The sequence below is a fragment of the Grampus griseus genome, assembly GCF_964374135.1.
Source record: "Grampus griseus genome assembly, chromosome: 20".
NCBI classification, from domain to species: domain Eukaryota; kingdom Metazoa; phylum Chordata; class Mammalia; order Artiodactyla; family Delphinidae; genus Grampus; species Grampus griseus.
The window spans coordinates 39,970,064-40,220,767 of record NC_139014.1 but is presented as its reverse complement, the minus strand read 5'-3'; the positions used below and the strand labels follow the sequence as shown (position 1 = coordinate 40,220,767).

The window sequence follows — 250,704 nt, the reverse complement described above, 5'->3', positions numbered from 1 at the left end:
GTCCTCACGGGTGTAAGATGATATCTCCTTGTGACTTCGATTTGCATTTCCTTAATGATTTATTTTTTACTTTAAAATAATTACAGATTCACAGGAAGTCGCAAAAATAGCAGAGAAGTCTCAATGTACCCTTCACCCATTTTCCCCCAGTGATAACATCTTACACAACTGTAGTACGATATCAAAACCGAGAAATGAACACTGGTGCAACGCACAGACCTTTATTCAGACTTCAGCAGTGTTACGTGTGCTTTTGTGTGTGCGCATAGTTGTGTGCAGTTTTATCACATGGGTAGTAGATTCATGTCCCCCCCACCACGGTCAAGATACAGAGCTGTTTTCATCACCGTGAGGATAACCTCTTGATACCGCTTTATGGTTGGTCACAAGCTTCTCCCACCACTTACCCCCAAGCCCAGGCAATCATTAATCTGTTCTGCACCTGGATAATTTTGTCATTTTGAGAATGTTACATAAATGGAATCGTACGATGTGTAACTTTTTGACATTAGCTTTTGTCTAAAATTCATCCAAATTGTTGAATATATATTCATAGTTCATTCCTTTTTGTTGCTGAGTAGCATTCTGTTGTATATGTGTCCCACAGTTGGTTTAATCATTCACCTACAGATGGACTTTTGGGATGCTTCCAATTTTTGGCTATTACAAGGCTTAAGCAACAAAAATTCAACTGAGTAATGGCTTTATGCAACAATTTGTGAATCAGGCAGTATCACACCTAGCAACAGAAAGGATCTCTGTAGAGCTGCAGAAAAGGAAAGGCTTTTATTTTTTTGGCCACCCGCCACGCGGCATGGGGGACCTTAGTTCCCAGACCAGGGATCAGACCCATGCCCCCTGCAGTGGAAGTGCTGAGTCTTAACCATTGGACCGCCAGGGAAGTCCCAAGGAGAGGTTTTTAAAGCCAGAGAGGAAGCAGAAAAAAGGAAAGAATTAGCAAAGAGTACCTTGTTTTGGGCGAGGATGCCCTCCTAAGGGGAAGGGAAGGGGTGTACCCACGGATTACCTCCTAGTGCTAACTACGACATTTCCAGGTTGTCTGGTTAAAGGTCACATTCCCGGGGAAGCTTGGAACTGCAATTGGGTTAGGTATTAAGTCTTGGTTTGCTGCCCTGGGGCCTAACACGAGTGACTCCATTTGGGACATTTTGTCTCCTTTTAAATTTTTTATTTTTGGCCACACTGCGCAGCATGCGGGATCTCACTTCCCTGACCAGCGATTGAACCCACACCCGCTGCAGTGGAAGTGTGGAGTCTTAACCAGTGGACCGCTAGGGAAGTCCCTTGTCTCCTTTTTAACACAAGCTTCTATGATCATTCATGTACATTTTTTTTTTTTTTTTTGGTACGCAGGCCTCTCACTGTTGTGGCCTCTCCCGTTGCGGAGCACAGGCTCCAGACGCGCAGGTTCAGCGGCCATGGCTCACGGGCCCAGCCGCTCCGCGGCACGTGGGATCTTCCCGGACCGGGGCACGAACCCGTGTCCCCTGCATTGGCAGACAGATCCCTAACCACTGCGCCACCAGGGAAGCCCCATGTACATTTTTGTGTGAACATATGTTTTCATTTCCCTGGGATGAATGCTCACTACTGTAATTGCTGGGTTATATGGTATGTATATGGTTAGGTTTTTAAGAAACTGCTAAGCTATTTTCCAGAGGGGCTGTATTATTCACTCTCCCACCCCCAGTGTCTGGGAGATGCAGTTTCTTTGCATCCTTACAGCATTTGGTATGGTCACTATTTTTTATTTTAGCTACCTAATACTTGTGTAGTGATATTTCATCATAGATTTAATTTGCATTTCCCTAATGATTGATGATGTTAAACATATTTTCATGTGCTTATTTGCCATGTGGATATTGTTTTTGCTAAAATGTCTGTTCATGTCTTTTGCCCATTTTGTAATTGGATTGTTTGCCCTTTTACTGTTGAGTTTTGAGAGTTCTTTATGTGTTCTAGATACAAGTTCACAAATTCTTAGAAGAAAATACAGATGTTTTCCTCCATTCTATAAGTTGTCTTTTAACTTTTTTTTTTTTTTTTTTGGCCACGCCACACAGCATGTGGAATCTTAGTTCCTCAACCAGGGATTGAACCTGCGCCCCTTGCATTGGAAGCGTGGACTCTTAACCACTGGACCGCTAGGGAAGTCCTGTCTTTTCACTTTCTTGATGGTGTCTTTTGAAATATAAGTTTGTTATTTTGATGACATCTCAACACCCTATCTTATATCACGCTTACCTGATCTCTTCCACAATCACCTCCATTTTACCTGAGCAATGAACCTTGGCATCACCGGAAACTGACTGAACTGTGCTTTCTTAAACCCCAGTATTCAACTCTCAGGGCCCAACCTCTTGCTTGTCTAGCTGTCTTTCTACCTTGTTTGCATCTGCTCTGTAAACCTTCTAAGGCCTGCAGTTCCCCAGTTCTCTGTTTTTTTCCTCTTAACAGCATGTTTCACAGAGCAAAATTTAAAAATTTTGATGAAGTCCAATTTACTGTTTCTTTTCTTTCTTTAATGGATTGTGCTTTTGGTGTCATGTCTAAGAGCTCTTCACCCAGCCCTAGATCCCAAAGATTTTCTTCTGTGTTTGTTTGGTTTTTTTTAAAATTATTTTCCTTATCGGTTTAGCATAGATTTGTTTGTTGTTGGTACTGTTGTTGTTTTGGCCCGGAGGCATGGCATGCGGGATCCTATGCGTGGAGTCCTAACCACTGGACCGCCAGGGAAGTCCCATTCTCCTGGATCTTTTCTACATGTAAATCTATTATTCATTTTGAGGTTTAAGTTGAGGTTCATTTTTTCACTTTTGGATGTCCAGTTCCTCCAGTTTCTCCATGGAAACACTATCTTTCCTCCATTGAATTACTTTTGCACCTTTGTCAAAACTCAGTTGGCTGGACTTGTATGGATCTATGTTAGTTGTTTGGTTTTTAAACTATTCCTTTTCCAATAACAATTCTTTCTTTCTCTTCCTGAAGGTAACACAGTGCTGAGTTCGATGTTTATCAACCCCAGGAACCTTTTAAGTCTAATAATATAAATTTATGTTTCCGTAAATATTACATGTTGGTATAGATTGACTGTGACCCCCCAGAATTCATGTGTTGAAACCTAATCCCCAACGTGATGGTATTTGGAAGTGGGGCCTGTGGGAGTGATTAGGCCATGAGAGCAGAGCCCTCAGAAATGGGGTTAGTGCCCTTATAAAAGATCCCAGAGAGCCCCTTTGCTCCATGTGAGGACACAGGAAGTGGGCCTTCACCAGACACTGAATCTGCCAGCACCTTAATGTTGGACTTCCCAGCCTCCAGAACTGTGGCAGATACATTTCTGTTGTTTATGAGCCACACAGTCTGTGATATTCTATTAGAGCAGACTGAATGGATTACGGCACCTGTTTTTAGACTTTATGTAAATGATGTCATACCCTCCATATCATTCTACAACTTTCCTTTTTTAATATTGTTTTTGTGATTTAGCTGTGTTGATAAATCTAGTTCAACTGCTTTAGCTGCTATATAGTATTGTGCTATGTGAACCTATCACAGTGTAACATTAGGGTATCCCTAGTTTTCACAGTTACAAACAAAGTTGCTAAAAGCATTTTAAAATTTTATTTTACATTTATTTTATTTTTAAGAACTGTGGTAAAAGACACATAAAATTTCCATCTTAACTATTTTATGTACACAGCTCATTAAGTACATTCACATTATTGAACAGCCATCACCACCATCCATCTCCAGAACTCTTTTCATCTTGCAAAACTGAAACTGTACCTAGAAAACAATAACTCCCCATTCCCTCCTGCCCCTGGTCCCTGGCAACCACCATTCTACCTTCTGTTCCTATGAATTTGCCTACTCTAGATACCGCATATAACTGGAATCATACAGTATTTGTTCTTTTGTGTCGGGATTATTTCACTTAGCGTAATGTCCTTGAGGTTCATCATGCTGCAGCATATGTCAGAATTTCCTTCCTTTTAAAACTTGAATAATATTCCACTCTATGTATGTACCACATTAAAAAAATATATATATAGGGGCTTCCCTGGTGGCGCAGTGGTTGAGAGTCCGCCTGCCGATGCAGGGGACGCGGGTTCGTGCCCCGGTCCGGGAGGATCCCACATGCCGCGGAGCGGCTAGGCCCATGAGCCGTGGCCGCTGAGCCTGCGCGTCTGGAGCCTGTGCTCCGCAACGGGAGAGGCCGCAACAGTGAGAGGCCCGCGTACCACAAAAATATATATATATGTATATATTTATTTATTTATTTATTTGTCTAGGCTGTGCCAGGCATTGTGGCGTGTGGGATATTTTCTTTTTTTTTTTAGTTGTGGCGTGCAAACTCTTAGTTGTGGCATGCATGTGGGATCTAGTTCCCCGACAGGGATCGAACCTGGGCCCCCTGGGAGCATGGAGTCTTACCCTCTGGACCACCAGGGAAGTCCCTGTACCACATTTTGTTTATCCATTCATCTGTTGATGGACTCTTGGGTTGTTTCTATCTTTTGGCTGTTGTGAATAATGCTGCTATGAACATGGTGTACAAATATCTGTTTGAGGGGCCCTGCTTTCAAATCTTTTGGGTATCTACCCAGAAGTGCAGTTGCTGGATCACATGGTAATTCTGTTTTTAATTGTCTGAGAAACTACCATACTGTTTTCCATAGCAGCTGCATCATTTTACATTCCCACCAACAATGAAAGCATTCATGTATATTCTTGTATGGATGTGTGAAAATGTCTCTAGGAAATATACCTAGGAATAGGATTGTGGGATGTGTCTTAAACTCTACTAAACTTTGCCAAAGTGCTCTCCAAGTGATTGTACTAACTTACACTCCCTCCGGCAGTGTAGGACAGTTCCCACAGTTCTGTAGCTTCAGCAGCGCTTAGGATTGGCAGGCTCTTAAAATTTTGCTAACCTGATGGGAAGACTTTTTTTTAGAAAACAAGATTTACAAAGTCCCCTTCAGTTTAATTTATAAATATGAACCTATTTGTTTTCAGATGGGTTTTGACTATAGGGAGGGAGACACCACTGAGGCAGGTCTGACATCTGGTAGATTTGGCCACAAGAGGTCCATTGGTGTGAGGCTCGAAGGAGCCTCTTGGGAAGACCTGTATGAGGCAGAGAAAGGTGACTTGTAGCTGCTGATGGAGGGTGTGAGGATGCAAAGGAATGTTGGGTTAGCTCCTACAAACAAATTGCCTTTGCAGTGTTTGGTGATTTATTTATTTTTAATTTTTTTTAAATTTATTTTATTTATTTATTTTTTAAATTTTTGGCTGTGTTTGCTCTTCGTTACTGTGCACGGGCTTTCTCTAGTTGTGGCGAGCGGGGGCTACTCTTCGTTGGGGTGTGTGGGCTTCTCATTGCAGTGGCTTCTCTTGTTGCAGAGCACTAGCTCTAGGTGCAAGGGCTTCAGTAGTTGTGGCACGTAGGCTCGGTAGTTGTGGCACATGGGCTTAGTTGCTCTGCGACATGTGGGATCTTCCCGGACCAGGGCTTGAACCTGTGTCCCCTGCATTGGCAGGCAGATTCTTAACCACTGCACCACCAGAGAAGCCCCTGGTGATTTATTTATTTATTTATTTAACATCTTTATTGGAGTATAATTGCTTTACAATGGTGTGTTAGTTTCTGCTGTATAACAAAGTGAATCAGCTGTACGTATACATATATCCCCATATCCCCTCCCTCTTGCATCTCCTTCCCACCCTCCCTATGCCACCCCTCTGGTTGGTTACAAAGCACCGAGCTGATCTCCCTGTGCTATGCGGCTGCATCCCACTAGCTATCTATTTTACGTTTGGTAGTGTATATATGTCCATGCCACTCTCTCACTTCGTCCCAGCTTACCCTTCCCCCTCCCCGTGTCCTCAAGTCCATTCCCTACGTCTGCATCTTTATTTCTGTCCTGCCTCTGGGTTCATCAGAACCTTTTTTTTTTTTTTTAGATTCCATATATATGTGTTAGCATACGGCATTTGTTTTTCTCTTTCTGACTTACTTCACTCTGTATGACAGACTCTAGGTCCATCCACCTCACTACAAATAACTGGTGATTTATTTTTAATTTAAAAATTTGGTAATTATGTCAGATTTGTCAGTAAATCCTTTTAGGAACCTAAGGCAGTGTGCTGCAGCAACAAGAGCATGAGATTTGGAATCAAACGCAACTGTGTCAGATTCCCAGCTTGATTTCACACCAGTCCTATGACTATGTGTATTTTACTCGCCACTTTTTTTTTTTTTTCGCGATACGCGGGCCTCTCACTGTTGTGGCCTCTCCCGTTGTGGAGCACAGGCTCCGGACGCGCAGGCTCAGCGGCCATGGCCCACGGGCCCAGCCGCTCCGCAGCACGTGGGATCCTCCCGGACCGGGGCACGAACCCGTGTCCCTTGCATCGGCAGGCGGACTCTCAACCACTGCGCCACCAGGGAAGCCCTACTCGCCACTTCTTTAAAAATATATTTATTTATTTATTTGTCTGCGCCGGGTCTTAGTTGAGGCACTCAGGATCTTAGCTGCAGCATGCATGTGGGATCTAGTTCCCTGACCAGGGATTGAACCTGGGCCCCCAACATTGGGATCACAGAGTCTTAACCACTGGGCCACCAGGGAAGGCCCTCACCACTTTTAACCTTTAACTTCCCTATTTGTAAAGAAAAATTGTGGACTAGTTGTCTTCCTAGCTTGTCAGGTTGTGGTGAGTCTTAAATCTAGGGAAATCGCTTGGCACTTGGTGCTGAGAAAATGTCATTTCCACACCTTTCTCTTGGCCTTTTTGCTTGGTTTCCTTTGCCAAGGAAAAAAGAGAGCTGCCCTTGGAAAGACTGGTATTTTCTTTTTTTTCCAATACCTTTCTAGGGAATTCTCAAACTTAGTCAATGAACCAAGAAACTGAGGCTTAGTGTATCAGTTTCTCAATCTGTTAGAAAATTGTATTAGGTATCCAGAAATGACTAGGCAATAGTTGCTATTATATCCTTGGATAAATAAATTAATCTTAACACCAATCCCTTAGACTTCAAGGAGTTATTCTTCATTTCTTTTTCTGATTACCATAGACTGTTTCCCAATTTGTATTTCAGGGTCCAGAACTGATTCTAGGATTTAAGTGACATTTTAAACTTTTTTGCGGTACCCGGGCCTCTCACTGCTGTGGCCTCTCCTGCCGTGGAGCACAGGCTCCGGACGCGCAGGCCCAGCGGCCATGGCTCCCGGACCGGGGCACGAACCCGTGTCCTCTGCATCGGCAGGCGGACTCTCAACCACTGCGCCACCAGGGAAGCCCACATTTTAAACTTTTATATATTGTGTTTAATATTTGCTGTCAAGTGAAAGAACAGAATAGCTAGACAAAAGACACAGATGGTTTTTTAAGTTGATGTGTTATTTTTGTTGGCTGTGTCACATTTAAACATAGATGAGATTTATTATGGGATCTGTCTTGAAAGCAGCCCTTTGCCCCTGTTTTGCTGTCATAGGGTTGGCTAGTACATCTTCTGATACTTAATACAGTCTCTGATACATAAAGGAATTTCCTTATCTCACATTCAAAATGCAGCAAACATACATATTAAGTCAGCCTTCATATCAATCAGTTCTCAATGCTGTGTATTTACAGCAACAGATTTCTAATCTATTATCATAATCTCCTCCAGGCAACTGTGTCTGGGCACCGTGGACTCTTGAAGTTTAAATGTGAACCAAGAGGAAGACTAGGTGATTGGTTTATTCACTCATCCAGCAGACATGGGTCCAGCAACTTCTGGGCATGGGAGGCCTTGGGGTTGCTGACTAGGGTAGGACATGCGCCCCACCCAAGGGGGTCATGGTCTCAGCACCAGTAAGGGGTCGTTGTGATGCTGAGAGTAGTTCCCTTAAAGAGTTGTTGGAGGATTCAGTGAGTTAATCATACAAAGGGCTGAGAAGAAAGCTCAGCATGTAGGTGCTTGATACATGCTAGTTACCGTTATCAATCTTAAAAGGCAGAAAGGGCTTAGTGGTTAAAGTACAGACTGGACTGGGTTGAGATCCTGACTCTACCATTTGCTCATTGTGTGACTGTGGGTGAATTACTTAACTTCTCTGGGCCTCAGTTTCTTCATCCATATGGTGGGGATAGTAATAACACCTAGCTCAGAGACTTTTTGCGGGCTGAAGGAACCTGCCTTGCAAGGTTAGTTTCTACAGGGAGAGTGCGTCGAACAGTTTCTGGCACATAGGAGGCACTCAGTAAACGTTAGCTGTATAAACAAGGAGAAGTCCTTGGACTTCTCTGGGGGCACAGAGGAGGAAGGAGCAGTCCAGCTGCCTGGAGGAGGGAAGCAGAAGAACCCGAACATTACGACTAAGGTATTATTTAGAAGCCCAGTCACAGGAGGAGGAAGGATTGTCCAGAGAGAGGGGAGCAGGTGAAAAGTGAGAAGGTGGTGTAATGAAGAAATGGTGGGTGCCGGGAGTCCGCCTGCCGATGCAGGGGACATGGGTTCGTGCCCCGGTCTGGGAAGATCTCACATGCCGCGGAGTGGCTGGGCCCGTGAGCCATGGCCGCTGAGCCTGCGTGTCCAGAGCCTGTGCTCCGCAACGGGAGAGGCCACAACAGTGAGAGGCCCGTGTACCGCAAAAAAAAAAACCAAGAAATAGTGGGTGCCTGGGCTTCAGGGGCTTCAGGTGGGAAACAGGCTGGAGAAGCAGGCAGAGGTCAACTCCCCAGCAACTTCACTACCTCCAGCTGTCCTGGCTATCCCAGCTGTTTCCCACTTCTGGACCTTTGCACTTGGTGTTTCCTTTGCCCACAGCTCTTCCATGGCCACTTCTGTCTTTCCTTTTTGGCAACGTAAACGTCACCTCTTCATAAAGGCCTTCTCTGACGTCCATTCCTCCCGCCGCGACTCAATTGCATCATCTTGGTTATTTCTTTCAAAACGATTTCATGTTTCCCCAATCCATAATTATATTGCATACGTGGTTATCTCTTTATTCACTTCCTCCACTGGAGTGCAAAGTCCGTGAGTGAGGTACCGACCATGTTCCTCTGGTTTATCACCATACCTCCACACTTAGCCAGCTAGCATAGAGCCTCGTACGTAATCAGCACTCAGTAAATATTTGTTGAAAGAATGAATGACGAACGAGGGACCTGCCTTGCCATGCTGAGGACTTTAGATTCTTCCTGCAGGTGTTCTGCATGGGAATGACATGATCAGATTCCTACTGTAGAATGACAACTCGGTGACACTGTAGCAGGTGGATAGAAGGGGGATGAGATTAGAGACCCGCACTCCGGAGATGGTGGCCGATGGTCAAGCAGGAGATGATGGGCATCTACAAGTAGACCAAGTCAACAAAATCCAGCATCCCTAAAGAAAGTGGCAGGGAAGAGCCAATAAAATCGAATAAAAACAGAACATTGTTTACTCATAATTGGCCCTTGTTTCCGGAAAGGACCAAGATGACTGACTTAAATGTTTATAGTGTAGCAAGATAAAATGAAAAAAGGTGAACGGGTGGGGAACTTATAACAAAAGGAGAGGAAAAAAGAGAAAATGAACTTAGGGAGAGATTAGAAAGTGCTGGCTTTGAAGTCTATCCTTTTGCTAGAGGTGGGCCATAGATTTAGTATTTTGGTAGTTTTTTTCTCCAGCCAGTGTGGAGAGAGAGACACACAATCAATTACATGCATAGTAAGTCCTTGTGATAAAGTGTAAATACATCCATACAGTGGAGCACTACTCAGCAATAAAAAGAAGTGAACTATGGATACACGTAGCAACATGGTTGAATCTCAAAATAATTATGCTGAATGAAAGAAGCCAGACCAGAAAGGGTACAAACTGTAGGATTCCATCCCACATAAAACTGTAGAAAACGCAAACTAATCTATAGAGTGAGAGAGCAGATCAGTGGTCACTTTGAGATGGGGCAGGGAGAAGGGATGAGGTGGGATGGATGATAAGAGGCCGGAGAAACTTTGGGGGCGGGGTGAGGAAAATGTTTATTATCTTGATTTTGATGATGACTTCATGGGTACAAGCATCTATCCTAACTTAACAATTTGCATACTTCAATTAGGTACAACTTCTTGTGCATCATGTATACTTCAATAAAGGTATAAAAAAGTTAAATTAGATAAACATCTGGCAAAGCAGTCCCTGAGAGCTCAGGTAAACCCTTGATGAGCATGGAGGTACCTCAAGAAGTTAAACTGACTTCAGCAATAAAAATTAAGAAAAAATAGTTTTTAACGATAAATATCAGTCTCCTTTTATAAAATATAAAGACACATTTACCCAGTGTGAGACCTCAAATTACGTTAATGTACCAGACATTAGCGTTACCCTAATAGATCCCCTCTGTTTGAACTTATTTGACCTCAAACGGAAGCTAAAGCACAGATTCTTTAATTACTTTGGAATTAAGTGCTGCCCTTTGAATCCAGACAGACGTATTGTCAGAGGCTGTATCAGAAGACATTAATAGTAATGAACCTGTAGTGACCAAGGGTCACCCTCGGTAATGAATGCCTCAAGCAGGACACATATCTTTTCCATGTTTTCCCATCCTGTTGGGCATATAAGTTATGCTCCCTTGCTACACGGTGTTGAGAGGAAGAGCCTCCCAGATGCAGATTTAATTCTCATGGCAACTTTTCCGAAGACTCTTGTCTGTAGGCTATGAATAGCAGATTAAAAATAATAATAACAGGGCTTCCCTGGTGGCGCAGTGGTTGAGAGTCCGCCCTGCCGATGCAGGGCACGCACGTTCCTGCCCCGGTCTGGGAGGATCCCACATGCCGCGGAGCGGCTAGGCCGGTGAGCCATGGCCACTGAGCCTGCGTGTCCGGAGCCTGTGCTCCAAAACGGGAGAGGCCACAGCAGTGAGAGGCCTGCGTACCGAAAAATAAAAAAATAATAATAACAGTAATCAGTTTATGCAATTCTGAAGTAGAAGTTGTCTGTGTGTGTGTGTGTGTGTGTGTGTGTGTGTGTGTGTGTGTGTGTGTCTTTCTTAGGGACCAGAAAATACTAAAGGTAAGAGGAATATGACCACACAGAACTGCTTAGGTTAAAGTGAAAATGATTACATTTATGCTGATTGTTGTGCCAGGCCCTATGCTTAGCATTGTATCCTTTAATCTTTACACCAAAATAACTTCCCAAAGTAAATAATGTGATTATGCCCATTTTATAAATACTTGGGAAGAAAAAAGATAAGTGGCCCACAGTCACACAGCTAAGAGGTGGCGGAAGTGAGATTTCAACCCAGGTGGCCTGACTCCAAAGTCTTAAACCTGAGGCTGATTTTCTCCAGTGGTCCTTTAGGGTTATTAGAAAGAGTCTGCAGATTTACTGCTAAACTACCTAGTAGTGGCCAAAGCAAAGAGGGAAACATGATTAGGCATTTATCACACTGTCCCTAAGACACAGACAAATTGATTCAAGAGAAACAGCACGTTTCCTGCGAAAAATGTCTTCTATAGGTTCTAAGGAAGAGTATGCCCTGTGATGAATGGATAAAACCTTCCATTGCATCCCTCTGGGAGAGAGAATCAAGAATTTTACTGCAGGGACTTCCCTGGCGGTCCAGTGGTTAAAACTCCGCACTTCCAATGCAAGGGGTGGGGGTTTGATACCTGGTCGGGAAACTAAGATCTCACATGCCGCGAGGTGCAGCCAAAAAAAAAACCAAAACACAGTTTCAGTACAATAAGATGAATAACTTCTGGGAATCTAATGTAGAGCGTGGTGACTATAGTTAATACTGTATTGTACACGTGAAAGTTGCTAGGAGATTAGATCCTAAGTCATCTTAATTTAATCATCCTAAATCATCACGCTATATATCTTGTACTTACATAATGTTACTTGTCAATTATATATAAACTGGAAAGAAAAAAAGAATTTCACTACGGCTACATCCTATGCTGGCCCTTGATACAGACTTGTGCCCAGCTGTTCAGCGAGGGTCCAGCCCAGTTGTCCAAAATCTCAGATGTTTTTCAGGGAAAACATATCTGGACAGATAGAGGCCACAAGCCCTCTGGTCAATCCACCATCGCTACTATGTCTCAAGAACAGTCTTGGCCAAAGATGTGGCAGCAAAGAATTGGTCCTGGAGCAAACCCAAATGTCCTTAGGTACTCAGGGCTGTCCTCAGGTGCACCCCACCCACATATCTCACCAGGCCAGTCTTCTGCGCCCCCAGCACACGGCAGAGCTGAACAGCTCCGTGTCTGTCCTGAAGTAGTCATCATCCAGTGGAATAGAAAACATGTCGATAGATAACTCACGCTGTGTGAGAAACACTGTACAGAGGCGCTTATGAGAAGCGCGGGTGACGTAAAGGCTGTGCTCAGCCCCAGCTGGCAGGGGTGGGCGAGTTCTCCCTGGGCGGACCCTGGAGTTGGATTCACCAGGATGCCAGACCTCCTGCTCAGACACACGCTCCCGTGCAGCCCGATACCCACGTGAGCTGCCAAGCCTCGGAGGTTTTGCCGTTTGTCGGGAGGCCTCTGCATCTCACCGTTGTTGGATTCCCTAGCTGGGTAGAAGGTGGCTCTTCTGCGTTCGGGCCTCCCGGCTCCGAGCTGAGCACAGTGCAGGGTAGACCGGACGTGCTCCACTGCTGGAGAATCCAGCAGCTCACTCACTGCGTGTCACTCCTCTGCTTCCTGTTGTTCCCAAAGAAGATCCGGAGTCCTTGCCATGGCCTCCCTTGCCGCTCTGCCCCTGTGATCCGCCCCTCAGTCACTTCAGTCCCGCCGTGACGGCCTTCCTTCTGTCTCCCAGACTCGCCAGGCCCGTGCTGGTCTCGGGCTGGTGCCCATCTTTTTGCTTGGACTGCTTTTCCTTTTTTTCTCATCATTCAGGTGTCAACTCAGGAGTCTGCTCCTCAGAGAGGCCTCCTCTGACCACACTGTCATACTACACTGGAATATTCTTTTGTTGCCTGCAGCACACTTATCGATGCTCATTCATTTTTTACTCCCCATACATTGGAAGCCCCAGGAGGCCAGAGACTCTGTCTTATCATGGTACCCAGAGCGATGCCTGGCACACAGCAGGCGCTCAGTGGGCATCTGCGGGCTGTCGTGCTCCCTCCCAGACCAAATGGGTCAATGTCCGGGCCCACTGGAGGGCTCCTGGGCTGTGCCTGGATGAGGCCTCCAGTGCACGAATGTTGTCCCCCAGACCCCAGTGGACGTCAGCAGGGACGTGCAGAGTCATCTGGCGCAGAGTCAGTCCCTTTGCTCCAAGGACACACGTCTGCTTCTGGTTTCAGCAGCCACGCCCTCATCTGGCTCACTGGGAAGACCTGCCCTGCTTCCAAATCCTGAGTGCATCCCAGAACAGAAAGAAAAGTGAACACGTCAGATGGATAGATATTTGGGGTGTAATGGAGGAAAGAAGGGTTTAAAGCACTCTGTCCGCAGTCCTGAGACTGACTGAATTAATGTGGGATAGAGAAGCAGGGCCCACAGGAATCCCAGGGAAGCCTCTAGGAACATGAAGAGATCCGGCCACCAAGGGGACGAGTTGGGGTTCAGGCCCCAGGATGGCTCCAGAGAAACCCCAGGCACTAAGAAACAAGGTGTTTCCAGAGGAAAAGAAAGCTCTCACCTGCTTTGAGTGTTTTGTTTTTTTAATAACAAAGCCAAACGTTCATTATTACACATTTACTGAAAACAGAAAGTTATGGCCCAATAAACCAGCCGCTAAACAAGCTGGAATAAGAGAAAAAGAACTGATTAATTTTCCCAAATGGAGAAACATACCGTGTTTTTTTTTCTTTTTTGGCCACGCCACGTGGCATGTGGGATCTTAGCTCACACACACACACCCCTTGCATTGGAAGCACGGAGTCTTAACCACTGGACCGCCAGGGAAGCCCCTCATAGCGTGTTTATGGATTGAAGTGCTCCACACTGTTAAGATGGCAGTTCTCCCCAAGTAGATCTATAGCGTCAATGCAGTCACCACTGAAATCCCAGCAGACTTTTAAAGATAGGCATTGATGACCTGATCCTAAAATTTATGTGGAAACAGAAAGGACCTAGAATAACCAAAGCTATTCTTTGGGAAAATAATGAAGTTGGAGTACTTAGCCAATTTCACACCTACCGTAAAGACATAATAAAGACAGTGTGGTGCTGATATAAGGATCAACATAACATAACAGAGAGTCCAGAAACAGATCTTCTCGTTTGTTAACAAATGATTTTCTCGAAAGGCATCAAGGAAATTCAATGGGGAAAGGATAGTTTTAAATAAATGGTGTTGGAGCAATTGGATATCCATATGCAAAATAAATCTTACACACAAATTAACTCAAGATGGCACAGAGAACTAAATGTAATGAAAAACTAGAAATCTTCCAAATGAAAAAAAAAATTGTGTGTGTGATCCTGAGTTACGTAAAGACTTCTTAATTATGACATCACAAGTGTAATCCATAAAAGAAAACATTGATAAATTGGAATTAATTAAAATCAGTCTGCCCAAGCCCACATGTAGAAGTATGATGGATAACATATTTGCAAATAAGACTCTAAAAATCATTAGGTGATGAAATACTATCCTCCCTGGGAAATCTTGAGGGATTGTGGCCAGTTTTTTGTTTTTAATTGATAAGCACTAGCCAGATATTTCTAGAACTTAGGATAGCTGTAGCTACATGTCGCAACTCAGAGAGCTTGCCTGGGATTTTTCCGAAGCGTCCTGATCGTTTGTCTGATCTTGCTACTTTCATTCATTCAGCAAATTTACTGAGTGCTTACTATGTTCTGGGCATCGGTCAAGGCCCTGAGGACATAACAGTAAACAAGACAGATGGAGTTCCTGGTCAAGGAGCTTAGTTTCTAGTAGGGAGGTAGACAACAAAACCAAACCATCTTTAATGTGTTAGGTAGTGATGAGGGCTGAGGGATAAAGCAAGGGTTAGAGAGACATGCAACAGCTCTTTTACATAGCACGATGGCCTCTTGGAAAAGGTGGTTATTTGAGCAAACACCTGCTTAAGGTCAAGGAGCCCGTCATGCAAATAAGGGGCAGAGAGTGGTGGTGGTGGGTAGTATCTAGCAAAAACACAGCCAGAGAATGCTTGTTGATGTCCAGGGGTGCGAAGGAAGGTGTGACTGGCGCTCAGAGGGAGAGGGAGTGGTGGGCAACGAGCTGGGGCAACGAGCTGGGGGTGGTTGTGTGGATTGGTTTATTGGCAGTGGTGAAGAGTTTGGATTTTAACCTAATTTTGATGCGAAGCCCCCAGTCTGTCTTGTTCACTGTTGTATCCCCAGGGCCATGAACAGTACCTAGCACATAGGTATCAGGTTTGTTTGGGTTTTTTTCCCCAAATCAATCTATAGATTTAATGCATCTCCAATCAAAATTATAACAGGATTTTATGGGGACTTGAAAAGCGAATCTAAAATGTATATGGGGACTTCCCAGGTGGTCCAGTGGTCAAGACTCCACGCGTCCACTACAGGGGGTGGGGGTTCGATCCCTGGCTGGGGAACTAAGATCCCACATGCCGCTCAGCACAGCCAAAAATAAATAAATAAATAAATAAATAATAAAATAAAATTTATATGGATGTGCAAAGGGCCAAGAACAGTCAAGACATTCCTGAAGAACCAAGATATCAAGGCTTTATTACATTTTTTTTTAAATTTGGTTGCGCCAGGTCTTAGTTGCGCCATGCGAACTCTTAGTTGCGGCATGTGGGATCTACTTCCCTGACCAGGGATCGAACCCGGGCCCCCTGCACTGGGAGCACAGAGTCTTATTCACTGTGCCACCAGGGAAGTCCCTCAAGCCTTTATTAGGTTTTAAAGTTATAATAATTAATACAATGTGATTGGCTCAGGATCAGTGAAACAGACTAGGAGCTCAGAGAAAGAGCTGTGCATATATAAAAGCCTAGTATACATACATTGGGTAAAGAAGGGACTATTGGAAAAAATGAAAATAGACTCCTATTCTACACTGCACCCAAGACTAAATTATGGGTGAATTTAGGCCTTAACTGTGAAAGGGAAAACTTTATATTTTTTAGAAGGAAATCTAGGCAAATATCTTTATGACCAAGGTGAAGAGCTTTGGTAAATCTTTCATAAGTTCAACTGCATTAAAATTGGGACTTCTGTTCATAACATACCTAATAAAGACAGCAAAGGGACTTCCCTGGCAGTCCAGTGATTAAGACTCGTGCTTCCAATGTAGGGGGCATGGGCTTGATCCCTGGTTGGGGAACTAAGGTCCCACATGCTGTGGCAGCCAAAAAAAAAAAAAAAAAAAGCAAAAAAGACAGCAAGAAGACTGGCCATAAACTTGAGGAAGAGCCTTGCAACACATAATTCACAAGGATCAGTATCTAGCATGGGGCTGTCCAATAGCATTCTGCAGTGATGGGAATATTCTATATTTGCACCATCCACTAGCCACTGACCACACGTAGCTACTGAACACTTGAATTACGGCAAGTGAGACTGAGAAATTCAGTTTTAAATTGTATTTAATTTTAATTGTAGTCACATATGACTAGTGGCTACCATATTGGATAGCACAGATCTGGAATACATAAAGAACATAGAAGAGGAAATAGGATGGAATAAACATACGAAGTTGCTCAACCAGATCAGGAATAAACAAATTAAAACAATGATGAGATACCACTTCATAACTTCCAGATGTGCAAAGATTAAAAAGTCAGACAATAGGGACTTCCCTGGTGGTCCAGTGGTTAAGACTTCACCTTCCAATGCAGGGCATGTGGGTTTGATCCCTGGTCAGGGAGCTAAGATCCCACATGCCTCATGGCCAAAACACCAAAACATAAAACAGAAGCAATATTGTAACAAATTCAATAAAGACTTTAAAAATGGTCCACATCCCCCCCCAAAAAAAATCTTAAAAAAAAAAGACAATATCTGCTGTGGTGAGAGTTTAAATTGTTACAACCCGTTTGGAAAACAAAATTGAGGAAGTGTATATCCTAGACCCAGCTATATCACTTCAATTATTATAGAAGAAAATTTGTCCTTAACCTGGCCTGTGGGGTGACATAATTCACAAACAGGTAGCATTGCTAATAAAATATTTAAGCAGTTTTATGACAGATCATAATCAAATTAAGATCTCTTCTGAGACACTAGATATCCATATACTGAATCGACTGTCAGCTATCAATCAAGAGTCTAAAGATCTTTAATTAGGCTTTTCTTTCGTACACAATCTAACTGATTGTATTACTGTGATGCTGGAGCAGTGATTACTGTGATGATGTGATTTCTAAGAAATTGGGCTTAATCCGCATTCCTACCACAGAGCTCCTAAAACCCTAGGAATTTTCTAAGTGATCAGAGTGATAGAGATGTCTTGTTATTCATAACAAGCCCCTTTTAAAATTCCCAGAGTTTGTGTTAATGGAGCGACTTTTGGAAAGGCCTTAAATTTGTGGGCTGATTGCCACGGGAATCAACCGTGTGATTAGAAGGTTGGAAGTTACAGCCCTACTCCCCCACCTTGGGGGAGGGGAGAGGGGCTGGAGGTTGAATTAATCATCAGCAACCACTGATTTTATTGATCATGCCTACGTAACGAAGCCTCCAGAAAACTCTCTAAAGTGCGGCGTTTGGGGAGCTTCTGGCTGGTGAACAGTGGAGGTGGGAAGAGTGGCTGGAAGAGCGGTCCCAGAGAGGAATGGAGGTCTGCACCCCTTCCCACACGCCCTGCCCTGCACGTCTGTTCCACCTGGCTGCTCCTGAGATACATCCTTTCTAATTAACCAGCGATCTAGTGAGTAAACCGTTTTCCTGAGTTCTGTGAGCCGATTGAACAAATTAATCAAACCCCAGGAGGAAGGAGGTCATGGGAACCTCGGCTTTATAGCCAGGGGGTCAGAAGCACAGGTGACAACCTGAACTTGGAAGTGGTGTCTGAAGTGGGGAGGGAAGCGGACTGTCTTGTAGGACTGAGCCCTTAACCTGTGGGCTGCAGGCACATGGTATCAGCGTGAGTTAAATTACAGGACACCCAGCTGGTGTTGGAGAATTACTTGGTAAAAGACCCCCCAGACATCTGGTGTCAGAAGTAATGAAGTATGGAGAGTAGAGGAATTCCCCTTTAAATTGCCTACTCAAAACAAACAGACAAACAAAAAACCCAAAACAAAACAAAAAACCCCGGAAAAAAAAAAGGGAATTCCCTGGCGATCCAGTGGTTAGGACTCTGACCTTTCACTGCCAAGGGCCTGGGTTCAATCCCTGGTCAGGGAACTAAGATCCCACAAGGCGAGAAACTAAATAAATAAATTGCCTAGTCATTTTTCCCCCTTTAAGTGTTTCTACCAAGAGAGAAATCTTTGGCTTGGTCCATCAGAGACCCTTGTTCTTACAGCAAGACTATAATAAAACTTTGGCATGTACTCATAATCAAGTTGTCTTAAAAGATTTTTAAACACTCTATCCTAGAGAATCCCTTGCATACCTGCCCCAGGGGATATGAACAAGAACGTTCACAATAGCAAAAACTAAACATGTTTCTCTATCAACAGTGAAATGGACATTGTGGGATGTTCACATGATGACTACTAAGCAACACTGAACATATATCAACTCCAACTACATATGTCAACAGGGATGAATCACAAAAGACTAGTCTCAGCAAAATGCATACAGTATTATTCCACTTACATAGAATTCAAGAACAGACGAGACTAAATAGCATCCTCTCTAGATGTACATATACACGTGTGATAAAGATTAGCACAAGAGTCAGGACTGCGGTTACCTCTTTGGGAGCAGGGAGGAGCACGTTGGCAACATCCGCGAAATGGCTATTGGGCACTCTTTTTATTAATATTATTTGAGCTGAACGTTTGCATTATGTACAGTAGTTCCTCTAACGACAAGGAGCTACTGCGGCACGGGCGCGGGCACCACAGACAGGAGGAAGCCGCGCCCTGGGGCGGGACTGCGGGCAGGTGTGTGTGCAGGTGCGGGCGCGGGGACCCTGCCCTCGGAGCAGGTTCCTCCGGTGCTAGGCCCGGGGACTGCTGCAGCTCAGCCTGTTTACCTGGAGAAAGCTGGGCCGTATTTATGGAAAGGTATTTATGGGCAGCCAGACATGCCCACTGCACCCCTGGGCGCTGGAGGGCTGCCCGCCACCTGCCCCGCCCGGGAGACCCTGACTCGGGACAGCGGGGCCCTGAGGGGTGTCCGGGCGGGGGCTTCGGTACCACGTGAAACCCAGTAAGTTAAGGGAGGAACAGCTGCTTCCTCGAAAAAGAAGAAAGAAAAACAAAACAAAAACAAGGAGCTGAAAAAATGCCTCTTGCTGCTGTGAGGGAGCAGACGGGGAGGCGGGGGTTGTGGAAGCAGGGAGCTCTTCGGCGAGGCTGCGCGGCGGCTGGGACTCCGCGGGCGCAGGGGACGTGGGAGGGACTTTAGGGCCGTCAAGGCCATGGCCCTCCTCTCTGGCGGGAGCTCTACCGCCTGCTGGCCCTGTGAGCCTGAGTTACTTACACCCTCAGTGTCCACAGCAGAAAAATGTGCACGCTAACCGTGCCTGCCCTGTGCCGAAGTGCCTCTCGGCACAGTGCCTGCTACTTAGGACCGTCCCAGGGCCACCGCGTGGGGCTGCCCGGCAGAAGGGGAGCTTTCTCTAACCCAGCAGCATCAGTCAGCTTGCTAAGCCCTGTGCCTGCCAGCTTGTGTGCCCGGAAGGAAGAGTCTTCTTGTTCGAATCGGCACAAAAGTTAGTGGTGGCCCTGCGTATGCTCAGAAAACAGAAGTCACTCCTGGCATGTTCGTAGGAGGGAGGGATGTAGGTGTTGATATCAATGGCAGCAAGGAAAGCAATAGGCCTGTCCCAGGAGCTGAGAGATTTGGTTACCCCTCCTGTGGTTGAGAAGGACGCCACCCGAACCTCTGTCAGGTGCTTTCCCCATCTGCAGGTAGCTGGAAAGCTTGCGGGTAGCCTCCCGCACGCCTGCGGGTACAAAATGATGCCTTTGACAGTGGGCACTAACTCCCCGAGCCTGTGCCTACCTGGTCTGCACGACACAGGGACTCCTGCCCCCTGGTGGCCAGTACGGATTCTGCACACTCCCTCAAGCTAAAACAGCCAGGCACCTTAGTCTCAAGAACAGGCAAACCGTATCTGAAAAGCACGTTTGCCTTTGGAGGGCAATGTTATTTACTCTCTTATGCTTCTATACTTCTAGCGCTTCTGGCCGAAATCATGGGAACTTGTGCTTTATAAAAAAGCAAATCGAACACACTGTACTATTTTCAGATTCCTAAAATCCTGTACAGATTTGCCAGGGGTTTTTGTGTTTTCCCTTTAAAGTTGAGTGTTACCTGTCCTCTTTCTGCCAGCACATTACACGCTGGACGTGTTTCTCCACAACTGGGGTCACCAGAGACCTTCTCATGTTGGTTTTAGGGGCTAGACTAGAACCAAAAAAGCCCACTTACATTAAAAAGAAAAAAATATGGTAAAGGGAATTCCCTGGCGGGCCAGTGGTTAGGACTCCGCACTTTCACTGCTGGGGCCTGGGTTCAATCCCTGGTCAGGGAACTAAGATCCCTCAAGTCGTGTAGCATGACCAAAAAAAAATTATGGTAAAATATACATAAGATGTACCATTTTAGCCATTTTAAAGTGTACAGTTCCATGGCATTAAGTACATTGACATTGTTCTACAACCATCACCACCATCCACCTCCAGAACTTCTTTCATCTTCCCAAAGTGAAACTTGGTACTTATTAAACAATTACTCTCCATCTCCTAGAACCACCATTCTACTTTCTGTCTCTACGATTTTGACTACTCTAGGTACAAGTATGTATATTTTTGATTTTCACAGGTGGACTTTTATATTATGACACAAAGAGAAATTTCGAATCTACAGAGAATATATATACCCTTCATGTCAGTAGAAATCAATTATATGCCACAAAGAAAAGGATAATAAATTCAAAAATAACAAGAGATTCTATAATTCAGAAACTTTAGCTATAGCCCGATACAGTTAGAAATCAACCACAAAAATATTTTTTTAATTTTCGTTTGGAAATTAAGAAACAGTCTCTCAGGTCTAAGAGGAAATCAAAATTATTGGGAAAATTAGTGAATTTAGCAACGTCAGTGGATACAAGGTCAATATACAAAAAAATAATTGTTTCTATATACTAGCAGCAAACAGTTGGAAAATGAAATTTAAAAATACCATTTATAATAGCAGCAAAATATTTAGGATAAATTTAACAAAAGACATTTTAAGTTTATAATTGCTGAGAGAAATTAAATAAGATTTCATAAATGGAGAGATATGTTTGTGGATTGGAAGACTATATATATATGTGTGTGTATATATATATATATATATATATATATACATATACAAAATTTTTTTTTAATGGCTGAAAACAGCACAAATTTATTATCTTCCAGTTCTGGAGATCAGAGGTTCAACACAGATCACTGGATAAAATGAAGGTGTCAGGGCTTTCCCTGGTGGTCCAGTTGGTTAAGACTCCGCACTCTCAATGCAGGAGGCCCGGGTTCGATCCCTGGTCAGGGAACTAGATCCCATATGCTGCAACTAAGAGTTCACATGCCCTAACAACTAAGAGTTTGCATGCCGCAACTAAACACCCCATGTGCCACAACTAAGACCCAGCGCAGCCAAATAAATATTTTTTAAAAAATCAAGGTGTCAGCAGGGCTACATTTCTTTTTTTTTTTTAAGTGACGAATAGTTGATTTACAGTGTTGTGTTAGTTTTGGGTGTATAGCAAAATGATTCAGTTATACATATGTATACATTCTTTTTTTCTATTCTTTTCCATTCTGGTTTATTATGAGATATTGAATATAGTTCCCTGTGCTATACAGTAGGACCTTGCTGTTTATCCATCCTGTATATAATAGTTTGCATCTACCAACCCCAAACTCCCAGTCCATCCCTCTCCCCCGCACCCCTCCTGTGACCACAAGTCTGTTCTCTATGTCTGTGAGTCTGTTTCTGTTTTGTAGATAGGTTCATTTGTGTCATATTTTAGATTCCATATATAAGCAATATCATATGATATTTGTCTTCTCTGTCTGACTTACTTCACTTAGTATGATAATCTCTACTTCCATCCATTATTTCATTCTTTCTTATGGCCGAGTAGTATTATATATACGTACCACATCTTCCTTATCCATTCATCTGTCAATGGACATTTAGGTTGTTTCCATGTCTTGGCTATTGTAAATAGTGCTGCTATGAAAATAGTGGTGCATGTATCTTTTTGAATTATAGTTTTGTCTGGATATATGCCCAGGAGTGGGATTGCTGGATCACATGGCATCTCTATTTTTAGTTTTTTGAAGAACCTCCATACTGTTTTCCATAGTGGCTACACCAACTTACATTCCCACCAACAGTGTAGGAGGGTTCCCTTTTCTCCACACCCTCTCCAGCATTTGTTATTTGTAGAGTTTTTAATGATGGCCATTCTGAACAGTGTGAGGTGATACCTCATTGTAGTGGGGTTTTTAAAATTAATTAATTAATTTATTTATTTATCTTTTGGCCACGTTGGGTCTTCGTTGCTGCGCGCAGGCTTTCTCTAGTTGCGGTGAGCGGGGGCTACTCTTTGTTGCGATGCGCGGTGGTTTCTCTTGTTGCGGAACATGGGCGCGGTGGTTTCTCTTATCGTGGAGCACGGGCTCTAGGCGCTCGGGCTTCAGTAGTTGTGGCATACGGGCTCAGTAGTTGTGGCTCGCAGGCTCTAGAGCTCAGGCTCAGTAGTTGTGGTGCATGGGCTTAGTTGCTCTGCGGCATGTGGGATCTTCCCGGACCAGGGGTCAAACCCATGTCCCCTGCATTGGCAGGTGGATTCTTAACCACTGCACCACCAGGGAAGTCCCGTCATTATAGTTTTGATTTACATTTCTCTAATAATTAGCGATGCTGAGCATCTTGTCATGTGCCTCTTAGCCATCTGTATGTCTTCTTTAGAGAAATGACTATTTAGGTCTTCTGCCCATTTTTTGATTAGGTTGTTTGGTTTTTTTGTTGTTGTCGAGTTGTATGAGCTATTTGTATATTTCGGAAATTAAGCCCTTGTCAGTCGCATCATTTGCAAATATTTTCTCCCATTCCGTAGGTTGTCTTTTTGTTTTGTTTATGGTTTCTTTGCTGTACAGAAGCTTGTAAGTTTGATTAGGTCCCGTTTGTTTATTTTTGCTTTTGTTTCTATTACCTTGGGAGACTGACCTGAGAAAACATTGGTATGATTTATGTCCGAGAATGTTTTGCCTATGCTTTCTTCTAGGAGTTTTATGGTGTTTTGTCTTATATTTAAGTCTTTAAGCCATTTTGAGTTTATTTTTGTGTGTGGTGTGAGGGTGCATTCTAACATCATTGATTTACATGCGGCTGTCCAACTTTCCCAACAGTGCTTGTTGAAGAGACTCTTTTCCAGTCCATATTCTTGCCTCCTTTGTCGAAGATTAATTGACTGTGTGGGTTTATTTCTGGGCTCTCTATTCTGTTCTGTTGATCCATATGTCTGCTTTTGTGCCAATACCATGCTGTTTTGATTACTTCAGCTTTGCAGTTTTGTGGAAGACAATATTTGTAAGATGTCATTTCTCTCCATGTTTGTCTACACATTCAGTGGAACTACAGCCCAATATCCCAGCAGGCTTTTTTTTTTTTTTTGGTATAAAAATACAAAAAAAAAAAAAATCCTGGTAAAATTTCCACCCTGAACACTAGGTCTCTCACTTTGGAACTCTGAGCTGCCAAATATAAAAACATCTGAATTCTCTGAGGCCACCATGTTGTAAGGAAGCCCAAGCCATATGTTGAGGCTATGGGTAAGTGCTCCAGGTGACAGCTCAGTTGATCTCCCAGCCATCAGCCAGCATCAGTTGCAGCATGTGAGTGAAGCCATCTTTGACATCCAGCCTGGTGAGCCTTCAGGTGACTGTGGCCTTAGCAGACATCCCAGTGAATTGTGCAAGAGACTCCAAGCAAGAACTGTCCAGCCAAGTCCTTCCTGAATTCTTGTCCCATGAGATCATCAGAAAGATAAAATGGTTGTTTAGAAAAAATCATAGCAGCCTTATTATAATAGCCTCAACCTGGAAACACTCTAAATGTCCTTCAACAGTAGAAAGAATAAATAAAATGTGGTATATTCATATATTGGAATACTGCACAACAATGAAAATGAACAAATCATGGATTCATACAACAACATGGATGAAACTCACAGATATAACACTGAGTAAAAGAAGTTATACACAAGGGTACATATTGTATGAATGCATTTATATGTAGTTCAGAATCATGGTGATAAAGCAAGAGTAGTGGTAATCCTTGGGTGCACTGATTGGGAGGGGAGACAAAGGACCCTTCTGAGATGCTGGAAATGTTCTCTGTTTTGGTCTGGGTGGTGGTTGCAAAGGTATGCGTATGTGTGAAAACACTTCAGTGTGTGCAAGGTTTAGCCCAATTTAAAAATGAAAAACATGAGAGCCCAGACATAAATCCATGTACTTATGGTCAATTAATCTATGACAAAGAAGGCAAGAATATACAGTGGAGAAAAGACAGTCTCTTCAATAAGTGATGCTGGGAAAACTGGACAGCTACATGTAAAAGAATGACATTAGAACATCTTCTCACAGCATATAGAACAATAAACTCAAAATGGATTGAAGACCTAAGTGTAAGATTGGAATCCATAAAACTCCTCGAAGAAAACATAAGCAGAACACTATAAAGAACTCTGTAAATAAGATGGGATATATATAAAATACAATACTATTCAGCCACAAAAAATAATGAATTTTTTTTTGCCGTTAAAATTGGTTTTTATTTGTTCATTCTTTAGTAGAGATGTATAATGACTAGTCAGTATCCCTTATATAAAAGTCCCTGAAGATCAGCCATAGTTAAATTACCACTTCAGCCTTCTTTTCAGGGACAGCAATCTGTTTCCTTACATAAAAAATAATGAATTTTGTCATTTGCAACCACATGGATGGACCTGGAAGGTATTGTGTTTAGTGAAATAAGTCAGACAGAGAAAGACAAATACTGTATATTATCACTTATATGTGGAGTCTAAAAAATAAAACAAATGGATATAACAAGTAAAAATGAAAAACATGAATTAGGCTTAAAAAAAATTTTTTTTGAGGTATAGTTGATTTACAATGTTGTGCCAGGGTTTTTTTTTCTTTTTTTTTTTTAGCGTTACGCGGGCCTCTCACCGCTGCGGCCTCTCCCGTTGCGGAGCACAGGCTCCGGACGCGCAGGCTCAGTGGCCATGGCTCACGGGCCCAGCCGCTCCGCGGCACGTGGGATCCTCCCCGACCGGGACACGAACCCGCATCCCCTGCATCGGCAGGCGGACTCTCAACCACTGCGCCACCAGGGAAGCCCTGTGCCAGGGTTTTATTTTATTTTGGCTCCACCGTGCAGCACGTGGGATCTTAGTTCCCCGACCAAGGATCAAACCTGCGCCCCTTGCATTGGGAGCGTGGAGTCTTAACCACTGACAACCAGGGAAGTCCCCAGAGTTTTATTTTAAAGATATTATACCATTAAGTTGGCTTGAGGTGGAGAAAACAAAGTTATTGCACGCCCAAAACCCAAGAAGGCGATTAAAAAGGTATGTTCTTGGAACAGTCTGACTCTAGGAATGAATGAAGTTGATTTGATTCAATCAAGGAGTAACTAGAATAATATGAAAAATATTAGTTGGTCTAGCTCTCAGAAGAGCAGTAGTGAAAGAATGAAAATTAAAGGAATGAAGTTAGGAATATTAAATTGGAGGAACTGAGGGATTTTCATAGGAATATGGTTGATAACGTAGAGTATCAAGCAGATTTTTTTTGTGCTCAATAGAACAGAACAGAGGATTGAGACATAGGCCACAGGATTTCAATATGGAGGAAAAAACAACAACCACCTGGTGTCTACCTCACACTATACGCAAAATTAATTTGAGTTGGATCATACACTTACATATGAAAGCTAAAACTGTGGGGACTTCCCTGGTGGTCCAGTGGTTAAGACTGTGTGCTCCCAATGCAGGGGGCCCAGGTTTGATTTCTGGTCAGGGAACTAGATCCCACATGCTGCAACTAAGAGTCCACATAACGCAACTAAAAAAAAAAAAAGAAGATCCCGTACATGGCAATGAAGATCGCACGTGTGGCAACTAAGACCTGTGCAGCCAAATAAATAAATATATTTTTTAAAAAAAGCTAAAACTGTAAAGCTTCTAGAAGAAAAGATAGGAGAAAATCGTGAGCTTTGGGGTAGACAAAGATTTTTTTTAAACCTGACACGAAAAACTCTAACCATAAAATAAGTAATTCACAAGTTGAATTTTCTCAGAAGAAAATACCCCAAATAAAAAATTTCTACTCATCCAAAGATATTAAAGTGAAAAGGAAAGCCACGACTCAGAGAATATAGTTTAGATAATATATGTCTGGCCCAGAACTCATATCCAGACATAAAGAACTCCTATACATCAAAGAAGCCAATTTAGTGCCTGTCAACAGGCATTTTACAAAGAATATATACAGGGACTTCCCTGGTGGTGCAGTGGTTAAGAATCTGCCTGCCAATGCAGGGGACACGGGTTCGAGCCCTGGTCCAGGAAGATCCCACGTGCCGTGTAGCAACTAAGCACACATGCCACAACTACTGAGCCCATGCACCACAACTACTGAAGCCTGCGCGCCTAGAGCCCGTGCTCCGCCGAAGAGAAGCCACCGCAACGAGAAGCCCATGCACCGCAACAAAGAGTAGCCTCCGCTCGCCACAGTTAGAGAAAGCCCATGCAGCAACGAAGACCCAATGCAGCCAAAAATAAATAAATAAATAAATAAAATCTACCTTTAAAAAAAAAAAAAAAGAACGGCCATCATTAAAAAGTCTAAAAATAAGTCTAAAAATAACAAATGTTGGAGAGGGTGTGGGAAAAGGGAACCCTCCTTTTGGTGGGAATGTAAGTTGGTGCAACCACTGTGGAAAACAGTATGGAGGTTCCTCAAAAAACTAAAAGTAGAGATGCCATGTGATCCAGCAATCCCACTCCTGGGCATATATCTGGACAAAACTATAATTCGAAAAGCTACTTGCACCCCCTCTGTTCATAGCACTATTCACAATAGCCGAGACATGGAAACAACCTAAAATGTCCATCAACAGATGAATGAATACAGATGTGGTGCATATATATATACAATGGAATACTACTCAGCCATAAAAGAATGAAATAATGCCATTTGCAGCAACATGGATGGACCTAGAGATTATCATACTAAGTGAATTAAGTCAGAAAGAGAAAGACAAATACCATATGATATCACTTATATGTGGAATCTAAAATATGACATAAATGAACTTATTTATGAAACAGAGACAGATGCACAGACAGAGAGAGCAGACCTGTGGTTGCCAAGGGGGAGGGGGGCAGGCAGTGTTGGATTGGGCGTTTGGGATTAGCAGATGCAAACTACTATATATAGGATGGTTAAATAACAAGGTCCTACTGTAGAGCACAGAGAACTGTATTCAATACCCTGTGATAACCATAATGGAAAAGAATATGAAAAAGAATATATATATGTATAACTGAATCACTCTGCTGTACACCAGAAACTAACATTGTAAATCAACTATACTTCAAAAAAAACCTAAAAGTAAAAAACTAAAAAAAACTCACAAAATGGCACTTTAGCCATGTCAACTACTTCATCTTCCTTTCTTCTATCTAATACCTACTGTAAAAAAGTTTTTAAACAAACTTACTAAAAAGTTAAATCAGATTTATTTGAAATTTACCCCGAGTGGAGTCATAAACCAACCCAAAGGTGGCAGCAGAAGAAAAAGGTGAAACAGATGGAGTATCTTTTAGCTACTCTTGTTTAAAAAAAAAAAAAAAATCATTTAGTAAAATGTCAGTTATCTGCTGAGGGAAATCTACACAACGTTTAACTCATTGAATTTTCTATTTACCAATGAGGCATAAATATAATATTAAAAACAGTAGAAGAGTTTGAAACTAGGTAGAGGTGGTGACCGTATAGCATTGTGAATGCAGCAAGTACTGCTGAACTGTACACCTTAAAATGTTTAATTTTATATCTATTTCGTCTCACTTTTTTTTTTAATGAATTTTGTTTTTGGCAGGCCACGTGGCTTTCGGCTTCTTAATTCCCCGACCGGGGATTTAACCCGCACCCTCCGCAGTGAAAGCGGGGAGCCCTAATCACTGGACCGCCAGGGAATTTCCCATCTCAATTTTTAAAAGTATTCAATAAAACAGTAGAAGACAAAAAAAGCTATGTGCCTTTTGCTGTATGTAAACTACGCCTCCAATGGAACCCTAATGCATACAGCTAAAGCTATACTCAGAAAAATTTATAGTCATTAATATTTTATTAACAAAAATACTAAAAATAAAGGAACTATGTATTTAATTCAATAAACTATCAAACTAATGATAAAACAGAATTAACAAAGAGGAAAGTTGATATGAAGGAAGTAAAACACAAAAAAGAAAAATGAATAAATGAAAATGTTATTTCTTTTAAGATATGAATAAAATAGAGCAACAAAATAGGTTTGCAAAAGACTTGGGTTCCATCAGTCGTTCTCGTGATTTTGTGTTTAAACTTTGGTGCTGTGTTCAACAAAACCATAATAATTGGGTTTGGTGCGGAGTTCATTTATTAAATTGAAAAAAATCCGTTGACCATCGAGATCCTGAAGACGCTGTTTTATAATCTGGCAGGAAAACCCAAGTTTAAGAACTCTGATTTCAGCTGCTACCTGTCCTGCAGTTGCAGGTGCTTGGCCATTTACCCACATTGATTAGCTCATTCAGGCACGCGATGGCTCCTGCCAGTAAGGTGCTGTCCTCATCCTGGAGATGAAGTTGCCCCGGGGCCCCTGCTGGGATGTGGCTGTGAATTCAGGGTGACCCAGGAAGGCAGGAAGAAGCCCTCGGGGTTCAAGGGCCCCGGAGGCGCCTCGGCAGGTGCAAACAGGCTCCGCGTGTCGGGAGCCGAGGCCAGAGGCGCGGTTCCGCAGGGCCTGCCGGCTAGAGCGACGCAGGTGTGGGCCCCGCGGCGGGCGGGCGGGGTGGGTGCGCTGAGCTGTGGCCAGGAGCGGGTCGGGGAGGGGGCCGGGGCCGGGGCCGGGGCCGGGGCCGGGCGGGGCAGGCGGGCGCAGCGCCCCCTGCGCAGACGGGGCAGCGGGCGCGCGGGCGGCGGGCGCGCGCGGGGCACAGCGGGCGCGCGGCGGAGCGGGAACGCGCGGCGAAGAGGCCTGCGCACCAAGGGTGCGGGAGCCATGCGGCGGGCGAGGAGCGGCGCGGCGGCCAAGCCACGCGGGCAGAAGCGGTCCGGGGCCTCCAGGGCCCCCGCGGCCGCCGCCTCGGCCCCCGGCGCCGACCGCGCACGGAGGCCCGCGGGCCAGGCCGGGGGCGGGAGCCGCGCGGCGGCGAGGCAGCCGTCGGCCAAGCGGCGGCCGCAGTCGTCGCCTCGGGCGCAGGAGGCGGGCGCCGGAGAGCCGCCGCCGGAGCCGCCGCTGCCCCCGCCTCCGCCCGCAGCGCCCTCGGCGTCCGAGCTGGACCTGGGCGAGCAGCGGGAGCGCTGGGAGACGTTCCAGAAGCGGCAGAGGCTCAGCTTCGAGGGCGCCGCCAAGCTGCTGCTGGACACCTAGTGAGTGCGGCGCGGCCGGGCTGGCGCCTGTAACGTCCCCGCGGCGCCCGAGCCGCGCACCGGCCGGACAAAGGCCTCCCCGCTCGGCCAGCGCCGCGCGCCAAGGCGGCGGCCTTCCCGCGAAGAGGGTCGGCCCGGCTCTCCGGTCCCCGAGCTGCTTTTGTGTTTGCGCACGTGTGTTTGGAGAGCGGCTGGGGGAGGGGGCAGGGCCGGGGTGAGAGGCGCTGGGACAGTTCGGAGCCGCCCGGGAGGCCGGTGGCCCCTGTTACTGCGCGCGCGCTGCGCGGAGCCGGGCGGCGGGGAGGAGCGCGCGGGCCGCTCGGGTTCGGAACCGCCGCGGGGGCCCGAGGGCCGGGGCTCCGCGTCCCCCGGGTTTGCCGCCGCGGGGCGAGGACCCCGGCTCCCCGGCGGCCGGAGGAGGACTTCGGAGGGTCCGTGGAGCTCGCAGTGAGCTGTTAGCCCTGGGGGGCGTCTCGTCGTCTCCAGATGGGGCCCCTGCCCCGTAGCACAGTTGTGCTACCGAGAAGTAGTTTAGCGCCCTAAATATCTCAGAATCCGTCGTCTTATGCTAGAAAACCCAAGAGAAAACAAAGCAACCTAACAATTGCATAGCAACCTGAGGATTACTCCTTTTCTTGAGCAAAAATGTTCCTTTGTCCTTGTTCTGTAAGAAATTCTCTTCATTAGGACGAGTCTTCTCAGAGATGGAATATTGGGTTTTCCGTGTGCTTCACTTTTTGGTTCATCATCTTGGACTATAGGCTGAACATTTTTCAGTATACATCATCATTCAGTGTTTTTGAGCTAAGGTGTGCCAGCTACTGCTCAGTGTGGGGAATATAAAGATGTCAGAAACGTAGAACGAAAGTTTGAATTTATACTTTAAAACAAACTGATAAATGGCCAAGAAAAAGATTTTAAAATGTTGACGTGAAAGGGTGAGATTTTTTTTAACTTATCAGATTGGCGCAAGTCACATACATTTGTTAAAAAACCAAAACTCAGTAAATTAAAAATATATTAAACAATAATCGATGTTATTGTTAAAACGTTATTGTACGGAAAATAATCTCAGGAACATAGAGCAAACAGTTAACTGTGGATCCCTCTGGGTGTTAGGACTTATGAGACTTTCATTTTTTACATTATCAAATGTTGTAATGTTTGCGTTTTACCATAAGCATTATTTGTGTCTGCAGAAAAAAATACATCAAATTAACGGAGTCAACTTGTACAGAAACGTGAGAAAGCATTCAGTCTTGGTAACCAAATAAATGCAAAATAAGACTGCAGCGAGCTATTTTTCCTGTAATTATTGCTTGAGAAGATTCAGTGAAATGTTTTCTCAATCATTACTGATAAGAGTGTTCAGCCCTTTTGGAAAGCAGTTGGATGATATTTATCAAATCTTAATGTTCAACGAAGGGCCTGACTTGTAAGTTTTAAAAAGATTCAAGTTGTACGTAATGTGTACGGGTAGCTCTGTAAAAAACCACGTATATGCAAAATACCGGAGGAGAATACAGCAGAATTACAGGAGCCTTTTGTTAACTTTCTCCGGACTCGTCAGGTCTCCTTTCTTTTTCATGGCGGCCTGTACGCCTTTATCACAAGTCATGTAAATAGTCAGTTAATTTGTTTGATGGCTGCTCCAGGTCCCTGTGGCCAGGACCCCATCTGCTGTATCTTGTTTACTGCCTTCTCCCCAGTGCCTCGCTTGTAAAAAATCTTAGTAAGTATTTGCCATGTAAATAAAAACGTTCGGGTGGCTGGATTAGGGTCCTCCACCCAGTTCTCTTTTTTCCATACTTTGGAATGCTTTATTTTACAACTTAACACAATAGAAGTGGAAAAAAGAGCTCACATACAAAGAAGGTACTGAATCCTTTTATAAAACTGACAGTGCCTCCTCAGAAGCAGGAACGCATCTGGTTGTCTCGTAAAGACTTCTCTTCCATCTTCTTTCTTTCAACTATGGCCTGACTATTCAGAAACCCTCATCTTCCTGATTTGTGTTCCCTTCAGTGAATACCAGGGCCTGGTGAAACACACAGGAGGCTGCCACTGTGGGGCGGTTCGCTTTGAAGTCTGGGCCTCGGCAGACCTGCACATCTTTGACTGCAAGTGAGTGTTTTCTCTTCCCAAGTTGCTTAGACGTTAGAAGTTGTGTTAGATGTTTTCATTAATGAAAAAGGTTTTAAAGACTGGGGGAGGCTAAAAATAACAGCCCGCTGTGTGTGACACAGCTCAGTCTTGCAGCACAGCCCCAGGGGATGTGGAGCAGGGCCCTCGACTTGTGCCCAGCAGAGTGCCCCAGAGACACCGGTGCAGGGGCTGGGGGCTGGCGGTGGGAGTGCTTCCCCAGAGACCTTGCGGCTGAATGAAAGGCCTTGAGCAGAGTCTTCGGGAGTTGGGTGAGGTGAGGTGAGGTCAGGGCGTACGCACCTGGAAGCTTGCCATGCCCCAGGCCACCTGGCCCCGTTGCTCCAGGTGAGGCAGGCAGTGCTGCCAGGATCGGTGGAGCGCCTGCTGTCAGCACCTCCCAGGCCTTGTGATAGAACAGGGTCTCCAGGCTCTGACTTCTGTCTGACCCGTAGTTGGTGTGTAACTGATTATGCAACAGTATCCAGTCCTTTTGCCCCTTGGTGCTGTGGTGCCTGAATTACATGTGAAGAATAAATAAATAAATACCGTGGAATTCCTCCCACGGGGAGCTGACCCTGCTGCTAAACAGTGCGGTCCAGATTGAAGAAGCAGCCCCTGGAATAAGTTGTTAGAGGATTTTATACGAAATTAGAGTTTTTTAAAAGGTGGACTAAAACGGGGGGGGGACTTATATTTAATTCTGAGGATGTGATTCTGAGGACCTGTTTGACGTGGAGCTGGGCTTTCTGTGATGTGCAGATGAGGACAGAGGGAAACCTAAGCTTCCTTATCCGTTTCTGGTGAGGATACCCCAGGGACAGAAGGTCGTAGCTCTGCCTGCTGCTTGTTTTCTACTGTCTCCAGAATCCAGCAGTTCCCTTCACCGTAGTAAACCAAGGGTGGGCGGCAGGAGCGTGGTTCTCCGGGTCCTGGTTTCCTGAGGGGTGCGTGGCCTGCACTGCTGGCTGTGGGACCCGTGGGCCCTCCTGCACACACAGAGCAGAGGCCCCAGGCCGCTGGCCCTCCTGCCCCAGCTGCCCTTCCTGGGATGGCGCTGCAAGGGGCTTCACCTCAAGGGTCAGCTGGCTCCTGGGACGGGGCAGGTTGGGCCCCGGGGGGAACTCAGAGGGTGCAGGTGGTCGTTCACAGTCTGAGGTCTGCTCGTGTCTTTCTGTAGCTGCAGTATTTGCAAGAAGAAGCAGAATAGACACTTCATTGTTCCCGCCTCGCGCTTCAAGCTCCTCAAGGTGAGTGTCGTGAGTGGGGCTTACAGGGTGCCAGGCGCAGGGGGCCTCCCGGGCCGTATGCTTTCCCCTGTCACCCAGCTGTCATTCCCCCCTTTATATTGGGTTGGCCAAAAAGTTTGAGTTTTTCTGTGAGATGTTATGGAAAAACCCAAACGAACTTTTTGGCCAACCCAGTATTTTTGGATATATATTTGATATTACAGTGGAAACATGTACAAACACAGAGAATCAAAAATAAATAAGATCACCCAAATGCTGTCAATCAAAGGTAACCACCGGTTGTGTTCTGCTGAATATCCTTGCATGTTATTTTGGACATGGATGAATACATCTAAATAAATCATGTGTGCTTTTATCAAGGTAGAATTTTACCTTTTTATCTGCTTTATAACTGACTTTTATCATTTCCCGATGAAAAATAAATGATTGAAAAGATTTTTAACTTTAGTATTTGGGGGCGTTTTCTGTGCTTGGTACCAGATTTGCAAAGTACAGAGTCGACACATAACGGTGAAAGGCCTCCCCTGCACTGGCCCTCATGCCCCTGGCCTCTCCCCGCGCCTACAGCTGTTTCGTAGTTTACTTACAGACTTCTTGCTGTGTCTGTAGCATATTTCGTTGCGTGAATGTACCACGAGCGACCTTCTACGTTTGAACTTCTAGGTTGAGTGCAGTGCTGTCGTAAACCTCCCTGTGTATAAATCTTTGACAGTTTAGACATTATGTCTTTGGATCAATTCTTCTGGAAGTAAAATCTCCGGTTTAAAAAAGGCTTCGGCAGGCTTTGCTCCCTGGGGGGTGGGGGGGCGGGGCTCTGGCCTGTCCTCCGCTCCCATTGCCCTGCCCCGGGCCCGACAGAGGCCTTGCCTTGGGCATCATGCGCAGTGCCTGTCGGGTCGGGAGGGCTTCCCGGAACCACCTTTGGTCGAGTCTGCGCTCCTGGCCCTGGGGCCTCGGCATGCAGTGGCCCCTCGGTGAGTGTCTGGGAGGAAAAGCTGAGATTTAATTCCAGACGCTTCAGGCCAGGGTGGCTCCTTGTCTGTGTCTGCCCTCGATCCTGGGGTGGGTGTCTGGTCGGGGTGGGAGCGCCGGCGGGCAGCAGACCTGCCCTCGCCTTTCCCGCGAGCCCCCCTCGGGTGCCAGCTGGAGGCTGTGGCCCCAGCCCCCCAAGACAGGCGGCTCCCGAAGGCACGCGGGCGGCCGGCGTCTCGCGGCCTCGGAGTTGGCAGCGCCCCCGCCATCCCACCCCCGTGGGCCTGCTTCCCCGGCCGCCCTGGCGTCTGGAGCACCCGCTCTCTTCTTCCGCCCGGCCTGGTGAAGGAGAGAGCAGTTTTCCGTTTGTTCGTTAAGTACAAACCTCCTTCCTTGATTCAGCAGTGTTTATGGGGCAGCTGCTGTGTGCCAGGCTGCGCTCCACTGAAACCCCGCAGCTGTCGTGGCAGACAGGGCCCTTGTCCCCTGGGACCTCACGCCTCATGGGGGAGACAGAGGAACGGGACGAGGCCCGGAAGTGCCCAGTGGAGGATGGGAGCGGGGCAGCGTGACGGAGGCTGGCCGGTGGCGAGTCTCGGCGGCTAGGGCAGGCCCCTCTGGCGCTTCGATGCCGAGGCACGGGGCGGGCACGGCGCCGGGGTGCGCTTGGCGTGTGCGAGGAGCTGCACGGTGGCCCTCGTGGCCGCAGGGTGGAGGTGAACCAGCGGACCGAGCTGGGGCTGGAGAGAGGCCGGAGTGGATGAGGAGACAGGTTTTGTCCTCTGGAGAGTGAAGCCTGGGGAGGGTTTTAAGCGGGGCGGGGACGACATGTGCTTCAGTGTTTGAAAAGCGCGCGGTGGCCGCCGCGTGCAGAGAGGATGGTGAGGAGGTGAGTATGGAGGCGGGGTGGGGGAGGGTGGCAGCCGTGGGGACGGGCAGACAGTGATCAATGGAGATGTGTTTTGGAGCGGGTGGTTCTCGGAGTCCAGGTTGTGCACGGCCACCGGAGGGCTCGTTAGACAAATCGCTGGGCCCCCTCCTGACTGTGCAGGTCTTGGGGGGGCGGGGTGGGCACAAGATGGACGTTTCTCGCAAGTTCTCAGGTGACGGTGACGCGGCTGGTCCTGGGACCACGCGCTGAGAGCCGCTGCTCGAGAGGAAGGACGGGGTGTGAAGAGCGGAGAAGGAGGTTGGGCCTCCGAGCAGCCGGTCGCCTGGAGATGCCAGGTCCTGGGGGAGAAGCCAGCGCGGAAGGTGCTGGACTCACATCCGGTTCTTGAGAAGGTTGAGGTGAAGCGTCGTGAGCGCTGACAGAGGCGGAGCCAGGGGGTGGGCAGTCGCACACGTGTGTGTCTGGAGTCGTGGGGTGAGGGCAGCTGGGCAGACGGTGCAGTCCAACACGTGGGGGCCCAGGACCCAGCACGTACAGGGAGTGGAGCGGAGGGGCCTGAGAAGGGTGGCCGGTGGGGAGGGAGGAAGAGCCTGCAGGGCGGGGCGGGTTCAGAGGGGCAAGAGTCCGGGGGTCAGGAGAAGTAACCGTTAGACTTGCCAGTGGGGGACACTGGTGATTTCTCATTGGGCAGGAAGACGGAAGCGAGCAGGGAGGGTGAGTGTATAGCAGCGTCATGACGATGGACCACGCGCTGTAGCGGCCAGCAGGGTGGGGGTCAGGCAGGTGGACGTGTGGACACTATGGGACGGGGTCTGCGTGTCACCGGTGGGCCCTCGTGCTGAATGAGGTCCAGGAGGCTGTGAGCCGGCGTCTCAGGCCTCCCGAGGGTTTCCTGGGGGAAACCGTACGCCCAGATAACTCTGCAAGGTTTGGGACCCCTTGGTTGTTCTTTGCGGCCTCCCTGTGGGGTGAGAAGAGGCCCCCCTGGGAACAGTCTTTCAATGCAGCTCTGAGGGCCTGTCTCCCGTGGTGGCCGGGGAAGACCCGTAAAAAGCTCTGACCCTTCAGCCCCCCAGTGTCTCCCTGGAGAGAAGCTGCTGCTTTCTTGGTTATTTCTTTAAAAGCACATGCCAGGATGTATGTATGCTTTTTAAAAATAGGAATGTTAGTATGCTACACAAATTGTTTTAAACCTTGCCTTTGCACCTAACTTTGTAACCTTGGAGATTGTTCCCTAGTAGTATTTGTAAGTAGAACTGCCTTATTTTTTCCAAAAGTTGCTGGGATTCCATTTTTATGCCCGTCCGTGATTGCTCTATCCAGTCTTCTGTTGATCGACAGTTTCAGAGTTTCTAACGTTCAGCTTTTACAAATGCTGCGTTGACATCTACATACATCTCATTGGACAAAATGCGGAATTTTAATTGCAGGATACATTTCTAGAAGGGGAATTGCTGCGTTAAACGACATGTGCATTTTACAATTTTAGTAGATGTTACCAGATTTATGGGTTTACATTCCTGTGACTCATATCCGAGTGAGTGTTTCTCTACACATGCAATATCATTAGCTCACTGTTTTGTTTTTTTGGACGTAAAAATTGTCTTAGCCCTCAAATTAACTATAACTTTCAATTACCTATAATACGCGTATACCTTAGGCTTCTATTAAGGTATTTTTTTTTTAACATCTTTATTGGAGTATAATTGCTTTACAATGTTCTGTTAGTTTCTGCTGTATAACAAAATGAATCAGCTCTATGCATACGTATATCCCCATATCCCCTCCCTCTTGTGTCTCCCGTCCTCCCACCCTCCCTGTCACACCCCTCTAGGGGGTCACAAAGCACCGACCTGATCTCCCTGTGCTATGCGGCTGCTTCCCACTAGCTATCTATCTTACATTTGGTAGTGTATATATGTCCATGCCACTCTCTCACTTCGTCCCAGCTTACCCTTCCCCCTCCCTGTGTCCTCAAGTCCACTCTCTACGTCTGCGTCTTTATTCCTGTCCTGCCCCTAGGTTCATCAGAACCTTTTTTTTTTTTTTAGATTCCATATATGTGTTAGCATACGGTATTTGTTTTTCTCTTTCTGACTTCACTCTGTATGACAGACTCTAGGTCCATACACTTCACTACAAATAACTCAATTTTGTTTCTTTTTGTGGCTGAGTAATATTCCATCATATATATGTGCCATGTCTTCTTTATCCATTCGTCTGTCGATGGGCGTTTAGGTTGCTTCCATGTCCTGGCTATTGTAAATAGAGCTGCAGTGAACATCGTGGTACGTGACTCTTTTTGAATTATGGTTTTCTCAGGGTATATGCCCAGTAGTGGGATTGCTGGGTCGTACGGTAGTTCTATTTTTAGTCTTTTAAGGAACCTCCAGACTGTTCTCCATAGCGGCTGTATCAATTTACATTCCCACCAACAGTGCAAGAGGGTTCCCTTTTCTCCACACCCTCTCCAGCATTTGTTGTTTGTAGATTTTCTGATGATGGCCATTCTGACCGGTGTGAGGTGATACCTCATTGTAGTTTTGATTTGCATTTCTCTAATGATTAGTGATGTTGAGCATCTTTTCATGTGTTTGTTGGCCATCTGTATGTCTTCTTTGGAGAAATGTCTGTTTTTCTGCCCATTTTTGGATTGGGTTGTTTGTTTTTTTGGTATTATAGCTCACTTTTTAATTTTTGCCCCGAGTGAAAACTACCTCATTGCAGTTTGTGAGTGTGGATATTTCACAGCTAAAGAGAGATTTGTTTTCCCCATTCCTCTGAACTGTCTGTTCGCATCCTCTGCCCAGTTTCCCGTTTGTGTTCTCCATTACGGAAATGAGCCTGTGGCGTCTGGCAGATGTTCTTTCCTACTTGGTCCTTTGTAGCTGAATTTGAGTCCAGTGAGTGTGTTCTTAGGACCTCGAGTTTGGGGACACGGGGACCCAGTCCCTCGGCTGACCCCCCCTCCCCGGTTTAGGCCGGGGATGCAGGGCAAGCTCGAGGCCGGGGTGTTCTGTGTGCAGCTGACTAGGGAGAAGCCCTGAGCTGTCACACTCCAGGCTGACGGGTCTCTGGGCCGTGCAGATGGGGCCCCGACCTCAGGTTGGACGTGACCCCGGGAGCCTGGCGAGTTGGGTTTCCCCATTGAGCCTTTTAGACGATTTGTCTTCGTAAACAACAACTGAAGCTCCTTGTCTGTGTCCCTCAGGGAGCCGAGAGCATCACCACATACACCTTCAACACCCACAAGGCGCAGCACACCTTCTGTAAGAGGTGCGGCGTCCAGAGCTTTTATTCTCCCCGCTCCAACCCCGGAGGCTTCGGTGAGTGAAGGGGGCCAAGCTCGGGGCACCGACGCCCTGCGGCCACGCGGATGGGAAGCTTGGGGAGGGCGCTCTGGTGTCACAGGCTGCCTCCTGCCTGGCCAGGCCCCTCACACGTGTGTGAGGAACGGGGCTCACCAGCAGAGCTCTCTCCTGGCCCTGGCCCTTCTGAGACCATCCGGATCCTGACCCGCATTTCCTGCCGCCGAGGGAGCTGGACTTTGCTGGGGCTGACGGTGGAGGGTAGAGAGAGGCCGGGGGCCTGGGGGCGGGGGAGGGAGTGAGGGAGGCAAGAGTGAGGGGCAGGGATGATGCCAGTAAAAAAAATTGGGTTTGTTCAAACACAAGCACAGAAACCCCAAGCCCGTCTTCGGGTCCTACTTAGATCTGGGGGCAGAGCGTCCCACCTTAGACAGTTGTCGAGAATGACACCAGCTGCCGTGCGAATCGGGTGGGACGTAGCCGTGGAGGATGCTCCTGGAATCCCGGCCCCGCAGAGACGCAGCCTCCAGAGCTGCAGTGGGGCAGCTGCGACAGCCTCGAGCCTGGTGGTGGGGGGGGGGGGGCGGAGCGTGTGACGTCACCCTGCCTCCCCCCCCCCCCCGCCCCGTTCTCCCCGTAGCAGCTCCCGTTTCCTCTTCATCTGTCACACGGAAAGTCTTTCCTGCTGACCTTCCTGTACGGATGGGGAGGTGTTTATTGCTCAGAAAGCTGCCCCTCTGAGCCCTGGACCAGGCCTGTGAAACCTCCAGGCTGCCAGGCGGAGGTGGCTCTGGGCTCGAGGCCTCCCCCGCCTTTGTCCTCCCAGCTTGGTACTGAGTGAGGTCCAGCCGCGAGTCCCTGGCCCCCATCTCAGAGATGGGGGGAGTGGGCCAGCAGCAGGGGCGCAGGGCCCCTCGGAGAGCCCACTTCCTGCGACACCTGCGGGCTGGGTTGGTCTGAGAGCCAGCCTGCTGCCGGGTCTCACGCCCCCCCTGGCTTCCCTGTAGGGATCGCCCCCCACTGCCTGGACGAGGGCACCGTGCGCAGCGTGGTGGTCGAGGAGTTCAACGGCAGCGACTGGGAGAAGGCCATGAAGGAGCACAAGACCATCAAGAGCATGTCTAAGGAGTGAGCCCCTGCCCCCTCCCGCAGGAGGGCCCGTGGCCGCCCCCATCTCCGCAGTCAGCTCTGGCACCAGTGTCTTCAGGCAGCTCTTGTCCTCCCTCGGCTCAGATTTTGACATAGGCTAGCTGACACCCTTCTATCTCTTCCCGACTTTTGTGTGATCTTTTAGAAAAATAAATATTTTTAACATTAAAGCAGTTACTGCGGTTTGTCATTTTCTCTGTACGTTGATTTTGCCGCTGAGGCCAGTCACCGAGCGGCAGGTGTTTACTGAGCACTGTTCTGGCGCCTGCAGCCACGTCGGGAGGGAGGGGTCAGGAGGCAAACTTAGCGGCTGTTAGAAACGCGTCACGGGTCACCGAGCTGGGAAGAGAATGAAAGGCTGGTCGTGGGAGACCTGCGGGGAGTGTGATTGGAGCCTTTTTTTTTTTTTTGAGAGGTAAATCTGCTTCTGATTTCTTTTTCTTTTTTGTCCCAGTTGTGGTAAAATACACATAACATAAACTTGACCATCTTCACCATCTTTAGCACACAGCTCAGCAGTGTTGATTACGTTTATGTTTTTGTGTCACCGATTTCCACAGCTCTTCATTTTCCAAATCTGAGCCCCTCTACCCATAAATAACCCCTTTGAGCCTGTATTTTTAAAGGAAGCAAGATTTGGGAAGAGAGGAGGGAGAAGTAGCTGTGGACAGAGGTCCGGGCACAGGGTAAAGCCAGGTCACTCTGGAGGCTTGTGGTGGGAAGAAGCAGTGGGTCAGAAAGATACGTCGAAGCCAACTGCGGACAGTCCTGGATCTTTACCTTACAGGCGTTGGGAAGCCTTTTGACTGGTTCCCTGTCCCCACCCTCTGTGTCTCATGTCACTTCCTGTTATAATCAGTGCTTTTTATTACAAGATGCCTTCCTAAAGCATTCTTCCATTATGAAGTGCTGGGTATATACATAAAGGCAAACGCCTAATAAATAATTGCTGTTTGCTTTAGGAAAGTGAATCATGAAATGATCTGGGACATAGGATAGACCAGAAAAAGGGGTGGGGGGAGGAAATACAGACACACTGGATTTCCGTGTGATCACCATGTCAGCTGACAGCCGGTTGGAAGGAGCTGGTAAAAAGTTGTATGGGTGAAATGAGTATATCCTGGTGCAGTGAATGTCCCCTCTGACCTGCCTTCCCTCTTGCAACGATATATAAAACACATAGTTTGTGTCTCTTTAATACTATTTTATTTTTAAAATTTATCTATTTATTTACTTTTGGCTGCGTTGGGTCTTTGTTGCTGTGCGCGGGCTTTCTCTAGTTGCAGCGAGCAGGGGCTACTCTTCGTTGTGGTGCGCGGGCCTCACTGTGGTGTCCTCTCCTGTTGTGGAGCACAGGCTCTAGAGCGCAGACTCAGTAGTGTGGCGCACGGGCTTAGATGCTCCGCGGCATGTGGGATCTTCCTGGACCAGGGCTCCAACCCGTGTCCCTGCTTTGGCAGGTGGACTCTTTTTTTTTTTTTTTTGTGAACTGCCTTTTCTCTCTTTTTTTTTAACATCTTTATTGGAGTATAATTGCTTTACAATGCAGTGTTAGGTTCTGCTTTATAACACAGTGAATCAGCTATACATATACATATATCCCCATATCTCTTCCCTCTTGCGTCTCCCTCCCTCCCACCCTCCCTATCCCACCTCTCTAGGTGGTCACAAAGCACCAAGCAGATCTCCCAGTGCTATGCGGCTACTTCCCACTAGCTATTTTACGTCTGGTAGTGTACATATGTCCATGCCTCTCTCTCACTTTGTCCCAGAATACCCTTCCCCCTCCCCATATCCTCAAGTCCATTCCCTAGTAGGTCTGCATCTTTATTCCCGTCTTGCCCTTAGGTTCTTCATGACCTTTTTTTTGCTTGTTTTTTAGATTCCATATATGTGTGTTAGCATACGGTATTTGTTTTTCTCTTTCTGACTTACTTCACTCTGTATGACAGACTCTAGGCCCATCCACCTCACTACAAATAACTCAATTTCGTTTCTTTTTATGGCTGAGTAATATTCCATTGTATATATGTGCCACATCTTCTTTATCCATTCATCTGTCGATGGACACTTAGGTTGCTTCCATGTCCTGGCTATTGTAAATAGTGCTGCAATGAACATTGTGGCATGACTCTTTTTTTTCTTCACACACACACACTGTATTTTATTTTTACAAGAGATAAACTGACACCAAGCATTGTAAATGGGTGACCACAGCAAAAGCAATAATGATTGCAATTACCAAACACAAAACACACTCACACTATGTCATAATATTGACATTAAGTCCAGGAATCCTCCACTGTAACAGCTCCTTTACTTTGCAGTGAAAATTGATTTGTATATTTTTTGCCTCTGAGTCCTTGTGGGATTTTTTTTTTTTTTATTCAAACAGAAAGTCACAAAAATTATAGTCATCCTCATCAGTTCACTCAGTCCCATGTAATTAATTTTTTTCATCTTGATCTTTTGTTAGCACTTTTATGAGTTCATCAGTTTTCCATTAGAGTTCTGAAAATGCTTATTCATTCAGTTCAGCAGTATAGTCAGTTACCAGAAACCTGTACTTGTCAGAGTCTTTTCCATGAATTCCTTGAAGATGAAACCCTTTTATAGGAACATATTTGCGAAAGCATCAGGGTACACCCAGAACTGTCTGTAAATGACAAAAGACTTAAAAATGACCACGGTTAAAGATTTGATGAAAGTTCATAATAATGCAATTGACAAGGAAATTTAGTTATTTCTGAGATATACATTTTAAAGTAATAACTAGAATTATGACTTATAACATTATACCAGAACATATGAGATTTTTAGGAATTTCATGTAATGTCTGAAACATTTATATTAACGTATTTCCATACAAGTAACCCAAAGAAAGTTTAGTATTAGTTGTTTTGTTTATTTTTTTATACTGCAGGTTATTAGTCATCAGTTTTACAAACATCAGTGTATACATGTCAATCCCAATTGCCCAATTCAGCACACCACCATCCCCACCCCACCGCGGTTTTCCACCCTTGGTGTCCATACGTTTGTTCTCTACATCTGTGTCTCAACTTCTGCCCTGCAAACCAGCTCATCTGTACCGTTTCTCTAGGTTCCACATACATGTGTTAATATACAATATTTGTTTTTCTGACTTACTTCACTCTGTATGACAGTCTCTAGGTCCGTCCACGTCTCAACAAATGGCTCAATTTCGTTCCTTTTTATGGCTGAGTAATGTTCCATTGTATATATGTACCACAACTTCTTTATCCATTCATTTGTTGATGGGCATTTAGGTTGCTTCCATGACCTGGCTATTGTAAATAGTGCTGCAATGAACATTGAGGTGCATGTGTCTTTTTGAATTATGGTTTTCTCAGGGTATATGCCCAGGAGTGGGATTGCTCGGTCATATGGTAGTTCTATTTGTAGTTTTTTAAGGAATCTCCGTACTGTTCTCCATAGTGGCTGTACCAATTCACATTCCCACCAGCAGTGCAAGTGTTCCCTTTTCTCCACACCCTCTCCAGCATTTATTGTTTCTAGATTTTTTTGCTGATGGCCATTCTAACTGGTATGAGGTGATACCTCATTGTAGTTTTGATTTGCATTTCTCTAATAATTAGTGATGTTGAGCATCTTTTCACGTGCTCGTTGGCCATCTGTTTGTCTTCTTAGGAGGAATGTCTGTTTAGGTCTTCTGCCCATTTTTGGATTGGGTTGTTTGTTTTTTTGATATTGAGCTGCATGAGCTGCTTGTACATTTTGGAGATTAATCCTTTGTCAGTTGCTTCTTTTGCAAATATTTTCTCCCATTCTGAGGGTTGTCTTTTCACCTTGTTTTGCACAGCTTTGCTGTGCAAAAGCTTTGAAGTTTCATTAGGTCCCATTTGTTTGTTTTTGTTTTTATTTCCATTTCTCTAGGAGTTGGGTCAAAAAGGATCTTGCTGTGATTTATGTCATAGAGTGTTCTGCCTATGTTTTCCTCTAAGAGTTTGATAGTGTCTGGCCTTACATTTAGGTCTTTAATCCATTTTGGGTGTATTTTTGTGTATGGTGTTAGGGAGTGTTCTAATTTCATTCTTTTACATGTAGCTGTCCAGTTTTTCCCAGCACCACTTATTGAAGAGGGTGTCTTTTCTCCACTGTATGTTCTTGGGCAGGTGGATTCTTAACCACTGCGCCACCAGGGAAGTCCTTTGTGTCTCTTTAAAAACATAAATGGCATTCTGTACGTTTTGTTCTGCAACTTGCATTTTTGTTTGGTAACATCTTGATCTCATGTCAACATACAAATCCTCATCATTGGCTATTACATAGATTTGCAGAGTATGGGTCTAGTCTACTTAACTTTTTTTTTTTTTAATGGAAATTAGGGTTTCCAGTTTCTGCTTTACAATCAGTGTTGGCAGTGAGCATCCTTTTACAGGCCTCTTTGTACATGTGTATTATTTGAGGCTATAGAAGATGAATTGCTAGGTTGAAGATATGCATATTTTAAACATTAAAAATGCTCAGTTTCCCTCAGAAAGTATATACCAGCCCCTAAAAGGTCCATCAACCCTGTGAATAGCAGTGCCCTCACCAACACCTGATGTTATCAGTCTTTTTACTTGTGACCAATCTGTTGGGTGAAACAGTTTCATTTCTTTATGTTTCCATTTTCCTGATTACCATGAGTTTGAGCATCTTTTATGTTTTTGGACCCATTTTTATTTCCTGTCCTGTAAGTTCTTTGATCACATCCTTTGCCCATTTTTGGGGGGGGGGGGGCTATTTTTTTTTCCATCCACATGTTAAAAAATATTAGTAAATAATGTGTTTCAGATACTATTTTTAAAATTAATTTTTGGTGCTTTGTATGTTCAGGATATAAATCCTGTGATGAATTTTGCAAACATTCTTTTACAGTTTGTCACTGTTCTAACTCTGTTTATTCGGGTTTTAGATTTTGAAGCGCTCAAATTTATCAGTCTTTTCTTTTCTTTTTTCCTTTATGGCATTCTGACTTTTCTGCTTCCTGGCTTTTGTGATTTATATCTCGTTTGGGAATACCTTCCTATCGAGCTTATAAACTAGATTTTCTTCTACTGCTCTCATAGTTTTTTGGTGCCTTTTTGGTTTTGTTTTAACATATAGCTCTTTAATCTGGATTTTTTTTTTTCTGAGTGGTTTTCATTTTTAATTTTTGTCTGTAGTATGAGGTTGGGGTTCAGCTCCCCACCCTCAAAATGGATAACCACTGACTGCATTGGCCCTTCCACTGACTAATCCATCCATTCCTTACTGATTTAAAATATATGTTCTAGATGAGTTTGTTTCTGGACACTACTTTTTTTAAAAAAATTTATTTTTCTATAGTCCCACAGTTACCAAAGCATTTTAAATCCCTAAAGTTTAATGATGTGCTTTAAGAAACCTGATAGAATAAATCTTCCTGATTATTCTTTTTTGATTATTTTGTCTTCCAGATGAATTTTAGAATTAGTGTATCGAGTACCATATAAAATCCTGTTCGGATATTGATTGAGAGCGTGCTGAGTTTATAAATTAATTGTGGGGAGGGAGGGGACAGGCTTCTTTACAATACTCAGTTTTATCCTCTGGGGAAGTGTGACATCTCACCAGTTGGTTTTGTTCCTCTCGGCTCCTCTGTCAAGCTTCCTGCTCTTCTCCATGTGGCAGCCGTGTAGATGGCGCATCCTGTGTTAGGTTTATTCCTGGATGTCTTATGGTTTTTGGCCGTCTTTGTGAACGGGATCTCTTCTCCACTTTGCAGTTGGTTATTGCTGGTGGGGAGGAATGCTGTTGTCTCTGGTACGTTACATTTTACCTGGCTACTTGTTGAGCTTCTGGTGACTTTCTAAGCCAGCCTCCTGGAAGCACCCCTCGGCAGTGAGGTCGCCGGGCGGGCCCCCGGCAGGAGACTCCCGGCTTCAGCCTCCTGAGCTGTCTGTCATCTTAGATGTTGGTATTTTCCCACATGCTTGGGGCTCAGAGAAGGCAAGAGTGTGATGCTGGCTAGAAGGAGCTCTGGCTAAGACTGTGCCTTGGAACATTAGATGCTGTCGATAGCAGCCTGGCACCTGTCGCTTCCTTTTGGTCGCGGCCAGGAAGCTGCCTCTCACGTGACAGTCCCACGCATGCCCCGTGGAGGAATCTGAAGGCATCTGTGTTACAGCTTTGTTGTACATCTTCTGAATTCCTAAAGGAAGGCAACAGTCCTAAACATGGCAGGAACTTCCAAAAGACAAGTTCAACTAGCTGTGGTGGGTGGAAATCCAAGCTCTGGGATTCCCCCAGGATTCTTTCTTTCCTGAAATCAACCCTCACCCCTTTAAGGCCCGGGTCACGGACCGGTGCTGCTTTTGTGACTGAGGAGGTGCTCGGGGACGGTCTGTGGACCCCTAGCTCGCCCTCTGTTGCTCCCCTCGGGCGGGGAGAGCAGCCCTGGCGCTGGGACACAGCCGTTGCTCGGGGCCCAGGCTGGCAGATGGCTTCCGGGAGAGCACGTTTCTGCTGTTCCTGGTGGCTTCCTTTCAGGCAGCAAGGCTGCCACCGTGATCATTCATATGGAGTAGACCTAGGTCGGTGGGAGGAACGACCCTCAGCAATTCCGCGCTCATAGACTCTGATGAACCCTGTAGATCACTGGGATCCTTTCCCTTGAAGACCTCACCGCTCTCAAACTCCTCAAGACCTTCCCCCAGGGGCACTGGGTCGACCCCGTGTTGTCCAGCTTTTAATTACTGAAGTTGACTACACTTCATGTAAATTTTCCTAGCAATACTGTCCACGAGGGATGGGAGCCCCTGGCAGGGGTGCCTGTAGGATTCAAACTTGACCAAGACCTTAACACTCTGATCAAACCAGAACCATGTTTCTGCTGCCCGACCTCTTGTGGGCCCAAGAGCATAAATGTCCTGTTCTGTCCGTCCCTCCACACAGTTTGACTGGCTCACTTTTCTCAGGATTCACTGACTTTACACGATAGGCTGGTCGGGTGGTCTCCAGCGTACGGTGTGCTCCCTCCAGGAAGTGCTCAAGAGGGTCCATTATGGGTGGGAAGAAAACGTTAGAACTCCTATTTATCCATTAAAATTTTTTTTTCCGTATGTTTTATAATGTGCACTTAGAACGTATACATTATTGAAAACTCAGAAGTCGGGAGATCATTGCTGTAGCCGCTTGATTCTGTTCTCCCTCTGATCAGTGCTGCACATCAAACAACTGTCTGTGCATCTCTGTACGAGTTTCTGCTTCCCAAGGATAAGTGCACGTGGAGTCCAGGGATATGTACATTTTAAAGATTTCTGACGTACTGATTTCCAGAAGATTCCACCATCTTCTGTTTGCCCCAGCAGCATATATGTGTCCATCCCCTCACCTACAGAACACTGGGCGTTACTATTGATAGACATCTTTGCAAATTAGATAAGTGAAAATGGCATTTTCATATAATCTGTGTTCCTTTAGTTAGTAGTGGGATTTTTTTCACATTTATTTCGTGTGTGTGTGTTTGTGAGAGAGAGAGAGAGAGAGAGAGAACGAGAGGGAGAGAGGGGGCAGACCTATTCATGTCCTCTGCCCTGGAAAACTCCTACTTTAATCCAATCACCACCTTCAGTGAAAAATAGATTTTCATCTTTGCCTTAATTTGTAGCCACTACTGAGGTTGAATAGTTTTTCCTGTTTAATGGCCATTTAGATTTCCTCTTTCATGAATTTTCCATCCTTAATCCATTTTCCTTTTGGGATGTTTTCTTATCAATCTTTATATATTTGGGCTATTAACACATCTGTGATACCTGTTAATTTCAGAAACCTGTGAAATATCTGTTTTCTTCCTTTACTCCTTTTGTGAGTTTCCAGCCTGGCTTTGTAAGGGCTGCCCCATTCCAAGGTATATATGCATTTAGAGTCTCCCAAGTTTCTTAAACAATATTTTAATTGTTTTGATTTTTATGTATAAATCTGTAATGCATGTACAGTGTGTTTCTGTACTTGGTATAAAGTATGGAGTCTTTGTCTTCTTACAAATGCCTGACCAGCCATCCTGAAACAATTTATTCAATGTTTCTCCACTGAGTTAAAATGCCCCCTCTACTGTACAGTAGCTCTCATATAATATGGATCTGTTTCTGGATTTTCTCTTCTGTCCAACATCTGTGTACTCCTTTGCTTGTATCATACTGTTTTGGTTGCCATGGGTTTATAAGTTTTAATGTATAGAAAGGCAGGTCCCATATCTGCATTGTTTTTAATGTGTATAGTTTGGCTGTTCTTGGACATCTCCTCTTCTAATATATTTTCAAAAATAATTTTATCCAAGTCCAGAGATAATCTATTGAGTTTCTGACTGCAACTACATTAAATTTATATGTTGGGCTTCCCTGGTGGCGCAGTGGTTGAGAGTCCGCCTGCCGATGCAGGGGACACGGGTTCGTGCCCCGGTCCGGGAAGTTCCCACATGCCGTGGAGCGGCTGGGCCCGTGAGCCATGGCCGCTGAGCCTGCACGTCCGGAGCCTGTGCTCCGCAACGGGAGAGGCCACAACGGTGAGAGGTCCACGTACCGCAAAAAAAAAAAAAAAAAAATTTATGTTAACTTTGTAAGAATGGGAATTGATGAATATAACATGTAAATATATAAGTTTAGAAATTGGAACTTGTACATACCATATATATTTGGTGCTTTTCAGTTTATTTATTAACTTTGTAAGGATTTTATATTAAATCTCTCTATCAGGGAACGTGGTACAGTTCTCCATTTATTCAGGTCTTGTTTTATGTCCTGCATTAAATTTTTTTTTAACTTTTAAAAACTATATTTAAAAGAAAAGCAGTAAGCACTAAAACTGGGTTAACGTACAAATAAGATTTGTACTCTGCAGGATTTACTAGGCTAGCAGGTTAGGTGAGTATCCCCAGGCTCAGAGAGCGATGCCAGCTTTATCATGTGCGTATACTTAGAGTAAGCTAGAACATTTTAATGCAGTATTATTTCTTGAATTGAGATAGAATTCATGCACCATAAAATGTACCTTTTAATGCGTAGAATTCAGCGATTTTTATCTATTCCCAAGTCTGTCCAGCCTTCACCACTGCCAAATACAGAACACTGCACGTCCCCAAAAGGATCCCCGCACTCCTCAGCAATCACTCCTTTTCCCCACCCCCTGGAAAACACCAATCTACTTTCTGTCTCTGTGGATTTGCCCGTCCTGGACATTTTATATAAGTGGATTTGTACAGTAGATGGCCTTTTGTGCCTAGCTTATTTTACTGAGCATAATGTTTTTCAGAGTTCATCCTCGCTATAGCATGTGTCAAACACTTCATTTCTTTTTATGGCTGAATAATACACAAAATGCCGTATTTATCTTTTCATCAGTTGATGGACATTTGGGTTGTTTCCACTTTTGGGCTGTTATGGATAATGCTGCTACGAACACTCGTGCACAAGTTTTTGTACGGACACGTTTTCAGTTTTCTTGGGTGTATACCTAGGAGTGGAATTGCTGGGTCTGATGGTAAATCTTTAAGTGACTGAGGAAGAGCGAAACTGTTCTCCACGGCAGCTGCACCGTTTTACATTCCCACCAGTCATGTTCGAGGGTTCCATTTCTCCATATGCTCACCAACACTTGTTATTGTCTGTGTTAGTTTGTTTTAATCACTGCCTTTCTACTGGGTGTGAAATAGTATCTCATTGCATTTTTTTGTTTTGTTCTGTTTTTGTTTTTTGGCTGTGCCGGGTCTTAGTTGTGGCTCGCGGGATCTCTTGTTGTGGCGCGCGGGCTTCTCTCTATTTGTGGCGTGCGGCTTTTCTCTTCTCTAGTTGTGGCACGCAGGCTTAGTTGCCCCGCCACACGTGGGATCTTAGTTCCCCAACCAGGGATCAAACCCGTGTCCCCTGCATTGGAAGGCAGATTCTGTACCACTGGACCAACAGGGAAGTCCCCTCATTGTGGTTTTGATAGACATTTCCTAATGACTAATGATGTTCTTGTGCTCATTGGCCGTTTGAAAATCTTGGATAAATGTATATTCAGGTCTTTTGCCCATCTTTTAATTAGGTTGTCTTTTTGTTGTTGAGTTGTTTATATATTCTGGATACTAGGTCCTTATCAGATATTTGATTTGCCAATACTTTTTCCCATTTCACTTTTTAAAAAAAATTAATTTATTTATTTTATTTATTTATTTTTGGCTGCGTTGGGTCTTCATTGCTGTGCGTGGGCTTTCTCTAGTTGCAGTGAGCGGGGGCTACTCTTCGTTGCTGTGAGCAGGCTTCTCATTGCGGTGTCTTCTCTTGTTGCGGAGCTCAGGCTCTAGGCGCGCAGGCTCAGTAGTTGTGGCTTGCAGGCTCTCTAGAGTCCCGGCTCAGTAGTTGTGGCACACAGGCTTAGTTGCTCCGTGGCACGTGGGATCTTCCCGGACCAGGGCTCAAACCCGTGTCTCCTGCATTGGCAGACGGACTCTTAACCACTGTGCCACCAGGGAAGCCTCCATTTCACTTTCTTGATAGTGTCTTTTGATGTACAAAGGTTTCTATTTTTTCTTTTGTTGCTTGTGCTGTTGGTATCATATTTAAGAAACTGTTGCCTAATCCAAGGTCACAAAGATTAACATTTGTGTTTTCTTCTAAGAGTTCTAGTTTTAGCTCTTAAATTTAGGTCTTTGTAGTAGCTTTTAAAATTGGGGCATGTGAGTCTTACAACTTGGTTCTTTTTTTAAGATGGTTTGGCTTCTGAGGCTCTTGCAATTCCATATTGTTTTAGGATCAATTTGTCAGTTTCTGCAAAAAAGATAGCTGGAATTTTAATAGTGATTATAAAATTATACAGATCGGGGCTTCCCTGGTGGCGCAGTGGTTGAGAGTCCGCCTGCCGATGCAGGGGACCCGGGTTCGTGCCTCAGTCTGGGAGGATCCCACATGCCGTGGAGCGGCTGGGCCCGTGAGCCATGGCCGCTGAGCCTGCGCGTCCAGAGCCTGTGCTCCGCAACGGGAGAGGCCGCAACAGTGAGAGGCCCGCGTACCGCAAAAAAAAAAAAAATTTAGACAGATCTTATATCTTTTATGTTGAGCTTATTCCTAGGTATTTTATAGTTCTTGAAGTTGATGAGAATGGGATTTTTTCCCCCGTTTTCATTTCTGTCACATTATTGCCAATTAAAGACAGTCTATTGATTTTTGTAAAGATACCTGTTATCCAGCTGCCTTACCAGATTCCCTCATTTAGTAGATTTTATGGACATCTCTTGGGTTTCTAAACACAGCTGTCTCCTCTAATACTTGTATCAGTTATTTTCTTGTTCTGTCCTACTTCGTCAGCTTCACCCTTCAGAGCAACCTTGATAATCACGACGGTGGCAGCTTACCTTTCTACCTTGTCCACTTGGTTTTAGGTGCTAGATTTTGGTAAACAGTCTGTATTATATTTACTCTATTCTTTTTTCCTATTTTTCTTGAAGGTTGTTATTAGGCATAGTGACTGAATTTCGTCATCTTTCGGCGCCTGTGCGTAGAATATGGTTTTTCTTCTTAATTTGTTGATGTAATGAATTATGTTGATGGATTCCCCAAAGTGGAACCATTCTTACACTCTGGAATAATACCCTGCTTGGTCATGGAGTTGTAATTCTTTTGATGCACTGCTGGATTCAGTTTGCTAATATTTTCTTTTATACTTTTGCATCTATATTCACAAATAAAATTGTCAGGGGTTTTTTTGGTGCTATTTCATGTTTTGTTATCTTGTCTGTGAATTGGAGTACTTTTCTATTTTATGCTCTAAATAATATTGGAATTATTTTTAGATAGCTGCAAAACCATCTAGACTAGGAATCTTTAAAAAATCTGTTATAATTACCTTTCTAATTTCTTCTGTGGTTATTGGGTCTGTTCCCTTTCACTTTTTAAGTCAATTGTATTCATGTAAAGTCCCATTAATAAGGTGCCCACCATTGGATATAATCCAGTTCTTGTTCCCTAGTTCCTATTCTCAAATGTGGGTGGCCAAAGCTGTACTGGGGGTGTGGGTGTGGAAGGGGGTTTGGAGGCGACCCCCAGATGGGACTCTCTCAGTTTAAGGAGAGCGTTTTTTACTTTGCAAGGGCTCAACAAAAGCAGCAGTGTGCAGCTCTCCAGTGGACGGAGACAGCCACCACACCAGCCTCAGTCCATTGGGGGTCCAGCCCCTTGCAGAGCCTGGCTCCTCTGCCTCTCCCCACTGCTGCCATGCCTTTGGTCGCGAGCATCTTGCTGCACAGGTGTCCCTCCCTCACTCCTAGACGCGGCCAAGAAAGCAGGACAGCCACCTGCCCAAGAACGCTGACCTCCTTCAGGTCTTGGGTGCACTAGCTTGATGCTGAGTCCTGGGAAGATTAAAAAAACTGGTTGTCACTCATCTTGCAGTGATGCAACCCTGCATTTTATGGGATTGAAGTGTTTGGACCCTATCTGTGACATTATGGTAGGGTCTGGCGGTGGTCCAACATGTACTCGGAAGTCATCCATTTCCTTTCGATTTTCAGTTTTGTTGTCCTGGACTGTGCAGGACTCCTATAGTTTTCCCAGTCTCTTCCATTTTTGTGGCTGTCCTATCCATTCTGTTCCCAGTAACGGCACGTTTGTCTTCTCTCTTTCTGAATTGGAGCTTCCCCTCTTTGGGCCACTTCCTGGACCACCAGCTGGACTCGGAATAGCTTCCAAGCCAGACCCCTTGCTGCCCTTTTATTTGTAGCACCATTTTAGGACATAGGTTCCTGAGTGTTAAGCTCCAGATCTCTCTTCCTATTTCCTGCTTCTCCCAAAAGACTGATAGTGAGATATTTGATTGTATGCCGTTAAACGGACATGTCTTCCCTAGATTCAAATCTGATATGTAGGCCACGAAGATAAATCCAAGGAATTATGGTTGAACTAATTCAGTATAGAGCATTCTTCTTTTTTTAAATTAATTAATTTATTTAATTAATTAATTTGTCTGCACTGGGTCTTTGTTGCTGCACTGGGCTTTTCTCTAGTTGAGGCGAGCGGGGGCCACTTTTTGCTGTGCTGCGTGGGCTTCTCATTGTGGTGGCTTCTCTTGTTGTGGAGCACGGGCTCTAGACGCATGGGCTCCAGAGCACAGGCTCAGTAGGTATGGCGCACGGACTTAGTTGCTCCGCGGCATGTGGGATCTTCCCGGACCAGGGCTCGAACCTGCGTCCCCTGCATTGGCAGGCGGATTCCTAACCACTGCACCACCAAGGAAGCCCTAGACCATTCTTTTGTGTGTGTTTATGTCTGATGAGGCTGCTTTGGAAACAACGTAAAAATACATTGCATTTAAGAAGGGATTTCAGAGCACTTTACATTCATTTACGACAATTGCGTGTCTTTGTTAGGGGGTTGACATACATTGTGCTTTATGTAAACTGTTTTGCACAAGAGCTTGAGAAGCTGGCAGGGTGGCTGTTGTCCTCGGGTGGTGTGTGTTCCGGTGGTTGTGGATTTGCTCCCCACAGGAAGAAGCTCAATTCTGGACAGCCCGGTGGCCTGCAGGGCCTCCCTTTCCTTAGAGGCCGGGCAGCTTGGAGGAGAGGGGCCGGGACTCAGTCTTATGCTGGGATCTCCTTGTCTCAGGGAGATGAGCCGCTCCAGACACACCCTGGGCTCCCTGGCCATTTTTCTCTCTGTTCCTTGGGTCTGAGAGCCCTTCCTGGCTCAGAGGAAGTGCAGAGAGTTGATTCTCATGTACCGGGAGAAGAGCACGTAGAGGTGGCGGAACCAGAGCAGCTGGCTGCGGTGGCAGGACATGGCTCTCTGGAAGAATCAGAGGACCGGTCGTGAGTGCTGGCGCCGGTGGTTGGTTGTTTTCACTCTGCTTCCTCTCCTTCAGGCCTCCTCCCACCCACATACTGCAAGCTATGGCCTGATCTGGCTTCTGCTGTGCCCTTCGAACCCCTCTGGATTGGACTCCCCCTCCCGTCTCCTGATACCCGATGGGATAACAGCAGAGGATGCTGATGCAGCCGAGCACTACCTCAGTTTAACAACCCTGTGAGTAAAGGACTATTATTATTGCTTTTTTTTTTTTTTTAACAGATGAGGAAACTGATTCATCAGTCTCAAATAGCAAGTAGGGAGTAAAGCTGAGATCGAACCCAGAGCCATCTGGTTGACTGTGGAGCCTACATTCTTAATCCCTGGCTCCACTACCCTGCATATATAACTCGTATAGGGCTGTTTTGTGCCCAGACGCCTATGGATTAGCCAAGCTGGGTAATTACAGTCACTCTTAGAAGATGAAGAAAAGGAATAGTACCCATATGTACTGGCTCTCCCTGCCATGCAGTGGGGGAAACGTTATCCTGTTATTCAGATCCAGTGTAGCTCAGTCTTTAAACAGAATAGATCATAACAACTGATTTAACTAGATGTAACCTATATAAATGGTTCCTGTTTTTCTCTAAGTACCATAATTAATGCTTATAATCTAAGCTAATATCATTGCAAACCTCTACGTAAAAAACTCATTTTATATTCACTATTGGAACATCCGTGGCTTAGGGATGTAAACACCCCTGTGATGCCTGCAAGCTTTAAGTTGATAAAGAGAATTATCACCATATTCAGGCAAAATATTACATAGCATGGTTTCAACAGGAAGTACAACTAAAATTTTTAAATAAAAATGACTTTCAGAAACAAAATGGATGTGTGAACTCACAGAATAATGTTTCAGTTTTGAAGACCATAGTGAGAATAAAAGGCTCATTTTAGAAAAACGTTGAGGGAAGATAGGAACTCTGTGGTCCAAACACACTTGTCTACTTGTGAGAGATTCCGAGTCACAGGGGCTTCCCACATCCTGCTGCCCAGGTGGCCAATTTTATAGATTCCCTCGTCTTTCAGTGGCTGCAGCACCCACTCAATAAGATGGGCGCTTACAGTAATTATATATTTATGGCCAGTTTGGCTTTTTACAAGCTTTTCTTCCTATTTTCGTTCAAAAATTTCAAAGGAATACTGCAAAATATCAAAATTGTTTCTATTTCCTCCCTACTTTTGGAACATTTTCACTACGTGTGTTTCAAAACTATGATTTTTCTGATTATATAGTACCATATCATTCACCTGCTAAATAATCTTAGCTCCTTTTTTGGGCCTCATAAATTATACTAGTGAACATTCTTGTACATCAGTCTCTGGACACAACTTTATTTCTTTAGGATAAAATTCTGGAAATAAAAATTAGTGGGTCAGAGAAAGTATAGATTTATTGATATATTGCTCTGCAACCCGCTTGTGTCTACTTAACGTATTAAGAACTTCAGAAGGTAAGTACAACTTCTGGGAAGACTTCTGATATTTACTACTGTTGCTTCCCAGAAAATGATAGCCATTTACACACCTATGTCATTTAACGGCTCAACATGGGTTCTAGCCTTTGAACCTTTCCACTTGGATAGCAGAAATGGAAAGGGTCAAGGCTAGAACTCCTCAGCAGCCTCTCAGACCACCTGCCCCACCGACCACCAAGAGTCTTCACCAGGAGGGCCTCGCCGGGCCTGACTCCTCAGCCGGCAACCCGTGGTCAGCCCCAGTGGCTCTTTACAGAGGCTCCTGGCAGGTCTGAGTTCCTCTTGGCTCAAGCTGGGAGCACTGGTCCACGTGTAGCAGGGAAAAACCGGCAAATCGAGATGTCCAGCCGTAAGGGGTGTGTGACCTATTTTATGGTGCGCCCATGCCATGGAACACAGGCAGACGTTACAATGTGAACACCTAATAACCCTGGAGAAAATGGTCGTGATGTTGCTAAAGTAGGTTTCCAATAAGCAGGCTCTGTGTCCCCCGCTCTAAATGCCTGTGCATGAATACTCTTCATGGAGGGCGCATATACTGTCAAGAGTGGCTACCCCTGAGGGGTGGGCTTGCAGGCAGTGGGGTTTCTTCTCTTCTGTATTTCCAGATTTTCTACACTGAGCCTGTATTGTTAATTGCCTTTTTTCCAGCACATATTATTTCTATAATCAGAAGAAAATGTGCAAGTCCCTGGTCTGCGGCTCCCAGGGTCTGGCTGCGGGCCAGCTCTGGGGACAGAACTGCTGTGGAAGGCCTCGGTGAGGGGCTTTGAAGAGCCAGGGACGGGGCGCAGACCTGGGGGGGAGCGCGGGGGTGGCGGGGCGGTCCTCACCTGGGCCTGGGCCGCCTCTCGGCGACTGAGCACGAAGAGGGCATCGCGGGCACACAGCAGGGAGCAGGGCAGGTCCAGCAGCGACAGGTACTTGCGCAGCAGGTTCACAGACTGAAGCGTGAGCACTGAGCACCCTGGGGGGCGGGCAGAGCGGAGACTTGCTGCCTCAGGCAGATCTTCCTGGGTGCCCACCCCTTGCTCCGGGCTCAGGGCAGGGCAGTGTCAGCAGAGCTGCTCTTTGCCCATCATTCTCACAGATAAAAAGGGTGAAAGGGCCCCAGAACACCTGACGGCCGCCCTCTACCTGCTCTGTGCCCCCAGCAGGGAAGGGTCGGCTGCTAGAGGCTGGGGTCGAGGCCCAGGGAGAGGGGATGCAGACAGGATTTCTGTCCTGGGAGGCCAGAGACCTGGTTCCTGCTCGTCACTAAAGAACTGATGGGCTTGGGGAAGTCCTTTCACCTCTCTGAGCCTCAGTTTCCCCATCTGTATGATGGTGTTGGTCATGAGTGTGGGACCGGCCTGTTTCCCAGGGTTGATACAAGGATCAAACACACTAGGGTCATGTTCCGAAGCCCCCGTGGCACTGCCAGCCAGAAAGGCCATCATTCCATCCCCAGGGTTCTCCTGTGAGGGTGCACATCGTGACAGAAACCAGCTCAGGGAGGTTAGGGGGTGTCGCACAGAAGCTGGCCAAGCGGGTCAGACGTCTTCCTGTGAGTTGGGAAGAGTTTCAGACCCGTCCAGCACCCATGCGTCACCCACAGCCTGGCCAGTTAACTGGGGGATGGGTGTGAGTTTCGGTGGACATCCTGAAAGGATACCAGAGGCGGAACAGACCTGGCCAGGGAGAAACCAGGCAGGTGAGGGGCAAGGCCTACGGGGGAGGTTAACTTCCTGTGTCAACCCGACTGGGTCCTGGGTGCTCAGATACTTGGCTAAACGTTGTTTCTGGGTGTGTCTGTGTTTCACGTTTGAATTGGATGACTTGGTAAAGCAGAAGGCTTCCCCAGCATGGGTGGGCCTCACCCAATCCATTGAGGGCCCGGACAGAACAGAAGGTGGAGGAAGGGAGGATCCATTCCTGTCTGTCTGACTGCAGAGCAGGACATCGGTCTTCTGCCCCGAGACTGAGATCCACACCCTCGGCTCCCCCGTTCTCAGGCCTCTGGACTCAGGCTGAGTGACGCCCCAGCTCTCCTGGGCCCCCGGCTTGCCGACGGTGGATCCCGAGATCTCTCAACCTCCGTAATCATGTGAGCCAATTCCTTATTTTATATGTATGTATATAAGTGCACATACCACCATAGCTATCTATCTGTGTGTCCTGTTTGGTTCTGTTTCTCTGGAGAACCCCGACTGCACGCTCCTCCCTCACACCCGGAGGATACTTCCCAGTGGATACAACCTGATTTCGAGACCTGGGGACCCGCCGTGACAGGCACGCTGAGCTGAGTCAGGAGAGTGTGGGCCTGCATCCCCCGACCCCCGCCCTGCCCGGCCTGGCTGAGGGCAGCTCTCTGTATACTTACCAGTTTCACCCTAGAGGGATGGTAACGGTGACCTTTTACAGGAGGGACAGGCCTTACCTTTAGGTAACTTCCCTTGTGCGTGCAGGGTCCTGGAGGAGGGAAAGGACAGGTGACAGTGAGCATCCCTCTGCAGCTAACAGGCAGGGCCTTCAGGGCCACGCCTGCCCCACCCTGGGGTCCCTCCACTGTTGGTTTCTAGGCAGTTTCTTGAGCACAAGTCACCATATAGATTCCCTGGATTCCACACCTTTGGCTACAGCTGAAGGGGCCAGGGTGGGTCCCTTACCCAAGGTCAGCCGATCCGGAGGTGGCCAGTGGCTTATGAAGTGCCCTGGTCCAAGCTTTGCCCAACAGATAGGAAGGTAAGGACAGTGGACTCTGTGAAGTTTTTCTCTTTTGAAATTGAGATGTGAGAGTGGTGGAGAATATTGAAAATGTTAATTGGTGTTTCCTCTCTGATGCCCCTTTCTCCTATTTGACACCCTGCCCCACCCCTTCTGACCGTAGAGGCCCTTCTGTGCTCACTGCCTTAAGAGGAGGGGTGAGGTGGGTCCACCAGCAATGAACTTGTTGTTTTGAAAGCTGAGGGATGGAGGCATGGGGAGTCCCCTCCCCGCACCAACACACAGACACACGCACTCATCCACCAACACACAGACATACGCACTCATCTGGAAGAGATTCCCCAGAGCAGGAGTTAAAGATGAGAAGCTGGGAGGAAACGGATGAACTTACAGGCCTGACACACACACACACACACACACACACACACACACACACACACACACCCGCAGAGCCTGAGAACGGATGAACTTACAGGCCTGACACACACACACACCCGCAGAGCCTGAGGGAATGGATGAACTTACAGGCCACACACACACACACACACACACACACACACACACACACACACACCCGCAGAGCCTGAGGGAACGGATGAACTTACAGGCCTGACACACACACACACACACACACCCCCGCAGAGCCTGAGGGAACGGATGAACTTACAGGCCTGACACACACACACACACACCCGCAGAGCCTGAGGGAACGGATGAACTTACAGGCCTGACACACACACACACACACACACACACACACACACACACACACACACACACACACACACACACACACCCGCAGAGCCTGAGAACAGATGAACTTACAGGCCTGACACACACACACACCCGCAGAGCCTGAGGGAATGGATGAACTTACAGGCCACACACACACACACACACACACACACACCCCCGCAGAGCCTGAGGGAACGGATGAACTTACAGGCCTGACACACACACACACACACACACACCCGCAGAGCCTGAGGGAACGGATGAACTTACAGGCCTGACACACACACACACACACCCGCAGAGCCTGAGGGAACGGATGAACTTACAGGCCTGACACACACACACACACACCCGCAGAGCCTGAGGGAACGGATGAACTTACAGGCCACACACACACACACACACACACACACACACACACACACACACACACACACACACCCTGCAGAGCCTGAGGAATAGAAAACCCTGAGGTCAGAGGCCACTTGTCCTGCGCTCTGGGTACAGCCCTGGGGATGATCTCCAGGGAAAGAGCTGGGAGGGAGCATCTAAGTGGAGGAGGGAGGGGCCCTGGAGATGCGCCTGGAAACGGCACTGCAAGCCCTGAAAAGCGTTGGGCGCGTTCCGAAGAGGGTCATAAAATCAGTCATTCACGTCAGGCTGCCCCCTCCTTCCCCAGGCCCGTCCAGCAAGCTGCTTACGGGCCCAGGGGGAGCACGGCTCTAGAGGTCAGGACACGCGCTCTAGGTCTCCGTGACCCCGAGGAAATCCCTCAAGATGTGTGAGGATCGGGTTTTTACTGGTGAAATGCAGGTGCGTGTCAGTCACATGGAGAGGCTGCAAAGGGCAAGTAAGGTTTCCTATGACATGCACATCCTCCTTCTCCAAAGCAAGGTCTGAAATTGTGCACAGAATACACAGCAGGAGAGAGCAAACAAGCTGGGGTTAGAGGAGGGAAAGAGGGTGCAGCCAGGAGGGCCGCCGATCCCCAGAGCTCAGTCCCTAGTCCTGTGCGTGCGCTACAAGGAGCTGAGATTCGGCCCTAGAGCTTTCTGGGCCCAAAGCGGAGGGATAGATCAAATCCGTTCCCCCACTTGGCGTATCCGGGGGTGGGGAAACTCAGCTGTTCAGGAGACGAGACCGTAATACCGGGACCCGAGGGCGACTGCCCCCGGAAGCAGGTGGTGAGAGAGCATGGCTCTCTGATGGCCCGAGGGGGGACAGTGACGTGGAAACCAGAGCGCCCTACCTGGCAGCCGCATACAGAGCCACGTGGTTGCTGTGGCCGCTCACACCCCCCGCGTCAAAGGTCACCACCTGCAGAGACACACAGGCTTTCACTCCGGGCCGAACCTGTCTCTCCCGCCTCGTCCCCGCGGCCCGGGAAGGACAGGAGGCCCCAGACCCTGTGCCTGTTCACGTTCTGAGTGTATCTGAACTGACGTGGGAGCGGGTCGGGGGTGTGACCATTGCTCGGCCGACTGTGTGGAGACCGTGACTGTGGGTTTGACTGTTCGCTCTTTTTCTTTTTTTTAATAAATTTATTTATTTTATTTATTTTTGGCTGTGTTGGGTCTTCGTTGCTGCACGTGGGCTTTCTCTAGTTGAGGTGAGTGGGGGCTACTCTTCGTTGCGGTGTGCGGGCTTCTCACTGAGGTGGCTTCTCTTATTGCAGAGCATGGGCTCTAGAGCGCAGGCTCAGTAGTTGTGGCTCACGGGCTCTAGAGCGCAGGCTCAGTAGTTGTGGCTCGCGGGCTCTAGAGCGCAGGCTCAGTAGTTGTGGCTCGTGGGCTCTAGAGTACAGGCTCAGTAGTTGTGGTGCACGGGCCTAGTTGCTCCGCGGCATGTGGGATCTTCCCGGACCAGGGCTCGAGCCCGTGTCCCCTGCATTGGCAGGTGGATTCTTAACCACTGCGCCACCAGGGAAGTCCCAAAATTTTTTTTAAAAAGGCATATAAGCTAATCGCATTATGGTGGATACGTGTCATACATTTGTCAAAACCCACAGGACATGCAGCACCAGAACTGAACCCTAATGTGAACCAGGACTTGGGGTGATGATACTGTGTCAGCGCTGGTTCACTCACTGTAACACATTGTAGGCTCGGGGAGTATATGTATGTCCTTTCTGCTCAATTCTGCTGCGAACCTAAAACTGCTCTAAAAAATATACTGTATTAAAAAAAGGTCACCCCAGAACTCAGGTACCCTGTTCTGAGCCCACCCTTCCCCGCAGCCCAGTGTGGGCCCCGTGTCCACTCCCACCTCTGACGCTAGCTGCCCCCGCCCCTCAGGCATGTCGCAGCATGTCACCCTGGGAGTGATGTCAACTTTCAGTGTCTTGGTCTCCTCTTCTGTGAGATGGGAAGAGTGAGGCCTGCCCGCCTTTCCTCTCTGGGTCGAGGTGAAGGTCAAGTGAAGCCATGTGGGAGTGTAGGACCTGGACAGCAGTCAAGGCCGAGTGTCCGCTGCCCTCGGGTGGAGGTGATGCCGGGGCCGGGCTGTCACTGGTGAGCTGGGGCGCACTCCCTGGTCTGGGAACTTGGGGCCACTGCACGTTGGCTCCATCACTTCTGAAATTCCTCAGGGCCTTGTTTCTCTTCATCCTATACCTTCTGATGAGCCCCCTCTCTTCCTGCTTCGAGGAGGGCTGAGCTGATCTGCCTCTAGCCCTGGACTTGTGCAGGTTAGGGCCTGACAGCGATGGCGTCTGCGGTTCTTTGCAGAACTCCATCCACCTTCCCCGCTAAACTGCAGAAATCTCTGGGCAAATGAAGTCTTACCCAGACCCCAGTAAACAAGAGGGAACAGTGGGGTTGCTCTCGCTTCTTGAAGATAGTGGCTCACAAGACATGGTCTGTACTTTAGAGGATAAACAGCAACTCATGTCACAGGTGCAGGACACACGACAAATGCTGTCTCAAAGAGGGCTGAAGAAGTCAGGGAAAGCTTCTTGGAGAAGGCGGTCTTAAGCCGGGCCTGGACCACAAATCACTTTTCTGGGACACAAACTTGGGAGGCTCTTCTGAGAGCAGGAAAGGCACGCAGAGCGTCTGTGCCCTGAAGCTCCTCCCTGGATGTTCAGGCCCATGGCTGCAACATGGTCTAAACAACAACCCGGCCCCTCAGTAAGGACCAACCCTGTTCATCAGCGAAGAGCACCGAAGGAAGGTCCAGGTCAGAGACGGCCAAGTTCACAAAGATGGGAGTTTATCCTACAAGCAGGAGTTACTGGGAAACCAGCCGTTCCCATGCACCAAAGCGGGGGAGGGGAGAGTTTGGGGACCGGTCCTGGGGAAGCCGGGGTGCCGAGGGCCACTGTGCCCACCTCACAGGCCCCGCCCTGTACCCCAGGCCAGCCCGGAGGACCAGCTCTGCCCCCCTGCCAGGCTTGGGGCCCTGAGAGGTTCTGAGCATGGCGTGGGGGGTGGCGGGCAAGGGGGCCCAGGCCAGGCAGCAGGCCCGGGCGGTGAACCCTCCAGCTGTGACCCTCAGACCCTGTGGGAAGTACAGCTGGGAGGGGTGGGCCTGCGGCTCTGGTGACCATATTTCCAGCCAGAACAAAGAGGGAAGCCAGCGCAGAGCCCTGCACCTCCGCCTTGCGTGGGTCAGAGCCAGCCAGGTAGGTGCCCCTTTGGCCCATGTGGACGAAGTTCCCGCTGCATTTCTGTCATTAGAGCTCCAAGACGGTCTAATATATCCACGAAAATCTGCTCTTAACAAAGGTCTAAGAAATCCGTTCACCTGGAGAACTCATCACCGATAAAAGCTTAACAGCAGGGATCATCTTTCAACGAGGCTTCATCAAAACTCAAAGCAAGTGGCTGGGTCTGAATGGTAGGATTTAGGTCTTAACTCCTGAAGGGTTAGCGTTCTTACTTTAGAGGTGGACACCTTCTTGGAGCGTAAGATCGACCGCTGGCGGGGCCCGGGCCGGCGGGGCCCGAGAGTCGAGGTGGGTGTGGCTGGGCCGTCCGCCTCTGCAGGTGAATTGAATGCCCACTAGAGCTCTAATCGTGACCAGAGTGTTCTCCCTGCAGGGGCTGTGAATGTATCCTCGCAGTTTCTGGAGTGAGGACTCCAGGCTTAAAATCCTAGCTTCACACTTGGCGACCCTGGGCAGCTTCTGGGCCTCTGGGGGCCTCAACTTCCTCAGTGTAAGGTGAGCATTATAACAACACTTACCTCCAAAGTTACAATGATACCTTAAAACTAAGACGCTTGGTAGAAAGCTCTGTGCCAGCGGGTCGTGGCACAGGCTCGTGGGGTCCTGAGGTTTCAGGTGGCAGCACAGGGGTGGGAGTGGGTGGGTGAAGAGGGCGCATTTTGGAAAAATCTCTGCCTGTGTCTGAGCGCTGGGATTTCAGTTACTCAGGAAAGGTGTGTGTTTTCCTCGGTGGGTTTCAGGCAGACGCAGCTGGGCCTCTGCTTCGAGCGGAAGGCATCCCCTTACCAGGTTGATGCGGCTGGCCTCTACGTGCCGGAGGAGGACGTCGGCCACCCGTTCAGTGTCCCACCACACGCCGGGGTCATCTGGGAAATCCCTGGAAGGAAGAAGCACAACCTGGAAACCATTTCTAACCCGGTACAGGCTTCCCCTGGGGCTCAGGTAGGTGTGGGGGGCAGGGGGGAGGCAGCGGCATCCAGATGAAACATGACACGCTCTGGGGGCTTCGGCTCGTGGCCGGGGAGGGAGCAGACATCAGCGAGACACAGCTCTGTCCATGAGCTGGGGACAGGTGTGGTACCCACGAGCTCGGACGCAGGGCGGAGGGACACGTGTCTTTGTAAGAGTCAGAGGAACGGCGCGTTGATAAAAGTATGGGAGTTGCTTCATTTAACCTCAGACAGGTGTGAAGGAGCCTTGATGGATGAAGTTAAGTAGCCTGTTTGTTGCAAGGTCGTTAGGGATGGATTTGACCCAGGTTTGCTGACTGTAGAGCAGAGAGGTTTCAGCCCTGGGGAGCACCGCAGCCCCATCCCGCCGGGCACCCTCAGGGGCAGAGGCCTCTGCAGGTGACTCCAAGCCTTACTGCTCCCTCCCCCTGCCACCTGCTGATCTGAGGCCAAGGCCGTGGTCTGCCTTCTGTTTGAAGATATTATTCACTCTTATACATAGATGGCCATCTCTGCTGGCTCAGGTCCCGGCAACACCCACCCGCTACTGGGAGGACACGGGCCTCTCCGCTCCCCACCTGGCAGGTGGCTGTCACCTCTCCGTGGACAAGGGCCGTTAAAGGACCCACTTAGGACTTTGGTCAAAGGAGAGTCGCTGAAGGTTTTTCAGTAGGAAAAGGACATGAACCTCAGCACTAGATAACACAGCTACTTCCTGTGCTTCCTTGGCTACCTCTTCCACACCCTGGGGAGCCCCCTGCAGAGCTGGCTTCAGGCTTTTCAGAGCACTGTCCTGCCAGCCGCGACAGGACAGACAGCTCAGCTGGGGGACGGGACAGGGAGAAAGGGAGAGGGAGGGACAGGACAAAGTGCTGCCTTGTCCCCTGGGAGGGAGCTGAATATGGGATGGAGAACATGGCCTGCTGAGCTCAAGAGCAAGAGAGACGGGAAGGTACCCTGGAGTGAGCTGCACACTCGCCGCTGGCTGGGAGGCCCACGTACAGGTATCAAGGCGTCCTTTTGGAAACTGAATTTACCAATAATAGTCACGTGGATGGAAAAGCAGTGTGAGAGGAAGGGTAGGATGGCTGTTGCCTAAGCCTAGTTCTCGGGCCTGAAGTGCTGAAAGGGGAGCCCCCGAGTGGGGAACTCGCTGCCGTCAGAGCCAGGCCCACGGGAATAAGTATTGCTCCCTGAGGTTCTCTCAGGGCCTCTACCCTGAAAGAGGAAGTCAGCTATTTGGGGGACTCTGGACTGTCGACACCCGCCCCCCTCTGTAACCCGATACATCTGATGTGGCAGCACCGCTCTTGGGATCTAGTCCAAACTCCTCTTGGTCAGGCATTCGAGATCTCCCCAGTCTGTCTCCTATTTGACCCTCTTCTCTTGACTTGGGCGAGTAAGTGAGATAACCTACGTGAGAAACTTTACATTCTAAACCTGTAAAGCGACGTGTAAATGTCAGAAGAGGGTCATAAAGTGGTGGCTGTTATTGAGGCATTAGCCTAATCTAGGCCCCTTCAGAAAGGAAGGCAGGAGGGAAGGGGTCCCCCATCGTTTTTCCTTGCTCTGGAAGTCCCTTGCAGAGATCTCTGTGCTGACTGCCTGCATCAGCGGTCTCTGGGTTCACAGTGGGGTGTAGGCATCCCAGGAGATGTGTGAGATGATCCACTGAGGTTAAGCAAGACATCGCCAGAATTTCTAGTTACGTTTCTCTCTCTGTTTAAATGTCTATCTTGTAGCTATTTTATAAGGTAACATACGTTAACACGTATACAATTTAAGGAAGCCCACAAACACTGGCAGCGCGTACTCAGATTTTGTTTCTTTTTGTCAGGGGGCTGTGATAAGGGCTGTGTGGGGATCACTTGTCTCATCTACTCACCCTCCATTTTACTTCGTCTTTTCCTGGATATTTTAAAACAACTTCATTGAGGCATAATTTACATACTATAAAACCTACCCATTTAAAATGTACAATTTAGTCATTTTTAGCATATGTACAGAATTTCTACACTTTATTTTACTAGCATTTTGCATATATTTAATTCTTGATTCTCTAACCTATTGTAAGTTCCCTGATGGCCAGGTGCTACGTTAGCCATCGAACAGTCAGGGCCAGCTAGGAAAACAGAAACCACCAGGGATTTCAGAGGGAATTTAATACAGAGAATTGCTTACCCCATTGATGGGAAGAGCTGAGAGGCCCAGCAGGGAACAAGGAGACGATCAGAGACTGGAGAAGCCACTGTCACCTCTAGGGTGGGACATCAGAGTCTAGAGATGGGGTGATGGTGGGAACTACAAGGGCAGTGGCTGGAGTCACGGAGAACATTTAGCTGCTGACGGAGGTGCTGCCCGAGGTGGAGGGAGCAGGAAAGGCCCTGGTTTTCTCCTCCTCTGCCTTCAGTCTCCCATCACAGCCACCTATTGTCAAAACTATTGAGAAGCCAGGTGACTGGCAAGGGAGTCTGGAAAGTGTGGTGTCCACTGGTCCTGAGCAAAGGCATAAGGTGTTTTGGTAGTGCTCCCGGCAGGGGCCCAGTGCACGTCTGCTTTCAACTGCATCCCAGTTTGTTTGTTTTTTTAAAAATATTTATTTATTTATTTGGCTGCACCGGGTCTTAGTTGCGTCACGTGGGACCTAGTTTCCCGACCAGGGATCGAACCTGCGTCCCCTGCATTGGGAGCGCGGAGTCTTGGCCACCGGGCCGCCAGGGAAGTCCCTGCGTCCGCGTCTTGACCCTAAGCCTTCGAAGGGCAGCAGCAGTCCGGCCACCTGCCTGTCGCCGTTGTCCACCCCTCTGGGAATGCCGTCGCCAACTAGCTGCTTGGGTGTGGAGGCCACTGCCACGAAGCAGGATTCCAGTCTCAGGGAAGGGAGGCGTGGCAGCAGTTGACGGGCAGCTTCACCCCCGCAGCTCAGGGATGGAGCCCTGCCCACGCTCAGAGTGGTCCAGTGTCACCAGGAGGCAATGTGATGCCAGGACGGACCACAGAACACCCGAGTTCCAGCTCCCTGCTCACCAGGTGACTGGGGCACGCGCTGTGTCATCAGGAAAGCTGGGAGAACCTGGGCCACACCTCCTGAGAGCCCTGACTTCTAGGACTTTATGTTGCCAGAAGTTTCTGAGGGAGGTTTGTTCATTACTGGGTATTTTGCACTGGAATAGTGCCTGGCACAGAGTAGGCACGCGTTAAATGTTGTCTTCCCCTTATTATTTTGTAATGTTTTCCTATTTCCCAAGAGACAGAGGGATTACTTGTCATCACGAGGAATAACTGAGATTGATTTTGGACTAGTGTCCCCCAGTGGCTGCCGATCTGTGGCTCTGATGAGGGCTGAGCATGTAGAGATTGTCCGCCAAAGTCTCACGCTATCTTGCTCTAAGTGTGTCTGTGGTGGGACTGGAACGTGACATCATCCCGGAGAGGTGAAATCATCAAAGTCAGGAAAACAGCCTTCTGCTTCCCTGTCCCTGGAGTCCTCCCTTCGTGTGGCCTCCGGCCTCTGATAACTTGGGATTCCTCTCTGCTCTTCTTTCTACCCAGCCAAATCTCACACATCCTGTGGAGCCTCCTCCACGGACCCTTCTGGATGGAGTTTGGGGCCCTCATTTCTGAAAATAACTGCAAGTCCAGGGGTTCCCCCGGCCACCCTCGGGGTGATAATTCCCTGGAAGGACTCGCAGAACTCACCGAGAGCTGTGATGTGCACAGTTAACAGGTTTTCACCGGGAAAGGATACAGAGTAAAATCAGAAAAGGAAGAGACACATAGGGCAGAGTCCGGGGGCATGCTAAAGGCGGACGGTCTGTTGTCCTCTGCCTGTGGAGTCTGGGCGCTATTCTCCCAGCACTGACGTGTCACGGTACACACGGAGCATCGCCGCCAACCGGGGGCGCTCATGCGAGCTTTGTGGTCAGAGTTCTTATCGGGGCTCCATCACTTAGGATTCATTGGTTGCTGACCGGCAGCCCAGGTGGTTGATCTCAGCCTCCAGGTGAGCTTGACACCGCGTGACCCACAGCCCCACCCGAAGCTCCGATGTGATGCCACCCCCTCCCCAAACAAAGGCACTGCCATCAGGTGTGCCAGAGGCCAAGCGCAAAGGCCAGACCTCCTTTTGGACTTGGCCAAATTCTTTACTACGAAATTCCTTGCATTTAGGAACCTTACTGAACTTTTCTACCAACTATGGCTTGGACGGCCCCACTTCGCATCTAATTAGTGCAACATTCTGCTAATTTCCGTTGTTTTGTGTGTCTCTCTACCTGTAGCCAAGTATGAGAACAGACCCGTGTCTCACCTATGTCTCATGTGGTACTTTGCACAATTCAAGTCAACCCAGTTTATGTAAATAAGCAACAGCAATAAACGAGATCTGCTGTGTGCCAGGCACTGACGCGCTGGGGAGCTTAATAGTGGCTGAGCCACAGGCAGGTGTACCTGCCCGCCTTTGGGGGTTGGAACATACAAGTAAGAGCTTTGGAAGATAGCAATTTTATAAAACAGATTAGGGACAAAAAAAAAAGATATATATATCTATAAATATATATATATGAATTGCAGAGGGGAGCAAAAGGCATCCCAATGGGACCACTTCCCCTCAAGGCAGGAAAATATAAAATTTGACAGTGGGAAACTTCAAACAGAGAAATGTAGAAAAAGTGACTCCTTTGAGACCAACGACGTGAGTTGTCTTCTTCCTAAAGTTCAACCCCAATCAACTCAAGGCTTGGGTCCAAGTAATAGCTTCTGCAATAGTTCCTTTCTTCTCTGATAGATTAACAATCCCGCCTTAGATAAACATGCCGGCAGAGGTGTAAACACAAGTGTGAGTCAGCCGTTGGACCCCTCCTTAAGGGAGGGCTGGTGAATGGCCTTTGCCCTGTGTTCCTTTGTGCTGTCCTGCTTCTCGCTGGCCGGAGTTGGCGGGGGTGGGGTGGGGTGGGGGGTGGGGGGTGACTGGAGTTGAAGCAGCCGTCTTGGTGCGTGAAGTAGCCTTAGGTATGAAAGCCAGACACGGCGGAGTCACCACAGAGAAGGAGCCCTGGCCCTGCACACCAGGCCCAGACGGTGCAACTCCTATCACAGTTATTGTAGTTATTGTGGGTTTTCTAACCAGATCCTGATTTATATATGCCAGAATTCTGTAAAGCCTCCGTTTTATTGATTATTTAGGTTGTTTCCAATTTTTATTATTGAACTAAGGTGGTAACTAGCATCCTAATACGTAACTGTTTGTATGCATCTCTCAGTATTTCCTTGGGATAAAATCATAGGGACGTACCTTCGGGGTCAAAGGTGAAGTGAGGAGAACCTGGGTAGATCTCCCTCTGAGGAACCGTGTTAAGAGGAGGAGGTGAAGGGACTTCCCTGGCGGTCCAGTGGTTAAGACTCCGTGCCTCCTCTGCAGGGTTCAACCCCTGGTTGGGGAACCAAGATCCCACATGCCGTGTGGCAGGGCCAAAAATAAATAAATAAACAAATGAAACAGTATAAAAAATTTAAAAAATAGAGAGGAGGAGGTGGAAAGCATGTTAACTCACAAGGAACACCATCACGGAGAGAGAGCCTTGCACTTCACAGGCTGGAAGGAAAGACTAACAGGGACAACTCTTATCAAGAGCTCCATTCTTTCTAAACAACTCAGGTGTTTTGTACCTACTTCCTTATCCCTGAGAGCTCCCTGAAAAGGCCAGTTCATTTACATTCTTTGACAGCTGGAGAGAGCGGGTTGGAAGGGAATGAGTTACACGTGGCGTAGGCACCATGGCTGGCTGAGTGGGGCTGTAAGGGAACACGTGTGTTGTCAGGACCCCAATTTCATCTTGTTAACCAGCCCCTCTCCTGGGAAATCGCGTGGATGTCATTCAAAGCCAATAGGGAAGCAGGGGTCAAGCCCTAAGAGGGGTCAGGCTTCATATTTAAGGAACGTCTGGAGGCAAAGGTGATGCGTGTGCTTCAGCAGCTGACAGGTGTTGTGCAGCTGCTCGTTCCTCTCCCCGAACCCAGACCTGAGCAGGCCTACGGCGAACTACTGAGACGTCCTAGAAACTTCCTTTAATTATTAGCAAGCTCCTTCTTGGCTTTTATTGCAACTTTAATGAAAAGAGTATGGGTCTATGCCTGGGTAGCTCTGCTAAGATGTAAAGCTGAGTAACCCTTTCTGGCTGAGACAGGATATGGTGGGCTGAAAACAAGTTTCTGGCCAGGTTTGGCCAAGGAGAGCAGAGGTGACACCTCTGAAGACCCGAGGACAAGGGCAAGCAGGGGTTGCACCGGGCGCCCTTACCCGACGCTTCTCCTTCCAGGAGGATTCCCGCCTGCAGAGCCCTTCAGCCCAGAAATGGTCAAGCTGGAGCTGCTCTGAAATGTCAGGCAAGTCACCATCAAGAGGCCCGCGGTCCCCCCCTCTTCACTCTAAATCTCTAGTCAATCAGGCGATGTTTCCTGATAAAGAAGCCAGCCGTGGAGAACCAGGAATGGGGGTGGAATTTCCAAGGTCGTTTACAGAGGAAGCCTGGAGACTACTTAAAACATTAAAAAGGCCTAGGAAAGATTGTTCGAAGAAAACAGGCATTTTACAAAGCAAGACATGCAAGCTGCCAGCATATATTCTTTTGATTCTCAGAAAGAGTCAAAACAAATGCAAAATGAAAGCAGGACGTGGTGTGGAGGAGGGCTCACAGGAAAGGGCGTGGCTGTCCCCCACCCCCCACCCCGAGCTTAAGGCTGCACCTGTCTGCGAGGGCAGTTTGGCTACGGTGCGATTATTCGTGCTCTTTGACCTTATCTTTCTAGAAATTGACTCTAAGGAAATAATCAGCCTAAAAGTCAAAGTCCGATCAGGCAGAGACACCACTTTCACTGCAATTACCGGGGGAAAGAGGCCGGCAGTTCTGTTGTTCTGCCACCAGGGAGCAGTTTCTCTAACTTCCTGAATTGTGGTTTATGTAAAATGCTAAAGATAACACAGAATTTTAGGGCATGTTCAAAGTAAAAGCCGAGACACTTAGATACACCCACGGAGAGGAATGTTAAAGCAAAACCAAAAAAGAGAACTCCAGTTAGTAAACTTTAACTTTGCTCCTGACTTAAGAATGAGACTCATATGAAAGAGGAAATCTATGTACAGGAATTGAGTTTTGAAAACAGCCTGTGAGAGAACTTCCAAATAAAGGGCTCTGGGTGTGTTCAAATGGCCAGGTATCCTGGCCTGCGCTCCCCAGAAAGCAGGACCGGGACGAAGGCCTATTGGGAGGTGTGACCCGGGAGCAGGAGGGAAGCCGCACGGGGAGGGGAGGCGGTGCTGAGGTGCGGGCTGGCTGCGGGGGCCCGCGGGCTGCAGGACTGCGCAGAAGGCAGGCATCTCAGAATCGTGCATCTGTCCGGGAGGAGAAAGAGGCAGGTACTGATCTCCGGGGGCGGGGGGCGGGGTGGTCAGCTCTCCGGTACTTTAGGGCTGAGCACGCGTGGCAGACTCCGCGCAGGGGCAGGGCTGGCCCGGGCGACGGGCAGTCGGCCTCCTGGCCGCGGGGAGGCGTCGTGGGTGGTGCCGGCACGCACCGCGCAGGGCACGGCAGGGCGGGGCTCCCAGGGGGAGGGTCGCTGCACGTTTACCCGTGAGGGCTGCGCATGCAGTCGGCGCCAAGCGCGGGCGCCAACGCGGGTGCAAGACCCAGGGAGGCGGGGGAAGGGGCTCGGCTGCTGCGCGGGGAGGAGGGCTTGCGGGCCGGCGGGGGCCGCAGAAGCGCGGGGAGCACCTCGTGAGGACGCGGCCCTGCGACCCCGAGCGGGCGGGTCGCGACCCGACACAGCCGAGGAAGCGGCCCTCCCCGGAGTGCAGTTAGCAAACGCTGTGTTAATTCCGCTGGAAAATGCCCCAAACCTAGCCCTGCCCTAGACCTTCGCGCTCGGCCTGTGAGGGTCATAGAATAAAGTTTGTTTTCCTGCCGGCGGAGCAGCCTCGGACTCCGACCTGCTCTGCTCTTTCTAGTGACTTGCCCGGGCTCAATGGGGGCATCGTCCCGGGAGGGGTGAAGGGGGCGGTGGGCCCTCCTCCTCCCCCCTCCCTCCGTCCCCCTGGGAGAAGGGCTAGCCGGTGGGGACCCCGGCGTGGGACACGGGCCGGGGGCTGATCACCGCGCCCCGCCCCGCCGGCGCCGCGCACGCCCTTATTTGGTCCTGTGGCTCCTCTGCCCGCCTCCTCCCCAGCCTCCCTCCGGTACATTTCTAAACCCCGGGGCTTCCTCTGTCATCCAGGCGGGCAAAGGTCATCTGAGTTCAGTGCTAACCCGAGGCGGTTGGGCGGAGTGCTGGCAGATCACCTGGGCCCAGGCGCCGGGCCTCGGGCTGCAGGAGCCGCGCCCAGGCCAACGCGGGTCCGGGGACGCTGGGTGCGCCCGAGGCCCCGGGGGACCCGCCGAGCTGGGGCCGGTGCGGGGACCTTGGGAAGCGGGCGGGCGGCTGCGGGGCGTCCCTTGTTCGCCAGGGACCAGCCGAAGAGGAGTAGAGAGGAATAGAAACCAGGGGAAGAGGAGGGGGAGAAAGGGAAGGAGAGAGAGAGAGAGAGAGAGAGAGACAGAAGTGAAATAGACCAGCCTGTGTATGTGAAGTGTCCACTCCGACAGGGGCCCCTCCTTAAGCAGTTTAAGAGCCCAGACAACGACCAGATGTCCCAGGAGACCCTCGTCCACATAGGCTCCCCACCCTAACCGTACAATGGATTTTCCTTTCTCAGGGACAAAAAGCTAATCATGACTGTTAGGTATACCTGTAGCTCTCCTTTCTCTGAAAGATGCGTTTTATGTTAGTATCACAACAAAGTGTGCAAAGCTTGCAAGGTGAGAAATTCTTTTCCAAAAATTGCTAATTTATTAGCTTAGTGGCAACTGAAAAACAGAACCTGCTCACTGAACTCCCTTCAGAGGTCACCGGGTTCTGCTGGAGAGGCCCAGGCCTGTGTCCGGACTCCTCCCCTCTCCCCACCAGACACACAAGGGCTCCCCTGAGCAGAGGCTGTGTAATAATGTTCTCAGAACAGAGGAAGGGCCGTAGCCTAAACTTTCGATGGGTCTCTCAGTCTTCTGGTGCCTGAAATGTCTGCCTCATTCCTTTTTCTAAAAAAGCCAAATTTAGGGTTATGTCAGAGAAGGGGTTCATCCCTGATCTTGGCAAGCACCCGAGACACTGTCACACGCCAAGAAACAAGAGCAGACATGTAAAAAACAGAACTAAACTAAACAAAAATACAGACATAAAGCCAGAGGGTGGGGTGTGGAGTCCCCCCGGCCACTTGGCCTGCTCACCAGGACACCCTGGAGTCCCAAGGGGTGGGGTAGGAGGGCTGAACCAGGGAGCCAGGGCAGCTTAGGATGAAAGGGAGCCTTAACTTGTAGCTTCCACTGGGCTGCAAGGCACTGTGGGTGCAGGAGGATCAGACCAGTGCTCAAATAGCAAAATCCAGGACAAACGGCGCTGTCAGAAACAGCCAGACACGTTGCTACGGGGGATCAGAGAGGAAAATTTAAGGTTGCACAGTGTGGATAAAAAAGGCTCCTGTGGAGGTGGAGGCGTCTGTGCTGGGTTGGGAGGAACAGGCCTCCCGGCAGGGGCCACACGTCCAGTGAGAGGAGGAGAGCAGAGCCACGGTGTGCAGGCTGAGTACGGGGCTGTGGCTGAGACCACAAGTGTAGTTTCGCTGGGCAGGGGGCACCCGTCCCTGTATAGAGACTGTCGTACAGGGAGGAGCACGGGGCGGTTCCTGCAGGGCAGTGGGCAGATCAGGTTTGCTTTAGGAAATCAACCTGGGAACAGTGAGGGACGCACTGGGGGCGTGGAGCATAGCTAGGCGTCGGCAAGTTCCAGTTCAAAGACGTGGCCGCGCGATAGAAGAGAGCAAGGCGCCAGGAGGTCTCACGGAAGGAGACTTTGCCAGATTTAGCAGCTGATTGGGTGGTTCCTACCGTCATGAACAAGGAAGAACACAACATCGCAGGTGATTCCAGCATCACACACGAGGGCTCCACGTTTAGAAACAGCGCCTTCCTTACAGTCAGATGCCATCACTTTATTTAGTCATCACTTGGTGTGACGGTCCAGGATGGGCACTGAAACTGGTGGTACCCAACTATAGAGAGCTCATCCAAATGGTGCTTACTTTTTTGGGTTCGTTTTAAGATCATCAAAATTGCAACAGCACGTTAAAAAAAATAATTCTCATGAAGAAGCTGTAGCCATGGAGAAACTCTCCGGGAATAGCCTCGAGGGAGCAAGAACCAGAACAGTCACTTGGCGAGCTCTTGAGTCGGGATGGGGGAAGAGGATCGGGTCTGGTGGCGCAAAGACAGCGCAGAGCTGTCGACGGGACCAGCGCTGCGCAGGGCTTCAGGAAGAAAAGGCCGCTGCATTTCACCCCTTGGGAGACCACGGCTGGCCCTGGAAGCAGTGCCCATGAAGAGGGGCAGGCAGTGCAGAAGGACGGGGTCAGTGGGTGGTGAAAGAGCGGCACCAAGAGCTTCAAGAAGTTTGGGAGGAAGTGAGAAGGGAGGCCTGCAGGACCCGGAGTCGGACCCAGAGTCTGCGGAAGGGTCTGTATAGCCCTGAGGATGTCTGAGGATGCGGCAAACAAGTCAGCTGACTTGGTAGAGAGTAAAGCTGCCTGGTGAGGGCAAAAGGAGAGACGGAGGTAAATCCTGGGCAACGTGTGGCTGCAGGGGATGGACGTACCACGCAGGGAGCAGAGCTACAGGCTTGCGCAGGGGTAACGGTTCCCGCTCCGTCGGCTGCTGTGAGGACGAAATGAGATAATACCTGACGGACACTTAGAACAGAGCCTGTCCTGTGGTCGGGGTCCAACAAAGGTGAGCTCCTGACCGGATTCCTGATTGGAAGGGAATCTGATGCCAAGGAAGGAAATGGGCGATGGGGTGTCAGGCCACAGAGAAGTGTGGTCCACGGCCCACGTGATTAGATCACAAATGTGAGGGAGAAGAGCCACACTCACGTGACCTGACTGTCATCGGCCCAGCAGGGGGCCTTCAAAGGTTTCTGTGGATTCGACCTACATTTTGGGAGGGTGTCAGCGAGGGGACGTCTCTGCAGAACCCTGGATGCAGACGGTGGGGTAGAAACATGGAGACTAAATGGAGACATGGCTGGAGGGCCGAGCAGAAGCAGGGGGAAACTGAGAGGACCCCGGCACCCGCCACGGTGACCATGCGGGCCACAACTACTGAAGCCCGTGCGCCTAGAGCCCTTGCTGTGCAACAAGAGAAGCCATTGCAATGAGAAGCCCGCACACCGCAACAAAGAGCAGCCCCAGCTCACCTCAACTAGAGAAAGCCCGTGCACAGCAACAAAGACCCAATGCAGGCAAAAATAAATAAATGATAAATAAAAATAAATAAATAAAATAATTCAAAAAAAAAAAAAAAGCCAAAACATGTCTCAAAAGAAAAAAAGTGTCAAAATCTACCTTGTCAAAAAATGGGTTCAGGGACTTCCCTGGTGGTCCGGTGGGTTAGACTCCACGCTCCCAATACAGGGAGCCCAGGTTGAATCCCTGGTTGGATAACTAGATCCTGCATGCATGCTGCAACTAAGAAGTTTGCATGCCGTAACTAAAGACCCCACATGCCACAACGAGAATCATGTGTGCCACAACTAAGACCCAGTACGGCCAAATTAATGAAGTAAATACTTTTAAAAAATGAGTTCAAAATGAACTATTGTTCTGCATCAGAGTTTTCCATCTGAGGCCCACAAATCCCTAGATGTCTGTGGCCAAATTCTCAGGGCTCCAGGAGTTCTTAGAAAAAGGTATCTTTTTTTTTTTTTTTTGCGGTACACGGGCCTTGCACTGTTGTGGCCTCTCCCATCGTGGAGCACAGGCTCCGAACGTGCAGGCTCAGCGGCCATGGCTCACGGACCCAGCCGCTCCACGGCACGCGGGATCTTCCTGGACCGGGGCACAAACCCGGCAGGCGGACTCTCAACCACTGCGCCACCAGGGAAGCCCAGAAAAAGGTATTTTTACTGAGATAACAATCTAGAAAAATTGTGATTATCTCACTGACAAGAAAGCAGATATGGTCATGTGATGTTAGCGCTTGTATTTACGTGTCTGAGATCACATGTGTATTCCCAAAGTTCCTGAGATACTTTTTTAAAAAGGACTCAAATAATACATATGAGCTAAACATGAACAGAAAACTGAGTTACGAGGAAAAAAGGATCCACGCACCACTCAAGATTAACGAACCCTGCCCCACAGCACTGTGGGTGGAAAACCACCCCACGTTCTCTAGGCATAAAGGCTAATCTCTCTGTACCAAGCCCTCCCTCCCCAGAGTTGTGGGACCCTTAGCCCCTCTCCTGTGGGGTTACCATGGGCCCAGGCAGCACCGTTTAGTGGATCGCACCCAGGAGCAGGTGGGACCTAGAATTAACAACGTGAAGACACATTTTGGACTCGATTGCAAAGGGCCTGCGGTGAATTCCCGCACCTGTGTGCGCATCAGGCTCCAGTCTTTCCCCCAGCGATGCTGGGGTTTCCAGCCCTGTGTGCTGGACTCTGCCCTGGTTCACCTCTATTTCTTTACTAAGAGTGGAGCCAGCCCACTTGGTCAGGGCCTCTCGAGGGTCTGGTGAGGTCACATGATAAAAACAAGTGCCTTGTTTCCTGTCCTAGATGCTGGCTGTGGTCTGGCTCCCAACAAGAAGGTCAGCTCAGAATCACCGCAGGCCACTTGCCCGACTCTGACGCCCCTGTTAGCTTGACACTTGCTGCGGTGTCACACCCACTAGACCAGGCCTCCTTGGAGACAGACGCTAGTCCAGTTCAAGTACGTTCGCCCCGTCCTCAGACTGCTATAATCTGACGGCTGATGGGCTGGCCTGTGCTTTGAGGTCCCTGCCCCTCCGGTAGACATGCCTGTCCGATGTGACAACACGGAGGGGAGGGGGGCGCAGTGGGGGCTGAATTTAGCTGTAATGGGAATAAGTTAATACGACGTATAGAAGATCCTCTGTTGGGAAGTGCCGTGGAATGAACAGAAAAGTGAATGAAAACTGAAAAGCTAGAGATACACACGAATGTGCTGTAGGATGCCTTGGGGCTTGAGGCCATCCTGAACGGTCCCGCTGAACTCGCAGGCAGGCCTCCTGACTCCATGCATCCACTGAGAAGGCACAACCTTTGATGCAAGAAGCCTCATTTGTGCCTTACGGGGCGGCCCTAGACACGGACAGAATTAGCACCTAAAACGTGTAAGATTCCGCTTGTAAAGATGCGTTTAAAGTGAAATGCTGCTGTGCAGCGAGCTTTCTGACGAGGCCTGCAGAGACTCCTGGCCTCCTCTTCCCTCGTCCTCACATCTGAATTGCTCATCCTGACCCATTCCTTTTTTTTTTTTTAAATATTATTTATTTAGTTAGTTCTGGCTGTGTTGGGTCGTCGTTGCTGCACGCGGACTTTCTCTAGTTGCGGCGGGCAGGGGGGGCTACTCTTTGTTGCGGTGCGCGGGCTTCTCATTGCAGTGGCTTCTCTTGTTGCGGAGCACGGGCTCTAGGTGCATGGGCTTCAGTGGTTGTGGCTCGCGGGCTCTAGAGTGCAGGCTCAGTAGTTGTGGCGCAAGGGCTTGCGGTGCGTGGGCTTCTCATTGCGGTGGCTTCTCTTGCAGGGCACGGGCTCTAGGTGCGCAGGCTTCAGTAGTTGCGGCACGTGGGCTCGGTAGTTGTGGCTCACGGGCTCTAGAGCACAGGCTCAGTAGTTGTGGTGCACGGGCTTAGTTGCTCTGTGGCATGTGGGATCTTCCCGGACCAGGGCTCGAACCCGTGTCCCCTGCATTGGCAGGTGGACTCTTAACCACTGCGCCACCAGGGAAGTCCTGTGACCCGTTTCTTATACCACATTCCAGCCCCCTCGCCTCTGGCCTCACTCTTGATCTCCTATTTCTGGCCTTGTCCTGACTTTCAGCCTCGACCCCTGACACTGTCTTTCTGGCAATCCCCTTGGTTCCCAGCTGGCCAGGGCTTGGGGTGTCCATCTGTGACGGGCAACTTGGGAACACATTAGATGAGCACCTTTCCTGCCGAAGCCCTGGAAGCTCTGCTGATCGGGGGCTCTGCTCCCTGCCCCGTGAGTGCCCAGGTCATTGAGGGAGGCCATCGCCTCTTTACTAGCTGGGCAATCTGGAGACACTGCCCTCGCCCAGAAACCCTGGCCGTGGTCTGACACCCCCGCCCCAACACATTTCCAACGGCTCCATTTAGCGGTAGGGCAAAAGGGAAAATTCAGGCCCTCGAAAAATATTTGTTTTCCCTTTTTAGGCAGAGTGACATTTTTGGTGTCCAGTCTGACAGGGATGCTGGAAAGACGGGTCACTTAGCGGAGGTGACACGTACACACCTGGGAGACCCTCTGGCCTCCCCTCTTACCTTTCACAGCTAGGTGGTCACCAAGTCCTTGAGATGCTGCCTCTGCAGCAGCACTTGGCACCGTCCCCTCTCTCTGTCTTCTCTGCCACTGCTATGTTTCTGACGCGTGTGTCACCTGATTATGCTGACTGGTCCCACGGTGCCAAGTCTGGACCACCCCTCACAACGCTGCTCTCTAGTGTTGCCAGAGAGCTTTCTAAGGTGCAGATCAGATCAAGTCATTGCTTCCAAGCTTTCCATAGTTTTCAGAAACTGCTGCACTCCCCTGACCTCCACCCGGTGTGCGCTCGTCGTGATCCGCACCCGCCCTGCTCTGCGCTGCCCTGGGTTCGTCACCTGTTTTGCTGGGATTCTCTTCGAGACCGTGAGATCCTGAGGGCAAGGGCCTGGCTTTTCCTTTTGCGTCCCTAGGGCCCAGCCTTTGAGATCCGGCATATGCTCAGTAAGTGAAGGCTAAATGAATAAAACGCATTTCAGGGATCGATAAAGAAACACACTGAGGGGCATCCCTGGTGCTCCAGTGGTTAGGACACTGCGCTTCCATCTTAGGGGCCACGAGTTCGATCCCTGGTCAGGGAACTAAGATCCCGCATGCCGCGGGGTGTGGCCAAAAAAAAAAAAAAAGAAAAGGAGGAGAAACACGCTGAAGCCCAAGTATCTCTCACGAGCTCTCAGACCTCACTTCCTCCTGACTCCTGTGTCAGCCTGGACCAGCAGGCCCCGGTGCTTGGTGAACGGCCTCCCTCACAGTGCAGAGGTGCACCAACCCCGAGAACACAGGCTTAGGGGGGGCGCAGGCAATGCGAAAAGAGGTGGGGACCAACCCTGCAGCAGGCGTAGGTGACGGCCCCAAGTGGCCGGGAAGGAAGGAGGCGGGGGACAGCTGGGGCTGGTACTGCTGTCGACGCCAGAGTAGTGTCCCGAGGTGCGGGGGGTCAGCGTGCACCAGGGCTGCTGAGAGGTCAGGAAGGTGGGACTGAAAAGTGCCCCACCGATTGCACAATTAGAAAGTTACTGTGACCCTGACAAAGAGGGCTATCAATGGCAGGAGGAGGGAGGGAGGGCAGGGATCCAGATGTGACTGCGCTGGGGAATGAGTGAGAGGCGGGGATGGGATGGGGGACAGGTAGTACCTGATTATACGCAAGAGAGAGAAGCGGGCGGCGTGGGATGGGAGACAGTTAAGTGGAGGGGTTTTTTGGTTTGTTTATTTGAATGATGCAAGAATCTCGAACAAACAGACATGGAAAGTAGCCAAAACAATGAAATAAGAACGAACAGAAGCAAATGAAAATTTCCACTGAAGCTCCTTATGGGTGTAACAAACTGTGGCAAAGGTCAGGATTACTGACGACGTATCAGTGGCGAGGCTGTAAATAGCAGGTGTCCAGGTGTCTCCTGGCTGACCTGACAGCTGGTCCTAGGAAGTGGGCCGTAGGTGACTCACCTCTCTAAATTCTGGGAGCTTAGTTCACAGGTAAGGCAACGCAGTGAGCAGCCAATTTCTGGCTAAGGATAAAAGCCAGGAGACAAGCAGGCGCAGGTAGGGAAGTGGTGAAATCGAACTCAAATGAGATGGAAGGGAACGGCCTTTGGGCTTGGGGTGGCCAAGACGAGGCGCCAGCCAAAACCTGAATTTCAGACAAACAGTGAATAATTTTAAAATATAATTATGTCCTATGTGATATTTTGGACATACGGAGATTAAAAAAAATGATTGTTTACCTGAAACTCAAATTTAACTGGGCCACTTGTCCTTTATCTGGCAACTCTGTTTAGGGTACGTACCTTTCTGCAGTATAACATTATGTTCTTTGAATCACAAAATGTTAGTTGTGAAATAAAGACCTCAGAGATGATCTCACTCACATACTTATCTTATTTAAGAAAAGAACGAGGATTGGGACACAGATCTGCCTGCCTGCTATCACCTTGCCAGACAGAAGCAGGGGAGCTGGGGCCAGATCATACGGTCCCCAGGGCTGTCAGAGAAGAGAAATGCCCAGGAGACATCATGAAATTCTCTAAGAGGCCTTATTATAAAATTAATTTGATTATTAAAAAAGGAACACGCCACCTATTCTATGACATCTGTCGGAGCCCTTGAGGAAGAAGGTGCATTGTTAAATGGAGCGATCACATATAACATATCCCAGTCACAGAAAGGCTGAGAGATAATAGTTTATACTGGATACACTGGACATGAGCCCAAGGTTATGTCTGCTTCAGTCTCCATGGGCAACGGCTCACATGTTTGTAGGTAGGTGACCGATAACCATCTAGTGAAAAAAAATGCCACGTCAGTTCCTCTCAGGTTGGATCTAGTAATTTGAAACTACTTGTGGGATCACAGAGGATCAGTCCAGGAAACCAGCCTCATAATAAGGACCTGGGCAGGATAACAAAGACCAGGGCAGGGATCCGATTTATGGAAGTGGGAAGATGAAGAGTGTCGGTGAGGCTGGCATCTGATGAACCTCTTAAGAGTGTAGCTTGGTACTGAGCAAACCCCCACCAGGACCTGGACTCAGCTCTGTAAAGACTGACGAATGAAACACAAGATGGGGAAGACAGTCTTGGTCAAATACTTGAGAGACGCCGTGACTCATTCTTTAAAACGAATCTGTGGCTTCCTGTGTCTGACCAGAAGCTCAGGGCTAGACAGCAGCCTAAGCGCCTTGGCCGTGCTCCACAGCCTTTCACCTGGTTGTGACTCCCCAGATCCCGTCTCCTGCTCTGCCCCTGCAGCCCCTCCGGACACCCTGGGACTTGGATTCCTGCATGTTTCTGGCTCTGTGAGTGTGTCTGGCCCTGGAGTCTGACAGTCCCTGCCCTGACTTCTGCTCCTAAAGGATGCCGTTCCAGCCCACCTGGAGGCTGAGGGGTTACAAGTGCCCACATGGTCATCTGATGATCCCGTGCTGTAGCTGCTCTACACGCTTCTTCGGGGTGGCTTAATAAGAGTAACGAGAGACATTCTGATTCTTCTTCAGCTCAGCTAGGACCAATGGAAGAGGCGTCTCTATGCCTTACCTTTTCCTCCGGAAAACAGTGATTTCCAAAGTTAAGGAAGACACTGGATTGGAGGGTGACAAGGAGAAAGGGATGGCAGAGAAAGAGCAAATCTGCAGGACAGTTTGGTGAGAAGTAAAGGAACTTCATTCTCATCTGTTGGGCAGAAGGAAGCTGAGATGGGGGAGGGCCTCTCCTCAAGGAGCTGCATCCGAGGACCAATGTTAGTTGCTTCCGCGGTCTCGTAAGGAGTGACTGGGCTAAGGCTGTGTTATCGGTATGCGGGGTCAGGGGACAGCATACTTTGGGCTACACACAGAGGTTTCCCCAGGAATGCCAGTGACTGGAGATTCTGGTATTTTCTTCCTCACTCTTGCAGTCCTTTCTGCTCTTGAATCCCTATCAGGAGCCTGCTCCCACGCCCGAACTCCACGCAAAGAGACCAAATAATGCCCCCTCCCAGGCGACCTGATCCAGGCTTCTCCACTCCACTTCTCTCTCATGGGAATTCGGACCTGCAACTCAGACACAGCAACCCAGAGGTTCCCAAACATTACTGTGCCTTAGGACCATCTGGGGGGTCTGTAAAAAATGCAGAATCCGGACCCCTCACCCCACTAGAGTCAAGAGGATTACAGCAGAGCCTAGGTACCTGCATTTTCACAGGCACCACAGGTAGTTCTGCTGCACCAGGCCTACAGATCAATCCCCGTATTTTATGAAATACCATTCCAGTTAGTCTGTTTGGATGGAGGGGGGCCATGGAAAGCCAGGGCCATGGAGACCATAAGCACAGGCCAAAGCAGAGGGGAGGCCATGTGGCCCTGGTGTGCTTTGGGCAAGTTACTTAACCTCTCTGTTTCTTCAGTTCGAAAATGGAGTAATAACAGTATCCACCTCATAGGACCGAGAAGTAAACAAGTTAATATATTTAAAGCATGCAGAATAGCGCTGGATACAGAGTGAGGATGTGTCAGCTATTATTATTATAAGGCTGCTGATCCTGTTTCACTGGAAAAGGAAGAAATGGGGAAAAGGAAGTGGCAGCAGAAAGGGATGGCTTGGGGGAGAGAGGGCTTCGCTGGACGCTGGCGTCTTGCACTCTGCCTGCATGACACACCACTCCCCTGGTGTTCACACCACGCGGCTTGGGGCCTCTGACACTTTTTGGGTTTTCCACCTGTAATGCTCCCCTGCTGCTTCTTCACCAGCCTGCCTTTTAGGCATTCGTGACTCGGCTCAGGTCACTAGAACAGTCACATCTTTAGGAAGACCTGCCCCAAATCTCAGGTCAGGTGAAGCAGCGCTCCTTGGAGACCTTCCTCTGCCCTTGCCCTTGCGCTCTATCTCTGCTCTTACCATGGCATGATGAAAATGTATGTGCTCATCTTCTCCCTAGCCTGGGGGCTCCTGGAGGGGTGAGTCTGTTTCACTTACCAGTCTGGTCCCGGCTGTCAGCCCAGGCCAGGTGTGGAGCCAGGCAGAGGGGAACCTGGGATACCTGCTCTACTGTGGCTGGTCCTGCACAAGCCTCCACTACCCCCAGATGCACTCAGTGGGCTGGTGAGGGTCTTGAGTCTGAACTTGGTGGTCGGAGAAAGACTAATAGCCAAGTCAGAAACCACAAGTTCATTCCTAAGACCTCAAAGCCAAAGACTTGTCCTATGACTACATCCAAAAATAATTCAAAGAGTTAGGAGATTCATGAACTTGGTTTCTACCGCCTCCTTGAAAAAAAAAAAAAGGAAGGGATTAATATTTATTGAGCAGTTATACTTGCCAGGCTTTGGGTTCCGGATTTAGTTCAAATAAGGGGCCTGTGAGGCAAGCAGCACCCCTACTGTGTAGCTACGAAGCCATGATTTAAAAAAAAAAAAAATTGTTTATTTATTTATTTAGCTGCACTGGGTCTTAGTTGTGGCATGTGAACTCTTAGTTGCAGCATGCATGTGGGATCTAGTTCCCCAACCAGGGATAGAACCCAGGCCCCCTGCATTGGGAACGCAGAGTCTTAACCACTGGACCGCCAGGGAAATCCCCAAAGCCATGATTTCTAACACGCGGCTGTCAGCTGCCCGGCACTACCTGGCACAAAAGACGAAGTAATGGAAGACCCTCAGGTCTCATCCTGGAGGTGGACAGGAAGCCCACCCTGCAGACACTGGTGTATAATTAAATAGTGTTTTACTCTATGTAGCACGCCAGAGTGAGCGGCCATGGGGATTTATTTCACGAGGTTAACGAGGTTTCTAGGAAGGCCACGGGACAGTTTTATTAGTCAAATAAATTATGATACAGGTATCCCATGGAGTAGTACGGAGTACTGAAAAATGAACTATATTTGTGCTTGTATGTAAATATATATTTGTGAAGTATTGAAGGTATGGAAGTTTACACATCAAGAGGTTAACAGTGGTTTCTTCTGAGGAGAGAAGTGTATGGAAGGAGACATTCATTTCTTTCACTTGATATATTTTTGTACTGTTTGTTTTTACAATTAACATTATAAATGTTCTATTATTAAATGTTACTATGATTTTCATAACAGCTTGGTTGAGATTATAATTCACATGCTATGCAATTCACTCACTTAAAGTGCACAATTCAATGTGTTTTCGTTTTTAGTATGTTAACAGAGTCGTGCAACCGTCACGGCAGTCAATTTTAGGAGATTTTCATCACCTCAAAAAAATAAACCCCATTATGAGTCCCTCCCCACTCCCCTCTCCGCCCCACTCCTGGCAGCCACTGATCTACTTTCTGTCTCCATGGATTTGCCAGTTCTGGGTGTTTCGGATAAACGGACTCATACACTATGTGGCTGTTACCTGACTTCTTCTTTTTTTTTTTTTTTTTGCGGTACGCGGGCCACTCACTGTCGGGGCCTCTCCTGTTGCAGAGCACGCTCCGGACGCGCAGGCTCAGCGACCATGGCTCACGGGCCCAGCCGCTCCGCGGCACGTGGGATCTTCCCGGACCGGGGCACGAACCCGTGTCCCCTGCGTCGGCAGGCGGACTCTCAACCACTGCGCCACCAGGGAAGCCCCTATCTGGCTTCTTTTTAGGTGCATCCACACTGTAGCATGTATCAGTACTTCACTCCTTTTTGTGGTTGAATAATATTCCACAGTGTGGATAGACCACATTTTGTTTGCCCATTCATCAGCTGATGGGAATTTGAGTTGTTTCTAACTTTTGACTACTGTGTACAGTGCTGCTATGAACATCCATGTACACGTTTTTGTTTGAATGTCTGTTTTCAATTCTTTTAGGTCTTTACTTTGGAATAGAATTGCTGGGTAATGGTAATTCTGTATTTAAGTTTTTGAGGAACTGCCAAACTCTTTTACATGATGACTGAACTATTTTACAAACCCACCAGTGCGTGAGGGTTCCAATTTCTCTGAATCCCGGCCTACACTTGGTATTTCTCTTCTAATTTTATTCTTAAAAAATGGTTGGGCTTCCCTGGTGGCGCAGTGGTTAAGAATCGGCCTGCCGGGCTTCCCTGGTGGCGCAGTGGTTGAGAGTCCGCCTGCCGATGCAGGGGACGCGGGTTCGTGCCCCGGTCCGGGAAGATCCCATGTGCTGCGGAGCGGCTGGGCCCGTGAGCCATGGCCGCTGAGCCTGCGCGTCCGGAGCCTGTGCTCCGCAACGGGAGAGGCCACAACAGTGAGAGGCCCGCGTACCACACACACAAAAATAAATAAATAAAATAAAATAAAATAAAAAATGGTCAACCTAGTCGGTGTGAAGTAGTGTCTCACAGTGGTTTTGATTTCTATCCTATAATGACTAATGACGTTGAGCATCTTTTCCTATGCTTATTGGCCATTTGTATATCTTTGGAGAAATAGCTATTCAAGTCCTTCATATCTTATTTTATCTGTTATGTATACTATACTCTATATAGTATATAAGGTATATTACATTTATATCTATCTACCTATCGATATCTGGATATTAATTCCTTATCAGATGTATGATCTGCAAATATTTTCTCTCATTCTGTGAGTTGTCTTTTCACTCTCTTGATAGTATGCATCAGGCACTAAAGTTTTTAATTTTGATAATGAAGTCTATTTTTTCTTTTGTTGGTTGTATATGCTTTTGGTGTCATATCTAAGAGGGCTTTACCTGACCCAAGCTCATGAAGATTTGCTCCTATATTTTCTTTCAAGAGTTTTATAGTTTTAGCTCTTATATTTAGGTCTTTTTGAGCTAACTTTTGGGTTTAGTGTAGGGAAGGGGTCCAAGTTTGTTCTTTCGTATGTGGATATCCATTTGTGGAAAAGAGTATTGTTGCCCCATTGAACTCTCTTAGCAGCCCTGTTGAAAACCAATTGACTGTATATATGAGGGTAACAGTATTATTAAAGAAAGAAAGAAAAAGAAAACCTAAAAAAGAATAGATCCTATAAATCCTTCCAGTACAGAAACTGGCTAGTTAAGCTGTGGCTCAGCCTTGCAGAACTAGGTCTACCTCACCATGACAGTTTTGCCAAAGTACGACCACATCGTCTTAAATTGCAACACATACAGGCAGCTGCAATTTTTCTTATCCCAAGGGCTCTCTGGAACATCCCACAAATGACTAAGAATTATTTCTTGGAACTTGGTGTTATGGAGAAATAATCTGAAAAACTGACCCAATAACCTTTCTTCTGGATCCTAACACTCTTTGTCTATAAGACTTGCATGGTAGAGAATTAGTTGCCTCTTATCCAAAGTTTTTGGTGCCTAGTACAATTTTTGTAGATGCTCTAGACTGAATATTTGTGTCCCCTCAAAATTCGTACGTTGAAACCTGTTTCCCCAATGTGATGGTATTTGGAGGTGGGGCCTTTGGGAGGTGATGAGGTCATGAGGGCAGAGCCCTCATGCATGGGATTAGTGTCCTTATAATAGAGACCCTGGAGAGCTCCCTTGCCTCTTTTGCCAGGAGAGGATACAGCAAGAAGAGAGCCATCTGTGAACCAGTAAACAGGCCCTCACCAGACACCAAATCTGCTGACACTCTGATCTTGGACTTCTCAGCCTCCAGAACGGTGAGACATAACTTTCTGCTGTTTGTGAGCCACCCAGTCTACGGTATTTGGTTATTAAAAGGGCTGCTGTTTAGTTTTTTACATCCCTATTCAGCTCTCTGATGCAAGGACCCCAGCATGTCACAGTGAACACAGTCTACCGTGGATGTCATGAAATGTACCGGTGCTTAGTAAAATGGAAAGCACTTAAAAGTGTGTCAGCTGTATTGCCAAGCTGAGCACATAAACCTCCATTTGCAGAAGAACAGCCATATCTAAACACGTCCTGCTCTGCTCTGGATAAGATCTAGGCGCTTGAGGTAAAGTCGCCATCTCATCCAGTCATTGTACGTATAAGAAAAGAGAAGCCCAAAGAGGGGACATTATTTGCCAAAGGGAACACAGTCGGTTTGTGGCAGAGCTACAACCTGAAGCCCCATTTCATGACCCCTGGACCAGAGCTCTTTCCGTCATACTGTACTTCCCTCATTTTCTTTTCTCTGGTCTTGATTTCCTCTTACTCATTCTCCCTTCAACTGCTAGCAGGACTCCTAGGTGGAAATATGGACTTCCACTTACAGTGCCAGTAACACTTCCACTTCACTCTCTTCCCTCAGACGCCATCGAACACAACAAAAGGAATAACAGTTATAGAGCATCGACTTTGATGAAGCAAAAAAACCCCCACCATATCAGAAAATCAGAAAACATAAACATACCCGCCCAATACTGTAAGATCTGCCCCAGAAAGAGGGGCATACAGCTGGCCAGCAGATGCTCTACCTTGCATCTGCTTTTAGCAGGATTTGAAAGTCCCTCAAAGTCAAGCCTCACCATCCTCAGAGGCACCAGTACTCTTTGATTAGCACTGTGAGAACCAGAGATAATAACGGTCAAGGAGAAGCACACTTTGAAGGAGAATCATGTTGATAAGCTATTTCTGGTGATGTGACATCATGTCTCCTTGCCCCAGGAGAGTACCAAAAGGCGAATAAGAAAAAACACAAGGGCTTCCCTGGTGGCGCAGTGGTTAAGAATCCGCCTGCCAATGCAGGGGACACGGGTTTGAGCCCTGGTCCGGGAAGATCCCACATGCCGTGGAGCAGCTAAGCCCATGCACCACAACTACTGAGCCCACGTGCCACAACTACTGAAGCCCGCATGCCTAGAGCCCGTGCTCCGCAACAAGAGGAGCCACCGCAGTGAGAAGCCCGCGCACCGCAACAAAGAGTAGCCCCCGCTCGCCGCAACTAGAGAAAGCCCGCGAGCAGCAACGAAGACCCAACGCGGCCAAAAACAAATAAATAAAATGAATTTAAAAAAAGAAAACGCACGAAAAATCTAGGTGCCTCCATGATAAAGGAAAGAGAATATCTGAAGAGCTGCAGCTGAAGACAATTAACATTCAGTAGACGTTTCGGATGGCCTAACCACTGGACCGCCAGGGAATTCCCAGAAATAATATATTTTAAAATAAATCTAATGAAACTTTTGGCTTACAAGTAATGTATGCTCACTATCAAAACTATGGAAAATACAGAAAAGTGTAAAGAAAGTATACACTGCTTTTTAAACTCAACATTATATTATGAACATCTTCCTGGGTTATTAACTATGCAGAGAAAACTCTGAATTGTGGTTTCATGTTCTGGACCGTGGCTATATAATTCATTGCCTACTGCTAAATTAGGTTGCTACCAACTTTTTGCTATTGTGAAGAGTGCTGTAATGAGTATCACAGTACACAGTCACCCTGAATCCTATTTTTGTGGTATATTTGCAGCCTCTTTCCAGGAGTAGAATCAGCCACAAATACATGCTTTGTTAAGCCCACCCTCCCTGGTCCCACTCTACTTCTGTACTGACTTATGTGACTTAAAGACCCAGCCTCCCTTCAGCTCCCAGAATAACCCGCCTTTGAAGTAGCAGGGAAGCGGCTTTCCAAGTTCACACAGTAGCTCCGTATCAGCTCGGTCCACTTCGGTCTCCTCCCCTGGTTCCTTTTCTAGGAAACATTCCTGTCCTGCGCGCCCTTTGGGAGGACGGGAGCCCTGCTCTGCTTTTGCCAACTGGAACTGGAGCTGTGCCCTTGCCCTGTGCCCAGGCACTTCCGTGTGTATTTGGAGAAAGGCTGCGAGGAGCTTTGTTTTCATCCCTTATAGTGAGAGGACGCTTGGTCAGATCCACTTTGGCAGTTGGCATACGGTCTTTCCCGGTTTTTTTGGGGGGAAGGCCCTTACTGGGTCTTGAGAGAGAGAGAGGGGGTTTAATTACCAACATGACCCCAACAGTCCCAGACTCTCTGCTTCGTGGCTTCTCTTTCACTGTATGATTTGTGTAGATTTATTGGAAAACACAAAGAGTTCCAGGAACTGCTAGCAAGCCAGGCTCATTTACGGTTTATACTAGGTACTGGATTCTGTTTCCTTGTTCAGCTCAAATTAGTCTGTCAAAGTCTTGGGCTTGTTAATGCCGGAATGGTGTTAAGACAAGCACTGGGAATGAGATTTTCATGACGCTGAACCTTTAGGACAGTGGAGCCAAGCTTATAGAATGGCAAAAATCAAGAGATGTAGACAAATTCTTCCAAACCAAAGTACTCACTTAGGACTTTCCAGAAGGTTAAAAATAACTACGCAAGTCAGGGATCAAGACTGTTTCACTTAATTAAAAAGTGGGAACAGTCTCACTGAAGTCTCAGAAATTGGTTTGCTAATCACCATTTCTGGGTAAATGAAGAAAAAGTGAGGAAGGGTGTTGAGACGCTTCGGTATCATCTAAGTTCTCGAGACCACACGTTTACGTGCTGCCACAGGAAGAAAGCTTCTGGTATAAGCGGAGTCATTCATTTATTCAACAAACATGAACTGAGCAACTACTATGTGTCAAGGGTTAAGACAGAGGTTGCGGATACAGGAATAAAAGATATAGAGGGGCTTATGGCGCAGATTAAAAAATTAGTGTATGTGCTAGGATAGAACGGGACAATGAGAATATAACCAAAGTGCCTAAGAAAATCTGGGATGGTGCTGCAGAGTCTAAGGTAATCTTGAGCTGGGGTTTGAGGGATGAAGAGGTGTTTGCTAGAGGGCCAGGGTGTGGGGTGCTGGGAAGAGAGGAAGCGTGTGGAAGAGGGCCAGGCACATGCATGGGTGTGGACGCAGAGGAAAGCGTGGTGTGTTTGCGGCCCAGCTTACATACGAGGACACAGGTTGGGGCGCTGGGAGTCCTCCCTGTTTTAGTTGTGGGAATAGCTGTGACGTGGCATCGCAGGTGCAGGACGATGGGAGCATGGATCAGACCACGATCAGTTCTGAGACCCCATAAGTTTTGCCCAACAGTTGGTCATTGGGCCCGGAAGCATTTTAATGGGCCTGGGTTATAACCGGAGGGTCTGCGGGGGTCAGGCCCCCCGCATTTCCAGCCAGAGCCCTTTGGAGCAGCTTATCTGACCCTGTGCCCGCTCATCCTCCAGAATGAGGCCCATGAGACAAGCACAGTGTTTATAAAAAGGCTTCAAAGCATTATTATCTTTTCAAGGAATTCTATTCTGTGTTTTGAACTTATCAAACCAAATATTATCAAAACGTACGCAGAATTATTTCTAATTTAGCCTTCACTTGTAGGGATAGAAGCTGAGTACAGAGGGAAGAATGTTTTATTACTGAGGTGGAGTCGTCTTTAAAAAATATAATACATCAATGTAACCGCGTCATTGTGCTTCTTCATTGCGCTTCAGAGATGCTGCATTTTTAATAAATGGAAGGTTTGTGGCAACCGTGTGAGAGCAAGTCTATTGGTGCCACTTTCCCAACAGCATTTGCGCTCTTCATGTCTCTGTGTCACATTTCAGTAATTCTTGTAACATGTCAAGCTTTTTCATTATTATCATCATATTTGTTATGGTGATCTATGATCAATGATCTTTGATGTTATTATTACAACTCGCTGAAGGCTCAGATCGTATCTAGTTTTTAATTAAGCTATGTATGTTGTCTTTTTAGACATAATGCTACTGCATACTTAATACGCTATAATGTCGACGTAACTTTTATATGCACTGGGAAACCAAAACGTTCCTGTGACTTGCTTTATTGTGATATTCGCTTTATTGAAGTGGGCTGGACCCCAACCTGTGATATGTCTGAGGTCTGCTTGTACTTTTTTTTTTTTTTACATCTTTATTGGAGTATAATTGCTTTACAGTGTTGTGTTAGTTTCTGCTGTACAACCAAGTGAATCAGCCATATGTATACATATATCCATCCCCATATCCCCTCCCTCTTGAGCCTCCCTCCCAGCCTCTCTATCCCAGTCCTCTATGTCATCACAAAGCACCGAGCTGATCTCCCTGTGCTATGCGGCTGCTTCCCACTAGCTACCTATTTTACATTTGGTAGTGTATATATGCCCATGCCACTCTCTCACTTCGTCCCAGCCTACCCTTCCCCACCGTGTCCTCAAGTCCGTTCTCTACATCTGCATCTTTAGTCCTGCCCTGCCACTAGGTTCATCAGTACCATTTTTTTTTTAGATTCCATATATGTGCGTTTCTGCTTGTACTTTAAAAAGTAATATAGGCGGGCTTCCCTGGTGGCACGGTGGTTGAGAGTCCGCCTGCCGATGCAGGGGACACGGGTTCATGCCCCGGTCCGGGAAGTTCCCACATGCCGCGGAGCGGCTGAGCCCCTGAGCCATGGCCGCTGAGCCTGCGCGTCTGGAGCCTGTGCTCCGCAATGGGAGAGGCCACAACAGTGAGAGGCCCGCGTACCGCAAAAAAAAAAAAGTAATATAGGCTTCCTGAAAAAGCAAAAGCGAAATAAAACTGTACAGAATTCTGTGGAATTAAGAAGTGCAAGTGTCCTTCCCTGGTCCAGTTAAGTAGCAGCTACTATTAACGAGTCTGGTATATGTTCTTTTAGAAATTATCTATGTGTACAGAAAAGTGTGTTTACTTTTTGTTTTGTTTTGAAATGTAAATGAAATAATTCTGTGGACTCTTCCTAATATATTAAGAAGCACAAAAGCAACAAATGAATACTAAATCTGTGGGTTGCATTTCCCAATCACGTTCAATTCCCAAGTACCCTGGAGAGGGTCTCTAAGCCCCTTCTAGGCCTGAACCTTGGCACAGTGAACGTTTCTGCAAACTCAGCAGTGGCGACGGTCAGGCCAACACCTACTACCCGGCTCCTGGACCTTGAACTGTTCTCCTTCTTCAGCATCTAGCACAGCGCCTTTCCCAGTCCAGGCACTTAATATGCATCTGTTAATAACATGCAGTTAAATATCATATGGTTCATTAAATCAGCAGAACCCACAGATATTAAGGAACTAGGTACAATCACCCGAAGTATCCATTTGGTTGTCTGATTACTGAGATGCCTTCTCATCTTGAGACCTGAACTTTTTTCCCTCTTTAAGGCGTTGGATAAGGGTTTACTTTAAAAAAAATTGTATTTATTTATTTATTTGGTCACATAGGCTCTTAGTTGCAGCACGTGGGCTCCTTAGTTGTGTCATGCAAACTCTTAATTGTGGCATGCATGTGGGATCTGGTTCCCTGACCAGGGATCAAACCCGGGCCTGCTGCATTGGGGGCGCGGAGTCTTATCCACTGCACCACCAGTGAAGTCCCTGGATAAGGGTTTACCTGACTGAGCTCCTCTGGCTAAACGTCTCCCTGAAACCCAGCCACGAAGTTCAGAACAATGGAAGACAGCAGACAACATCAACCAAATGTTCTCTTAAACACGCATTGGTCTTCCAAATACACTAACAAAGTGGTGACCTACTTTCTCGCAGAAAGTCAGGAATCAGTTCCGTCTTCCTTTCTGCTTTCGAGTCCTAGCACTGACTGCCATTTGTTAAATGTCTTAAGCTTTAGTTTCTTCGTGTGAAACTGAAAAAGGATAATAAAGACCTATCTTTCTACAGTTAGTGGAAGAATTAAATGAGATGACCTTTGTGAAATTGTGAGTCCCTTCATGGAGTTGACAAAGCATGGTGACCACAGAGCCTCAGCTGGAACGCCAGCTCTACCACATATTAGCTGGATGACCCCGGGCCAATGACTCAACCTCTCACTAGGCCTGTTTCTTATCTATAACGTGGAAGAAGTAATTGGATTATTTTGAAGGTTTTAAGATCACGTATTTAGTATGGTCTTTGGCACTGACAATAACAGTTTAATATACATTTACCATTATTATTCCGAGTGTAGGTCCTCCATAAAACTTTTTCTTTTTCTCTTTCTCCCCTTCATTCTTCTCTTTGACCCATCTAAATAACCCAAAGCAAGATTCCAAAGCTCTGCTTTTTCTGGGTTAGGAAATGAGAAGCTGAAAGACTAAAAGTTGCAGGTTGCTAGGGACTGAATTGTGTCCTCCCACAATTCATGTGTTGAAGCCCTAATCCACAATGTGACTGTATTTGGAGACGGGGTCTTTAGGAGGTAATTAAGGTTAAGTGAGGTCATAATGGTGGGACCCTAACCCTATAAGACTGGTGGTCTTATAAGAAGAGGAAGAGAGAAACTTCTCTCTCCCTGCTACATGTGAGCAGTGAGGAGACGGCCATCCGCACACCAAGAAGCAAACTCTCTCCAGAAATCAACCCTGCTGCACCTTGATCTTATACTTCCAGCCACCAGAACTGTGAGAAAAAAATACATTTCTGGGGACTTTCCTGGTGGCTCAGTGGTTAAGACTGCGCTCCCAATGCAGGGGTCCCGGGCTTGATCCCTGGTCAGGGAACTAGATTCTGTGTGCATGCCGCAACTAAGAGTTTGCATGCTACAACTAAGGAGCCCACCTGCTGCAACTAAGGAGCCCACGTGCCACAACTAAGACCCAGCGCCACCAAATAAATAAATATTAAAAAGAAAAACTTCTGTTGTTTAAGCCACCCAGTCTCTGGTATTTTGCCATGGCAGCCTGAGCAGACTAAGATACCTGGTTTCCTTGAATCTTCAAACTGGCTTCTTGAAGTATTTATTTTTAAGAAGTTTACTAACCCCCTCCTGTAGCATCTTCAAAGTAGGGGATATTGCTGAAGCTGCATGATCTTCGGGATATGTAAAAATTGTAATAAATTAAGTCAGAGTCTTCGTTTCTTATCAAAAGGATGCATGAGCCAACATGAAGAGGCCAAAGAGGAGACAACTGGAGTATCAAAGAACACAATGACTTAAACTGAAAATCCGAACACGTGAACACAGAAGTTCCTAATGAAATAAAGCAGTGGCCTCCCCATCCAAGAAACAAACAAACAAACAATGGGTTACCATCGGAGGTATGTAGGGGATCAACTCCTATTCTGAAAACGGCGATTAAAGGGAAAGAATTAAGCATTTAGCCTGTCTTTTGGGATCAAAGTACCTATCAGGATAACTAAATAGCCCCAGTTGATAAAGTTCTGCTTTATAGAAGAATATATAGCTAATACATTTGGAACGCAGGAGACATTTAGAAAGTCACCGTTTTGCAACTTCTAGTTCATTAAGGATTCGTGAAAGCACCGCGTGAAAGGCTGATGTGGGTCTTTACAGTGAACGGGGCGGCCATTGCCACGTGAGCTCACTAAGAGTGAGGCACACAGTATGTGTGACAGACAGTCACATGCGTGACTAAAAGTGAGACAGATAGTACATGTCCTGAAATGACAGAACAGGGAGTACACAGTGCAGCTTCTTGCCCCTGAAAGTTAGCGTTCATTTCCAGTTTGCAAGAAATATGGAGGATAGAGGAACTGCTTAGGTAAAACCACGAGGGAGCAGACAGACAAATCCTTCTGTACGACAACTGACTCAGGTTTTCAACAATCAGTGCAAGGTCGGGGGGGGGAGGGACACGCAGAATATCAACCAGGTATAATGTGTGCACTCTGTCTACATCCTGATTTGAACAAACCAACTGTGAAAAGACATTCATTTTTGAGCTACTTGGAGTAGCTCAAAATGGACTGTGCATTGGAGACATCAAGGAATTGCTGTTACTATTAATTTTGTTAGATGGATAATAATGACATTGTGGCTGCATGAAAAAAAAGTCTATCTTCTTAAGAGATGTATCCCGAAGTACGTAGGGATAGAATAACCTGATGGTTGGGTTTTCTTTTTAAAATACTTCACACACAGGAGGGATAAATTGGGAGACTGGGATTGACACATACACACTACTATATATAAAACAGATAACTAATAAGGACCTACTGTAGAGCACGGGAAGTCTACTCAATACTCTGTAATGGCCTATACGGGAAAAGAATCTAAACAAGAGTGGATACATGTATATGTATAACTGAGTCACTTTGCTGTACACCTGAAACTAACACAACAGAGTAAATCAACTCTACTCCAATAAATTTTTTTAAAAAATATATAACAGCTAAGTTACAACTGCAAAAAAACCACAACTTCACACACAACAGATGTTATGTGGGGTTAGATGAAGTACGTATGGCAAAGGCTTGACAATCACTGGTCTCAGATTATAGGCATGTAGGGTTCGTAATACTGTTCTTTACACTTTTGACTCTTTTTTTTTGGCTGCGGCATATGGGATCTTAGTTCCCTGACCAGGGGTCGAACCTGTGGCCGCTGCAATGGAAGTGCAGAGTCTTAACCACTGGACCTCCAGGGAAGTCCCTGAAATTTTTTATAATAATTTTTTTTAAAGATTCAAGAGAAGCAGCTATCTTAAGACAAAATCTGAACAGAAGTTGAAAAAATTCACTTGCACTACACTGTCACTTAAAAACAAACGTGAAACTATTTTCTGTAGACTTCTCAAGTAAGATGTTCTTATCCACCCACGTTATGTTTGTGTCTGTTCAGTGTACCACTGCATTTTTATTGCCAATGAATTTCCACTTGTTAAAAGATAAGTTTACCTGTTGTCAATAATCATTACGTTGGAGGGTGGAATCCCCAAAACATCACAGCTCTGCAAAAGTTCCTTCTTACGAGTCTCCCCTTGATTGTAGTAATTTCCTGAGGATAACAAATACACAGTTGTCGATTTCTTTATCAGTGGAGATCTATCGTTCACTCATTCTTATCTCATCTTGTTCCCTATAGGATTTAAGCTACCTGAAAATTTTGTGGTGGTGATAAAAAGTTGAAGAAGACGCAACGCTAGGGTTACTATCAGACACTCCTGTGAGAAGCCGTCTTTAGAATCACCTTTGAATTCTTCCCCATCTCTGTGTCTCTCCCTGTGTCTGTCCATCTGCCTGCCTGTCTATGTACCTTTCAGCTCCAAGCTACAGGCTTTGAGCACCTGCTTTGCAGTTAAACAGATTTAGGACTGACCCTTCTGTAACCACTCAGAACAAGTCAGGTATCTGGACACACTATTTGTTTGGGCCCCTTATTATTTAATCTTATTTATTTTTTAAATTATAGTTGATTTACAATGTTGTGTTAATTTCTGCTGTAGAGCAAAGTGACTCAGTTATACACATATATACATTCTTTTTAAAATATTCTTTTCTATTAAGGTTTATCACAGGATATTGAATACAGTTCCCTGTGCTATACAGTAGGACCTTGTTGTTTATCCATCCTACATATAATAGCTTGCATCTGCTTATCCCAAACTCCCTCCCCCACTCCCCTTCCCCTTGGCAACCACAAGTCTGTTCTCTTATGTCTGTGAGTCTGTTTCTGTTTTGTAGATAGAGTCATTTGTGTCATATTTTAGATTCCCTGTATAAGTGATATCATATGGTATTTGTTTCTCTTTCTGACTCACTTCACTTAGTATGATAATCTCTAGTTGCATCCATGTTGCTGCAAATGGCATTATTTCGTTCTTTTTTATGGCTGAGTAGTATTCCGTAGTATATATAAACCACACTGTCTTTATCCATTCATCTGTCGATGGACATTTAGGTTGTTTCCATGTCTTGGCTATTGTGAACAGTGCTGCTGTGAACATAGGGGTGCATGTATCTTCTTGAATTATAGTTTTGTCCTGGTATATGTCGTTTGGTCCCCTGTAAATTGATAGTCTTCAAATATCTGTTAAGCACTTATTTAAAGAGGCTGCTACTCCTGAGTGTTACAGGAAAATAGCCTCCGTCAGAGTTTAGTAACCAGCTCTCCCAGCATGTCCCCGGGGATCTGGACCACATCAGCACCCCAGATAGCTTGCGAAGTCTTTATTTTCCCAACACAGACACTATACTTCCCAAGAATGGTTCTGTTAAGTAACGGCTCTGTATCCTTACAAATAACATACGGTGACGTTTTGGTACCACTTAAATTGCCCTTATGAGCAATTGTCTAGCTACTGGCCCCCTTAATTCAACCCTCCAGCAGATAACTGCATGTGTGCTTTGTGCTAGTTACTTAACTCTCCTGAGCCACGGTTCCTGTACCTGTGCAGTGGGGATGATGGACGTCTGTCTCCAAAGGCTTTCCTAAGGATTATATGATGAGACACATCGACCTAGTCAGGTGCTCAGTGTTTCTCTTCTCTTCCCTTGACTGCTTTCTCTTTCCCTTCCCCCTCCTCCTCTCCTTTCTTCCTGAATTATAATTCTCCCTCATCATCCAGATCAAATGCCATTCCCTCTGGGAAGCCTTCTGCTCGTTTCCCCGGCAAGCAGTCATTTCCAGTATTCTGCTCAGAAATGTGAACTTTCCTCCGTGATCTGATTATTAATGCCTAAATGTCATTGACCTGAAAAGCCACTCTGTATCATCCTGGTGTCAGCGCACTGCAGGCACTCCAGAGGCCCCGAGCAGAGAGTGGCTCTGCTTACTGTTCCAGAAAACTCAGAAAGGAACTCCCAAGTGAAACCTTTCAACTTTGGCAGGGGTTACTCTAGGGCTAGTTTTGAACTGTTTGAACCCAGATAGGAGACAGTCATTACATTGTATCTGATAAAAGGACTAACCCCCAAAAGACTCCAGAAAATAGCTTAATTTTGTACTGTTCTCATCACAGATTTTTGAGTCAAATAGAAATTGTCAATTTTTGTGATGGTCATTATATTTTAGGTTCCCCTCTCCTATTTTATCTCAAGGTTACTTATCTTCGGTGATAAGTGAATAGTCTAACGTACACTAGTGATGGGCTTCCTAACCTCAGAGGCCGAGCATGTTAGACTCTGGTTACAGTTGTGAGAAACAGCTTAGAAGTGAGGCCAAGGTGTTTTTGGACCTGGTTTTATTGCTTTGTGTTTGAACTGAGGAACTTAGAACAAGTTAGGGAGTTGAAGTCAGAGAGCATTTTCAACATTTTCATTCACTCTGGTGAACGTGTAAGCACTTCAGTGGAGTAAGTGTCTGGGACCCTCCAGCAGCTCCTGACTGGCATTCTCTAGAACAGTGTCCCCTGGGTGCATGTGGGGTGCACAGGACCATCTGCTGGGGTGGAGGAAAGGTTTTGGAACTTCTCCTCCTAATTTGTTTACCTTGTCCTTTATACATGTCAACTTTCATTGTTTTAGACTGTACACATTAAATCAGTGGTCTAGTTACTTAATATAATTATAAATAAATACACATATAATGGGAGTATATGTTCAAAAACTTTTACCAATAGGAAAATGTGACCCAAAAAAAGCTTGGAGATCATTATTCTAGAAGGCAGAAAACAAATGGGATTAATGTAGATTTATTTATATAGAACTACATTGTGTGTGTGTGTGTGTGTGTGTGTGTGTGAGATAACTAATACTTAGTAATAACTAGCAAACATAATGACATTTAATAGAAATTAAATTCACTTTGTAAAAGACCCACATTTACACAGCACAATGTATAAAGGTAGACATTTGTTTTACCTTAAAAATTCATTTATTTATTCTAAATAGGTAAAAAGACTTACATGGTTAAAAATACAAAGAAACAAGACCGTATAGATATTTTTTTAAAAAGCCCCTCTCCCACTCCTCTAGTTACCCATTTTCCTACCCTGGAAGTTTTAATTTGTTAGAATGGGAAGTGGTTTGAGACTCAAGGCATCGTGGACCCAATACCTGGCCTTCCACTAACTTTGTGAACCTGAAGAGATTCTTTAAGTTCCTGGGTTTCAGGAATGCTAGCAAGGGTTTTCCTTGAACATGACTAAGCTAATTCTAAAATGTATTGGGAAGAAAAAAAGGTCCACATTGTCTCAACTATAAAATGGGGGAGTTTAGGTTCTCTACCACTTAGGGTCTACCCAGGAAAACAGAAACCATATCAAATATCTACATCAGTAAGAATTTAATGAAAAGAATTTGAAACGTAGCTGATGGAGGAATTGAGGGCCAAAGAGGGAAGAGTGAGAGACCTAGAGTGTAGTGATGGAGGAAGTAACTACCAGCCCTAGGCTGGAGAGGTAAGAGGAGGCAATATCACTCAAGCCCAAACCGGGTTCCCCAGGAGCTGAAACCCAAAGGGCTGGCCACCTTCCGTTAGAAGGTGTCCACAGAGCCCAGCTGGAGAAATCACGATGTGCGTATGTGTGATACACACACACACAGGGGAAGGATCATGCCCCTCTGATGAGCAATTTGAAAGATGGAAGCAGCAAGAGGAGAGGGGCCCAAGAGGCGGGATTTGCGAGGATGTCTCTCTCGAGCTGAAGACAGACGGATAAATCCTGTCTAAGCCGAGTGAACAGGCATGGGGGCTCTAGAGCCACTCACCCGTTTGGTTCATCGAATACCAAGACTCTCCTAGACTCGGCCAAGGGTTTGTGACCGCGCGGGGCGCCAGTGGGGACTCTCAGAAAGAAATAGGAAAGAGGAGGAAAAGGGGACAGGGCCTGGGTTGGTGGCATACTGGGGAGTGCCCTCCATGTGCGGGCCATGTCATAAACAGTTTGATAACATTCTTTTTTTCTATCCTTTTAGTCCTCTGGCTTTCTTGCCCAGCTTTCGATATTTTCGAGATATATATACACAGATATATTTTTTACAAAATAGGGCCAGAGATATGTAACCTTTGAGTCCTGTTCTGAAGTTTCTATCACTCTCTTAAACATAATTCATATTTATCTTGTTTATTTTATTTTTTTGGCTGTGCCACGCGGCAAAAAAACCTTAGTTCCCCAACCAGCATCTTAGTTCCCCAACCAGGGATCAAACCTGTGCCCCTTGCAGTGGAAGTGCAGAGTCCTAACCACTGGATCGCCAGGGAAGTTCCCATAATTCATATTTTAAATATTACTAATTTATCCCATTCTTAATAAGATGCAGTCAATCTTAAGATCATATATTTTTAGAAATCCCAAATGTATTGAGTTAGAAAGAAAAGAGTAAAATAGATGAGACTAACACTTTTGAGCCTGGATCTAAATTTATCTCAATAAGGAAAATTCTGAATAATTATTCATGATTAAAAAGCAATAGTGAGGGACATCCCTGGTGGCACAGTGGTTAGGAATCCACCTGCCAATGCAGGGGACACAGGTTCAAGCCCTGGTCTTGGAAGATCCCACATGCCAAGGAGCAACTAAGCCCGTGCACCACAACTACCAAGCCTGCGCTCTAGAGCCCGTGAGCCACAACTACTGAGCCCGCGTGCCACAACTACTGAAGCCCACATGCCTAGAGCCCGTGCTCTGCAACAAGAGAAGCCCGCGCACTGTAATGAAGAGTAGCCCCCACTTGCTGCAATTAGAGAAAGCCCGCGCGCAGCAACGAAGACCTAGCGCACCAAAAACGACAAAAAAACCAAAAAACAAATCGGGGGAAAAAAAAGCAATAGTGAAAATAACCTTATAAGTTCTGTTTTAGGAAATATGGTGAGTCAGATGTCTGGAGAAACCCCCATAGAATACCTGAACATGTGAAATAAAAGGCAAGCATGTTTTAGAATGTATGGCTGAGCTGGCAGGAAAGTAAGGGCTGTCTTTGGAGGTCATAAACAGTAGGTAAGCACAAATCCAGATAGGTAGGGTGCAGCTGAAGCCAGGTCAGCTGGTGGCCTGAAGTTGGGCCAGGAGATAAAACTTGGGCACGAATAAGGAAACCTCCACACAAAGATAGGACCCTCAGAAGGCAATACCTGCAGTGGGTGAACTAGGGGAAAAACCACCCGAAACAGAGATGGTGGGGCTACTTCTGTGTCTTAGACTTGTTTCTAGTGGAAGGGAAAATAAGAAAAATGTCACCCCCTGAGAACTGTCAACGACACACTCGCCTTCACTTGGTGTGGCACACTGTAGTTTCCAAATGTAGCCACTGCAATAATTCTAGTCCACATGCACTTCTAGAACCTTGCTGCTTCCTATCAAGAGGTGGTATTTCTCTCTTTGAACCTGGATGTGACTTGTGACGGCCTTGACACACAATGCAGTCAAAGTGATATACGTGCTTTCCAAGGCTAGGCCACAGCAGGCAAGGCGGCTCCCCTGAGGGCAGGCCCTCTCGCATACTTGCCCAGGAACCCCGTCACCAGGCTGTGAGGAAGCCCAGGCTACATGGATTGACCATATGTGGATGTTCTGGCCCACATCTCTAGCTAAGTCAGGTGATTCCAGTCTCCAGCCTTTGGGTATTCCAGCTGAGGTACTAACCATCATGGGGTAGAGACAACTGCTCTCTGTCTGAAACCATGAGAGATAAAGTGTTATGATTGTTTTAAGCCACTAAGCCTCGAGATAATTTGTTGCACACCATCAGGCAACTGATGTACTTGAGTTTGGGCCCTGAATTTACACTACCTCTATGGCCCGAAAAGTCTCAGTATAAAATTTTAATTTAGAGTGATCTAAGATGGGTAGTTCCCTTTGCTGCCTGGCTGAAGCAAACATAAACATGAAAATATTATCACAGGAGAGGTCACGGCGTGAGGCCGCCGCCACGGTCGCCGTGAGGTCGGAGCGCCGGGCTGCACCATGGCCTACTGCCGGCAGGAAGGGAAGGATCGAATCATATCTGTGACCAAAGAAGACCATGAAACTCCAAGCAACGCGGACCTGGTGGCCGACGACCCCAATGATCCTTATGAGGAGCACGGACTGATCCTGCCCAACGGAGACGTCAACTGGAACTGCCCGTGCCTGGGGGGCATGGCCAGTGGCCCGTGTGGGGAACAGTTCAAGGCGGCCTTTTCCTGCTTCCACTACAGCACAGAAGATGTCAAGGGGTCGGACTGTGTAGACCAGTTCCGGGCCATGCAGGAGTGCATGCAGAAGTACCCGGACCTCTATCCCCAGAAGGAGGAGAAGCCAGCGGATGGATTAGAGGAAACGGCTGTCTCTGAGGCTGCCACGACCAAAGTAGAGGGGTCCAGCTAATGAGGGCCCTGGTCTCCAGCCTCCTTCAGAGAGGATGAACCTCTCCAAGAAAGTGTCTCTCCCTCTGTTGTTCTGTGCACTGTAATGTACAAAATAACTTATTGAGTGATCAGGGGTCTTGGCCCCTTGACATGTACACTGAAACATGGGTTGTTTGTATGTGTGTCTCACATAACCTGTCAGCGAATGTAGCCACTTTTGAATTCTCAGATTGTCCTGAATTTTGCCATTTTGAAATAATGTGCTGAATAATCTCAACAACCAAAAATCTTTATCTGGGAGTGTCTCTTGTGAGTGAGCTGATCTATTCTGATTCATTGTATCCCTTTTAGTAGATTTTATACCCAGTTGGAAAGTGAGATAGAAACAAACATCCTCCTTTAAAAATGCTGGAGGGGGGCCATTCCTTATAGAAGAGGTGGGATGATCAGACCTTGAGTATTGGACGAAGCACTCTGCTTCATTTCTGATATATTTTGGTTTCTAGTTTGCATTGAGCTCCACGTTTTCTACGTTTGGAAAACAGAGCTTTGGACCCTCTGAGTGACTCCCTTTGTAAGTGAAGAGAAAGGCTGTTTTTTTCTCTTCTTGTTATCCCAAAAGCCCTGCTTTGGGGTCTGCGTTCACACTGGCTCTGTCTCAGCCTGTTCAGATGCAACGTTCTTGAGAGGTGGGGACCTAATCATTACCAAAGTAGCACCCGAGAGGGGAAACGGTGTCAATTAAAAGGGAAACGTGATTTTTACCAGAAAAAAAAAAAATTATCACAAGTATGGTTCCATGAAACATGTGCTTACAATTAAAAAAAAAATCACAAAACACACAGGGAAACAAGTCACTCAGAATGAGTTACTCAAAGAGCAGAGGCAGACACAAAGACTGCAGAAATTGGAATTATTACAAGTAGATATGTGTTTAATATATTTAAAGAAATAAAAACGTCAAAGTATGAGGAAGTAACAAGAGACTGTAATATTTGCAAAAGAAGCTCTGAATATGAGAAACAGATGAATGGACAAAATTACTCATCATCTCAATATATATGTAAGGCCTTTATTATAAATCTACTAAAGGACATTAAAAAAGGCCAATATAAATGAGGAGACGCACCATAAAATCATAGAAAGGCTTCATGTTGTAAACTTGTCGATTTTTCCCAATATTGATTAACAGAGTCAGTGAAATTCCAATAAAAACGCCAGCAAGGTTTTTCCTTGGGCATGCCCAAACTAGTTCTAAAATGTATCTGGGGACTTCCCTGATGGCACAGTGGTTAAGAATTCTCCTGCCGGGCTTCCCTGGTGGCGCAGTAGTTGAGAGTCCGCCTGCCGATGCAGGGGACACGGGTTCGTGCCCCGGTCCGGGAGGACCCCACATGCCGCGGAGCGGCTGGGCCCGTGAGCCATGGCCGCTGAGCCTGCGCGTCCGGAGCCTGTGCTCCGCAACGGGAGAGACCACAACAGTGAGAGGCCCGCGTACCGCAAAAAAAAAAAAAAAAAGAATTCTCCTGCCAATGTAGGGGACACAGGTTTGATCCCTGGTCGGGGAAGATCGCACATACTGCAGAGAAACTAAGCCCATGCACCACAACTACTGAGGCTGCGTGCCACAAATACTGAAGCCCGAGTGCCTAGAGCCCGTGCTCCGCAACAAGAGAAGCCACCAGAACGAGAAGCCCACGTACCGCAATTAGAGAAAGCCCGCACACAGCAAAATGAAGACCCAATGCAGCCAAAAATAAATAAATAAAAATTTATAAAAAAAAAATAAAATGTTTGGAAGAAGGTCAAAAATGGCAAACACACCCGGAGGAACAACAGATCAGAGGGCTGGCCCTACCAGATACAGTGTTGTAAAAGCTACAGAAGTTAATTGTTGTAAAAGCTACAGCATGATGTTGGCACAGGGATGTCAAACTGACTGAAGGGACAGTATACAGAGCAGAAATACACGGAGCTCTGACATATGAGAGGTGGCAGTGCAGTCAGGAGGGGAAAGGATGGCCTGAACTGGTTTTCCCGACTCCAGTCTTTCCCTCCAAACGGTTCTCCATATGCCACCAGTATGAGCTTGCTAAAACACAGAACTGGCTGTGTTAATTCTCCAGCACATGCATTCTACAACACCCTACTACCTACTGTGGCTTCCTCTCATGTGTATATTAATAGGTACTTCAATGGTTACATAAATCGGAGAAATGCTGGACTAAACAAAATTAAATAGGAATTTTTTATAGCAAGACTTCTCCAAGATATTGATAGTCAAATAAGGACCGTGCACCTCTAAAGGGGGAATATCACATCCGGTTGATTTCCCTAAACTTGTCAGGTCAAGGTATTAACATTTTTTTTTTTTTAATAGCAGCTTGAGGAACTGGTATTTCGTGGAACATACACTGGGAATCAAAATGGTTACTTCCTTAACTGATACAGCAGCAAGGCAATGTGTGTGGGTGCAATGGTTTAGAACAGGAAAGAGCCACTGGGTCCTGGCTCCTCTGTGTTCTAGCTCTTCACTTTGGTCAAGTTACCTAACTTCGTGGTTCAGTTTCCACAGTTAAAAAATGAGAAAAACAAATTATATATACGTGTAATGCCTATCATAGGATTGCTGAGAGGATTAAATGAGCAACTAATAACAAAATACATTTTTTCCTGCTTCTCCCTACCCCTTACAACTGGAGATGTAGTTAGAATGAGTTATTCAAATGAGTCCAAGACTTACTTATGCTTTTACTGTTGCCCTGAATGGCTTGCCCCATTTCCTGTATACTTAAGTCCTATTTTTAAAGACTAGCTCAAAAGAAAAGCTCTTTGGAGAAGTTTCCTTAATCCAATTGATGCTTTTCCCCATTTTGAGTCCACAGTCTTTTCTCTGTCAATTACAGCTTTCATTGTGTTATATCATGTAATTAACTTCCTGTTTTTCAGGTTAGAATAAATCAGGAAGGTGGGTAATGTTTAGTCCGTACATTTTTTAAATGAGTTGGGTATTTTAAAAGTAATTTAAAAAATTACAAGAGAAAACAATTTAAACAGAAAGTTGGATTCAGAGGAAATAATGAAAGACAACAATGAAGATACTGAGTTTTAGTATGTGTCAAGGGCGTGGTGTTATATTTTTTACTTAAAAAAATTTTGATTTCTGGCCCCAACCTACTAAAAAATAAGGAGAAATTTATTAAAGAATCCTGTGTACCTATAATACTTTGTAAATAAAATCCAGGCATCTTGTAACAAATTTTGCTTATAATTTGATTCCCATAGTTGTAATATGAAACATAAATAAAATTAAAAGCAAACAAAAAATGAGGCCATTACTTGCATATATTTGCAGTTAATATCCTTAATAGCACAAACTGAGAAGAAAAGTGCTTAGATTGAAATTCTCAATATTTATGAAAAATGGTTTAATCTTACTGGTAACAAAAGATTTTGAAGGAAAAAAATGTTAGTCAAATCAAGAAATATTATACATAAAGAGATTATTTGTAATAGAGATAACCTGGGGGGGAAAAAACCCTAAATATATGTATAATAAGGGATGACTAACTAAATTAAGGTTTATCTGTATGAAACCATTTAAAAGCCTATATATCTAGTTCTTATAAACATAGGTAAATATTTAAAATATAAGTTTCAGAAGGACATGGTCCTCACCTAGCTTGTTTTCAGTTTTATTCCTAGGGCAGAGAATAAGTCCTGGCAGATAGACTTTTTCTTAATTAAAAACTTTTTTTATGAAGACTTTTTTTAAAAGAGCAGTTTTAGGTTCACAGCAAAATTGAGGGTAAGGTACAGAGAGTTTCCATATACTCCCTGCCCTCACACATGTACAGCCTCCCCCATTATCAGCATCTCCCACCAGATGGTACACTTGTTACAATCGATGAACCTACACTGACACATAATAATCACCCCAAGTCCATGGTTTACATTAGGGTTCACTCCTGGTCTTGTACATTCTATGGGTTTGGACAACTGTATAATGACATGCACCCACCATTATATTATACCATACAGAGTATTTTCACTGCCCTAAGAATCCTCTCTGCTCTGTCTATACATCCTTCCTCTCATCCCAACCCCTGATCCCCACTGATCTTTTTACTGTCTCCATAGTTTTGCCTTTTCCAGATTGTCACATAGTTGGAATCACACAGTACAAAGCCTTTTCAGATTGGCTTCTATCACTTAGTAATACGCATTTAAAATTCTTCCTTTTCATGGCTTGATAGCTCATTTCTTTTTGCCTCTAATATTCCATTGTCTGGATGGACCACAGTTTATTTATCCACTCACCTACTGAAGGACATCTTGGTTGCTTCCAAGTTTTGTCAATTATGAATAAAGCTTCTGTAAACATCTGTGTGCAGGTTTTTGTGTGAACATGTTTTCAGTTCCTCTGGGTAAATACCAAGGAGGGCTACTGCTGGATGGTTTGGTAAGAGTATGTTTAGGTTTGTAAGAGACTACCAAACTAACTGCCTTACAAAGTGGCTGAACCGCTTTGCGTTCCCACCAACAATGAATGAGAGTACCTTGGTGCCACATCCTCACCAGCATTTGGTGTTGTCAGTGTTCCGGATTTTGGCCATTTTAATAGTAAGCAGTGCACAAAAATCTTTAATAAATATTTGAGAAATTAATGAAAAGGTAATATTCGGTGAAAAATATAGTCTTATAAAATGTGCTTACTGAGAAAAATCTGTATAGAAAAAGATCGGGTACGAAACAACCAAATGGGAAAAGAGGTCACTGGGCATTTGTTAAAAACAGCTTTATTGAGGTATGATTTTTACATACCATAAAATTCACCCATTATATATGTACACTTCAATTATTCCATTTATACAGCTGTGCAATTACCACCATAACCCAGTATCATGGTCAATTTGTTTTCTCATTCCTTCTTTTCTGTATGGTAAAGAAGGACTTAATTCTTTGAAAGGCCCCAGTGAAAGCTGGGTGGAGTTGAACTCTAAAATGACCTATAAGATTATTTTCTAGTCTAATGAACTCTCTCTTCAATTTGATACATGCATCTTTCTAGCACAAAGTGGACTGAAGGGTTGATCAGGAATGACACAGCCCACATTCTGTTTGGTCGTTATTCTTGGCCCTCCTAGAAATGAAAAGGTTCCACAGGATACTGATCACAGTCGCAGTTCCCAACGCGGATGTAGGTACTGAATGGAAGCAAATGTGAGCTCCCGGATCCTGCTAGCGGAGAGCGGAGCTCGCACGCTGCCCACGCCTCCCAACGCACCTGGGAAGCCGGCCCTACAGCCCTCAGGCTGGGGCCACAGATTCTCGGTGAAGCGCCCGGATAAAGGACCTCCAGTGTATTCACCTGGTTCCCTCCGACAGAGACCCCTCCGGGAAGAAGTCAAGTGAGACAGGTTGGCGCCTAAATGCCTTCCCAGCCCCGGCTCCCCGCGCCCCGCCTACAGCTTCCTACCTGCGGAGAAGCAGAGCAGGGACACCTGGTGCCGCATGCGGACCAAGCCTAGAACGGTGGGAGCAAAGAACATGGCTTCATCGTCGGGGTGCGCAGTCACCAACAGAGTCCGGCTTCCGCCTCCCGGCAGGCCAGCTTCCTCCGGACACTTCATTCGCTCCCAGGAGTCCCAAACCCAGAGGAAGCCCCATGTCAGGACCGCCGCCGCCACACACAGCAGCAAACCCACCACCTCCATGCCCTGAGGAGGCACTGCGCCTGCGCAGGAGGGGAGGCGGCCGCCGGGCCGGCTCCGGCGGGAGACCGGCGCTCGCGGAAACCGCGTTCCGAGTGGAAATCCGTCCGGTTGCCCTGCTCCAACGGCCGGAGGCTTTAAGCGTCGGGCTGTGTGCTCTGACACGGACGCCTCCCAGCCCCTCCTCACGGGCTGCCGCTACTTTAAGCGGCCTTTATGAGCTCTCGTGCACGCTCCGTTTCAGGGCTGAGCCAACCCCCTTGCCGTCCACACAGTACTTAAGGGGAAGCGTCTGAAAAGAACCTCCAGCATCTTCAGTGCGAGTTCCTCCTGTTTTTACGTCACCATTTTCTCACTCATTTCTTAAAACCCGGACTTTCTCGTAATTATCCGGGTGAACACCGACTTTGTTTCTCCTCCCTAATTCCGGGATGTGGAGTGGCGCCTTCTCTAAAGGAAAAGTATGCGGTGGCGAGGCCCGTCCGGTCAGTTCCCTGGGAGCGTGAGGCCGAGAGCGCACTTGGCGGGCGCGGGGGCCCGGGCTCCTCGGAGGGGCCGGAGGGAGGGCCGGCATCACGGGCGGGTCGGCCTCGCGCGGCCTTTCTGGCAGGCCCGCTGCGAACGCAGCCTGAGCCCGGGAAGCAGCTGCGCGGGTGGCCGCGCGCACCCCCCGGGCCCCCGCTTCCCTCCCGCCCTCAGCCCGGGCTCTCAGGCCCGGGGCGCGGCCTCGCGTCCTTCCCTTTCTCACGCCCGCGGCCTCGCGTCCTTCCCTTTCTCACGCCCGCGGGGAGTCCCGGGCGCGACGGCAGCACCCTGGGTCCGCCGCCGGGCCAAGGGGGTACGCCAGGGGCCCGGGAAGCTCGGCCAGCGGAGGGAGTCGGCCTCCCAGCCTCCGGAAGGAGGAGGAGCCGGAGCAGCCTCAGCCGCGGTCGCCGGGCCGGGGGGTGGGGGGGCGGAGGAGAGGGGTTGAATCAAAATGGCGGCCGAGGTGGCGAAGCAGCAGCGGCGGCGGCGGCGGCGGCTGGAGTGAGCGCCCGGCTCGCCGCGCCGACCAGGGCCCGGGCAGGGCCGCGCGCGAGGCCGCGTCCTGCCCCTCAGGCCCGGGGCCGCGTCGGCCGCCGCGCTTCGTCCGCTCCCGGTGAGTAGGCCCGGCGCCCGCAGTCCGGCCTCCGGGCCCCCGCTAGCCCGGGGCCGCCGAGGGCTCCGGGGCACCAGCCGCGGGGGAGGCTTTCCGGCCGGCGAGGGGCGTCGCGGGCCCGGCGGCTCGGGACCCGCCCAGCCGCCGGCCTCTTGCCCTCGGCGGCCGGGGCGAGCCGGGCGCGGCGGGGAGCGGGGCCGGGCGAGCGGGGGAGGCTTATGGAGTTTGGAGGAAGAATGGGTTGCGGCCGGGCCGGGGCGCCCAGGGTGTCCTGCGGGGAGCGGGCTGCGGGGCCCGAGGCGGGCGCGGGCCGGGGCCGCGGGTGGGGCCGGCGCAGGTGGCGGCCTGCTCTCCCTCCGGGGCGGAGTTGGTGGCTGCCCGGGAGTGTGCAAGGGGTCAGGGCGGGTGACAGCGGTGGACAAGTGCCTGAAGAGCAAACTAGTTCACCTTTGCGGCCGAACCACTTGGGGTGTAATGGCGAAGGGAGGGCGGGGGAGACGGTGGAGATCGGAACCCGGTACCTTCTGCCTTTTATCGTTGCTGTTTAATGCGAATTCTCTTTTGAGGGGAGGAGCGATTCGAGAAACTGTAACTGAGAAGTCAGTCTTAGTGGCGAGGAGACTGAATTCTTCGAATTAGCCGGATTAGGTATAGTCGTGTATTAAAGGTGTGGGTGGGAATAGGTGATATTTGTGAAAAGTGTTTGCTCAGAGTGTCAGTTTTCTTTTACCGATGTTGCATGCTACAGTGCCGCTTCTCCAGAGTTTCCCTTGGAGAGCAGAGGTGTGGGTGATTCTAATCTGCGGGATTAGTGTTTTCACCTGCATCAGATTTGCTTCCCTAAGTATATCCTAATTGTACTGAAATTTACATTCCTTGCGTGCACCTTGGTGAGGCGGTGACTCGAGGCGGAACGTTGCGTAAAGAGCAACAGGCCTGGGATTTTAAAATGCCTACAAATATTCATTCATTCGTTCAACATGTCGTGATCAATAACTGCTGCTGATAGGTCACATGTGACTTTCTCTTGGATAACTGAAGAGTTGATGGCATTATTTAATTTTTAATAGTTTTTGAAAATGTTTTGATGTATCCTTTCGTAAAGATATTTATTGGCAGAACTAACTTGCCCGACCTCAGGAGCAGACCAATTTTAGAATATTATTTAGACATGGGTGAAGATTACAGAAGAAATAAGCAAGTTGTTGCAGAAAGAAACATTGTCTTTATTTTCTCATTCTGTTAAAATCCAGTGGAGGTTTATTTATTTATTTTAATATTTATAGTACACAGTTGCTTTGCCTTGCTTTAAGCACACCTGTTAATGGAAATCAAGGTTAACACACACATGTATATAAATAATATGCACACACATACATAAGGGTGTGATTGCTTGCAGTACCAAAATACTCTTTCCTTTTACAAAAGGCTTGCCATATGTTGGACTCCTACCCCAGAGAAAATACAATACAAAGAGTCCTGATTCCTCCTTTAACTGTGTCATTTTGGAACATGATCAGTCTTTTTCTGCTTGTTTCCTCATCTGTGATAGCAGGAAAACATCTCTCCTAAGTTGCTGTTGTGAGCCTAAAAGAGCTGTTATTGCTCTTTTGCTTTACAGAGATCGTAAAGGTTATATTTCTGTGCCAGAGTAACAGCTCCCTCTTCTCTCCTGAAATGCTTTAACTACACATCTCCTCTCATGGCATTTACACTTTCTACCTTGTATTTAGGTACGTACCTGTTTTATCTCCTATTGAGGAGCAGGATGGGCCCTTCTCTGACTTTATCTTGAAGGCACTGCCTAGGATATTGACACTGCAAATGTTTATTGAACGAATAAACATTGTATTCTAATTAGGGAAATGTGTTCACATTACAGCTTACCAAATACATCTGCTAACCTGCTGTGACATATTTATATAGGTGTGATTTTCTCCATGATCTATGAGGAATAAATTTTTTTAAAAATAAATTTATTTATTTTTGGCTGCATTGATTGGGTCTTTGTTGCTGCGCGCCAGGCTTTCTTTAGCTGCGGCGAGCCAGGGCTACTATTTTTTCTTTTTTTTTCGTTGCGGTACGCGCAGGCTCAGTGGCCATGGCTCACGGGCCCAGCCGTTCCGCGGCATGTGGGATCTTCCTTGACCGGGGCACGAACCCGTGTCCCCTGCATCGGCAGGCGGACGCTCAACCACTGCGCCGCCAGGGAAGGCCGCGGGGGCTACTCTTCGTTGCGGTGAGCGGGCTTCTCACGGTGGTGGCTTCTCTTGTTGTGGAGCACGGGCTCTAGGCGCACGGGCTTCAGTAGTTGTGGCTCACAGGCTCAGTAGCTGTGGCTTGCGGGCTCTAGAGCGCAGGCTCAGTAGTTGTGGCGCACGGGCTTAGTTGCTCCGCGGCATGTGGGATCTTCCTGGATCAGGGCTCGAACCCGTGTCGCCTGCGTTGGCAGGCAGATTTTTGACCACCATGCCACCAGGGAAGCCCAGGAATAAATATTTTTAACTGGGTGTCTTGTTGGATTTAATCATGTAGTAAAACTTAAGAATTTGCCCTGCCCACATAATTTTTTAAAACACAGAATGCTCAAAATTAACTTTCTTTGAATTTGAGTAAAATTTGTCCCAAGGCCAAGCATATTTGTATTAATCAAGCTATTTTGAAGCTTTTTTTTTTTTTTTTTTTTTTTTGTAAATTTTGTGAAGTGGGAGATTGTCTTGCCATTGTTATCTGCAGGAGAAAAGCAGAGGCCTTTCAATATGCCAGGGATTGATGTAGGTAAATGTCAGGCTATTTGTTTCTCAGGTTTTTTGTGTTTGTTTTGTTGTTCAGTTTTAACTGTATTTTGTGAACTGTCTCTTTTTTTTTTTTTTTGTGACCTGTCTTAATTGCAATTTCAAATTCTTAACTGATGCCTGAGAATGGTAGAGATCTCAAATACTTAGTTACTTCCTTGTGTTCATTTACTTCAGAGACTGGATTTTACTGGAGTATGGTACAAAGGTTGTCAGGGTTTATTATGTCTGGACTTATCTGTTGGTGTGTAGTTCATTCACTTGTTCAACCAGTTGGCATGCCTTATGTTTACAGCATGTTACTAAATTCTATAAAAGTATAAAGTTGACCAGATCAGTTACATGCACAAAGAACTCAGTCTGTAGATTGATACTTTGTCCTTTTCAGGTTTAATGTTGCAAAAGTACATTTAGATAGAATATTATTATTATGTTTCCTCCTAGGAGCCATGCATCCCCACAGCCTCATACTCCTTGACAGTCAGGTCTAGAGCTGCCCATTACAGCCTCCTCTGACTTTAAGCCCAGCTTCTTCTCCTGATCAGTCCAGCTCGGGGTGACTTGGCATCTCCTGTCATGCTGCCCTGTCCCTTTAATTGTCTTATTGATTTAGTATTTTTATTTTATGGCTGTTTAATTTCCCTGGTATTTATGGCCTATTTTCCCCCAACTAAATTGTGAGGATCTCTGAAGAGCAAAGGTCTCACATTTCTTTGAGTTTCTCAGTGCACCTGGTTTGAAGCCATGCCAGTATTGCTGCTCAAAAAAGTTTGAGAATTCTATCTTAATAAATAGCAATTTAATAAAGAGTATCAAATCTTGTGTTAGATACCCCTAAAAAAAAAAAAGAAAACATTGGTTTTCTATCAGGACTCCTTAGGAGTATTGAAAAGCTATGAAAGCTTCTGTCATGTAGCGATAACTGTATGTAGAGCATCTGTTTTTTATTTTGGTATTATTGTGGTGGTGGTTTTCCATGAACATTTTTACTGTTCTACCATTTTTTTTCTACCCCAGAAGCTTGTAAGCTTGTGTGGTAAAAATATTACTTGGATATTACTTGGATTGTTTTCAGATACATATTTTTTTTGGGGGGGGGGGCGCTCCTCTTTGCATGTGAAAGTGAGACTATACAAAGACATAAGAATGTTCCTGGGGAGCTCTTCAGTTTGATTCTTCCATGTGTGCTGCTGTTACTTTTATTTAATAATCTCAAAGACAAATCTAAATTGGTTAAAATAAAATGCTCATAATTTATAGAGTTACAGAATGTAGAGTCATGTAGATTATCTAGTCTTACTTGTTTTACTGGTGAATAAACTGAGGGTCACTGAATTGAAGGGGTCTGGCCTAAATTGTTACTGTTGGCCAGTAGCAGAATCCAGTCTTCTGCCTTCCAGGGTAGCTCCTTCTGGGACACCATATCATCCATGGGATGAGTCAATGTGATGATTGACTACTACTTAAAACAAAAATTGGGGTGGGTGGGAAATGAGTGCTCAGTCACTCAGCTTAGATATTGAATTTAGGTACTCCCCCTAACTTTACATTTCTGCAGTGAAAATGTAGCTTGAAAAAACTTGGTATTGATCTACATTAGTAACATGATCACCGGGAATTATGTTTCATTTTTAATCTGCTATGATGATTAAAAATGAAATGACAGTACCTTCTGTCTTCTTAAACAGAAATGTCTTTAAGGTTATCTGGACCTACTGATGTTTCATGGAATTTAAGTGTTACAGTGATGGAAATTTTATTATGCCAATGGTTAGGTACCTCTGAGATACAAATAGATAGGTTAAATTATTTTATATATTAGTTATTGCTTGCTTCACTTACTCTCAAACTTCTGGACTTTTTTTTTTTAAGTGTGAGAAACTTCGATTGTTATATGAAAGCTTAGATAAATAGCGTAAACATGAACTATCTTTTTAATGCCGTGTTGAAAAGCTCATATAGAATGTTAGTTTTCAATAGGTACTCATGCCATAAAATTTGTTTTAAAGGAAAAGGCGTAGTATTCTTTTTAAAGTAATGTCCTCACATGAATACCGAAGCATGGCATGTGTGTTTTTTTAATAAATTTTATTTATTTTTTTATTTATATTTGGCTGCGTTGGGTCTTCGTTGCTGCGCATGGGCTTTCTCTAGTTGCCGCGCGCGGGGGCTACTCTTCATTGCGGTGCGCGGGCTTCTCATTGCGGTGGCTTCTCTTGTTGCAGAGCACGGGCTCTAGGCTTGTGGGCTCAGTAGTTGTGGCACACGGGCTCAGTAGTTGTGGCTCGCGGGCTCTAGGGCGCATGCTCAGTAGTTGTGGCGCACGGGCTTAGCTGCTCTGCGGAACGTGGGATCTTCCTGGACCAGGGCTCGAAACCATGTCCCCTGCATTGACAGGCTGATTCTTTACCACTGTGCCACCAGGGAAGTCCCATAGCATGTTTTTTTATTCCACTTGGGCTATTAAATAATATGCCTCTTTTGTGTTGCAGTAAGAAAGGTTGTTTTTTCCCCATTCTGTGCTCTTTTCTGGAATGCTATTTCCCTACCTTACTTTTCCAAACTCTACCGCACCTACATACTGCCTATTTTTTGAGGGGTTTTGAGCACATATCACTTCATCCAGGAAGTCAGTCTCCCTCCTCCTCCCTCTTCTCTGAAGAAAAGTGTTTTATGGTCTGGAAATTCTTAATGCCTCACTTACGCCTCTGCTATAACGTCATAGTTATTTATGTGCATGCCCGTTTAGTCCCCACTAGACCATAAGCCCATTGTGGGCATGTCTGTGTCTCAGTTATTTTTTGATCCTTCCCCTGCCCCCACTCCCAGAATAACACTCTGTCCCCAGGAATGGTGTAGTAGAAATTTGTTGAATGCATAAAAAGCAGCCCAGCTGCTTGGTGCAGCTGTGGAAGCCGACGGATACACTTGTGGGAACTTGATGGTGAGTAGTTTTTGGAAATAAAAAAACAGGTAGAAATTCACCAGTGTCAGTGAGATAAAATGTCTGTTATCAGTGAATTATTATTTTTGTTTGTTTGTTTTTGATTTGTTTTGTTTTTTGCAGTACAAGGGCCTCTCACTGTTGTGGCCTCTCCCGTTGAGGAGCACAGGCTCCAGACGCGCAGGCTCAGCGGCCATGGATCACGGGCCCAGCCGCTGTGCAGCATGTGGGATCTTCCCGGACTGGGGCACGAACCCGTGTCCCCTGCATCGGCAGGCGGACTCTCAACCACTGTGCCACCAGGGAAGCCTTGTTATCAGTGAATTATTAAAGCATTTCTTTAAAAAAGTATTTCTCTCAGTTTACTGGGAGTTTTGGGAGAAAGAGAAAGTAAGCACAGAATCAGTTCATCTCAGATTATTTGTATTTCAGGTAATATTAGAACAAAAATGTGTTAATTTATATATGCAGGGTACTTTGGAGTTCAGTGCTAGGGAAAAAATGTGAATTAGGAATAGTTGGTTTATAGGATTATTATAAAATCCCTTTGGAGGGATCCCTTTGAAAGAATAGTACTTGATTAGTTTTATATCAAAAATTAAATTTTTGAGTAGATTAGTCAAGAACAAAGGAAGAGAAAAGTTAAGATTACCAAATTATTTTGATCCCCGCCCCCCGCCGGCAGTTTCTACATGAGGAATAAAGTTTGGAGTGTTTTTCTGTTTTTTTTTCCTTCGTTACACATAAACTGAAATTAAACCAGAATAAATTGAGGTTACATTTTTTTAGGAAAATTTGACTAAGTTGTTAGGAGGGCCATAACCTTTATGGTTACAGATTGCCTCCTCCCTCCCCCATACTTTATTTAACTGATAGGCTCTTTTCTTGACATTTTTGTTGTCATACACAGTTTAGCATCAGAGTAATCTGTTTTCGGCAGTTCATTTCCCTTGGCAACAGCACAGGGATTTGTATAATTTTGAAATGTTTTAAGTAGTAATCATCATGCCTTTGAACTCCTGTTCAAAGACATTTAACTTTGTATTACTTTTGATTAAGTTCTTTTAATTCAGTTTTGAATAATGATAACTTTTAAGTATTTGGAATGAAATCAAAACTTGTGCTTTCTAGGAGTTACAGCCTAAAATATACACAGTGTAAATATACCAGAAGTAGGGAGTGTGTAGTCCATTAACTGAGTGTGTGTGTGTGTGTTTGTGTGTGAGTGTGAGAGAATGGGAGGAGCAAAGGGGGAGGGCATCAACTGAGCAGGAGGGGAGGGTGGAGGAAGTTACTCCCTATTTACACAAAACCATTTTAATGAGTGAAGGGGGTATGTTAGTTTGAAATCTTTACTTGTCTTTTATTTATTATAAGTAATACATTATTTTACGGAAGTACAATATGGAAGTATATAAAGAAATTGAAGCACCACTTCCTGGATGTAACTTGCTAAGTGTTGTGTATTCGTTCAGGTTTTTTTTTTTTTTTCTGTGTGTATGTAATTTTCTGTATTATGGGACCATGATATGCTGTTCTTGTGTATACTGCTGTTCCATGTTGGTATTTTTAGAGCTACTTCTATCATTAACAGTTACATAGTATTCCACTTATAAAAAGAAAACACTATAATTTGTTTAATTAGTTTCCAGCCAGTACTGTTTTGTCAGAAAAACAAAGCTGTAGTGAATTATTTGTGTGTGTGTGTGTGTGTGTATGTGTATTTATTTTGTATATTTATGCAACCAGCTCTGTAGCATAGATTTCTGAAGTAGTGTTGCAGATACACGAATAGTGTAGATCTGGATGGATATTGTCACAGTGTATGGGTATGCCCCAGACCCTGGCCAGTACTAGATACTGAACATAAAAGCATTTTGCCAATTTAAGAAGTGGAAAAAGGGACATCCCTGGTGGCACAGTGGTTAAGAATCTGCCTGCCAGTGCAGGGGACACAGGTTTGATCCCTGGACCAGGAAGATCCCACATGCCGGGGAGCAGCTAAGCCCCTGCGCCACAACTACTGAGCCTGTGCTCTGGAGCCCGTGAGCCCCAACTACTGAAGCCCGAGCGCCTAGAGCCCATGCTCCGCAACAAGAGAAGTCACTGCAATGAGAAGACCGTGTACTGCAACGAAGAGTAGCCCCCGATCGCCGCAACTAGAGAAAGCCCACGCACAGCAACGAAGACCCAATACGGCCAAAAAATAAATTAATTAAAAAAAAAAGTGATTCTGACTGGCCTTTATCAGTCACTACTGACGCTGAACATTTTTTAATGAAGGGAGTTGTATTTCTTTTAGAAATTATCTACTTTTGTTCTTTGGTTATTTTTTGATGGGATTGGTGTTTTTCAGATTGATTTGAAGAGCTGTTTACATATTAGGGTATTCACTTTTTACGTATGTGCACATCCCCCTACCCCCCAGCTGTTCTTTTGTAGTATTATGTAGTCAGATATATCCAACTGGGACTGTGCTGGCTATGTGACCTTGGGCAGATTACTTAACCTCTCTAAGCCTTAATTTCCTTATTTGTAGAATGGAAATAGAGATAATGTAAATAACATTTAGCATAGTGGCTGGCACACGGTAAGTAAAAATTCTAAATGTTAGCTGTTTTCATTATTGGTCTATATATGGCTTCTGAGTTTCATGCTCTGCTTAGACCTTCCTTAGTCTAAAATTTAAAATATTCATCCATCTATTAAACTGAAAAAGCAAAGTGAGGAATATTAACTATAGTATGCTACTGCTTGTTTTAAAGAGGAAACATAATGTGTACATATTCACTTTTATATCGGAATATTTCTGAAACAAAACCTAAGAAACTGGTATTCCTTGTTGCTTGCTGTAGGATGGAGAACTGAGAGGCACATGAGTGAGAGACTTGATTGTATACCTTGACTGTATTTTTTTTTCTTTTTTTCTTTTTTTGGCTGCGTTGGGTCTTTGTTGCTGTGTGCAGGCTTTCTCTAGCTTCTGAGATTGGGGGCTACTCTTCGTTGTGGTGTGCTGGCTTTTCATTGCGGTGGCTTCTCTTGTTGCGCAGCATGGGCTCTAGGCGCATGGGCTTCAGTAGTTGTGGCACGCGGGTTCAGTAGTTGTGGCTCACAGGCTCAAGAGTGCAGGCTCAGTAGTTGTGGTGCATGGGCTTAGTTGCTCTGCCACATGTGGGATCTTCCTGGACCAGGGCTCGAAGCCGTGTCCCTTGCATTGGCAGGCGGATTCTTAACCACTGTGCCCCCAGGGAAGTCCCTTGATTGTATTTTTAAAACAAAGAAGTCTTTAGATTTTAATTTTTTATTTTATTATTATTTTTTTTGCTTTGCCTTCCTTTCTTTTCCTTTTTTTAAACTTCTAATTTTTGAGGTCCATCTGGAATTCATTTCTAGTATAGGACATGAGGTAGACATATATTTTGGGGGGATAGAGGTGTGTATGTTTTTTCCCCTGAAATAACCAGTTGTGTCAGCACCATTTGGTGAATAATCCAGCCTTTGCCCCAGTTACCAGATTTGCACCTTCTATCAGTTTACTAAATATGTTTGGAACTGTTTCTAATCTGTTATGTTTTCTTGATATATGTTATCATATTCTTTAAATTACTGTTGTTGTATAATTTTGATACTAGTAGGGTTAGTCATCTGTTCATTACTCTTTTTTTTTTTTTCAGACTTTGGCAATTCTGGTCTATGTATTCTTCTGGATGAACTTTAGAATCATTCTGTGAGGTTCAAAAAGAAATCTTGCTGAGATTTTTATGGGAATACTGAATAGTGATTGGCAATATTGAACTCATAGGTTAGTTTTAGGCAAATTGACAGCTTTGTGTACTTCTGTCCTTTGTTTCAAACAGACTTCTATGTTCTTCAGTAGATTTTCAAACTTCAAATAAGTTCTGCACATTTCTTGTTTCTTTTGTCCAACAAATATAGTAGGGAATCAAACAGGGAGTTTATATTCTAGTGGGGGAAGCCAGTTTAAGTAAAACAAATGAGTGCATTTCAGATTATGATTGATCTATAGAAGAACAAAAAGGGTAACTGGAGGGTGGCTGGGAAAGGCCCTTATGAGAAGATGGCATTTGAACTGAGACCTAATTTTGAGGAGTCCTTGGCCCCAAGAGTGAGCCAGGAAGAGCATTCCAGGCAGAGAGTAAAGGACAAAGGCCTGAGTCAAGGAAGGACCTGGCCCTGGGTGAGGGAGCTGGAACGAAGCTCCTTGTGGCCTCCTGAGCAGTTGTGGGGGCGGGTGGGAGCCCCTGGGCCACAGTGAGGAGTTCAGCTTCTGTTTGAAGTGCGTGGCAGCTCCGGAGGAGTCTTGAGCAGAAGAGTGATGTGTTCTGATTTATGGTTTAAAAAACATTTGGCTTTTTGAGTGGAGAAAGTATTGAAGTGGGAAGTCCAATTAGGAGTTTCTTGCAGCAAGAGATGAGGATGGGGGTAGTCAAGATGGAGAAGCATGGGAGGCTTGGGGGCGGGGCATGGAAGGAAGGCTAGGACTTGCTGTTGGAATTGGTGTGTTGAGAGCTAAGAACTCTTAGGTGCTGGGGAGGCCGTGTGTGCAAAGAAGAGATGGTCCCTGCCCTCAGAGGTCTCTGATGGTTTTGTTTATTATTATTATTATTGTATAGAATTCAGTACCTTTTAAGTCAGTTGCTTTTTTTCTACTTTGTTTTGGTATATACCTTAGAAGTAGAGTATGTTCATTAGCCTTGTTTTTTTTGCTTCCTAATCTTTAGCAGTCTCTCTTAGCAGGTCAAAGGGGAGGCAGCAAAACATGATCTTTAAGATAGCTCTGAGCTAAAAAAATTACCTTGTAGAAGTTACTTAGCCTCTCCAGTGCCTTACTTAGGGGTAATAGTGGAACTAGTGTTCTAGGTGAGCTCGTGCACACCATGCTCTTAGTACACTGCTGGGGATGTAGCAAAGGCTCAATAAATGGTGACTTTTTGTTATTCTCCTTAGGTATTGTCATGTCTATTAATCCCAAGCATCCAAAGTTACAATTTTTCTTCTTCTTTTTTTTTTTTTTTTTGTGGTACGCGGGCCTCTCACTGTTGTGGCCTCTCCGCGTTGCGGAGCGCAGGCTCCGGACGTGCAGGCTCAGTGGCCATGGCTCACGGGCCCAGCCACTCCGCGGCATGTGAGATCTTCCCAGACCGGGGCACGAACCCATGTCCCCGGCATCAGCAGGTGGACTCTCAGCCACTGCGCCACCAGGGAAGCCCAAAGTTAAAATTTTTCTGATCTCAATACCCTGTTCTTTGTGTTGATGGAGGAGAGGGTTGGTAAATAGTTGTCCTTTTTTTTTTTTTTTTTAAGTCTTTATTGAATTTGTTTCAATATTGCCTCTGTTTCATGCTTTGGTTTTTTGGCTGCGAGGCATGTGGGATCCCAGCTCCCCGACCAGGGATCAGACCCGCAACCCCCCGCACTGGAAGGCAAAGTCCCAACCACTGGACCGCCAGGGGGGGTCCCAATAGTTGTCCATTTTCACTTTGAAATATGTTCATTCTTATAGCTGGAGTGAATATTGCTCAATTTAGAGAATTAGGTTAGTACAGTGCCGCTGTGCCACAGGGTTCTCAGTCATCTGCCTGCTGCCGTCTGCCTGCTGCTGCTGTCTTTGGAAACTTCTCCTTTCTCACCTTAGGTAGGGATAGCGTAGTGTTGTTTTCACTCAAGAATTATTTATTGAATGTCTGTATTCTTAGATTAATGAAATGATTATGCCCATATTAATGTGTTCCTTTCATTGTCATACTTTATCGGGGGTAGGGTAGTCTAAAATGTTTTTTTCTTTAGCTCCCCTTTATCTGTCTTCTAAGTGAGATGTCATTATGTCAAAAGAGGCCACAAATAAAACACCTTGTTAATGACATTCCCACAGAGTAACTCCTCCCCGCCCCGCAAAGGGAAGAATGCTTTAGATTATTTTACAGGAGAAATTCTGTTCCAGTTTAGCACCACTCTGATCTCATACCAATTACAGAGTTCACTTGGATGGTTCTAGCCTCTGTATCCTCTCCTGGAGGCTGGACCCCGAGATAGGCTCACATGGCTCCAAACCTTCGCCAACCCAGAGACTCTTAGGTGGTTGGGATATCCCAGGGGGTGGTCCTTAGCCTCTCCCTGTCTTCTGGGCTTTTGGAGTTGGACTAGAGCTGAACTGCTTTGTGAGAATTAATGAGACCCGATTTGCCTCCGTTTAGTATCCAGTGTTTGGCACCTGCAGTGTCATAGAGGCCATTCTCGTATGCCATACTTTTGTATCGAAAAGTATTATTTGGTCATTTAAAAGAAAATTGAATTGTGTCCTTTTCCTGCTTTGGTGAAATGTGGATTTCACCTCTGTTGTGACCCTTGGTGGAGTCATTCTTGGTCATCTAAAGAGGCGTCTGTAGTCCTTCCACAGCGAAGTATATTTTTAGCTCTTTTTCCAAGACAGCTTAGGCCACCTTGAAAACCTATCCAAGTACATTTTGATTATGCAGAGATTGTAGGCCAAAAGCCAGGAGTTCCTGGGGAGAAAGGATTTGTTTTTTTTGTTTTATTGGTGTTTTTTTTTTTAGGATTGCATTTGAAATATTGTTTTGCAAGATAAGTTTCCTGTTGAGTAAATTTGTGTGTGAGTATGTGTGTCTTTATTATGTTAATATGGGAAGATTCAAAGAGAAATTTAAATAGACTGACTTCATTTTACTGTATTTTATTACCTGTTTGCAAAACGTTGGAGGCTAGTTCTGAGTTTATCTCCAAAATTCTGATAAAATGTGTGCTTGTCACTTACAACAATGACATCTGGTTTTAGTATATTATTTTCATCCTAGAATACAATTATATATGTTTATGATATGAGGTTGTTGCACATAAAATCTTGACCAGGTTTCTTAAACATTTCACAGAATTTTTATAGTCCATGAGTCAAGCATGTAACTGTGAGTTAATGAGTTTTGGAGCTATGAACTGAACTTAAAATTGGAAACTGCCATTTAAGGTTTTCCCTTCCCCTTCAGCCTCCACTTTAAACCGATTCTTTTACTTCAGTTGTTTTCAAACTGTCAAGTGTTCTGTGGAGGTGTCTTGGTGAGCCAGGACTGGAGTGAGGGTCCGAGGCAGGACGGGAATGGGGAGGGGGCTGAAAAGACAGATTTAGGTTCCGCGTTCTCCCTGAATCAGAGTATTTCTTCTTTGTGTATTTTATACATTTGGCTTCCATGTAAGATGTTTGAGGAAAGAAAGAGAGCTGGTTAAACAAGGGTCTGAACTGTTGTGTTGTGTCTTGTGGGTAAGTTTTTTTTGTGTTTTTTTTTTTGCGGTACGCGGGCCTCTCACTGCTGTGGCCTCTCCCGTTGCGGAGCACAGGCTCCGGACGCGCAGACTCAGCGGCCATGGCTCACGGGCCCAGCCGCTCCGCGGCATGTGGGATCTTCCCAGACCGGGGCATGAACCCGCGTCCTCTGCATCAGCAGGCGGACTCTCAACCACTGCGCCACCAGGGAAGCCCTAATCTCTAGTTTTGCTGATGTTTTGTTACCACCTGTGGTGGGCTGATAGTAACTAACTTTAATTTATTTTTAAGATGATTCAAATTAAACTTCACTAAAATCACATGAGAAAACTGGGACGTCATGAAGGATTGGTTATGATAAAAGGGAAACACGGACAAATCATTTGACTTATATTTGAATGACATTGAATGTATTTGTTGAAATCAGGACTATCATTGCTGAAAATGAAAATAAAACAACACTGTACTCTATAGATCTCTCATCATGTAGGCCACTGATGGAAAAAAATTTGGATGACCTTGAGCTAAGATCTTTCCTTTTGCCTCTCCATTCCATTTATAGCTTTATTTACTTAGGATGTCTGAATTGGGAGGAGAGCTCAGAGACAGATCACCTAAGCATTTCTTAGGGGTGCAGATCAGAATTACTTGGACAATGTATAAAATATTTGTGAACATTCATACAGTGAAATACATTACAGCAATAGAAAGAATGAAGAAGCTCTTTATGGAGTCATGAAAACGATTGTCAAGATCTATTAAGATGTTAAGTAATAAAAGCAAGATATAGAACAGTATATTATCTACTCTGCTCCCATTTATGTAGGGGGCAAAGTGTGTGTGTGTGTGTGTGTGTGTGTGTGTAGGCTGTTTCTAAAGGATACTCCAGAAACTAGTAACTTTGGTTGCCTTTTGGGAGGAGAACTGAGTAGAAGCTGGGGACAGGGTGAGAAGGAGATTTTTCCCTCTGTATTCTGTGGTACTTTGAGAAACTCTTAAACCTTACGTATAATATCTATTTCCAGAAACAAAAACAAAGCCTCCCCCCCGCCCCGCACACACACATGTTGACTTTTCCCCTTCCACTAGCAGGTGCAGGTGTGTAGGAAGGGAGTGCTGCTCAGGTGGTTTTTTTGTTTGTTTTGTTTTAATTAGTAGGAAGGAATGGTTTATTTTTATTCATTTATTTATTTTTAAAATTTATTTTATTTATTTATTTTTGGCTGTGTTGGGTCTCTGTTGCTTTGCGCAGGCTTTCTCTAGTTGCGATGAGTGGTGGCTTCTCGTTGTGGAGCACCGGTCTAGGCGTGCGGGCTTCAGTAGTTGTGGCTCTTGGGCTCTAGAGTGCAGGCTCAGTAGTTGTGGCACACGGGCTTAGTTGCTCCGCGACATGTGGGATCTTCCTGGACCAGGGCTCGAACCTGTGTCCCCTGCCTTGGCAGGCGGATTCTTAACCACTGCCCCACCAGGGAAGCCCCTTGGTGGTTTTGATGGGTGGTCTCACCGCACATCTCAGCCCCTCAGAGTAGCTCACTACCTGCTGAGAAAGCTGCACAGCATCACAGAGAACACTAGCTTCTCCCATTTTTGCCGCTGACAACTTTGTGACATAGAGAAATGATTGAATTTCTCTGTGCTTCAGATTCCTGGTCTGTGAAAGCGCTGTTAGTTGGGCCTTGTGGGGGAGCAGGCAGGAAGCAGTCCGGGAGGCGTTGGCCCTCTTCTCACCCCTTCCCTGGCTGCTGCTGGGACAGCAGGAACAGTGCAGTGAGTAGTAGTAAGGATGGTAACATTTAAAAAGTTGTTTTCTCTTAAGTTTTCTTTTAAGGTTAGATTGAATGGCAGTTCTCTAGAAAATTTTATTTTCTAAGCCTAACTGGGTAGGAATTTGGATCAAGTTGGTGCACTGAATTTTGCTCTTCCCAAATCCCTTAAGATGATGAAAAAGAAAAAAGAAAACTTAAGCCGTGTGTCAATAATATATAGTATTGTTTTCTGTATTTCGAACATACGTATCATTCTACAAGTTGTTTTCACCAAGCTTTACTTTTTTTGAGGTTTATATGTATTGAAACATAGCTGTAGTTTATTCATTGTAACTGCTGTATAGTATTTTATCATATGAATATGGAATTTAAGCTGTCTTCAAATTTGCCTATTGCACTGCTGCAATAAATATCCTTTTGTATGTACATGCGAGTTTCTCTAGGGTATATCCTGAAATTGCTGGGTTGTAATAAGAATGATTCGCATTTCAGATCGGTGTGGAAAGGCAGACATGTTTAGTAAGAGTTTTGTTTGGATAATTAACTATCAAGTAGTAAAGAAAATACATCTAGACCCCTACCTTACCATTCTTTAGAAAAAAAGTTTAGATGATTAAGGAGCTAAATGTATTAAAAACCTTTAAGAAGTGTAAAAGGGGAAAGTAGAAGAATATTTGAAACTTTTGGGGTAGAGAAGGTCTCCAGAAAGACAAAACAAGTTATGAATGCCGGAAGAAGATATTTGTAACGTAAGGTCACACACCAGCAGAACCCCATGCAGTCTCCCCACCGTCTCAGGCCTGGCCTCAGTCACCCTCTCCCTCACTCCCCCTCAGCATCCTTGCTTTGCCTCAGGGCTTCTCTAGTTTCTCTCCATGGAATGCTCTTGTCTTTTCAAGGCTTTGGCTCAAAAGTCATCTTAGAATATAATTTATTACCCAAACTGGGACCGTTTTGAGAAGGAAATGGAGCATAGTTAATCACTGCACTGGGATAGTAGTTGTAAATTGGGTCTGTTTCAGGAAATTGGGGCATACGGTCATCCTAGCTGAGATTGGCTTTCTACCTGCCAGACGTGTCTCCCTTTCCCTTCTCCCATCCTGTTTTATTTATAGCACTTTATCATAGTATTTTGTGGTCACTTATTGTCTACGTCACCTCAAGATAAGATGCCAATCGTGGTCTCATTCTATGCCAGCATTTAGAGCTGTTGACACACAGTATATACTGTTCAGTAGATGTTAACTGAATACGTACATGATATTTCTGCCTTTGGCCTTGAAGTCTTGTGAAGATGTGATAGACACATGAAAAATAGAGAAGTAGTGGTATATACAAATCATACTTATATAAAACAAAATGTTCTCATTTATAAGAACTTTTTTTTGTGGCATGTTCGAAGTAAAATTTTTCATTAGCTAAATTTCTTAAAAAACAATTTTCTAAGCTTGTGTATTGGATATTTAGGACAGTTCCTTGAGAAACATCCTCAGGCATTCATTTTTGGATATATCTGTATTGAATAACCAAATGAATTCCTAGAAGTGGATTTGCCGTGGTAGAGGATATGCATATTTTCAAGGCTGATGCTGTATAAATTGCCATTCTTCTTTAGAAAGCAATTTGTACCCATTTTACATACACACCAGTAATGTGTGCAACAGTACCTTTTTCTCTAAACCCTCACCAGACACTAAGCATTATTTTTTAATATTTTGCCAGTTTCTTTGTTTTACTTTTCTGTCATTATTGAAGTTGACTTCATTAATTTTATTTCCTTTGTTAATCTCATATTTCTGTCATGTCTTATATTTCTGTTGCGATCATTTTTTCTTATTGATTTGTAAGATACATATGTATATCAGAATTTTGCTGTTGTGCTTTTTCTGGTTTGTGGGTTGCCATTTTAGGGTGTCTTTGTTTTACAGAAAAATTTTTTCTCTGTCAAAGATAACAATCTTGTTGTTTGTGCTTTTGGGGGTTGTGCTTAGGAGGGTGTCCTCTGTCCCTTGTTTGTATATGTGTTTCTCTTAGGTTTCTTGAAAGTCCTGCAAACGTTACCTGGTCTTTTGAAGGACCCCAGATTGGAAATCACTTTGGGAATATCAGTGTCCTTAATTTTCTTGCCTTATCCTAAGCGTCAAGGAACAAATTAAAGGGACAAAAAGCTTTCTGGAGAGAGATTTAGGACAGAAACCTACGACTGGATGCAGTAACTCTCTAATACTGTATTTCAGCAAAAAGATGTCTTTGCTTATAAGATACTGTTATTTACCTCTAAGATTAAAGGAAAAGTACTACTCATGAAACCATAAAATGCTAGTGATTGTGGGATGGATATTGACTTCAGAGTTTTTAAGGTATGAACATGTGGGTATTAGAATTCGTGAACTATGGAATATGTCAACTTGGACTGCAGCACAGTTGTTTTTATTTATTTTTTAATAAATTTATTTATTCATTTAACTTTTGTCTGCATTGGGTCTTTGCTGCTGCATGCGGGCTTTCTCTAGTTGCAGTGAGTGGGGGCTACTCTTTGTTGCGGGGCGCAGTCTTCTCATTGTGGTGGCTTCTCTTGTTGCAGAGCACAGGCTCTAGGCATGTGGGCTTCAGTAGTTGTGGCGCGTGGGCTTCAGTAGTTGTGGCACACGGGCTTCAGTAGTTGTGGCTCGCAGGCTCTAGAGCGCAGGCTCAGTAGTTGCGGTGCACGGGCTTAGTTGCTCCGTGGCATGTGGGATCTTCCCGGACCAGGGCTCGAACCCGTGTCTCCTGCATTGGCAGGCGGATTCTTAACTACTGAGCCACCAGGGAAGCCCCAGCACAGTTGTTTTTAAATCTTGTGGTTGCATTGTATAGTTTTTTTGCTTGTTTGATTTTGACTAGGTAATTTTTTAAAAAAAGCTTTATTGAAGTATAATTTATGTACCTTAAAATTCATCCATTTACATTGTACAATTCAGTGGTTTTTAATATATTAGAGATATGTGCAGATACCACTACAGTCAATTTTAGAACATTTTCATCACCTCAAAAAGAAACCCCAATACAATTATTCAGCCTTAAAAAGGAAGGGAATTTTGATACATGCTAACACATGGATAAACCTTGAAGATTTCTGCTAAGTGAAATAAACCAGTCACAAAAGGACTGGTGACTCATATGATTCCACTTATATGAGGTCCTTAGAGCAGTCAAGTCCATAGAGACAGAAAGTAGAATGGTGGTTCCAGAGGCTGGGGGAGGGGATGGAGAGTTAGTGTTTACTGGGTGTAGAGGTTCTTGTGGGGAAGATGAAAATGCTCTGAAGATGGACGGCGTGATAGTTGCACAACAATGTAAATGTACATAATGCTACAGAAATGTACACTTAAAAATGGCTAAAATGGTGAATTTTATGTTATGTGTATTTTACGACAGTGAACAACAAAAGAAACTGCATACACTTTAGCCATCACCTACTATTCCTCCACCCCACCCCACCATCCCTAAGCGCTCACTAATCTACTTTCTGTCGCTATGGATTTGGCTGTTCTGGACTTTCATATGAAAGGAATCATCAGTCACTATGATTGGCTTCTTTTACTTAGCATATGTTTCAGAGTTTGTCTAAGCTGTAGTGTGTATCAGTGCTTTGTTCTTTTTTGTGGCAGAATAATATTCCCTTGTATGAATATACCTGATTTTATCTATCTGTTCCTCCGTTGATGGACGTGACATTTGGATTGTTCAACGTTTGTATAGTTATTTTGGGACTTAACTTGAGATCTCATGATTCTAAGACGTAAAAACCTACTCCACCTGTATTAAGCAAAGAGGACTTACTGTGAGACTATGTAGGCCGTTTAACAGGTATCCAAGGAGAAAGAAAGAAATACAGCACCTTCTCTGGGGGCTGATTCAAGGAGTGTGAGCCTAGGCAGTTCCCAGTGTGTCTCGGAGGGCCTTTGAGGTCTCTGGGCTCCACTTCTCTCTGCTCCTGTTCTGGTCTGTGTCTGGACTGGCGTCCTCTGCTCCCCTGTAACTTCTCTGGCACATGCTCTGGCTCACCTTGACTCCTACTCTGGCCAGTTCGCAATAGCTAATGTTCTCAATTCAGATTCCTGGAGGGGGATCTGATTGGTACAACCCGGGTCCAATAGAGTAGTTCACTTGACATAAACATCATGTCAAAGCCACACCTTAACAGGGCCAGAGTTTCTAGGAGTGCAGGGTAGAAGGAGTGCAGAGACCTGGTGTGACCTGCCTCTGTAGGGCACTCATGCTAGTCAATCTGAAGATGGCCTGATTCTCCAGGCCAGTGGTCATCAAACTTTCTGGCCTCAAGACTCCTTTTATACTCTTAAAAATTATTTGGGACTCCAAAGAGCTTTTGCTTATGTGGGTTATATGTGTTGATATTTACCATATTAGATACTAAGATGGGGAAATTTAAAAGATATTTATTTAAAAATAATATAAACCCAAATCTTAACGTAAATAACATTTTAATAAGTATTTTCCAAAATATAACAAAAAATTTGATGAGAAGAGTGGTATTGTTTTACATTTTGGCAGACCTCTTCTGTATCTGAAAAGAAGGTAGCTTGTTTCTCATTTCTGCTTCAATCTTGCAATACGTTTTTTTTTATATATATAAATTTATTTTATTTATTTATTTTTGGCTGCTTTGGTTCTTCGTTGCTGTGCGCGGCTTTCTGTAGTTGCGGCGAGCAGGGGCCACTCTTCGGTGCGGTGCGTGGGCTTCTCATTGCGGTGGTTTCTATTGTTGAGGAGCACGGGCTTTAGGTGCGCGCGCTCAGTAGTTGTGGCTCGCGGCTCAGTAGTTGTGGCTCTCGGGCTCTAGAGCGCAGGCTTAGTAGTTGTGGTTCGTGGGCTTAGTTGCTCCACGGCATGTGGGATCTTCCCGGGCCAGGGTTCGAACTTGTGTCCCCTGTATTGGCAGGCGGATTCTTAACCACTGTGCCACCAGGGGAAGCCCCAGTATGTTGTTTTGATGGACGTTTATGAAGAAAAGCTAACCTCAGGTAGACATGTATTTAGAAAAGGGAGGGGGTATTTTAATAGCCTTTTAACATAATTGTGGATATTCTTTGATATCACACCCAAACCAGACAAATGGTAAATTTTTAAAGGTTAGTTACTGTGTAGAATCTGAAACCATATTAGTAAACCTTTCATGTTCTGTCACATTAAACATTTATTGGTTTGTCTTGCGCCTATTTATTTAACTGTGGTAAAATGTTTTGTACTTTAAATAAATATTTCATTTATGCCTTATTTTGTAATTCTGTATTGGTCATTTGGAAAATACTGATTCATTGAGTTATGCAGATCTTCAAATTTCATTATGTAATATCACACTTGTTAATACCACCACCAATCTTGCCAGAAAAATCTTTAAATGTGGGGAAGCCGTCAGGCTCATGGTGACAGATGGAAGTTTTTCCAAAATCCTCATTTTCAAAAAAAATTTGGCAGTTGTTTTTCTTGAAGTGATAGACTCACTTTGTTCTTCCTTGAAAGCTTTTCTATCCCTAATGCCTTCTTAGGCTGTCATTTTGGGGCAGAATTATTTAATAAAGACAATATTTCCTCTGCACAAATGCTTACCTTATAAATACTCTTGAATCCTTTTAACAGTTGACTTTTTCACAACCCCCAAATTTACAGCCATAGATTTTTGTTTTTGTAATATGTAATATTTGCGTTTCAGATATTTACTGAAAGAAGGATGTTTACTGAGCAGTTGCTAAGATTTTATGTGTGTTCACTTTGTGTAGGTACTGGTATTATTTGTGATATGTTAAAGAAACTTTTTTAAGTATAGAGAAAAAGACCCATTGATGTTTTTAAAGCCCCAGTAACTTCTATTATATTAAGTAAGTAAGAGAGAAAGCTTTTACTGATAATAGTGGTTTTGTTTATGTAGCTATAGTTGTGTTATTGGAAGCACACCTGGTGCTTTAGTACTTATCAATTCTTTTCTTTCCCCATCCTGTTTAGGTGATTTCCTAGAAGCATGATTGTTTGTTGCACTTGATCTCACAACCTGGTGAGGACTTCTTTACTGATAATGTCAAGTTCAGGTTATCCTCCCAACCAAGGAGCATTCAGCACAGAGCAAAGTCGTTATCCTCCCCACTCTGTTCAGTACACCTTTCCCAGCACCCGTCACCAGCAGGTAAGGAACAGCTATTATGCAAGTTGCATACGTATTTTGTGTTTTTCTTTACTCTTCCCATTTAATACATTTGTTGGTCAGAAACCAAATACAATTATATATATATAAAATTGTTATATATATTTTTTAATGGCAAGAACCATTCTCAAAGGTGGGGGACCAAAGGTTAGGGATTAATTATATTTATCTTCTTATTGTGACTTTATGCCAGATTTCAGGAGGTGAACATGTCTCTGCTTCTGATTGTAGGAGTTGTTGATGGATAGAGAAGAATCAATTGCCTAGAGTTTCTAAGTTAAGACCTCTGTTTATGTGCCAAGTTCTGGTTGAGTATTAAGCTGGCCGGATGACTTGGCCTCTCTTGAGTGAGGGCCAGGTCCTGTGCTAAGGTTTTCTGTATGTGTGTTTACTCTGTGTAGCTGCTGGTATTATTTGTGATATATTAAAGAACCTCTGCCTTGAGAGATTTGATGGTAGGAAGATGAGTTTGCATGATTGTTTTACCTTGTGAAAAATAAAATAGGTGAAATTATCAGCTTAGAGTGTGCCAGGGACGGGGGTGTAAGAGGTTTGAAGAAAAGAGAAGGGAAGGGATGAAATGGTCATTTTGGAGAACGAGAAAGCACACTTACCAGCAAATATAGTTGAGTACTACTGGGTACTACCGAGGACTCCTTTAAAGCATGGTCATGATTACAAAGTGAGAAGGGACATCCTTACCTTGTTTCTGTTTAGGGGAACATTCAGTCTTTCACTATTCAGTATAATATTAGTCGCATTTTTTTGTAGATGTCCTTTTTTGGTTGAAGAAGTCACTTTCTACTGCTAGATTGAGGATTCTTACATGGTTAGGTGCTGAGTTTTGGTTGTGTGTCCTTCCTGCCCCAGTGCTATTCATCTGATTACTGATTTCCTAGGTTATTGTTGCTGCTGCTTTCTTTTTTTTTAATCGACTTTGGGATTTACTTTATAATAAAATTGTGTTATATGTGTACATTTTGACAAGATTCATACAACCATAAAACCACCACCAAAATGAAGAAAGAAAAAAATGTCTATCACCACAGAAAGTTCCCTTGTGCCCTGTCCAGGTCAGGCCTCCTCCCCCACTTCCCACAAACCTCAACTCCCAGGAAACTGTGGTCTGCTTTCTGTCATAACAGATTACCTTTGTCTTGAGTTTCACATGAACTCTTTTGTCAATGGCTTCTTTTCTGTCTCATAATACTTTTGAGGTTTATCCATGTTCTCGCGCATCTTGGTAATTAATTTCTTTTTATTGCTGGGTATGGATATACCATAATTTGTTTATCCAGTCACTTATTCCAGTTTTTGGTTATTACAAATAAAATTGTTTAGGAGATATGTATCTATGTATTAGCTGTATCTACTAGATTACATAAAGAAGCTTTGCCTTCTTTTCTTATGGTATTCTTGGGAGATACGTTTTTAATCTTATCAAGTCCATTTTATTTTTGTCTTTAATATTTCTTGCTTTTTGTGTCATATTTGAGAATTTTTTTGCCAAACTCAAGGTCACTAAGATTTTCTTCTATGTTTTCTTCTTAGAGGCTTTAAAACTTTGGGTTGTTACATTTAAGTTTGTGATCTATTTTGAATTACATTTTGTTTATGGTGTGAAGTAAGGGTTGAAGCCATTGTTTTGCATGTGGGTATTCAGTTCTAGAAATCATTTGTTGAAAAGATGATCCTTTCCTCACTGAATTGCTTTGGCATTTTCATTGAAAATCAGTTGATCATATATATGTGGGTATATTTCTGTTCTCTCTACACTGATATGTTTTGTCTTTCTTTATCTCACAAATGTGATTTTTCTGTGTAAACAAACATTTAATCTTGTAATAAAGCACTGCACACTGTCTTGATTATTAGAGCTTTATAATACCCTGAAGCTAAGTAGTGTGATTCTTTCCTGAATTGTTGTTTTGGATATTCTAGCACCTTCGCATTTTAGAATCAACTTGTCAGTGTCTACAAAAAAGCTTGCTGGGATTTTGATTTAGACTGTATTGAATCTAGAGATTAAATTGGGAGAGAATTGACAACTTCGAATGTTCCTGTCCATGAACATGGTATATCTCTCCATTTATGCAGGTCTGCATTAATTTTTCATAGTAATGTTTGGTAGTTTTCAGTGTACAGGTCATGTACATCTGTTGTCACATTTATTCTTAAATATGTAATATTTTTAACGTGATTGTTACTGGTACTTATTTTTGAATTTCAGTTTTCAGTTCATTGCTGCTATGTATATTTATCTTCTATCCTGCAAACTTATTTGCTACTTCTACTTGCTTTTTTATGGATTTCATAGGATTTTCTGTGTAGGTGATCCTGTAACCTGAGAATAAAGACAGCTTTTGCTTCTCCCTTTCCAAACTAGATGTCTGTTCTCTTTCTTCCTTATTGCACTGGCTAAAATACCTAGTACTGTGTTGAATAGAAGGGGTGAGAGGGAACATCCTTGCCTGGTTTCTGATCTTAAGAGGAAAGCATTCAGCCTTTCACCATTAGGAAGGTTATTAGCTTGGGAAGTGTTTCCTCCCCCTGTATTTTCTTAAAGAGTCATTGTAGGATTGGTATTGTTTTCTTCCTTAGATATTTGATAGAATCTAAGCCATTTGGGCCTAGAATTTTCTTTGTGGGAAGAATTTAACTGATAAATTATTAACTCAATTTCTTTAACAGTTATAATTCAGATTCTTTACTTTTTCTTGAGTCAGTTTGGGTATTTTGTTGTTCAAGATACTAAATTTATTGCTGTGATTTATCATACTATTTCCTTATTGTTTCAGTGTCTTTTAGATCTGTTGTGATGTCATTCCTTGTGTTAATAAGTGGTTTTTTTCCCTTTTTTTCTTTATTAGTCTAGTTAGAGGTTTATCAGTTTAATAGATTCTTTTCCTTGAAGAACTAGCTTTAGTTTCATCCATTTTTTGCTTTTTTTTGTATTTTACTGATTTCTGTCCATATTATTTTCTCCCTTCTATTATATAATTGCCCACATATATGTGATTTCTGACTCCTTTCACTTCTTTGTATATATTCAGGTTTCCTTTTGCTACATTTTCTTCCTGCCTGAAGAGCATCGTTTATTTCTCTTAGTGCAGGTGTTTTGGCAGTGAACTTGCACAGCTTTTATTTACCTGAAAAAGTTTACTTCAACTTGAGTTTTGAAGAATGCTTTCACTGGATATAGAATTCTAGGTTGACAGTTATTTTCTTTCAGCATTTTAAGAGATGTAATTCGTTGAACTCTGACGTGTTTGGTTTCTGACCAGAAGTCTTTGCTCATCCTTATCTTTGTTTATTTAAATATATCTTTTCCCCCCTCTGGTTACTTTTAAGATTTCTCTCTTTATCAGTGTTTTTCAGCAATTGATTTTGATGTGCCTTTGTTGTGCTTTTTGAATGTATGTGTTACTGACTTTAGCATTCACTGAGCTTCCTGCCTCTGTGTATTCGTCATTTTCATAAAGTTTGGGCAGTATTCAGCCATTATTTCTTCAGGTATATTTTCTGTCTCCTCTACTCTAGTTTCCTTCTGAGACACCAGTTACTCCTATATTATTTTATCCTACAGGTTACTGGACCTCTGGTCTCCCCCCCGCGCCCCCGCCACCGTTTTTGTACCCATTTGCTTTATTTTGCTATGGTTTTCATGTTCACTGATCTTTTCTTCTGCAGTTTCCAACCTACTGTTAATTTCATCCTGTGAAATTATCATTGCAGGCATTGGATTTTTAATTTTTGATTAGAATATGAACATTGCTGGATTTTGCTGTATTCCTTTAAAGAAGGTTGGATTCCTTTTGGTAGGCAGTGAAGTTACTTTTGAGCTTTATTTTTAAACACTCTTAAGGCAAGTTTAGAATAGTCTTTATTCTAGGTCTAATTTATCCTCCAATTCTGAACTTGCCACTTCTGGGCTATCTACTGAATATCTCGTGTATCCAGTGAGATTTCTTATCTCTGGCTGGAGGAAATTTGAATGAGGTCTGGCCTTGTGTGAGCTCTGGGAATTGTTTGTTTTATCATTCCTTCTAACAGTTCTTTCTTCAGAAGTTGTTCTTAGTTCAGCCTTTAAAGACTGGGCTATGCTCTCCCTATGCATTACAGATTGGAATTCAGCCAAACACTTAAGGGAACACAAATTCATATTTCAGGAAATATTTCTCTGTGTAACTCCCTCCTCTCTGGAAGTCTCCAGAAATTCTATCTGCTTTCCCAAACTAGTATGGTTGCTTCTTCAATGAATAAGATTCTGGGGCACTGTTTGGATGCAATTTGGAAATCACCTCCAGGCAGAAAGCCTGGATTATGCTAGGACTCCCCCATTTGTGTCACTTTTCTCAGAGGTCAAGTCCTGTGCAGCCTATTGTCCAATGTCTGAAAGGAATTCCTACACTTTGTCCAGTTTTTTTTTTTGCTGTTTACTGTGGGAATGTAGTTTGGACAGTGTTACTTGCTCATAGCTGGAAGCAGAAGCGTACTATTGTTTCTTTTATTTCGCTCCTTACTCTTCATTTGTCTTGCTGGGTGCATCCTTTAGGAATTCTTTCAGAGACACTGTCACTGGTGAATTTTCTGAGTTCCGGAATTCTGAAAAGTCTGTAGTCCTAAAACTTGAACGATGATTTGGTTACTGAATTTGTAGGTTCAAATTTGTTTTCCTCTGAACTTGGAATATGTATTTGTGTTTCGTTCTGTTCAGTGTTGCTGATGAGAAGTCTGCTTTTATTATGATCCTTCTTACTTTGTAGGAAACCAATTTTTTATTATGACTAGTAGTAGAGTTTTCTCTTCATCTTTTGTTTTCTAAGATTTTGACACGTCCAGTGTGGATTAATCTTTTAAATCTGCTCAACTTTTCTCTTAGGCCGTTTTAAATCTGAGGTCTATGTCTTTTTTAACTTCTGAGAAATGCTATTCTATTATTCACAGAATATTGCCTCTCACCTGTGGATATTGAATGTTGGAACCTTTTACTGTAGCTGCCATTTCTAACTTCTGTAATTTCTGTATCTTTGTGCTGTACTGTGTTATGAGAGAATTCCTCAGTCCTGTCTTTGCTTGCATTTGCCCTTCACCTCTGTCTGTTCTACTATTGTTTAATTTCAGTGATCAACTTTTTACTTTCTTTAATTGTTATTTGGTTCTTTTTGAGGATATTTTAAATACTTTTGTGTCCTTTTTCACTTTCACTTAATCTTGTCTCTGTTTCTTTGGATGTAAATTCTTTATTTTTTGAGTTTTGACATACTTTTTTTAAAAAATGATTTTGTCTTAAGTGTTTTTTCTTATTTATGTTTTCAACTTTGTACCTGATATATTTTCATAGACTGTGTATGAGATAATCTTTTTACTGTTATTTGCTTCTAATGAAAGGTTCTGGACCGCCTGTCCTACTCCATGTTTCAGTCTGGCCAGCTCTACTTTATCTGTTTATGATTTTCTAACTTTTGTTGATATATAATTCATATAACATAAAATTCACCATTTTTAAGTGTATAATATAGTGGTTTTTCATATATTCACTATGCTGGGCTACCATTACCATTATTTAATTCAAGAACTTTTTCATCACCCAAAATGGAACCCCATACATAATAGTAGTCAGCCGCAATTCCTGTCTTCCCTCTGTTCCCGACAACAACTAATCTACCTTCTGTCTCTTGATTTGCATCTTGTAGACATTTCATGTAAATGGAATCATATGTGGCTTCTGAATCTTTTTTTTTAACTTAGCATTATGTTTTCTAGGTTCAACTGTTTTGTAGCATGTATTAGTACTTCATTTTTTTAAATGGCTGAATACTATTCCATTGTACAGATATATCATGCTGTTTATCTGTGTATGAGTCGGTGGACATTTGGATTCTGTCTTCTTTTTAGCTATTGTGAATAATGCTGCTTTGACAATTTGTGTACAAATTTTTGTGTGTGGACATATGCTTTTAGTTAGTTTGTCTATATACCTAGGAGTGGAATTCCTGGGTTATCTGGTAATTATGTGTTTATCTGTTTGTGATTGTTAATATCTTTTCAAAAGAAGCTTTGACCTTTTCAACAAAAAGTCAACAAAAGAAAAGTAGAAAAACAAACATAAAACACCCACCTAGAATGATGGAAAAACTGTTACTCTTAACTAGCAGGTTGATTCTCTGGACTTCTGTTTCTTAATTTGTAAATACACGTGGATTTAACTAGATGGCTTCTGTGTCCCTTCCAGCTTACCCATTTTAAATTTAAGATAGGAATGCTTTTTAGGATTTCATATTGAACACAAGGGTTTGAGACCTTTTTATGTGAATAATATAGATTAGGAGTTATTGTGATATGTTATTAGAAGAATAAATCAAATATAGGTTGAGACTTCCCTGGTGGTGCAGTGGTTAAGAATCTGCCTGCCAATGCAGGGGACATGGGTTTGAGCCCTGGCCTGGGGTGATTGCACATGCTGCGTAGCAACTAAGCCCATGTGCCACAACTACTGAAGCCTGCGAGGCTAGAGCCTGTGCTCTGCGACAAGAGAAGCCACTGCAATGAGAAGCCTGCGCACCACAATGAAGAGTAGCCCCCACTTGCCACAACTAGAGAAAGCCTGCACGCAGCAACAAAGACCCAATGCAGCCAAAAATAAATAAAATAAATAATTTTTTTTTTAAAAAAAAAAGAATCTGCCTGCCACTGCAGGGGACACGGGTTCGAGCCCTGGTCTGGGAAAATCCTACATGCTGCAGAGCAGCTAAGCCTGTACTCCACAACTACTGAGCCTGCGCTCTAGAGCCCGCGAGCCACAACTGCTGAGCCCGTGTGCTGCAACTACTGAAGCCCCCATGAGCCTAGAGCCCGTGCTCTGCAACAAGAGAAGCCCCTGCAATGAGAAGCCCCTGCACTGCAACCAAGAGTAGCCCCCGCTCGCCACAAATAGAGAAAGCCCACGTGCAGCAATGAGGACCCAATGCCCCATAAATAAATAAGGTTGAACAGGAAATCTCATTTTGAATTCTTTTGAATGATATATAGTTAATGTTGATTGTTTTAGGTTATGGGAAAGAGTTAAATCAGTGAAGGATTGAAATCATTGCTGCTTCTTTCCATACTTAGTGGACCATAACTGCCTTTGTTCATTTGTCCTGGGTTTGGTTTCATGATGCTTTTCACTTCTTGGTTAATAATTAGTTTCTGATTATTTTACCACTAGGAGTTTGCAGTCCCTGATTATCGTTCTTCTCATCTCGAAGCCAGTCAGGCCTCACAGCTCTTGCAGCAGCAGCAGCAGCAGCAGCTTCGCAGACGACCTTCCCTGCTTTCAGAGTTTCACCCAGGTTCTGACAGGTAACAGGCTTTCTTTTATGTTTCCAGCCAGGACTGAACTTGTGTCATTTATTTTATTACTTTAATTTTGTTATATTTATCTTGTAATCTTATTAAACAAGCTGTCATTACAGTTTATATTTTGAGCTCTTTTATATTTGTTGACCTTTTGGAGTAGTTGTCATAATAGTTAACAAACTCTTAAAAACTTGTTTCCAGAGTTCGGAGTTAATGCTGTGTAGTGGGCAGTCAGATTGACCTAGGTTTGAATCCTGGTCAGCTGTTGTGGACTTTGTAGCATTGTGTAAACAGGTGTTCTCAATTCAGGCTGCGTATTAGGACCACCTGGGGAGGTTTAAAAGCTTGATTCCCAAGTCCCATCCCAGAATAATTAAATGAGTCTCTGGGATTGGGCCCAGGTCATTCTCATTTGCAGACAGGGTTGCCAGTCAGTGATTTAGACTTCTCAGACCTTAGTTTTCTACCTGTAAAAATGAGGATAATAATGGCATTGTCTGCAAAGGATAAGTATTTGGTCGGGTAATGTTGGCCCCGTCCATGGCAGGTACTCATTTTCTCCAGGGTCCTTACCATTTCTGCGGTCTTTTACTCCATTCTCACTCTTATTCGAAAGGATTTTGAAGTTTTGTTTTAGCAGTTTTGTAAAGAAACTGATTTACTATTTTAAAAATATGATTACTCTTTGGGTTTTAAGATGATAAAAGGTTTGAAATTATTCGGCCATGTTTAAAATCATTGTAAAATGCATTTCTTGGTGAAGGTTGTGGAGAGAATTCAGATCACTCTCCTCTACTATCTAGCAAATATACGAAGATGGTTTTTTTAAAAAGGGCTAAAAATGCACCCTGCATAAAGAAGGAAAGGATACAGCCACTGCCATAAACTTGGAAAAGTGACATTCAAGTAAGGAATGAGAATATTGCACAACTTGGCCTCCTAGTTCCTGCTTTTACTCTCAAAGAAGCAGTGTTGAAGAAAGAAAGAAGGTTAGTGTAGTCGTAGGATTTCTCATGATTGCTCCCTAATTTGGGAAGACATGAGTGGGGGTGATGATGTGGTGAACGGTTGGCTTAGGAATCCCCATTATGCCGTCCTGCAGGAAGGATAGTTACAGCGTGCCACTTTCCAAAGTGCTGAGCCAAAGGCCTCAGGACTGCTTTACATGTGCGGCTGGTGGAGCGGGCCAGGATCCTTAGCAAAGGCTGTCACAGCCCCATCCCAGTTTTCCCCTGATTTGCACCACTTTTCTGTTTCCTCAGGCTATATACTTCCAGAAAAGTTTTTTGTTTTTTGTTTTTGTTTTTTTTTTTTGCGGTACGCGGGCCTCTCACTGTTGTGGCCTCTCCCGTTGCGGAGCACAGGCTCCGGACGCGCAGACTCAGCGGCCATGGCTCACAGGCCCAGCCACTCCGCGGCATGTGGGATCCTCCTGGACCGGGGCACGAACCCATGTCCCCTGCATCGGCAGGTGGACTCTCAACCACTGCGCCACCAGGGAAGCCCCAGAAAAGTATTTAGAAAACCATATCCAGTCCTCCATCTGTAGACAAACACATTCCAGGCAAAGTGGGGATGAGCAAGGAAAATGCCCACACACCATTCCACACCAAAGAGGAAGTCTGGGTAAGGTTGCTCATAGTATGCCTGAGCAGGAGGGTAAGGGATGCCATGAACAGGGAAAACATATTCCTGGAAAGGAAGATTAAAGCAATACAGTGTTCCAAAAACAAAGACCCATGTGTGTAAAGAAGATGAAAAACAAAGAACATGGCCCATGAGTGCTGTGCACTGTAGAACTTAAAATTAATAAAGTATTCAAAAGCAAAATAAGGCAACCATATCAGATAAAACGAAAGATTGGACATTCCTGTGCCCCCAAGACCACCATTTTAAATTCAATATATAAAGTGAGAAGGAACAAGGAATAAAATAGATGTGGCTGAAAGTCAGACCTTTGTCTTGGAAGAAAGGTCTAGAAATGATCAGAGTGGATACAGAAGAAAAGGACAGAGATTAAAGCAATTAGCAAGAAGTGGATAAATAAGGAGGGCAAATTAAAATCATCCAGCATGTCATAAGAACATGTGTTTCCGAGGTGGAGAACCTGGTAAAGGAAAGGAAATAATATTCATAACTTTAAAAAAACCCCACTTTTTTCCCCTTTAAAGTGAAGGAAGAACTCAATAGGTTGATAGGACATACCTTGCTCCAAGAAAAATTTGCACAGAATGATCAATACCGAGACAGATCCTGGTTATCATTAAAGTTTAAGGCTAAGTAAAAGAATTAGGAATCCAGGAAGCAAAGCACAAGTCCTTGATAGGGGGATAAGAATCTGACAGAAGATATTAATAGTAGAGCAATAGCTACTGAGTTCTGAGAAAAAGAAATTGAGATCCAAGAATATTATATCAGACACGTTTAAAAGCAACAAGCAGACGTTTTTAGACATGAAAGCACTGAGCATCTGAAGCTTCTTGAAGAATTTCTACATGATGGAATCCAGTCAAACAAAGAATGGAAGCCGTGGTAAAAGGACTACAGTAGCCATAAACCCATTCAAGTGGAAAGTCCATATGAGGCATCTCGATGAATTATGGTTCTTTAATGGAATATCAGTACCAAATCTTGACAAAGTAAAAATAATATAAGTATCCCAAATCAGAGGTACGGTAAGTATTGGGAGAATGTTTAAAGGTATGCATTTGAAAAGTGTGTGTGGAGACCTCCCTGGTGGTGAGTGGTTAAGAATCCGCCTGCCAGTGCAGGGGACACGGGTTCAAGCCCTGGTCTGGGAAGATCCCACACGCGGCAGAGCAACTAAGCCCGTGCGCCACAACTACTGAGCCTGCGCTCTAGAGCCCATGAGCCACAACTGCTCAGCCCACGTGCTGCAACTACTGAAGGCTGCGCGCCTAGAGCCCATGCTCTGCAACAAGAGAAGCCACCGCAACGAAGAGTAGCCCCTGCTCACTGCAACTAGAGAAAGCCCGCGCGCGGCATCTAAGACTCAACGCAGCCAAAAATAAGTAAATAAATAAATTTATCTTAAAAAAAAAAAAAGAAAACTGTGCCTGCAGTGATTTGATGACTTCTAAAATGGAAATATGTTAGGTTAAAAAAATTAAAATCATAATTTTTTTTTTTATAAATTTATTTATGGCTGCGTTGGATCTTCATTGCTGCATGTGGGCTTTCTCTAGTTGCAGTGAGCGGGATTTATTCTTCGTTGCAGTGCGCGGACTTCTCATTGCGGTGGCTTTTCTTGTTGTGGAGCACGGGCTCTGGGCACGCAAGCTTCAGTAGTTGTGGCGCACGGGCTTAGGTGCTCTGCGGCATGTGGGATCTTCCCAGACCAGGGCTTGAACCCGTGTCCCCTGCATTAGCAGGCGGATTCTTAACCACCGCGCCACCAAGGAAGCCCTAAAATCATAATTTTAATTAATGCTCTTCATAATTATTTTCCTAACCCTTTAGCAAGATTTTTTTTTTTTTTTTTTTTTTTTTGGCGGTATGCGGGCCTCTCACTGTTGGGGCCTCTCCCGTTGCGGAGCACAGGCTCTCGACGCGCAGGCTCAGCGGCCATGGCTCATGGGCCTAGCCGCTCCGCGGCATGTGGGATCTTCCCGGACCGGGGCACGAACCCGTGTCTCCTGCATCGGCAGGCGGACTCTCAACCACTGCACCACCAGGGAAGCCCAACTGAGGGTCATCTTGATCAGCCAACCATCTTCATAACAAGATTTGTTGAGAAGTCCTGGATTTTCTGCTAGAGCTTCATTAATTTCAGTTACTTCTCCTGATAGAGGAGAATAGAGTTCACTAGCAGCTTTCACACTTTGCAGAGCACCGAATTCCTCTTGTCTGTTCAATTTTCTCCCAGCTTCAGGCAGACTACAGTAAACATCTCCCAAAGCTTCCTGTGCAAAATTGCCGATTCCCACTCTTCCAACACCATTTTCTGTTGTTACCCATTCATGTTTGTCTGAATTTACGACCCGACAGCAGAGCGGGTCCGGTGCGCAGCACCCGGACGGCGCCCGCCTGCAGTCCCCAGGCCCGCAGGCTCCGCACCACTCGCAGCGCCATGTATGCAGGGGTGCAGAGGGTCTCTGTGCAGCATCTAGAGCGCCCCCAGCCGGCGGGGAGAGGGTTTATCTTTTAAAAAAAATTAAAATGATTAGATACATTTCAATAAAAAATTCATTTGATAAATTTGTTTTAAAGCTATTTAAAGATGATACTAATAGATGATGAAAGTAAAATGTAGGGAATTTTAAGTCTAAAAGGCTACAGAGATATTTTAGTATGAAAATCTGTCTTTTTTGTTTGTTTTGGAAGTACCACATTTTATTTTTCTATTCATCAGTTGATAGCTGTTTTCAAGCACAGATTTTTCTGTGGCTATCTATATATTCCTTTTTCTTGGTCCTATACCTAGGAGTAGGATTGCTGATTACATGGTAGTTTTTTTGTTTGCCATTTGGGAAACTACCAGACTGTTTACAAAGTGGCCACACCATCATACGGTATTAGTTTTTTTTTAAATTATTATTATTTAAAAAAAATAAATTTATTTATTTTTGGCTGCATTGGGTCTTCGTTGCTGCATACAGACTTTCTCTAGTTGCGGCGAGTGGGGGCTATTCTTCGTTGCAGTGTGCGGGCTTTTCATTGTGGTGGCTTCTCTTGTGGCAGATCATGGGCTCTAGGCGCTCGGGCTTCAGTAGTTGTAGCATGCAGGCTCAGTAGTTGTGGCACGTGGGCTCTAGAGCGCAGGCTCAGTAGTTGTGGCACATGGGCTTAGTTGCTCTGCGGCATTTGGGATCTTCCTGGACCAGGGCTTGAACCCGTGTCCCCTGCATTGGCAGGCGGGTTCTTAACCACTGCGCCACCACGGAAGTCCTGGGATTGTTTTCTTAATTTCACATCCAGATTGTTCATTGCCAGTGTATAGAAATAAAACTGATTTTTGCATGTTGGTTTTTTTTTTTTATCCTGTAACTTTGCTCTGTTCATTTATTAGCTCTAACATTTTTTGTGGATTCTTTTGAGTTTTCTACATATGAGATTTTGTCATCTGTGAATAGAAATACTACTTCTTTTTCAATTTGGATGCCTTTTCTCTCTCTTCTTGCCTAATATTCTGATAAGAATTCCTAATACTATATTGAAAAGAAGTGGCAAAAACAGGCATCCTTGTCTTACTCCTGAAGCTTCCTACTCCAGTATTTTTTGTGACATCATTGTGAATTTTAAGGAGACAATGGGATCTTATGTCTTGAATGAGATTTCAAATTTTTGAAGTATAATAAAATTATAGACCTCAGGGTTTATTTTATCATCTATCCTAAAAACCAAACCCCATGATTAACTTTTCAATGAAAAGTTGTTTTGTGAGACATTCGTTTAAAGCTTGGCTATAGGTAAGATGTCGCTTCTGTAAATACTTTGGTAGAAAATGAAAAGTCAAATTAACAAACACCCATACATAGTACTCTATACAGTATATCATGTAGAGAAATTCAAAACAGATTCCTGACCTTCAAGATACTTATGTACTTGGAGAAACTAGACAAAATACATGTATTAGGGGTCAGAATTATGTATTTAAAGTACTGTTGCATTCCCACTCGAGACTTGTTTTTAAGTCTTAATAATACCTCACAACTCAAGTCATTTATCTTTCCATGTGGCAGTTGCTGGGAAAATTTTTTTTTTTTTTTTTCTGCTTGCTTTTATTACTGGTTGAAAATGGTGGCTCTTCTGGTCTAGATTATATTCAGTTATTATGGCATAGGTTTAAAAATACTTTATGGATATTTTTCAGCAACTTCAAATTTTCTGCAAGTTGAAATCTTCTGTTACAACTTTCACTGCTTTATCACCTCTACTCCCACCTACCCTGAAGAAACTTTTCCTATCAGGATTTAGGTTTAATAGTACTTTATAGTGAGGTATATATTCTCCTGGGGTGAGGAAATACATTTGAAAGTGAGCATACCTTTTCTTTTATTTCATAGTTCAACCAGGGATGTTAGCAGGAAGTTGTACATCACTTAAACATTTTCAAGTGATTATTTTCTTTGTATGTATTAGGCCTCAAGAAAGGAGAACTGGATATGAGCAGTTTCACCCAGGCCCTTCCCCGGCAGATCATGATTCACTGGAATCCAAGCGACCACGTCTGGAGCAGGTTTCTGATTCCCATTTCCAGCGGGTCAGCGCTGCGGTCTTACCTTTAGTGCACACGCTGCCAGAAGGGGTGAGGTCTTCTGCAGATGCTAAGAAGGTAAATATTTGTTCTCTTACCCTGTGGAGTTGTCGGTCTGAAATGTTTGTTTAGCCATATTCAGGCACAGCGCCTAAAAGAAAGTCCAGTTATGCCAGTCTCTAAAGGTTAGTGCTATGGGAAAGTAAAAATTTTGTTAAACAAAACTAAAAACCACAGACTTAATACTCCAGACTTTTAAAGTCAGTACTTTTAACTTTTTGGTAATTGAAAACAATCCGAGGACTGCTGTAAAGAAAAATTGCTGTTGAATGACATTCAATTGCTGTTGAATCTCAAGCATTTTATATCGGCTTGTTGGGCTGTAAAATGTGGTCAGACTCAAGAATACCACAGTTCTGTTAAATTTAAATTAAGTTTTAAATAATACCTTTAAATTCAGTTGCAGTTTATTAACTTACTGCATAGGAGAAGACACGTTTTAGGTAAGGTTTAATTGTGCTTATAATTTTTGTAAAGAAAGTTTCTTTTTCTAATTTATGTAAAAAATACGTTCTTGCAAATACAGAGGAAAAAAGTTATCTATAATTCTCTGTCTTAGAGGTAACTGTTATACTTTTAATGTGTAGCTGTATCTCGTGACATTTCAAACAATGTGTATTGTGGATTTATGAGAAGGTTCTAAGATCAAACCTCTTTTTTTCTTATGTTTATTATTATTTACCTTTCTTTTGTGAAATGCATCTTCCTGTATTATGCCCTTATTTTGTTGCTGAGTTTATCATATTTAACTGTCTGTTTTGCTTGTCATTAAATCTTCAGATTAGGAAGTACCTGGCACTTAGTAGGTACTGAATAAATATTTGTTTTAGAAAGAATAAACTAATTCTTTAAAACACTTTTAACAATAAAGTGTTAACCCCTTTACTATCATATTTTCATATCTCTTACCCCTGCCTTTTTGTTATCAAATATTTTTCCCATGAAGTTTATTTGCCTTTATGGCTAATGGCCCTGTCCACCCTGATATCAGATAAATAAATACACATTTTCTTTGAGTTTTAATGCAGTGAGAAATGATTTAAAAGATAGTGAATATGTTTGCAATTTATCTTCAAATAGATCAACTGGGGAAAAAAAAAAGGTAGGTGTGTGCATGTGTATAGAGACAAAGCAAATATAGCAAAATGTTACAACTAGTGAATCTAGATGAAGATATTGAGTGTCCATTATACTAGTCTTTCAACTCTTATGTAAATTTGAAAATTTTCAAAATAATAAGTTGGGTGGGGAAAGCTCTTTGTGATAAGCTAGAAATGAACTAAGCTTCTAGGATTATTGAGACCTGCTTCACTATGTGGAGTATGTATTATAGTCTATGGATTTATAAGAAATGTTTGAAACATTTAAAAAAGAAGGAAAGAAAGACAGAAATACAGTGAATAAAAGTCTTCTTCCAAGGCTGAATAAATGACCACAAAGGTAATTTATACCTATGGATTTTTTTGGCAGAAAGAGATCTTAAAACTTCATCCATTTAAATAATGTGTTATGTTGGATCAGAGTACAGTTGATTTCCGTTTTATAGTAGAGAAGACAGATGTTAAGAAAAATTAAGTGACCTAGGTCGAGCCTCCTGAGTTGGAGTGAGAACCCATGACCTCTGACCCCTAGTCCTGCTCTTCCCCTCCCCCCCCAGCTAAGTTGTAAATCATGACTTTCCTTTTTTTAAAAGTAGGGATTTTGAAAGAATTAGCATCTGTTAGTTTTTTTCTTTTTTTTAATGTTGTTAAGCCCAGGTATATCATGTATAGGATTAAATTAGATAAGTTTGAAGGAAAAAGTTACAGTCTCACCAGTTAGAAATTGTTGTTAATTGTGCATATTTTAATGTGCTTGCTTTGTATATTGTATATAGCTTTATTTTTGCTTAAATACATACTTCTTGTGTCGTTAAGTTTACAATTTTATTTTTAGTCATATTCCATGTATGGATATAAAGTAATTTATTTAATTGCCACACATCTGGGTTACCTGTTTGCTCATTAGAACAATGACATATTTTCTTTAGGTTGATTTTTTTTTTTTTTTTTTTTTTTGCGTACATGGGCCTCACCGTTGTGGTCTCTCCCGTTGCGGAGCACAGGCTCCGGATGCGCAGGCTCAGCAGCCATGGCTCACAGGCCCAGCCGCTCCGCGGCATGTGGGATATTCCCAGACCAGGGCACGAACGCGTGTCCCCTGCATCGGCAGGTGGACTCTGTACCACTGCGCCACCAGAGAAGCCCAATAGGTTGATTTTTGTGTTTGGTTTTTTTTTGGCTGCGCTGTGCGGCTTGCGGGATCTTAGTTCCCTAACCAGGGATCGAACCCTCACACTGGGCAGTGAAAGTGCGGGGTCCTAATCGCTGGACCACCAGGGAAGTCCCTGGGTTGATTTTTCTGGTATTCAGTCTTATTTATTTAGCTAAGGTAAATTCCTGTTAGTGTAAGTAATTAGAGACCAGAGTTGGCATATTTTAAGGTTTTCATGGGTGTATCCAGATTGCCCTGCAAAGGAGGAGAACCAGTTTTTGTCCCTGATAGCACGGTATAAGGGCTCCCAGGTCTTGTGTGCCCTTACTGATACCACATATTTACTGTTTTTAAAAAAGTCATTGTTTGATACATTTTTAACTTGCATTTATTTGCTTGTTAGTAAAATTTAACATTTTTTCATTTACTTTTCCTGTTTTATGAATTGCTTTTTCATATCTATTGCCCATTTTTCTGTTGGTGTGTTTTTTATTTTATATTGAGTTGTTAGAGTTTACATTTTGCAAATGATTTTTTCCATTTGCATTTTAAATTTTTTATTTCAATTTTGATGAAGAGAAAATTGTTTTTTTATTTTGATTCATCAATCTTTTTTTTTTTAATGTCTTTTGCTGTTGGCTTTCCTGAGTTCAAGATAATGTGAATGCCTTTTTTTGTTGGTTTGAGGCTTCTTGTGATTTGCTAATAAATCTCATATAAATGTTTGCTATTATTTGGCTTTCATTGTGATATAAGATGTGAGATAGGAGTCTTAACTTCTTCCCTCAAATTACTATCAGAATGTTCCAATACAAAATTATAAACTCCTTGAAGACGAGCATCATGCCTGTTTCGTTCACCACTCTACCTAGTGCCTGTCATATGATAGGCACTCAAGGAATTTGTTTATTGTTAAATATTTAACTAGAGAAGAAGTCAGTGGAAAATACTGATTTGTAATAGTAGTTCTTAGGGCACGGATCAGATCACCTGAGGAGCATTTTCAAAATCTGCTGAATCGAAATATAATCTGTTTTGCTGTTATACGTGTTATGTTACACAAATTAGCTCATATGCATATGTAAGAGAATGATATGAATATAACATGGAAGTCCTAAAGATTCGTGAATGATTGTTCCTAGCACATGAATGTTTTCAGGCTCTCAGGATCAAGCTGTCTCATAATTAAGAAATAGCCTTTGAGATGGACGAAGACCTTAAAAATATTTGAAAAGTCTGCATTTAGTTTTCATTTAGTGCAGGTAGTACCTGGCTTAGTTAATTCAAGAACTGCTCTGCTTTTCAATGTTAAGCTAACTAATGAAGATTGGAATGTTGAAAAGAAACTGCGAAGACATTTTCTCCTGTACTTTTTTGTTTTTAAAGGTTGATAAAAATCTTTATACCCCGAATCTGATTTTTATTTTGATGAAACATACTATTTTCTACTGGAAGCAAATGACCTCAAGGATTAACAAAGGAAGCATAAACTATAGGGTTTATGGCTAGCAAAGAATTGACTGTAGTCTAAATGCAAATGATATTGGAGCTTTAACAATATTATTACTTCTATTAGGATCGCTGTTGTTTTTGCTAATGCTCTGCTTACAAAGTTTAAGTAATAACCATAATCCTATTTTCCCCAGAAGTCTTTATATTAAACTATACTATTACAGAATATCAGACTTTTCAGGAATATACATGTTACGTTTTAGTTGAAATCTGTGTTCCAAGGTGTTTTGGAACAACTATCCAGGTATAATTAAGTGCATTCTTGGTTGGAACTACTGATTTCTCACAGTTAATTAATCTTATTTAATACATTGAGGGCTCTAGAGTCCTAGGAACTATGCTCATTCTAGGCTTCTTATACCCTAAAGAAAACTAGTACCTTAACCTAAAATTTATCTGCTTTACAGTGTTGCTTATATCTTCGCTTTAGACTGGAGATTGGTAGGCTGTATGTGTGTGTGTGCATGCGTGCATGTGTGTGTTGACGGGGTGATAGGTTTTGGGTGGAGGGGCCTTCAATCTGCTGTAGTCCCCTGCTGGTTTGGAGCTGGAATGGGATGATATATTTGGCTGAAGAGATGTTATGTGCGCTATAGGGTAGGCAGGCTTAGTCGCCCTTTACGAAGGTAGGCCTGGGTGATTGTAGCAACAAAAGTTCTAGATCATTTCTCGGACTTCTGTACCTCACTGTTGGCCCTTGGAAAGTCTGAAAACTTTTTGATAGGAACAGCCATATCATAGCTGTTATGTTGGGTGGGCACACAGGGTATGCATGTTCAGACCTTTTGGAGTGCCATTACAAGGAAATGGCTGAGGAATTGATATCTTCCTTTGCCGTGATTGCGTTATTATTTCTGCAGAAATTAGAAGTCTCAGTATCGTTGTACTAAAGGCTGATTAGCCACTTAGCCACCTCATTCTGGATAGCTTTTAGGATCTTCAAAATTGTGAATGATATGTCTAAACGATAAACATCAGTGGTGTGGGTTTGTGTGTGTGTGAGAGAGAGAAAGGGAGGGAGGGAGAAAATTGCTACCGTAGGACTGCCACCTACAGAGAGCACACATTGCTCTGCTAAGCTTTAAAATTCACATTTTTCAGTTAAGAGGATCTTGAAGCTGACATTGGCTGTTGGTGAGAAATCATTTGTTCTTGATTTTCTTCCTTAAAGGATCCAGCATTTGGAGTCAAACATGAAGCTCCTTCCTCTCCAATCTCTGGGCAACCATGTGGAGATGATCAAAATGCTTCACCTTCAAAACTTTCAAAGGAAGAGTTAATACAGAGTATGGATCGTGTAGATCGAGAAATTGCAAAAGTAGAACAGCAGATCTTTAAACTGAAAAAGAAACAAGTAAGTGTTTGATTTTACTGCTTAATACATTCTCAGAATGTATGTTCGTCTCCCTAAACAAGAGAATGTTGAACTTTCTGAATTTTTAACTTTACGTAAAGGAAATCGTGCCTTGTATGTTCTGTGACTTGCTTATGTTTGCTGTTAGTTTCCTTAGTTTCATCCATTCATTTTCTTGTGGTATTGTCTGGTTTTATGATTCCAGATAGCAAAACTTATTTGTCTATTCTGTGTTGGCTCTTACTGGATGTGTTGTTTCTAGTTTCTTGCTATTCCACACATGGTGCTATGTTTTTGGTTCATGTGTAGACAGATTTTCTAGGGTGTGTGCCCAGGAATGGCGTTCCGTGGCCTGAGCATGTGCACGTGTTCGCATGTGCTAGATGAGACCACATCTGCTGAGATGGCAGCACCATTTATACTCCCACTGGCAGTGTGTTCACGTTCCAGTTTGTGCATGTTCTTGCCTTCACGTGGATGTGAAATAGTTCTAATTTGCATTTCTCTGACGAGGAATGAGACAGAGCTTGTTTCCATTTGTTTATGGGTTGTGTGCCTTATGTGGATGGTTACTTTGTCATTTTCTTATGTTTAGTGTTTCCTGAAGCCTCTCGTCAGGTATGTGTATAGCACGTGTCTCCTAATTTGTGGCTCGTCATTTCACTTTTTGGGGGTGGGGTGGGGGGAGGTGTTTTTTTTTCAGATTAAGAAAGTGTACTGTTAAAGTGTACACTTTAGTGTACACTTTTAAAGTGTACAGTTCAGTGGCTTTTATGTATTCATAAAGTTGTGCAACTGCCATCATTATATATTTCCAGAACATTTTTATCACTTCAGAAAGGAACCACATATCTTTTAGCAGCTACTCTATTTCCCTCTCCCCCCAGCCCCTGGCAACTATAAACCTCTTCTCTCTATATATGGATTTGCCTATGCTGGACATTTCAGATAAATATAGAATCATAATATGTGACATTTTGACTCCTTTTATTTAGCATGTTTTCAAGAGTCACCCATGCTGTATCTTGTATCAGCACAAAATTCCCATTGCATGGACATACTATGTTTTGTTTATCCGTTCATTAGTTGATGGCATTTAGGTTGTGTTCACTTTGGGATGTTATGAATAGTGCTGTTAGGACACACTAGTTTTTGTGTGGACATGTTTATTTGGTTCTCTTGGATATATGCTAGAAGTAGAATTGGCAGAGTCACATGACAAATCTCTGTTTAAAGCTTTGAGGAACTGCCAGACTGTTTTCCAAAGTGGCCGTGTGTCATTTTAAATTCCCACCAGCAGTGTATGAGGGAGGGTTTCACCTTCTCTACTTCCTTGTCAACATTTGTTGTTGGTTTTTTAAAAAATAGCTATGCTAGTAAATGTGAAGGGGTATCTCATTGTGGTTTTGATTTTCATTTTCTTAGTAACCAGTGATGAACATCTCTTTATGTGCTTGTTGGCCATTTGCATATTTTCTTTAGAGAAATGTTCGTTCAGATCCTTTTCCCAGTTCTTTTTTAGCTGGGTTGTCTTTTCATTGTTGAGTTGTAAGAGTTCTTTATATATTCTGCATACTCAGATGTATGATTTGCAAATATTTTCTCTCATTCTGTGGGTTGTCTTTTTACTTTCCTGATAGTTTTCGTTGATGTACAAAACCGTTATTTCCTCTATTTGATTCATTCAAATATTTATTGAGCATCTAGGGAGATACAAAAGTGATTAAAACATGGTCAGAGAGGTAAATCAAATGAATAAATAATGGAAGGCAAAGTATAAGATTCACTGAATCACAGCAGTCAAACGAAAGTGCTGTAGGAAATCAAGAGTGAGATTGCTTCTAGCCTGGAGAGGGGTGTGGGTGGCTGGAAAGTCAGGAACCGGGATTGAGATTAAAATAGAAGACCTCGTCTGGATTGCTAACGAGACTCAGTTTGAACCCTCCTTTGTATTCGTCTCTCCTTTTCCTCTCTCCCTGTCTTAATTTACCAGGACTGTTCATTGTGCTTTTTCCTAGACTAGCCTGCATTTTTACTTTAATGTCTTATACCGAACTAGGTCCTTTTGGTGTTTTAGGAGGTTTTTTTTTCTTTTTCTTTTTTCCCTCTGTTTCTTGGAAGGATTCTTGACTTCTTTGCTCTTGGTATTTGATGGTTTTGAGTCTTTTCCATTATGGTTTGATTTTATGCCTTTCTGGCTGGAGTATCGTACACATTTCTTTGCTGGAGCTTTTTCTTCAGCTTCTCTTCACCTTCATCAGCAAGTTTTGCTTGTTTTCTGTGGAACCTTGCTACCACTTCCAGATACACTTAGGGGTTTCACATCCTCCTCTTCTTCATCTTCTTACTCTGCATCTTCTAAGTGCTGTCCACTAATAAGTACAAGCCCTGAACTACTTTTAGACCACAGGTAGTATTGTTTCAGAGCCCCCCAGGGAAGCCATTGGCTGTACAGACGTTATCAACCTTGCCAGGGCTGCTTTACTTAGGCTGCCTCTGCTTCAAGAGTGTGCACTTCACCCTTTGCACCAGCTCCGAAACTGACCCTTCCTAAAGATAACTGCTCATTTTCATCATTCTCCACTTTGAAGTGATAATCTTTGTTGGTCTTCAGTTGACAACTAAAAGATAGTTCTGGGGCCCCAGGGGCACACACTTAGGTGGGAGAGAAGGTGGACAGAGATAAGTGACTTCCTTTCAGAGGACAGCTGAGCAGGACAGAGTCATACCGGGGCGGAAAGTTGTTAATTGTGATGAAGTCCAGTTTATTTTTTCTTTCATCACTTGCACTTTTGGTGTCATATCTAAGAACCTTAATCCAAGTTGCATAATCCAAGGTCACAAAGATTTATACCTATGTTTTCTTCTCGGAGTTTTGTAGTTTTAGCTTACATTTAGGTCAGTATTTTGGTGAACAGAATTTCTGTAGGTTTTATATGAGACTACCCTGGGACCATTGAAAGAGTTTACTTATATTGTCTTTTTAAAATTTTTATAGTTTTCTCATAAATTATTCTTTTTTTTAAATTTATTTTTATTTATTTATTTTTGGCTGTGTTGGGTCTTTGTTGCTGTGTGCGGGCTTTCACTAGTTATGGTGAGCGGGGACTACTCTTCGTTTTCAGTGTGTGGGCTTCTCATTGCGGTGGCTTCTCTTGTTGCGCAGCATGGGCTCTAGGCACGCGGCCTTCAGTAGTTGTGGTGCATGGACTCAGTAGTTGTGGCTCGCGGGCTCTACAGCACAGGCTCAGTAGTTGTGGTGCGTGGGCTTAGTTGTTCTGCGGCATGTGGGATCTTCCTGGACCAGGGCTCGAACCCGTGTCCCCTGCATTGGCAGGCGGATTCTTAACCACTGCGCCACCAGGGAAGCCCTCATCACATTATTCTTAATCTACCAGAAATTGAATTTTTGTGTCTGCCTCAAGGTAGGGGTCAATATTCATTTTTTCCCCTGTATCGATAATTAAAAAGGTCATCCTTTTCCAACTGTTCTACACTTTTAGCTCTCTTATAATTCAGGTTTGCATCTATATATGGATTGATTTCTGGGCTTTGTGGTCTTTGTGTTCTTTGTGGTACTGATGCAGAAATAGAATAGATATCCTTCTGATTACTAGAGCTTTATTCTTTTTTTTTCCAGTGAGGCAAATCCCACTTCTATGGGCATGATTTAGCTTTTTTAAAGTTTTTTACCATCTCATATAACTTTTAGAATCATTTTTTTCAGTTTTCCAAAATACCTTTCTGTAATTTTCATTGGAATCATATATAATACAGAAATCAGTTCAGGGATGATGGTATCTTTATCTTAATGACTCTTCCTGTCCGTGGCTATGGTATATCTGTCTATTTAGGAGGGCTTTCATGTTTTATTACTTTCTTTTATATGCCTTGTGTTAGATTCAGCTCTAGGAGCTTTATATTTTTGATGCTATTGTTAATAATATCTTTTCAAAAATTATATTTCTTCTAACTGTTGCAGTTTTTTTTCACATGCTAGAATTACTTTTTTAAAAAAATATTGAAGTATATTTGATTTACAGTGTTGCATTAGTTTCAGGTGTACAGCAAAGTGATTCATATATATATGGTCTTTTTCAGATTCTTTTCCATTATAGGTTATTACAAGATATTGAATATAGTTCCCTGTGCTATACAGTAGCTCCTTCTTGTTTATCTTCAGTCTTTTTTTTTTTTTAATATATGCCAGCAACCTCCCTAAATTATCCTTGTAATGTTAATTACTTATTTGTAGATTTTTTTGGGTTTTCTATGTAGGTAATGGTCATATCAACAGTAAAAAAAAAAAAAAAAGAAGACAGTTGTTTCTTTCCTTCTAGTTCTTAAACCTTTTCCTTTTCAGTTGCCTTATTGCTCTGCTTAAGACTGCAGTGCAACATTGGGACTTTCCTGGCAGTCCAGTGGTTAAGACTTCACCTTCTAGTGCAGGGGGTGCGGGTTTGATCCCCGGTCCGGGAGCTAAGATCCCACATGCCTCTGCAGCCAAAAATCTAAAACATAAAACAGAAGCAATATTGTAACAAAATTCAGTGAAGACTTTAAAAATGGTCCACATCAAAAAAAATTAAAAAAAAAAAAAACCTGCAGTGCAACATTGAAAGTGGTTATTCTTGTTCTTTTCTGCTTTTTCAGGAATGCCTTTTACTTTTTACTACCACTGGTTATGATGTCAGTATTATAGACATCCTTCCTCAGATTGGGAAATTCCCATCTGGTCCAGTGTGCTGAGAATTTAATCATGAGGGACATTGAAGTTCACCAGATGCTTTTTCTGCATAAGTTTGTTGATCTTATTATTCTCCTTTAAAATATATTAATAAGGTGAATGACGTCAGTTATTTTTCTAGTGTTAAATCACCTGTGGATTTCTACGTTTAACCTAACTTAGTCATAATGTATTATCTATTTTTAATAAATTGCTGGACTTGACTTACCAGTATTTATTTTGGGATTTTTGTATCTTATTTGTGAGATAGATAAGCCTGTCATTTTCTTTTCTTATACTGTTCTTGTCTGGTTTGGTAACAGATCATGCTAATGTCACAACCTTTCTAAACTCTGAAATAGTTTAAGATTGTAATTATTTGGTAAAATCAGCTGGATCTAGTGGGTATTTTTTGTGTAAAAAGTATTTTAAAATTAGTGATTCAATTTAAAAACATTCACTTCTATTTCTTCTGGAGATAGTTTTTTCCCTCATTTTGGGGAATATAGTTGTATCTTCTGTATCATGAGTTTCTGCTTCTTATTTCCTCTTTGGTTTTATTCTGCTCTTTTATAATTTGTCAACATTAACTTTTTAGTTTTTTCTTCCCCCTTCTCCCTGTGCACTACTTTAACTTCATTCAGCAAGTTTTAATTTATAATGCGTTTTATTATCCATCCTGGTTTCTTTTTCAACTCCTGTATTAATAAAAGTGTTCTTTTAAAGTTCTTACATAAAAATGTTTTCTTGACTATTTTTGGTTATTTGATTTCTAACTTTATTGTGGCCAGAGAGTATGGTCTCTAATACCCAGTCTTTTGAAATAATTCGTTCTTGAATTTTGGCCTAGATGATGATCAATTTCATAAAAATACTCTGGGCATACTTGAGAAGATTATGTATTCTCTACTTTAAAAAATCATCCATATCTTCTCTCATTTTTGTCTGTAACTTATCAATTACCACTATGATTTTGGATTTGTCTCTTTTTCCTAGTAATTCTCAATTTTTAAAAAATTGAGGTAAAAAAATTGACATGCAACGTTATATTAATTTCAGGTGTATAACATAATGATTTTATATTTGAATGTATTGCAAAAAGATCTCCACAGTAAGGCTAGTTAACCATCCATCACTCCACATAGTTACAGAATTATTTTCTTGTGATGAGAACTTTTAAGATCTACTCTCTTAGCAACTTTCAAATATACAGTACAGTGTTGTTAACCATAGTTGCCAAGCTGTACTTTACATCTCCATGACTTATTTATTTTATAATTGGAAGTTTGTACCTTTTGACTCTATTCACCCATTTGGTCCATCTCCCCCCTGCCCCTGCTACCACCAGTCTGTTCTTTGCATCTACCAGCTCCTGTTTCTTCCCCTCCCCTCCTTCCTCCTTTCTCCTCTTTCCTTCCTTTCTTTCCTTCCTTCCTTCCTTCCTTTTTTTCCTACCTTCCTTTACCTCTTTCCTTCCCTTCCTGTCTTTCTTTCAGGATTCTACACATAAGTGAGATCCACCTGTATTTGTCTTTCTCCATCTGACTTCACTTAAAATAATGCCCTCAGGGTCCATCCATTTTGTTGCAAAAGATGAGAGTCCATTCTTTTTTTAAGGGTAAATAATAGTCCATTGTGTATATATACCACATCTTCTTTATCCATTCACCTATTGGTGGACACTGAGGTTGTTCCCATGTCTTGGCTATTGTGAATAGTGCTGCAGTGGGGCCCGCTATAGTACCAGTATCTACGCAGTGGGGGAGCTCCCAAGAGTGGCTGCTGCCAGTGTCTTGTGTCCCAAGGGTGAGCAGTGGCCGGGTCCACCCCCCACCCCTGGAAACCCCCCCCCCGCCCCCACCACCTCTCTGGGAGACTCTCCAAGACCAGCAGGTTCATATTAGTGTGGAAACACGGGCCCCTGATTTTATTGATGCTTCTCTTCATCTCTTCTGTCATGAAAGAGAAACTAAACACAAAATAAGCCCCAGAAAATATGTCCAAGCCTAAATTCAGATGCATGCTAGGATTCGAAGATTTCTTCCTTTCAGCCCAGCTCTTGAAGAAATTTATACAGTGGCAGATGCAAGATTTCTCTGTAGAAGAGACTCAGGAATGGTGATGTGTTTGCAAGGAAGAGCTGGGGCTAAACTGTCTTTTAGGCAAACTGTATTTGCCTAAAACTAGGCTTGTTTGGAGTGAGCTGCCAAATCTGCTAGTGAATTCACATTCCCCTGGGAAGCCTGCTTTTTGGAAGGTCTTCAAGAAGTATTGAACTTTCAAAAAAGTCTGAAAACTATAATTGACCCTATATGTGAAGGCTCATGAACTAAACTGGGTTCTGACAATGTGGACAGCAACCTCCCAGTTACCGCTTTCCATTCTCAAGTGGCGCTGCTTCAGCTCTTGTAAAATCCTCAAATTCCTACCTTAATGGCCAGGAGGAAATCAAACTGTGGAACTAGTCTGCACCTCCAAAGCCCCAGCAACCCCAAACTCTGTTTTCCTCCCTTTCATTTCCCATTTTGACCCCTTTTAATGATGACCCCCCCCAAAAAAAACTGCTGCAGTGAACATGGGGGTGCATATATCTCCTTGTTCATGTTTTTTTCTTCGGATAAATACCCAGAAGTGGAATTGCTGGATCATATGGGAGTTCTATTTTAATTTTTTGAGAAACTGTTTCCGTAGTGGCTGCACCAGTTTACATTCCCAGCAACAGTGCACAAGAGATCCCTTTTCTCCACATCCTTGCCAATGCTTTGTTTACCATAAAGTCTGCTTCGCCTGATATTGATGTAGTTAGATCAGCATTCTTTTGGTTGATATAGGTTAGTGTATCTTTTTCTTTCCCTTTACTTTCTGTGCTTGTATTTTAGGTATATCTCTTATATAAGTATGTATCTGGGTTTTGTTTTTTATTGAGTCTGACAAACTGTCTTTCCACAGGGTAATTTAGTTCTTTTAAATTGATGATGATGTTCCCTGGTGGTGCAGTGGTTAAGAATCTGCCTGCTGGGCTTCCCTGGTGGCGCAGTGGTTGAGAATCTGCCTGCTAATGCAGGGGACACGGGTTCAAGCCCTGGTCTGGGAGGATCCCACATGCCGCGGAGCAACTGGGCCCGTGAGCCACAACCACTGAGCCTGCGCGTCTGGAGCCTGTGCTCCACAACGAGAGGCCACGATAGTGAGGCCCACGCACCGCGATGAAGAGTGGCCCCTGCTTGCCACAACTAGAGAAAGTCCTCGCACAGAAACGAAGACCCAACACAGCAAAAATAAATTAATTAATTAATAAACTCCTACCCCCAACATCAAAAAAAAAAAAAAAAAAGAATCTGCCTGCCAATACAGGGGACATAGGTTCGAGCCCTGGTCCGGGAAGATCCCACATGCCACGGAGCAACTAAGCCCATGCGCCACATCTACTGAGCCTGTGCTCTAGAGCCCATGAGCCATAACCACTAAGCCCACACTCTACAACTACTGAAGTGCAGGCGCCTAGAGCCCGTGCTCCGCAACAAGAGAAGCCACCGCAATGAGAAGCCCGCTCACCGCAACGAAGAGTAGCCCTCGCTCACTGCAACTAGAGAAAGCCCACGTGCAGCCAAAAATAAATAAATAAAATAAATAAATTTATTAAAAAAGGAAAAAAGTTGACGATGATGATTGGTAATATCTCAATTATTTTAAAACTATTTTATGCTTTCTATCTGTCTTTTTTTTTTTGGCCTCACCATGTGGCATGTGGGCTCTTAGTTCCCTGACCAGGTAATGAACCCATGCCCCTGGCAGTGGAAGCACAGAGTCTTAACCACTGGACCGCCAGGGAAGTCCCTGTCCTGTCTTTTTTATGCTGATATTGATGTTCTTGTTTGTTTTTTCCAATCCTTATTTTGGATTGATTGTCTTATTCCATCTTCTCCTGCTCCACCAGTTTGGATTTTATACATTATTTCTTTGTTTATAGTGGTTCCCCAGAAATTTTAACAGTCTGTTTAACTCGAAGCCTAAAACTAAGTAGTATCTTAACCATCTTCTTGAGTATAGGAGGGCATAGAATTTCTTGATTTCTTTCTTTCCTCCCGACTTTTATGCTATTGTTGTCATATATTTTAGTTCTTTCTTATTTTTTTCAAAACTGCCAAAGACATTATTATTTTATATGGTCAGTCTGCATTTCGGTTCACCCACATACATGTCATCTTATTTGCCCATCGTTCCTTCCTGCAACACAGATCTTCCATTTGTGAGAATGTGCTTCCTCTTGAAGAACGTCCTTTAGAATTTCCTTTAGTGAGGATCTGTTAGCTGGAGAGTTCAGTGTTTGTTTGGTTTTCATAACTTAACTGTTGTCTTTTACTTATGGCTGTTATTGAAAGGTATCTTTGTTTGGAATGTGGTTATTTTCTCAGTTTTCCCTGCATGCTGTCTTTTTCCTTTCATTGCGAAGAGATTAGCCCTTAGTCTAATTTGTGTTCTTTTGTGGAGAGTGAATTTACTCTCTGGCTGCTTTCAGTAACTTTTTCTTTGAGTGCTGTTGTTTTTACTATGATTTCTTTAGAAGTAGGTGTTTTTTTGTTGTTGTTTTGTTTTTTAAATATTTCCAGGTTGAGACTCACTTGACTTCCTGAATGTGTTAGAGTTTTTCATGAGTTCCGGAAAATTCCTTAGCCATTATCTTTTTTACAAAACCCTTTCCTACAGTTTCTTTATCATTTTTTGAAAGTCCTGTTAGATGTAATATTTTATCACTCTGTCTTCCATGTCTCTTAATTGCTTTTCTTTCCCATTTTTTCCTTTCAGGCTTAATTGTGTGCAGTATCTTCATTTCTGTCATATCTGCTGTCAAGTGTATTTTCAATTTCAATAATTATGTTTTTATTTTAAGCACTTATTTATTTATTTGGCTGCACTGGGTCTTAGTTATGGCACGTGGAATCTTTTAGTTGCAGCTTGCATGTGGATCTAGTTCCCCGAGCAGGAATCGAACCCATGCCCGCTGCCTTGGGAACGTTGGAGTCTTACGTACTGGACCACCAAGGAAGTCCCTCAATAATTATGTTTTTAGTGCTGGAATTTTTATTTGGCTCATTTAAAAAATCTGCTTGGTCATTTAAAAAATGTCCCCCCCTTGCCTTTTTTTTTTAATATGTTGAGCCCTCTTTTATTTATTAAATCATATTAGGTTTATTGACAATTCTTTTACGTCTCAGTGGGTCTTATTCTTCTGGGTTGGTCACATTTTTACTTTTCTTCAGTTTCTTCATGTATAAAATAGTAATAATACTAATAACACCAACTGAATCATGAGATTGTTGTATGAGTTGAGATAATGAATGTATTAATATATGTGTCACATAGTGAATGCTTAATAACATGTAACCCATTAAAATAATTAAAAATGAGACATAGTGTATGACTTATGAGATATACAGGAGCTATAAATTTTATTGAATATAAAAGACAACTTGAGTAAATAAATACAGCAGAATAGAAACACAGTATTAATAATGTGAACTCATGTTAATTCACATTTTATACAATTTCAATAAAAATTCTAACTAAATTTATTTTTAAAGTTTGCCAAAATTATCATAAAGTTAATGTAAACGAATAGGTGAGGAAAGTTTGTTTGTTTTGTTTTGTTTTTAGACTTTCTGTTACTGTGGTTTTGTCCCAGGGCTACTTAGCTACTAAGAACAAAATGTGATTTCCTGAAACTTGTTTATTTCTTTCTCTGCACCTACTTAACGGGGATTCTAAAAGAAGGCCCTCTGAGCAAGGGAATAAAAGGGCATGGTTGAAGAACTCATTCCCATAAAAATGATCTCAGAACGCCAAATATCTTTTGCTCACACAGATAGGTTGCAAGAGTACTTTCTGTTCCAAAATGGAAGTGGTCCTCACTGGAGGATTTTTATCCTTTCATTTGGGTGCGGTCTGACTTAAATGACTAGGAACCTTGACTTACTTGGTAGTATAGGTGATTTTTTTTCTGCTAGGCCTTTGGTAGACTTAACCATCTTTACCTAATGTCTTTTTTATCATTTCATTCAGTGAACTTATATCCATGTAGCTATTTGTTGAGCATTTACTAGGTATCAGGCACTAGTTAGGTGATGGAAGACAAAAAGCAGTGAACTTAGCTGAGTCAGTCCTTACTTCAGTAATAATGGTAGGTAATAGTGACTGTTTATAGTTGCGCTTGCCGTATATTGAGTCATTTAATCCTCTCAGAAAGCTATGTGGTAGGTAGGATTAATATCCCTACTTTACATGTGAGGGGTTTGTATACTTGCTCAAGATTGAGGTGAGGACTAGAAGGGGTCCTAGGATCAAGTCACTTGCAAAGGGTGACCCTAAGGCTGAATCCTGGGCAGAGTAATTCAGATAGGCTCCTGCTTTGTGATTGCACACACCAGCAGTCCATATTCTTTTGGTTTTCCCAGGGCCTCTTCGCTATAGAGTATAGTTTGGCAGGGGAGTAGGGTAGAGGATGGTGCTGTGCTGACTTAAGGATTAACCCTTAAACATTCTACCATACTCTCCCCGTCAGACATTAACACATACTGTGTATCTATAACACAGAAAAGCATTATTACAGTGCCACAAAAGGTCATTGTGATAGAGGTAGATGGGCTACCTTCATATGTTTAGATTCTCTTACTATTTTGCTTTAAATTTATCAGAATTAAAATATAAAAGGATTTTTCAAATGATGACTTATGTTGTTTAGTTATTAGTCAAAATAAATCTGATTGGGTTTGTTAGAGCCTTTGGGTCCATTAGGCCCTAGTAGATTAAGTGATTACCCTATAGAATCAGCAAAGCATTCCTCAGAAGCATGTGTTATCTCTGGTGATTAATTACTAGTGGGGCTGATGTGCAGCAGATGCCTGACTCTTCCTTTCTGGGTCTCTTAGCAACAGCTTGAAGAAGAAGCTGCTAAACCTCCAGAGCCTGAGAAGCCTGTGTCACCTCCTCCCGTGGAGCAGAAACACCGCAGTATTGTCCAAATTATTTACGATGAAAATCGGGTAAGTTCATGCCATTCCCGACGGCACAGGCCTTTAAAACCACTGGACTATGCCTTTTCCAGTCATCTGTGTATTCTGTGGTAATATTAATTGTATTAAACCTGCTTTCCGTTATAATTTTTAATGTTCTTAAACTTTGACTGAAGCTTGGTGTTTTTTCTTTATATACTGAAGAAAAGTTGATAGTTGTGTCTTAAATTATTTAACATTTCATTTGCATTTTATATGGTATAATACTATTTTGTGACAGTATAATTTTATCAGCTGAGTCTCTCTCCTGTTATATAAATAGTGGTAAGCAAGTGTGTAGCACATAATACAGCCATTCTGTAGTTTTTCACTTTATAAGCAACATTTAATGCCAAATACACTATTCTAGTAGAGATGGTCATTGGACGTGGAAATGGCTTGCATTATCTGCTTCAGAACTGATAGCTGGGGTGTGCTTTGAATTTTAGTTACAAAGTATGAGGCCATTGACCTTTAGGTCAACTTTCCTTTTTAGGTTTGTTAAAATAATTTCTTCTTTCATACTCATAATTAAAAGTGTCCACGGATTTAGGAAAGCCAGGCCTCAATTCTATGAATAATTTTGTGACGCTGAAGTTCGTTTTTGGCCAGAATCCAGCCCAGGAACTAGCAGTTAAAGGGAAACTGATTTCACCTTAATGTGAAGAAAACCTTTCAACAGAGCTGCTTAACACTGGGCTTCCAGAAGCCCCCAGTTCAAGAAAGAATTATATGCTTTAAGTACTATGGTAGAGAATTGGCTTGTCAGCTTAAGGTGATCATAAGGTAGAAGTTGGGGATTGTCATTTCAGTTTATTTGCCTTGTAGTGAGTGGAGTCTTACACAGGCATCCTGTAGCAAGGTTAGCCCAGATCCTAAAGGAAATTGACCTTAAGAAAAGCAGCTGTGAGATAGTCATTAAATACACTTTTATAGGAATGATCTTGGACTCAGGCGTGTGTGTGTGTAGATAGATAACTGAAAGTCATCAGGTACACAATACTTAAGGAATTTTAAGTCACTGAGAGGCAGAAATATGGACAATTATTACTAGTTCCTTGACTGGGTTCAAAATCAGTCCAATTTATTGGGCAGAACAACCTACGTGAAAATGAGTCCAGTGAGGGTGAAGGGAGTCTGTGGAAGGAGTGATGAGGACCCCTCAGGGCATGCCTGGAGGGCAGTGACGCTGGGGTCCTTGCAGGGATGTGGCCCAAGGTCAACAGGTGCTTCCTTGTTTAAGAGAAGCAAGGTACATGGATTTTATATGAAATCTCCTGCTTTTAAAAAAACACACTGGAGAACAAGAAAGTACTTCTGAGGGCTGATAGGCTTCATGGCCAGTTTGTGACTTCAGGGGTAAAGTAAATAGGGATTAGAGCTGATAATAATGGAAAAGGCTCTTATAAAATAATATATTGACTTCTTTCTTAGTATGAGTTACTTTTCAGATACATTGAATTCAGTGATATTTATTAATTGATTGAATTTCTTAATTAGCCTTCTCTTACAGGCCTAATAAACAGTTCCAGTGTTAGTGAATTCTGCGGTTGCCTGACTAGGATGTGAGGACTGAAAACTACTGAACAAGATCTGATAGAGAATTCAGTTTGTGTTAATTTATATATATGTATTTTTTTCATTAGCTAGTGTAGTAAATGTTCCTTGATGCCCATCAGCAGAAACGAAAGCTCCTTTTAGACCTCTTCTTGCCATTTTAGCATTTACAATTCAGTTTGTTACACATTCTGTGAAGAACAGAAGAACCAAACTTGAAATCTGTCTTAATATTAAACTTGCAATGAGGATTGTTTTTAACTCAGTAACCATAGAAATCATCTTTCAAAAAATAGGTTCTTTTTGTATCCCCTGCTGCTAGTCATCTGCGTTGGTGGTGCTTGTGCAGTAGACCCCGGATGGTAGCAGAAGCCCCCGAGGGGCGTGATGGGAGCAGGCCGCTTTCTCACCACTGACCCTTGCCTGTGTCTTCCTCCTCACCATGCTGCCTTTGTTAGACCTTCACTGCCTCTGTAGCTTTTTGTCATGAATGACCTTACCTGTTTGGACACCGAGGTCACAGAGCGGTGGGGGGCAACAAGAGTACATCTCCGTCTTGTTGCTTGTTTGACAGTGGCAGATACTGGTTGGCAATTAAGCCAAATGTGGCCCAAGAGATAGGGGCCCTTGTCTCGTATGAGGCATCTTTTATTTAGAAAGTTAGTGCAAGGCAGAAAACTACCTCAAACTGACTGTTAGTTTTAAAATTGGCTTCCTGGGAGAAAAATTGCCTTGTATCACGTTTAAACTTGAGGCTAGGATTCATTTAGTCTCCAAACAGACTCTTCTCCTGGACTGTTTTTAACAGTTCAATTTGCTGTTACCCTTCCCAGTTGTAGGTTCCAAAAATATTTGTAAGTGCTCTAATTTCAACATTGTAATACATATAGAAAAGAGGGGGTGTGCAGTGAAGCTTTCAGGAACATGTTTATATTTTGATTGAATGATTTGCAAGTTAACGAGGCACCAGAAGAAAGAAAGTGATTGACAGTGGAGAATGTACTTAGTGCCAACAACCTCTGGTCACCATGGCCATCGTCCTGGAAACTATCGATTTCTCTCTCTTTGCCACTCTGCAGACTTGGTTAATCAATGAAGAGCCTCAGTCCTGCCTCCTGGATATTGGTCTGGTCAATTGCTTCTCTCTTCCTCCTTCGCCAGTTGCTTGATTGGAGCCCTCACCTCTCATTGATGCTGAGTTTCCTTCCTTCAGTCATTTTTTTCTTTCTAATCCATCCTTCATATTTGAGCCCCCTGACGTGGTTCTTCAAGTAAATCTTTTTTTTTTTTTGCGGTACGCGGGCCTCTCACTGTTGTGGCCTCTCCCGTTGCGGAGCACAGGCTCCGGATGCGCAGGCTCAGTGGCCATGGCTCACGGGCCCAGCCGCTCCGCGGCATGTGGGATCTTCCCGGACCGGGGCACGAACCCGTGTCCCCTGCATCGGCAGGCGGACTCTCAACCACTGCGCCGCCAGGGAAGCCCCAAATAAAACCTTTTGATGACTTCCCCCTTTCTACAGAGTAGCCCAACCTTTTCATCAGTGCTTATGTGCCTGCCTGCCTGGCTGACCCGTGGCCCAATATTCCCTTCTTAGCCATACCCTACCAGAACAGGTGTGAATGTTCCCTTGACGTTAGTAATTTACCCCGTGATGTTTCCCCTGCCGTCAGGCATCCCCGTGGCTTGCCTTTCTTGTCTGTTGAGTGCATTCGACTTCAGGACCCAGCTCAAGTATCATTTTCTCTATGAAGCCTTTCAAGACTCCTTATCTTCCTACACCAGGAAGGATATCTTATTCATTGTTTCCTTAGTGTCTCGCAGGTGCCTGGCACATAGAACATAGTCAACATATGTTTGAGGCATTAATTACTTCTATCTATAGACTTAGAATAAAATTATATTATGTAAATGTGAAGGTTTTAAATTAATTTTTTTCTGCCAAACGATAGGTTAATCTGTTCTTAGCGGTTAAGCCAACATGAAGTCAAATATGTAATAAAATTTTGCAAAACTTAAATCTTGGGATATGCAAACACCTTAAATATTAGCCTTTAAAATTAGCTCTGAAGAGGTAAGTGCCTTTATGTAATAGGATACCAGTAAATATTTGTCGTGATAAGATTTCCCCCTTGTCTCTCAGTATTCTCTGTTACAGCCTCACTTAGCCTGCTTGTTCTTGGCATAGACTCTATGTAACGTGGAGTGCCTCAAGAAAGCAGGTTTAAACGTTGGAGAATGAAGGTCGTCTAGAGAGAATCAGCTGTAGGTGCTAGATATTCCAAATTTATCATCTGTGATTATGCTGTTTGTGTGTTATTTAACATATACCTTAAAGCTAATAAATTTTGTGATAATTACATTTTGGCTTTTTGAGATTAGAACATTGTTCTCAACTGCAGACTGTTTTGATTGTTGTAACTTGGGGAGGGGTGGAGTGCTGCTGGCATCTAGTGGGTAGAGGCCAGGAGTACTGCTGAATAGCCTACAGTGCCCATGGCAAAGAAATGTCTGGCCCAAATGTTAATAATACCAAGGTCGACAAATCGACTTAAAACTATATACAGAAATAGCATTAGCTGTGCAAGTTCATTGGTTTTTTTTTATAGTTTTGTATATGATATTTTTGATATGTTTATTTCTCATCTTAATAACATTTTAAGTTTCTTGGAGTTTGGAAAGTGCGTTACAGTACTTTGAGCTTCCTTTGCTAATTAAACATAGTTCTTTTCACATAATATATGCTAAATAAATATTTGAACTATTGTAATTGATAAATGAAAAGGATAGTGTTTATTTTAAGGGAACATCTTTCTCTACACTTGGGGATACTGATTAGTTCCATTCCCATTTGTGTGTTGCATCAGAAGCCCTGGAGAGTTTCCCAGCCACAGTGCGTGGACATGGGAGTCTCTGCAGCGGGCAGTGAGCCCTTGTTGTTACTAGTGAGCATGTGCTGGGGCAAGAGAGAGATCTGAGAACCCCCGACACATTTGCTGGATGTCAAATTCCAGCTTAAACAGCTTTAGTATTGAATTTTATTATATTTCATTTGTCTATTAAAGGTAAATTTCTGTTAGATAGATAGCACTTTGGTCTAGATGATTTTACTTCTGAAAAAGGCATGTAAAAGTATATAATTCAACATTTATTTATTACTGAATACTTTGAGTAATTCAAACTGGTTGTTTTCTCTATTGTTATTACTAAGGTTTTCTTATAATTGGAAAATATGCTCATTATAAGCTTTTCTTCAAAGAGATCGATTTGGCTTACCGTAGTAAAGATTGGCAACTTTAATGAAAAGTTAAAAACATAAAATACCATAAAGACATTGAGTTGAAGTATTAAAAATGTTTGAAGGATTCATTTCTAATAGTGAATCTCTGTTCCCTCTCCCTGGAATCTTAATATCTTTTTGTTTTTAAGAACTTACCAATTCTTTAGGTTTTGCTTTCAATACAAATGTTCAGATCTGACTGAATTTTGTGAGGGAGTTATGAAAATAAAATTAGAGAGTATTTCAGGCTATCATATGAAAGAAGAATATTTGGAAATAAGGATAAGTTTGACTGTAGATTAGTATTTAGGTAAATATTATTAAATTGGAAGTGATTTTGCATTTAGGTAATATTATTTTTAATTATACAATATAATAATGTTTTTATCTAGAAAAAAGCAGAAGAAGCTCATAAAATATTTGAAGGTCTTGGCCCAAAAGTTGAACTGGTAAGTAAGAAATTTCTTTTTTCATGTCTAGTGCTCTTTTTGTAGCAGTTTTTCTTGGGGTATAATGGAATACAGTCATTTACTTTGGGATGAGAGTGATGTAGCTGGGCAGTAAGGGTGATAAGCTTGAAATAATGTGCACGAGCTTGGTTACCTTTGCAGAAGCATTTTCCTGATTGTGTTTTTGCCTGAGCAGCCATTTAATCACTCGGTTAGAAGGAGAAAGAATTAAGAACAGAAATAGAAAGCTCTTTGAATCATACTGTTAGGGTAATATTGGTGTTAAATCCTCCTTTGCCTTTGAGATTAAAAAAATCTATGAATGAATTTATTATGGGGTGCAGTGGATTTATGAACTTTCCTAGAGCAGTGGCGTTGTTAGGAGATGGGGTGGACAGAGTTATTCAGGGAACCTGAGCCTGGAGGTTTTGGTAGGGCGTCTGTTGTGTAGACCCAGTAGTACTGTACCACTACCATTGAGATAGAAATTGTGTCTTTGTCTCGTCATAGATGATGTACAACATTTTGTATATAAATGTTTGATTTATTTTATAGCCACTCTATAACCAGCCATCAGATACCAAAGTGTATCATGAGAACATCAAGACGTAAGTATTGATCATCTTTGGAGTTCTTCAGTTAAAGACCGTATATTCTATAAAGAGATCATTTTTATGTTATCTGCTGACATAGTATTATAATATAGTGTAGGTGTGTTATAATATAGTGTAGGTGTGTTTTAGATTTGTGTAATTTGCTGTCGTTTTACTATATGTTATCTTCCTCTGGCTTCTTGGGGGTTGGGGTAACAGCTTTGAGTTTCCGAGGCCAAAAAATGAAATAAATTATTGCATAAAACTAGCTGGTTTTATAATCTGCTAGTAAAAAAGGTGGATACTTAACATTGAAATGGCTTACCTTGAGGCTTGAATTTTTTGCCTCCTGTTTTGTCTTTTTTTCAGTGGAGTACCTGCAAGGCGCATGATGAAGTAAGATAATGAAGCTTTTTCATTTAAGACTAGTGATGACACCGTCCCCCACCAAGCCACATCTGCCATTGCAAAGTAGAAGTGCCACGGATCATTTTATCATTATTCAAAATCCTATTCTAGGGAAATCCCTTCCATGACTCTTGCTAATGACGGTATTTGTAGACCCTTCTGCCATTTCATGTCCTGGTGCCTTGGAAGCGCTCAGCCACCTCATGTGGGTGAGGAGACTGCTCCAGGTTGTAGTTTGCTTAGCCTTGCTCATCCCAGACACCAGGCCTTTATGGATGCACATTTTGGAATGAGAAAATAAGTGAAAAGAAAACCTAATTACTGATCTGATTGAAGTAAGAGAGGAAGCTAGATAGGTATCTTTTTTTTTATTATCATATTTTAAGAGAATTTTAGATGAATTATTCTTAGTTTGTAACAAAAATGTGATATTTCTACTTTATATGTTTTATTAAGTATAACCAGAACATTATACTTATTTACTAGTACCGTTACTAATGAGCACATTGCTATTTATATATATATATCTTTTTTTTTCTTTTAAAAAATTTTCTTACTGAGAGTATGTGCAATAGTTGACTACTTTGCAGAACTGGTGGCAAATATAATTTGCATGGTAGTATGCATGATAAAAATTGAAATTTGAATAATTTTAACTTTTGTTAAGTAAGTGGTTTATAATAAAAGTCATATACTTAGAATTTTTCTGTGAGATGCTGCTATGGGCTTGACAACCCTTAGAAATAGGTTAGGCAAAACTCATATAAAATATACCTTGTTTTGGAACTGTTTCTCTGTTTTAACATTTTTACAAAGGAGAATAGCAGATAAAATCTAGTTGGCTACTTTTAATGATTTTTTTTTCCCGCAAAGCTTCCGTTATGTTTGTGTTCTGTCTTTTCCCTGATATTAGCTGCAGAGCAGCCCTGATTTATTTCATATTAGCTACATTGCCTGCTACAGTGCTTATCACACTGTCCTGAGATGGGGTTCTTCATTTAAATTCTTAGGAAACATTTTAAGTTATATTTATTGATTGTCATTTGCTTTTGAGTAGTACATAATTACAATGAGAGCAAACTGAATATATGGTAACGCTCCTGCTGTAGATCACCTTGTGAAATACCGTTCACTCAGCTGCATGCGTCTGTATGGATCGTTCAGTAGCTGTTCTGTCATCACCGTCATTTGCTTTGTATGAAATAGCAAACGTTCCTTTTAATAATTCTCTTCATCTCTTGGCTACTTTTCCGTATAGCCAGCTCCTGACTGTCCATGCTTATTTGAGTGGAGCCAGTGTCAATGTTAGTCCTGAGTGGCAGATAATCCAAAAAATTACTCCTACTTGCCTTGGCTCTGTATTTATATTTGAATAATCAGCTTGAAATCCTTTCTGGAAGTAGGTGGGGTATAAATATTTATATCTGAGCCTGCATGTCATTGTTTTTGAAGGTTGCAGTGCTTCCAATTTGAAAAGTGAAACTATTACACTAAGTTATAAGGGAAGTCTTCCTGTCCTGTCACGTTGGCCTCCGTGGCGTCTTAGAGTGTATTGTGTTGTTTCTGTGTAAAGCAGAAGCTGCCTCTGTGTTGGTGCACTCTCACAGGAGGGAGGACAGCACATACCTGAGGGAGGAGATAACTTTACAAGCTCCGCCTTCTCTTATGCCCCCCTCCCTCCAAGAGTGTGCCAAGGTGTTTATCTCACGAGGGTTCTTAAGGAGAATCAGTAACTGTGTAATCAGAACTTGAAAATAATATTTGCCTTACAATTGAATGTAATAACTAAAAATGAACTATTTGTATTAAAGTCTTACTATAGAATGGGAGGAATTTTAGTCAGTTCTAATTATTGCAGGAGTCTTATTTTGCAGGGTGAAAAAAATTAGGGTTAACTTTGATTACATCATATATTCTTAAGTGATCTTCGCTTGTTTTTCAGTGTCTCTGAAAACAAAAAAGTGAATGCATTATTAAATTGTACTTTTTCTTAATGTCATACAACCATATTTTTCTCTTCTAGAAACCAGGTGATGAGGAAAAAACTCATTTTATTTTTTAAAAGAAGAAATCATGCAAGAAAACAAAGGGTGAGGTCCTATCCTTGTTAACTGAAATTTGTGCAACTTTCCCGTCCGCGCTTCTTCAGGCATTCGCTTTCCCATTGTAGTGAGAACGGTTCTTGATCACACATGAGAACAGGTGCTGATTTAGACAGTAACTATAGATGTGACGTAAATATAAATCTAATTCTAGCAACATTTTGATGTCATAAATCACATTTAATATCATTATCAAATTAATTTCTTTAGTCATCTGTGTATAACATTTTCATCTAGCCAAAATAAAGAAAATGGTGAGTAGTTAAAAAAAAATATGAAAGAGAAATAGGATGATCTACATTTAGTCTCTTAACCCTCAAACAAATGTGGGTAAGTTATGGTCATGCTGATAAGACATCACTGTTCTTTCTTATTAGAAACTGGGTCAGCTAAAGTTCAGCTTTTTCAAATTCACATCGTTTTTCATATTTATTATAGGACTTGCAGTCTAAAAATTTTGTGGTTATAATCTTCATGGAAATTAAGTTACAGAAAATATAATGCCAGTATTCTTATTTTTATAGTGTGTTCCTACTAATTTTAGACAGACTATTAATTCATTTAAATTGTTTTTTAGTGAATAAATGATGTTCTTTGATTCACATCAGAAATGAACTTTGTACCTTGTATTTAAGGACCTGACAGTTTAATGAATTTTAAGGGTCAACAGCTTTTATTTGGTATTATAACTTCTAGCGTTCTAATTTGCCAGTCTAGTCCTTCAGATACTTTCTTAAATTACCGGTCTTGAATCTTTTTTTTTTTTTTTGCCAAGAGCATACACATATAAATAAGAAATTAGCTAAAGTATTTTCTTCTCTCTGATCATTTTGTTGTAATCATGGTGTAATTGCTAAATTTGCTATCTGGAGACACAAACACAGAAGCATGGACTTTGTTTTCATACTTCACAGGGTATTTAGTTATGAAGTTTGTATGTTCATTGATTTGCTTAATAAATACTTATTGGCTATTTCCTTTGTCCCATGTATTATTCTACAAAGGGAGCGGGCAGCCACGTGGTTTTAGCCCTTAGGGAGCCTAAGGAGTAAGGGGGTAGATGAGGCTGCAGGCGATTACAGTGTTGTGGTCTTACGATGGCACAGGATGTACAGATGACCATGAGAGCGTGTAAGGGGACAGCTGGCGCAGATATGAATCATGAGGGGTGTTGCACAGGAAAACCAGTCCCCTGCAGACTTTCACAGGCAGTGGGAGCAGCTCACGGGAAGGTCTGGGAAGTGGAGGGAGTGTGGCAGGTTGGAGAGGGCTGGGCTTGGACTGAGCTGGGAGGGTGGCGAGGAGTGAGGCTGTGCAGGGAAGCCAGGGCAGGGTTGTGCACAGATCCTGAGGGCAGCTTTTAAGTGTTTGAGCTGAGGAAGTGAAATGTTGAGCTCTGTGTTTTAAGAAGTTGCATCTGGTTATGCCATTCAGGGTGCATGGGAGTCATTTAGGAAGGAGGCCGTTGCTTGAATCCAGATGAGACCGAGGGGGCGGCATAGAGCTGAGCACAGGTGGAGGCCCAGGAGTAGACAGGCTATGAGGAGACGGGGCATGGGGAAGGCAGTGCTTTCCCCTCGCGGCCGCTTCCTGGAGCTGACCGTGTGGCAGGCCCTTTCGTTGTCTCACACCCACGGTCTGGGACTTGTAGTGCACGGTTCTTTTTTTCTTCTCTGTTTAAAAAATGAGATCATACATTATTCTTTCCTCTAAAAGCATTCGCTCTCGATTTCATGTAGTTTACTGCATTTCTTTTTATCATAAAGAACAACCAATTTCTGCCTTTTCCAAACTGTCAGAAATGTTCATTATATGGCATTATTTGTAGTAAGAAAAAACTGCAAGTAACCAAAACGTCCAGCAGTAGAGGGATGGTTTAAGTGTGAGTGTTTTCTCTGACCTACTGGAAGGATAACAACAAAATGTTAATCCGCTTGCCTTTGGGATTATGAACTATTTACATGTTTCTATTTCTCATTTTCCATTTTTTTTGACAGTGAAGATGTAAATGTTATCAGAGTGGCTCATCATTTAGTTTGTTAATTTGTGTAGTCTTAATATTAACTAAAAAATCCAGCCATGATAGGCTCTATGTGTTGATCTTTCCTAGAAAACAGCTCCCTTTCTTTCTCTTCTTTCAGATCAAGGACAGCTTTTCATTCACAGTTGAGTCATAGGCCACATGTACTTCTGACTTAGCCTTAAGAAGTAACCTTTACTTTAAAGTATTAGGTTTGTCAGAATCACAGAGTTTAGTTTAATTATTAATTTGCTACGGGTATTTAATAGGAGCAAAAAATCTGCCAACGTTATGATCAGCTCATGGAGGCATGGGAGAAAAAAGTGGACAGAATAGAAAATAATCCTCGGAGGAAAGCTAAAGAAAGCAAAACAAGGGAGTATTATGAAAAGCAGTTTCCAGAAATTCGAAAACAAAGAGAACAGCAAGAACGGTTTCAGCGGTAAGTGGTTTGATGTTTAATGGCTATGCTGTTTTCCTTTGAATCATACTTTTGATCCTTCACAATACTTATTGTTACCTGAATCTAATCATTAAGAAAGTTCATAAAGAAATTTTATTATGTTTTTCCTCTTTTTTTTTCCAATGGAAGTATAGTTGATTTACAGTGTTGTGTTAATTTCTGCTATATAGCAAAGTGATTCAGTTATACATATATATATATTCTTTTTAATATTCTTTTCCACTATGGTTTATCACAGGATATTGAATACAGTTCCCTGTGCTATACAGTAGGGCCTTGTTTATCCATTCTATATATAATAGTTTGCATCTGCTAATCCCAAACTCCCAATCCATCCCTCCCCTGCCCCTTGGCAACCACAAGTCTGTTCTCTGTGTCTGTGAGTCTAAGAACTTTTATTTTGAATATAAAACTTCATTATCAGCTAACAATGTTTATGCCTTAGTGAATCTAATATTAATTTTTTTATATTTAATCATGCTGTTGAATCTAAATTTAAGTGAATATTTTGAAGTTAATTCTTCAGTTCTTGAAAACGCTCATTCCTTTGGAAATGACAGTTAGTAAGAATAGACTTGCATGTCTCACAGTTCTTCGTCACCTCCCAACATGATCAAAACTCTTAAATTGATTGCTAATTGAGAAATTCTTTGTTATTGGTACGTAGTTTCTGATTTCTTTTTACTTTTAGAGAACAAGTACTTTTGCAAAGGTAGAAGCTTTAGTTTTCTTCTCCACTGTCTCATGAAAGCCCCGTTAATCACAATTAAGTTTCTGTCAGGGATGATGATTGTGTTTTTTTCCCATCCCTTTAAAAATGTTTTGTGTATTTTTCTAAGTCTGCTATCCTGTTCTCTGGAAGGCAGACAAAAGACTGCTATTTGAGATGAAAATGACACCAATAACTGTAGTTTTCCAGAAGTTTCCCATAAACAGTTCTGCCATGGGAACTTAGACATGTAACCTTTAAAAAGAAATCTTACCATTTAAATTGTTACTAATTTTATAGATAAATGGCTTAAACATATTACTTAAAAGTAGTTTCTCAGTAGCATTTTAGGTTTCTTCTCTGACTTCTAGTTGATTAAAAAGTCCCATTCAAAAAAAAAAAGTCCCATTCAGAAAAGAAATCGACGTAAAAGTAATCTAACTGATATGTCTTCTTTATAAAAAGCCTTTAAATATATCTAAAATTTCTCCCTCATATTTAGAGTTGGGCAGAGGGGAGCTGGTCTTTCAGCCACCATTGCTAGGAGTGAACATGAGATTTCTGAAATTATTGATGGGCTCTCTGAACAGGAGGTAAGACAGTTAATTGATTTAATTCAAGTTAATTGATTAATTATTCAGGCATTTTAGCTTCATACCCCATAAACTAAGGATTTATTTGTATATAACTGAGGGAACACTTATGGCGTTTGAATTGTTCCAAAGTTTGTGGCCAACCATCGAAGGTTTTAAACAAGGCCGCCCTGTGCCATTTTTACGAAGATGGCTTTGGCAGCAGGGAGGCCTGGAAAGAGGTGAGGAGGCGGTTATGATAAAAATAAGGACCTGAGTCAGGGCGACAGTGGTAGAAATGTGTAGGAAGGGCCTGGTGGAGAGATTTGTAGAAGGCAGAGTGGACAGGACAAGTGTGGGATGAGAAAGAAGAGCAGGTGAGAGGACTGAGCTGCTGGTGCCGTTTCCTAAAAGAACAAAGGAGCGTGTACTTTGCAGGTGTTTGTATGTTGGGTTGTGGACCTGAGGTTTGTATGTTGGGTTTGTGGACCTGAGGACCTGAGGGGATGTCCGGAGTGTGATCTCTAGCCAGCTGAGATCTGATCTGATATTAATAAATCAGTTCTGAATAAGAATAAATTTCTGTTCCTAACAGTGAATCTTTGTAGCTGTTTTCAAACTATCTCTGAGGGTCGGTCCAAAAACCATATATTGAGTTTTGCTAGTTTTGGTTTTATAATATGGCTTTTAAAAAACCTCATCTCTAAATTCTGAAAGTCATGCTTATTTGAACATCGTGGTCCTCTAAAGTAATGAAGACAATTATTATATTGCTATACATTTCAGAATTTGTAGCCATAATCTCTGCAGTGATGACTAACTCTGTGAAATTTCTTTGCTCACTTTTTGACTGATTCTATAAGGGGGGCATCTGTAAACAGCCAAAACTAGTATTAGGTGAGGTGATTTCAACCAACACACTTTGGTGTTCAGACTGATTTGAGAGTACCCATAAAATTAGAACCTTTGTAAGGACTTTACTCTAAGGCAATGTCCGCTTCTAGGAGAAGAGTTTCAGGAAAAAAACCTAGCCTTGTATTGAGGTCAGTACTTATACTTTTTGGTAAAAGTTTTCTCATGGAAGTTTATGTTTATAAACTTACAGAATTAAACTGTGGGAAAAATAAATTGTATGACTGTAACCTAGTTTTAGTTGAAATTCTAAGGATAATAGTCTTAAATTTGCAGTGGAAAGATTATGTAAGATTAGCAAGAAGTGTTTAATACTTAAGTAAGTTTAGTTAATTTAAAATCAATGACCTTAAGATTTCGGTTCCTGTCTGCTTGTTTTTCTATTTTATTATTCTTTAAAATGATGTTAAGACTTTTTTAAATGAGGCAATATTAATGTTAGTAAGTGCTTCATAAGATCATTACTTCAGTGACCTGACATTACTGTGTGTCCTTTAGGTCTAAGATTCATTATTTGAAGTATCAGCTTCCTTTAAGGAAAGAACTCTTCTCAAATTGTAGTAGTGGATTATAAAAAAATAATAACTGTAGTCTCTGCCTCTGTTATTCATGCAATGAGTATTTATTAGATAATATGTATAATTACTGTATGTTAGATGTTATGGTACCACTGCTGTTGTCATTAAAGTACATATGTGGTGTTTCACTGTCGATTAAGACAGTTGGTCTGTGGCCCTTTTTAAGTTTTATTCTCTGTAAATTGCATTCTTTTTTCTTTTTTTTTCAGAATAATGAGAAACAAATGCGACAGCTCTCTGTGATCCCACCTATGATGTTTGATGCAGAACAGAGAAGGGTCAAGTTCATTAACATGAATGGGCTTATGGAGGACCCTATGAAGATTTATAAAGATAGGCAGTTCATGAATGTTTGGACTGACCATGAGAAGGAGATCTTTAAGGACAAGTAATTTAAATTTTAAATTACTCTCTAATAGAAGCTTACAGTGGTGCAGTGGTTGGGAGTCCGCCTGCTGATGCAGGGGACACGGGTTCGTGCCCCAGTCCGGGAGGATCCCACATGCCGCGGAGCAGCTGGCCCCGTGGGCCATGGCCACTGGGCCTGCGCGTCCGGAGCCTGTGCTCCAGAGCGGGAGAGGCCACAACAGTGAGAGGCCCACGTACCGCAAAAAAAAAAAAAAAAAAAAAAAAAAGAAGCTTACATAAGTTAGTGAAAAGTATTGGCATTTACTTGTAAATTGAACTGTTTCCCCCAAAACTTGACCCTATTTTGGCATTTGAGTGGGTACTGTGGAAGTCAGAAAAGACAGATTTGATATGACCTTCCTGTAAGTTTATGGGTGGGAATGTAGGTCCCAGGTAAGAACAGGGTTGTGGAGTCATTTTAAGAGTGGTACCCAAACCTGGGCGGTGTCCTATTCACCGGGGGGTGCATTTTAAAGTTACAGATTTCTGTGCTCTACTGTATTCCAATCCAGTCAGTTCCTGGCGGACGGTGCCCAGGAATCTGTGCCCTTTAAGAGGACATTAGCATTTAGGAGTCGCTAGAAATTAGTCTACATTATATTTCTATTCCCAAGGGCTTCCCCCTCTTTTTAAGTTGTTAAAATGTGTGTGTGTGTGTGTTTTTCTTTTACTCAGGTTTATCCAGCATCCAAAAAACTTTGGACTAATTGCATCTTACTTGGAAAGGAAGGTAAGAAATGGTTTGCACTGAGAATGTCTGTAGGTTTGTGATGGTTGCTGCTTTGAAGCTTTTGTGCCTAGTACACAGAAGTAGTTAAATAGAAATATAACTAGTTAAATAGAATTTTTGCAAAGGGCTTGATACAGAAAAGATTCTCATGGGAATAGTATAGTGATATTTACAATTATATGATGACCAATTCTAAGCACAGAACACAGACTAATTTTCATGGTTAATCAAAAATGACCTGATATTATATTTCTGTAAAAAAACATAGGTTACAATGTTTTTTGAACCTCATTAAACTTCTAATTAAAATTTCAGAGTCCTGATTTTTCCTGAAATTTTTTCACAGTGGATTGGATGTTGGGTTTGTGAGCAAAGTGAGACATTTTGAATATTTACGTATATAGAGGAAGAAAGAGAATTTAGTTACTCATAAAGAAGAAAGTGCTTGAATGTTTCTGATAGTTCCTGGTATCTTTTACATAATTTGTATTAAGACAGCTATAATTATCCATCAAGATAGTACACACTATATATATGTATTTTTACAGCCTAGATATGCCTTAAAAAGCTAGCCATTTGTGGTTTTCCTCATTTTATACTTTGAGAACACTAGAGATTTTCCTTGAAAGTGTTACTTGATACTTTTAAAAAATTTTATTTCATTGGATCCTCAAAAATAATTTTTTTTTTGGTAGAGTGTTCCTGATTGTGTTTTATATTACTACTTAACCAAGAAAAATGAGAATTATAAAGCCCTAGTAAGAAGGAACTATGGAAAACGCAGAGGAAGAAACCAGGTATGTTTCATTATTGTATGAAACAATTTCAGGGTTGGTGGAAATATGAAGATGAAAAATTTTATAATAAGAACCTTATATATAGTAAGGTGTACTTTAGCAATTGACATTTCTGTTAAATTAATTAGAATGTTATGAGCATGTTTTTATTATTTTGAATATATATTTAATGTGTTATATTTTCTACTTTGAATGCATTTTAAGTTTCTAGTATAACAAAATTAATGAGAAGTTTTATATTTTCATGCTGTCGAAATTGTGCATGTCAGAGTTAACAATAATAATGTAATTAAATATGAGAACCGTGACAGCCTATTAAATATACCACCTTTACCAGTCCTTTTGTCTGTGGAGGGGACAGGTAGAGTAAGGGAGAGAAGTGAGAAGTACAGCATGGTGACTAGAGTACAGGGTTGTTTACTGAAATACCTGGGACCTGATTGTGTTTCAGGTTAACTTTATTTCTGGGGTTAAAGCACTTGACCTCAAAAGATTGTTTTTAATGCAGTGCAGTATGTGTTTTCACAGTCGCAGTTCAGTACTTTAGAAACTCTTTTCCTTCAAGTAGCTGATCAGCCGCCGTCACAGCTCCCATCTGTTCTTCCTGTGCGCCCCACACCCTGAGACCGCTTGCAGGATGCGTGGCACGTGTGGGCGTGGACGGCTGCTGCCATCTTCAGCATTCCTGACGCTCTTCTGGTTCCCTCACACAGTCCCCCGCCTTCCCTTCCCTGGTCACCCCGGTCGCCAGATACAGGTTCTCTCATGATGTGTGGTCATTGTTTCTCCAAAACAATGCCACCTGACAAGATGTGATGACACACTCATCAGAAGCAGTATTTCTTGGTCAAAAAAAGTATAGAGTGTTTCATGAGTCAACTGTGTAAAACCCTGCTAGAGGTCAAGTGAGCTGCGGTGGGTGGGTGAGGGGCCAGGACTAAGACTGTAGTGAGCGAGGGGCACGGGGTGCGGGGCTACACGCTGCAGAGCACAGGTGTCCCCTTGTTTGTAAGGTTTGCTTAGAGAGGGCGCCGAGGAACGGTGGCGGGGCTGCTGGGAAACAGAAGGGAGGGAAGGGCCTGCTGGTGCAGCAGCCAGTGTTGCAGAGACAGAGCAGTGGCTACAGAGCTCCAGGAAGGGCTAACCAACTATCTGAATGGCAGGTTGGACATTGGCGGTGATGTGGGAAACTCTGTTGCACCAGAGGAGTCAGGGCATCTCCCCACTTCCCACAGAGAAAGTGGAGTCAGGGTCCATTAGCCAGAGATGGTAGAGCCCACCAGCATCTCAAACAAGTTTCAGCTACTAATTTTTTTTTTTTAATTGATTCTTCCAATCCAAGAACATGGTATATCTCTCCATCTGTTTGTATCATCTTTAATTTCTTTTATCAGTATCTTACAGTTTTCTGCATACAGGTCTTTTGTCTCCTTAGGTAGATTTATCCCTAGGTATTTTATTCTTTTTGTTGCAGTGGTAAAGGGGAGTGTTTCCTTAATTCCTCTTTCAGATTTTTCATCATTAGTGTATAGGAATGCAAGAGATTTCTGTGCATTAATTTGTATCCTGCAGCTTTACCAAATTCATTGATTAGCTTTAGTAGTTTTCTGGTGGCATCTTTAGGATTCTCAATGTATCTGCAAACCGTGACAGTTTTACTTATTCTTTTCCAATTTGTATTCCTTTTATTTCTTTTTCTTCTCTGATTGCCAAGGTTAGGACTTCCAAAGCTATGTTGAATAATAGTGGTGAGAGTGGACATCCTTGTCTTGTTCCTGATCTTAGAGGAAATGCTTTCAGCTTTTCACCATTGAGAATGATGTTTGCTGTGCGTTTGTCCTATATGGCCTTTATTATGTTGAGGTAGGTTCCCTCTATGCCCACTTTCTGGAGAGTTTTCATCATAAATGGGTGTTGAATTTTGTCGAAAGCTTTTTCTGCATCTATTGAGATGATCATATGGTTTTTATTCTTCAATTTGTTAATATGGTGTATCACATTGATGGATTTGCATATATTGAAGAATCCTTGCATCCCTGGGATAAATCCCACTTGATCATGGTGTATCATCCTGTTAATGTGTTGTTGGATTCTGTTTGCTAGTAGTTTGTTGAGGATTTTTGCATCTATATTCATCAGTGATATTGGTCTGTAATTTTCTGTTTTTGTAGTATCTTTGTCTGGTTTTGGTATCAGGGTGATGGTGGCCTCATAGAATGAGTTTGGGAGTGTTCCTTCCTCTGCAGTTTTTTGGAAGAGTTTGAGAAGGATGGGTGTTAGCTCTTCTCTAAATGTTTGGTAGAATTCACCTGTGAAGCCATCTGGTCCTGGACTTTTGTTTGTTGGAAGATTTTTAATCAGTTTCAATTTCATTACTTGTGATTGGTCTGTTCATATTTTCTATTTCTTCCTGGTTCAGTCTTGGAAGGTTATACCTTTCTAAGAATTTGTCCATTTCTTCCAGGATGTCCATTTTGTTGGCATAGAGTTGCTTGTAGTAGTCTCTTAGGATGCTTTGTATTTCTGTGGTGTCTGTTGTAACTTCTCCTTTTTCATTTCTAACTTTACTGATTTGAGTCCTCTCCCTCTTTTTCTTGATGAATCTGGCTAATGGTTTATTAATTTTGTTTATGTTCTCAAAGAACCAGCTTTTAGTTTTATTGATCTTTGCTATTGTTTTCTTTGTGTCTATTTCATTTATTTCTGCTCTCATCTTAATGATTTCTTTCCGTTTCCTAACTTTGGGTTTTGTTTGTTCTTCTGTCTCTAGTTCTTTTAGGTGTAAGGTTAGATTGTTTATCTGAGATATTTCTTGTTTCTTGAGTTAGGCTTGTATTGCTATAAACTTCCCTCTTAGGACTGCTTTTGCTGCATCCCATAGGTTTTGGATCGTCGTGTTTTCGTTGTCATTTGTCTCTAGGTATTTTTTGATTTCCTCTTTGATTTCTTCAGTGATCTCTCGGTTATTTAGTAACGTATTGTTTAGCCTCCATGTGTTTGTGTTTTTTACATTTTTTTCCCTGTGACTGATCTCTAATCTCATAGTGTTGTGGTCAGAAAAGATGCTTGATATGATGTCAATTTTCTTAAATTTACTGAGGCTTGATTTGTGAGCCAAGATGTGATCTATCCTGGAGTATGTTCCGTGCGCACTTGAGAAGAAAGTGTAATCTGCTGTCTCTGGATGGAATGTCCTATAAATATCAATTAAATCTGTCTGGTCTCTTGTGTCATTTAAAGCTCGTGTTTCCTTTTCTGTATGGATGATCTGTCCATTGGTGTAAGTGAGGTGTTGAAGTCCCCCACTATTACAGTGTTACTGTCGATTTCCTCTTTTATAGCTGTTAGCAGTTGCCTTATGTATTGAGGTGCTCCTATGTTGGGCGCATATATATTTATAATTGTTATGTCTCCTCTTGGATTGATCCCTTGATCATTATGTAGTGTCCTTCCTTGTCTCTTGTAACATTCTTTATTTTAAAGTCTCTTTTATCTGATATGAGTATTGCTACTCCAGCTTTCTTTTGATTTCCATTTGCATGGAATATCTTTTTCTGTCCCCTCACTTTCAGTCTGAATGTGTCCCTAGGTGTGAAGTGGGTCTCTTATAGACAGTATATATATGGGTCTTGTTTTTGTATCCATTCAGCAAGACTGTGTCTTTTGTTTGGAGCATTTAATACATTCACGTTTAAGGTAGTTATCAATATGTATGTTCCTGTTACCATTTTCTTAATTGTTATGAGCTGTTTTTTGTAGGTCCTTTTCTTCTCTTGTGTTTCCCACTTAGAGAAGTTCCTTTAGCATTTGTTGTAGAGCTGGTTTGGTGGTGCTGAATTCTCTTAGCTTTTGCTTGTCTGTAAAACTTTTTGTGTGTGTGTGTGGTACGTGGGCCTCTCACTGCTGTGGCCTCTCCCGCTGCGGAGCGCAGGCTCTGGACGCGCAGGCCCAGCGCCCACCCAGTGCCCACGGCCCACGGGCCCAGCTGCTCCGCGGCACGCGGGATCCTCCCGGACCGGGGCACGAACCCGCGTCCCCTGCATCGGCAGGCGGACTCCCAACCACTGCACCACCAGGGAAGCCCATCTGTAAAACTTTTGATTTCTCCATTGAATCTGGATGAGATCCTTGCTGGGTAGAGTAATCTTGGTTGTAGTTTCTTCCCTTTCATCATATCGTGCTGCCCCCTTCTGGTTTGTAGAGTTTCTGCTGAGAAATCAGCTGTTAACTTTATGGGAGTTCCCTTGTATGTTATTTGTCGTTTTTCCCTTGTTGCTTTCAGTAATTTTTCTTTGTCTTTAATTTTTGTCAGTTTGATTACTGTGTGTCTCCGCGTGTTTCTCCTTGGGTTTATCCTGCCTGGGACTCTCTGCACTTCCTGGACTTGGGTGGCTGTTTCCTTTCCCATGTTAGAGAAGTTTTCGACTATAATCTCTTCAAATATTTTCTCGGGTCCTTTCCCTCTCTCTTCTCCTTCTGGGACCCTTATAATGCGAATGTTGTTACGTTTAATGTTGTCCCAGAGGTCTCTTATGCTGTCTTCATTTCTTTTCCTTCTTTTCTCTTTATTCTGTTCCATGGCAGTGAATTCCACCATTCTGTCTTCCAGGTCACTTATCCGTTCTTCTGCCTCAGTTATTCTGCTATTGATTCCTTCTACTGTAGTTTTCATTTCAGTTTTTGTATTGTTCATCTCTGTTTGAACAGAGATGAACACCTCTGTTCTTCTAGGTGTTTGTTCTTTAATTCTTCTAGGTCTTTGTTAAACATTTCTTGCATCGTCTCGATCTTTGCCTCCATTCTTTTTCTGAGGTCCTGGATCATCTTCACTGTCATTATTCTGAATTCTTTTTCTGAAAGATTGCCTATCTCCACTTCATTTAGTTGTTTTTCTGGGGTTTTATCTTGTTCCTTCATCTGGTACATAGCCCTCTGCCTTTTCATCTTGTCTGTCTTTCTGTGAATGTGGTTTTTGTTCCACAGCCTGCAGGATTGTAGTTCTTCTTGCTTCTGCTGTCTGCCCTCTCAGCTACTAATTTTTAACAATAGCTTTATTCCTAATTACAAAGTAGTATTTATAACATTTATTTTTAGAAATTATATGTATTACTGTTTAATTTTTTCAATCCCAGATAAACTCAGGGGATAATTTGATTTATATTATACCTCACCTTTGCCGGGTTAGCAGTCTATCGCTTGTGATGACAGAGCAGGAAGTTTTGTGCGACGGGGAGTGTTTCTGTTACTCTGAAACATCGGCTTTCTATCCTAAAGTTATCTGGGGCAGCATTTCATTCCTTGCTGGGACGTATGTGTCCCTGTGCAGTTCGAGCCACGGTGGTGTTTTCTTCTGCACCACTTATCCTCTGTGCTAGCACCCTTCCCACATCTCAGGACGCATGTGCAGAGCCAAGGTGGTCCGTGTGTACCCTCACTTGGACCTGAACCTTGGGATGCTTGCCCCTGGCTAGGCTCAGTTTCGTTTTGGGTAGCCTTTCTGATAGTCTAGTCCTGCCACCCTGAAGATTTTCCATCTACTTTTATATTTCTTTGGTTGATTCACTGGGAACTTGGAAGGGGAGGGAGTTAAATGATGGACTTAAACTACTATCTCAGACCAAAAGAATCTTACCTCTGTTTCTTAGTTGCTTGTGTCAAAATACTTGGACAGCTTTTCAGAGGTAGGTAGTGTTGGGTTGTGTTTGCTTTCTCCTGTGGAACCGAATGATGGGCGCTGATACCAGAGGAGAGGGGAGGCCATCAGACTTTTCAGCAGAAGAGTCACCTCAGGTTTCATTTGTGACAGGAGCCTTCTGGCTGCTCTGTTGAGACTCTAATGTAGGGGAGGCCAGTTAGGGGTTCTTTTAGTAATTTCAGTGGCTTGGACCAGGCTATCGTGGGAGCTGGGGAGAACTGGTCAGGTTCTGGGTATGTTTTTGGAGGTAAGGCCAGTGGGTTTTGCTGATGGAGTGATTGTGGGTATGCAAGGATGGTTAGCAGAGATAGGCTGTCTTGGCTGCTGGAGTTGTTGACTGTGATGGGCACGGTGGAAGGAGGAGCGGATTTGGGGGGATAATCAGCACGTACTAGATTTTAAATACCTGTTAGACTTTGTCCACATGGAGATGTAGAGTGGGCGGTTAGATACAGAAGTCTGCAGTTTAGGAAGAAGGTCTCGGTTGGAAATAGAGAATTTTCTATATAGAAAAAAGTTCAGAAAGACTCCTTTTTTTTTTTTTTTTTGCCATGCCACGTGGCTTGTGGGATCTTAGTTCCCTGACCAAGGATCGAACCCAGGGCCCCAGCAGTGGAAGCTCCGAGTCCTAACCACTGGACCGCCAGGGAATTCCCCCAGAAGACTTTAAAAAAAAAAAAAAAAGAAACTAGTTACAAGTTAAAATTTTTTAAATGGATATTTTTACCCTGGCAGGTATAGAGATCCGACTAATTTGAAAATCACTCTACTGCTCTATTATGCAGTCAAGTTTGAATGAGTAGGAATTACCTCGGGTCATCCCGAGCGATTAGACATTTATTCCAGATTTATTCCTCTGACGTGTGCACTGCATCCTTTCAGGTTTTGATTGCTTCTCCCCTCCCCCACTCCCAGCTGCTTACCTGTAGGAAGTAATTTTTATTCAGCAGATGAATATGTAGTATGCTGTTGGCTGAGAGATTCCACAGCTGTGAGGTATGATTTTTTTTTTTTTTTTGGCGGTACACGGGCCTCTCACTGTTGTGGCCTTTCCCATCGCGGAGCACAGGCTCCAGACGCGCAAGCTCAGCGGCCATGGCTCACGGGCCCAGCCGCTCCGCGGCATGTGGGATCTTCCCGGACCAGGGCACGAACCCGTGTCCCCTGCATTGGCAGGTGGACTCTCAACGACTGCGCCACCAGGGAAGCCCGTGAGGTGTGATTTTTAACATTGCTGTTGCCATAGGGGACCTTGCATATTATTTACGCAGAAAATGAGCTTTAATCTTAGAATCATCGGGAAATGAGAGATAATCATAATTTTGTTACAGTTGTGTTCAGAGATTATCGTTGGCAAAAGTTTTAACTCTTTTCTCAAAAATTCTGTTGGCTACTCTGCCCAAACCATTGTTACAGTCCAGCTTGTTGGCATCCCATGACGGGAATGAGTGTGGTTCTTTATCAATTGTAGTTGAAGCAGTGAATGCTTATCAAAGATTATAAACCAAAAGCCCCTCTTTGGCTTTACTGTTTGGGATCTAGAATTGTAACTACCATGCCAAGTAGTAACTTGATTTTGTGTGCAACATTTTTGTTAGAAGTATTAATTCCATCTCACTTTCAGCATAAACTCCCATGTAATAAGTCTGTCACTGTGCAGATGGGATTCCTGTGGCACCTGCTCGTGACCTGCAGTAAAGCAAGTCATTGTTTTGAAACCACATTTTTCATTTCCAGATCTTCGAGGGCTCTTACAAGAATTTGTACTCTCCCTTCATGCCGGCAACATCTTCCCCTTTAACTGTGCCAGTGTGTTTTTATTCCCCAGAGGTGTTCAGAAAGCATATACTTATGTAAATGTAGTAATTGTTGAAGTTGGAGGAGTTTTTGACTAAACCGTTAGTTATACACTAGTTAGAAAGGGTGATTTAGACAATTAAAGAATTGGGTATAATGGAAGGAGCTTTAGATCCCCAAATGCTCTGCTTCTTTGTGTCTGTGACACTCTAGTGTCCCTTCACTTGGTGACATCTGTGGGAGTGACATCTGTGAGCACTGGTTCTTACCTTGCAGGGTTTATAGGAGACTAGTTGTGTGTGCAGTACCCAGAGTGTAGGTACCGCCCAGTAAGTAAAGGGCAGCAGCTACCGCCTTTGTTGCCTTCAACCAAACATGCTTCTTGGTGATCGACAGCTTTCACTCTTCAGGAGAGTAGTCTCCAATTCAGTTGCTTTAAAGGCATTAGTTTATTAATATACTTTGATAAGACTGGCATAAGATATTTTCTGTTAACTGCCTGAAGTACTTTAAAAAAACCTCAGTGGCTGAAGTACTTCATGTTTTCTGTTTCTTGTACATTGTTATTTAACTAGCTCCTTGTTCTTAAATTTGGTCATTTCACTTTTTGGCAACTTCATTGTCTGCTGAATGGGAATTCCTTTATTTATTTGTTTTCTAAAGACCTGAGCATTTTAACAAATATATATGAGTTAGACACCCAGTCACATGTAGTAGTAATAAATCTCAGCATAAGCTAGCATTTGATCTTTCTTTTTTCTTTTTTTTAAAAATATATTTCTTTTCAAAATTTATTTATTTAATGTATTTTTGGCTGCGTTGGGTCTTTGTTGCTGCGTGTGGGCTTTCTCTAGTTGCGGCGAGCGGGGGCTACTCTTCGTTGCGGTGTGTGGGCTTCTCATTGCGGTGGCTTCTCTTGCTGCAGAGCACGGGCTCTAGGCGCGCGGGCTTTAGTAGTTGTGGCACACGGGCTCAGTAGTTGTGGCTCGCGGGCTCTAGAGCTCAGGCTCAGTAGTTGTGGCACACGGGCTTCGCTGCTCCGCAGCATGTGTGATCTTCCCGGACCAGGGCTTGAACCCGTGTCCCCTGCGTTGGCAGGCGGATTCTTAACCACTGTGCCACCAGGGAAGCCCTAGCATTTGATCTTGCTAGAGAGGACCCTGCTGAAATTGACCCTATTCTTCATTTATTTTCATGAAATACATGTAACTTTCACTTTTTTTCATTGGAATTTTTATTTTGTTTTATAACGTGCTCTGCCATTCAGAGTGAATAGCTTATTGTTTGGCAGGAATGTTTCACGTTGGGAGAACCTCCCTAACAGAATGAGACTTTTTTTTTTTTTTTTTTTTTTTTTGCGGTACGCGGGCCTCTCACTGTTGTGGCCTCTCCCGTTGCGGAGCACAGGCTCTGGATGCACAGGCCCAGCGGCCATAGCTCACGAGCCCAGCTGCTCTGCGGCATGTGGGATCCTCCCGGACCGGGGCACGAACCCATGTCCCCTGCATCGGCAGGCGGACTCTCAACCACTGCGCCACCAGGGAAGCCCGAGACTTTTTTTTAATTGACTATCAAGTGTTGGGCTTAAGGAGGGAGAAACCCGGACAAGAAGCTCATGGGACCGCCTGTGTCTCTTAGGGTCCTTTGAAGAGTTTCCTTTTGAAACCATGGGCTTCTGCTCCAGCCAGCTCGCTGGCAAGGGTTGAGGTATGTGGCCTGTAACCTCCGTCCTAGACCATGGGGGCTGGCTCTTTCCTTTACAGATCTGCCTGAAACAGAAGCAGTGCCAGCCACTTCTTCTGAAAACCAGAGTTTGTTCCTTCCTTTCTTAGTGTCCGTGGCCATCCTTGCTGTGGGTCTTGATGCTTGTCTCCCGGGTTAAGTGCTGTCCACAATCTCGGGCCTCCCTCACATCCCTCTCCACTCGCTGCTGCTCAGCGTGGGGCTCTGCTCTGGAGGTGCACACGCTTCTGCAGACTGTCTGGCAGCCCCAGCAGTTTCTTTGGCTCATTCGCACACACTCTGCAGAACTGGGGGCTGCGTTTCTGGAGGGATCCTGCCCTCTTCTTCCCTTTGACTGGTCGAAACAGGTGCTGCCCTTGCCTCTCAGCTACCAGCACTGCAGGAGGGGCCAGTCAGCTGTGGGATGGTTTCGGGCATCAGGGCACGTGGAGGATTGCTTGCTTATTTCAAAACCCGGGTCGGCATTAGAAGCAGAAGAGTATTCGGGGAATACAGTTATATGTGTTGTTCAAGTCTAAGGGACAGTAGACCTCTTTCCTTATCTTCAGCTGAGTTGACACCTCCCCATGACTTCTTAGGGCTGTAAACCGTTTTCTGGGTTACGTAGCCCACTTGCTAGGCAGGGGGCAGAGTTTGTTGTTGGTATGTCATTTTGTTGGTTCAGAATGACAGATGAATGCTACGTTTGTGGCGGGCAGGGTGAGGTTATTAGCATTTCAGACAGATCTTGGGATCGCTGTGATGTGCTAGGGAGTCAGATGAATAAAACATTCCCAGTTGTAAAGGAGAGCTAGTCATGCTTGGAAAGTATCCATTAAAATCTTCCTGATTTCTTAGTTTTCTCTAGCAATAATACATACTTAGAAGAAAAGGAAACTGGCAGTTAGCCAGGGTGAGAACCTGGGAAGGTCAGGTCAGGTAAGTGAGGGAATCATGGTATTGAAACGATTTAGCTGGGGTCAGAGTGGAAGAGTGGATGCTGTTCTTGGTGGGCTGTGAAAATTTCTTAGCATCAAGGGATTGTAGATGGTGATGAGGACAAAAAGCAGGACTGGACTGGCGACAGTGGAGATGTGGGCTGGGACGGATGTGAGTGGTGGTGGTTGCGGGGCACACTGTCAGATTATAGGGTCGGGGGGGGCAGTGCCCACCGAGGATGGCTGTGGTGACTCCCTGTGGGAGACTGAATGGCAATGACCTGAAAGTATTTCACACGTAGGATGTCGTGTTGATAGAAAAGGCATTGACAGGCATCTTGAAATCTGAAGAATAATGACATGGCATAACGAGCCATGTGATAAAGTAATCTCTGTGCTCCTGGGAGTCTTTGAGAGTCAATCTGTAACACCAGAAGAGGAAACAAGGTGTCATAGGTGGATTTTCTGAAATTTGTAACAGGAGGTTTTTAAATACCGCAGCTGAGCAGTGTTCTGGAAGTGGCAGTGGGGAGCAAGAAGAGTTTAGATTCTTCCTCCATATGTTAGAAGGAGGCCTCTCCAGAAGGGGTCCCCATTCTGGAGAGGCCCCCTTCTGGAGAGGCCCCCTTCTGGAGAGGCCAGGTGTCTTAAGGAAGAAGCTAGATTGTAGTTCTGAGGAGGTGGTAAAAGACTGTGAGATGCTATCGGAAGTTGAGGAAGATTTTACTCTATTCTGAGCAAAGGCATGAAAATGCTGGGTGTGCTGAGGGCAGCCCGCGCGCAGACCGTGTGGGCAAAGGTACACCTGGGCTGGTCGGCCGCGTGCTGCGGGGGAGCTGGAGTCCGGTCCTATTCGGTTAGGCTGTTTGATTTCGTAATTAAAACACCACAGTTTCATTTCACTTTTCTCAGGTTTAGCAAATGAGACATCAGAGTTAAAAGGGTCCATAATCTTATTATCTTCGTCTTTGTTTATATACATATTTACGATTACAGAGTTGTAATTACAGTTCAGGCATATTTGAGTGTTTTACTTTTTAGTTTATTATATCCATAATACTTTCCTAAATCGCTTCAGTCTTAATAATGGCCATGGCTGTCTACTCTTCCAGTAAATGAATGTTTCCCCAAAAGAGTAAAAGCATAAAGAGGTTTCTTGTAGTATTATCCATAATGATGAAAAATTTGGGAACATATTAAGGATCTAATACCGGGGGGATGGTTTGACAAATTATCAAATTTCAAGTAGAATTGAAATGTGTAAGTGATAGATTAGATGTGGGAATTACAAAAAGAGAGTACCAACCTCAGATTTCTAAGTGGAATCTTAACATTGTCACCTGTCTGATGGATCCAGACACTGTGAACATTTGTGTGTGTTTATATGTGTGTGTGACCTTTTAAGCAATACATATAGACTACATTAAAGAGCATTAGACTCGTTTTTAGTACATGACCCCTAGTTACATTGTAGATGGTGAATAAGTTAATCATAAATTTGTTGCATAGATATTTATTATTTATCATTATGATTTGAGGAGCTGTTTGTTTTACTTTCCAATTTTACAAATGATGGTTCATTCTAGCAGCAAATTGCCCGACCCTCACAAGAAGAAAAAGTAGAAGAAAAAGAAGAAGATAAAGCAGAAAAAACAGAAAAAAAAGAGGAGGAAAAGAAAGATGAAGAAGAAAAAGATGAAAAGGAGGACTCTAAGTGAGTTAAATAGTTAAATGTTGTAGTTATTTTTAAATAATGAGATTGAATCTATTGAAGGTATAAAATTTTAGATAAAAGAATCAATGGGATGTGTGCTTTGATCACCTAATAGTTATTTGACATAATTAAGGAGTGGAATATTCCAGTAAGTATAACTTTTGGCTTGATGGACTTATTTGCCAAACATGACATACTCTGTTTCGGAAGGGATGAGCTACAATAATATACACCATCACTGAGATACACTGAGTATAATTTAATCTTTGATTTGGAAGAACCTCAGGATCTTTTGTTTTGAACCTCAGGTAGTGTACATTAGTGTAAAAATGCTGCTAAATGGTTTTCATTTATATAACACCTTCTATTCCAGCTTTATGGATTTTATTTTTCATATAAAATAGACTTCCTGATTTTTTTTGTTGTTTTTAAAATTTATTTTTGGCTGCATTGGGTCTTCGTTGGTGCGCGTGGACTTTCTCTAGTTGCGGCAAGCGGGGGCTAATCTTCCTTTTCGGTGTGTGGGCTTCTCATTGCGGTGGCTTCTCTTATTGTACAGCATGGGCTCTAGGCGCGTGGGCTTCAGTAGTTGTGGCACGTGGGCTCAGTAGTTGTGGCTCGCGGGCTCTAGAGCGCAGGCTTAGAAGTTGTGGCACACGGGCTTACTTGCTCCGTGGCATGTGGGATCTTCCGAGAGCAGGGCTCAAACCCGTGTCCCCTGCATTGACAGGTGGATTGTTAACCACTGTGCCACCAGGGAAGCCCAGATTTCCTGGTTTGTTTGTGGTTGCTGTTGCTGTTTTCGTGGTTATAAAAATAATTCTAGTTCCTTACAGCAAATCAGTAAGAGAGAGCAAAATAGAAAGAAAATTAACCTGTAATTCTGCCACTCAGAGACAGCTATCGTTGATATCTTTGTGTACATGTTTTGGCAGGGTTGGGTGCAGGGAGGCCCTTAGCAGCTGGTTTGTTTGTTTTTCCTCCAAGGATCAGCTTTATTGAGGCATAATTTTGCATAGACTAAATTTCACCAGTTTTTAAGGGTATACGTTGATATATTTTGACAGTTGTATGCACTGGTGTACCTGTTGCCGCACTCGTGACTCAGAACATTTCCATCACCCCAAGAAAGCTCCCCTGTGCTCCTTTGCAGTAGTTTCCCTCCCCCCCATTCCCAGCCCCTGGCAACTACTAATTTGTTTTGCCTTTCCTATAATTTCATATAAATGGAATCGTACAGTATGTAATCTCCTGTTGTGTGGCTGCTTTTACTTAATAAGTGTGAGATCCATACAGGTTGTTGCTTGTGTTAGTAGTTTCTTTTTAATATTTATTGTTATTTCTATAATCTTCTTGGAAATACTGAAGGTTTATCTAATTTTGCGGCAGCTAAAGCAGCCTAAATCACTTGCCATGTTTTTTAAAGAGTTGGATACTTATGCCATTCTAATTTTGTGCTTTAAGAAGATGATATCTATAAAAATTTTTTTTTTTTAGTTATTCAGGTAAAACATATATCCTCCACGTGGTCAGTGGTTCTGCTCATATGTTACTGCCATATCTTGTTTTTACTTTGTTCTTAAAATCCCTAGTTTATTTAACAAGCACTCATTTATTACTGCTGTGAGCTAGGTCTTATGAAGGATGCAGAAATACGTAAGATACATACTCTTCCCAGGTAGTTTATGATCTAGTAGGAAAAATTAGGCAAGATGCAAGTACTCTTTAAGGAAAAGAAAAAAGCCTGGAAGGAATGAGCAGAGTCAATAAAGTGTGCTGGGAGATTGAGAAGAGGTTGAGGTTTCCTTCTGCCTGGATAGTTTGGAGGGCTTGTTGCAGGAGCTAGTGGTCAGTGTGGGTAGAACAGAGGGAGTGGTGTGAATGGACAGGCCTCTTTGGGAAATGGCAGATAGTGGTTTCATTGGTTTGGAACGTAGGACGCCTCAAGGAGAAAAGCGGAAGGAGGTTGGGGTCCAGTTAGGTAAAGCCTTAATGAAAGCTAAAGCGTAACCTTCACTCAGGAGGCTGCATGGCTCTGTTTGGGAATAGGTAGGATTAGAATGGAGGAAATGGTTTATTGCCAAAGCTGTTGTGCTAGAATATGGGTCCATGAGCAGTATAGAATGGATGGGGATGCAGAAGTCAGGAAGGCTGTTGTAAGAGACTGTGACTGTGCTACTAAGGCACTGAACACACGCAGAGGTAACAGAGATAGAGGTGGTGGAATTGGTGGGAGAAACATCAGTGAGAGGAAAGGACCAAAACGAGGCACTAGTTCACATACAAGTAACTAACAAGGGGAAGAGCTGAAGCTGAAGTCGGATCTGTAAACTGAGTGATCGTGAGCGTGCTGGTACCGTCAGCAGCTGCTGGTCAGGGGGCCAGGGAGCGGGAAGCAGGGTGGGGAGGGTGAGCGTGTTTTGGGGCAGGTTGAGTTTGTATTGATGGGAAGCCCAAGCGGTTATTCCAAATAACTGGGAGGTTGGGTAGTTTTATTCAACTTCTATTTAAAGAATTTTCAAGGCTGTAATCTTTTTGGTGTATGTATGCTTTTAAATCACACAAAACGTTCTTTTGCTGTTGTTTCTAGAGAAAACACCAAGGAAAAGGATAAGACAGAAAGTACAGCAGAAGAAACTGAGGAGAGAGAGCAGGCCACGCCCCGGGGCCGAAAGACTGCCAACAGTCAGGGCCGCCGAAAGGGCCGGGTCACCAGGTCCATGACCAGTGAGGCCGCAGCTGCCAGCGCTGCGGCTGCTGCAGCCACCGAGGAGCCCCCCCCACCTCTGCCACCGCCGCCAGAACCCAGTGAGTGGACGAGATTGGAGCGAACGGGCCAGAATTTTGTTTGGGATTCTGTTTCAGTGCTAGGGTGAGGCAGGAGGGACCTCTGATATTGATGGCCTAGAAATGCTGATCTGAAATTCTGGCCTTTAAATTTGTTTTTTTTTTTTAATGAATTTATGTATTTTATTTATTTTTGGCTGCGTTGGGTCTTTGTTGCTGCGCGCAGGCTTTCTCTAGTTGCGGCGAGGGGGGGCTACTCTTCGTTGCGGTGTGCGGGTTTCTCATTGCGGAGGCTTCTCTCGTTGCGGAGCACGGGCTCTAGGCTCACGGGCTTCAGTAGTTGTGGCTTGTGGGCTTCAGTAGTTGTGGCTTGTGGGTTCTAGCGCGCAGGCTCAGTAGTTGTGGCGCACAGGCTTAGTTGCTCTGTGGCATGTGGGAACCTTCCCGGACCAGGGCTTGAACCCGTGTCCCCTGCATTGGCAGGCTGATTGTCAACCACTGCACCACCAGGGAAGCTCTAAATTTGTTAGACTTTAATATCAAAGTCTTTTGAAAGAGAACATGAGCCCCAACCTTACTACCTAATACAGCTGTTTTTCTTTTTCCTGTGTTGTAATCCTAGTGTGCGTGCCACCTTGTTTCCTGATGTTCTAACTGGGCACATGTCATGAATGTTTTCTACTTTCTAAGTGATCTTCATTTTCACTTTCAATGGCTGTGAGATGTTGGCCATCTCCTCCCGCCTTTAAAACTAATATGGATAGCACTTTAATGAAAAAAAATCTTTATTCGCATAGCATTTTCTTTCTGTTAAATTAGTTTTCATGGAAATAAATTCTTAGACAAGGGAATACTGGGTCTAAGAGTACACGCATTTTTCTCTTTCTTATTAAAGACTGTCTTCATTAGTTTATAATGGGATCATATTAATGATGAGTACCATCATTGGTGGTTCAGTGGTACCAAGTTTATCATAACATGAAGTATGAAAGAAATTGCAAGTTTTGGAAATAACAGGAATGAAGTGAAGGAAACAATTGGACAAGCAGATGGGGGCAGATCATGGTGGGCTTTGTCTGAACTGCTTTGCTTACAAAGTAGGGAGCCTACAGAGGTTTTTAAACAGAGGAGTGTTGTGATTAGATTGGTGTCTTAGAAAGATAACTCTGGTGACAGTGTGGAGGAGGTGTGTTTGGGGTAAGGGCTGGAGGCTGAGGGACCAGCTAGAAGGGCATCCTTATGCATTCAGTGGTCCAGGCAGCGAGGGGGTGTATTCAGGAGACCAGAATTGACATACATCATTGCATGTGAGTGGTAGATGGATGGAAAGATTTAAAAATTAGTCTAAGGCTTCAAAAATTAGTCTGAAGATCCTGATAATAATTGGAGTGACTGGGTGGATGGTAGTAATGTTAATTGAGAAGGAGAATATAGCAGGAGCTCATTTTAGGCCTGAGAGTCTCAATTTTCTAAAGTAAAGGAGAAAGTGTTCAGTTTGTGATCCATCTGTTTGCTAGATTTCAGGCACTGAGGATGAACACAGGGACTTCCAGGAGTTCGGGGGAGATGGGGGTTCAGAGAACAGGAGAGGACTGCGCCTGCCTGGGCAGGAAGCAGAAGGGCGGCTGCTTCTTTTGACACTTCAGGAGAGAAGGGATGGAGCTCTAGGAAGTGGGGAGGCACCGCATTCAAACATGTGGACATGGATGGAATGTTAAAGAACATTGAGGAAGACCATGGTACTGAGGAGTGTGGGATTTTCCCTTCTATTACAGTAGAGGAGAGGCTGATACCATCCTATTTCCATAGTTTCTTTCACCTTGCTTTAAAGTGGCTTTATGTCAGATAAATATTTAGGCTGTAGATTGTACCGTTAGTACCATATAATCTATGAATGAAGGACTTCATTTTTCTCTGGCTTATTGGGTTCTGTCTTTATTTCAGTTTCTACGGAACCTGTAGAAACCTCTCGATGGACAGAAGAAGAAATGGAAGTTGCTAAAAAAGGTAAATGATAGTAGTTCAGGTTCTTCAGGTTTGTTTTTCTTTGTTTGTTTGTTTGTTTGTTTTTAGGGTTATTGGTAATGAGTGAGATGGAACTAATTTCTTTTTAATTGAAAAAAAAGAGTTCGTTCTTCCACAATGGTAAGTAGAATTTAGAAGTACACTTAAGAGTTCTTTTTTTTTTTTTTGCGGTACGTGGGCCTCTCACTGCTGTGGCCTCTCCCGTTGCGGAGCACAGGCTCTGGACGCGCAGGCTCAGCGGCCATGGCTCACAGGCCCAGCCGCTCCACGGCATGTGGGATCTTCCCGGACCGGTGCATGAACCCGTGTCCCCTGCATCGGCAGGCGGGCTCTCAACCACTGTGCCACCAGGGAAGCCCAAGAGTTCTTTTTGATGGTGTGGTGCCCTGTAAGGTGCCCCAGTGTGCCTTGTTTAAGAGACCCACTTCTGAGGAATTTTTCTCTCTCATTTTGTTTTGAATGTCTTACTAGAGAGCAAGTAAGCTACTTTCAGTTTTCCAGAATAGTTGTGATTAAATGCTATTAAAGTTTTGGAAGGTATTTGATATAAAAACTCTCTTATTTAAAAGTTGCATTTAATAGAATGATAAATACTTTCTCAGTTTGCATTTAGTAAGGCTAAGTTTGATTATAAAATGATCCAGAGGAGAGAGCATGGACTTTGTAGCCAGACAGATGAAGGTTTGAATTCTGCTTCTGACACTTTGCTAGCTGTGTGGCCTTCATCTTACTCTGGAACTTTACGGATCTTGTGTTCTTCTGTTGTTTCTTATAAATGTCACACAGTTTGAGATTGAACTAAAATTTCTAAAAGGATAGATAATTGGTTTATAAATAAAAAATTATTTTTTAAGTAAGCTGATTTTGAGAAAGATTAGCCAGCTCTTTTCGGGGTTAAGGATTTACCTTGTAGTTCTAAAGAGAAATTATTGCAAATAGCTTGAACTTTTAGTGACACATTTCAGATTTATTTTCTGTTTAGCTGATAATGAGTAAAGCATTTAAGAATCATATAAACCAACCTTACCAAAAATACAGCAGTTTAGAGTGTTCTGTCTTCAAAATATTTTTGTTTGAAGTTTATTGCCATGGTTAGCGCATCTGTGACTGTCATGCTTCTGTGTATTACTGTCATCTGACTGTCCCAGCGTCACAGTGGAGTAGTTAGGTGTCAGCTCTGCCACAGCGTGCTTTTGTCAGGTGCATGTCCTAGCACGTGACTGCTCAGGCACCACTCCTTCCAGCTTTTATAGTCAGATGTCAGCAGGGTCTGGAGATGATCTTCCAGTTATCATTGTTAAGGAAGCTACTGGTGTTAACCTTGGGAAATTGATGTTTTCCCATAAATTAATGAATTTGTACTAGAAATTCCTGCTTGGATACACCTATGTCTAAAATATCTCTCTGTATTTATGCATTTATATATCCATACTCGTTGCACATATGTATCTGTGTACATACGTGCATCATTTGTTGGAAGAAATGTCAGACTGAGTAGGTTCCTGTGATGTATTGTATTACAACAGGTCTAAAAGAAAAAAAAACTGGTTAATATTTTTGAGGGCATCCTTGATTGGGAATGGACTGAAGACATGCTGATTATAAATGGAACCTTAAGTATATCTTTACTTTGTGTTAATCACTTACGTTTGATTACCTTATTAACTTTGTATTGATATACTGTTTCCAAAGATTTAGAAGTACTGTACCTAATCACTCAGTTTACAGTGTTTGGGCTCTTACTGTGTGTCCAGCATTGTCCTAGTCTTCTGGGAGATATATAACAAGGATAAGGTTGAGTCCTTCCATTAATGAGCATGTTTTAACTTTGGGTAGAAAAATAGAGCTGTTAATGAGTTTTGTGTGAATCACATTTCAGCAAACATTGAAGTATATCGATAAATAATTGAAAAAACACTTTTAGTGTTAATGATTGTGAATGCAGTGAATTAAGTTGATTTTATCATTTTTCTTGTTGCTTTATCAGGTGGCTCCTCGGTTAATGTTTGGTCTGTTTTTAAAATCCAGGTCTAGTAGAACATGGTCGTAACTGGGCAGCGATTGCCAAGATGGTGGGGACTAAAAGTGAAGCCCAATGTAAAAACTTCTATTTTAACTATAAGAGACGACACAATCTTGACAACCTCTTGCAGCAGCATAAACAGAAAGTGAGTATATCAGGGGTGGTGAGTCTTTTACTTACTGTTTTTTACTTAGTTTTTTTTTTTGAGCTTCAGAGATTGGCTTTGAAGGAAACTTTTTTGTATCTTGTATTTTTTTTTTAACATCTTTATTGGAGTATAATTGCTTTACAGTGTTGTGTTAGTTTCTGCTGTATAACAAAGTGAATCAGCGTATCTTGTATTTTTATTTGTGTTTACCTGTAAAGGGAAATGCTGGTTTCTTGGCACAAGTTGACGATTTGTTTTACTGATAAGGAGTAAAATTTCTGTTGGTACTAATGGCGATTCAGTACTTTTGAGTTTCTGTGGGCTGGATTTGAAAAATATAAGCATTTTGGAGTTTGAATGGAAAACTTTAGTTGTGTTTACCATGTTGATTGAGTTGATTTGTCATATTAAAAAAACATTTTCTCAGAAAGATTCCATGGGGTAAAAACTAAAAACCGGCAAGTTTTGAAAATTATTGAAAGATTATTGAAAATTCCTTAACCAGGAAGTTCCAGTGTTCTCAGAGTTCACAGAGCTCTTTGAGGGTTCCATGAAGTCAAAGCTATTTTCATAAAAATATTCAGATGTTTCCTTTTTCCACTGTCCGGACATTTGCATCCGTGGTGTCAAAGCAGCTGTGAGTGAGAGTGCTGGTGCCTTAGCAGAACCGGGCGCCACCGGGCACCGCGGCGCTCAGCACGCTCTTCATCTCCAAGCAGTTGCAGCTGTGTTTTGTAAACGGCAGTTTCACTTAAGAATGCCCTTGATGAAGCAACTGAAAATTGGCTTTGGTAAATCTTGAGCCTTACACACATCTGTTTGACGGTGGGAGGGTGCAGAGAGCCCTCTGCCTGGTCCTGGTGAGCAGCGGGTCTCAAGGGAAGGCACTCTTGTGTCATTTGAGTTCCAAGCTGAACTAGGCACCCCCCTCTTCCATGGAATGTTATTTTTAATTAAGAGAATGACAGAACAGATATGGTTTTTCAGACCCCTGAATATTTTGCAGACATCTTCTTGAAAATGAATGAGCCTGTCTTGAAAGAAAACAACCATTAGTATTTGTTGCCACTTTTAAATTTCCAGCTTTCAGGCAAAAATTAGAATTTTGGGAAGTGTGTATCTCTCACCGTGAGCTTAATTAACATCTTCACAATACTCAGACTTTTCTGATGAGATTAGTGGTAATAATAACTAATGTGATATTTTGATATGTAATGAAATGTATCCAAATTTTAAAAATCTCTGTAACTCATTTTCCAAGTGACCAACTCATGATGTCACAGTGTATGTTGGGTATGGATGAAAGATCCATAAGATGTTCTTTAATACACCAAAGTACAAGATAGAGGAATGCATCTTAATAGAGTACCAGAAGTGTATCGATACGTTTCAGATTTCACGTGGCAACTAACCTTGAGTAGAGCATTTTATCCTTTTTAAAAAGATTTCAGGAAAAAATGACAAAATGTCTAATACCTGTTAAAACTCAGTGGAAGATTTATAGGTGTTACATTTCCGTTTAAAACGAATACTCTCATATAATGAAGCAGGGGTCTGGAGGTGCAGTAGCTCACTGCGTGTGAGGAGAGGGATGTCGCCGTCATGGTGAATTGCTGTCTCTTCTGCAGCTGTCCAGGACAGCGCCCCGCAGAATGGGTGGATGCTGCCAGAGGGAGGGTACAGGTGGGGCACTGAGAAAATCCACAGAGTAGCTATTAGCTAATGCTCAAAAATAGAGCATTCATGGAACCTTCTGAAGGCTTTTTAGAAAATGTACCAGAGGAGTCTTCCCTGTGTTTTTGCTCAGAACATAAGGATGGGTTTGTTTTTGGTCTTCAGAATTTCATCTAGTTCTGTTACCCTGATGTCAGAAAATGGATTTTTCTCTTGACTTAATTAATGCTTTAGGTTGGATCCTAAATAGCATATTCATATCTAAACTAAGAGTAAGAAGAAACGAGAATAAGAGTATTGGTAATTTTTCACAGTTGGGGTGTGGTAATAGGAATCTGTTATGTGTTACCTCTGAGGAATCTCTCCCTGGGAGAGGCTGGCAGCTGCTGCCTGGTGATGTGCAGGGTCTGTAGGAGGCACAGAACAGAGGACTGCCAGGGCCGGGACCCTAGAGATAGTACAGTAAATGGCTAACGCCTTACATTTACGTATGTAAACACATACACTTACAGACAAGTGACCCCAGTAGAAGAATGAACAATTTTACGTAAACATGTAGTTTTCAGAAGGGAAAATCCTATTTTAAAAAAAAAGGAATTTGTTCTCATTAATAGTAAAAGAAATTCAGTAACAACTATGAGTTGTTGCCTATGAAATCATATAATTCTTAATGCTAGTGAAGGAAGGCTATTGCAGCATTATTAACAACCTGAATGCCTTGAAATAGGAAAATTTGAAATATATATTGGTAGAGTGTTTTAATGGGATCATTAATAAAAGTAGTAACCTTGAAGCATTTGTAAAGTAGGTGTGTGTAGTTCATGATTATATTGTTAAAAAAAAGATAGGATATATAACTACATAGGGCCATCCTGTTTTGTTCACATGTGTACATAAACATTTATACAGACGTATATGCATGTAAAAGACTGAAAGGAAATGCAGCAGTATACTTAGAATCTCTAGCTGCTAGAATTATGAGCAGTTCTTACTTTTCTTAACATACTTTTCTGTCTTCCACATTCCAACGTGTTATTTTTATTAGAAAATAAATATATGAAAATAAAAAGCAGGAGTTTTGTGGGTTTTGGCTATTTGTACATGTATAGCGATGAGTAGTTCCAAAAACGGCTCCGACGTAATTTTTGATCAATTTGATGAAAGCCATCCATCCACCTGCACAAAAGGCCCGTTAGTGGATCCCCGAGGTGACTGCACTCCAGCCAGAGTGCTTGTTGGACACACAGCCTGCTGGTCTGGTGTGTGCGTGCCAGTGTTCTGCCTCACCTCAGGTGTGAGAAGGTTTGTTTCTTTCCTTTTAGTTACTTAAATCCCAAATAGCAATATTTTCACTCCTTTAGGCCTCACGGAAGCCTCGTGAAGAGCGAGATGTGTCCCAGTGTGAAAGTGTAGCTTCCACCGTTTCTGCTCAGGAGGACGAGGACATCGAAGCCTCCAATGAAGAGGAAAATCCCGAGGACAGTGAAGGTATCTCAGATCTTCCATCTGGTTGTGGCTTCTGCTGGCCCAGATGCGTGACGTGTACCTTGGTCATTTGACTATCTAGGAATTGCTTCATTAAGGAAACGTGAACACAATGCATTTATTTGTTCACTCAGCACATATTTATTTATGGAGCTCCTAAGACGGCCCAGGTGCTACATCCAAAAGATCTTGGAAGATGGTGGTCCTGCCTCAGACACTAAGTGCCAACATCAGTAAAATGTCTGTGAGTCTGGATCGTTGCCACACGTATTGGTTCAGTCGGTATCATCAGTTACATTTCCCTCTTTATTTTATTCCATTGAGCTTGATTTATTTCAGTGTTTACAAAGCTTACACATGTCATATTGATGTTTTCACGTAAAAAGTATTAATGACCCAGAGGCACTGGCAGAAAAAAACGTCAGCCCAAAAAACTTAATAAAATCCTTTTCGTCATTTGAACAAATTAATGACAACTTCCTGAAAAAGCAAATATTTTCTTGATTTTTTTCCTAATTAAAAAAGTTACCTAATTTATTTCAGTTTACATTACTTTCAAAGTTGCCTTGGATTTCTTTTGAAAACTCTCCTCTTATGAAGTGGGGATTTTCACAGTGATTTCAGTAGCTCTGTATATATTATATCTTAAACATGTTCATGTTTTTATGTATGCAAATATTCCCTTCATCTCATTTGCTTTTTGTTTTGTTTTATCTTTAAATTACCAGAGTTTAAACTTTGCAGGTAATTAGAGCTATTTACATTTTCTTTTGTAGGCTCCTATATTTTAAGCTTAAGAGGTTCTACAACTTCCAGGAGTTTTACATTTTGTTTTATTATTTTTTTTCTACAAGTTGTCGTTACTGGGTTTTCAGCTTAAAATTTATCTTGAAATGGGTTTTGGCTTTGAACAGTAAACTTTATTCTGTGAGGTTTTGTGAAAAATGAGGCAGCTGTTACAAAAGTAAAGAGACTGTTGGAGTAGGCTCATCCTGGGGTAGAATGAGGGTCCTGCAGACAGTTGGCGGGGAGGGTGTGTCTGACACTTTGAAAGAGGTCCTCAGAGTTTGTTAATTTTATTTATTATTTATTTATTTATTTATTTATTTTGCGGTACGCGGGCCTCTCACTGCTGTGGCCTCTCCTGTTGCGGAGCATAGGCTCCGGACCCGCAGGCTCAGCGGCCATGGCTCATGGGCCCAGCCGCTCCGCAGCATGTGGGATCCTCCCGGACCGGGGCACGAACCCGTGTCCCCTGCATCGGCAGGCGGACTCTCAACCACTGCGCCAGCAGGGAAGCCCCAGAGTTTGTTAATAGGTTTGTAGCTGGTAGCCAGTATTCCCTGGGTTATAAATGTACATGAAGCCTGTATTTCACAGACTGGGCGGCTTAAACAATAGAAATCTATCATTTGGATTAGGGCCCCACTCTTAGACCTCATTTAACCTTAATTACCTCCTTAAGGTCATTATCTCCAAATACAGTCACATTGAGGGTTAGGGCTTTAACATAAATTTTGGGGGCAGGGGGACACGATCCAGTTCATAAGAAGGGCCAAGCCTATTTGTCATATACGTGTTTATTTCAGAACAGAGAAGCCTATCCATGCATGGGCTAACAGATTCCTGAAAACTGAGCACCAGAAAGTGACTTTTTTCCTTCTGTTTCTCTCCTGTTACTTTGTCTTAGTGTGAAGCTTTTTTCAAATTGTCAGATAAGGTGATTAAGGTTGAGTGAGGTATTAAAATCCTGTTTCCATCGGCTCTAGTGTGGGGTAGCATGGTCACGTCATGCCCATTTATACATATGCTTGTGTCGTGACATCTAGAATAGTTTCCTATTAATAGGAAATGAACTTGCCCCTAGAATTGTGGGATCTTCATTTCCTTTGACTTAATTTCATTTGGAAAGTGCCGGAGAAAAGAAAGTACACTGTGGTGTCCACGAGCTATGCCCCGTCTCACTGCCCAGCTTCCGGAGACCCTGCAGACCTCCTGTTGGTTGTGGGGTCGGGCTCTTGCCCACGGGAGAGGGGAGGCGTCTGCTGAAAGCAGAGCCTCCGTGTCTGGCTTCCTGAGACACGCCTCTAGCCGTTGGAGTGTCTTTTGTGACTAGATGAGTTAAATCAGAAAGACCAAAACCTTACCAGAATTTGGATGTGTTCTTGTTCTAAATCGTTCCTTACGGTGTTTTGGCGGGGGAGAGAAAAAAAGGCACTCACATTTGGCTAGTGCTTGGTGAAGCGCTGTGCCTTGGAAATATTCCTACTCTTTTGTGGCTTGGAAGAAGAAAATAACTGAAAAAGTGCTTATGTCAGATGATATCATCTGTGTAATCACTAACATGTCCTCCTGTATGTGGAAGAGAAATGACTTGTTCATTTGTCCTTGGGTTTGAGGCTTTCCATCACCATATGTATAGAAATGAGGATGAAGTCGGGCTTTTTGTTGGCCTTTCAACGTTTTGGTAGCATCTTTCACTAATAGTAATTGCTGCTGTATATTGAGACCTTACTACCTGTGAGGTGCTCTTCTGAGCTTTTGTCTTTTGATTTTGTTTTTATTTTTGAGACTTGAAGTCTCATCTGAATCCAGGCTCATACATCTAACTGCCTATTTAACATCTCTACTTGGATACCTAAGAGTTAACATCCAGAGCTGACTTGTGTTTCCCCACCACTACAGCCTGCTTTCCCTCGAGTCTCTCCCTCGGTCCGTAAATGATGCCAGCTCTCTCTCATACCCCACGTGTGGGCCATCAATGAGGGTTGCTCACTTGTCTTTAGATGCATTATTTAGACTCTCGTCACATCTGCCTCCCTCCACTGCTGCCACCCTGCTTCCGAGCCCCTGTCACCTCTGCTGCAGTGGCCTCTGGATTGGTCTGCTTGCTGCTGTTCGTTCCATTATGTTTTTTTCCTCCAAAGAACAGCCAGAGTGAACCTTATAAAATACAAATCAAGTCTCTCTCACGCTAATGCTTTTTCTAATTTTCTTGGATTTTCTCAGGGACTTATTTTTTCATATAAATTATAAATTGGTCTGTGTAGTTTAAGAAGTTTTCTTACAAACCGCTGGGATTCTCATTGGAGATATGTGTATTCATTTTAGGGAGATTTAAAGTTTTATGTTGTCTTCTAGTCTATTTTAAGAAAATAATTGAAAACTTAACTTGAAGTGAACATCTCTGTGTAACTGTTTATAGCAGTGTCAAGTTGGAAGTAGCCCAAGGATCCACTAATAGAGGAAAGGTGAAGTAAATTTAAAGACACATTCACAGCCATTCATTCACTTCTTACTTCAGTAAATGTTTGAGTCTGCTCTGTGCCAGGCACTCGGCCTTGTGCTTGTCTCTAGGACTTAACTGATAAGCAAAATATATGATCCTTGCCCTTAATGGTGTTTACAGCCTAGTGAGAGCAACAGCAAGGAATCAAATAATTGTGAATAAATGTAAAATTGTAACTGTAATCAGGACATGTGCCATAAGAGCCATAGTAGCAAAATTCAACTTTGTTAAGGAAATGATGGAAGACTTTTTTTAAGCATGTGGTTTTTTGTTTTTTGTTTTTAAGCATGTGGTATTTGATCTAATATCCAAAGGGGGGAAAGTAGGTGAAAGCCGTTCAGAATGTATGAAGTATGTGGTAGCGGACGCATGGGGCATTCACAGAACTGAAAGAAGGCCAGTGATATGGGACACAGAGAATGCAGGGCTCGAGATGAGGCTGGACGCTTGCAGCAAGGCCACGCTCAGGAGTTTGGAACTTTATCCTGGGAGCAGTGAGGGGGAGAGAGTGTGAGTGAGTTTTGGTAAAATTTGGCTTTTAAACTCACTCTGGCCTTGTTGTAGAGAATGGTCTGGGGTGGTGGTCAGAAGAGTCGGTTTTGCAGTCGAGTGGCAGTTGTGAAGTTGAACAGAAATGGCTGGATTTGAGGGATATTTTTAGAAGATCTGTGAGACCCATCGAGGCAGGATATGGGGACAAATGAGAGGAGTGTTTTAAAAGGTGACTCCTAGGTTCCTGGTTTGTTTGTTGGATACTAAACACTAAAAAAGAACTTGAGTTGGGACTTGGGAGAGTTGAATACCTGTCCAGAGTTGGATATAGTGAATTTGTGATTCCTTTGAGATAATCTGGGTAAAGATGTCAAAACGCATTAAAAGTATATTTATGAAATGGTACAAACGATGGGAAAGACCAGTGTTACAACGTTAAGTTAAAAAATTTATGTGATATTGTTCTAGAGCTTTGTTGTCTAATGTGGTAGCCACTAGACACACATGTGGCTATTGAGTTCTTGAAATGTGAGTACAGTCTTCCCTCTATCTGAGGGTCCTGCAGTTCAACCGTGGGTGGAAAATATTCAGAAAAAAATTCCGGAAAGTTCCCAAAAGCAAAATTCCACAGAGTGGCAACTATTTACATAGCATTTACATTGTATTTACAGCTATTTACACAGCATTTGTATTGTATTACGTATTACAAGTAATTGTAAGTAATCTATAGATGATTTAAAGGATACGGGAGGATTAGGTTATATATGCACATGCTGCCGTTTTACATCAGGTACCTGAACATCCGTGGATTTTGGTGTCCGTGGTGGGGGCATGGGGGTTGGTCTGCAGACACCAGGGGACGACTGTAGTCCAAATTGAGATGTGCTGAAAATGTGAAATACAATCAGATTTTGAAGACTTAGTACCAAAAAAGGTAAAACATCTTATTACTAGGTTTCTATATTGGTTACATTTAAAATGATAATATTTTGCACATACTGGGTTAAATAAGGTATATTGTTGAAGTTAATTTTATCTGTCTCTCTTTTTACTTTTTTAACATGGCCACCAGAAAAATTAAAATTACAGATGTAATGTGCATTATGTTACTATTGGATGGTGCTGTTCTAGTGTTAGCTCTCCTGGGTAAAAAGAAAAGCACAGAAACAGGCTGGTAGAAATAAACCAGAACGTTATCATTTATGGGAATGTTTTTTGTTTAGTTTTGTTTTTCTATCTTTCTTTGTTTTTCAAATTTCGTATGGATTATTTTTAGACATTAAAAGCTTTTATGCTTTCAGTTTCTGAAGGCCAAGACAGTTTGATGTTTCCCTTTCATACTCTACTTATGAAACAACTTTAGTTTTCCCAATGGCTGTAATACTTCAGTGAGGTCATGAGAGGAGGATAGTTCATCCTGAACGAGTACTTTCAGGCGTGGCTGCTGTCACTAGCGGACGCTGTTCACTATCAGATTTTTATGCTGTACCATTATCTTCAAGGTGCTGAAAATAGTTCTGGTACAGAAAGTGCTCCTTCTCCTTCACCAGTTGAAGCTGTCAAGCCCGGCGAAGACAGCACTGAAAACGCGCCTCCTCGGGGGACCACGCCCGACCCCGTGCCCAGGGCCTCTCCGTCGCCGGCAGTTCCGAGCACAGAAGCAGCCGAGGATGCCAGTGTGGAGACCCAGGCGAACGACAGCGTGGCAGTGGACACAGCAGAGCCGATGGACGTGGGGCACAGGGAGTGCGGGGCTGAAGGCACTTCTGCTCTGGACCTCCCCTTGGCCACCAAGGCTGACGCTGCGGACGTGGAAATGCCAGAAAGCAGTCCATCCAGAGTCGAAGGGGACCCCAAAGACAGAGATCTGGAGAGAGGCAGCGAGAAGCCGGAGCCTGGAGGCGACGACCTAGGGGTGGCCCAGCAGATGAGCGCCCCGAGGCCCGAGCTCCCCTCTGACCACGACTCCAGTGCCACGTGCAGTGCCGACGAGGATGTGGACGGGGAACCCGAGAGGCAGCGGTGAGGCTCCCGCCTTGACCTCCTCCTGCTCTTTACTCTCTTGGTTGCAGACTGAACCCTAGGGCGGTGCTGGCTGCTGAGGTTACTCCTGTAGAAATACTGGCAAGTGAGAGAGTCTGTCTGCTTTTATTTATTTTTTTAAAAAATTATTTGTTTATTTATGGCTGCATTGGGTCTTCGTTGCTGTGTGCGGGCTTTCTCTAGTTGTGGCGAGCGGGGGCTACTCTTGGTCGTGGTGCATGGGCTTCTCATTGCGGTGGCTTCTCTTGATGCGGAGCACGGGCTCTAGGCGTGCAGGCTTCAGTAGTCGTGGCTCGTGGGCTCTAGAGCACAGGCTCGGTAGTTGTGGTGCACGGGCTTAGTTGCTCCGCGGCATGTGGGATCCTCCTGGGCCAAGGCTCGAACTCATGTCCCCTGCATTGGCAGGTGGATTCTTAACCACTGAGCCACCAGGGAAGTCCCTCTGTCTGCTTTTAGTGTTGGGTTCTGATGCTGTTCCCCTGATTAAGTAACCAAAGAGAATTGTGTGATCATTATTCTTTAATGAGAAAGGTTTTAATTTCTTTCTACATCACTTGTTACGTGTGTGCCATATTATGATAGCAGAGAAGGGGCTGTCAGCTCACAGAGCTGTGGCGTGAGCCGCTCTGTGGCAGAGCCGTGTGACGTGGTGGTGAAAGTGGAGGTGTGGGGGGCGCTGGCTCCAGCTTTGCCCCCAGACCGAGCAGCCTCAAGCCAGGCCTGGGGGCCTGCACATGACATGTGAGAGATGCTGAGGGTGAAGATGGGAGCTGGAGTGAAAGTGTGTTAGAAAGCGTAATCAAGATTTAACTTAGTGATCATTATATAACGATCACTTTTTTGTATCAGTTAAAACTGTAGGTTATTCATATTTGTAATTCAAAATATCAGGTACAATACAAATTACCTTATAAGTACTTTTAGTCAAATCAATAATATGCAAATATAATCTTAATGGTTTTTATAAAAATTACTGTAAAAATACATATTTTGCAGGAGTAGATGCCAACTTCTTTAATATATTTAATTTCCTGGGTGTTTCCTTTTCCTTGAAAGCAATGGACTCACCTAGAATCACAGTAGAATGTTGGATTGGTGCAAATTCTAGAAATGAATTAGACTAAAACGTCATTTAACCAGAAACCCAATCCAGTTCTGGTTTTTGTTTTTGTTTTTTTCCCCTTTTTAATAAGAAAGAGGCTCTCAGGAGATAGCCAAGTTCTGCTCAGAGCTCAGTTTCCATAGTGTGTCCTGGTGTCACTGTGCTTTCAGTCCATATCCAGTATATTGTGCATCTTACATATTCTAGAATGAGACTTGGTACTAGAATAATATTGAACATAACAGTAATGGTTTCTCCAAAGAGGTTTTTATATGGTAGATACTAGAATTTTAATCAGCAAGAATTGAAATAATATAGGGCTCCTACTTAACCGTTGGTTTTTCAGAAAATTGAAGATTCTAGCCCTCTTTTCTTCTCATGTCACAGTAATCTAGATTTTAATTGTCCCAGGCTTTAGAGTAAACATCAATGGATTCAAGCTGTGTGGTCCTTTTTAAGCATGCTTTATTGAAATATTTCAACTAAAATAAGAGTTACCTGTGTTTCACACTGCTGGTTTCAGTAACTTTTTTTTTTTTTTTTTTTTTGCGCTACGCGGGCCTCTCACTGTTGTGGCCTCTCCCGTTGCGGAGCACAGGCTCCGGACACTCAGGCTCAGCGGCCATGGCTCACGGGCCCAGCCGCTCCGCGGCATGTGGGATCTTCCCGGACCGGGGCACGAACCCGTGTCCCCTGCATCGGCAGGCGGACTCTCAACTACTGCGCCACCAGGGAAGCCCAGTAACTTTTTTTTTTATAATCAGTAACTATTTATAAATTTATAAGTGAAGGAAAAATTAGGATGGCAGTAATCTTACAGGAGAGGAGCATCCTAAGAGATGACCATGACAATAGTCGTGAAATTCTGAAATTCCTTATAAATATATAGTGGTCTCTGGATGATACTCTGAAGTTTACTTCACTTCCAAACTATCAAAATAACACTTTCAGTTGTCTTCTATATCTTTAATATTATCTTTATTCTTTGTGTAATATGTAAATTGTTTTCTTTTACACATTCTAATTTTCTTACCAATTTATACCTTTGAAAATGTTCATCTTTCCCCAGTAACTGACAACACTGGGAAATATGATGGAACCTGTGAGGTATTGATATAATTTCCCCAGTTCATACGTTGGGTGTCCTAAACTCAAGTGTATGTCCTGAAAATGAGTGAAGCTGGTGGAGTGTGAGATGGCAGGGCTGTGACTGGGGAGCACGGGCTGGGTGGGGAGGGCAGCCCTGCGAGTTCAGCCCGCTGTTGCATGGGAGTGCTGCCTCTGCGGTGCCATTTCTTCCCATTTTTCATGAGAAACGAGAAGTCTGGGATTTTGGGTGAGATTCTTGGTTTTAAAATGATGGTGGTTTATTCAGATGTTTTAAAAAAAATACTCTGTGATCCTAGAGAAACATTCTGTTACAGGTAACATAGTTTGTAACCTATGTTAATGATAAATTAGGACCTAACTTTTTATAATGGCCCTTGTTCAGACTGTTCTGTTGGTTAGATGCAGATGATTAAATTCAGATAAATTTCAACCTATAAAGCAACGTTAGGCTTCTTTACCTAGAAAATTAGCACTGTAGATTTTTTTCCTGACTGTTGAAATATGCAAAGTTAATGTGATGTGTGTATGTGCGAGTGTGTGTGTGTACATGTTAACTTAAAAGGAATTATGGTGATTGTATGTTTAAAGTTTTAAATAAGAATATATTAATTTATTTTTTTAAATTGCATTTGCAGAATGTTTCCTATGGATTCAAAACCTTCATTGTTAAACCCCACTGGATCTATACTGGTCTCGTCCCCAATAAAACCAAATCCACTGGACCTGCCACAGCTTCAGCATCGAGCTGCTGTCATCCCGCCAATGGTAAGTTTTCAATGTGAGTAAGAGGTGTTGAAAACAAAGACATTTAGAGACATTTCTTCTCTTCTTTAATCAGTGCTTGTTTTTTTAAAAAAATTGTGGTAAAAAGTCACATAACATAAAATTTACCGTCTTAACTCTTTTTTAAGTGTTCAGTAGGGTTAAGTATATCCATTTAACCATCACTCTCCTTCCCCCACTTCCCCCAGCCCCTGGTAACCACCTTTCTACTTTCCGTTTTATGAATTTGGCTATTTACATAAGTGGACTCATACAGTAAATATTTGGTTTTTTGTGGCTGGTTTATTTCACTCAGCATAATGTCCTCCAGATTAATCCATGTTGTAACACATATCCGATTCTTCTTCCATTTTAAGACTGTTGTATAGACCACATTTTATTTATCCATTCATCTGTTGGATACATTGCTTTTTCAAATGGATTCATTGTGATAATTGATTGAAATGGTCATTTCCAATTAAGGAAAAAAGAGAAATATAGTGCTCTAGCCATAAATGTTAGTAAGTTCTGTGTTTGTTTTGTTTTGCTATAAGACAATAGTAGAATAAATATATAACTGGGTTTTGAATATTTAGAATAAATTATAGAGGTTATGGTTAACTTTAGTATACAGTTCCAAATCTAGTTTTATTTACATTTTACCTTATTAATCTCTATGAGTTTGACTACCTTTTGATCCTGAATTCCAGTCTTGGGTATTGATCTTTTACTTAGTTATGTTCTAGCTCTTGCTTTATTTCAGAGGATAAAAATTTATTTCGTCTCACATGACAATATGTAAAAGTTAAGTGTGTGCTTTTTTTTAAAAGTAAGTTTATTTATTTATTCATTTATTTAATTTTTGTCTGCATTGGGTCTTCGCTGCTGCATGCGGGCTTTCTCTAGTTGCAGTGAGCGGGGGCTACTCTTTGTTGTGGGGCGCAGGCTTCTCATTGCGGTGGCTTCTCTTGTTGCAGAACACAGGCTCTAGGTGCATGGGCTTCAGTAGTTGTGGCACACGGACTTCAGTAGTTGCGGCTTGCGGGCTCTAGAGCGCAGGCTCAGTAGTTGTGGCGCATGGGCTTAGTTGCTCCGCGACATGTGGGATCCTCCCGGACCAGGGCTCGAACTCGTGTCCCCTGTATTGGCAGGCAGATTCTTAACCACTGCACCACCAGGGAAGCCCTAAGTGTGTGCTTATGATAAATAGGCTCACCAAAAAAATCATTAAGCACTTGCTCATTCATTGATTTACCCAAATGGACATTTATTGATTGTCTGCCTGGTTCAAGATAACATTTTTAATGCTGTGTGGAATATCATGATCTCTGACTTCAGAAAATTTAGAGATTGGTCTTGATAATAAGACATAGAAAAAATCATAATAAAAATTTAAAAGAATTAAAATATGATGCTCTCTTAGTTTGAAAAATATACTATGGGTGATTCAAAGGAAGGAGAGCTTCCTTCTTAAAGAGGCACTTAAAGAAGACTCCATGTAGGAAATAATGTTTTGGTTGGACCAAAACAGTTCATTTTGCTTTATAGCAAAAGGAGGAAAAAGCCATGTTTACATATAAGCCAAAGCACAAAGGCAAGAAAATTATGTGTGTGTCATGGGTGCAGTGAAAAATCCTACTTATGGCAGTGGAGAAAACTCTGGAAGTCTTTAGATAACAGGTTCTAAAAGAGTCAGATCTCTTCTATTCCCAGGACTCTTTTGTGTTCATCAAGTGATGGACTGAGTTAGGGGCTGTTTATTTAGTGTTGGACAAAGCAGCTTGGGTTCCTTCATGAAGTGGGAGAGACAGAAAAGAAGCAGAGAAAACAAGCATCTAATTGCAAATTGTGGCGAGTGCTGTGTGCTGTGAAAGAGAGGGAGGGGGTTTGCAGTATGTTTTGGATGGTTAGGGACGGCCTGTCTGAAGAGGTGACGTTTCATTTCCATCCTGAAGAGAACTGGTATGATAATGAATTGGTTATAGGAAGAGAGGAGATGGAGTCCAGTGTGGCTGCCAGGTTTCTGGCTTAAGCTGCTGTGGTTCTGTTTCGTATGATGGAGATTGCTGTAGGAGAAGCATTGAGTTTAGCAAATGAAAAGTTCCGTTTTGAATATAAGTTTTGAGGTGCTTTGAGATATCCAAGTGGAGTTGTTAGGTAGGCAGTCTGTGAGTATGGAACTTGCAGGAAAATGTATTAGAAATAGAAGTTTATGAGCCGTTAACATACAGATGACATTTAAATCCATAGAAGTGGGTGTGAGCACCTGTGAGAGGGCAGAGAGGAGGGTGGGACCCAAGCCTGAGCCACTAGGGACTCAACATCGTGAGTTAAAAGCAAATGGAAATATTGTGATTTCTGTTTTGATTTCTCTTACCACAACTTTGGGATTTATTTTGTGTTCAGATCTGAAAGTAATTGTTTAGCATTTTAAGCATTATGCTTGAAGATTTGATTAAAAAATGGTAAAATCACTTCAAGCAGTCATATTACAGAAAGAAGCATTACTTGCCACAGATGGTAATTACTGTTTTGCTGGTCATTGGGCGTATTTAGAGTTTCTTCTTCCTGTAGGTTTCCTGCACCCCATGTAACATACCGATTGGAACTCCAGTGAGCGGCTTTGCCCTCTACCAGCGACACATCAAAGCCATGCATGAGTCAGCGCTTCTGGAGGAGCAGCGGCAGAGGCAGGAGCAGATGGACCTGGAGCGCAGGGGTTCTGCGAGCCCGCGTGGCGCCCCCAAGAGCCCAAACAGAGAGTGGGAAGGTAGGTGGCACTCGCGCCACAGAGAACTTTTTTGGTGGGAAACAAAGCTATACTTGAAAGCAGTGTCCTTAGTGCTTAGGAACTTGATTTATGGCGCTTGTCCCTCACAGATAAAATTGACCTCAGTTAAACTAAAGAATGCCAGCATTACTGACCACAGAGGGATGGCAGTAACATTTTCAATAGTCATGTTGTTAATGTGAATTTTCTGATGTTCACCTTAATGCCAGATGACTGCATAAAAGCCATGCTTTACGCTGCATTCATCTGAGTTTTCAGAGTGAGAATTGTCCTGTCCTCCAAGCAAATCAGAGTAACATTCTAAATCTCTGATATGACAGGGGACAGCTCTGTGTAGCATATAGCCGTCAGACCTTGACTTATCCCTCCCTCTGGCCATGGGCAAGCCACTTGACCTTCTCAGCTTTAGTTTTCTCATCTGTAAAGTGCAAATAATATATCTGTCCATCTCTTTGTCTAATCTAGCTATATCTCTGCCTTGCCAGGATTACAACCTGTAAGAAAGAATGAGCATTCAGTATTGTTTTATAAGACATGGCTCAGCGTCATTTTATGTACAATATAATAAGTAATAGTAGTATATTCGTATATGCATAGTGTAACAGATACCACGAAGGTACTGTTATCGTTGTACGTCACTGTTATTTCAAGTGACAGATTTGAGTTGTGCATGCTCTTTTTAAGTTGGTGCATGATACACTTAGTTTCTTTTAAAAAAAGAAAAAAGGGAGCGATTTCTGAATTTTAATAACTTCTTATGGCATGGTAAGAAAATGGCACATGTATTCTGGTTGATAATGACTTATGGACTATCCAGTATGATGTGTGTAGCGTATAAGACTATTAAAGTCTTCTCTGATTATGGTTTCATTTTTTGTAATGATTCAGAAGACTGTAGTACCTGACATAGATAAGAGCTATTAGCTGTAGAACACCATGCATTTCAAGGGCTATTTAATGTAAAAGAGGAACTGTGCTGCTTAACTGATCCTGCTGACTCCCCGCGCCTGTCACACCAGTAATGACTTATTAGTTGCATGACACACTGAACCTCTTATGTTAGAGTTTTACATATCAGATTGTTAATGTTTTAAATATAAATCTTATGCTATTAAAAATGTGAACCAGAGTAATTAATACCCACCAGGGCTGTGTGTATGATAGGTGCTAAATGAATATTTCTTGAATGAAGGTAAAAAAAAACATTGTTAACCTTTGGGCTTTTAGTATATTGCCTCTAGGGAATCCTTAATTCCTAACTCAGTAATTGACATAATGTATACTCAGTAATTACATGTTAAAGGAATGATTAAATGAAGTAGGATAAAAATGGATTTAGCAGAAGTGCTTATCTTCAATTATGAGAAAATCTGTCATTATGAGAATGATAAATTATAGAATAATTCAAAAGTCTTTTGATCTATTCCTTACATAAATGATTTAGAATAAATTTTTAAGGCAGAATTAAAATGTAGAAAAAATGACATTCAAAGGTATTTGCCGAACTCATGCTAAAGCTTAACATTATTCAGGTGACAATATCTGGGTCATTCTAATATGTCTATATTGCATAGTTATTTTAGGACCTCAGTTTCTTTTCTTGACCTCCTTTACGAGATGGGTTGTATTTGGTAGCTGGAGAGACTGAACTAGGCTAGAGCCCTAAATTCTGAGACTCCAAACTGTGACTTGCATTTCTCCGTGATCAGTCACATTAATTCATGTGGTTTAGATCTGAATGGTACCCTTACTTTTAATAGTGATGCAGTGGTCTTAAAACCAAACTGTCATTATATATTTGATCAATATGACACCAAGGTGTTTGTTAATAAGACACCAATTTGGTTCAGGGTGACTCTCTACAAACTGGGATGGTTGATTACATTTTATCCGAAGGTTTAACTTTTGTTTTAGCTAATCTAGCTAGTATGTTCATCCAGTAATTTATTTAACAAGTGCCTGAAGGCTCTCCTGAATTTATAGCTATCCTATATTTCGCTTAAAGGATAATCTCCCAAATAACATTTCTATATTTGCAGTTAACTTGCTTGTATGTAGACCGTTTGATAAAAATGTTTTCAGTGCGGCATCATAGAATAGTTTATAGGATGGTAAATATAGTGAGAAGAGGATTTATGTATAAACCATCACCAAACTCGTATTGTCCACATGAGGTAGGACCACAGTTTTGGCTTTTCCCTTCATGGGCTCATTTAGAAGGCAACAGGCAGCACCTGTTGTCCACCTGTTTGATTGTGTTCACCTTCTCTTAATATCAGTGAGACAGGTGGCTTAAGCCTTTCCACTTGTAGAAAAGCTTGAAAAAACCTCAGAGAAAGATTGTTTTCATTTTCCAGTGACGTTTACACAAGTTGACTCCTGCTTTAGTTGGAAACATTTTTTCTACGGTGAAAGGACTCAGACTTTACACATGTAGAGAGAGAGAAGTGAAATTCTAATGCAGGTGTTAAAATCAATCCAATCAAAATAAGAGTTAATGCCTCTGTGCAACTGAATCTAGTTTATTTTGTTGTTGTTGTTTCTTAATTTTTTCAGCTGAGTACATGATGATTTAAATAGCTATATTTAAAACCATCTAAATTTTCATCTTTTTCTTTAGCACTATTACGACAAAGTGTGTTTTCCCACCTGATTATAAAACAATCAGACAGTGAATATATGTAATATATATTGCAATGCACTCTCATGTTAAATTCTCTAGAAAGGGAGAAGTGATATTCTTTTAAAGTTGGTTTTTTTCATAAATCTGCACAGTATTAGGACACTTAATAATCTAATTCATTATATTAATCCTTCAGAGAAGGAACGGGTAACATCATCTTCATGGTTACCCCAGAGGCATCTGAAATTTCTGTACCCAAGTGCTCAGGGAGACACCATTGCACTCAGGATGGTTTAGAGCTCAGGGCCAGGAATTGCACTGCTTTCGAAAAATCTCCAGCCTTGGTTGGGCAGTTAGGTGTGATTCTTCTGAGCCTCAGTTTCCTCCTCTGTCAAATGGTGTTAATGATCTCATTAGTCATGAGGGCTAAGCGGGATACTCCTGTAATACACAGTGCTCTGCCCATAGTACAGATTCCTATTAGCTGACATTACAGTTGTTGTTTCTGGTTTTAAAAAATATCTTAGTTAACTAAAGAGTGTTTTAATTGTGCTAATGAGTCTCTATCTGAAACCAGTCACAAACCATCCACTTAGAAGTGAAATGCTAGAGACCTTCTCTTTAGAAAAGGACCTGTGAGGATGCCCAGTGTTACTTTACTGCAGTGCAGGAAGAAAGAAAGGAACCAAACAAGAGGTTTAGCTGTTGAAGGGAGAAGACAAGTTATTATTCACAGGGTAAGATTATTCACCTAGGAAGCCTAAGAGAATTAACTGAGAAAGTTATTAGAGCTAAGAGGAAAGTTCATTACGTTTCTCAGAAAGAATTGATATACAGAAATCTACAACTTTCTTTCTTATATATCTGTAGTAATCAGTATATATAAATATATATATATTCCCATGTATGTTAAACAGATGGTTTTCCTCACAACAAAATATAAAATACCTATGAATACTTTTAATGAAATTATGAAAAATGACCTATATGAAAACATCTAGCTTCCTCAATTAGAAAGCTCATTATAAAATGTCAAGTCTCCTATAAATACAGGAGATAAATTTAATGCACGTCCACTGAAAATTCCAGTGATATTTTGTTTGGGGAGGAAGTATTCAAAATGATTTTAAATTTAGTTTTATCTGGAAGAATAAATGGGTAAGACTAGGTAAGCAAAAGAATAAAAAATGAATGGGAATTTGTTCCAGCAGACATTAAAATGCCACAATTTAAAGTGGTTTGGATTACAGATGAGTTTTTACTTTCTTCTTTGTGCTTTTCTTATTTTCCAAAATTACAGCATGTCGATTCACTTTAAAAAAAGAAAACATTTATATTATATATATAATTACATATATGTGTGTTTTTAAGTCTTAATATGACTGCATATCTGATATGCCCTTTAAATGCTTCAAGTTTTTTTTAATACTTTATGTAGAGGTAAATTATGTGGAATAATTTTCATCAGCATTACTACAGTAAAATTCATAGTTTTATAAGCTTGTGTAGCCTTTAAAAATTATTTTGATCTGTATCTTTTGAAACCCTTCTTCCATTTCTTGATTGCATTTATTTCTCTGAATATTAAGCAGTGGGCTTCAACAGGCTAATTATAACAGCTGAAATCCTCAGAGTTATGGCCTCTAATTCAGGCCATACTTGAATTCACAGAATGGCTGGATAATCTGATGTTTGCCTGCTGTGGTCTTTATTGCATGTGGAAATACTTGATTCTCCTAATGAGAGGAAAGAGAAATTCTTTGTGATTTGAAAGAAAAAGTTGTAATTGGATTTTTGAGGATTTTATTAGGTCACAGTAATGACGCTTGCACAGAAGATTTAGATTTATAGGGTTTTTTTAAACCTCTCTGTGGGTGGATTCCCCCCCCCCCCCGGGAATTTTAGATGTTGATAGTAGTGTATAGTTGGATCTGCCCCTGGATGGTGTGGGCTTGGTCCTTTCACACTTACTATTTTAATATGGGGTTCTTCCCTTATTTTGATAACTTTAACTTTCATAGGAAAATCAGTCGCCTATATGCCTTATGCTGAGGTCACACGTGCTCTAGCACAGGAAGCACAGATGCGCAGTACCGCAGCAAGGTCAGCATCACCGTGTAGGCTCTCTCCGAGAGAAGTCAGTAAAGCTGCGCCACAGCCCGATGTGAGTGCAGCCCGCTGTAGTGTCCCGCCAGGTAAATACCGCTCCTCTGTGCCGTGGCTGCTGGCCATCAACCTACACGTGATGACCTGGGTGGTTTACTCCCAGGATGCGTCCTTGCTGTTTCAGAATTTCTCTGCATTCCATCTTCAGTTGTATTCAGTTGAGATGCACTGGGCCACTGGGAGGTTTGTGTTCATACATGTGTACTGTGACGTTGACTGCCTTCTTTTAAGAGTACATGTACTTTGTAAAAATCTTGAGATCCACCCCCCTAAAAAAAATTCAAGTGTCTGTGAGAGTCAGAATCAGCAAATGTTTCCAAATTATGCAGGATGCAAAGAGGACGTATAACTGGTTGTCAGTCAATCTGTATATTCTCCAGAGTTGTAATATCAGCTGTTGCTAAGAAACACCCTTTTTCTCACCTGCATCGTGAGGTCCAAAGAGTGATGGAGAGAGAGAAAAAAATTGTTTGCCATTTGCATATGCTGAGCAGAAATAGTTTGAAATGGACGTCAGCCTGAAAGCTCTGGTTTGCCAGGGAGTTGAGTATTTCAACCTCACAAATACCATTCGTGACCTGAGTATGGATACAGGTTTAATTTAAGTGAAAGAAATTTAAAATAGAAATGTTCATCCTCAACTTCATCTTGCACTCACAGTTTAAACATGATTGAAGAAACAATTGAGATAGGTGGAATGTCGCAAACTAGGAAATTGACTATTTTAAATAATGTTTTCTCCCTTTTGAAAGTCCTCCAGCCTGCTCCGCATCAAGTGATAACTAACCTCCCTGAAGGGGTTCGGCTTCCAACAACTCGACCCACTAGGCCACCTCCTCCTCTCATCCCATCATCCAAAACCACAGTGGCTTCAGAAAAACCATCTTTTATACTGGGAGGCTCCATCTCACAGGTAAAAGGGCTTCTCTTCCCAGTAGATGGCCTGTTGTTTTTTTGCTTTGGTAAAAATTGTCCCTCCTTCCCATATTAATTTGTCAGAGTCCTAATAAATAAAAATGTGTCTGTTTATGAAGAGACAGTGACCTGAAAATGCAGCAGTCATTTTCTATTCCATACCACACACAGGAAGTTTATTCGAGTCATGTGCCCAGGTTGAGTGACAGTGGCACCCCTCTGGTTTAGCTCGGGAAAGGTGCGTGTGCCCTGAAGTGTAGTGTAGCATGAATGGAGATGGAATAGTTTCAAGTACTAGAGGATAACTATTTTAAAGGTTCTAATATTAAATTGTAGATGATTGGTAAGCCCTAGTTTATTCTGACCTTGGCCTTTCTCTCTGGACGTGGTCTGACTGTAAAGCCTCAGTCAGGTTGACTGACGTTCACCACCAGTGACTGCGCCCCCATTGGGCTGGGGGCCTTTTCCGTCCCTCCTAGGTTCTCTTCCTCCACTGCCTCAAGCGCTCTCTGTTGTCGTAGGTTAGTTCTGCCTTTTCCAGAACTCGATATAAATGGAGTCTTACACTTTGGCTCTTCTTTGTCTGTCTTCTTTAACTTAGCATTAATGATTTCAGGGATTCGTCCAGATTTTTTTTTTTTTTTTGGCTGCATTGGGTCTTTGTTGCAGCACGCAGGCTTTCTCTAGTTGCGGTGAGCAGGGGCTACTCTTCGTCGTGGTGCACAGGCTTCCCATTGCGGTGGCTTCTCTTGTGGAGCACGGGCTCTAGGTGCGCGGCTTCAGTTGTTGTGGCACGTGGGCTCAGTAGTTGTGGCTTGCGGGCTCTAGAGTGCAGGCTCAGTAGTTGTGGCGCACAGGCTTCGTTGCTCCACTGCGTGTGGGATCTTCCCAGACCAGGGCTGCAACCCGTGTCCCCTGCATTGGCAGGCGGATTCTTAACCACTGCACCACCAGGGAAGTCCCCGTCCAGGTTTTTGTGTAATCAGTAGTTTCTTCCTTTTTATTGCTGAATAATACTCCATTGGGTGAACATACCAATTTGTTTATCCATTTTCTTGTTGATGGAAACCTGAGCTGTTTCTGCTTTTTGGCTGCTGTAAATAAAGCTGATACGAACATTCTTATACTGGGCTCTTTGTAGACATGTGGTTTCATTTCTCTCGTATAGGCCCTGAGAGCAGAATGTCTGGGTAGATGTATGTTTTACTTCATAGTTTTCCGGAGTGGCTCTACAGTGCCACTGCCACCAGCACAGTCTGAGTTCCACTCGCTGTTGTCATTCTTTTTTATATTAGTCATACTAGTAGGTATGTAGTATTCCACTGTGGTTTTATTCTGCATTTCCCTGATAACAAATGATGTTTAGCGCTTTTCATACACTTATTGGCCATTTGTACATCTGATTGTGACGTGACTGTCTTATTATCTGTTTTTATTGGACCTTTTAGTTACTAGGTTGCAGAAGTTCTTTATACATCACAGATGAAAATTCTGTTTTTTATATATATATATATTTTTTTTCTCTCTTGTGTGTTTTGATGCATAGAAGTTTTAAATTTTGATGGAAGTTCATATATATATTTTTCCCTCTTACGACTAGTTCTTTTTCTCTAAAAAATCATTGCCCGTTTCAAGCTTGTGGAGATTTTCTCCCAGGTTTTCTTCTGAAAGCTTTATAGTTTTGGCTTTTATATTTAGGTCCATGTGAAACTGATTTCTGTGCACAGTGAGGCGAGGATGGGCCTCATCCATCCATGTGGATCTGCATTCCCATCACATTGGTTGAAAAGTCTTTTCTCTCTCCCATTTGCATGTTTGGGTCTGTTTCTGGACTCTGTTCTGTCCCATTGACCTACTTGCCCATCCTTTCATCAGCACCAGTCTTGGTTATTGTGCTTTTTATAGTAAGTCTTAAGATCATGTCGTATAAGTCCTGCAGTCGTATAAATAAGATTGTTTTAGCTCTTCTGTGTCTCTTGTATTTCCATATAAGTTACATAATCAGTTTGTCAGTTCCTACAAAAAATTCTGCTGGGATTTTGGTTCGTATTGCATTAAATCTGTAGATTAATTCTTAAGAAAATTGAGTCTTCTAATCCATGCACATGTTCGTCTTTCCATTTATTTAGGTCTTTGATTTCTCTCAGCAGTATTTTGTAATTTTCACTGTAGAGATTTTATACATGTTTTGTTAATTTTGTTAATCGGTTAATTTGATTATTTATAATGTATTTTATGTTTTTATAAGTGATATTTTAAAAATTTTCCTTTTCTGGTTCTTTCTGGTGTATGAAAAAAGTTGATTTTTATATCTTGACCTTATCTCCTGTTACATTTACTTACTGTTTGTGACAGGGTTTTTTGGTTTTATTTTTGGTTTTTTTTGGAAGGGGTAGATTTCTTAGGACTTTCTCTGTATGCGTGTCGTCTACAAATAAAGACAGTTTTACTTCTTCCTTTCCAATCTTTATGCCTTTCCTTTTCCTTGTTTTATTAAACTGGTTAGGGTAGAACTTTTAGAACAATGTTGAATAGAAGTGGTGAAGAGATTATACTTTGCTTGTTGCCCAACTTAGGAGGGAGGCATTCAATATTTCGCTAGTAGGTATGTTAACTACAGACTTTGCATAGGTGCCCTTCATCAGATTGATGATGTTTCTGTATATTCTTAGTTTGCTGAGAGGTTTTCTTTTTCTCCAATTCTTATACTTTTCAACTTCAGAATTTCTATGTGATTCTGTTTTATGATTTCTTTCTCTTTGTTGATATTCTCTATGTGATGAGACGTCATTTTCATACTTTCCTATAATTCTTTTTTTTTTTTTTTGCGGTACGCGGGCGTCTCACTTCTGTGGCCTCTCCCATTGCGGAGCACAGGCCCCGGACGCGCAGGCTCAGCGGCCATGGCTCATGGGCCCAGCCGCTCCGTGGCATGTGGGATCTTCCCGGACCGGGGCACGAACCCATGTCCCCTGCATCGGCAGGCGGACTCTCAACCACTGTGCCACCAGGGAAGCCCTCCTTTAATTCTTTATACATGGTTCCCTATAGTTCATTGAACTTATTTATAATAGCTGACTTAAAGTCTTTTCCTAACAAATCTAAAGCCCAGGGACAGTTTTTATTCACTGCTTTTTTTTTTTTTTTACCCTCCTGTGTATGGATCATATGTTCCTGTTTCTTTGCATGTCTTGTAATTTTTGGTTGAAACACATAACATAATGTGGAACTCTGGAAATCAGATTCTCCTTTCTCCCTAGGATTTGTTGTTGTTTATTTGAACTAATTCAGTAAAGTCTGTATTCTTGTGTCATGTGTGGCCACTGAAGTCTCTATTTGCTTAATGAGTGGTCAGCTAGTTATTAGACAGAGAGTTCAGTGCCCAGAAAGACTAAGTTCCCACGTCTTTACTGAGGGCTCTGTGTGTATGTTGGGATGTGCCTGCAGCGTTCAGCCAGGCAGCTGGCACTTCGGCCTTGGTCTTCACTTCCTGCTTTCTCAGCGCCTTGAGATCAGCCAGCGGTGAGAACTCATGGCCGCCTTATGTCTTCCCTGGCAGGTACATAGCCTTGCACGTGCACTTGGCCTTCTAGGTTCCTAGGAAGATGTTGGAGCTTTTCAAATCCCTTGTGAATATCTCTTTCCTTAGCTTTTCCTCTTAAGGTTTCTGTTTAGCCTGTTTTTTCACCCTAGCTGTTCTCTCCTGCCTCAGCCAGTGGAGAGGTTAATCCATTGACTCTGATAGTTTTTGACAAGCCTGAACTTTCTTCCCCACCACAGTCAGGCCAGAAAAGACAGCTTTGCAAGTGGGTCTGTCAGAGAACCGTCAGACCAGTCTGATCATGACAGTTACCTGGGAATGATAACCCCATTCTTTCCCTTGTGCTGTCTGCTGGACTGCTCGTTTTCACCGTGGTCGAGGGCTGTGGGTTCTCAAGGCTGAGACAGAGCTGGCGGGGGTTGGGGGGTGAGGGGCGTGGGAGGGGCAGCAGAGCCAAGTCCAGGTGTCACACAGCTCATGGTTCTTACCTGGGTTCTGCCATTTTTCTTGAATAAATGCTCCCAGATTTCTACAAGCCTTTGGTTAAAGCGTTGGAAAAGAGTTCTTAAAAGGCTGATTCTGGGCTTCCCTGGTGGCGCAGTGGTTGGGAGTCTGCCTGCCGGTGCGGGGGGTGCGGGTTTGTGCCCCGGTTTGGGAGGATCCTGCGTGCCGCGGAACGGCTGGGCCCGTGAGACGTGGCCGCTGGGCCTGCGTGTCCAGAGCCTGTGCTCCACGGCGGGAGAGGCCACAGCTGTGAGGGGCCCGCGTACCGCAAAAAAAAAAAAAAAAGGCTGATTCTTAAAATTTTTGCTAGTTTTCTGGTTACCTTTATGGAGGAGGGTTTTTGGAAGTCCTTACTCCACCATTTTCATTGGTGCTTCTATCCCATAGCATTTTTACGAGGGATAATGTTAACAATAGTAGCTTACATTTTGTGTGTATGGTTAAGTGCTTTTATTTATGTAATTTGTAAGTAATGCATATTATCTTCATAAAATTTATGGTAATTTTGGAAGACATATCTTGCTCCCTTTAAAAACTTTTAAAATTTAACCAGTCTGTGTCAGGGATTTTCTTGCTTTACAAATACCTGTTCTTAATTTTGGTGGGGGGTGAGTGGTAAGTTTTATAAACAGAAACGTGTACCTTAAATATATAGTTGACCTTGTGAAAAGACAGTGTTATTCTAGTCCTTTAACATTATTTTTAGGGAACACCCGGCACTTACTTGCCTTCTCCTAATCAGGCCTCCTATGCTCCCGAGGCAGCGAAGCCCTCGGCGGGCTCCATCTCTCTGGGACTGCCGCGGCAGCAGGAGGCCGCCAAGCCAGGTCAGTGAGGAGGACGTGGCCATCTCTGCCTTTGTAGCGTCACAGTCAGGGATTCAGCACTTGAGCTCACTTTCTCTTGCTTTGGTCCGTAGCTACTGTGCCCTACATCAAGCAAGAAGAGTTTTCTCCCCGAAGCCAAAACTCGCAACCTGAGGGTTTATTGGTCAGAGCCCAACATGAAGGAGTGGTCAGAGGTAAAATATGCTGTTTGGCAGAAATACTAAACTCTGGTCCCCAATAAATATATTAAAGGAAGTCATTAATGTGTTTTAATGATGATGGGCTCTTAAACTAGAGCCTTTAAATTCTAAATGTAAGTTTTCTTTCTGTATAAAAATGACTTTAAAACTTTGAAATTTCATATTTCTACAGTCTTTTTTAATAATTGCAAAATTATTTTAAAAGTACATTTCAGTAAAACAAAAACTGTTCTTTTTGTGCTGCTGTTCCCTCTCTTCGAAGTAGGGGCTGATTTTGTTTGCTTGGTTTTTTGTTTTGTTGTGTTTTTTTTGCAGGTGCAGAGGTGTGATTCGCTAATGATTTTGTTTTTATTCAGGTACCACAGGAGCCATTCAAGAAGGAAGTATAACTCGGGGAACTCCCTCCAGCAAACTTTCTGTGGAGAGCATCCCATCCCTCCGGGGCTCTATCACCCAGGTTAGTTGCGCTCATTCATGAGAAAACCAGAAGTGATGTCTCAAGCGTGTTGGCTGTTCCAGCAGTAGTTTTGTGACTGTGTTGTTCGTAGTTCTGGGTTATGGAACGGGGTCTCAGTGATGATAAACCTCAGATCTATAAACTGCCTGCAGAGAGACAGTAATGTGATCATTTCGACCACAAGCTGTATCATCTGTACTGTGGTTCATTTGAAAAGGTCGATTATTTGCAACTTGACAGAAGAAGCAAGTTCTAATTGATGTAACTCTCACTGCCTTCCTGGCAAAGCTTTTACCGTGTGTTCAGCTTAAATAGGAATTGAGAGGAAAATCATTATAAATTGTTTGCTTGCTTTGCCCCTTCTGAGAAGGAAGGTCTGTAGTCTCAGGAAATACGGATGGTGTTGACAAAAACACCAGAAGTCAAGTATCTTCTTCTAATTTTAGGCTAAGGTGCCAATTTTGATTAATAAAAGGTCTTTCTTTTCCTCAGTTAGATGTAAATTTTAGTTTGAAACGTAAAACAGTCCTTAGCCTCTTTATTAATGTAGATCTGGAAAAGGAAAATTCTATTTTGGGAATTCATTGTAAACAGAATCCTGTGCTTTCGTGCACGTGCCTGTCACGAGCTTTCTGTTCCTCTTCCTTGACTTTTGTTTCTGTTCCCTAGGACAGTGGTGGTTAAAGTTTGTTCCGCAGAGCAGCAGCAGCAGTGTCACCTGGGAAGTTGTTAGACATATAAATGTTGAATTCCTGCCCTAGATTTCCTGAAGTCTCACCCATGGGGGCCGGGTCCCAGCAGTCTGTGTTCTCCAGCTCTCCAGGGATTCTGCCCAGCACCCATTCAAGAGCAAGCCCTAGGACCCTGCTGACCGAGTGTAGTGTGCCCCAGAGGAGCAGCATCTCCTGGGAACTTGTTAGAATAACGCAGACATTTCAGTCCCTGCTCCAGACCTATGGAATCAGAATCTCCTTTTTTTAAAAAAAAAATTTATTTATTTATTTATTTATTTTTGGCTGCGTTGGGTCTTCGTTGCTGCGCATGGGCTTTCTCTGGTTGCGGTGCGCGGGCTGCTCTTCGTTGCGGTGTGTGGGCTTCTCACTGCGATGGCTTCTCTTGTTGCGGAGCGTGGGCTCTAGGTGTGCAGGCTTCAGTCGTTGTGGCACGCGGGCTTCAGTAGTTGTGCCTTGCAGGCTCTAGAGCGCAGGCTCAGTAGTTGTGGCGCACGGGCTTAGTTGCTCTGCGGCATGTGGGATCTTCCTGGACCAGGGCTCAAACCCGTGTCCCCTGCCTTGGCTGTTGGATTCTTAACCACTGCGCCACCAGGGAAGTCCCAGAATTTCCATTTTAACAAGAGTCCAGTGATTTCTTTCTGAGACATGGTTATAGAGCATGTGGTGTGTAGTGATCTGGAAAGTTACACACTAACTTCTCAGATCTCTCCTTTCACATTTGACCAAAGTTATCCAGTCCCTTGATGTTAGTTTTCAGAATAAGCAAACACTTTAATATAAATAAAAGAAAAATAAATGGCCTATGCATCTTATTTTTCCTTCTTCATTTTCGCTCCAGTATCCAAACTGGATGCGGAATGAACTGGATCAAGTGAGGCTGGGCTTTGCCTGTCGATTTTCAAATCTGTCTGTCCGTGTGACATGAGCACTTCCAAAGAGGGTGCGAGGGTTTCTGGGTGTTCACCACGGAGCTCACCTCTCGGCTGCACGAGCGGACACGTGGTCCCCATCACTGTCCTGCAGGGACACATGGGTTCAGAGTGGCCTCAGTGGAGTTTTGGGGACACTGAGTTTTGGAGTGTGTGTGGGCTGGGGCTTGGCCCCCGACTCTCCCATGCAACCTAGGCAGCTCACTTTGCAAAGTGTTCTACACTTTAGGTTCCATGAGTGCTTCCCTTGAAGGAAGGGTAACAAGAACCGTGGCCATAGGTGGCCCAGAAGAGGACTAGTGATGGTGAAAACGCGGGTGACGTAACCTAAGCTGAGTCACATCACAGTACGGGGGCATCTGAGTTTTCTGTCCCCTCTTATTGATGACCAGAGGTCTAACCCAGCAGACAGTTTAGTAACTGAAAACTCTTTTTCCCTCTTATCACAATATGAGAGAAGGTTGTGGTACTTTAATTTAAAATTTAATTTGTTGACTTATTTTTCTTAGAAATTTTGAAAAAGCTTTATTACATTTGCGTGATTTTAGGCCTTCAGACACATTTTGTTGCTGAGAGTTAAGTACCTTCGTAGAGGTTTGACTTTGAGGCGGGGAAGAAAGCTCATCAGCTCAGATACCTGTTAGCGTTTTAAGAAGTTTTGTACGGCAGGGTTCAGGGACCAAGGTACAGTGTTTCTTTACGTTTATAAAACGTGTCTGATTTCCCGTCATGTGCTGGCCTGTCTCATTTGAGGACATGGCTTGCTCTGACTCTCGGTGTGGCAGGTTACATTTTCTGAGCGTCTTTGTGTCCTGTAAAGTCAAGTGATGTTTGTGGTGCCTGTGTTTGAATTGATGACAGGGGACCCCGGCTCTGTCCCAGGCTGGCATACCAACTGAGGCTTTGGTGAAGGGACCCATTTCTAGACTGTCCATTGAAGAGAGCAGTCCTGAGAAAGGCCGAGAGGAAACTGCATCCAAAGGCCATGTTATTTATGAAGGCAAAAGTGGACACATCTTATCTTACGATAGTAAGTATTGCATCTCCACACTGAAGCCAGTGTTGTAATGTGTGACTAAGGATGTGGTTCTGGTTCCCTACATGCTTGCTTTGGAAAAGTTAGTTTTCCTTCCCTGAGCCCAAGTTTCCTCTCTGTAATGTAAAAAAAGGTTAATACTTGTACTTCTCGTGAAACTTTTGTGAAAAATTAACTGAAACAGTCAATGAAAAGTGATTAACAGTGCAGAGCCCATACTACGTGTCCCCTGAGTGGTAGCTAACATTGCCAGCTGTGGTCATTTGATTTAGCCTAGGAAAAGAATCTTTGTTTAACTTTAATAGAATCACTTTTATTTTAAAGGGGTACCTATTTTATGTGTTAAGAATTAAGGAGTAGATAATAGTCTGATAATCCTAGAAAGAGTATTGAATTTAAATGCTGCTTAAATATAACTATTTTAATGTCTGTATGTATGTAAGCATTTATCTTTAGGTGTATCCTTAAGTTTCAGTTTTAAATTGCACGCTGTTCTGAGTAGTGAGATGAAATCTCACGCTACCCCACCCAGGGTGTGAATCTCCCCTTTGCCCACTGTGTCCACACTGGCTCAGTCAACAGTGACTTTCATGAACCGCAGTGCTGTGTTCAGTGACCCTTATCTGAGCTTTCAGATGTCAGGATCCCCTTCCAGCATTCTCATAGCCCACTGTCCATAGTACCGGTTACTGTGTGTAACCACCTAGTAATTTATCTGTATCTGCCACTACTGCTGAATTTCATGAGGGAAGGGACTTAATTTGTTAACCTAATCTGCAAGCCTGGTTTATGCCTGACACTCAATAAATATATTTGAGTGAATGAAAACATTTTTATAAATGGCATCTGCACAGATGTATATAGTAGATTAAGACCAGTTTTTATATATATATTTTTTGTGAGATTATGAAATTAAGATAACTTATTTACCATACAATAGGCCTTGGGCTCTGTCTGAGTAATACTTGTGTCTGTGTCCTGCAGATATTAAGAATGCCCGAGAAGGGACGAGGAGTCCGAGAACAGCTCATGAAATCAGTCTCAAAAGAAGCTATGAATCAGTGGAAGGAGCTCTAAAGCAAGGGTTGTCCATGAGGGAGTCTCCTGTGTCAGCACCGCTGGAGGGTGAGGTGTCGTTTCCAGAACGCTGTTCAGATACATTGAATTTCGTATAGTAAATTTCCATTGTTGAGTTAGGTTGTATTCAGTCTCTGTCATTTCAACCTGAAATTTATATCAATATATAAATGAAACTCATATAAATATATTAATATATTACTAATGCATGTAATATGAAATATACAGGTAATATTAACATGAAATTTATATTAATAAATGTTTAAACTTATGTTCATATCTACATATAAATCAAGTGGTACGTGGCAGTGGAGGGAAGTAAAAATTAAACATAATTGGTCATACCGTAGGTAACTGTTAGAATGCTTATATAATTTGTAGATTATTTCTTTTTGAGTTAAGTGAGTTTAAAAATGTGAAATTCATCATGAGAACTTTGTTTTTATTGTGAGGCAGATAGAGTGGTATAATGGACAGAGCAAAGACATGTATTTGAATCCTAACTTCACTCTTTCCTGGTGAATTTCTCTGTGTCCATTTCTTGCTCTGTAAATTAAGGGATTGTACCTACCATTGTGTGAGGATTAGAGACAGGTGTGCAGTCTTGTGCTGAGCATGTGACGTGCATTCATCAAATGATAGCTATGGTTTTGTTTTGTTAATGGCTCACTTTCCTTAAATCTTAACCTACCTCAATTATTTTATTTTAATCTAGATAAAATACTAAAAACAGTGTAAGGACTCCTCAATCTTGAAGGCCTGTGAAATTTTCTAAGAGCTGGATTTTCTCTGTAGTTAAAAAAAAAAAAAATCTCACTTTTCTTTCCTTGATTCAGATTTGTTGGCAGTATAACATGAAACTTCTTAGGAGGTTATTTACATCTCTTTCATTTTGATTTGCATGTTTCATTTAATATATTTTACCTTTTTTTGAGGTATCCATCTTTCATGTTTTCCCCTTCTCACAGGTATATTTCAGAGCTAAACAATGATTTCCAATCCCCCTATATTTTCTCTCACCTCTGTCAGAAAGCACTGGGTGTTTAGATTTAGCTTTGAAAGTGTTGTTCTTTACTTTTTGACTTATAATAGATGTCTTCTTTGGCCATTTTCTATTTAGGAAAATGTTTAAAAAGAAATGGGTGATGTCATGTTGGGTACTTCCAACTTTTGTTATTTTTTCCATGATATTCTTCTGAATAGTTTGCAAATCTAAAATGGTACCCCTTTCTCCATGGAGCTTTTATCAACAGTACACCCTCTAAGAACAGTGTGCGTGAACTGACACCCGTGTTGTGTCTAACTCCGGAATTGCCTCCTTGTTTTGAAAGGGCTGATCTGCCGAGCATTACCCAGGGGGAGCCCTCACTCTGACCTCAAAGAAAGGACTGTGCTGTCTGGTTCCATAATGCAGGGTAAACATTTTGCTCATTTGCTTTTATTCATTACTGCCTCACTGGCAAAGTAGTTTGAAATTAATGTGCAGTGTGTGATATCTGAAAAAGATACCTGTTTTTCAAGATATCTTCCCTTTTGAAATATTAGGTATTTAAATCCTGATTATAACTCTTCTTCTCTGAGTTACATAGTGTATTGGAAGATGATAGTTGCCTAATCTTTGAATATAGAGACACCTTCATTATGTAAGAACAATTCTGTGATTGTGATGAGCGATGTATTAAATCTTGAACAACACCGCCCTCCCCCCCCCCCGCAAAAGAATGGCCGATGAGTATTGATTTAAGGATCCTTTGTAAACCAAAAATTGATTAGAAACTGCAAGATGGCAAGGCATTCATTTTTTTATATTGCGGTAAATTGTGTGCAACAAAATTTACCATTTTAACAGTTTTTAAGTGTATAATTCAGTGGCATTAATTTAATAAGCATGTTTCTTGAATCCTTTTTTGAAGGCACACCAAGAGCGACAACTGAAAGTTTTGAAGATGGCCTTAAGTACCCCAAACAGATTAAAAGGGAGAGTCCGCCCATACGAGCGTTTGAAGGTGCCATTACCAAAGGAAAACCTTACGATGGCATCACCACCATCAAAGAGATGGGGCGCTCCATCCATGAGATCCCACGGCAAGATGTTTTAACTCAGGAAAGCCAGAAAACCCCAGAAGTGGTGCAGAGCACGAGGCCCATGGTCGAGGGCTCCATCTCCCAGGTAGCCATTCCGCTTCAGACTGCAGTGCGACCTAAGGATTATCAGTAGTTCTTATAAGCATTATAAGTGTCAGGTCTCTTGGAAGGAAACATGAAGGTTTGTGTCTGCTTTACCCTTAGTTGTTCTGGTGTGGGAGAGTGTGCAGCTTCAGCTCAGTGGACCTGTGATGGAGACCCACACAGACAGCAGCCGTCGTTGCCGCGAGCCCGACGTGGCCTGCGGTGGAGAAGCGGCTGAGCTGTGGCTGCCTGTGACGCCTGTCTCTTTCCCTGTAGGGCACACCCGTCAAGTCTGACAGCAGTTCAGGCCAATCCGCCATCAAGCACAACGTCAAGTCCTTGGTCGCGGGGCCTAGCAGACTGCCCCGTGGGCTGCCTCCACTGGAAATTAGGCCAGAGAGCATAAAAGCGGTCGAACGGGGAAAATACGAGGACGTGAAAGCAGGCGAGCCTGTGCGTTCCCGGCACACGTCGGTGGTAAGCTCTGGCCCCTCGGTTCTCAGGTCAACGCTTCACGAAGCCCCCAAAGCACAGCTGAGCCCGGGGATTTACGAGGACGCCAGCGCACGGCGGACGCCGGGGAGTTACGCCAGCACTGCGCCCAGAGGCTCGCCCATGATGAGCAGAGCTCCCGATGGTGTGTTCCTCCCGTGTCCTTGTCTGACGTCTGTGTTGTGCTGCCCACCTCCGCCAGCAGCACGCAGCCCGGTGTTGGCTCCAGGTGGTCGAAAGCGCCGTCGGTGGTGCTTGATGCTAGGGCTCTGGAAGGCTGGCTGCCACATTAAAATAGGCATAATTGTAGGTGAAGTGCCTAATGTTTTAACTCAATGCAGAGTATGGTGGAGTCCAGAAATGCTTGAGCAAGTAATGCTTAGAGTAGATTTTCAGCTAACCCGTGAGGTTTTCTGGAAGTCAGTCTGGACTCCTGGCTCCTGGGCGCCGTCTGCTGTGGGGCTGAACATTTAAGCTGTGGAGCCGGGCTGCTCAGGGTTGAATCAGGGTTCTCCTTGCTGTCCTAACTTGGACCCGTTCCTCAGGTTTTCTGTGCCATAGTTTCCTCATCTGTGAATTGGTGGTGTAATACTAAGGCTTATTACCTCATTGGATTGTTCTGAAGATAAAATGCGGTGATAGGTTTAAAGAACTTGGAAAGAATAGCGCCTCGTGTGTAGGAAGGACTCAGTTACTGTGCGCTATGGGTACAGTTGGCACTGCTGTTAGCGCCACGACCCCACACCTCCTTGGGGTTTATGCTGCTGGCAGGTAGATCAGCAAACTGAGAGGCATGGTTTTTACCAGGTGGTCCCTGAAGCAATCCAAGGCCCTTAAACATGCTTCCACTTAGCATTTTTGGCTGTACTGCGGTAATCATTTATCGCTGGGCTTCTGTGCAGGGTCCTGGGCTGCACTCTGCGAGGCTGTGGGCGTGAAGGATGTGGGCGGTGGGGGGGCGGCACAGAGGGAGGAGGAGAGGAAAGCGCCTGTTTGGGGGTGCAGAGTGAACCCAAACCTTGTTGGCTCTAGTTACGAAAGAGGAGAAGTGCCCTGCAGAAGGAAAGGCTCTACAAGTTAGAGCAAGTTGGGGTGTGAGGGGATGTACTAAACCAGCCTGATTCCTTGGTTTTGACAGGCAGGTTTGTGTGATCATAGCAAAGTTGACATTATCAAAATCTGAAGGATTAGGTGGTGCTGACGGTTGCACAACACTGTGTGTGTATTACTGTCACTGAAGTGTACCCTTTGTAATGGCTAAAATTGTAAGTTTTATGTTCCGTGTGTTTTACCACAATCATTAAAACGATAGAGGGTGGTGGCTGGTAGCACTGATGGGACGATCAAGCCTCTCTGGATACCGTCATGTAGAAAAGAAGCAGCTGGGGCAGGGAGGAGACTGATGCTGGTAAGAAAGTCTCTGGACGTACAGAGTGAGGAAACACAGTGTAGCCTAGCAGGGGCTGGCAACGCAGGCGCGGAGAGTAAGCTGAGGTTTGATGCATGCAGGATCAAGAGAAATTAGAATACCAGGTTGCGGAGACAACGAAACAGTGTATAGTGGGGTTTAAAGAGGAGTGTCGAACGTCGTTTTCAGCCTTAACATTAGGTGGTAAACCCGGGCTGTGACCCAGAAGGGGGCAGTGTCCAAATCACAGAGGTGCCTGCCAGCTCTTCACGTTTGCATATTCTGCAAGATTACTGTGACATGTTTCGTGGGAAGAGAAGATCAAAATACTGTACGAATATGGTCTGTATTTGAGTGGTTGAGAAATAAACATTAACAACTTTGCTTAAGAATTTGTGGCGTTGGCCCCTTTATTTTTTCTTGCAGTTACGATTTCTTCTAGCAAGTCTACCAGTCATGAAAGGAAATCGACACTGACCCCTACACAGAGGGAAAGCATCACAGCGAAGTCTCCAGTTCCTGGGGTAGACCCTGCAGTGAGCCACAGCCCTTTTGAGCCGCACCACAGGGGCGGTGCCCCAGGGGAGGTTTACCGGAGCCATCTGCCCACACATCTGGACCCAGCCATGCCGTTTCACCGGGCTCTGGATCCTGGTAAGCACCGTGTGTAGCAATAACTGAAAGCAAAGAAATAACATACCTGTGTGGCTTTCTAGACTTTCTGTTTATTAAGGTACAGTCCACAGACAGTTGCATGGGTCATTAGTGTATATAGTTCAGTGAATTTTCACAAACTATACACCCCATGTAACCAGCTCTCAGATCAAGACACAAAATATTACCAGCACCCCTGAAAGAGCTAAAAATATTAGGTATGTGGAAAGCTCTCTTGTCTGATGGCATTTGGTTAAGCTGATTGGAAAAGTGGGTTAATGTGAAGAACTGTTTTTAAATGACACATGCATACGTTATATGTTTCAATTTACAGCAGAGACATGCATTCACCAGTGTTCTGATCTCAGGTCAGGGGCCACTGATTAAACCTCACCACTGTCTTTCTTGTATAAATGATACATCTCCAGGTTTGGTTTTTTAAGTGAAGTTAGAATTTAAAGACACTTCAAAGCAATCTAAATACAGAATCCTTCTAGATTTTTTTCCCAGTCTTTTAAAATTATCTAGTCTATACCTAATTCAGCTTCTATATTGAGTCTTTCCAAAGCAGTCAACTTAGTTTCTGGAGAAACCACTTTTTTTGTTCTTCTGTCATAGATTTACAGAGTTTTTCATTAAGTTACACAATTACAGTAGCAAGTACAGCTGGAAGGAACTTTTGAACAGACACGACTGACTTTGAGTAAACATGGCTTTGGTCAGTGTAGAAGCGTGTAGGTTTTCTAGAGAGCAGCCTGCACTGGGCACGGTGATGCTAGGGGCACCGGGCAGTGGACTCTGCACAGGGAAAGGAGTCCCATCAGCAGGTTGGTGCAGAGTTTTTGCTGGGCTGTGATGATGTCAGTACCATCACATTGTCGCTTGAGAACGTTCAGTTTCAGAGGAGCCCACACCTGGTTCTTCAGGGCCTGTCTCCAGAACCAAGGCAGAAGTTCCCACTCACACAGTCAGCTGACAGATTCAGCTGGGAGTTCTAGAGGAAGGGGACGCAGACACTCCCGAAAGCTTGTTGTTTGTTCTTCTAGGGAGAACATATATATATATATATGACAGTTCCTTCAAGCTCTCAGACAGAAGCACATGTTTTTACTTTCATGTAGTGTTTATCATAGTTCTTTATTTCACTTGCTTGCCACTGTTGAGCTTGAGCTGGATGATCAGTGTTTTGAGGATAGAGGCATTATCTTCTTTTATTTCTTCCAGTTTTATTGGGATAGAATTGACATACAGCACTAAGTTCCTTGTGTGTGTTCTGCTCATTTACCACACCTCCAGCTTCCTAGCATCTGTGTCACGCTCTAACCTAGGGTTAGAACAGCTACAGCCTCTGGCCAGATCCTGCTGCTGCCTGTTTGTGCAAATAAAGTTTTATTAGAACACAGCCACACCTGTCTGTTTATATTTTGTCTGGCTGCTCTCACACTGTAATGGCAGAGTTGAGTTGGTACGATGGAATGGTCCACAGAGCCTCAAATGCTGACCACCTGGCCCTTTGCTGGCTAATCTCTGCTTTAAACAGACATGCTAATTAAATGCTTGTAGACTAATCATTCTTACCCCCAGAAAAGTAAAGTTACTATCTGTTACAAAGTGTTTTCACACATATTTCCATTTAGTTGTATTAGATGATCGGTACTATAAAAAATTATTTTCAGACACAGCTTTTGGAGACTTCAGGTGAAAAATCTAATAAAGGTCCACGTCAAAGATTGAAAATGAAACTACTGGAGAATTTTTTTTAGCTACTGTTCTAGTGGTAAAAAGGTTAATACTCTTGTTTTGTCTAGTCTGTCTTCCCCCTTTCCATTACGTCTGCCATTAGAATATTTATATTCACGTTGCTGGTATGTCAAGGTCTAAAAGGAATCCACCAAAATCCTGTATTCCCCCGACCCCCGGCCCCATGACAGCTAGAAGTTGATTGTGCACATAGCTCAACAGATGGTTTTTTTCCTTATTTTTTCTGTGGGTGATGTTTGGCAAATGAGTTCTACCCAGACTAAACTATGCCTGTCTCTTTTCTCTCCCTCAGCAGCTGCTGCTTACCTGTTTCAGAGACAGCTGTCACCAACTCCAGGTTACCCCAGTCAGTATCAGCTCTATGCGATGGAGAACACGCGGCAGACGATCCTCAACGACTACATCACCTCACAGCAGATGCAAGTGGGCCTGCGCCCGGACATGGCCAGAGGGCTGTCCCCCCGGGAGCAGCAGCTGGGTCTTCCGTACCCAGCAACCAGGGGTGTGTGCCTTTGCAGACTCGAGCATGTGCGCCCAGGGTTTCCTAGGCACTCTGATAAATGCTCGGTGGGTGGATGATGGAAAGAAAGAAAAGGCCATTCCTTCTCTCCATAGCCATTAGCCCAGGAAGGCAAACAAAGTGATCCATCGAGGTGGGCTGTTTTGGCAACACTGATATATTGAAACCAGACCAGTGTGCTCGGGGTTTGAAGCCATGGTCTCACCAGTCTCCCTCCCTCTTTCCTCTCTCCACGTCTTTGGGTGCTGGTGTGGGGTGCAGTACTTCATATCCTTCTCTAGATGGAGATGGTCTTACTGTTTGCAAATTGTCATTGGGTTTTAGAGATAAACAAAATTAAAAAGCCAGGTATAGTTCTGTATCTTTAGAATAACAAATAAAACATAATTTTGTTGTATTTCTTTTGACTAGGAATCATTGACCTGACCAATATGCCCCCAGCAATTTTAGTGCCTCATCCAGGGGGAACAAGCACTCCCCCCATGGACAGAATCACTTACATTCCTGGAACACAGGTCACCTTCCCTCCGCGGCCGTACAACTCTGCGTCCATGTCTCCAGGTGGGTCTGCACTCACCCCTTGCTGGTGTGAGCAACGTGCTCATGTCCTGGCAGCAGAGCCCTTGGAGGTGTTTGGGGTCCTTTTCCTGCATTTGGCCTGCAGTTTTCCATTTAATATTAGTTATCGTTCCTCTGCGCCGTCTGTCCCTAGATACTCGGGAGGGATCTTGGGAGCTTGTGTTATGCTCCGAAGTCACTCGAGACTCTTAATAGAACACACTTCCTACAGCTCAGCTTTGGAGCTTCCTGAAAATCTTTCAGTCACTCGAGAGTGCAAAACTTGTTTGACGCACCTGTACGTTGACGTTTTGTCCTCAAGTTGCAGGTTTGTGTGTTTTCCAGGACACTCAACACACCTCGCGGCTGCGGCAAACGCTGAAAGAGAGCGGGAGCGGGAGAAGGAGCGGGAGCGCCTCGCTGCAGCCCCCTCGGACCTCTGCCTGCGGCCAGGTGGGTGGGAGGCCTCGTGCTCGTGTGGCAGCGGGTGCCGGGGCGACCTCGCAACCGAGAGTTACCAGGCAGAAGGCGGTGGTGGCGCTTAAGTGGAGGTGCTGTGCGGGCTGGAGTGGCACAGAGGGAGTGGAGTTTCCACGATGATGGTGTCGTGGGCATTTGGCCCCAGCAGTTGGGTCTGCAGAGACTGGGCACAGGGCTCACTGAAGCCGAAAGTCGCCCGGGTGAAGGCTCACAGGAGACCAGTGAAGACGGGTGTCTTGTGGAGCTGGTGGTGAAGGAAGAGTGGACAGCATGGTTAGCAGGCTGTGTGACGGTGTGAATTACGGTCCAGCGCAGGAGGCAGGTGGCGTGATCAGGGGGGCATTTGCATGGGAGCAGCTTGAGATGGGTTAGAACCCAGGAGGCGGGTGTGGGCTGGTGCCAGGAGGACAGTGAGACCATGTGTGTCGTCCCTGTGTCTCCTGAGATAGGTTGACACTGGGAATGGCCAGAAAGGAGGTGCTTGGATGAATATTGTTAAGGTGAATCAAAAGGACTTCACAATAACTGGATAATGGGGATTGAGGAAGAGGTGAGAAACAAGATTGGTCTGCACTTCAGATAGAGCTGGATTAGTTGAAAGCAAAGTGATAGTGATTGTTTTGGCCGTAGCTAATCTGACGTGTCTTTGGAAGATGTGTTCTTATCCATGGCGTAGTTGTCATTTTATACTCTGTGAAATCAAACCATTGATCATGTCCATGTGGTCAGATACTCAGAGCAGTACTTAGGAGAACAGACAGAGCACGGAGATGGTGATTGAGAGTGGAGAGTCTGGCTTGAACAAGATATCAGGGGGGCAGGTATGCACGGAGGAGCAGGTCTGTCCCGAGATGTTTCTGGGAGGGCTGCTAGAGGTGGGGGCAGAGGGGGCCAGAGACCCGCCTGAGAGGTTGGTGCAGAACCAGAGGGTGTCACATTCCCGTGGCCACAGCCAACAGACCCCTTGGATTGAGGAGGGGGCCGAGGCCAGCGGTCACCTCCGACTTCCTCATACCATTCCTGGGGCTTTACCTCCAACAAGTCAATGGTTGCAAAGCCTAAGTACGTTTAGATGTAACCTGTTGTCTGTATATAATTCAAAGAATCACTAAGTGTGTGACCATAGGAGATGCTTTAATGAATCATGAGGTAGCACCATAATATTGATTATATGTTGATTGTATAGAAACCACGGGAATTGATTTAATTAAAGAAAGCCAAGTAGAACTCATACATAATTTTTTTAGGAACTGTATCTTAAAAATGCTTGTGATCCCACTGATGAATAACATGCATATTTAAGTCAATAAAGTACCATTTTTCTCCATCAGACATTTGAAAGGTCGATAAATATCCTGTGTTGAGGTGTGTGAAGAAACACTGATTCTTACACATTGTCAATGGCAGTGTAAATAGGGATAGCTTCTTCAGAGATGTAAAAACGGAAATAGTAACCCCACTTCTAGGAATGTGCCCTGCAGGGCACTCAGTACCGGTGTGAGGTCAGAAGGGAGAAAATTGCTCAGAAGGCTGTGCTAGGCACCTGCTCTGAAGTGAAGACAGGGGTGTTTGCTAGAGCTGCTGGCTCAAGTGGGAAAGTCAGGGTGAGGCCGAGAACCCTAGGAGGTGGGGGAGAGGGTGAAGAGGGTGAACCTGAGACCCTGTGAGTGAAGGAGCTTTGCTGTGGAAGAGCCTCGGCCAAGCGGAGGGAGCTGCAGAGCTGCGGGTGGGTGGGCAGTCTCAGGCCCTGCTGCAGCAGATGTGCATTATTTGCATTATGATACTTAGATAGTTGTTGCAAACTTGATTTTGGAAATGAGAAACACGCCAGAGTTTGAGGAAAAATCTGAGAAACGAACTTATCTGAGTTGTATTAGTGCTTCATTATTGGTGTTATTTTTATTTCTCTTTGGATTCAAGATAGAAACTTGTCACCAAAATGGAAATGACAGTAAATGGTAGCTGACGATTTTGTTTCAAGTTACCAGTGTGGTTTTATTGCATCTTTATTGGAAAACTCTTACAGAATTTATTTCTAGAAAGGCCAGAAAGCAGAGTAGCAAGTTTCTTCCCTTGTTTTTCCTTTCTCCTATTTAGGAATATTAGGAAGGCAGCGATTCCCCAGTGATGCCGTCCAGCCTCCTCCTTATGGCTTGTATCTTTGTCCCTCTGCCCTGCAGGCTCAGAACAGCCCGGCCGGCCCAGCAGCCACGGCTACGTTCGCTCCCCGTCTCCTTCAGTCAGAGCTCAGGAGACCCTGTTGCAGCAGAGACCCAGCGTTTTCCAGGGAACCAACGGAACCAGCGTGATCACACCTTTGGACCCGAGCGCACAGCTACGGATCATGTAGGTCTCTGTGTACACTTGGATCAGAAATCCCCGTCTTCTGCACACACGCTTTTAAATCTGTGACTGCAGTAGTCTAAGGAGGGTGATGTTTCCTCCTGCTGCGCACTCTGTTTGTTGCAGTCCATCCGTCCCCCCCGCCTGCCCTGCCCCACCACACACACACAGACACACACACACCTCCCTCCCTTCCTCCCCGCCCCCCCCACACCCTTCCCTCCCTTCCTCCCCCACCCCCTGCCCCCGGGAGAGTCTCCCCTTCACAGACTTCTGGTTTGGTTTTATTTTCAGGCCGCTGCCTGCTGGGGGCCCTTCCATCAGCCAGGGCCTGCCGGCGTCCCGTTACAATACTGCTGCGGACGCCCTGGCTGCTCTTGTGGACGCCGCAGCGTCTGCTCCCCAGATGGACGTGTCCAAAACAAAAGAGAGTAAGCATGAAGCTGCCAGGTTAGAAGAAAATTTGAGGAGCAGGTCAGCAGCAGTTAGTGAGCAGCAGCTAGAGCAGAAAAGCCTGGAGGCGGAGAAGAGACCCGGTCAGTGTCTGTACGCTTCTTCAGCCCTGCCGAGTGGCAAGCCCCAGCCCCAGTCTGCAGTAGTTTACTCTGAGGCTGGGAAAGAGAGAGGGCCTCCTCCAAAATCCAGATATGAGGAAGAGCTAAGGACCCGAGGGAAGACTACCATTACCGCAGCTAACTTCATAGACGTGATCATCACCCGGCAGATTGCCTCGGACAAGGACGCGAGGGAACGTGGCTCCCAGAGTTCAGACTCTTCCGGTAGCTGTATGTATCTCAACCCGGCCTCGCACTGTGGTACCGAGTACGGAATTACTTGATTCTCTAGGGAAAGCAGAACCATACGGTGTAAAGAAATTCTAATCTTGGCAGTAAATGTAATGGAAAGGTTTTGTGGGTTAGGGGTGCAAAGTGTCTCTTCTGCTGTTATGACTCTTTAAATATCAGAGTGTCTTAAGTGTACCTGTCAAGGTGTTTTCCATGAGAAGCCATGCCCTTTGTGGAGATAAGGGTTGGAAGGGAGATAGAGGCGGAGCTCACTAACATCTTCAGGCTCTGGAAGGTGATGGACGTGTCATCAAGCGCAGCGCTACCGAGGCCTCATTCCTCAAGAAACGTTTCCTAGGATGTGATTCAGTATTTAGGCCAATACCCCAAAGCCTCTAGTGTTCTTTTTCTAAGATACAGATTTTTTAAAAAGCGGGACCACTTTGTTGGTAATTATTATTATTGGTAATTGGCATTTCTTGCAAGTTGGATTTTGACCAAGTCTGGTTAGTCACTTTGATATCTACCCTGTTAAGTGTAAGAATTCACAAATCTACAGTAAAATGCTAGAAAAGTTACTTTAAATTTATTTTTAACTACAGCCTAAATTCTATATAGAATTCCTGAAGGAACAGGCCAGTATTTAAACGAGTATCCATTAATACTGAAACCTCTCATTTCCAGTAATGAACTGAGTAGAGTCGGAGACAATGACCTGTGGGCCCTGTGCACCAGCATGCAACGCGTTGTTCTGTTTAGTTTAGTTAGTTCCACGCCTAGTCGTAACCTATTTGGGTAAATAACCCCATTGCTGAGGTTTTTGGAGACAAGTCGGGGTGGGGGCAGCTTGGTAGCCTGTTGTGTAAATGAAAGACATCCTTTAGCCTGGACTGTGAAAATCAGCCCAGTAGGTATTATCCATGCAGAAAATTTGGAAGATCCCTAGTTCTATGACTAGGCCTTTTGGAGGGAAGTCACCAGCACACATCTGGTGACCCAACCTGGGGCCTGTCGAATGCTCGCTAATCACCCGACAACACTTCTTTTCAGTTTGCGTCACAGAACGTCTGAGAGCAGAGAGTCTGGCTGCTTTTCTGAGTGTTTATCTTTTCATCACTGAGTCAGTTCCTTGCGTGAAGCCCACAGGCTCTTCACAGTTACCAGCGTGCCCTCCGGTTTTTCCTCTCCAGAGCCTCCCCACCCCCTCTTCAGGCGTCAAGAACAGTGTGCTCCCAGAGTAGCGCCAGGCCTCCCGTGGCTGTGCATTGGATGTGGGGAGCAGATTAGGAGGGTGCTGGCACATGAAAAGCGATGAATACCCACTGCAAAGTAGTATCAGTTACTTTGAATATAGTGACTTATTTTAGTTCTCCAAAGATAATTTCCACCCCAGTTAACAGGTTTCTGTCCTGAGCATACTAGACCCAGGTTACTGCAGCTTCCGTGGCCTGGTGGGGGGCAGGAGAGGGCTGTTGAGATGAGGTTGGAGGAGTGGGTGGTGGTCTAGTAGCAGAGTTCATTCCCACCTTCTGCCTGTGTTCAGGACCCATCACCGCCTGACCACGCTTGCTGCTCTGGCCAGGGTCATACACCCTTTGGGCCTCTGACCGTTTCCTCAGGTGCTTCAGTGCACCCAAAGGTGCACACAGCGCTCGCGAGTCAGAAGGTTCCTGAGCAGGAGGTCACAGCCCCCCGACGCCCCCGTTCTCGGCTCTCAGGCCATGGCAGGACTGAGAAAAGTACCTGGACCCCTACTGCATAGACCCCTGGTTTCCTTGGGAACCGCATTATAGAAGGGCCCTTCCCTGGCATGTGCATCCTCCCTTTCTGCTAACCCAACGGAGTGACTTTGCTTCCCTGCAGACATTCTCTACCATTTGTTTATCTTCACAGTGTAACGTGGTGCTAAAAAGTGGGAGAAATTTTTGTCAGCAGTACTCAGTGACTTGAGAAAATCATTATGTGATGTTACTTAATCTACAGCTTTAAAGTCGTCCTGGTGAAGAAGAGCTGACTGTCCCACAGAATGGAAACGACTGGAAACAGTGGACTGTTGGCATCTGCTCTCTCGTTGGTTTAATCCCTTCTGATGAGTTTCCTGGTGATTTTCTTTTCCAGCCCCCAGGAGAACGTCAAGCTCTGTTTCTGTTCTGCCTCACCTAAAGGTCTTAGAGCCCACAGACTTTCAGGAAACTCCGTACCCTGCCAGGATTAGGAGTCCGAGGAAGCGCCTACTGACCTTTGACACCATGCATTGACCTCGTTGTGTTTTTTTTTTGTTTTCCATTGACCTGAGGTGCCATTGAACATTTCTCAGAGTAAAAACCGAAAATTTGCAAATAGGTTTGAAGAGCTTGGACTTCCGAGTCTTTTTATAGGATTAGTTTTAAAATAGATTCTTTTCTTTTCTTCAAGTATCTTCTCACCGGTATGAAACACCTGGCGATGCCATTGAGGTGATAAGCCCTGCCAGCTCCCCCGCGCCGCCCCCCGAGAGGCTGCAGGCCTACCAGCCGGAGGTCGTGAAGGCGAGCCAGGCAGAAAGTGGGTCTTTGCGTGTTTTCACACTTCCTTCTCCTTGCCTGTCCAGAGCACGTTAAGAAATAGCCCGTTTTGTTTGAGAGTAGTCTTGTATGAGTCTAGAAACATGTAAAACTTTTAAAACTGCTCTAATGGAAAACGGTTTTTAAGGCCATTACTGATGACTTTTTTGTGTATATTTTAATGATAATAGTTGATATTAGTTTTGTTTGCTAGTCTTCTGATGTCTCTCAGTGAATAAATATTTTTTCTTCAAAATTAAGATATGAATTCCCTTCCATGTGTTTCTCTGCGTTATGTTTAATCTTTGCTCATGAGTGAAAGGCGGGCATCCCTGGAGTAAGACATCTGTCTGTCCCCATTAGACGAAGCCTGCAGGCAGTACGAAGGACCGCTGCACCACTATCGGCCGCAGCCGGAGTCGCCCTCCCCGCAGCCGCCGCCGCCCCCATCTTCACAGGCCGAGGGGGTGGGGCAGGTGCCCAGGACACACCGACTCATCACACTTGCTGATCACATCTGTGTAAGTTTCTCACTCTTCTTACTAGTTTTTTTTTTAAAAGAAAGATCATGTAGGAGGCACATTTCACGTAGAATCACAATAAAGTTGTCTAGATTTTTTACGCTACACTTTCTTGAAAGTACTCAATGGCTCTAACTAATTCCTTCTTCTCTCACGCACAGCAAATTATCACGCAAGATTTTGCTAGAAATCAAGTTCCGTCACAGCCTCCCCAGCAGCCTCCCACTTCTACATTCCAAAATTCACCGTCTGCTTTGGTGTCTACACCCGTGAGGACTAAAACATCAAACCGTTATAGCCCAGAATCCCAGTCTCAGTCTCTTCACCATCAAAGGCCAGGTTCAAGGGTCTCTCCAGAAAATCTTGTGGACAAATCCAGGGGAAGGTATGGTCTTTATTTTAAGCCATATGTAAATTTCCCAACAGTAAAACAGTTTGTATTTCCAAGTTAGGAGATTCATTTCTTATACCTAAAGTTATTTTACCTTCATTCCCTGGAAAGTGTAAATGAGGGTTTTTCCTCTGTATATTATTCTTGGAATGTCTACTGGGCAGTTTGGTCCTATACCTTTTTGTTATGTATTCACAAGTTGATTGCTCTACTCTGTGGGTTTGCAAAGACAGGAAGAATATGTGGTTTGGTGGTAATGTTGGGACACTTGGCCTGGTTCTTCAGAATCCTAAGAATGTTCAGATGTTTAGGAAGCTGACATTAAATAATGAAAGTGAGGCCAAGAGAGGCACCACGAGAGGAAACACGTTTATATGCAGGGCTACTTGGTAAAGAGCGTGTCTTCTCCCCCAGTGCTCTGCATTTGGAAGTTTAAAAAATGCACGCAGGGCTGTTCGTTCAAGGTAGTAGACTAAGTGTTGGGGCATGTGAATTGATATAGAGCAGCATGAACGTTCATGAAGTTCATAAAAATACTGAGAACAAGACTGGGGTGTCAGGTCAGAGATTCTGCAAAGATCTGGAAGACACACAGCGGGGTAGATGACCCAGAGCAGCGGAAGCCACAATTCAATTTGCAGCAGAGGTGGTTCTCCAGTCTGCCTTCCGACCCCCCAAGTTGGCAGAGAACTTAGGGAGGAAGAATAACTTACTTAAGAAGCTGAATGTGCTCATTTGGGAAAAAAACACAACTTTATTGTGGGACTTTTTGAACACACAGAAGTAGAGAGGACAGAGTAAGATGCCACCGTGCATCATCGCCCACCTTCAAGATCGTCAGCACAGGACCAGTTTGTTTCATTTCATCCCCACTTGCCCTACCCTCAGACCGCGTTGTTTTGAAACAAATCTCAAATGACATAATCATTTCAAGAAGCGGGATGATCTTAAGGATAAGATGAAAACCCATTCTCTTTTAACAAAGACCAAAAAAACAAAGAAGAGAACTTGTTATCAAAGAAGAACAGAAAGCTATAGCAGAGTCATTCGTGGTACATTCTTGATACGAAGTACTACATAGATTTTGAGCAGTTAATGGCATTTTTGAAAAGAAAATCCTTTTGAATTTTTCACTTGTAATTTCTGCATCACTACACCTGTAAATTTTTTTTTTTTTTTTTTTGCGCAACGCGGGCCTCTCACTGTTGTGGCCTCTCCCGCTGCGGAGCACAGGCTCTGGACGCGCAGGCTCAGCGCCCATGGCTCACGGGCCCAGCCGCTCCGCGGCATGTGGGATCCTCCCGGACCGGGGCACGAACCCGTGTCCCCTGCATCGGCAGGCAGACTCCCAACCACTGCGCCACCAGGGAAGCCCTACACCTGTATATTTGAATGAGGAACGTTACATTTCTTTCATTGGTTTTAGTCAGATTACCTGGTTTTACAGTTTAAAATGTTTACAAAATCCATAGTGTTGTAAAACACCATTAACTGATTTTTCAGTCAATGAGCAAAACACAGAGGAGTTTTTCTAGAGTTTAGAACAGAATGTAAATGCTGTAAATCACATAAAAATGGCTGAGCATGCTACGTGTATGGTTAAAGTAGACAGACTACAGATTAAAATAAAATGGGCAACAACATAGAGAAGGTAGTCAAGCTCTTCATCTTTCATGGAAGGAAACTGATAAGATTCTGTTTCAAGTTCTGATACATCAAGAAAGGTATAAGATTGATTATTTAGATGATTTAGAGGTGCCCACCAAAGAACTAAAAGAAAAATGGTCAAGAACGGCCACCTCTAAGAATCGGATGGGGTGAGATTGGGGAAAGAAATGACAAGTAATACATATATAATTATACTTATCTATAATAGTAATAAAAGCAGATATTAAAGGTCACAGAGGGCTTTTAATATGTACAGTTACTAAACCAAAAACTTTTTTGGGCCCAAACAGTGTTTATCTCACACTATCCTTACAACATGGTGTCCAGAGGAAGAACATTAAATTGCAGGTGTCAGTGTGGCGCTCAAGTCCTTTGTCTTTTAACTTAATGGGGAAGTAACCTGGTAGGTCCTGGCTCGAGATCAGCAACAAGACCCTGGAGGGCTCAGCGGAGTAGCTGGCCAGGGGCACGAGGGGTCCGGTGCTGGGCAGTGACCTCCCCACAGAGCCCGGGCTGCGGCCCGTCCCCAGCACCGTCTGTCATGCGACTCCGTGTGCCTGGACGAAGCAACAGTAACAGACTTTTTCAAAATAACTAGGTACAGAGTGAGTATACAAGGCCACTTTTTTCTGATACGTATTGCCAACTTTTGGTCCTTGAAATGACTGAAGTAACGAGGTAACCAGTTCCTGTTCAGGGTAAGCCGCAGGTGAGCCCTGGGAAGACTGTCTAATGTTTTGTATGTTCCAGTATCAGGCCTGGAAAGTCCCCAGAGAGGAGTCACGTCTCTAGCGAGCCCTACGAGCCCATCTCCCCACCCCAGGTTCCGGTCGTGCACGAGAAACAGGACAGCGTGCTGCTCCTGGCCCAGCGCGGAGCCGAGCCCGCGGAGCAGAGGTGCCTGTGCGCGCGCTGCATGCCTTTCGTTTTCCTGAAGTCAGTGTGTTTTTCCTCTTCCGGGTCATGTGTCAGGCGGATCGTTTTGTTTCTGTTTTCCTAGTGACCTAATGCCGGTGGATTTTAATGAAAAAATTGTAATATTTAAATAGGTCATAGAACATAATTATTCATTATTCTTCTCGAAGTTAAGTCGTCCTAGATCTTTTTAAAATCTTTCTGTCTGTGTGGTTGCTGAACCCCACTTGAGTGCTTGCTGGGCACCCGGCGTCTGGGCTGTGAGTGGAAGGGGGTCACAGTGAGCCCCTGGGCTGGGCTGCTTGCCGTGTGTTCTCTTCGCAGTTTCTGACCCTAACCCAACCCTAGGAATTATTGGATTCTTATTCCCATTTGGTTTTTTAGACGCCTTTGACTTGGCCCCTGCCTGGTCCACTTGCACCAGTGATCTGTCTAGAACTCAAGTGGACTCCAGCACTTGCTTGGTCACGAGCGTGGCATGGAATCTCTCTGTGGCCAGGCTCACGCTCCTCACCCCACTTGCTGCCGCTCCACCCTCACGCTTCCCTCCCTGAGCCCCGAGTTCCCTCACCTGAACTCGTGCTGCTTTCTTGGTGTGGAACACCCTCCCCTGATGCTCTGATTTGCTGGTGATCAAATAAAGTGAGAGGGAGTCCAGCTTTAGACCAAGGTCTGCCTCACTCCAAACCGTTAGTGCATTTCTTAACAGTGTGTCATAGTTACATTTACTTACTGTATATATTAATAGGCCACCAAATAGAGGTTGGTACCTTTCAAGGAAATGAGGACGAAATCCATTTTTGGAAAGGGAATGATGTTAAATTTAATTATACGTTTACATGTTTCCCCTAAGCTTGTGAGTTTTCTGAGGACGGAGACCACGTCTTAGTCATTCTTCTTTGTCTTCCTTGGATACAGTAGGTGTTCTCATGTTTGAGTGATGGACCAGATTAAATTATCAGCACCTTTCCATATGTTCTCTGTTACCGTCTCTGGCACTAGTTAGATCCTGGTAGTCCTGCACTGGTAGAGAAAACTTGTTTTTCTAAATGTGTTAGTATAGGAAGCTGCCAATGAAATATGAAAGGAAGTCTTTATGCGAAACTCAGCTCAACTGGTCGCAGGCTTGAAAAGATTCTAATAAATAGGTAATTTTTTCTACATTGTAGCTATTCTGTTCAAGTCTAATTGTTGCTTAGGTGTGAGTGCTTGCTATTTTATAGGCAGGTGTGCTAGTAGTTACAATTTTATTGTGCTTCAAAGTAATCCTGCTAGTAAAACAGTTCCCAGCTTACATAGTAACCCTAAATATATCAGTGCCTGTGCTGTTGAACAGACAGACTTGTGGCGAGTGTTCCCATTAACGTCCATTCACTCTTTGTTAAGAATCTTGGTTCTAGATTCTCTCTATTCCAGTCCTCATTTTCTGATGTCATCTTTGTGTCCTCAGATGTGATGTCCTCACTGGCTTTTGGTCACACACTGTCGTTAGGCTGTCAGCACAAACAGATGGGAAGGGACTCTAGGACTGGTACTAGCATGGGCGGGGTAGGAGTGCATGATGGTAACACGCGTAACTGTCCCCGACAGGAATGATTCCCGATCACCAGGGAGTATAAGCTACTTGCCTTCATTCTTCACCAAGCTGGAAAACACCTCACCCATGGTTAAATCAAAGAAGCAGGAGATCTTTCGTAAGTTGAACTCCTCTGGTGGAGGTGACTCTGATATGGGTAAGTGGGATTTCTTTCATGAACCCCAATAAAATTCGCATTAATAATGGTATCTCCAGTGTTGCCTCTCGTGTAATCCTTGAGTTCGAAGGCTCTTACAGGCATCTGTCCAAGCACAGCAGATCCTGAAGCTGCTTCCCAAATGTCTGTGGGCACGAGAGGGTTTCCTGTTAGGGAGCAAGCACTTGCCTCTTTCCGCAGCCCTCCATGTTCTCTTGGAACAAGTGCCGGGTCTGGGACGTTTGTTTCTCATGTGCGGTGGGATTAGCCCTCCAGTGTTTTCTGCCCTGGTCTGCGCTTCCTCCGTGCGGGCCGTCTCAGCTGTCTGCGGACAGGTTGTGCCCTTCCAGTCTTTTCTTTACACGCACCCCAGTTCCAGTGGCTGTCCATCAGGGGGCCTGGTTCCGAGCACTCCTGCCGGCCCAGGTGTTCTTCACGAAAAACGCTTTATTCGGCTCAGCCTTTCAGTAGGTTCTGAGTACTGTGGTAGGACCCACACCACATTCATCATTTTAAGGGGGTCTTTTTGACAACCTATGTGCTGTTAAGTTCCAATGCACTTAATGTCGGTACAGATACCAGGCCTCCCGAGATGAGCTGCCCTTGAGCCTCCCCTTGCTGTCCTTCTGTGTCCCTCCCGCCAAGCATGGGACGAGGCCCTCTGTGCTGGCTCCTTTTCTGCCCTGCCGGTGTCTTTGTGGGTGGCGTGCGAATCTGCTAGACCCGCCACCTAGGACGGTGCCGGCACCAGGAGCAGCAGCCACCGCAGCTCCACGTGCAGCACTGCAGTGCTCCAGGCTCCGTTCTAAGCGGGAATATGCAGACTCCTGTAATCTTCATAACTAAACCCTGCACACCACGTGCTGGAATCATCTCCGCTTTGCAGATGAGGAAGCTGAGACTCGGGTTTCCTAGCTGTTGCAAGTTACATAACTAGTGACTTGGGCTGTGGTTCAGACTCAGGAATTCCAGCGCCAGAGCCCATGCTTCCAGTAGTTCTGCACTCGGCATCCTCACCCAGGCCGCTGGCAAATTGTCCACTGGGATAGAGCTCTGGGGCATCCAAGCCTTTCCTTAGGGTGGACATGCACGTGCCCGCTGTTTTCAGCACTCGTGCCATCACCCAGGCTTACTCGTGGTCCTTTCCTCACGTGTATCCAGTGATGCAGAAGCTGTGTGGGATGCCCTGTAGAATCCAGGCCTCCTACAATCTGCTTTACTTCTGGGCTACCTGCTCTAAACTGCCAGGTGGACGTGTGTTTGGATCTGTGACACTTCGTGATTAATAAAGGCCAAATGTCCCAGGGAAAAAAAGAGGAGCAGTGTCACTTGTTTGTGTAGTTATCCTAGCTCTTGATTACTAGATTCACTTTTTAAATGGCAACAAATTGTCCAAAAGAAATACTTTAGAAGGCTGACCAGAGTTGCCCTCAGGCTTACAGATATTCTTTCTTTCTTCTTCACGAAGAAATTCTTCTTGACAGGAAAATGCTATGTATGAATTGAAGAAGCCTACTTTATAGTTTTCTTCTCTCTTCTAATGTTTTCCATTGTCCTTAGGCAGTAGCCCGGTCATTCATTAATTCAATAATCATTTATCGAGCAGGGTGCTCTGTTGGGTGCTTTTAGAATGACAGATGGTCTCTACCCTGTGAAAATGTATAATGAAACAAGTATCTAACTTTAACAGAAGGTAAATTTTATTAATGTCGTAAGGCAAGTACTAACAAAATTTGCTTTAGTTTGGGATTTCTGATTGTGGAAAGGGACAATTAAGGGGTTGTACTAAGGAACCAGTGGGCTCGTGGGACCCCAGGCACATTGGGTTCTCACCAGGAAGTAGAACTGAGAAATCCAAGCCCTGGGCAAGCAAGACAGCTTCAATTCACCTCAGGGCTCCCACCGAGGACATCAGTGCCTTTACTGTGCAAAAAACTTCATGCTTTAAAACTTACTTTATCTGATCTCTCTGCCGTTGACATTAGTGACCCACTTCCCTCTTCCGGAAATACTTTCTCCTCTTGGCTTTCAGGGACTGCTTTCTCCTGTTCTTTTCTCTACTTCTTTGACCATTTCTTATGTGTCCTTAGAAGCTACGTCCTGCTGTGCCTGGCTCTTGGGTGCTGGTTTTCAGTCTCTCCTCTTGCACCGTATTCTCGGAGGCGTTTCATCCACTCTGGCGGTTTGCACTATGTGCCGAAAACTCCCAAACTTGTACCTCGAGTTCGGCTTTTTCTACTAAGCTCTTTGCTGCCCTCATTGCTTCTTGAACGTCTTACTGGCTCCTTAAATGTCTAAAACGACTCCCCACGCTGGCTCTCCACACAGAGGCCTCTGTTCCTCCCCCCCCACCCGCCACCCCGCTCCACGGTTCCCTCACGAGGCTCCGCAACTCGCTCTCCCAGGTGCTGTCCCGTCAGCCTCAACGTCTCCTGAGTGCCTGTCTGCCTTTCCCTCATTTCTGAGTAATTACCATGTCCTCTCGTAAGTCTGCCCATCTGTCTTACACCAGGGGCCCTCAAGCGTCACTACCCGTCACAGTCACCTGGAGGGCTTGTTAAAACACGTGCCTACTGGGCTGCAGGAATCTCAGAAACCGGCACTTTACTAAGCCCCCCAGGTGATTCTGACCTGATGGCCTCAGAGAGCACCCCGCTGGCCTGTGAGCTCCACGGGTGGAGGAAGGGGTGCATTTTAAGTCCAGTACCTTAGTGTTATCGTTGGTTGAACAATATGAAATTGTCTTCATGTGACCATTTTTTTTTCATATGACCATTTTTGATCAATATGAAGGTGATTTTATTATTCAGCCAAATAATCGCTCAGTAAATATTTGTGAAATGAATGAGTCCTATTCCCCAGGTTTTGTGGTAACTACCAGGCTGGCCCTACCACCCTGTGCTGTTTCAAGTTCAGTTCATCTATCATTTCCTGACCTGTACGTGAGGAGCCTGTACCGCATGGTCCCTGCTGTGCAGTCTTCCTGGAGCTTCCTCCTCCCGCCCGGACAGTTTTCCCTGATCCCAGAAGTCAGCGTCTGGGCTCATATGCGCTCCCCATCTGCATGGACGGGCCCCCCTTCTGGGGTCTGCACATTCTTCTCTGGGACACCGCTTGTTTATAGCCACCGACTTTACTTCCTACGTTCTTTCTCTTTCAGAGTCTCAGCATCGAGTTGGAAGATGTGATGAAAACACCGTTTATGTTCCCAAATTCCTTCTATTTCTGGCACAGTGCTTTACAAGTAGCTCCCAGGTTGTCCCAGCTGTTGTCATTCAAACTGAGCAAATGACAAAGTGCACAGTTAGCAGGAATAAACAGAACCAATAGGCAGAATCTTTATCTCATCCTGGGATCAAAAATAGTTTCTAGGTAACCACAGCAGGGACACACGCGGTCCTGTTCTTGCCGTTCACGGGGCGTCTTTCCCCCGGATCTAATCTCAAACTCGGATATTTGCAGGGTCTTCTTAGAGTCACCATCTCTTCCCTGGCGAGCCTGGGTTCCTGTTCTGAGGGCAGCTTTTCCCTCTGTGTGTTTTCTCCAGCACTGCAAAAGTTCCTTTCCTTCCTGGGCTATATTATTATAGTACTCCTCCTGTTTTGATTTCTTACTTTCTGATTTCTTAAAAAAAAAAATTTCTTTCACTTTATCTTCACATAATGGGTGAAAAATAAAGTTGAGATCATGGAAAATAAGAAGGTTAACTTTATTGTAGGATTTTTTTTTTTGAGACTTTATCTCTTTCGATGTATGTGATTATCACATCTCAATTAACTTGAATGTTTGTTTAAATACAGCAGCTGCTCAGCCAGGAACTGAGATCTTTAACCTGCCAGCAGTCACCACCTCAGGTAAGATTCAAAAGACATTGTTTGCCAACAGGAAACTGGTACAGTAGCAGTCAGTCCAGCAAATAGGTATCGAATACCGACTGCATACAGGAAACTGCTCCAGGAAAGCTCATCGTTTAGTCAGGGAGGGAGGGAGTCAATGGCGGTAAATAATGAGTTGAGATTCAGTGAGTACTTGTTGAAAAGATAAATGAAGAAAGAGAGTCAGAACTATTAAAGAGCTAAAAAGAAGGAAGCCATCCTCGAGCAACTCTCACACAAGTGGGTGCCTGATTTAACAAAGAAAACCACATTGCCTGTGAGCTACGCTCGCTGGCCTTAGCCGGCCTCCACGTGGGCTCTGTGTTGTGGGCACCTTGCCAGGTGCTGCGTGTCCTGGGGGGGCTCCTGTCTCCCGACCTGCCCTCGGAATCAGGCAGACTCGTCCTGCTCATCTTTTGCAGGCTCCGTGAGCTCCCGAGGTCATTCCTTTGCTGACCCTGCCAGCAACCTCGGGCTGGAGGACATCATCCGGAAGGCGCTCATGGGGAGCTTTGAAGACAAAGTGGAGGACCACGGGGTCGCCATGCCCCAGCCCCTGGGGGGGGTGCCTGGTGGTGCCGGCACCTCGGTGGCGACCAGCGGTGAGGCCCGGAGAGAGGAAGGGGACCCGTCACCTCATTCAGGTAAAGGGCTCATTTCCGTGCTCTTCTGCCACCTTTCCCAAGAAAAAGCCAATTTATACCCCAAGTTCTAACGGATCACTAAGAGTTCATTTATGTGCTGAGTCACCTCTGAAGGTTTTAGTTACTTAAACCAAGTCTTTTTTCTAACCTGCTCAGACATATTAGTAATGTGAAATTTAAAAGGATGAAAATTTTTACCCAGAAAGTCACCCTTTTTGCTTGCATCTAGTCCTTATCTGTATACATACATTGCAATTGTAATACAAGTGCAATTTCATATTCTGCTCTTGAATCAAAGTAACTTACTATTGTAATAAAAATGACAGGCTCAGTATAAAAGAATTTTAAGCCACAGAAAAGAGGGAAAAAAACCAGATCACATCGTCCAGAAAGCTAGTGGTGGTGTTTACATAAAAGGACAGCTTATTGGAATGAGGTAATTGTATGCATCCTGTTAGAAGCAAGCACACAAGAACCAGGACTCTGCTCTTTCTGTGTGTATATATAAGCTTTCTTCTTAATCCTTTATACCTTAAAAACTACCTGAAGGTCAGTAACATTTCAAGTTTAGTTTATTTTCCTGTTATGGTCAAACAGACGATCTCACTAAGGTTAAAAAGATAAAGAGATTAGGGGCTTTAGTTATTTATTTTTACATATATATGTTAATTTTAGGACAATATGAATTTACTTCCTGCTCTAAAAGATGAGCCACTGTCTCCCATCTCTGCTCTAGCATTCTGATTTTTATTGATTTTAAGTGTGTGTGTTTTAAGGTTGTAGTATTGGTGACTTACACAGTTACAGTTATCCTGGTTACATAATCTTTCTATTATGGTGTTTCTTTCTGGTAAGGTTTTCACACCCTGTTTTCTCCGAAAGGCTGCTGTATCCTGAGGTGCGTGCTCGACAGTGTCTTCTTGCTGCCTTTATGTTTGAGACGGCAGTTTGGCAGGTTGTGATACTCAGCACGTACTTTTCTCAAAATATCCCGTAGACACCGTTAGGCTTTTTTCTGGCATTCGTTGTTGTATAAAAAATAAGACCAGATGTCTCCCCCACCACCACCTTTTTTTGGTGGTGACTCTCTGCCCAAAGAATCCTTTTTTTACCTCGATTTCAGTAAATTTATCCTGAGTGTGTTAGTGCTCCTCACCCTGTTGCTCACAGGAGGGTGTTGCCCCTTCAGGTTGATATCTGCATTCAGGGAAATGTTCTACCAACTGTTGCTCTTAGTTATTTTCTCTTTCTTTTGGGCCCTCCATTTCAGAAAGTTACCTTTTTGCTGGATAGTTTTTGACCTCTGTATCTGTTAACCTTCTAATTATTTTAGTCATCTTGATCTTTTTCTGTTGCTTTTACTGCGAGTCTCTCAAATTTTTCCTTTGCACTAATAATTCCCTTTCCCTCGTGTCTATTCTGACCCTTGCTGTTCTGTCTTTTGTTTCCTAAGCCCTTTCGCCTCTTTCATTTTGGTTATCTATTCTTTGAGCTTTTCTTAAACTGGCTTCATGTATTCCGAAGTTTTCTCCAGTGTTTGAATCACGTTCCCTGCCCCTTCCCCCGCCCATTTCTTTATTATATCCTTTTCCTTATCACCAAGGATTTGCATTTCTTCTTTTTCCAGATAGTTGGAGGGGTCAGAGTTGCTTTCTGTTCCTTTTTTCTGTACCTCGAAGGACTGGGGGCAGGGTGAGACTGTTCTGCTAGGGCTGAGGAAAACATTTGCTGGTGACCTGGACTCTGATCTCTTCTGAGATCTTTTTCACGTTTTGTTCTAGAGCCCACTTGGGGCTTCCCACTCCTGTGAACTCCTGCTGAGTTCATCAGCTGTACAGCCTGGAGCAGCAGAAAGGGCCACCTTGACTTGTCAGGCTCTGCTGAGGTCCAGTAGTGCCCTGAAGGGGCTTCTGTTCTACAGTTTTATTCCTCCTCTGTAAACTGGTGGGGGAGGAAAAAATGAGGATTTAAGATTTTTGTCAGCCAGCTTCCATTTCCTTAAGCAGTTTCTGTGCTCCAAGGCCAAGAAAGAAATGATGTTCCAGAAATGCTAGTTCCTTGATTACACGTTTCTGAGTTTATGGCATGAGGACATACCCCGTTTTGACTTTAGCTGCTGTAAGTAAATTCTGGCTTTCTTTTAAATGTTACTTCTTTACTTCATTAGGCACTAGGGTTTGGATTCTTCATGCTACCACTTTGCTTCCTTCACTTAGCATTAGACAATCATCGGCATTTTGGTAGATTTTAAAGTTGAGAACATAATTACTAAATATCAGCAGTAATAATTTATTTCACCTTTAGGAGGAGTTTGCAAACCAAAGCTGATCAGCAAGTCAAACAGCAGGAAGTCGAAATCTCCTATCCCGGGGCAAGGCTACTTGGGAGCTGAACGGCCCTCCTCGGCCTCCTCTGTGCACTCGGAAGGGGACTACCACAGGCAGACGCCAGGCTGGGCCTGGGAGGACAGGCCTTCCTCCACAGGTAAGGAGCTGCTCGGAGTCCGAAAGCAGCCGACGTCAGTGCCTCGGTTAGCGCTGCTTCGAACACCGCTTCCATATTACAGCCTCACTACGGGGGTCCACTGTCCAGAGCAGAAGCGGAACGCGCATAACCTAACCCTCCTCCTCCCGCAGGCTCGACGCAGTTCCCCTACAACCCCCTGACCATGCGGATGCTCAGCAGCACGCCCCCTGCGCCCGTCGCCTGTGCGCCCGTCGCCTGTGCGCCCGCCTCTGCCAGCCCCGCCGCCCCTCACCAGCCGAGCAGGATCTGGGATCGGGAGCCGGCCCCGCTGCTCTCCGCGCAGTATGAGACGCTGTCCGACAGCGACTGACCTGCGGGAAGGGGTCCCGGGGCCCCCTGGGTGGGGGAGGGGCTCTAGTTTCTGGTGGTCTCAGTTTTAAGTGCAGGCCAAAAGCCTGCCCTCCTAGGACTTGTGCCCAGAGACTTTCCAGGAGAGCCTGGGCCACAGACGACGACGAAATGATGGAAGTTTATTTCAAGAGTCAAATGAGGGGAAAAGGCTGCCCTGATACAGGCAGTTCAGTGGATCATAATAATAGTGGAGGGTTGGAATGTAGAGTTTTTAAAAAGTGGATAATTCCTGTTCTTACATCTGTTTGTAAAGAAAATCATAATGTCTTTAAATCACTCTTCTGTAAATAGATGACCTTTTTGCAGTGTTTCCCCTCGCTCTAGTATCTCGTGTACTTATATTCAAATCAGCGCATCAACTCTGGGGGTAATTTTTAAATATCTCGTCTTTTTAACCTTTGCCTTCTAAACAACCTCATACAGCCCAGTTATACAATATTGGCTGTCACGGGCATTGTACTTTTATCCAATTTTGTTTCCTCCAAACTCAGATTCCCAGTGATGTTTAAAATCTTGTGATAAATGTTTAGATTTTTAACACAGACCCTGTCATAAAATCTGTACGTTAACGTATTAGGGTCAAAAGGAGAAACAAAATTCTGCCATACTGTAAATCTCCAGTGCAGGCTTTAATTTTTTTTTTAATTAGAAGCACTGAAAAAATAGTACTGCATGGGTATTGTTATAGTTCAGTTTTTAAGGTTTTAAAGGCTTATTTGAGGCATACCTCACTGTTATGCACACTGGTAATTAACCACACCCAAGCACTCCTCCTCGCCTGCATTTGATGCAGCCCAGCAAAGCTTTTGTTCTGAAATAAATCTGACCGCCCTGTCCACTAGCTACAGTAGAGTACTTGTGATGTGAGCCTTTCGCTGTCTCAGGTTTCAAAGGAAAAACTTACACTTTCCTTTAGTTTGATAGCTATTATTGGTTGAGAGTCAGAAGGTTACAGTCTGTGCAGAACCTCAGTGTTTTAGGTTTGCTTCGTGCCGCATAACCTGAGCTCTCGTGGGGAGCAGCCAGTCCTTTCCCCTTCGTGCCGCCCTGTGCTTACTTTCACTTTGATTCCTTGTGGGCAAGAGTTCGTCAGGTGTTTTTATTTCACTGAATCTCAAGAAGCAAATAACTTAAAAGACTGAATTTTAAACCCATTATGGTACTAGAGGATCAGTCTTACCCTTCAATAATAATTGCT

At 43.8% G+C, this 250,704-nt stretch overlaps 4 protein-coding genes across 13 annotated transcripts; 3 read left to right on the top strand and 1 right to left on the bottom strand.

Annotated features, from left to right (window-relative positions):
- Positions 1–29,430: 29,430 nt before the first annotated feature.
- Positions 29,431–39,669, top strand: CENPV (centromere protein V; the record flags this gene model as incomplete). Its single annotated transcript, XM_082679882.1, has 5 exons — positions 29,431–29,801; positions 31,827–31,925; positions 33,124–33,193; positions 38,269–38,383; positions 39,373–39,669. 5 exons carry the CDS (start codon positions 29,431–29,433, stop codon positions 39,495–39,497), a joined length of 780 nt encoding a protein of 259 aa, XP_082536008.1. The 3' UTR covers positions 39,498–39,669.
- A 12,714-nt stretch (positions 39,670–52,383) lies between these two features.
- Positions 52,384–106,373, bottom strand: PIGL (phosphatidylinositol glycan anchor biosynthesis class L). Of its 2 annotated transcripts, XM_082678233.1 has the most exons (7): positions 106,105–106,373; positions 94,295–94,394; positions 62,755–62,845; positions 59,551–59,618; positions 57,280–57,311; positions 55,694–55,827; positions 53,094–53,319 (listed from the first exon to the last, which is right to left on the bottom strand). In XM_082678233.1, the coding sequence occupies exons 1-7, from the start codon at positions 106,340–106,342 to the stop codon at positions 53,221–53,223; spliced, it is 762 nt and encodes a 253-aa protein (XP_082534359.1). In that variant the 5' UTR covers positions 106,343–106,373; the 3' UTR covers positions 53,094–53,220. The 2 variants fall into 2 exon arrangements, with proteins under 2 accessions (XP_082534360.1, XP_082534359.1); XM_082678234.1 differs by lacking the exon at positions 57,280–57,311 and having other exon boundaries at positions 52,384–53,319.
- On the top strand, positions 100,243–100,644 carry LOC309837594 (mitochondrial intermembrane space import and assembly protein 40-like; the record flags this gene model as incomplete). The annotated part of the gene is made up of 1 exon (XM_082678235.1): positions 100,243–100,644. One exon carries the CDS (start codon positions 100,243–100,245, stop codon positions 100,642–100,644), a length of 402 nt encoding a protein of 133 aa, XP_082534361.1.
- Positions 106,374–106,710: 337 nt separating the features above from the next.
- NCOR1 (nuclear receptor corepressor 1) lies at positions 106,711–249,472 on the top strand (the record flags this gene model as incomplete). 9 transcript variants are annotated; one of them, XM_082678225.1, is made up of 47 exons in its annotated part: positions 106,711–106,824; positions 128,280–128,457; positions 135,686–135,819; positions 141,919–142,111; positions 147,030–147,212; positions 158,865–158,978; positions 164,215–164,271; positions 164,827–164,879; positions 165,234–165,260; positions 167,296–167,362; positions 169,664–169,836; positions 171,069–171,159; positions 172,838–173,016; positions 173,712–173,766; positions 174,462–174,563; positions 186,305–186,429; positions 189,020–189,237; positions 191,161–191,223; positions 193,270–193,409; positions 196,448–196,574; positions 201,855–202,374; positions 205,243–205,372; positions 207,944–208,139; positions 213,702–213,862; positions 218,616–218,736; positions 218,829–218,930; positions 219,293–219,393; positions 221,918–222,086; positions 223,077–223,217; positions 224,501–224,584; positions 225,083–225,339; positions 225,615–225,975; positions 227,665–227,892; positions 229,946–230,155; positions 230,585–230,734; positions 231,077–231,184; positions 233,392–233,557; positions 233,849–234,339; positions 236,755–236,883; positions 237,246–237,403; positions 237,565–237,788; positions 240,213–240,359; positions 241,968–242,110; positions 245,911–245,964; positions 246,408–246,629; positions 248,934–249,113; positions 249,266–249,472. In XM_082678225.1, the coding sequence occupies exons 2-47, from the start codon at positions 128,350–128,352 to the stop codon at positions 249,463–249,465; spliced, it is 7,362 nt and encodes a 2,453-aa protein (XP_082534351.1). In that variant the 5' UTR covers positions 106,711–106,824; positions 128,280–128,349. The 9 variants fall into 9 exon arrangements, with proteins under 9 accessions (XP_082534351.1, XP_082534355.1, XP_082534350.1 ...); XM_082678229.1 differs by having other exon boundaries at positions 186,302–186,429; positions 218,652–218,736; XM_082678224.1 differs by having other exon boundaries at positions 186,302–186,429; positions 229,949–230,155.
- Positions 249,473–250,704: the final 1,232 nt, after the last annotated feature.

Excerpts from the sequence above, each read along its gene's own strand:
- PIGL (XM_082678234.1), bottom strand. The coding sequence starts at position 106,342 with ATGGAGGTGGTGGGTTTGCTGCTGTGTGTGGCGGCGGCGGTCCTGACA. Across the intron at positions 94,395-106,104 it reads CCTGCTCTGCTTCTCCGCAG|GAAATTACTACAATCAAGGG; the intron begins GTAGGAAGCTGT and ends TGTTATCCTCAG. Across the intron at positions 59,619-62,754 it reads AGGCCAGCCGCATCAACCTG|GTGGTGACCTTTGACGCGGG; the intron begins GTAAGGGGATGC and ends GTGTCTCTGCAG.